Source organism: Rhipicephalus microplus, chromosome 4 (assembly GCF_043290135.1).
Source record: "Rhipicephalus microplus isolate Deutch F79 chromosome 4, USDA_Rmic, whole genome shotgun sequence".
Taxonomy (NCBI): Eukaryota; Metazoa; Arthropoda; class Arachnida; order Ixodida; family Ixodidae; genus Rhipicephalus; species Rhipicephalus microplus.
Window position 1 is genome coordinate 147503740 of NC_134703.1, and position 288358 is coordinate 147792097.

The 288358-nt window shown below is 45.1% G+C and overlaps 8 protein-coding genes across 22 annotated transcripts in view; 5 read left to right on the forward strand and 3 right to left on the reverse strand.

The window, feature by feature from the left end:
• Positions 1–2477: 2477 nt before the first annotated feature.
• On the reverse strand, positions 2478–5880 carry LOC119172398 (uncharacterized). Of its 2 annotated transcripts, XM_037423474.2 has the most exons (5): positions 5771–5880; positions 5584–5655; positions 5212–5388; positions 4369–4682; positions 2478–3980 (listed from the first exon to the last, which is right to left on the reverse strand). In XM_037423474.2, the coding sequence occupies exons 3-5, from the start codon at positions 5369–5371 to the stop codon at positions 3468–3470; spliced, it is 987 nt and encodes a 328-aa protein (XP_037279371.2). In that variant the 5' UTR covers positions 5372–5388; positions 5584–5655; positions 5771–5880; the 3' UTR covers positions 2478–3467. The 2 variants fall into 2 exon arrangements, with proteins under 2 accessions (XP_037279371.2, XP_037279372.2); XM_037423475.2 differs by having other exon boundaries at positions 4369–4541; positions 5584–5849.
• Positions 5881–6460: 580 nt separating this feature from the next.
• put (activin A receptor type 2 punt) lies at positions 6461–90587 on the forward strand. 5 transcript variants are annotated; one of them, XR_012895002.1, is made up of 11 exons: positions 6461–7340; positions 14474–14680; positions 20451–20606; positions 37836–38155; positions 44629–44796; positions 46414–46653; positions 47325–47487; positions 57940–58070; positions 61532–61658; positions 78348–81756; positions 81820–90587. XR_012895002.1 is itself a non-coding variant. In XM_075893725.1 (10 exons), the coding sequence occupies exons 1-10, from the start codon at positions 7220–7222 to the stop codon at positions 78470–78472; spliced, it is 1758 nt and encodes a 585-aa protein (XP_075749840.1). In that variant the 5' UTR covers positions 6461–7219; the 3' UTR covers positions 78473–90587. The 5 variants fall into 5 exon arrangements, 4 of the variants coding, with proteins under 4 accessions (XP_075749840.1, XP_075749841.1, XP_075749842.1 ...); XM_075893725.1 differs by having other exon boundaries at positions 78348–90587; XM_075893726.1 differs by having other exon boundaries at positions 6462–7340; positions 20451–20597; positions 78348–90587.
• Positions 90588–97002: 6415 nt separating this feature from the next.
• Orc4 (origin recognition complex subunit 4) lies at positions 97003–109475 on the reverse strand. The gene is made up of 12 exons (XM_037423478.2): positions 109244–109475; positions 109035–109125; positions 108397–108472; positions 108202–108287; positions 108040–108088; positions 107149–107297; positions 106326–106499; positions 105639–105725; positions 102467–102575; positions 100589–100684; positions 99800–99861; positions 97003–97446 (listed from the first exon to the last, which is right to left on the reverse strand). The coding sequence occupies exons 1-12, from the start codon at positions 109387–109389 to the stop codon at positions 97261–97263; spliced, it is 1311 nt and encodes a 436-aa protein (XP_037279375.2). The 5' UTR covers positions 109390–109475; the 3' UTR covers positions 97003–97260.
• A 234-nt stretch (positions 109476–109709) lies between these two features.
• Rnmt (RNA guanine-7 methyltransferase) lies at positions 109710–128411 on the forward strand. The gene is made up of 11 exons (XM_037423479.2): positions 109710–109897; positions 112294–112420; positions 112914–113045; positions 115950–116074; positions 118439–118620; positions 119579–119746; positions 120924–121041; positions 121342–121464; positions 123942–123975; positions 125448–125553; positions 128281–128411. Exons 1-10 carry the CDS (start codon positions 109856–109858, stop codon positions 125516–125518), a joined length of 1122 nt encoding a protein of 373 aa, XP_037279376.1. The 5' UTR covers positions 109710–109855; the 3' UTR covers positions 125519–125553; positions 128281–128411.
• Positions 128412–133930: 5519 nt separating this feature from the next.
• On the forward strand, positions 133931–146039 carry Rpe (ribulose-phosphate 3-epimerase). The gene is made up of 5 exons (XM_037423484.2): positions 133931–134375; positions 135214–135321; positions 136880–137014; positions 145013–145099; positions 145842–146039. The coding sequence occupies exons 1-5, from the start codon at positions 134097–134099 to the stop codon at positions 145944–145946; spliced, it is 714 nt and encodes a 237-aa protein (XP_037279381.2). The 5' UTR covers positions 133931–134096; the 3' UTR covers positions 145947–146039.
• A 744-nt stretch (positions 146040–146783) lies between these two features.
• On the forward strand, positions 146784–157314 carry Mlc-c (Myosin light chain cytoplasmic). 3 transcript variants are annotated; one of them, XM_037423487.2, is made up of 6 exons: positions 146784–146912; positions 146998–147025; positions 147608–147748; positions 149536–149700; positions 151116–151193; positions 157069–157314. In XM_037423487.2, exons 1-6 carry the CDS (start codon positions 146910–146912, stop codon positions 157095–157097), a joined length of 444 nt encoding a protein of 147 aa, XP_037279384.1. In that variant the 5' UTR covers positions 146784–146909; the 3' UTR covers positions 157098–157314. The 3 variants fall into 3 exon arrangements, with proteins under 3 accessions (XP_037279384.1, XP_037279382.1, XP_037279383.1); XM_037423485.2 differs by lacking the exon at positions 146784–146912 and having other exon boundaries at positions 146986–147025; XM_037423486.2 differs by lacking the exons at positions 146784–146912; positions 146998–147025 and adding an exon at positions 147157–147320.
• A 169-nt stretch (positions 157315–157483) lies between these two features.
• Mapmodulin (acidic leucine-rich nuclear phosphoprotein 32 mapmodulin) lies at positions 157484–162596 on the forward strand. Of its 3 annotated transcripts, XM_037423482.2 has the most exons (9): positions 157484–158294; positions 158962–159068; positions 160361–160504; positions 160578–160697; positions 160774–160939; positions 161031–161084; positions 161168–161304; positions 161578–161638; positions 161724–162596. In XM_037423482.2, the coding sequence occupies exons 2-9, from the start codon at positions 159021–159023 to the stop codon at positions 161783–161785; spliced, it is 792 nt and encodes a 263-aa protein (XP_037279379.1). In that variant the 5' UTR covers positions 157484–158294; positions 158962–159020; the 3' UTR covers positions 161786–162596. The 3 variants fall into 3 exon arrangements, with proteins under 3 accessions (XP_037279379.1, XP_037279380.1, XP_037279377.1); XM_037423483.2 differs by lacking the exon at positions 157484–158294 and having other exon boundaries at positions 158897–159068; positions 161168–161268; XM_037423480.2 differs by lacking the exon at positions 157484–158294 and having other exon boundaries at positions 158898–159068.
• Positions 162597–181669: 19073 nt separating this feature from the next.
• The window catches only part of LOC119172405 (coronin-2B-like), a 337045-nt gene continuing 230356 nt past the window's right edge, over positions 181670–288358 (reverse strand). For 2 of the 6 annotated variants that reach the window (XM_075893732.1, XM_075893733.1), the window contains exons 3-14: positions 271883–271956; positions 222087–222284; positions 220018–220134; positions 219398–219553; positions 217064–217228; positions 213160–213279; positions 208854–208958; positions 203289–203498; positions 201787–201900; positions 199830–200041; positions 193782–194034; positions 181670–182754 (exon numbers count right to left, since the gene is read on the reverse strand). In XM_075893732.1, the coding sequence (XP_075749847.1) occupies positions 182626–182754; positions 193782–194034; positions 199830–200041; positions 201787–201900; positions 203289–203498; positions 208854–208958; positions 213160–213279; positions 217064–217228; positions 219398–219553; positions 220018–220134; positions 222087–222284; positions 271883–271956 (1853 nt within the window). In that variant the 3' untranslated portion in view covers positions 181670–182625. Of the gene's footprint in view, positions 182755–193781; positions 194035–199829; positions 200042–201786; positions 201901–203288; positions 203499–208853; positions 208959–213159; positions 213280–217063; positions 217229–219397; positions 219554–220017; positions 220135–222086; positions 222285–225635; positions 225685–243810; positions 243986–271882; positions 271957–288358 lie in introns of those variants that run through there. The other 4 variants (XM_075893737.1, XM_075893734.1, XM_075893736.1 and 1 more) reach the window with 4 other exon arrangements.

A 288358-nucleotide genomic window follows, 5' to 3' on the forward strand; every position in this document is an offset into this window, starting at 1 on the left:
CAAGAAAACTGTTGTAACTGGAACGTCATTGTCACACGTGCTACGCTTTCATGTGTGCATATTAGCCATGTTTTCTTCCCAAATGAGCTAGTTGTGAGTGCAGCAGTTGTCCGGTCGTTTCAGCTCCGTGCAGCGCTTCACGTAAGCAATTTGTGAGCCCCACTTAGCACCCCTCTCAGGTGAGAAAGGGGGGAGAACTCCCCGTTCCTCTGAATCGTGCCTTGACTAAGGGACGACGTCACGTGATATCGCGATGTAGCAGAATAATCATGCGAATAAGTTACACGGTGACGTGATTACAGGATGTTTTTGCATCTCTCGTGCTGACAACGCCGACACCTCGGCTATAAGGCTTTCTTTCCTATAATGCGTTATGTATGACACATATTTCGCGCTTTAGAAATAGGCAGTCGAAATTTTCGGGCGGCAGCTTCGAAACCTGCAACGTTGGAAACCTGGTTGTCCTGTTAGGTACTGAATATTCGGGGCATGCTGTTTAGTGTGTATTTAATTTTGGTGTCGCACCTCAAATAAACCACTCTGAGATACTGTTGTCATTCCAGTCTCTTTCCTTCATGTATTTTTTGCGTCATTTTAGCTCTAGTGGCTAAGGTACTCGGCTGCTGACCCGCAGGTCGCGGGTTCGAATCCCGGCTGCATTTCCGATGGAGACGTAAATGTTGTAGGCCCGTGCGCTCAGATTTGGGTGCACGTTAAAGAACCCCAGGTGGTCTAAATCTCCGGAGCCCTCCACTACGGCGTCTCTCATAATCATATGGTGGTTTTGGGACGTTAAACCCCACATATCAATCAAATCAGAGTCATTTTAGCGACAACTAGTCATACATTAGAACTATATAAAGGAAAACCTTTCTGGCCACTATGGTAGAACAAACTATACGGAAGCTTCGCGAACTATCGGGCAGTTTGCGAGACTTTTGATGTACCTGCGTCGTGGCCAGCGTTTACAATGGAAATGACAACTCGGCGTTCAATTGCCACGTGGCGGTTGCCGATTCAAGCGACTTTCGCCGCGAGTGAAGTCAGATATGCCACTCCGCGTTTCGAGCGTTGCGAAAACTTCCGACGATGAGCGATGAGAATTCGCTGTTTCGCAGAAGCGCAAGATCGCCCCCTTTTTTAGGTAGGATTTCCAGCACTCGCACAATGTGCCGGAAACCCTACCCGTCTGGGTTTCTCGTTTCCCATGGCGTGCCTGTAAGCCGAACCGTTCGCTTAGAGAGAGCACACCAAGTACATCTGTCGCAGTGGAAATTCGAATGTGTGATCAAGGAGCACACTTGGCTCGTTTCAGCAGCGCGTGTCGGGGGTGTGTTCTAATGATTGCTGGGCCCGAAGGGGCAGATAGAGAACGTACCCTCGTTACTGACGTGTCTCTGGAACATCCAGCCATGGTTTAAGGAAGAAGGCTCGCCGGTTTTAGTATGACACAGCCGTAATGAAAACAAGCAGATAAGGAAGCCAAGGCAAATATAGTGGACGTTAATTGTAATGTTTTAAACGTGTCAGTAACGTTAAACGTCACATTCGGGCTAATCGAATATTAGCGTTGTAGAATTACGTCACAAAACCACGATATGTTTACTAGTACGCCGTATAGCGGAGAGCTGCGCTAATTTTGGCCATCTTGTGTTCTGAACCTGAATCTAAAAGTACACGGACCTCAAGCTCTTTGCCTCCTCCATCAAGAAGCGGCCGGCTTTTGATCCCGCGACTTCAATCCAGGTCAGCCTCGAACACCGTAATTATAACCACTAAACCGCCATGGCGGGTGGGCAAATATCCCGTGTTCCATAATCTGCACTTCGGGAATGAGCCTATGTGCGCCTTCTCGACGAACGGTTGGCCAGATCAGAACGCATTTTTTTCCATACCTAAACTATCTAACAGCCTAACGCGTTGTCGAGTTACTAAGCATACCGCCAAGAGAAAAAAAAAAAAAACTGAAGGGGAGGAATGTTAGAGAAGCACCCGTGTTTTCAGCTGTCTTTTCTTTTTCAAACTTCGCACTACAGCAATATGGTTTGTAAACAGAAACTCGTCCAAACCATTGCCCTAAATGCCACAGAATCGGGCTACTTTATTACGCATGCAGCAGGCGCGTAACCAGAAATGTTTTATGGGAGGTGTAGGGACCACATTGATTTTGGAAGGGGCACCCCCTTAAAATGGTCATTTTTCGCTCTCTATGCCACAGCGAAAAAAATGGGGGGGGGGGGGGGGCAGGCACAGTGGGCCAACCTTTGGCTACGCCCCTGGCATGCAGTGCTTGTAATACCTGGTACAGCCAATGTAAAATAAGCATAAGGACGAAAAAAAAACCAACAAAACAAGTCTTCTGTTACGACAAGGTTTTCAGTATTATGACCCTTTCACTCACTGTACAATGGCTTCACTATGAATTAAGTGCCGTCAGCAAGTCCACTAGAAATGCTTCAAATAAAAAAGTGCAAACATTTTCCATGATTTCTTTTTTATTGTACATTTATGTACAAATAGAACATGCCTTGGAACACACCTGCAATATTGCACTCGTGCGGCAGAATCAAGGCACTTTTTTTATATCACTCACAGCTGCCCAGCAGTCTGTACTATACACACACGCAGACACACACTCAACTCAAACTTTGGCAATGACATATGTACAAACCGTGCTCACTGGGAATAGATGACGAATGCAGAAAGCTGCACTTCATGAGCTTTTAAATACTGAAGGAGAGGGGGAAGGAAGTCGGAACCACAAAAGCAGTGGGCACAATTGGCACCTTTTTTCTCTTTATAGAGAACAGAATTGGTGGTTGATTGCATTTAAAGATTCGGAGCTAAACAGTCACATGACATGTCAATGGCATGCAAGATGCACATTGTCAAACGTTTGGCACTAGAGAATGTAATAATCAAACCATCTGTCCCACTGAACTTAACATCCAAGAGCCAGTGGTTGGCAAAGATCTAAAAAATTTATTTTTGGGGTACTACATGTCACAACCTGTTTGTCTTGCATGGTTGTGTCCACCAGACATTCCTCTCCTTCTGCTGATACGATTTTAAGGCCATTTATTCTGGAACTTCAGGATTCTTCCCGGATTCTCACAGAATTAATTAAAATGCATCTAAGTACACTAGCTTGTTAAGTTCTGTCTCCCACAGAAATGTGGCTTCCACAACCGGGTATTAACAAACATCGAAATTTGCGAGACACTTAAATATGCAAAAAGCTTGATTAAACCGGACACCTTACCCCCTAGTGCACTACCATGTCGGTATTGGCCCAGTGCAACATTTTAAGGAGTGGGCAGAGATGGGAATGATGGCAGGGATGGCATGAGCTTAAGATAATGGCAGAGGAAAAAAAAAAAAAACACATCTGCCACTGACAAACAAAACACACTGGGACTTGTCCAGTGACAAGTGTGATATGAAGTTAAGGAACGAGTACCCAGCACTCATTTCTTGACGATAGAACTGATAAGGTGCTTTTTGAGCCTGTCCGTCAGCTCTTCCAGATTCTTGACCTTGATCCTCAGGAGCTCATTCTCTTGCTCAAGCTCCGATGCCCGCTTCTCCATCTCAAGCTCTTTCTCCTTGCGAGTCATCCGTGATCGCCGGGATGCCATGTTGTTCTTGACCCTCATGTCTGAGTACCGCGGTGGCTCCTCGACCTTCTGCAGTTTAGGGGAACAGCGCCCACCTGCGTGAGAAGGGCCTGGCTCGCAGACGGGACTGAGAGGTCGCTTTACGGACACTGGAGTGGTGGTGGTAGCACTCGATGACGGTGGCGACTGAGGCTGCCATGTCGTCTGGCTTGTAGTACTGGGACTGCTGCTGCAGCTTCTCGATGGAGAAGCGAGCACTGTGGTGCCACTGCTGGTGCTTGAAATTTGGTGGCTTGGGAGTGATGATGGCAGGATGTAGCACGACTGGCTCGATACAGGTGGCAGAACTGTTGGGCCCTTTCCCTGTGTAGACAAGATTAAGATTTCTGATCAGAACAGTGTATGTGGACACCATAAACTAATATGTAGAATGTCTCAAAGAAGCTGCCTGACGAGGACATTTAGATGTCAAACTCCACTTCGACCCAGTCGCAATAATCTAAGAAATCCACCTACCAGCTTTCATGCTTATCTAAAGATTTTTGTGGACAACAAAAGGCAGGCCTGAACGAATGGTGTAGTGTTGTGTCATTGTCCCATTCCCACATTATTTTGCACGCTGTAATGTTGCCAAGTCCTATTAACATTGCATAGCTCTTTACTAAGCAAAAGCAGCCAGAATACGTAACCTCATGTCAGCGCCATAAAGATGACGAAACGTGTTCAATGCACCGCAGTGGTGGATGCTCACCTCTTGAATCAGTTTCTCCAGGTCTTGGAAGGTCTCGTTCTGCTCCCACATGTCCATTGTGGCTGGGGAGAACGCTTGGCCCGGAAGGGCTGTCTCTGTGGCGGGCTTGTCAAGGGACGTGAGCACTTTGTCCTGAGCCAGACCGTTGTACATCCGCGTCGGGGAATTCAGGTCTGTCGGCAAGGTTTCGAAGTGAGAAAGATCGAAAAGAAACGAGTCATCCAGTGGCACAAAGGGTGGCTGAGCAGACTCCTTGAGGTTGCTGCTCTCCACATATGGCTTTGCTAGGTCATCGAAGAAAAATGAGGCATCACCTGCATTGGAAGAACAAAAGCAGCACACTAGTGAGTCACACAAGTCTTGCGCCAACATGCAAGTTAACTTCCTACTTGGAAGCACTGAGATTTGCGTTTTATACGATGGAAAATGTACGCAACTTTGCCCTTGAGAGCATGCTGCTATGTCTTACTCTAGTAATTTAATGAGCAATATGTCGACTGTGGATTTGGCTTCTGAAGCGCAGTGCAGTTTACAGCAACCCAAGATCAAACAACCGTTCAGACAGTTTAAGGATGCGCTCAAGTTAGTGCAACATTTATAATACCTTGTAACTGTTAGTATTTGACTGCCCGAAATAGCAGCTGTACACATTAACCAATGCAGGCAATGCCTCAATATGCTAACATTTCCTCAATTGATGGCAGCACCAGGAATGTGAATTATGTGCTGGGGCATTCGAAGCAGCTGTTTTAAGTTACTTCATACTGTGCCGGCTTCGCTAGCTCCACATTCTCTGTTTATGTCTGCTGTGGATAAACGTATGTTAGTCGGAGCGGTCCTCACCTGTGTCAAGATGATTGCTGCTTGAGCTGGCATGCCTGGATGATGAGCGGTTGACGGCCTCGCCCGAGGCGTCGTAGTCCGCCTGCGTGGTATCCCTATAGACTACACTGATGCAGTGGTGGTTCTTAGCCATCCCAGTCACGGACCACGTACTGAGCATTGTAGAGTTTTGGTAGCCTGTAGAAAAACAAAACAAAAGAATAAAAGGAGATGAATAAAAGCTCAGTATTGTCCGGTTCAGTAACTACATAAATCCAGGTATCGAAAAACAAAACTATAAAATCAACATCCGCGCTTAATCCACAGGGTGTGTCACAGTCCACGCGATGCACACGTTAGAGGCGATCGACGATGTCGAGCACTTCTACTCACCAGCTGGGATGGGCTGCAGTAGTTCCGAATCCGTTTAAAGGGGTTGAGCGCCAAGCGCGAGCAATCCGTCACCTGGGCAGCAAGGAAGCCGTCAGTCGTCACTTGACTCCGAATTGCGCAACCGTAAACAAAAACAATTCGCGATCGGCGGGTCCTATCTTGCACCACAATCGAAATGCCGGCTTACTTAGGCGCACTTGTTGCGGCACGAAGCGACCGCTGGCTTGACGCGCTGAGGACACCAACGAGCGGCAAAATGACGCGCGCAGCGCACGTTGTCCGCTTTTATGCGCGCCTGCGTATTCTTAGACCTGACATCATGTTGTTAGGCCAATCACGAGCGCTACAGAAGTGATGTCAGAACGCACCAATGGGAGACCTCTAGTATGCTTTCTTTATGAGTTTCTTTTTCACTCGCGATTCTGAGAATCGCCGACTCGTATGGAGTCGGTGAAGCGCCGTTACTCCCCGTTTTAAAAGGTAAACGAAACATTATGAATAACTAGTTGATGAAAACTGCATTGTTTGATATTTTAACATCCGCAGATAGTAAAAAAACCAAGTTTTGAATGCGAGTATGCCGTTATGTGAGGCTACCTTTGGGTGCGAACGGTAACGGGAACAGCGCAAACTAATGGAGGCGCTGGCAAGTAGAGAGAACATGGGGAAGAGTAAGTGAGAGAAAATCGGAGCCCGTTAAAAAATAAAACAAAGACAGTAGGTTGTAACGAGCAGTATGGCAAAGTTGCAAAGCGCCTTATCTATTAGAAATTCGATAGCTTATTACACAAACGCAGCTGAAGCAGCCGAGCCGGTTCATTTTAAAACAAGCTGATGCGCGAACACGGTTTTCAGTTAACGAGGAGAAGTGGGTGTGCTCGTGGCGCTAGGCTATTTCGACGAGAGATTCGGCGTTCCACGATCCACTCGCGTCATCGGTGCTTGTATCGAAACAATCGATAAACAAAGTGACGGGTTTACGGCGTACAAAATCATTTTCTTCAAAGGTGGAGGGGTGGCGGCCCGCCGGCCTGTCTGCTACCCCCCACAGAGCGCCGCTTCTAAAATAAACATCGCACACCGGAAACGTCAAGTTTGTTCCACTTTTTTGTTATTTCCCGCCTACGAGAAAGAAAAAAAAAATGTTCGTCCATGGACCAAATCGTACGCGACACCTCGCTGCGTTTACCGTACTCCTTAAAAACCTCTCCGTACGCGTACGTACGTACGGAGCAAAACACGATGTGCCGTTCAAATAAACAAAGTAAAAAAGAAGGCCGTTCATCCGGGTACTCGTTCCGGAGGCACAAAAAGGTCCGCCATATTGGGACTGTGTATTTTGTTACTGCGTGCGACAGTGTTAGCCGATGTAAACTAAACGAGCTGGTTGCCGATGATCGGAGTGATATGTCATGACGTTGACAAGGTGTGCGCCTCGCCGAGGTGTGTCAGCCGATTGTGAGTCGACGTAATCTGTGCGTCGAGATGGGTTTTCGATAGCTATGATGAGACGACGATTGAAGCCGAAGTGAGGACTCGCTCGTGAGAGCGATATTTTGGCTGTCCGGCTGTTTCCATTCCCGTCGCCGTGTCGACGACCGAGTGCAGACTGTTCGTTCTGGATGTGCGCTGGTCAATGTGGCTGAAACGGGTGAAGATGGAGCGCCGAGGTGGACGTGTGCCGTGCGAAGCACCCGGGATTAACCATCGCTGGACTGTTTGTTTACTCGTGATGTCCTGCCTCGCTATCGCAGTGGGTAAGGTCGCTAACTTTCCTAACCCTTTTAGCGCGCTTGTCACCTTCGAAATCCTGCGCATTGACCCGTTCGCGGCGTTTTATTCGAGCCACGAAGCATTTTACGTGGTTAGTGCTCGCGCGACATCGCGGTTGGTGAAGGTCGCCTTATCGCTCGCGGGCAGCCACCACGGGATACGCTGGTCGCAGGCTGCGCTGTTTTTCGTGTGTGTGTGCGGTCGTGTTCCCCCGTTCGCTACCTTACTGTTCCCGGAAGGCTCCGTGTGTTTTTCGTCGTTCGGATACTGTCTTTTTCCCGTGCGTGTTCCCCGTGATAGCGCCGTACTAAATCGCCCCATTTCTTGGCGTACGCTTCTATCAAGGCTGTCACGTGTGCATTCTCTTTTCTCCTTCGGGCGGCAAGTGTCCTTTTGAGAAACTGGGCTAGCGGAACGGCCGTTGTGAATGGCCCACCACGTAACCAGGAAAGACAAATAGCTGGCATCACCGGTGTGCCCGTGACGGCACCCGAAACACTCTTGGAAACGAAGGCCACATCGTCGCTGCTGACGTATTCCTGCTCGTAAGGCCTCTTCGTTCGCAGCGGGGCTGAAACAGCTAAATGATGCAACTAAATACCGCTCAACTTCCGCGTCCGAACTCTTGTTCCGGAGAACGGCGCCGTATGTTATTCGTTCCTGTCCATGCTCTTTGCGGTGCCCGTTTTTTTTTTTTTTGTTGTTGCTGGATTTTGTTGGCGCATTGATGACGGAATCGCGTAGCACGTGTGCAGTGCCAGAAGCGCTGCGCTCACGCCTTGCTTCTTTCATCACATTCGCTTACCGCAAAGGAGCGATCCGTGTTTATATAAAACAAAAAACAAAAAAAAACTGTTGTTTGTGTTCCACGCCCCGAGATAGGCACATTCCCGCGATGTTTTGTTCTGAAGTGCCGTGAAACAACCAAGCAGCTCTTCTGGTAAAAACTGGTTCGCTAAAAACTGCTGACATTCAAACCCTCCCCCTCTGTCACGTATCTGCGCTCGCCTTTTTAAATTTTTTTTTGAATTCCGTGGCAGCCGAATCTGTATGTGCACGTGTGTTAACAGAATTTGTGATTGTTCGTATGAAACGAGTTGTAAATTGTCAGCTGCCCGTTTTCCGCTTGGAGATATTTCCTGCTGTTTTTCTGTGCTATTGAAAACGACTGCGCGCTGCTCTTCGTGTATTTTTTTTTCTTAATTTCCATTGTTAAACTTATCGCTCTTTCTTTTTTCCTACAATGAAAGCAGCGCGCAGCAAGACAATAGTGGTCATTTTTTAGTTGTTTTCGTGCGAGGACAGCGTCGATAGATTGATATGTGGGGTTTAGCGTCCCAAAACCGCCATATGATTATGAGAGACTCCAAGAAACAACAGCATCCTGGGGTGTGTAGCATCTTTTCAAATGTTCCGAGAACCGCATCGAGATCGGAACGTTTGAGAAGATGCTACACACCCCAGGAAGCGAACTTTTTGTGTTTAAATTGATTGTTGTGCCTCAAAAGAGCTTGTTACTAAAAAGTGACATCACATTTCCCTCTCAAATTTCGCGCCTGTACTCCGGTACCGTTCATAATGGTGTTGAGCGCGAACACTAGGAAACGGACAAAGCAGAATTGTTGAGTTATAATTCAGTGCCGTTGCGTAAATTGCGCGCAGTCACGGGAGAAGACGACCGAATATGCGATTTTTTTTTAAATTTTCGTGGCACAATATTCCAGCATAACTGACTAGTGCTTCCACGAAGTGGCGAGTCTTTTCGAGCAGTGTAAAGACAGCCCTAAACGCGCCTGATCCCATGTCAGCACTGTGGCAACTATCACTATAAATGGCGTTTTCTCCGAACACTACCTTTAGTTAGAAAAGGAACATTTTCTCTGTAACCGCTGTAGCTATCGAATGCAAGCTTTTGCGACTTTTTTCTTAATACCACCTTTCTGAAGCAAGATAATGTTGTTGCCGCTAGAAGCGTATTTTTTCTAAAGTTCTTAATTTAAAAAAAAAGAACAGCCATAGAATTCTAGTCACAAAACAGTTATATTTTTAAGTATAGAATGGCCACGCCTACAATTATTTTGCTTCAGCATGATACCCTGGGCACATGTAAATAACCAGAAGAGATTTCACCAATCTATATGCTAAATCTTTTTTCACAAATGTTCATTAAAAATAAAAACTTCCAAGTAATTTTTTATTATTTATAGAACGGCTTTGTATTTTTTTATTGACCGATTCTACCCCCCCCCCCCCCCCTCTCTGTAAAGTTTGCTTTAACAATTGAAGAGTGATGGGCAGTAGTAGTTGCACACGTCTGTGCTATCCACCCCCCTTAATGCTGGACGCGAAAACATCAATTAATGTCTGCTAAGCCTTCTCTGCTCATATAAAATATATTGACACAGTACCAGAAAGGGATATTTACGCAACAGGAAAAAAGTCCCCAACATATTGTTCTCGTCTTGCGTCGTTCCACTCTGTCACGCTGAGCTCGGTGTCGTGGGTTCGACTCCTGGCTGCCGCCTTTCATTGGGGCGGGGGCAAAACGCAGGGGAACATAAGTACTTAGATTTAGGTGCACATTGTAAAATTCCCGTGTGGTCAAAATGGACCTGGAATTCAGCAGAACGCCGTGCCTCATAATTATATTTTTGTTGTAGCAACTTCAATGCGAGTCTTTGAATGTTTTCTGCGAATATCGCCACTTGTCAAACGTTTACCTCTCACTCGTAGAAGTCATTTTTGACTAACGCCCCGCCGCGGTGGTATAGTGGCTAAGGTACTCGGCTGCTGACCCGCAGGTCCCGGGATCGAATCCCGGCTGCGGCGGCTGCATTTCCGATGAAGGCGGAAATGTTGTAGGCCCGTGTGCTCAGATTTGGATGCACGTTAGAGGGGCGGTGCCACCATTTTTGTGGATTGCGCGTTATTTGCTGCACGTGTTTCTTATATCTCCAGGAAGCATGATATACTCACCACGATTCAATAATTTTCGCTAAATAATATAATATCGCCTTTTTTATGTGGACCACTTTCGGTTTTCTGGGCGCAGAATTGTGCTGTGACGTTGCAGTGTAGCGTGGCCCACACAAGGCTGTGACGCACATCGAGTGGATTATCGTCTGCTCATGACCTCTGATATGGTGGGCCACGCGCGACCCGCCATCTCGGAGGCGATTGTCTGCTTTCGCTAGCTTTCTCGCGCACACGTGTCGCACGAGCACCTGCAAAACAAATGGGTAGCAGCCGCGATGCTTTGCCGGTATGGGGGGAGGTCGCTTCCCTCACTACATTTGGCGTGTGCACGGGACGAAAGGGGGGGGGGGGGGGTGTAAGGAGGCGGCCGCTCCCATAGTCACTTACGAGGGGGGTTGTGCAAACACAACCCCACACAGTCGTTGACATCACAGGAAGGGTGCGCAGGGAGTTAAAAGACCCATCCGTTTACATAGATAGGAAGGGGGTGTGCTGCGATGAACTTTTGTTGTTTCTGCCGGAGGGGAAATCTGCGCACACCTACGTTCACTACTGATCTCGTGTGACCTCACTGCAACTGTTGGCCTTCCTAGAGAGCTGCAACAGTTCTGGACGTGCTTGCGATGGGCTTCGGCCCGGGAGAACCAGCATTTAGGTACACTTTTGAGCTGAGTTAAAATATGTTCTAAACATTCGCTGTGTACGACCGATTGTGTGGAGTGTCCTAGCATTCAGAGGAAACCCACAAGGGGCTTGCTTCAGCCTCGAAATTTGATGGCACCACCCCTTTAAAGAAGCCCTCCACTACGTTGTCTCTGATAATCATGTGGTGGTTTTGGGACGTTAAACCCCACATATCAGTCAATCAGTTTTGACTAACTATGCCATCGGTTCCTACCTGTTTCCAACATGAAGCTCACAATTGATTTGATTGATTTGTGAGGTTTAACGACCCCAAAACAACCATATGATAATGAGAGACGCCGTAGTGGAGGGCTCCGTAAATTTCGACCACCTGGGGTTCTTTAATGTTCACCCAAATCTGGGCACACGGGCCTACATTTCCGCCTTCATCGGAAATGCAGCCGTCACAACCGGAATTCGAACCCGCGATCTGCAGGTCAGCAGACGAGTACCTTAGTCTCTAGACCACCACGGCGGGGCACTTATGCTTTTCTTGTCCTTTCCCTAATTTTAAGGTTGGTTCATGAATGTGGTGGTGAGAATAAGCTTAAGTTTGGTTTGGTAATACAGTGGTAAAGCTGCTTGGAAAGCTTGGTTTGAAATGTTACGGACATACAGTAACGTCCGGAAAAAAGTTTTACGTTTGAAAATATGAATAGATGTGCTGTGAAAAGTAGACTTCTTATAATGCTATGACCATAATTTAAAAACGAGTGTTTCTACCACAAGCCAGAAGTGGTGCGGAAACCACTACATTTAAAATCAGCATAACTGGCACCTTGCCTGACACTTGGGATCGGGCATCACCCAAAGCACGCTCTAAATTTCAGAGGCCTTGGTCTGTGATCTACATAGCATTCACCAACTGCTAATGGCCATTTGGATATGCTCTCTGTTCAGGGACTGTTGAAAGGCTATTTATTTAAGAGGCCTTGTGATACAAATTAAGCGTGTATTTTGTGTAGCTGCTTCTAGTACTGTGGACTGTGGCAGTATTTTAGGGCAAATAAGAACATCAAAAACAATGTGGTTGTAATTTTATTTGAATGGAGAAACCACCTTCTACTCCAACTACAACATCGCACAACAGCGACTGTTGGCACAAAAAACTTGGCATGCCATCTTGCCATGATTGCCTTTAGATGGCCTGTTGCATTCATGTGGTATCAGCTAGGACACTCTGTTGTGCTTTGAAAAATGTGAAACCATACTTCATACATCATCATTTATAAGATCATACCTGCTTTTAAGTATTACATTTTGAAAGCAGTTGTGAATTACACAAGGTGTGCTATGCATCGGTTTGCAAAGGCCACCGTAAAGCGAGACTTTCGATGTACCTGTGCAAAACTCTCAATCAAAACAACCATGAACAAACTGGCAGAGTGAAATGCAAAAGGGAATTTTTTTCTCTTGTTTTGTGCTCCGGTTTTCAACTTTCAAAGACAGTTAACTTCAGTTCCTGTATTATGAACTAGATAGGGTAAGTGGGACGACAGCGGTCCCCCCGGTGAGGCTGTTTTCACGAAAACCACTAGGCGGCGATGCGGTGCCTTTCTCCTGAAGCGTGCTGCCGTGGGCGCTTGTTAGCCGCTCTTTCAAATGATGATTGAGGCATGTTTAAAGTTGATGCTTGAGTCGTGATTGCCTAAATTGTACGCTGTGTCGACAAAAAGATAAATAGCTTTGTCTTGAAAGCTCCAATATGGGAAGTTTTAAGGACAAGCCTGTCAGTGAGAAAGCTTTTGGAACTGTGCGTGGCTACTACAGACAGAACAGATGTGGTCCTACACAGTCCATGTCGTGCCCGCAAAAAACAGAGAGAGTGACAGAGATAAATAACTGAAAAAATGCATCAAACCATTTTAATCAACACAAAGGCACCCTTCAAAAATTGTATATGCAAACACAAACCCAGGCTTCTAAGTCTTTCGGCTGAGCTTAATATACATCTGACGAAACAATTATCATGTTTGTTTTTTTCTTGTGAGTGTCGCATCGAATACCATAGGAGCAGAGGAAGTTGTTCTTCACAAGTGCCACAATGCAGACACATAGCCAGATTTTTTTTTTTTTTTTTGAAGAGGGGGGGGGGGGGATGGATGCGAATGTCTCAGACTGACGCAAAACGTCGTCGCCATAAAACTTGAAGCTGAGGTGCTGTCATTCTTGAACTCCAAGTTCGTCCTCACTCAATTCAGAGGGAATCGCAAGACAGTTTCTAGCAGCAGATGTGTTTTGCAGCGCTTGTGCTCACCCAGGCTTGCGTGACGACGACGTCATAGGAGCAACTAGTGACACTAGATGCGACCTTGTGTCTGATATAACAATGCAAGCAAAACCAAAACTGCTGGAAACTGTCAAAGGCCACCTCGATACTTTCAACATGTGGCGGACCTCCGCAAATATTTTTTGTTGAAAAAATTTTCCCAGACTCCTAGGAACAGCTCTCTGTTGAATATCTGGCATAAATTTGTGGCAATTTTCACTGTTCAACATTGTCAAACTGTGAAGCTGACACTTTAATATTTGGCTTGCAAAGGTTCTTTTCATTATAGAACTTCAATGTTATTGTAGCATAATCACGAGGGGCACGCACTTCTGTCAAGTGCGCCAGCCTAGGGCACTTTTTCAACAACTTACACTCACACATTGGTTCGCGCAGAGGTCTGCCCAAAATCACTATGTTGCGAAAATGGGCAAATTCAAATGGATTCAGAAAGTTGAATGGCTGGACTAACTACTATGAAGTGCTGGGTGAACGGTGAACAAATTTAACATGCCAAGCCCGACGATTCAAAAGCGTTGATTACCGGTGATCGATTAAAATAGGCGAGGTAACATGAGTGAATTATTTAGTACTAGCTATAGTTATGAAAGTGTGCAAGAAAATATTACAACAGAAACCATCTAAAACAGAAACCATCTAACAGTGATTTTTAAAGTTTATAAATGTAGCATTTCAGCAATGCAAGCTGTGCATCATAAACACCATGTAAGCAGTCACAAAAAGGTTTGCATTATGGAAAGAATTGAGCTCTGGATTATATACGTTTCTTTAATTCATTTTATTGCAAGTTCAGTTTGTTGTTTTACAGTGTGATTGTGCTGAGAACAGAGTCGACCACTGCCGCACCTGTGGGTTAGACCACCCCTGTGACTAAGTCGTTACAGCATTGAGCTTCGCCACTGAAGGCCCGCAGTTCAAGTCCCCATATCCGAGCAATTTTGTTTATGTGTACATACAGCGCAGTACTTGTGTGCATAAGTACTGCGTTGTGCAACATCATTTGCAGTTGGTTAGATTTTTGCGGTTGTTGGATTGTTGTTAGTTGTGTTAGGTGCATTGTGTATAGTTTGATTGGTTGGTATATCTAAATGGCCTGGATGTAGCTGTAATTAAAATGTGTGAACCATCACCTAAGGCTAACCACTTGTGCGGGCATTTTTCGTGCAGCCGTGAGCCCCGACCGGCCGCCACCCAGCCTGATGCGATGCGAGTACTACAATGAGACACTGTGCCAAGGCTCTCCGGGTGCTGATGGCCAGCCCCTTCCGGGCTGTAACGGGTCGGAGGAGTGTCGGCCTGGGGAGAACGAAAAGGGCAACCTCTGCTACGTCCTCTGGCAGAACAACAGTGGCGTGCTCAGCGTCAAACTTAAAGGTATGGGGTGCCTAGGCCCATGGACAGTGTACGCTATCAGCGAAGAGGGTTTTGGTCATCTTTTCATCTCTTCCTGAACATAATGGCAGAACAGTTTAAGAACGGGACGGTGAACTAGCAGGACACAGCGCTGTGTCCTATGAGCTCCTACATGCTTCATGCAAGCACACTGTGTGTATGAACAAAAGGCATGTTTCATGTTAAAAAAAAAAAAAAACCCTGTATGGCACCTCCTGTGACTTGTACCTCACTTAGTGTTACTATTTATTTATTTTTTAATTAAACCTTTTGTTTTGAAAGCTATGCGAAAAGCCAAAACCAGAAGCCATCCAAGGCCAATTACTGTACCTAGCAAACTTTCAGTAGACTAATTTCGTGTTTCATTTTGGCAGTGGGCAGCAATGTAAGTTAGAAATTGTACTCAGAAAATGTCTTTTGTGCAGTTAGGCCTGGCTTTTTCTTTTCCTGTTGGAGGGCTGCTGTAGTAGTATGAATATTGAGTTTCACAAGCTTCTGATGTGGCATGTGCAAAGCATTCCTGGTCTTAGGGTGTGTCCTGAGGCCTGTTGGGGTGGATGTGGGCGTTGCAGGATGACACTAAGGGGGTGTGGACGTGCCGCATGAGCAGAATGCGTGCCGCACATACACTTCCTTCTCTCTTAGTCTGTCTTAGTTCAGTGAGAAAAGAGCTCTTCCTTCTCTATTTTGTAACGTCCCGGGATGCCAAAGCAGTATGTGACTTCCTATAGTGTTGCATGGCTTATCTAAATGCAGCAGCATGAAGTGGCTACAAAAGGAAATCACTTCCATGGCCCTTGGTAAAAAACCTTGTGGTCAGAATAAAGCGTGTCTCCCGGTAAATTTGTTTTTGCAGTGAATAAGAGGGGCATCGGCAGCATTTCTGTGCATCAGTGTTACCGCTGTCAGCACGAGCTTGTGGTTGCTGTGCTTGAATGCTGCTGACCATTGCCTATTCTCTGCCAATAAACCTTCTAAGGTAGAAAAATACTGATGTAGTATGGTCAAACACATTTTTATGACAGACCTTTCCAAATCAATGTTGTTAGACAGAATTAGTTGGGCATCCACAGCAGGTCTGCAGACGCAGCCTGCTGTGTATTTCCAATGGCAGGCTGTGTACGAATAGCTGTTGGGGACGCCCAACTAAGTGTATCTATTGTAAACATTATGTGGCATATCAGGCCGCACTAAGATTGTTCACCAAGATGGGCATTCACTCAACACAAATCTAAAGGGGCTCCGCAACACTTATTGAACATAAAAACTCTGCAGATTGGTAGTCGAGGCTTATGTGGACATGGAACCCAAACATTACCGTAAGGTGGGGAATCTACGATTTCGTGTCAAAGACAGTCAGAAACTGCTTGCTCTGACTTCAAGAAATCTGAATGGGCAGCCAACTACTTAAAAAAAAAAAGTTGAATAGAGAATACATAAGGTGCTGGCACCCAGTGACCTTACTTCTTGGCCTTTTGCCATCTTCTCCACCCCCCACGTTCTACTTCCGACACGCTTGTGACGAAAGTCCTCAGGGTGTGCAACGAACCTGTAACTGTGTTTATACTTGCGAAAGGATTTTGTGGCTGTGAATTCGTGAGGCACTCTGGTCGTCCGGCATTGAGGTCATTCTGTGATCACTTAGAAAGGTGTTGTGGGGTCCCTTTTCGATTCTGTTACACGAATCCACTAGGATCCACTAGGAAGGGTCCACTAATTCGATTCTGTTACACGAAATGTGTTCTTGCAGCTAGCTACGGAATTTAGGTTCACAGCCCATGATACTGTCAAACCATAGGGTGGTCTGAGGCACCAGCTCTGCACATTGAAAATCCACCATTGGTTAACTTGTCTTCGAGATTATTGGTCCCGTCTTCTGGCTATTCGTCAATGTGCGCCTTTATCGTCCACAGTGTCTTTGGTGCTACGTTTTTTTTCCCAATTTCGCGCACTGTGGTTACGGGCACCAGAGGCGGCAGCGGGGGACAACTGGGCGTTACCCGAGTTGTAATTTCGTAATGGCTTTCGCTGTAAAAATTTTGTCACTTGGCAAGTTTTCTTTTTCTCCTCCTTTGGTCGCGAATGGGTTAAAGAGCACCAGGTGATCGAAATTACCGGACCCCTCCACTACAGCGTGCCTCATAATCCCAGATATCATCTCTTATGTATGTGGGTTTACACATATTCCAGGACCATGTATAATCAGTTACAGCTTTAGAAGGCAGTGTCATTTCCACCTCAATGCCAGATGCACACAACGCTATGGTTATCAAGTCATATAAGTTGAGATACAGTGGCTTCATGTATCAAAATCCGGACACACGATTGGCTGAAATGATGGTCTGCGGAATCTGGCACTATCTGTGGAAAAAAAGAACGAAAAACGAGCTAATAAATGGCACACTATAAAAGGGAACAGTGCAACAGACAAGAACTGCATCGATCACTATTAAATAACAAATCATTTATGACTTGCTGATTATGCTTGAGGACAGGACAAAATTTATGACCGATTGAGGTATGCAATCATTTTTTGCAGCAGAGAAACTGATGCGGAATTTACATGCAAGCTGGTCCAACTATACGATGCGATGCGCTTCAATAATCTCTTTCATCAGCTGCAAGTGTTGCTTACCTAAAACCTTGCAATACTTTTTATTTTTTTATTGTTTTATTATTTATTCATACTGTCAGCCCAAGGGCCAAGACAGAAGTTGGGGTTATATATCTGGCATGTACAAAGAACATATGTGGAAACAAGTTTCACACTATACGCTCAAGACCCACACTATATGGAAATAACAAAACAAAAACGCAAAAACTATATCAGAATACATCCCGCATAGGTTACGGATAAAAGAAACATGTTCGAATACATCTCGTACACGACACCAAAAAGAGAAAAAAGATTTGAAGTGATATAGTACATATTGAACATATTGATATAGTACATTGAACACGTTCAACCTACAAGGAACAAGCAATTTGGTTACAAATATTCTGACAAAGCCTTTTCGAACCTTTGTAAATCACAATGTTCGACTATGTATTGAGGTAATGGATTCCAGTCATCGATGCTCCAAACCAAAAATGAATACTTGAATAAATCTGTTCTGTAGCTAAGTGGTGTGATATGTTTCGAGTGTTTTGTTCTGGATGTGGTAAATGGCTGTAGTGCGATGTGTTCCCTTAGGTGAACCTTGTAGTCTCCATTGAGTATGTGAAAAAAGAATATCAGTCGATTATGTTGCATTTTTCGTTTTACCGTCATTAAAGCTCTGTCTCTAAGCTCACTAATAGACTGAGTTCTGGAATAGGAGTTGAAGATGAACCGTAAGGCTTTGTTTTGTGTACGCTCACATTTTAGTGCATTTGTTTTGGTATATGGTTCCCATAGATGACTTGCGTAGGTCAGTACTGGAAGAATAATCATTTTATACGCCATTGTTTTAGCTTCCGGGGTGGCATCGTGAAGTTTTCGTTGTAACGACCAAAGTTTACGCATGGCTTTATTGCAAACACTGTCAACATGCATGGACCAGTTCAAGTCATGTGTAAGATGAACACCTAGATACTTAACATTCTTTACTTCAGTCAGCACTGTGCCCTTAATGCTGTAAAAAAAGGATAACGGGTCTTTTTCATGTGTCATGCGCTTGAAGAGAGTTTTTGATGCATTCAGTTCCATTTGCCATTCGTCGCACCAAAGACCAATTTTTGTAAATGGTTATCAAGCTCCAGCTGATTGTCAGTGGAGCTTATCTTGGCATACACAATGGTGTCATCTGCATAATGTTTTATAGCTATTTGCTGAGAAAAATCGGCACCCATGTCACTGATATAGATAGAGAAAAGTAAAGGGCCTATTACGGACCCTTGCGGAACGCCCGATCTGACTGGTTTATTGGTGCTGGAGACATTATTTATTTCAACAAATTGTTGTCTATTTGAAAAAAATGCCTCTATCCGTTTTATTAGCTGACTGTCACCAGTCAAACAAGACAACTTTTTAAGCAACTTTCTGTGAGATATTTTCTGGAATGCTTTTCGAAAATCAATAAATATGATGTCTACTTGACCTTTTCCATCTAAACACTGTCCAATTTTATGCGTAACCTCAGTAAGAATTGAAATTGTGGAATACCCTTTGCGAAACCCTTGCTGATTATTAGATGAAATACCATTTTCTGAAAAAATACTGAAAAAAGGGGCGTGCCGCCGCCATAATGACAGTGAATTCCGAAGTGGACCTTTAACCACTTTGTGCACACTGCTGCAATGCTTTCTTAAACAAGTATTCAAACAACTTCCGATTTGTCTTATGTATTTTTTGACAACGAAATGGGATATATGACAGTATCGCAGAGCACAAAGTGTTTCTTTGTTTTTTTACTGTTCATTCTACAGAGCATTGTAATTTTTAGATAAAGTTTTCTGGGGCGTCCGCCACAGTGGGGTAACTGTTATGGGGCTCAGCTGCTGACAAAAAAGTTTGTGGTGTGATCCCGGCCACGGTAGTTCGATTTTGATGGGGGTGAAACGCTAGAGCAATGTGTGCTGTGTTGTGTCAGTGCTCATTAAAGAACACTAGATGCTTGAAATTACCTGAGCCCCCTTCTACGGTGTGTCTCACAATCGCATAGTTGTTTTGGCTTGCAAAACCTTAGATGGTATTATTATCATTAGCTTTTCTGGAGTAGGAAAAACAACAGTGAGGCCCAGTCTTTTGCTACTGTTCTTTGTTCAGACCCTCTGTTTAAAAGGACTGACAACTGCCCAGAACATGAAAAAATAGCGAAAATAGCCTGTGGCGCCACCTGGTAGAGAAACTTCAATTATCCGAGCTGCCCTGTCATGTGACCGCAAAATAGTGTACACACCTAGCAATTTTTCTGTGAGTACTGAAATGTGTTTTTTTTTATAGTAAAATATATTACTCTATAGAAATGTACATATAGGCCTGCATAAGTAGTACGCATTTAAGTGGCATGGGATATAATCATCACATGCTCGTCAGCGCATCTTGAGCAACTTTTCTGCTTGCTCATGAAACCGTGCACGCAGTTTCCGGGTCGCCATGGTTTGAAGCAATGTAGTTTTCTATTTACAATTTGTCTCAGAAATGATGTGTACTGCCAGTAGGCACAGCAGTGCATATGCGCAGTGACGTTTTTGGTGACTTGGCATGGCTCGTGTGTCGAGAGAGTAACGACGTCGAGACAAGCCATCCACGACACAAGTGCAACAACCTTGGGCGCAGGCGCACACAACATGGTACAAATACAGAGAAGCTGCATAAAGACACAGTCTTATTTTAACGGCTTTTTATTTTCAAAACTAGTTGTGAAGCTCAGAAAAAACGTGGTAGAGCATAGGTACAGGAACTCTTGTGAACGCAGAATGACAGTGTGCACAAGTGGCTAGAAGGGCCACCGGCATCGCTATCAATTCTCAGTGTTGCTGGGCAAAATAGCACATCAGTGTTCAGAGCCTTACAGGTCGAAAAATACTTCTTATAAAATAAGTACGTGCTCTTGGGATTAACTACTGTAGCTACGAACACTACGAAGGGTAAGCTTTCTGTTACGGCGGAAAAAAACTGGCTAGAAAAAAAATTGGTTGTCGGTCCCTTTAAGCTGTGCTGTGTATGAAAAAAACATTTAACAAGACAATGTGAAACCTAACTGTGCGAACTGTATTATCACTGTCAAATATATGCATGTCTCATTTGCACCTCGTTTCTCACACTCAGGTTGCTGGGTGGGCAACAACCACGACTGCAGTCAAAGCCAGCACTGTGCAGTAACGCGCCGAGAGCCAAGTGTCCAGCTTCTGTTCTGCTGCTGCGTGGGCGACCTGTGCAATGCCAACTTGCAGCCCTCTGCTGTCATCACTTCAGGTACACCTTGTAGGTGTTCTCTCCGGCATTTTTGATTTACTGCAACTTTAGTGCAGCATGCTGCTTTCTGTGTCTGTGCCTGTTTTTATTTCTTGCATGCGTTTCGTATGCCCTGTATGTGTAATGGAAACGAGCAGGCAATTTGAATAAAATGCAGCGAATGAGAAGACATCTTTTCACTGGCAAATGTTGAATCTTCAGGATATGCGCCCGATGCTCTTGCCAATTGAGCTGCTGCGACTGTTGTCTCCTCGCCCGCTTTGCGGGATATTTAAGTGTACCCTGGGAGAGTTAGTCAGCACCGCTCGCAGCCATGACAGTGTGTGGCGTTCATTGCCAGCTGGCGTCATGTAGCACGTCATCTGTTAACGAGTGGGTAGGTGATCGATTAACGTTATCAAACAAATGAAACCGGCCCTCAATATTTTGTTCCTTTCGTGTATGCATAATGGTATCCAGGAATACTGGTGTAAAATATTCGTGTGACCTTAGCCACTGTTTCGACAAGTAGACACGTCTTCTTCACAGTTCAGTGTTTTTGCAAGTTCGCTTGTCGAGATGGTGGCTCCAGTGACAAGCCCATGTTCATGATATTTTCATTCCTTCTAGTTTCCATCTTCCTCTGAATTTCTTCTTTTTTTTTATCATTGTAAGTTGAAGGTGATGGATATTTGTGAACAGTCAGCTAAATAGTTGCTTATGTAACAGTTCTCACAAACCAATTTTGGTTATGGCACCATAGAGATAGATCTGTCATCAAGTCGTAATCAATGCCCAATTTATTCTCTGTACCAGACCACGTAAGCATGGCAGCTTGTTGGCTTGGCTGGGCCGTCAACTTAGTGTAGAACTGACGCAGTACTCAGAACATTAGCACCTGTACACAGTATAAACTATTTTCCGTAAGACATCTGGTCGCCACCATCATGGGATTAAGCCAATGTTTTCTTGTTGATGTATATTCAATGTGAATTAACAAGGACATGAGACTCCGTATGCTCCAACGCAATCATTTTCATGTTCTTGCATCTAGTGTAACATTCTTCATTTAGTTGTTGATGAATATGGCGGCACTCAAACTCGCCTGTAAAATAGTCTATAGGTAACGAGCGGTGTGTTGTGTAAACAAAACAGGTGACTAGTGAAGTCAAATGGTGAGGATAAATTGGAGAGGGGGGTCGCAATTATAAAATTTGCTGGCACAGGACAGTCGGGCTGACTCTCTGACTCTGGGCCTAGACTCTCTGATCAGCATTACCCGACATATGAATATAGTCATTATAGTGCTACAATGCTGACCCGAAAGTTGCAGGATTGAATCTCGAACATGGCGGCCTGATTGTTGTAATGAAGGCGAAAATGCTTGATTCCCATGTAGTTAGATATAGGTGCAAGGTAACGAACCCATGGTAATCGAAATATCCCGAGCCCTTCGGCTACGGCGTAACTTGCAATAATAATGTGGTTTTCAAACTCAAGTTAAGGGGGGACAGGGGTCTTAAAAGGCCGAAAATTACGAAAAAACAGACTTTTTGAAGTTGACATTTTCGGAATCTGCAACTATTTTTGCAGTTATCTGAAAAGTTTCTACCTTCTGGCGTCATTATTTCTGGCACAAAATCAATTTATAACACCCCTGTGAGATGAATCTGAGCACAAATAGACGATAAAGTCGCGCTTTTTCCACACCGAACCGTTGCCATTACACACGTGCTATTGTGGTCTTGTCTTGTCGCCTAGAAGATCTTGGCTCATACCCACAAGGGGGATTGGCCACACTGTACCTTATAATAGATATTTTTTGTACAACACTTGCTAAAAAAAAGAGAAATTAGATAAGAACAATAATAATGTTCCTTTGAAAAAAAAACATGAAAAAGTGCAGAAGAATTCGATAAACCAGAATATATAAAATAAATTAGCAAGGATGAAGAAGGGAGACAAAGAATTGGATATATCTGGCAGTACCACTAGCAGTGTATCCTTCCGGTTACCTGAATGAATTTATGTAGCGCTGACAGAATAGCACTGCGGCCCGCACCGGACTGGCTCCAAACTATAATAGGGTGAATGTATTAACTGGCAATCTTGGTCTCGTTCTGAAGGGTCGTTCTTCATCTTCAATTTCCCGCCACCAGTGGCTCGCCTTGCTCATTGGTTTTTCAGCAAAATCGCGTCATCAAGAAGCACCACCACGCGATTCTATTGGCTGCTTGGGGCACGTGACAAAACCTATGGCACCCGATTGGCCATGTGGCGCTTCCGGCGTCTGCTTTTTCATCGTGACGCGCACGGGCGTGTGCCATTGTGTCATGGTGCTGTCAACTGCCTGTCGCAGTAAAGAAGTTCCTCGCCGCACTAATTTGTGAAGCGAGTGTGGCAATAGTTCATTCGCTGTGAATTCAGAAAGAGCCCCGCAATCACTCAGGACAGAGAGGACAGCAAACTCGCGGCGTTCAACGGTGGTCGCCGAGTCACCGGTGTAGGCCTAACTCACGTACGAGCACGTCGGTTGTCGACAACGCTGAAAGCGGCAGTGTTTTGGAGCCTCAACAGTTACAGGACGGCAAGTTAAAAAGCAGAATTAAAGGTACAAGAGATAGCAATTTGTCAACGATTGAACGGAATCGCAGTCCTATCGCTGAACGCGGCATTGCCGCACGTTTGCCCCGTCTGACGCGAACTTGCGTGACGGGTCGTCAGAGTGGAGTTCGCCGCGCGTCGGCAAACAACAGAGAATCAATTCGTTTACGGTGAATGTGCTCGCCGCCCGCGCAATGGAGGTTACTGTCAACAGGTAGAGTGCTTGTAACGACGCGTCCGCAACGATGAACATATTGTGCCGTGGCCTCCACTCGAAAATGTGGCAATCTTACGTGAAAAGGAAATTAACACCTCGCTGCTCTTGGAGCCTTGAAATTGATGAGCGAGTGCACGAGTTTGGTCTGCTACATCAACAACTCAATCTGGACAAGCTGGAAAATCAATTTATTATACGACGGATCGCGGATTACGCGCGCACATTCGTCGCAGATCATCATCATCAGGGTGACTACGTCCGTTGCAGGACAAAGGCCTCTCCCATGTTCCGCCAGTTAACCCGGTCCTGTGCTTGCTGCTGCCAATTTATACCCGCAAACTTATTAATCTCATCTGCCCACCTAACCTTCTGTCTTCCCCTAACCCGCTTGCCTTCTCTGGGAATCCAGTTAGTTACCCTTAACGACCAGCGGTTATCCTGTCTACGCGCTACATGCCCGGCCCATGTCCATTTTCTCTTCTTGATTTCAACTATGATATCCTTAACCCCCGTTTGTTCCCTAATCCACTCTGCTCTCTTCTTGTCTCTTAAGGTTACACCTACCATTTTTCTTTCCATTGCTCGCTGCGTCGTCCTCAATTTAAGCTGAACCCTCTTTGTAAGTCTCCAGGTTTTTGCTCCGTACTTATGTACCGGCAAGACACAGCTGTTATATACCTTCTTCTTGAGACATAGTGCCAATCTACCTGTCATAATTTGAGAGTGCTTGCCAAATGTGCTCCACCCCATTATTATCCTTCTAGTTACTTCAATCTCTTGGTTCGGCTCCGCAGTTATCTGCCCTAAGTAGACATAGTCTTCTACAACTTGAAGTGCACTATTACCTATCTCAAAGTGCTGCTCTCTTCTGAGGTTGTTGTACATTACTTTCGTGTTCTGCAGATTAATTTTAAGACGCACCTTTCTACTCTCCTTGTCTAACTCCGTAATCATGAGTTGCAATTCGTCTCCAGAGTTACCGTAATTACTTGAATTTAACGCGCACCTCCTTTCTGGTTAAGCGAGTTCATAAATCGCATGCGCGTTAGAATCGAGTACGAAAAAAAAAAACTACTGTCATTCTATTGCCATCGGCATTTCCAAAATGGCCGCCCCCTACGTGCGTCGGCATGGCGCATCGGCCATTTATGCCTATGTGTTTCCCATGTGCGGCACTTCGTACGTGTGCTGAGGAGTTCGTCATCTTGTAGTGCATTAGCATCAACGGCATGGCAGGGCCAACTCCAAAAACTCGACGAGTGCGCCACAATGCCGCTTTTAAAAGAAAAGTCAATGCGTGTGCAGAAATGGACGTAAATCGGGCCGCATCGCTGTCATTCGGAGTTCCCAAAACGTGCATGCGGGACTGGCGGAAACAAAAACAGAAGATTGTTGACAGCAAAGCTTCACGCAGAGGCTTTGGTGAACCACAGCAGGGTCGGTTTCCGCGAATTGAGGAGCTGCTCGGCGAGTATGTGCTTGAGCAACGAGCGGCACAGCGGCCCGTGACGACAGAACTGCTCCAAGTGCGGGCTATGCAGTTAGCCTTAGAAAAAGGGCTAATGCAGAGCCATTTAAAGCGAGCAGGTGCTGGCTAATTAATTAACTTTATGAAGAGGAAAGACTTTTCCCTCCGAAGGCGCACGGGCATATGCAAAAAGTTTCCGGAGGAGTACGATGAAAAGCTTCACAGTTTTCAGAGGTTCGTTCTAAACTTGCGGCACAACAGCGGCTACCTGCTTGGGCAAATCCGGAATGCTGATCAGACGCCTCTTTACTTCGACATGCCTGGCACCACAACCGTTTAGAAGAATAGGGCGAAGCAAGTTCGCGTGCTGACATCGGGCCATGGTAAAACTAGAGCGACGGCAATGCTCTGTTGCGCGTCAGATGGGCGCAAGCTTCCCCTGTACCTCATATTTACATGGAAGACGCTTCTGAAAGGAGTCGTTTTCCCGAGTGTTGTGATCGTGCAACGCCGACGCGAAAAATGGGTGCGCATTGCAATCGATGCCTTACTTCTTTTTTTGTTGTGGAAACCGGGTGTTACAATCGAGGGCGCGGTAGAATCGAATAAATACGGTACTCAGCAATGCAATGCAATGTCATTGGCGAAGCACAGGTTACTAAGGTACTCTCCATTAACTCTTATCCCTAACTGTTCCCATTATAGGCCTCTGAGAACCTCCTGTAAGCACGCGGTAAATAGCATTGGGGAGATTGTATCCCCCTGCCTTACACCCTTCTTGATTGGTATTGTGTTGCTTTCTTTATAAAGCACTATGGTAGCAGTTGATCCACTATAGATTTCTTCCAGGATGTTTATATATACTTCATCGACGCCCTGATTCCGCAGTGTCTGCATGACGGCTGATATTTCTACTGAATCAAGCGCCTTCTCGTAATCTATGGTGGGTTGTTATATTCTGAGCATTTCTCTATTACTTGATTGATAGTATGAATGTGGTCAATTGTTGAGTAGCCTGTTCGAAATCCTGCTTGTTCCTTTGGTTGATTGAATTCTAATGTTTTCTTTACTCTGTTAGCAATTACCTTTGTAAATAGCTTGTATACTACAGAGAGCAAGCTGAATGGCCTGTAATTCTTCAAGTCCTTGTCTTCTCCTTTCTTATGTATTAAGATGATGTTAGCGTTCTTCCAAGACTCTGGTACTCTTCCCGTCAGGAGACACCTCGTAAACAAGGTGGCTAGTTTTTCTAACACAATCTGTCCTCCATCTTCGGCAGATCTAATGTTACCTGATCCTCACCAGCAGCTTTGCCTCTTTGCATGCTCTCCAAAGCTTTTCTGACTTCTTCTATCATTACTGGTGGGATGTCATCTGGGTCACTGTTAGTTCTTATAGTATTAAGGTCATGGTTGTCCCGGCTACTGTATAGATCTCTGTAAAACTCTTCCGCTATTTTAACTATCCCATCCAATTGGTAGTTATTTTGCCTTCTTTGTCCTGTAGTGCATACATAGGCGTCACCGAACTGATAAGCGGCCTAGTCGGAAGACTAGCACATGGCGACCGCATCAGCTCGCAAGTGTGCCTCTGCGGAAAACATGCCGCGGACATGAAAAAAATGCCATTTAGGTGACGCAAAACAGGACTACATGCCTGGTGCCTACTGAGAATGCTGAACTTGCAAATCATTGTAAATAAACAGCTTTTCCATGCTACTGTCTGCCCGAAATGGACTTGTGTTTTTGCATGATTTCTCAGGATTCAAATTTTGCTGCAGTTGCAAGCTTGTCTAAAACGTATCTCTGTCTCCAGTGCAGCTAGGACTGTGACATTTTTGTTCTGACATGTAGCTGTATCTTTAGTTTACAAAATAGTAGGTGTGAATTTTTGATTGAGATATTCAAAAAAATTTATTTTTGCCAGAAATCTGAGCATAAAGTGGGTGTGCCTGCAACACTGAAATACAAAATGCAACAAACCTTGCTAAAATTATCAAATAAAAAAAAGCACTCCTACCGTTGTGTAGCTTATGTTCATTAGTACACAGGCATGTGCCAATAGTGGCTCTGCAATACAAATTTCTTGTGTCATTACACCGGCAAACAATAGGTGATTAATTTTAGAATATCTCAAAAGCTAATTGGTTTAGAGGAACAGTAATTACATTTTCAAAATCAGCATCAAAAACTCAAGCATACTGTGGATTTTTTTTATAAACACATAAAAATATCTGGCATTTCGTCTCAAGTACAGTGTCCTCCTTAAACTTAACTTAAGGGGGGATGCTACACCTTCCAAAAACTCTTTTATTTTTGCAAGTACCTCAGTCAAATTTGGAGAGCCTATGTAGATTTTACTGCCGATTTCAAAAATTTAATTCTTTTTTTGCTGTGACAATTAGTTTTAAAGATATAATGAACTGCGACTTTTTCAATGAAGGCCTAATTAGCTAATTAACTGTAACTTGGATATTGATGTGCAACCTACAGAACCAATTCGGTATGTTCACAGTGTGCAATAAAGTATAAATCATTGTTCTGGGCTATTTCGAAGCAAAGTTGTGGGATGTTGAATATGACATGAAAAATTTCCCCATCTACACTTGAAACAAAAGATCCATTTGGAGAATTTTCTCCAAAAATTATTACAATAAAACTTACTTTACGACACATCCCCTGCATTTATCTTCGAAACAAAAAAGAAATCGTAATGATAACCCAGATAGAACAAGAGATATTGCTCCGGCATAATGGGAAGCACATGAAAATTGTCGTTTTGAGAAATCGAGAAAAAACGTGGGCACACATTTTTATTGCAGAAGATGCAACAAGACAACCTCAAAACGCACCAGAAGCATAGTCTGAATGCACTCTGTGCTCATGCCTCCTCTTCACTAGCTTCCGGAGTTCCAATGAGGCTGTTCTTTTCTTGTTGGAGACAATGCTGCGACGGTGGTCTTTTTCTCTCGCTCTCCTGGCACCAGTACTTGTCGCATTCATGTCCATTTCACCTAAGATTGCCGTTGCAGAATTCAAATTGCCCGTGTTGAAGCGCAGCACTGCTTCTGCAACAGCTGCTTCAACAGCGAACAGGGACGCATGGTGCTCCTTGGGGGCCAAACTCCAGATTACCGAATGTAGGCTCTCGTTGGAGTTCTGCGTTTTGCCGCGTTCGCACCTCTGAAGCAGGGCTCTTTCCGAAAGCCGGGTATAAACCGGTAGTAATGCCTCTGCTACGTCTTTCGGTAGATTGTAGGCATGCCTGGGGTCGGGCTCACCCTTTGCTTTTGCGGCATTGTGCCGACACCATGAAGTTTCACCAGCTGGGCACAGACTGTGGTCCGAGCATTCATCAGTGGAGGTGACGTGGCGGTATGTGGCCATCACAGCCTTTTGCATCTCGCCCACGTCACCTTCATGCGATTTCAGAGCCCGGCCATAATATGTGCTCAGCCTGGTGATCAGCTCACCTGTGAGCCTGCCTTTCCCACCAAGGCCTCTTTTCCCATCGCACTTTTGTTTCTGCACCAGGTTTCTCAATGCGGTGCCCATCCGTTTCTGTACATGATTTATACAGTCTTCCTTCTGCACGTCAATGTAACCATACACCTTGGCGTCTTGTATGGCGCAAAATGTCCTAGAGTCTCCATCAGACAGCATAGTTGTGTAGCGCAGGCCATGGCGTTCAAGCGACCTCTGAAATAGAATTGGAGCCGCCTCCACTTCCATTTGCCCCGCTTTGCTGTTCGTATTTTTTTGGCATTTGTGGTTAGCCTTCCATTCTTGATAGCCCTCACTACTAGGCTTTGGGCGCACCTCGCAGCCTAGGCAAAAGTTGGAAAGAACGACGTAGTCCAACACGTAGCCACTAAATAATTCGATAACTGTGCCCACGCCGATGTGGGAAGAATGGCCTCGCGTCTTCCACGTGCCGTCGTAGCTAACGGCAATATTGCCCCGGTGGCCGAAGCACAAGTCATCATAAATTGTTCTAACCTTTTCCGCACATTCGCTCATAGCGGACTCAGCCGCTCGCGTTGCAGCGGGTGCCAGCGTGTTCTTCAAATGCCGCTGAAACGTCTTGTGGTGCATACCGCGATGTGAGATGCCCATTGTTGCGAAAATATCGTTCATTTTCGTTTGGCCGTTGCCGGTAGCCACCATCGCCCTCGAAGCGAGAAGATTTACTTCACAAACGGATTGCACGTTTTCGTGCCGTTCGCGCGGGGCGAAGTCCATTCATTCGCGATCTCGCCGCACCTTTCACACTGCACTAGCACTTTCACGTCAAGTCCGTAGTCCCGATCCCCTCTGACGATCGTAGCCGGTCCGTGGCAGGCTTTGCAACACAAGGCACCCATTATCGCGTTTAGGATATCTAGATGCATAAGCAGATAAGGAGCAGCGTGGTCCGAGTCCTGTGCGGTTGCCTCGCTACAACTCGCGGTGAAAAAGTCAATTTTCCGTGCAGTTGCTGGCGCCGATGAAAGCCGGTCGAGCGTCGCTTTCTCCCGGGCATGATTTTCTTCAACTTCGGCGTTTGTCACCACCTTGGCGTCGATTCGTAGTCGTCCGGAGTTCGCTTCACCGTCATCGTCGTCGGAGGCAACGCGCTCGGTCGCACCATCGCTAAACGGCCGCGGAGCGTCGACACATCGTTCGTCGGAGTCAACCAAGGGCTCTGATGACTTCGTAGACTTTCTCCCACGACCTTTGCGTTTCCTGCGACCAAATGCGTGCACGGTCCGATACTTTTTTGCGTTTCCAGGCATGGCGATACGATCAGAAGCTTCAGAGTGCTCTGCCGATTTCGAGGCGTCACAGCGGTAACCCTTTCAAAATGGCGTCGGGTCGCGTATGCAGGCGCAAGCCGCGAGCTTCCAGCCAACCGGAAAGCGCCATTTCAGTCACGTGCGCCGTTTAGCCAATGGCGGTGAGCGCGGCTCTTCGTCTTTGAGGCCCCGTTTTTCGAGCCGGGGAAACGCTCAATGTTGCTTACTGAATAAAAAAAACCGGCTGAAAACGCGTTCTTTCAAACAAGACCAAAATGGCGCCGATCGAGCGCGTAGTTCCCGCGTATCGTAGAGCCGAAACCTGCGCTATTCGCCCTCAATTTAAAGGGCAGGACGCCCGTTTTCGGTTTTTTAAAGTTGAATAACGATAAAAGTTGATGGTATGCGGCTATGAAATTTTGTAAATAGGTGCGCAATGATGTCGGGAACGCGAAAAGAAGGTCCGCGAAAACTCGATTTTTTGGCTGATTTTCGGTCCCGAAGTGCCGCGTCCCCCCTTAATGAAGAGAGAGATACTAACCACTGTCCAGCCTTGTAAGGGGGGCCCGAAACATAGGGGATATTCATAATGCTTGGCGCTGTGGCGACACTGGGTGCATCTGCTATTTTTTGTTCGGCACCGTGGTGAAATTGTCTGCTAACCTCTTCCTAAGGAGAGGCCATGAAGAGGCTGAGCCGCCGTTGTTGGTGAAGTTTTCGGACAGAGAAAATATGGCCGCTTTATTCTTTATCAAGAGAAGAAAGGTCAGTGAACCTCAATGTGCTGCCACAAATAGAGGAAAATGCGATAATGGAGCTCTGCATGCTTTAAAACTCATTTAAACGACAAGTGCATAAGGCACATCACTTCGCAAAGCGGAACTGCTGTTCTCTAGTGGCATGTGCTCCCGATTTGAGGTAGGCGTTCACGAAAAATGTTCCCGAGTCAATTCCACTATACTCTAAGAGGCACTAACATAAATAATGTAGACAAATATAAGTACTTGGGCGTCACACTCTCAAGCAAATTAACTTGGTCGGCCCACATAACTGACATTACCACTTCTGCATTACGTAAGCTATGGTTTCTAAAAAGAAAACTAGCATCTGCACCCTCGCGTACTAAAATTCTAGCCTATAATGCCTGTGTTCGTTCTAAGCTTGAGTATGCTTCTATTATCTGGGATCCGCATACCAAGAAAGATATTATGAATCTGGAACCTATTAACAGAAAGGCTGTAAGGTTTATTTTTGGCAAATATTGTAGGTTTGATTCCCCGACCACCTTAATGCAATTAAACGACATTTCTACTTTAGGAGCTCGGAGAAAGTTCAGTCGTCTTTCCTTTCTTTACAATTGTTTGTGTGGTATTGTAAAAATTGATCTCCCTGACTGTGTTAAACCGCTCTCAGTACGATGTACTCGTCATGGTCATGAACATGCTCTAACCCCAATTTTTGCCCGATCAAATGCTTTTAAATATAGTTTTTTTCCTAGAACTGTCGATGACTGGAATCGTTTGCCGTGTGACATCTTTCATTCTAATAAGTTTCTTGGTGACCTTGAGCGTCACTTTCTTTCTTAACCTTTTGTTTCTTTTGTATTGTTGTCTGTTGTTTTCTTCAATTACGTTTTGATGTATCCACTCCTGCTTGGGCCAGCACATTGGCCTGCAGTATTGTGAAATAATAAATTAAGTAGGAAATGTGAGACTCTGAAACTTAAGTGATAACCTTGTCCATTAACACATCTCCATTGTATATTCCACTGCAATTATGAACACGTATCAGATAACGAATTAAGGTGTCTGCATGACCTGTGCGACATCGTGCTGCATTCCTTGACTCATTTTTTAGCCCCAGATATCGCTACACCCTCCGCAATAGCGTGTGTCGTAATGCGCTCCGTGTTTGCAGCGCACGCTACGTACTTTGCAAGCTTCGAAAGGAAGTATGCGCCAAAGTGATGGCTGTGTGGATCTTTGCAATGGGTGACAAATGGCAGCACTGATCTCTCACGTGCGTACTCGCAACACCGTTTGTGGCGCAGCTTACACATGCTTATATAAGGGAATCCTTGCTTTTGTCGATCTGCAACACCGACAAGAAAATGCTGATCAATCATGCTGCCACGGGTGTGTACGATGACGGATATCTGTTTTAAAATGTATATACTGTGGTGCAACAGCTGCGCGCCGAGCTGCGTCAAAACCATGAAATTTGCTGAAATTGCACCACGCTGCGGCAAAATGCATGATAGCCTCAAAATTATCTCAGGTGTGTGATTTCAGTGAGAAATGGGGGACCAAATTGGCCACCTGCACTTTGCACCGTCAATCAAACCAAGCATGCAGATCCTAATCCTAAACCACAGTGTGAGTTATATATTTAGCCATTATAGATATACAGTCGAACCCCGCTAAAATGAAATTGAAGGGGTGCGGCAAAAATTTCGTTGATGACAAAATTTCGTTGCAGTGAACTAAAAAGTATATAGCCGATCTGAACCAGCAAAGCAAAGGAACGTTTATTCTCAAAATTCAAAAAGTGTTCGCTGCTTTTTATTCTATCCCAGCAGCGTCACGACGCGATTCTCACCCATGCATAGCGAGGCCATGGTGAAAAGCACACTGAAACAATGACTACATTCGCTTTCGTGAACGAACCAAACAGTTGCATTAACACGTTAACAACAGCAGTTGCCGCCGTCAAAACGCCGAGATGGCTGCAGGGTATCGTGAAGTGGTGACTTTTGCCTTATTTTATGCCATTCTCATCATCCATCACTTGCAGCTAGCTGATTAAGTTGATAATGCGGGAACAGTCGCTCTGATTAGTTACCACACAAAATGATAAGCACAGGAATCGGAAAAGGCATCCTTCTGCAGATGCACCCAGCAGCTGCACGAAGGAAACCATGAACTAAGCAACTGAGCTTCAGCTTCAGAACGTCTGCTGCTATACAGCAAACCCAATCTTTAACATTTTGATGCATTTTCAGAACCTGAAAATATGTCGACGAAGTCTAAAACACGCGTTAGCACCACCAGATACCACCTCTGTTCAGCATGGAGGAAGGAAACTCTGTGGCTGTTCAGCGAGCATGGGCGCCACCATTGCTTGATAGCGATGGCAATGAGACTGCTCTGCCTTTGCCAGTGACAAAATCGGAGCAGTCTCATTGCCATCACTATCGCGCAATGGCGGCGCCCATGTTTGTTGAACAGTGGTGGTTTTTGGTGGTGCCAACGCGCGTTTTAGACTTCGTCGACGTATTCTCAGGTTCTGAAAATGCATCAAAATGTTAAAGATTAGGCTTACTGTATAGCAATAAATATCTTAGCCTGGAATCGCATCGTGAAATTTCGTTGAAGCGGTACGGCAGAAGAAAAATTGTTCGTTGTGGCGACAATATTTATGCATTGACTCCTATGGACTGCTTATGGGGAACCGTGAATTTTTAGTTGTAGCAGGAATTTCATTGAAGCGGCATTTGTTTATGGGGAACCGTGAATTTTTTGTTGTAGCGGGAATTTCATTGAAGGGACATTTGTTGTAGCGGGGTTCGACTGTATACTTGGTCATTAATAAAGTAAAGACACAGTATACCAGGGCTTGTAGTGGTTCTTAAAATCCTTGAAAGGCCTTGAATTTGGAAATGTCATTTTCGAGGCCTTGAAAACCCTTAAATTTGGCTGAGGTTCTTAAAAGTCCTTGAATTTTGTCAAAGTTTCTTTAGTCATAAATTGGTGGACTTTTTTGCGTGCCCGGCAACTATTTGCTCTCAAGCCAACAAACCATTCAATTCAATTTGTTTCTCTAGCCATATTGCAGTGTTGTAGTATAGTGCCTAGAATATATTCTAGGCACTATGGCTGTAGTACAGCGAAGAGTACTCTTCTAGTACACTGTGGTTGTGGAAGCACCTGTGTTACAGCAGCAACGAAGCTAATCCTAGCTTTTTTGTGGAGACTGTGCATGGATATTCGCAGTGATGTCGCTTATGGTGGAACTATGCCAGGCAAGTGCAAATTCCAGGCACCTCGGTTATGCATTGCTGCTTATAGGGAGTGGATTACACCGGGTACGTCAAATTCGCATCAGGCAAAGTCTTCCCATGTAGGAAGAGCTTCGACATGTTATTGAATCGGGGGTGTCTCCTAAATATCACGTGAACAGTGCGCAACACATCGAGAACACAGTCAGTGACTTGAGTGCAATCATGGTGCCAACCATACAAATAAAATACATGCTGTAAAAAGTGTTGTCATTCTCTGCAGTGTCAAGTGTTACTTTAGGTCTTTGAAAAGTATTTGTTAGGTCCTGGAAGTCCTTGAAAACCCTTGAATTTTGGTTCACTCGGGCTATGAACCCTGGTATTCTATTCTGATGGGCCACTACAATGCCAAAGTATGCAAGAAACTGGCTGGAGACCATGCAGTGAGGGATTATGGCATCGGCTCTAGAGATGCCAGAGAGGAGTTATGAGTGGAATTCGCAGAATGTAACAATTTAGGGATCTTGAATACCTTTTTCAGAAAACAGGCTAACTGGAAGTGGACGTGGCGAAGTCTTAATGACGAAAATAAAAATGAAATTGACTTCATTCTGTGTGCACACTCAGGCATTGTACAGGATGTAGAAGTAGTTGGCAAGATCTGATGCAGTGACCATAGAATGGGACGAGGTCGAATTTAAAAAACAAAAGCATAAACTGATGTGCAAGAAGCCAATTAATGAGCTAGCAGTGAGGGGGAAAGTGCAGGAATTCATGGTTTCACTTCGGAATATATTCGAGGCTCTGAATGAGGTAACCGACGTTAGTGTTGACGCAATGAACGATAATCTTACTAGTATCATCAAAGAGTGCTATGGAAGTCGAAGGTACTGTCGCTTGAGAAGATGCTGGCAAACTACCTCGGGAGATAAAAAATCTCATTAAGAGACGACGAACCATGAAAGCCTCAAGTGCAATTGACAAAATAGAGCTGGTGGAGCTTTCGAACTTAATCAGTGGGCGTAAGGTAGCTGACATCGGAAGGTACAACATGAGAATCGCGCAGGCTGTGCATAGGCAAAAATCGGATGTATGCATTAAGGGACAAGGAAGGCAATGTCATAACCATAATGAATAGGATAGTCCAGGTGGCGGAGGAGTTCTACAGAGAGCTGTACAGAAGCCAAAACAACCAGGTTGATATCGTGATAAACAATAATAGTCCAGAGGAATTTGACATCCTACCAGTAATGACAGGGGAGTAAGGAAAGCCCTAGAAAGAATGCAAAGAGGTGATACTGCTGGTGAGGATAAAGTAACAACGAACCTTCTGAAAGTTGGCAGAGAAATTGTGTTAGAAAAACTCTCCATCTTACATACGAAGTGTCTTTTGATGGGAAGGGAAGAACTCTTGGAAGAATCTTGGAAGAACTCCGACATTATTTCAATTCATACGAAAGGAGACGTCAAGGACCTAAAAAATTACAGGCCGATCAGCTTACCGTTCTCTACAAAATATTGACAAAAATAATAGGTAATAGAATTAAGGCAACATTAGAGTATCAGAGCCCAGAGACATAAAATGCAAACGTGCGTGTGCTCGTTAGAGAAAAAAAGAAAATTTTGCAGTATGGCTCCATTCTTGCAACATTGTTACTCGTTGTCAGGGCAAGGTACACAGAATACACGGATAGTAGTTATTCTATTCTTTTTCTGAAAAGTTTATTTTAGAGGTGCAGATATTAGGTGGGGTCCTACATCGATATTAAATACAGCAATCCAAGTTGAATTACATCTAATCCAATCCACATTCTATGTGGCATGGTCTATAACCATTATAGTAAACTAGATTATACTCCAGTGGCAGAACCGGCCAGGCTCCCATGTCCTCTGGAAGCAGCTGGATGCCATCTCACGGATACCAAAATATGGCACCACTTTTATGTTTCCCGCCATCTTTCACTGCGATGTCGGACTATCGCAGGCTCCTTCAAACTTTCATGTACAGTTACCTTTAACTTGTGTGTTTGCCTCCTGGTACTTAAAAATATCACACAGCTAACTTGCTCACTGCCTAGCTCAGGGGTTATATTTTAACCAGATATACATATTTTTTCAAGTTTAGCGGACGCACTCGGAACATTCTTAGTGCGTCTGGTAAAAATGTTTACTTATTTCATATAGAGCGCCTGATTTTTTTCATCACTCGTGGCTTTGTTTTCAGTGCGCAGTTTTCAAGTAGACGTGGCAGTCATGGAATTTGCTTTTAATCATCATGGAAAAGTCGGGGAATTAAGAAATATCAAATTGGTAGACACCCTGTAAACATACTGGAAGAAATATATAGTAGATCCACAGCCACCATAGTTCTCCGTAAAGCAACAGAATCCCAATAAAGAAGGGTGTAAGGCAGGGAGACACGAGCTCTCTAATGCTATTCACCGCATATTGACAGGAGGTTTTTAGGACCCTAGATTGGGGAGAGGTAGGGGGATAAGAGTTGATGGAGAGTATCTTAGTAACCTGTGATTCGTTGATGACATTGCCTTGATGTAACTCAGGGGATGAATTACACCTCATGATTACTGAACTGTGCACAGAAAGCAGAAAGTATGAAAGTTAATATGCACAAAACTAAAGCTGTGTGCAACAGCCCCGGCAGAAAACAGCACTTTGCGATAGGTGGAGAGACGCTGGAAGTTGTGATGGAATATGTCTACTTAGGACAGGTAGTAACCCCAGAGCCGAACCAGGAAAGTGAAATAACTGGAAGAATAAGAATGGAGTGGATCATATTCGGCAAGCATTCTGAAATCATGAATGGTAGTCCCAGGTGAATCCATAAGAGGTCCCAGGTGAATCCTTAAGAGGACCAGTGAGGTTTTTTTTTTGTAACTAATGAGAAATGAAAAGAAAAAGACAATCTGTTCTTTTTTTTCGTCAGATATACAGTATTATATACTGAGGCATGCAAATAATGGGGTTTCAATAGCTTGAAAAAGAAAATAAAACGCGAATGCTAAAAACTCGAACGCATATATCGAACTGGTAGCACGGCCCGACAGAGCCCAGTGAAAGCAGTGCGCTTCTATGTCCGTGTTACTTTTCATCATCCCTTCATCCATGAAGCCGTCAAGAAGCATGACTGCAAATTAACTTGCATGAAAACATGAATTTGCGAGCTTCCTAATATGGTGCCGCCGTTCACCGCCAGCATCCCGTTGGATGGATGGATAAGGCTGTACCCTTTAGAACGAGCGGTGGCTAGCGCCACCAAGCCGTAATACTTAATGAACCAAAAACTAGATTTATTTTTTGTCTTTAAAAAGTGAGTTTGAGGATTCGTACTTTGCAGTGAAGGGTTTAATTTTCACTCGTGCCTTGACTTTAGCCACCAATCAGATAACCTCCTTCTAGTTAAGTCTACCCGCTTAAAGTCTATTTTGCCCTCCTGGTCCCTAAACCCCATTGCTTTGAAAAACTCTGCGCCATCATCCTGAACTATTGGGTGAAGCCCTTTTACAGAACATTATCAAGTGTTCGGCAGTTTCTTCTTCCTCTCCACACCCACTGCATACTGTGTCTACCCCCTCGTATTTGGCCAGATATGTCTTGGTTCGCAGTACTCCCGTCCTGGCCTCAAACAGTAGAGAACTACCCCGAGTATCATCATAGATCCTTTCCTTGGCAATTTCCTGCTTAAAAGTTCGATAGATCTCTAGTGCGGACTTCTTAATCATGTCCATTCTCCACATGTCAGTCTCCGTTTCCTTCACTTTCTTCTTAACCGATAGTTCTTTTTGGTTTGGCCACCTGCTGTTTTCTAAGTATTTACCAGCCAATTTCCTGGTTCGCTTTTTCCATTTTTTATCGACATTCTTCATGTACAAGTAGCTGAAAACCTTCCTAGCCCAACGCTCCTCCCCCATTTCTCTCAATTGCTTCTCAAACTTTATCTTGCTGCTAGCTTCCCTGCCCTCAAATGGTGTCCATCCCATATCACCTTGTACTCCCTGATTTGGTGTATTCCCGTGAGCTCCTAAAGCAAGCCTATCTATTCCACGTTGCTTAATTTCTAATCTTGTAGTCTACTCGTGCAGCGCCACCATGCGGCAGTGGCGAGTGGAGGAGGAGCGTGCACTCGACGGCCTGAACAGTAGCGGTTGCGTGACCAGCTCGATTTTCTTTGGCATTTGCAGTGACCACGAGACATTCGCCACCTGTGCAACTGGCACCCCACGGTGGCTACCGAACCGAGACGGTGGTGGCCTACATCTTGGTGCCCCTGTTTACTGTGGTGGCCGTGGTGGTGTTGGCCCTGTACTTGCATCAGAAGCGCAAGCAGCGGCAGGGCCACTTTGCCGAAGTGCCCACGGCAGACCCCACCCCTTTGCCCTCGCCTGCCCTCGCACCCAAGGCCATCCAGCTGGTAGAGGTCAAGGCACAGGGTCGCTTCGGGGCAGTCTGGAAGGCCCGTTGGGGGCTGCAGTTCGTTGCGGTCAAGATCTTTCCACCTCAGGTACGTTGAGCCTCTGACCTACACGTTGCGAGGCATAGCAGAGCCCCTTGCTACGCTGTAGCAAAACATTGATGTGTCCCATTTTTCGGCACGCGAGAATTCAGAATTAATTTGGGAGACAGATTACAGCAAAACAGCCATAATAACGTAAATTTTTTTATTTTGAAATCTTGCCTAAGTTGGAAAAAAGCTTCGTCTATTTGAAAAATTTAATTTTGAAATTTTACAATCCGATAAAAAATCTTTTTGTCTTCTAGAAAAATTATCGCACTACAGTACTCGTGGTTTGAAAAATAATTATTAGTCCTGCAGTTCACTAAACTGACTGCACGTTGATACTAAAGTTATAGCTGTTTTCATGCCCTTCAATGCACAGGCCCTACTCTCTTTCCCATGTGTTCACTTCCAAAGTGAACTCGTGAACTTCATGCCCCGCCGCGGTGGTCTAGTGGCTAAGGTACTTGGCTGCTGACCCGCAAGACACGGGTTCGAATCCCGGCTGCGGCGGCTGCATTTCCGATGGAGGCGGAAATGTTGTAGGCCCGTGTGCTCGGATTTGAGTGCACGTTAAAGAACCCCAGGTGGTCAAAATTTCCGGAGCCCTCCACTACGGCGTCTCTCATAATCATATGGTGGTTTTGGGACGTTAAACCCCACAAATCAATCAAATCAATTGTGAGCATCATGTTGGAAACAGGTAGGAACCGATGGCATAGTCACATCTGTCGTGAGCTCCAGAAAGCTTCTCAACTAACGTGCGAGAACCTCGGTGCCTGGAGTTTCACGACAAAATTCTTTTTACATTGAAGCCGCCACTGTCTTACAACCTGTTCAGAAACTTTAAACTTTGGGCTGTTTCTTTTTTGGCATAAAGAACAGCAGTTCTCTATAATGCTGCTGTGAACGAGCGCCGAAGGGGTCTTCGGCTCGAAGCTATAATTCAGTAGGACGATCAAGCATAGCACTAGCTCGCGGAAAAAAAAAAGAGAGAGAGAGAGACCTGTACCTCCCAAGCAAGTCGCTGCAGTTCACGATAGACTAGGCTCATGTTAACATTTAAGTGCTTTGAATATATAATGAATACCACAGTATTCGAATTCACTTCGATTTGGATTTAAGATATTGAGAATTTTTGAAGAACTCGAAATTAACGAATAGGTGTATATTATTCTGCATGTAACTCCTGTAAAAGGTGGTTTCACTGCAGGGAAGGAGGACTTAACTGTGAAAGCACCTATATTAGGGGGGGACATTGGACTTGAAATGAAATGCCAGATATTTTCAAGTGTTTATAAAGAAAATCCACAGTATACTTAAGTTTTTGATGCTGATTTCGAAAATGTAATTACTGTTCCTCTAAACCAATTAGCTTTTCAGATATCCTAAAATTAATTACCTATTGTTTGCTGGTGTAATGACACAAGAAATTTGTATTGCAAAGCCACTATTGGCACATGCTTGTGTACTAATGAACATAAGCTACACAACAGTAGGAGTGCTTTTTTTTTATCTGATAATTTTAGCAAGGTTTGTCCCATTTTGTATTTCAGTGTTGCAGGCACACCCACTTTATGCTCCGATTTCTGGCAAAAATAAAATTTTTTGAAGATCTCAATAGGAAATTCGCACCTACTATTTTGTAAACTAAAGATATAGCTACATGTCACAACAAAAATGACAGTCCTAGCTGCTCTGGAGGCAGAAATATCTTAGACAAGTTTGCAACTGCAGCAAAATTTGAATCCTGAGAAATCTTGCAAAAACACAAGTCCATTTCGGGCAGACAGTAGCTTGGAAAAGTCGTTTATTTATAATGTTTTGCAAGTTCAGCTTTTTCAGTAGGCACCAGGCATGTAGTCCTTCTGTTTTGCGTCACCTAAATTTTTTCAATGCCTGCTGCATGTTTTCTGCAGAGGCACTTTTGCGAGCTGATGCGGTCGCCTTGGGCTCATTTACCGACTAGGCCGCTTACCAGCTCGGCGATGCCTATGTGCAAGGAATGTGCGCGCGTAATCCGCGATCCGTCCTATAATAAAGCGGTTTTCCGGCTTGTCCAGATCAAGTTGTTGATGTCGCAGACCGAACTCGAGCACTCGCTAATCAATTTCAAGGCTATAAAAGCAGCGAGGTGTTAGTTTCCTTTTCACGTAAGATTGCCGCATTTTAGAGTGGAAGCCGCGGCGCAATATGTTCATCGTTGCAGCCGCGTCGTTACAAGCACTCTACCTGTTGCCAGTAGCCTTCATTGCACGGGCGGCGAGCACGTTCACCGTAAACGAATTGATTTTCTGCTGTTTGCCGACGCGCGGCGATCTCCATCTCTGGCGACCCGTCACGCAGTTCACGCCAGACGGGGAAACCCGCGGCATCAGCGCGTTTAGCGATAAGACTGCGCTTCGTTCCATCGTGGCAAAGATTGCTATCTCTCGTAGCTTCACTTCTGCTTTTCACTTGCCGTCATGTAACTGTTGAAGCTCCAAAACACTGCCGCTTTCAGTGATGTTGTCGACAACCGACGTGCTCGTACGTGAGTTAGGCCTACACCGGTGACTCGGCGACCACCGTTGAACGCCGCGAGTTTGCTGTCCTCTCTGTCCTGAGTGATTGCGGGGCTCTTTCTGAATTCACAGCGAATGAACTATCGCCACACTCGCTTCACAAATTAGTGCGGCGAGGAACTTTTTTACTGCAACAGGCAATTGACAGCACCATGACACAATGGCACACGCCCGTGCGCGTCACGATGAAAAAGCAGACGCCGGAAGCGCCACATGGCCAATCGGGTGCCATAGGTTTTGTCACGTGCCCCAAGCAGCCAATAGAATCGCGTGGTGGTGCTTCTTGATGACGCGATTTTGCTGAAAAACCAATGAGCAAGGCGAGCCACTGGTGGCGGGAGATTGAAGATGCAAAACGATTCTTCCAAACGAGACGAAGATGACCACGATCGCTCGTGTGTAACAGCAACGGGTCGGCGTAGAAAAAGTGCGACTTTAGCGTCTATTTGTGCTCTGATTCATCTGAAAGGGGTGTTATAAATTGATTTTGTGCCAGAAATAATGATGTGAGAAGCTTGAAACTTTTCAGATAAGTGCAAAAATAGTTGCAGATTCTGAAAATGTCAACTTCAAAACGTCGGTCTTTCGCGATTTTCGGCCTTTTAAGACCCGTGTCCCCCCTTAAGAGACACTAAAGCCAAAATTTACTGTAAGAACAGGAATATAGATCAACTCTCCCAATCTTGAATTTTCGTAAGAGAATTTTTGAAAATCGCTAAATATCTCGGCACACCCCTACTTTTATAAACACATGACACAACCAACTGCACTGTGGTGCCGTTTCTTTTTACTTAGACACTAATCTTAAGTAGTTAAAGGCCAGAAGGCAACAAAGTGCTGTCACTCAGACTGGTCCAAACTTGAGTCCAACAACTTTTGTTTCTCACTAGTAACGTACAAGAGTGCATGGTACTCCGTTCCATGCAATGCGTTGCGGATGCAGCATTTGCGGATAGACTTGCGCACCATCTCTTCTGAAAAGGATTTTTCAAGCTGACGACACCCGGCAACAAACGGTCGCAGCAGTGGACGTCGTAGGCGGCCAGCGAGGGTCTTGAGATTGTCAGCCAGCATCCACTCATTTTAGAGCTCGCGCACGCGATCTTCGAAGGGTTTATTGAGCACTATGTCAAGTGGCTGGAGGATTGATGTTAGTCCCCCAGTGATCACGACAAGATTCGTCTTGCCATCGGACAGAGCTTCCTTTACATCGGCGTGAGGTGGCATCGAAATGAGTCGAGCACCAGCATGCTCGGTTGCAGAAAAAGTGCTCTGGGTTGCCGATTCCACATGATTGATATGTGGGGTTTAACGTCCCAAAACCACTATATGATTATGAGAGACGCCGTAGTGGAGGGCTCCGGAAATTTAGACCACCTGGGGTTCTTTAACGTGCACCCAAATCTGAGCACACGGGCCTACAACATTTCCGCCTCCATCGGAAATGCAGCCGCCGCAGCCGGGATTCGAACCCCGCGCCCTGCGGGTCAGCAGCCGAGTACCTTAGCCACTAGACCACCGCGGCGGGGCATGCCGATTCCACATGAGCCGAATCCGCTCTACCATGAGGGACTCATTCATGAACCTTTTTTCGTTCACTCTCATGATAACATCCCGGAGGAAGTCTTCTTTTTTCTCTTCAAAATGATATAAGGTCGTAGCTTTTTTCTATTGGCTGTGCACGCGAGCATCACTGTAAATCGCGAATTCTCGTTGCCCATTGTCAGGAGCTTCACTTGCTTGGATCTTTTAGTGGTCACAGGCCAGTTTGAAGGCATTTCAAACCAGATTGGAGTTTCGTCAGCATTGCGCATGTGCTCCATCATGTAACATTGCTGTCGACGAAGCCGTATGACGAAGCGCTGATACTCGAGCAGCTTTTAATTAAAATCTTCGGGCAGTTTTTGGCACACGGAAGTACGCCGCCTTAGCACAAAACCCTTCTGCTTAATAAATTGGCACACCCACGATGGCGAGCCCTTCAATTGCGCCCTCGAGAGCCGATAGTCGCACGCTATCTCGATAGCTTTCACGCGGATTCAATCTGCTGTCCCGGGTAGTGACCTTGCATGCAGCTCCTGGGTGAATTCGGCAGTCTGATTTCCAGTTCAGGGTGCACTGCAGTTGGTCCACGAAACAGTTTTTTGTTGTTTTTGCAGGATGGGATGTGCTGCTTTTGGCTCTTCCAGTATCGGACGCTTTTTTCCGATGCACCGAATTCTTGTTGTGCCACCAGGTTGCCGTGCGCTTCTGCATACTCGATAACTCCTTTTTCTTAAAGCCTATCGTAAGCTGCCATCGACTACCACTTATTTCTGAAGGAAATAGAAAAAAATAAAACAGCAGACTGACAAAGATAACGAAGCAAAATGGGATTGCTAGTACACTGTAGGCCTTGCCTAGCCTTGCCCAACGGCGCCGCTGCTGATGCTCATGATGACAATGGAGGCTTTTGACTTCAGCTGCCCATTGTTGCAAGACTTCCACATTTTTTTCTGCCAATGACTGGTATATAAGCCGATGGTCAACTTTTTATTGCATTTTTTGAAAAATTTTTACCTGCATTTCGGTTTTACTGTAAGTTATTGTTCATTACTGAAGTAGCGGTCCAGAAACCTCATAGTGCTACTATGAGGTTTCTGCCAACGAAGTGCTTATTTTGAAATAACAGCACGTTTTAGTGCTCCGCATCGCGTTAGCGCACTTCGAATTGCCCGCTTCAAGTAGAAACTTTCACATCACTGTTGCTGTGCACAATGTTGCCTTGCTTTACTGCACAGCTGCCCACACTAGTAGCAGTAGAGCAAAAGTAGTGGGAGCCACAACAGCAGCAACGGCCATTGACAATTCACTGCCATGGCCTCATAGATGGCAGGCGTGCTCGGTCAATCTAGGCCGCACTCATGGCATAACATGTCCACTTAAACGAGGCGAAAATTGAACTTTTGAACCACTCACGCCATTCCCCATAGTAACGTCCGGCGGTTCTTTTTTCCATGAATTAAAGAGAAACAAACAAGCAGCATGTTATTGCATCTCTTGATGCACATAAGGTTCTTTATTTAGTGCAGCTAGTGTGATCACTAGTGATTAATAGTATGCGGTAACTCTGACGTCATTGGGATCACTTTGCGATGCCCTACTCGTGGCACACGTGTTCGTGTGCATTTACATTAATTTCTCAGTAAGTAGGGCATTGCTGTTGATAATATTGTCGTTTTAGACGTCATACACTGAGCTTTCATTCTGGCATAAATTGTTATTTGACTTTAGTGTTTCATTAAGAGGGGACGTGGCCTTGGAATAGCGAATTTCGGCTGGAAAATTTAGGGATTTGCCTAGTTTTCGTACTTGCTAGCGGCAAAGCGCACTTGTGGCTTCGGTTATTGCTGTGTTTCGGCTGTGCTTCGAAGAAAAGAATGACCCCTTTTGAACTTCATGACCAGATTTGAAATGGTAAGCCTAAAATATTAAGGTGGTGAAGTGCTACTGCTGACCATTTGCTGATTTTTGTTTCGTGAGAAAACAGCTCTAAGCCACACAAACACACACGGAGCCAGAAGTACAAAGATTAGACAAATGTGTGTACAACCCATCATTTCCATGCTCGCTGAAGCACTGTGCGTTGCAGGTCTCATAGACACCAGCGCCAGAGTTCCCTCTAGTGTATATTTAAGAAACTCTATGGCCCACACATTGTGGTGCTATATTCGTTAATTCTAGTGCCCGCCTTCTAATTCGACCTCTGCCTAAATTTGAATGGTTGTGCAGTCCCCTTTAAGTTCGAGTTAATGAGCCTTTTCTGTACTTCCTCATATTGAGGCTGAATTGTATTTAGCATAACAGGGCAACATTTCCACAGAAATGATTGGCGAGGGGAGTGAAGGTAATGGTATGCATTTCTGAACGATTCAGGACAAGACCTCATGGATGGTGGAGAAGGACATTTTCAAGATGCCCCAGATGAAGCACGAAAACCTGCTGGCGTTCCTCGGCTCCACCAAGCACGGTGACCTGAACCACACCGAGTACTGGCTGGTCACAGAGTACCACGAGAGGGGATCACTCTCGGATCACCTCAAGGTGAGCTGCTCGCTGCCATTGGCACTAGGTTGATGCCTGTAAATTGTGTCATTGGTGAGGAAAAACGAAAAGAACACACCTGTACATTTGGAAGAAGAGCAACTCTACAAGGTATTGTGCAAAGGAAAAAAAAGGTGCACGTACACAAAAACAACCACACACATTTGCTGTGTGTGTTCTCGTTTTCTGTCTAAGTTTTCTTAGCGTTTTCACCTTTCGTTAAAATAGATGTGCAGTATAAGCTGCAATAGCAAAATATAGACATAAAAAAATTTTGCTTCTGTGTAATTTTATGTGGTGCTCTCTAAATGCCTCTACGATTTAAAGCTTGTTACATCCTTTTTACAACAAGACATCAATACCCTGCAAACCCACAATGGTGTTAGTGCAGGGAAGCTACGAAGCCTTACCAATGCACTGTGAGAGTAGAAAGGCTTCGTAGCTGCCGTGTCTTGAACAAAATACCGTATTTACTCGCGTAATGAACCCACTCGCATAATAAACCCACCCACCACCTTGATTCTTGAAAAAAAAAAAAGTAAAAAAAAAGCTTTTTAAGTGTATCTGTTCATTTTGTTACGGTAATAGCCAGTGCCATTAATGATCGGAACAACCTTAAGTCGAGCCATTATATGACAAAATAACAATGCAATGAAAGCCAAAGATAGTTATGCAATGATGCTAAACAGTTGCAAGCAGCGCGAGCACGTACGATGTCAATTAAAAAGTCACACCTTGTATGGCAAAGCGCTACCTGTAGAGTCTAATGCAGGAGAAACCTCTGCTGATAGCACCATGCAAACACAGCGACACAAAAACAAAGCACGTGGTGTCCAATATGGTGCTCGTGCTGCGTCATGGAACACGCCGCGCGCTCGCCATCTCGGACCTATGCAAAACGCAACCGCACCCACCGCGCCGACGGCGCATTGTGCACCAGCAACGGTTAATCCAACATTTGTGCGCCGCCATTCGACGCTGCGTTTTCGTTGTTGGGTTTGTCGTTGTGAACTTAGTTGGGACACTTGCTGTGCACGGCCCGTTCGGGCGCACCAGCAACGGTTAATCCAACATTTGTGCGCCGCCATCCGACGCTGCGTTTTCGTTGTTGGGTTTGTCGTTGTGAACTTAGTTGGGACACTTGCTGTGCACGGCCCGTTCGGGCGGTACGCTAGCTACACGGCTGGTTACTAACAGCATGTGTCGGAGCATTGGAACCGAGCGGCTGGACGACACTTCAGCATCGATCCATGCACTTTTATTACGGGGTGATACAAAAAGAGCTTCGGGCTACAAAAAAAATTTGTCACGCATTTCAGGGGTCAAAACAAGCAAAGTCGTCACCCGAAATTTTCGCTGTTATAACTCCCGTGACTTTTTTTCTCCCGCATAATGAACCCTCCCCCAAAATCGGCATCAACTTTTCTGAAAAAAAAAAAGAAGAGTGGGTTCATTACGCGATTAAATACGATACTGGAAAAGACGACACTCTAAGACAATGGTGTTTGCTGTTAATGTGGCATGGTGTGTTCAGCTGTCTGTGAAGTTGCACCAACTAGCCCTGGTAGCAGCTTTACTTGTGCTGGGTGTGTCGTGAAACCGCATGTTGTCCTGCAGGCTCACTTGGTGAGCTGGGGCGAGGTGCTGAAGATTAGCGAGGGCATCGCCCTGGGACTGTCCCACATGCACGGGGAACGTCCAGCCAACAAGCTGGAGGGCTACAAGCCCCCGCTGGCACACCGTGACTTCAAGAGCAAGAATGTGCTGCTCAAGGCCGACATGACTGCCTGCATCGCCGATTTCGGCCTGGCCCTGGCCTTTCCTTGCGGGGTGTCCCCGAGGCAGGCACACGGACAGGTGATTACGGCTCCCCTGTTTATCCTTGTGGGCTCGATGGTCGCGTAATGGTGCTAAAGCGGGTCCTTATCCACATTTCCAAGAATTCTTTGAATGGGTTCGATATCGAAGTTTATTGCCTCAACAATTTCTATAATCTTGTCAAGGGTGAGTGGAGTTACAGAGCTATGTTGCATGCTTTAAAGCTCTATCTCTCTTCTCTCACCCCGACAAGCACACTGGAGAGAGCTAAGCTGGAATTGATAGCATGGTGGAAAGAAGATATGCTTGGCTGCACTACATGATTTGTCCTGGCCACCCAGTGTAAACATTGAAAAGATGTTGATGACATCGCAGCAAAGCGTTCATGTTGTGGTCGAACAAACTGTACTTAATTATGCTGACTAGAAGATAATAACGGTTAGTAATGACCACTCTGGCCCAGCAATTGCGCACAGGATCCCAGATCAAGCACGAATCATGACAGTGAGCCAGCACATTTGATTGAAAATGAAGTTTTCATGCAATACTTTCTCATGTAGCAGGAAACGCATAACGTCAGTAATGACTGTTGGTCATTGTAAATGGTGTTAGATTCGCTGCATGACTTGCCTGGCATGCATTACTGAAGTTCTCACTGGAGTGTTGTTGTCGGTAACTGCCCTCATGAAGGAATGCTCGGGGGAAAGAAGGCCTTAGAGGCTCTTCATGCGCAGGTGGGCACCCGGCGTTACATGGCCCCCGAGGTGCTGGAGGGAGCCATCAGCTTCAACCAGGATCAATTCCTGCGCATCGACATGTACGCCTGCGGATTGGTCCTCTGGGAGCTCATCTCGCGCTGCTCTGCACAGGATGGCAAGTTCTCTCTCTCTCTCTTTTTTCTTTGTTTGTGGCACGAAAGTCTTGTAAACTATTCGATCAAGAACCCACATAGTTCTGATGCATGTTAAAAAACTCCTACGGGCCAAATTTCCAGCGCTTTCCACTAAGGTGTCTCGCATTATCATATTGTGGTTTCGGGACATTAAACCACAACAATTATTACCATTACTCGATTAAGTTTGTGTGGACTGAGGGTGTACGATTATTCGAAATTTCTAATAGTTTTTAATGGTGCTAGCCGTTTTTAATGGTGCTAGCTGTTCTATTCAATTTGCAATTGAATCTTACTATTCAAACTGTTCGAACTTCCCCAACACAAAGTCCACGATGGATTGGCAGTGGTCCCTTCAGATTTTCAATATGCTTTACTCCATCAGACCTAAGAATGCAGCAAAGCTGCCTTTCAGGCTCTGCTTCAATTTCAAATGTATTGACTCGACAAAACGCTAGTTCCAACGTGGAGATAATAGATGTGGCAGAGGTCAAGGTTCAATTAATACGATTCAGCCTCTGCTAAGCCTCATTTTTGATAAGACAACTATAAAACTCCACACTGCGGTACATCATTAATCCAGTTAAAAGAAACACTTTTATGTTGCTATCTCATTGGAATACTCTCCAACTTTTGTTTGTGCAATGCCCATCCATGGTTCTGAGGAGCCAGCGAGCGAAGTGCCTTGTTGCTTGCGAAGAAGCACATTGTTACGAGTGCGCTAGCATATTGTTCTTGCCCGCAAACTTCGAGGTTCGTCTCGCTGTCAGCTTCTGTCGTATTGCTCCAGTACACCTCGCTAGTCTGATGCTCGTTCCGGGTATGCCTCCGGGATTGCGTCGTCTGCTTCTTGTGCGTTGCGAGGTGGCGGCAGTCTAAAATCGCAATACTTAGTAAAATTTTCGCTCTCGTTCTGTGTTCACGGGTTGTTAAAGGCCAACTCCGGTAATTCTTTTAGGTTAATGGATATTGAAGAAATTCACTGGGTACATTCATTTCCATGTTTGCACCACGCAGGAAAAATTGCAGTTTTGAGAGTTTCACAGATTCTTTTCAAATGAATTTTATAGCTTGCCTCCGAATGCTCGCCTCGCTTGCCAGAATTAATGGCAAGATTGTGTGTGCGACGTTGATTTTTGCATGGCGGAAGTAACAGAACTGATGTGCCACATCAGTGTCGTGCTTGTCTGCTATGGTGTCACACAGGTCCCGTTAATTAGGGAGGCGATCGCCGGGCTAATTCCAAGGGCCGAAGTATCGGCCCCCCGAACCGCACCACGAAAGCGTGGACAATTTAGAAGTGGTCCTTATTGGCGCGCCAGCAGACGCCGGCTGTGGCCCAAAGAACAAGTCAGAGCCGAGAGTTGATAAACAAACAAAATTATATTCTCAATAATTGCAGATCGAAAACAATACACGAGTATGCAGACTCCACAATAGTTGACTACAATATGTCACCAATCAACCAACGTACTACACAGTACAATGAGCCACACTCAAAACAACGGACACAGACAACAATTCACACTACAATGCAGTCGCATGCATTTAACAACCAAGACACTTAAAGACTAAAGAGATAGAAAACCTATTCAATCCAAAGTCCTTGGAACAAAAGTCTGAATGATACTCTTCCGAGAATCACTCACTCAAAGTCCAGCGTTGTTGTCGTTCCGCTGCCCCCTGAAGTTTCTCTTCCAGGAAACCTCGCGTCTTCAATCGGCCACTCTTCAAGCTTCAACTTCTTCGCCGGAAACATGTCGGCTTCACACAATCGGCCACTCTTCAAGCTTCAACTTCTTCGCCGGAAACACGTCGGCTTCACACACGCAGCTGTTGCCCCGCGTCTTCGCTCGATAGCAGTAAACACACGCTCTTGCCTGTAGCTCGAGCCTTCACCCCTCAGGTGTAAATCCTCTTCTTCTCCTGCTTTGTCGCTACGGACAAAACCTTCGCCGACTACACGGCGGGATACCCTACGCGCTCTGGCGCTAACTTCCGTCTTCTCCTGCTTTCTCGTCTCGGCCGCTCGATTAAATACCTTCCGCGCGAGATTCCAGAAAGTTCTCGTCGTTTCGTCGGCGCGATACGCAGCGAAGGCTGGGGAGAGGGCGAGACGGTTGGGATGCCCTCCGCGGCGGATGACTCAACTCGGTATGACCACGCCGCTTTCCTTCTAGAAAAATCCAGTGCTTGCTCGGCCGCCGTTGTGGGGTGAGAAGGTTCGTCGGCGAAGCCACGCTTCCGAGAGGAGAGGCTCGCGCGCCCGGGGAGCCTTTAGATGTTTGTTTTCTTTTTCTTTCTTTTTCGTTGACCTCGCGGCGTCACCCCGGCGATTCGTCGCGAGAATTTGGCGGACCGCCCTTTTTGAGCGCTCGTTCTGTGACACTGCCCCCCACTTTAAGAATATTATCTCATAATATTCAAAACCACACAGACGAGCGCGAACAGTCCCCACACTCTCAAAGACTGTAACATAGTCCGTCGCTCATGACACTTCACATTCACAATAGATCGCTCAATACAATCGTACATTGTAGTTCAATTCCACAACACATGAAATATAGCCACTAGTACATGACTAGAACACTTCATCACACATTCCAAACAATACAAACGTACAAAGTTCTGTCTTTACAACAATTATACAACACTATACATCACATCATCGCACAGAACACCTTGACTCGCTCGACATACACTTGAGACACAGGATAACAAGAACATTAACACAACATATGTCACTCAGCCCTGCCAAACACATTCCGATTCCACCTCAGCACCTATCCTGTGTATTTCGAGCTGCGCTTGCGTCCTTTTTTGCGGTGCTCACTTGATCTCTTCTTGTTTTTCCTTGTTCTTTTTCGGCGAGCCTTTTCCAACGACTGGGTCTGAGGCGGCGTCTCAGCCATCGTTATCACTTCTGACACTGTTAACGGGTGATAACGCTCAACCGATCCTGTCACCCGCTTGTTCATGTCACAACATTGGACCTGGCTGGCCGACTCCGTCACCTTTACACTGTCTGTCGGTTGGGGTCGTGCCGACGTACGTCCAGTTGCCCGGCTCGTGAACTCATTCGACACGATCATTTTCTCATTCACTGTCTCTTGCGCCGCGGCTTCACCTTGGGCTCTAGTGAGATCCGTCACGGGATGCTCCTCCACTGTATCTCGCGGTCTCTGGGTTGGCGAGGGCTCTATCTTAGGGTCTTTTCCCAAAAATTCCGGATCATTCGGTCCTCGCGCCCCGGCGATGTTTCCGATGACAAGGTCATAAAGGGAGGTCGTCATGCATAAAGCAGTAACCTTCCCGCTGAAGTACGGGGTTTCAACCTCAATCTCTGCTTCTGGAAGCATCCGAACCGTACGGTCAATTAGGCAAACCGGTTTCGTTCTGCCTGTCAACTCACTTTCCCGTACCAAATTTCTCCGCACGATAACCGTGGAGCTACTGGTGTCTCTTAGAACCGTAATCTTCTTGCCCGCAACCTTTCCAGGCAGCGTTGGCATTCCTTTCGCAACACCGGTTGGCTGTTTTGACATTACAGCACCCACGATAGGAATTTTCTCCCCATTTTTCAACTCTACGAATCCATCTGTGACGGCATTATTACCGGATTTCGGTGCCGCTTGCACACAGGATACCTGGTGAGTTTGACTCGCTCCGTTTCGACATGCGTCTGCTTTGTGCCCAGTCTGACCACACTTGAAACATTGTACAACCGTAGGGCTCGTAAAGATCGTTCAACAGTTTTTCGCGCGATGACCCACTCGGTTACACAGAAAACATCGCGGAATGCTCTCTGGTGCACGCTTCTTTTCTTCGGGAGCCAATTTCTTCGAATCCTCGGGACAATCCTTCTTGACCTTGGCCAAATTAGTGCCACCTTGCGCTTCCAAGAATTGATCAGCCAATTCAAGCATGCCTTCAAGTGAGTCAGCCTTTCTCTCTTTCAAGTACAGCGACAGGCTTGGGTGGCAACTAGTGTAAGAAATTGTTCTCTAATTAGGAGCTCTCTAAGCTCATCGTACTCCTGCGCTGTCCCTGAAAGTTCAATCCATCTGTCGAAATAGTGGCAAAGTCGGGCAGCATACTGCGTAGCCGTCTCACCATCAGCTGGTTTTCCTGTCCGAAATCTGTCCCGGAATCCTTCCACAGTAAATCTAAATCGCTTCAGCAAAGCAGCTTTCACCTTTGCGTAGTTGGCTGCATCGGTCGGCGTCAGCCTGCCGTACACACTGAGCGCTTCACCACTCAAGCAGGTACTCAAAGCAGTTGCCCATTGATGTTCCGGCCAATTTTGGCTCCGTGCAATCATCTCAAATCGTCCTTCCTCTCATCAAACGCGACGAGCAGCTTGCTTGGGTTCAAGCAGAAGCCATGATCTTCCCGTTCGCTGCTTTCGACTCTAGCTTGGACGGGAGTTTCGCTTCGCTGTTGCAAACGGAGCCGCTCGAGTTCTATCTCGTGCTGTCGCTGCCGTTCCCTTTCCTCTCTTTCTTCTTTTGCCCTCTCAGCTGCCAGTCTTTCTCTCACCAGCTCCAACTTCAATTGCTGCTTGCTTTCTTCTCTCGCCCTTTCGGCGGCCAGCTTTTCTCTCTCCAGCTCCAACTTCAATTGCTGCTCTTTCTTCTTTCAGCTGTCGCTCCTTTGCTTCTCTTTCTTCTTTCAGCTGTCGCTCCTTTGCTTCTCTTTCTTCTCTCACCCTTTCAGCTGCCAACCTCTCTCGTTCCAACTCAGCTGCTTTTTCTTCCTTGGCTCTCTCAGCTGTGCCAACCTCTCTCTCTCCAACTCAGCTTCTTTTTCTTCCTTGGCCCTCTCAGCTGCCAGCCTCTCTCTCTCCACCGCCTCTTTCTCCTTCTGGCTTACCCATTTCCGTAGTTCGGCGCCAGAAAGACCCATCTTCTCACCAAGAGCAACTAACTTTTCGAGATCCATGGTGTCTCGCAAATAAAGTTTTGCCGCGTGTAAAAAGTATCTGCCTAAATCAGTCTATCGGAACACTCCCCTGCACTCGTTAACGAGAACACTGAGCAACACACAGAATCGTTCCGATAGCACTATCAACAGCTCGAGGCTCTTTCTCACTACTTTGGGCACACTGTGCACCAAAAGGTCCTCGTCGCGGACACCAGATTAATTGTCACAAGTCCCGTTATTTAGGGAGGCTATCGCCGGGCTAATTCCAAGGGCCGAAGTATCGGCCCCCCGAACCGCACCACGAAAGCGTGGACAATTTAGAAGTGGTCCTTATTGGCGCGCCAGCAGACGCCGGCTGTGGCCCAAAGAACAAGTCAGAGCCGAGAGTTGATAAACAAACAAAATTATATTCTCAATAATTGCAGATCGAAAACAATACACGAGTATGCACACTCCACAATAGTTGAGTATAATATGTCACCAATCAACCAACGTACTACACAGTACAATCAGCCACACTCAAAACAACGGACACAGACAACAATTCATACTACAATGCAGTCGCATGCATTTAACAACCAAGACACTTAAAGACTAAAGAGATAGAAAATCTATTCAGTCCAAAGTCCTTGGAACAAAAGTCTGAATGATACTCTTCCGAGAATCACTCACTCAAAGTCCAGCGTTGTTGTCGTTCCGCTGCCCCCTGAAGTTTCTCTTCCAGGAAACCTCGCGTCTTCAATTGGCCACTCTTCAAACTTCAACTTCTTCGCCGGAAACACGTCGGCTTCACACACGCAGCTGTTGCCCCGCGTCTTCGCTCGATAGCGGTAAACACACGCTCTTGCCTGTAGCTCGAGCCTTCACCCCTCAGGTGGAAATCCTCTTCTTCTCCTGCTTTGTCGCTACGGACAAAACCTTCGCCGACTACACGGCGGAATTCCTACGCGCTCTGGCGCTAACTTCCGTCTTCTCCTTCGAAGTTTCTCTTCCAGGAAACCTCACGTCTTCTGCTTTGTCCCTACGGACAAAACCTTCGCCGACTACACGGCAGGATACCCTACGCGCTCTGGCGCTAACTTCCGTCTTCTCCTGCTTTCTCGTCTCGGCCGCTCGATGCGAGATTCCAGAAAGTTCTCGTCATTTCGTCGGCGCGATACGCAGCGAAGGCTGGGGAGAGGGCGAGACGGTTGGGATGCCCTCCGCGGCGGATGACTCAACTCGGTATGACCACGCCGCTTTCCTTCTAGAAAAATCCAGTGCTTGCTCGGCCGCTGTTGTGGGGTGAGGAGGTTCGTCGGCAAAGCCACGCTTCCGAGAGGAGAGGCTCGCGCGCCCGGGGAGCCTTTAGATGTTTGTTTTCTTTTTCTTTTTCGTTGACCTCGTGGCGTCACTCCGGCGGTTCGTCGCGAGAATTTGGCGGCGCGCCCTTTTTGAGCGCTCGTTCTGTGACATGGATTGTGACTTTGGTCAGCACTTCCTTGGTTGAGCGTGCGATTTCCTTTTCCATGTTTATGAGCGTGCGATAGGTGGCAAATTGTGTTGTGTTGTAGGCCGCACACGATTCGCCATGTGTTCACTATAACAACATAAGCGTTTTTGCCGATCGCCTCGGACGGCGTGGACAGGTAGTGCCATCTGGCGGACATTATGTGCAATCAGGCAGGTTATGTCCCACGTAGAAGCGTACTCGTGTGGGTTTTATTTTCGGTATTGCGGTTTCTCGCTAATTAAAAGGGATTTTTGAATTTGTTGAGCATTTCAGCTATAGTACAAGAGTGTCTGAGCAACACAAAAGCACCGTTATCCTGACATGGTAAAAAAAACACCAGAGTTGGCAGCTTTAAGGCAGCTGCAAGCAGAATTTCAGTCTTCAGATTACGATCGCACGCCGTACTTGTCACGAACATCACACACGCGCATTTCAAACCAATTGTCATAGCGTTGACTTGTTCGCGAGAAGGTTCTGCTTATCAGCGCTTCGAACCTGGCAACAAAGACCATCACGGGACAGATCTTTGTACTCGTGATTCAGCATGTCGTGCTTTGTAACATAGCCGCGCTTTCAGCTCAAAGTCGTGGCTAGGCCTAACTCAGCCCCGAACTTGGTGGGCGAGACCATCGCGTTAGCAGATATGCCAAAGCAAACCAGCTGTAATGTGTTTCATTGCAAGCAACAAATCACATCAGCCGATGGCTCCTTAGAACCACGAATCTTGCGCATCAGTTGTGGACCGCAGCCATGCTCACCATGCACTGAGGGCTCGAAACAGGGGTGGCAATGGCCAGCAATTTCGTGCGTCAGCGCCCCAACACGCAAATTTAAGCACGCTGCGCGCCGATTTTTCGTCGTCGTAGCTAGGCATAACTCATCATTAGCAGACCGGAGACGTGCGGTCTTCGTTTTTAAAACAGTACGTCAATATCCGCGGCCCTATTCCCATCCCGAAAGTATGTTATTGAATTCGGAATGTCTGCGGTAGAAAAGTCTGCTGTAAAGGAGTCCTGACCGCCTTGCTTGTTTCATATTTTAGTCAATTATATCTGAATGTTTGTTGTACCAGAATACGTTGTAAATGAAGCTCTATCAATGGACCGTCCCGAAAGTATGCCAAGGGATGTTTTAAGCTGGAAGTTATTGCATTTGGAATGTCAGCGGTAGAAAAGTCTGTTGTAAAGGAGCACTGACCACCTTGCTGGACTCACATTTTAGTCAATTATTTCTGAATGTTCGTTGTACCAGCATATGTAAACGAAGCTCAATCAATGGAGTTCAATCAATGGAACAAATAGGGAGGTTGGCATAACGCATCAAATTAGTTTGTAGTAACCGAATGTCTATTATAAGCAAATCAATTGTAACGAGGTTATACTGTATTCCCACGGTGTGGCACCACATGCCAAGCAAGAGAAACGATTGAAAAGCTGTGTAGTTTAAACATATAGGTAATGACGTACATGTACTGCATTTACTAGCATAATTTTTGCACTTTTTTTCGTGAGAAATCGATGAAAAGTTGGGGGTGCGAGAATTATGCGGGGAAAATTTTCCGCAAAAACGTACAGAGCGCTAAGAAAAATGGGAAAGAAAACGGAGCGGCCGCAAATCTTGGTTCTCACAGCAGCAACTACAAGGGAAAGAAAACGGAGCGGCCGCAAATCGGGGACTTACCTTAACAATAACACCACGAGTTTAACACAAAGCAAGATTTACTTGTAGCACTAAATCTACTAGCAAAATCTACTAGCAAAATCTACTAGCAAATAAAGTGTCTTGGCCGCAAGGTCTCTCGGCTGAACTACTCAGAGTCAGGGAGTCAAAACTGGAGTCGCTGATGCGGCCCCATCACAGTCGCTGCCAGCTTCGACATGTAGTCTCTATGCCCACTTTCGTGCACTATGTCATCTTCCGTTCCCTTCAAGCGATTGGAAATTCCAGTTGTTTCGAAACTGCGGACTATGATATTTAGGAAAGTCATGGACCATGCCTCGGTGATTCATGTGCAAAGAAGCTCCACTGACGGCTTACTTATTTCGCCTGCGGGAGTCATGGAATGGTGTCCTTCGGCGATCCATTCTGCATACAGGCTCCAAACATTGTCCTTGAACGGTTTGTTCTAGGAAAGGGGCAGAGGCTGAAGCATTGATGCCAGGCCGCCAGGAATGAGGGCCAGATCAGTCCGCAGCTCCTTCAGCTTCGTCTGAACGGAGTCGGTGAGATGACCGTGGAAACTGTCGACGACCAGCAGCGACTGGTACAGAAGTGCGCCTGGGCGGCGTCCCCAAACAGTTTTTATTTTAACCCAGTCGACCATGAAATCAGCGGTCGTCTACTCCTTCTGCACCCATGCGTGAAGGCCAACAGGAACTTTGCCTTCAGGAGGGTCTTTCTTTGAAAAATTACAGAAGGCGGCAGCTTCCGCCCGTCTGCTGTAACAGCGAGCATGACTGTGCACCGCTGCTTTTCTGCACCTGTTGTCCTGATGTGCACGCCCCGCACACCTTTTTGTTTGACTGTTGTGCTGTGCGGCATGTCGAAATTGAGTGGCGTTTGATCTGCATTCGCAATTTGCGAGAGCAAAAAGTTCTTTTTTGGCCGGATCCGTATCACAAATCGATGAAAATCTACAATCTTGTCTTCACATGCCGAGGGTAGCTGCTGATACAAAGTCGTCCGTCTTCTGAGTGACAGTCCACTTCAGCGCATAAAGCATTTGGCCCATTCATTGCTCGCACGGAAATCTCATGCCGGACCGCCCTCCCCCCTGGCAATTATACGTGCCTGGTTATTCATTAATTCGATGGATACGGCACACCCATCCTCGGGGAGACCCTTGACGTAGTCGAGTAGTGCTACCTCCACCTGCAAATATTTTCCGGTCTTAGGCCCTTGGAAAAGCCAGCGTGTCTTGTTGGTGGCCTTCAGCTGTGTGGATGCTGCCATCGCTAGTACCGGACACAAAACTCATAAACTCCAAAGTGCCTGCCAGCGGCCCTGTTGCCGTATAGTAATACATGATCAATCACCTTCAACTTGAAGGCCGCCGTGTATGTAGCTTGTGTACCGAACCATAGCGTAATCACAGAACGACGTAACACACACACTGCACGGACTAGCACTAACACGCCGCCATGGCCGGTCAAAATGCGTACTTTCTACTTGTGGCTTGGCTTGGATTAGATTAGGACTCTGCGCAATAGAAGTGCGCACAATGTGGGCTAGGCTGTCGCTCTGTCGGGCGCTATCATCATCGGTGGTTAGAAGTGGACGACATGCTCGCAGCAATTTTCGAGAGTGCGATAATTACTCGAGGAAAAAAAAAACTCGTATTTTTCTTATGCAATCTGGGAGGTGCACGAATCATGCGAGTGCGAGTGAGGATTACACGAGTAAATCCGGTACATTCGTGACCGTGGTCTCTGACCCTCAAAGGGTTAATTGAGGCGTGTAGCCATGAACATTTCTTGAATACAGTTATCCCAAATATTATATCAAACTCGTGTATATCGAATTATTGACTATATTGAACAGTTGAGAAATACCCTTGAATTTACCTTGCAAAAGTGTGGGACTGCTGCACACGTATATGAAACGCTGCGCTGCGCCGAAGTCCAGGAAGTACGTTTCTCTAAAGAAAAATAGATCACTTTTCTGCCGCATTCTAACAAGTTCGGAACAGTTTTCGCACGCAGTTGAAGTAAAGGCAGTGTTGTTCCTTCGCGTTGATCTGGTTTGCTGCACAGTGCTTGCAAATAGAGCATCGAGCGCATTATTCGAAAGTGGCAGGTCTGGTCCCTGCCCACGGCAAGTTATCTTTTCGTCCACTTTTCATTCTTTCCAATTGCATTACAATTACTTCTAATAATATCCCCTCTACTTTTCTTGGCATCTTTGTTAGTTCTCATTAAAATTGTGTCTAACAAAGAAAAACGAGCTCTCAAACTTACACTTCTTTCCTTCATATGTAGCTACAGCGTGCGATAGTGTGTGTGTGTGTGTATGTGTGCAGGTCCTGTGGAGGAGTACATGCTCCCATTTGAGGAGGAAGTTGGCCAGCACCCGTCCCTGGAAGACATGCAGGAAGCCGTGGCACACAAGAAGATGCGACCACGCATCCGCGACCACTGGAGGAAGCATCCGGTCAGTCCTCCTTTTAAAGGGCAGAGCTTTCTCGAGAAGAGCTTTTGTGGTACCGCTGAAGCCCTTTATTCTTGTCTGTTGTAAAAGAGGCCTCTTACCAGCTGGGGGTGCCACGCATGCATCACCTGTTTCACTGCAAACACACTGGTGTCTCTTATGCCCATTTGTCTTTTACATCGGTGTCTCTTATAAAGGGGTTTGACTGTAGTAGTTTTGCAGTGAATTCGGCTGGTGTAGCAGTGTGCTAAACTTATTTCTCTTGCCTCAGTGTATCGTTACGATTGCCTAATGGCTGGCTCTATCTGATTGAGTTTAGCGGCCCAGCTTCCTCTCCTTGCACTAGCAGGTGTCAACATTTGATTAAGAAATAAGGAATGGTTGCTCGCTTTTATGCGTCTTTTTCTCACACAGTGATTGTCATGTAGCTTGCTCCCACTTTAACGCGGTAGCGTTAGAGAGCTCATGTCTCATAAATCCTGCCGTCGGGGTCAGCCCCGTTGGTTGTGAGTGAAAAATCGTCCGTGGGCGAAAAAGAAAGTTACAGAGATCGCTGCGGGAGGCCACTACTTGTCCACGCGTGCGCATGCGATCACACTGAAGAAGCCGCGCATTAGAAGAAAAAAAAAAGTGCTCAAGGTCACGAGGCGCGGTAGTTTCTTTGCCCCTGCCACCTCTCCCTGCTTAGCTTCCAGTGCTTTCGTCAGGATGAGGGAAGAGGTAATGCAATTGCAGCATACAACAAACCTTTGAAACTCCATTTGCACTGGACGGATTCTTAAAATCTTTGCGCCGTTGAATTTGGAGGCAATAAGCTCTTATAGTGAATTAATTTCATAGTCACTTGAAAAAGTGTTTCAGGGCCTCTTTAATGCGTTTCGTTCGACAGGTGTCACGACGAAAGCCCGTTTGGCGATTTGTAGGCGTATTTAGGAGGCCTCAAACAACGTCGAAAAGGGCCGGTATAGTGCAGCCATCGCCGCTAAAGACGCTCAGGAACTTTCAAACAGCTCTAAAAATGTATAACTATGTCCATCTAGCGGAAAACATATCATGCCTTTCCAGAGGTGTTGATCAAGCAAACAGCAAACGCTAGATAATGTGCTGCCATCTGTAAGGCATTGGCAGACTATGGCCTCCTGGAGGCCATGCGACTTTTGCTTTAGATCAAAAACCTGCTTGTACCATTCGCGCATGCTCGCGTGCTGGTACAATCTACTGTGTGCATGTGTGCGTGTGTGTGTATGTTAGAAAACATATTAATAAGTGTGCACTTAGCGGTTGAAGGGCGCACTAGGGGCCGGATTTCACTATCGCGTTTAAGTTAAAGGCGAAGCTTAAGGGTCGCCACTTTTTATTATAATTTTGGAAAATATGCGTTTGCTTATGTCAAACATGGCAGTGCCTTGAGAAAAGTGGTCATATGCAACAGTACATGGCAAAATGAAGTGAGGACAAATTTATTGTGCAGAAGGCTCAATCCATCCAAAGCTTTGTGTAATGTGCTCTGTCTTAGACCCTAGTACATGCAAATAGCGGAAGGATAAGTGGTGTACACAATTGTGTACCCAGCGCACCACAGAATGAAGCGAGGAAAGGTACATACAAAATTGATAACAATTGTTGTGTCATAGGAAGATGCCAGAAAAGGCATTGGTTGTAGAGTGAAGGTGGTGCCCCAACAGGGAATAGTCAATGTTCACTTCAGCTGTCAAAGCCGAAATTGATGATCGAAAGCTACCATAAAAGCAATCAAAGAGACATTACCGAGCTCCCTACGCTGAAAACACGAGCAGCTGTGAATATTTCGCTAGTGGGCTTATTAGGTGCACTAGTTATTAAGTGTCCATTCGTTGGACACGTTTTTATTTTCATTTAGTCAGTCGTATTTTGATTGAAAGTTGCCTGAAATGTGCAGTGGTTTAAAAGTATGATGAGCTTGTTTGGGAATTATCCTTTATTCATTTTCTCTCGTGAGGTACTTAAAGAGAGGGTGGGAAAAAAATTGTTCCGCTGTTAATGTTGAGTGAACGACCGCACATCAGCAGCGACAGATAGACAGGCGACGGAGTTATGGTCTGCGCCTTTGTAACTTGACCACTTGTTGCTTTGGGCTTATCGCTTATCAGTTGTGCTCATCCCTTTCCTTCTCCACTAGAATGTTGCTGACTTGTCCTTCCACACCATGCCAGATATTAGCTCAGTGACTCACTGCTTGCTTTTCTCGTCACCGTTTTAGGTTTCAATCCTGCAAAAGCTTGTTCAAGAGTGCTTGGTTAGCAGCATGGCTGAGCTGTAAAATGTGTAACTCTGCGAGGTGCAACATTGAGGCACTTATGCGCTGGGGCTTTGCATTGTTGCAAAGATAAGTGTTACCATGTAGGATTAGGTACTATCGTAAGCAATATGAATTCGAACACGTGAGCATGTGGCGAATAGCCTCGCACCCTACATTGGCTGATTCACAGCGACCGTTTTCCGAAGCAAAGTAGAAAGTGCACCGCGCTTCTGGTATCTGTTGACACTCCTGCCACGGTATCATTGCTGCAAACCGGCAGCTTATAGCGCGTTAGTGGGTGCCAGCGGTGATGTGAACTCGCATAACGTGCACTGCCACACCCGATCACCCATCAGGCTATGTAGCTGCTGAGATATCTGCAGTGACGTAGGCTGCTGTGATGCCATGCCTGTATTATATGTAGGTGGTGTTGGCTGCGCATTTTTATACGTTTATTTCACTTTTACTTACCTTGTTTTTCGTGCATTTTTCTCCGTGTTATCATCGCTAGCCGGAGATTGCATGCGATCGTTTGCAGTTTGCCCACAGCACTAGCGAAATAGGAGTGCCAACAGACCGTGGAAGAGCGTCCCCCCTTTCCGATCCGGTTTCGGCAGCACCATCCACATATATCGTTATCTCGATTTTGAGGCAACTTGCCACGCGCTCGCTTGTTCGAGCTCATATAGCTCACGATAGTACTATCTTCAAAACTATGGTCTGATGCATTGCATCAGCATTTCGAAGGTCCTGTTAATTTTAAAGCAAAATAGTTTAATGCGCTACCTACTTGTTTTGAAATGAAATTTCGAAATTCGAAGCCTGCTCCAAGACATACAATTTGCACCCTAGCTTTAAAAGAAGCTCGTTTATACGTTAGACACAACCAAATGAATCGAACAGACAAGAAGGTTAGGGCAAGCAGAGAGGACATTAATTGTTGTCTGCAACTGTGGTGTACTAATTGTGGCGTAAGCTGAAATGAAATGAACAAAAATTTACCCTTTTGGTCGGTGGGACGAGAACCCACAACCTTTGAATTACACATAAATTGCTATAATAATCGAACTACTATGAAAAGTACTACCCGGACGCAAGTGAAACTTTGGCTATTCTTTTGAGACCTTTGCAGAGTGGCGGGTTTAAGCGTTCGGTGTTTTGATGCTCCTGTTTTTACATTCCCCAGGGCTTGGCAGTAATCATTGACACGATAGAGGAGTGCTGGGACCACGATGCCGAGGCCCGGCTGTCGGCGAACTGCGTGGAAGAGAGGATCTCAAGTCTCTACAAGACTGTTCCGCCCACTCCCACTGGTGCGTTCACTCATGCCGCTCTCATCAGGTTAAGGCAGCCCGAAAATGCTTTAGATAATTTACGAAACCATTGAACCTACCACTGGTGCGTTCACTCATGCCGCTCTCATCAGGTTAAGGCAGCCCGAAAATGCTTTAGATAATTTACGAAACCATTGAACCTGTACCATGGGTCTTTTTGGTCACTGTCAGATCGATTTATGCTCTTTGTGTAAAGTGTGTCATTTATTAGGTTTGAAACATAAGGCACCATTCCTATCGGTATTATCATGTAGGATTCGCCGTAAAACCCATGTATACCGTAATTACTTGAATCTAACGCGCACCTTTTTTCCGGTTAAGCGAGTTCATAAATCGCATGCGCGTTAGAATAGAGTACAAAAAAAAATGAATATGGTCATTCTATTGCCATCGGCACTTCCAAAATGGCCGCCCCCTACGTGCGTCGGCATGGCGCGTCGGCCATATCTGCCTATGTGTTTTCCATGTGCGGCACTTCGTACGTGTGCTGAGGAGTTCGTCATCTTGTAGTACATTAGAATCGACGGCATGGTAGGGCCGACTCCAAAAACTCGACGAGTGTACCACAATGCTGCTTTTAAAAGAAAAGTCATCGCGTGTGCCGAAACGGACAGAAATCGGGCCGCATCGCGGTCGTTCGGAGTTCCCGAAACGTGCGTGCGGGACTGGCGGAAACAGAAGCAGGATATTGTTGACAGGAAAGATTCACGCAAAAGCTTCAGTGGACCGCAGCAGGGTCGGTTTCCACAAATCGAAGAGCTGCTCGGCGAGTATGTGATTAAGCAGTGAGCGGAACAGCGGCCCGTGACGACAGAACTGCTCCAAGTGCAGGCTATGCAGTTAGCCTTAGAAAAAGGGCTAATGCAGAGCCAGTTTAAAGCGAGCAGGTGCTGGCTAACTAACTTTATGAAGAGGAAAGGCTTTTTCCCTCCGAAGGCGAACGGGCATATGCCGGAAGTTGCCGGAGGAGTACGAAGAAAAGCTTCAGAGTCTTCAGAGGTTCCTCCTAAGCTTGCGGCACAACAACGGCTACCTGCTTGGGCAAATTGGGAATGCCGATCAGACGCCTCGTTACTTCGACATGCCTGGCACTACAACCGTCGAGGAGAAGGGGGCGAAGCAAGTTCGTGTGCTGACATCGGGCCACGGTAAAACTAGAGTGACAGCAATGCTCCGTTGCACGTCAGATAGGCACAAGCTTCCCCCGTACCTCATATTTAAACAGAAGACGCTCTCAAAAGGAGTCGTTTTCCCGAGTGGTGTGATCAAGCGGGCCAACGAGAAAAATGGGTGCGCGTTGCAATCGATGTCTTAGGTGTTTTTTTTTTTTTGTTTGTTTGTTTGTGGAAACCAGGTGCGCGTTACAATCGAGGGCGCGGTAGAATCGAGTAAATACGGTAACATGAGGCGTTCCCCCCCCCCCCCCCCCCTAATATTAGCGTTCCAAATTTCTGACTTCCTACTCGCACAGCTAGATGGCAAAATATTGGCTGCGATGTGAATTTGAATATCGAAATGTGAGTGCAAATTGAATTGAATATTTTTTTAATACTTTGAAGTGAAATTGCGGGGATAGAAAGTTGGAGAGGTTCTTTAAGCACATTCTTATGAGATAGCAACAGGAATGTTTTTTTTTTTTTTTTTGGCTAGGTTGATGAAATGCTGAAGAGTTGGTGTTTCATAATTGTTCAGTTTAGTTCAGTTTAATACCTTACAGACTCCCAAGGGGGTATTGCATAAGGGGTGGTTACATGAAAATACAAAAATATTCTTTACAAACGTTTATACTATGCAATAAGTTTGTTATTCTAAAGTGTTGTTAGTACACCACTTAAACCTTTATTACACACTGTTAGTTTCAATATATTCTGTCAAACGTTTTATAAACAGAAACGGGCAGGGGGTAGCAACAATTTTCTCGGGAAGGCTGTTCCATTCTGAGGCAGTTGTAAAAAAGAATGAGGATAAAAAAGTGGTGGTTTGTGCACGCGGATGTGAGACTTGGTGCGAGGGACCTAGGTGGCTAGATGTGTGTGCTGCAGGTGAAATGTAAGGTGGTTGATGAAGAGAGCTGAAAAAGAATTTGTGGTAGAGCGATGGGCTGGCGAGGCGGTGATGATGGATGAGAGGTGAAAGACCACTTTGCATATTTAGGGATGTGGCACTGATGTCACAGGAATATGCCGAATGAATAAATCTGGCCGCCCGATTTTGAATCCCCTTCAATGCTTCGGTGAAGTATGCCTGATGTGGATGCCAGACAGAAGACTCGCATTCGAGCTTTGGCCAGACGAGCATTCGATAAGCGATTAGTTTTACGTGCAGTGAAGTATAGCGGAGGTTATGTTTTAAAAAAACCTTATGATTTGTTAGAGGCTGATATGATATTGGTGACATGGGTGCGCCAGGATAAGTCACTGCATACAGTGACACCCAGGTATATATATGATGATACTAGGTTGAGTGGTATAGTGCCTATTTTGTAAAGAAATACCAGGGGCTTCAGGCTTTGAGAAAATGACATTATTTTCATTGTTTTGCATAAGAGACATTAGCCAGGTGTCACACCATTTTAATACGCTGTATAGGTCTTCCTGTAGAGCTTTTGATCGGTTATCGTTCGTACACTGCGATTAATAACAAAATCATCTGCAAACATTCTAATATTTTTAGTAACATGCAGTGGAAGTTCATTGATAGATATGAGGAATAAAAGTGGTACAAGGGCGGAACCTTGAGGGACGCCTGATGTTACAGGCACAAGGCTTGAGAGGTTGGTATTTACAGTGGCAGATTGTGGACGATTGTTAAGAAATTTTGTTATCCATTTGATGACAGCAGGTTCTAGGTTAAGACTGGAAACATTTAAGTAGCAGTCGCTTGTTGAGGTACCTTGTCGAAGGCTTTAGCATAGTCCAGGAAAATTCTGTCAGTTTGTATGTTCATGTCTAGGTTAAGATGTATATCATGCAAGAATGTTGCCAGAGTGTACTACGTGAGAGGCCCTTTTGAAAGCCATGCTGTGAAGAGTGAAAGAATTTTTTTAGTATCGAGGAAATACACGATGTGGGAGTAAATTAAGTGTTCCATAATTTTACAGGGAATGCTGGTTAGGAAGATGGGACGATAATTTAATGGAGAGTTTTTAATGCCGGATTTGTAGACTAGAACAATCTTGCCAATTTTCCGGTCACCTGGGATAGCTGATTGTGCAAAAATAATGATAAATAGCACAAAACTTCATGATTGGTGTTTTTCAACACCTTCGTATTTATTTCGTCTATTCCCGCTGATGACGAAAGTTGAGGTTATTGATTATGCATGAAATTTCATATACGCTGAAAGTATGGTTAGACATAGAAGAAATTATTGTACTTGGTGGTAAGGAAAGAGGTGCATCTAGTTTTGATGTGAAAACGACGGCAAAAACAGAGTTGAATATTTCAACTCGTTCGGCGTCAGACGTTTTACCTGAATCCTACGGAGCAAAGAATTCTTGAGGAGGGGAAACTGCGCTCGCTCGGGCGCCCTGAAAAAGTCACAAAATTGGGCACGGCACTTATGCACCCTCTGTCGCGAAATTCCGCCAGCCGAGGAAGGGGGGGGGGAGTCGCCCTCTTGTTTAAGGCCACTCTGCACCGATTCACTGTTTGCGCTTCAGTCCGCACTGCATGTTTCAGTGCGTCCTCGTCGGCTCCAACTTTTAGCTCAATAGCGTTAAAGAGCTCGATTTGCAGGAAGGCCGATGTCGGTATTGTTGGTTGCAAAGGAAAAATCTGCGTTTTACGTGGCTGCAAAAGTGAGAAAGATGCAAATATCTTCGGTTCTAGGCACGTTCTAGTTACAAATATGAACATACCCAAGCGATCTTCATGGCATGCAGCTGTTCGACTACAGAGCTATAACACTGCTGGAAGCTGCTTCAAAAAAGAACTACAGTGAACTCCCTTTAAGACAAACTCAAAGGGACCATGAAGAATTGTTCGTTTTATCAGATATTCGTCTTATCAGAAGCACCCTCGAAAAAGAATCGCCTACATACCTAGGTGCATGCAAATATCTTAGTTCAAAACAAAGTATCAAGTACACTTACAGTGAATGAAAAAGACAAAAATAATTTATTTGAGGGAGTAACCTGATAGGCAACTGCATTCAAGTGCTCTTGCTCGGCTTGATCCAGTCCATAATGGACGTCTGTTGCAGGTCACTTCGTCAACGGCGGCGGCCTCACCGGCAATAGATCAGAACACAAGTCCGTGTCTTTCTCTGAAGCGAACGAGCCATCCGTCGCTGCAGGCAAGCTCGATGTTCATTCGTAGGGCAATTTCCTCTGCTTCTGCCTTCAGAACTACGCCGTTCACAGGCAGATTCACACTACGAGCACGTTGGATCCATGCGAGCAGAACATCCTCCAAGCCCTTGTGCGCAGCCGTCCGCATCTTCTTTCGCTTCGGCGCTAAGTCTCCATCGCTCAATGCAGCGGTTACCCGCGCACTATCCTTCACGATCCCCGTTAGCGTGCTCTTCGCAATACTGAACTTGCGTGCAATCTCGGCCTTCGTGAGCTTGCCAGCTCTCACTTCGGACAAAATTTCTGCTTTCCTTGAAAGCTCGATTGGCTTTCGTTGTACAGTTGGCTTTCTGGCAATTTTCAACGAGAGAAGCGAAGAAAACAAAGCGCATGGAATAGAAAACGTGCGATCGCAGGCTCGGCGCAGAGAAAGAACTCGTCTCCTCGGCGATGGCGGCGGCAGCGATGGCGAAGTCAAAGAGAGAGAACATTCACGTGGAGAGAGCTGTGGCTGTACGACGCGAGCTCACATGTTCCCGCTGAGAAACGGCATTGGTCATGACAGCTGCTCTCTTCGCGAATAGGGAGTCTCGGTCGTCATTTTGTTTTTTTACTTTTTCCCCTACTTGCTTCTTCGTGGAAGATAGCCGATCTCAAAACTCTCTCGCTCTCTCAGGGTCGGTTTCGGGGTCTCAGGGTCGGTTTTCGGCAAATTGAAGAGCTGCTCGGCGAGTATGTGCTTGAGGAGCGAGCGGCACAGCGGCCCATGACGACAGAACTGCTCCAAGTGTGGGCTATGCAATTAGCCTTAGAAAAAGGTCTAATTCAGAGCCAGTTTAAAGCGAGCAGGTGCTGGCTAACAAACATTACGAAGAGAAAAAGCTTTTCCCTCCGAAGGTGAACGGGCATATGCGAAAAGTTTTGCAGAGGAGTACGATGAAAACCTTCACAGTTTTCAGAGGTTCGTCCTAAACTTGCGGCACAACAACGGCTACCTGCTTGGGCAAATCGGGAATGCCGATCAGTCGCATTTTTACTTCGACGTGCCTGGCACCACAACCGTTGAGAAGAATAGGGCGAAGCAAGTTCGCGTGCTGACATCGGTCCACGGTGACGGTAATGCTCTGTTACACGTCAGATGGGCACAAGCTTCCCCTGTAACTCATATTTAAATGGAAGATGCTCCCGAAAGGAGTTGTTTTTTCGAGTGGCATGATCGTGCGGGCCAGCGAGAAAAATGGGTGCGCGTTGCAATCGATGTCTTACGTTTTTTCTTTTTTCGTCGTGAAAATCGGGTGCGGGTTACAATTGAGGGCGCGGTAGAATCGAGTAAATATGGTATGTGCTTTCACAAAGTTCGAATAGTAAAATTCTAGTTGAAGTTTAATTAAACAGCCAATACTATTTGAAAAATATTCAAGTTTTGAATATTCGCACATCCCTACTACTTGTGGATCTGAACAGAAACATTTTCAGAAAATGATTGAAGTTTCAGTTTTTTAATTGCTGCGTGACTATGGCTTAGCTTTATTATCGATGAGTGCCTACGGCACAGGTTCGTTATTCTTGTGCCCGCATGTGGCAAAGATAACCACTGGAGCCATTTTTTTCTTTGTTGCCGAGTTATTATTTTCACGTGTACCTTGACAAGCATACGTGTACATGTGTGAACCTCGCTGTAAGATGTCAGGGCCAGTAGTCTGCTGCTTTCAAGAAAAGTATTGTTGCAGCTGCCGAGAAAAAAAATATGCAACAGTGTGTGTCGGGAGGCAGTTTGGCATTATCTAGGGAAGTATTTACGGATGACGATAACAGGGAGAAGTGCTTCTTAGTCCTGAAGAATGGGTCATTACTAGAAATCGAATTCACCTAGAGTTACCGTATATGCTCCCTACGGGAGCAAAGTTGCGCATAGGTCCGCCATTATGTTCAACGGCTGTACAGCGTAGCCACTCGTCGCACGCGCATGAGAAAAATAGGGCACAATGTTCTGGTGCAGGCAGCATGCCTGAGACTTATTTGCACGCGCTGAGCAAGGTTGCAGTTGGTCTCCTCGATGTTCCACTTCTGGCTACCTGCGGGTAGCCAGAGCCAGCCAGAGCAGGCTCGCTTTTCTTGGACTGCTCCGTCCCCCCCCCCCCCCCCTCCGTCCCCCCGCGGCGCATCGTTTTCCTGGGGTTGGACGGCTCTGGCGACCTGCGAGGAGCCCAAGGGTTGCCAGATGCTTCCAGGGCAATTTATTCGTGGAAGCTTTCTGGAAGGTTTTGGGCAGGTTTAGGGCTAGCAGACGCCGGAAAAATACAATACGCGCTCGGCGCCATCTTTGTGAGGACTCGACGGATTGCAATGTGGGTGCGTGAGGACTGCGCCTTGGCTTGTCCTTACGCGTGGCACTATCTTCTAAAGCCTATTCTGCCTTGTGCGATGAGGCGCTTACGAGTGGCGGCGAGTGTTTAAAGCTACTGTTCATCGATTGTATGTTTCCCGAGAAGCTTCCTGCTGTGAATAACGTGGCGAACTGTTGCCTGCTAACTGTGTTGTGCACATGCCTCGAAAGTTGTGTACTACACGTTCGTATGCACGTATGGAGACAACTTTCGAGTTTTTTTTTCTTAATACAGTTAAACCTGCTTATAGCGAACCTTCACATTACGAATTCAATACAACGAAGTTTTTCTATTTCCCGCCGTTGCTTCGTAGAAGCACATGTATTTGCGACCTCTATGTAACAATGTAACAGTGGGAGACAACCTTGAATTAACGAATTTTCCCCACGAACAATCTTGGACTTTTGCTCGGAATTTTGGGAAGAGCATGCATCTTACGCGGCTGCCCCGCCGCTGACGAAGCGTGAACTCTGCGGCGGCGCGCACGGTGCACCAGACGAGAGCGAGTGCTCATTTTTGCGCGTGGGGGAGCGCGAGACGGGCCTGGGCCGCACGAGCCGGCGTTGCCGCCGTTCTCGCCGCCGCGGGTGCATGTGCGAGTGTGCAACCCCGCCCCGCACTTCAAAGCAAAATAAAAAAAAACTACTTTTGCACGTTGGCAGTGCCACGTTTTTAGTTAAGGGGGGATGCTACACCTTCCAAAAACTCTTTTATTTTTGCGAGTACCTCAGTCAAATTTGGAGAGCCTATGTAGATTTTACTGCTGATTTCAAAAATCTAATTCTTTTTTTGCTGTGACAATTAGTTTTAAATATATAATGAACTGCGACTTTTTCAATTAAGGCCTAATTAGCTAATTAACTGTAACTTGGATATTGATGTGCAACCTATAGAACCAATTCGGTATGTTCACAGTGTGCAATAAAGTATAAATCATTGTTCTGGGCTATTTCGAAGCAAAGTTGTGGGATGTTGAATATGACATGAAAAATTTCCCCATCTACACTTGAAACAAAAGATCCATTTAGAGAATTTTCTACAAAAATTATTACAATAAAACTTGCTTTACGACACATCCCCTGCATTTATCTTCGAAACAAAAAAGAAATCGTAATGATAACCCAGATAGAACAAGAGATATTGCTCCGGCATAATGGGAAGCACATGAAAATTGTCGTTTTGAGAAATCGAGAAAAAACGTGGGCACACATTTTTATTGCAGAAGATGCAACAAGACAACCTCAAAACGCACCAGAAGCATAGTCTGAATGCATTCTGTGCTCATGCCTCCTCTTCACTAGCTTCCGGAGTTCCAATGAGGCTGTTCTTTTCTTGTTGGAGACAATGCTGCGACGGTGGTCTTTTTCTCTCGCTCTCATGGCACCAGTACTTGTCGCATTCATGTCCATTTCACCTAAGATTGCCGTTGCAGAATTCAAATTGCCCGTGTTGAAGCGCAGCACTGCTTCTGCAACAGCTGCTTCAACAGCGAACAGGGACGCATGGTGCTCCTTGGGGGCCAAACTCCAGATTACCGAATGTAGGCTCTCGTTGGAGTTCTGCGTTTTGCCGCGTTCGCACCTCTGAAGCAGGGCTCTTTCCGAAAGCCGGGTATAAACCGGTAGTAATGCCTCTGCCACGTCTTTCGGTAGATTGTAGGCATGCCTGGGGTCGGGCTCACCCTTTGCTTTTGCGGCATTGTGTCGACACCATGAAGTTTCACCAGCTGGGCACAGACTGTGGTCCGAGCATTCATCAGTAGAGGTGACGTGGCGGTATGTGGCCATCACAGCCTTTTGCATCTCGGCCACGTCACCTTCATGCGATTTCAGAGCCCGGCCATAATATGTGCTCAGCCTGGTGATCAGCTCACCTGTGAGCCTGCCTTTCCCACCAAGGCCTCTTTTCCCATCGCACTTTTGTTTCTGCACCAGGTTTCTCAATGCGGTGCCCATCCGTTTCTGTACATGATTAATACAGTCTTTCTTCTGCACGTCAATGTAACCATACACCTTGGCGTCTTGTATGGCGCAAAATGTCCTAGAGTCTCCATCAGACAGCATAGTTGTGTAAGCGCAGGCCATGGCGTTCAAGCGACCTCTGAAATAGAATTAGAGCCGCCTCCACTTCCATTTGCCCCGCTTTGCTGTTCGTATTTTTTTGGCATTTGTGGTTAGCCTTCCATTCTTGATAGCCCTCACTACTAGGCTTTGGGCCCACCTCGCAGCCTAGGCAAAAGTTGGAAAGAACGACGTAGTCCAACACGTAGCCACTAAATAATTCGATAACTGTGCCCACGCCGATGTGGGAAGAATGGCCTCGCGTCTTCCACGTGCCGTCGTAGCTAACGGCAATATTGCCCCGGTGGCCGAAGCACAAGTCATCATAAATTGTTCTAACCTTTTCCGCACATTCGCTCATAGCGGACTCAGCCGCTCGCGTTGCAGCGGGTGCCAGCGTGTTCTTCAAATGCCGCTGAAACGTCTTGTGGTGCATACCGCGATGTGAGATGCCCATTGTTGCGAAAATATCGTTCATTTTCGTTTGGCCGTTGCCGGTAGCCACCATCGCCCTCGAAGCGAGAAGATTTACTTCACAAACGGATTGCACGTTTTCGTGCCGTTCGCGCGGGGCGAAGTCCATTCATTCGCGATCTCGCCGCACCTTTCACACTGCACTAGCACTTTCACGTCAAGTCCGTAGTCCCGATCCCCTCTGACGATCGTAGCCGGTCCGTGGCAGGCTTTGCAACACAAGGCACCCATTATCGCGTTTAGGATATCTAGATGCATAAGCAGATAAGGAGCAGCGTGGTCAGAGTCCTGTGCGGTTGCCTCGCTACAACTCGCGGTGAAAAAGTCAATTTTCCGTGCAGTTGCTGGCGCCCATGAAAGGCAGTCGAGCGTCGCTTTCTCCCGGGCATGATTTTCTTCAACTTCGGCGTTTGTCACCACCTTGGCGTCGATTCATAGTCGTCCGGAGTTCGCTTCACCGTCATCGTCGTCGGAGGCAACGCGCTCGGTCGCACCATCGCTGAACGGCCGCGGAGCGTCGACACATCGTTCGTCGGAGTCAACCAAGGGCTCTGATGACTTCGTAGACTTTCTCCCACGACCTTTGCGTTTCCTGCGACCAAATGCGTGCACGGTCCGATACTTTTTTGCGTTTCCAGGCATGGCGATACGATCAGAAGCTTCAGAGTGCTCTGCCGATTTCGAGGCGTCACAGCGGTAACCCTTTCAAAATGGCGTCGGGTCGCGTATGCAGGCGCAAGCCGCGAGCTTCCAGCCAACCGGAAAGCGCCATTTCAGTCACGTGCGCCGTTTAGCCAATGGCAGTGAGCGCGGCTCTTTGTCTTTGAGGCCCCGTTTTTCGAGCCGGGGAAACGCTCAATGTTGCTTACTGAATAAAAAAAAACAGCTGAAAACGCGTTCTTTTAAACAAGACCAAAATGGCGCCGATCGAGCGCGTAGTTCCCGCGTATTGTAGAGCCGAAACCTGCGCTATTCGCCCTCAATTTAAAGGGCAGGACGCCCGTTTTCGGTTTTTTAAAGTTGAATAACGATAAAAGTTGATGGTATTCGGCTATGAAATTTTGTAAATAGGTGCGCAATGATGTCGGGAACGCGAAAAGAAGGTCCGCGAAAACTCGATTTTTTGGCTGATTTTCGGTCCCGAAGTGCCGCGTCCCCCCTTAACATCACATATGCGGGGCCGCACCGCATGTGGAGGCTGCTTTACCGAATGGTTTTCCGCGGTATCCATGTCTGTGTCGTTCGTTGTGTTTTCGACGTCGTGCGCGCAGGCATAGTCTCACTGCGTGCGTATGGTGGGGCCGCCCCCGACAACGTTCAGCTTTGCTTTTTTTTTGCAATAGCAAAAAAAAAAAAACAGTCTCGGCTGTTTTTCTTTTCTTTTTTGGCTGCTGCCATTTTCGGTCAACGTATATGTCTATGAAAGTTCAAGAAAACAACAACAGAAAAATGGCAGCATATCCATGGAGTGAATGATGGAGAGTGGGACGAAGCATCCGTCCGTCCATTCGTTCTTGCTTCCGTCGTCCATGCGTGCGTCTGTGTGGCCGCCCGTGCGTCCATCCAACCGTCCGTGCGTGTGTCTGTTCGTGCGTCCGCACGTTCATCTGTGCGTTCGTCCTTGCGTTTGTCCATGCATCCGCTCCTGCGTCCGTTCATGCATCCATCCGTCCGTGCAGCCATCCGTGCGTCCGTCCCTGCATCTGTCTGTATGTCCGTTCATCCACCTACTCAACACTCCAAATACTACCATCTCGCATCTTTTCATCATATATTCCTCATATAGAAGCACCGCCATCCAGCGGACATTCTAAGGACTGAACAAAAGGAGGCACACGCACACTTTTTATTGGCTTGCGCTTCGTGTCTGCTTCCCACCTTTAACTACCTCAAGTTCATGGTATATACTAGGTCACTGTATTCACGCCACTGCGGCGCAATGCTCGCTAAACCTTTCTAAAACCAAGGAAGTTACGCCCAGCGAGTATAACGTAGCAACCCTTTCTTGTCAGATAGTGCTCAATGTACATGCCAATGGCTGCTAAGGGGGAGTGAGAGACAGGAGAATTCGGCTTTTAGTTAACGCGCACGCTGCGAATTTTTTATTGTTCAACAACGCACAGAAGAAATCTCCCGCCGGCACCACCTTGGAGGTCAAAAATGTAAGACTGGTTACACACTACTGCTACGACTACGAGGGACGAACGGGTGCCGCTATGAGGAGCTTCGCCCCTAAAAAAAGCCGCCCGCGCTCGGCGCCCAGCTTGTCGCGGCGCCCAGCTTGACGCGTACTTTGCTCCGCGAATGGGGGGGGGGGGGGGGGTAGATGTTTGCGCGTGCTCCCTTATCTCTCATTATAGAGAATCTAGACCGGAACTTTGACCGGAACGATTGCGTTTAGTTGCTGGGCGCACAAAGATCACTTCGCTTGCTCCACAGGCATCGTTTGCGAAAAGAGTGCACTTTTCAAACACAGCGAAGTAACAACTGGGGCAATTGTTAGTTCACACTCATATCTGTACCTGTGATTATGTTTCGTGCCTCGTTTTGTTTAAACAGCGTGTTAAGTGTTGAGCGGTAAACGTGGTTAGTTCGCTCTCGTCCTGTGTAGTTTTTGTCCGTCATTTGCGCATGAGCAGCGCGCTGCACGTTTTGATCTGCTTGCCGATCTTAGCGTTACATTCCAAGTTATTCCAATCGCATTCATTGCTTCGCCCTTGCGGTGAAACCGGCACTTTTCTTTTATTATTTTGGCCAACCGTATCGTCACCACTGAGGGGATGTCAGATTAGGTGCTGATGGAAACTCTTCGAAATCATGGTGACGACGGATCTTCGGAGGTCGACTCGGAGGACTGGGAAACAGGGGCAGGCAAGTCCCAAAACGGATTAAACGTGTCATGGAAAAGTTTAATTTAGATATGACATGCACTCGTGGTACCGATACCTACGCATGTCTAAACCTTAGACAAAAACGTAAGTTGGTCAACGTGTGTTTGCAACGTATAATATGCAATAGCTCAGCAGGTATATATATATATATATATATATATATATATATATATATATATATATATCCTGGAGCTCTTTTGGGGACACAATGCCACTTAGGACTGGAAAACAGGTGCAGGCAAGTCCCGAAACGGGTCAAGAACGTGTCATGGAAAAGTTTAATTAAGATACGACATGCACTCGTGGTACCGATACCTGCGCATGTCTGAACCTTAGACAAAAACGTAAGTTGGTCAACGTGTGTTTGCGACGTATAATGTGCAATAGCTGAGCAGGTATATATATATCCTTGAGCTCTTTTGGGGACACGATCATTTTTGCGTGGTTTCACGTCGTGTTGTGCAGTTACTGTTACGTGTACGTGAGCTTGTTAGGCCGTCAGCGTCGTGGCCGCTCACCTTGCATCGTTCTCGAGGAGGTGCGCATCAGCTGGCTGTTTCGATCGCGGACGCGGTGATTGATAGTGCTTGCGTACAAAGTCGTGCCCCAAACACGTATGCTCAAGGATATTATTTCAGCTTTTTGGCGAACTTAGCTACATATTTCCAAACAAACAATGCAGAAAAATACCAGTGCACGTACGGCGCATTGTTTCGTTTCCTGCCACGAAGATAGAGTTTGTTTACGTTTACACTGGCAGTCCTAGCGTTCGATTTTGCGATCTTCGGACAGTTTCGGGTTGTCTCGGGTTTCCCACACACGTAATTACGACGCTGTTTACTGTCCAGCCCGGAACTAGCTGACTGACCCTCTGGCTAGCTCTGGCTGCCAGAGAGCTGCCAGAGGCCTGAAAATTGAAGAGCCCACTGTGGCAGTGAGGCGCTATATTACTTAGGTAGTGAACATGTTTGAGGCCTGTGTGCTTATATTTAGGTGCATGTCAAGAACCCCAGGTGGTCACAATTTTCAGAGCCCTCCACTACAGCGTCTCTGATAATAGTATGGTGGCTTTGGGATGTTAAACTCAATAATGAATTAAATGAGGTGATAATGATTAAAAAAGTAACTAATTCGTAATAACGCCACAGCGCGGTTTTTACACCGAACGTACATTGCACAATGTTTCTGCAATAGCAATTTTGTGATGGCCTGGTCTGTTTTGACTCGGCTAGATGGTGCCACTTATCCAGTCTGTCGGGGGATCACAGGTTTGCGGCTTCGACGTTCTGGCCATTCTAGCTTTGGTAATCCGGCTGAAACAATGTAATCACTATTGGTGCTCGCACTTCAGCTTATTTTGACACGGTGTCTGGAGTCTTCGCAATGCGGATATTGCGCGTATTGGCGAACGAAGGTGGATATGCGAAATAGCGCAGCAAACGTAAAGCCTACCCGGCAGATAATTTACGTTACGTAAACGGTTTACGTTCTGTAAAGACCCACATGTGCGCAGATTCTCTCCGGTAATATGGTAACGCAAATCATATACTTACAAGGTAAAAGCCCCCTAATGGCGGGAACAGTGAGACTGAAGTCGGTACAGGCAGAGAATGCTCGGGCGCTGTGCCATCATGCACATAAAGTTGGCTTCGCCTCGTGAATTGAACATTTTACGTCACTTTGCACTAGGTGACACCACTCGCCGAATAGCAGAGTGAGCAGTGGAAGGAAAAGGTATGTGCAACTCTGCTACCTAAAGGCAGCATATACAGTATCTCTAAATTCACCCTCAGTTCGGCACCATCACACTCACAAGAGCATGGGAGAGGAAGGGAAAGGCCAATTAGCGAAATGTCTTCGCAATGGCTTTAGGTGAATGCCAGATCACCAAAATATCGGGGGCCTTCAGTACAGTGCACCTCATGATCATATTAGAGAGTTTTAATCTGAGATGTCGTCGCCTGTGCTGAAGCAACTCTTTTATTCTCTTGCTCGAGAGGTATGTAGACAGTAAATATATACAGTGTAGACCACTTGCAACGTAACCGCTTATAGTGCAGAACCGCTTACTACACGGTCTTTTTCGACTCTCGTTTACCCTCCAATAGAACCCCATGTATACCCATACCGCTTATTGTGCAGACCCCCAAGCTGAAAGACTGGTTTTAATGCAGATGTCAGAAAATCTTTGTGACAAATGCGCTAGAAAGTGCGCATTCGAAAAGAGGCGGACTGGGATGTACTGCTCGTCGCTACGGAGGAGGGGTACGCCGAGTGAACGAACGAAGACTGGAAGGGAAAAGAGAACAGGGGGGAAGAAAAGGTGGTTGCATGGCAACGGATAAGCCTTTCCCCGGCATCGACGCTGCTTTGTACTAGAGTCACTAGCGTGGCTCCGGCCGCGCGCTGCTCAATATAGCACGCGCGATCCCGTCCTTATCAGGTGCCTTAACAGTTTCCTGTCTGGTAAAGGGTAGTCATTATCGAGCTTGCTACAGAGATCGCCTTTGCTACCTCGTCCGCAAGTTTGAAACCTTTTATGGCTTCACGACGCAAGCTTTCCCCTTTGCTGCCAGTGTGCTGCCTACGTTATAAGCTTTGCGGGTTTTCGTCATTGATCTACCGGCCGCGAACGGGAACTACCTATCACGCACGCTGTCCTTGGTGCAGCGCTTAGGTGTGATCTTTTCAACGCCAGATCTTCATGTCTTGGACAAACTTCCCTTGACAACACACAGAACGGCACGCTAGGCCTAATCGGCATTCGTGCGTTTCGGTAGCAGTCCCGTGCTTAGTTGAGGTTTGGTACGGAATCAACGAAACTACATCACGTTAACGAAAACGAGCGTGGCACGTGTAGCACCTCGAATGGTGGCTCGCGATTTGATTGCGATGTCTCAAAATCGTGTGCGCGCCCGTGAAATATCGGACATGACTCGCCATAATTTCTGTGTAATGCGCATAATCGAGGCGGTCTTTGATTTAGTTGGCACATTCTTGCAGTGGTGCTTTCGTTTGGTAGATGCCCCCTTTTTCGCGTTCATTTCATTGGCAACGCGTGTCTTAAGATGTTATTTTTTTAAACGGTTGTAAGCACCAAGCATGGCTTGCTTCGTTTTTTGGACACGCGAAGCTGCATGCTCAACACGTTTTGCGCGAATGCGGCCCTTGAAAAGGGCTGTTTTGGTTATAGTTGCGGTACCGCTTATGATCGGATATTCGCGACTTACGGTATAAGTGGTCTATACTGTATATACCGATGGTTCCACAAACCTCCTTTCTTCATGTGGTGCAGTGGTTGTTCCGGCAAGAGCAATAACAATCAGCTTGAGGACCGACCACCCCACGACGACAGCTGCGGAACTAGCTGCTGTGCGCGCTGCCCTTGGTTTGGTCTATCGGGGACCACCTCAACAGTAGTCGATCTTCAACTTTTAGGGAGCCCTACAATCTCTGCTATGAGCGCTGTGTCGCAGCTCATACGAACAGCTCGTATTTGTAATTCGGCATCTTATTCACACATCACATGAGAAAGGGCACTGTGACGTTCCAGTGGCTTGTAAGTCACTGCGGCGTCATAGAAAATGAACACGCCGGTAACGCCGCTTGGGCTGCTCTTGGTGGCACACATGAAGATGCCATGCCACTTTCATGGTTTGACACGAGCAGCAGCCTTCAAGGGCTTGCACAGGAGACAATGCTCTCTCTATGGTGCCCACCAAGCAGCCAGATCAACCAAACCACTCATCAACACCGCCTACGCTTTTTGATGTATCTCTGTATGCCAAGTGGACTCCGCCGATAAAAGGCCACAGTGATTTATCGTTTATGGTTAGGTGTGGCACTTACGAAATCATATTATGGTCTCGGCAATCCCTGTAATTGTGAGCAGACGCTATGCCACAGACTGTGTGACTGTCCGGTCTACAATGTGCAGAGACAATCACCAGCGTGCATTATAGTGCGCCTTGACAATAGACAAATATCTGTTGAATCTGTTCTAGCATGTTGTTGACAAAGGACATTGCAGCTGAAGGTGACAAAAAAAAACTGCAGAGGTTTTTGAGGAAGATGGACCTGGTCAAGCGGCTGTGAGAGATGTGTTCCACGCCAGATTATTGGATTCTTACAAACTAGGTTTTTGTGCACGGGCTGTGTGATGCGCTATTTCTCTGTCTCTTTCTTATCTTTTCTTCTATTAATCTCACTTTCCCACATGCAGGGTAGCAAACCGGTTATCCTGGATTGGTTGACCTCCCTACCTTTCCTTCTCTCTCTCTCTTTTTTGATGCGGGGAGGGGAACCCTAGCCTCCAACGTACGCACGCTCTTGCGTTCCTTTGCATTCCCCGTGGGTGCAGCTGGGGGTACTAAGCAGCACACGAGGCTAAGGGTTCCTGACATTCAAACTCTGTTGTGGTTTCGGTGCATAAAACCTCCACATATTATTACATTTTTTGAAAATTTTATTGCAAAAACAGCCATTACTTTTATTGGCTGCCAAATATCGTCTTTGTCATCGGCAACTCTTGGTAGATCGACCATCGTTTTGTTGTCCTCTTTCAGATGTCCTGTCGTTGCTGCCATCAGGGGACCAAAAGGGCATGGACGATTTTTACGTGCCGGTGGTAAACATCAAGAGTGCCCTCGAGACGGCTGTGCTTCTGCCACCCAAAGAGTCGAGCATCTAAGGCGTCTTCGACGACAACGATGAGCCTTCTTCCTACGCTGCCATCGGGCGAGTGCAGTGCTGTCGTCTGCTTCCTCAGAGGACACCACGACGATGAGGCCGGCTTAGCTTGCCAAGGGACAATGCTTGGCTTTCTTTTATTTTTATTTTTTTCCGACTGCAACCGGCCATGCAATCGAGAAAACTAGTGTTTCCCGCGGACTACCACAACACGACTGGCCTCAAGCCGCCGATCTACTGGATGAGCAATGCCTTTCTGCGTGCGTGTGTGTGCGCGTGTGAGTGCTAAAATGTGTGTGTTTGTGTAGAAATGTGTGTGCATCTGGGTGTGCGAGTGATTGTAAAAAAAAAGAGAAGAAAAAAATTCCACGGGTGTCTTAACATCTAGTCAAGCAGGGCAGTGTGAGCATGTTAGATCAACTGAAAACAAACAAAAAGCCTAAAACACCAATTTAGGTATGTCGCCACCCTTTAAAACTATGGTTTTGTTATTTTGGAAAAAAGAGAAAGTAAATTTTTATTACGGACAGTACAAAAAAAACGTACAGGTATCCAGAATTGGGGTGCGTAAAAAAATTGCATGTCTCTATGAAATTAGTGGATGTTCTCAAAGTGATAATGACACGTTGGGGCTCAATCCCCATTTTTGTTTAAACCTGATTTTCCATTGTTTTTTGCTTCACAAAAACTCTTTTGAACAAGTCAATATTTTCTAATGAAGCTTTACACGTTTTTTCTGTGAGACCCGTGCAATGAAGTGGGATAATTGAAAACAATGATTAAGTCTGCACGTTATATTATTTCAAATGAAATGCATCGTCCTAAAATGGCGCAACTTCTGGTTGCTTGGGCCGTATTATGTTTTAGATTGACAACGTTCAGCCTAGGTCGTCTCACATTCTACATGCACAGCCATAATACTACCAAGAGATTTCATTCTCGTATGGTGGGTGTGGTGGCTGTGACTGTCAGCCTGGGATGGGTGTATTTTTGTTAATTTTCATAACTGTAATCAGTTCAGTGAAAGAACATTGTGTACTTGGAAGTGTCATTTTAAGCTACTTTTACTGTGGCAGACAGAAAGTAATTAATTTCTGATCAAAATCCAGAAAGATTTCTAAAAATGTGGCGACATATCTTGAACAAGGTGTGACAAAATGAGCCTTTCCCACCTCGCGCTGACAGCAGTGGCCCCTACTGGTCCATTTTGGAAACGTTCGGAAAGGGGGTCGGCCTCGCTGCTTTGAGCAAGCAGGAAGAGGCTTCTCCAAAATCTATTTTGCTCGTTCTAATCTCTGTTTGCCAGTTTTTTAAGATGGAAACATATATTATATATACTTCTAAGTATCACAGAAGATTTGCAGATGCTATATATATTTACTGCTCCCTTGATTGGGGAGACTGGCATTGAACACTTTGCTGCCTCTTTGCGGGATGAATGAGAAAATTTTCACTCTAGATGGCTTCTATTTATGTAGCGAAGCTTTAAGGTTTTTTTTTTTGCTTTAGACACGCAATGGTACAAAATACCCCTCAACTGCTTGCTTTTCTGTAGAGAAGCTCTAAACAGGGTCCCTTAAAAAAAAAGGATGTTTTGAAACGGAGGGGGCCCAGGCAGTACTTTACTTCGATATTATTTTCTCTCCTCAAAGACTGTAACTGTCAAAGCAAAATGTCCATCTACTCCAGAGCACAGCCTAACAATGCTTCTGCCCATAACTCGAGACGAGGCTAGTCTTCTTGTCTGAAGCTAAACTTTTTGTAAGATTGTTATGCGACATTCAAATGCTATAGGCGACAATTGAGATCACACGTCGGGGTGTAGTGCAAAAGCACATGGGATACTCTCCCTCCTGTTTCAAAAACATTGGTTAGAAATGGATGCACTTGAGAGAGCACAGTTGGTTTAGGGACCGTATTTTGAGATGATTGCGTTACGAGGCGTACTTTGCAACATCCGATCGAGTTTCTCTCATGGAAGCTGGTTGTGTGGAAGGGTAGTGTTACTAAAACTTGGTGTCCAATAGGCTTTGCTTTCAAAGGATACCAAAGCAGAACGGCATGTTCAAGACAGGTCCCAGCTTGATCTGTAAAGGATTTCTACCAGGGCAACCCACGGGCTATCAGCGTCACCGAAATGGCCTGAAAATTTGCTACGGCTCTAAGGTTAAGTTGGCTAGAAACAGTTGGATTTTGGTGGCTTTTGGAAGACGTTGCAACACAATACCCGGGCACTTGCGACTAGTTTGGCAAGATGGTTATTTTAAAAGCCACTCAAGTGTGAGCGAATCGATGTGCTAATGACAACTAAGCGAAAAGACATGAGAAAACACTGCGTTTGCTGCACTCGCAACTAATTCATTCCGGAACAAACGCTTCACTTACAGTATATGCCAGTGCAAGTGCTTGGATCTCAATGATATGTAACAACCAGGTGAAGGATGGTAAATTCATAGACACCCGAGCATTGAAGCATTGAAAATATGCACACGCTTATATTTTTATTGTACGAGTGTGTGTGGACCTGGGATATAAGAAATCCCTTTACATTGTTGTTGCATAATTGATAATTGTTGGGGTTTTAACGTCCCGAAAACGCCATATGATTATGAGAGACCCCGTAGTGGAGGGCTCCGGAAATTTCGACCACTTGGCGTTATTCGACGTACACCTAATCTACGCACACAGGCCTCAAGCATTTTCGCCTCCATCAAGAACGGCTGGGGTTCGATCCCGCGACCTGCGGATCTGCAGCCGAGGGCCTTAGCTACTAGACCACCATGGCGGGTATCGTTGCATCACATCCAAGCTTGCTCTGGCCCATAAATATGAAGCATTTGTTCTGAATTGAAATAGTTGCAAGTGCAGCAATTGTCATGTTTTCTTTTGCGTTCCTTTTTAGTCCTTGTAAATACTAGGCTTGTGCGAATATTCGAATGCTTGTCGACTATTCGAACGAATAGTGGTGGTTGTACGAAACGAAATTTAAAGGGGCCCTGCTACACTTTTACAGTGAAAGGTGATATGCAATCACAACTCGGTGTCTCGCGCAGCGCCGTAGTTGTACGCTGCCGCCGCCGGTGTCCGTAACCACATCACTCTTCGCTTCGAACCTGACATTCACTATTCGCACAAGCCTATTAAATATGCTTCTTCGCATGCGCCATTACAATACTCAGGCAATGGCTCGGGGGTAAAATTAGAGCTCTAATGGTCTCGTAAGATGGTGGCTTATTTGCAGCAGTGTTTTGGCAGCATTTTTTAATGGACGATGACACTTTGGTTGTATCGGCAGAGATACATCATCAGAGCACTGTATAGAGATGCCATCTGGGTGCCACATCACAGGAAAGCAATCATTTCAGAGTACGCTGGTTGTGCCGCTCTGTTGGTGCTGTGCCCGTGATGGCAGATCCTTAACAGGAGAGAGATTACCCCATTTACAGAGCCACGAGACATTTTTTACAGCAGCTCACTGTGAATTCATATTTCGAAATTGGGTGATTAGCTCATACAGCAGGCATTGCTGATAAATTGGCTTGCTTCATATTCAAAGTGGCCATTATGTAATGGTTTTTGCATAGCATTTAGCATAAACAATGCTTACTATTTCAGCAGTGTCTGGTAGATAAAAGTGCAAACTAACTACAGCTATGGCGATGCACTTTTTTTAGGCCCAGCAGCATTTCATTAACTGGCTTTCCGCTTCAGAGGCATAACAAGTGACCATTGCGAATATCTTTGCAAGGAATTGAGAACCCAACGGCATAAATAACTACTTGCTACTGCAACATGATAAGAGTAGCAACGTAGAATTCGGCATGCAAGAAACATCCTTGTTGCCAGTGCATTTTCTCACAGACTGTGCAAGTGGCACAGAGTCTACAATGCAGAAGCTTCCCCTAGAAAAAACTAACACGTAAACTCCTTTACATTGCTTTTTTTTTTTCTGCCAGAACGGTTGAGTTCAGTGCTATTTTGCACCTACTCAAACTTTTTTGCATACACCCATCTGAAACGGGCGTACGTGCCGTTGAGGCGCCACTACTAAAGCTCAAGCCTTGTCAATACTTTCAGGTGCGGCTCATTACTATTAGTGAGCACGGCTCACGTGCGACGGCGCTACTAACAAGCCTATTAAACACACCATGTCAAACTTCTGATGCGAGGCGTGTTGCAGTATTGCTGCCTGTGGTAGTATCGTAATTGTGCCTCCAGGATACTTGGAGCATTACTCTATCTCTCCTCTTGGTGCTCTCTTTTATCACCGCCTTCAAAGCCTACATCAAGACGATTTTTCGTCTGGTCGTGTGAGGGAAGAGGGGTGCAGCCTTGTTTGCTGTCTTAAGCACCGACTCATTCGCTGTGAAATTCTTGAGAGGCAACGATTCTTGGTGCATTATGTTCGGTATGCTGCTTCATTGTAGACCTTGGTCTGTTTCTTGATCATGTGAGAAGTACGCTTTGAATCCAGAGGTGGCGTACGAAATATAGTTCTGGTGTTCTAGAGCTTGACTTGGCTCAGTTAACTGTGTACCAGCGGCCTGTTGCTTCTTTTTGGGAGTAACTGTTTAGGTGTTTCTTGAATACCGTGGCTATTGGCGACTTGATTTTGTTTTCATCCCTACCTTATAACCAATTTAGGGTGCTATGTACTAAACTTTGATCGAAATGGGTATTACTAGGTCAAGGCTCATTCGTACTAGACTAAATGCACCAAGAATGTTGCAAATCTCGATCACAGATGAGTCCGTGGGGTGGTTACTAAAGAGCTTCGCACCAGCCTCGTTTACAAGACAAATTGGTAGGCACAGTTGGCGAAATAGTTGGATGAACTTCCTCGCACATATTCTAGTGTCACCACTGAAAACTGCAGCAGAAAACTACTTGCATTTCTTGTACTGTGTAAATACAGAGGTAAGAAGATACGGCCCCGAGCGAGAATCTATTTAAGGCTTAATGTTGTGACAAAAAAGAGAGACTTGAGAGGCATTTTATTGCAAGTGTACTGCTATGATTCATTAAAGGCTTGCCCGTACCTGCTAAAAAATATACAATGGTGACTGTGACACTAGGCTGGCATAAACGCTGATTTGACGTGCAGTTTGTGTACTCTTCGAGTATTGCTTTGATTGCGTCTCCATAGGAGTGCTGTTTTTCGTTGACTTGCCTCGGACCCGCTGGGCCACGCTGGATCAGAGTCGGATTATAGCAGCTTCGGTAAAGTGCCGATTTCTTAGCCGACAAGAGGCTCAAAGGATCGCGTCTCTTGAAATTAGATATGGGACAAGTGTGTTTGGCGAGTGTGTAGCTAAGCACTCCTCCCCATTTTTTCTCTCTCACTTTCTTTTTCGGTTAGCAGACTAACTTTGTGGTGGTCGAAGGGGGGCTGTCCGTTTATTCTCGTGGGCCAGGACAGCAGCCGGGAAAAATGAGCAACAAAAAAAAATTCTGTGTGTATGTGCGCGTGTGACTGCTGTGTATACGTCTGTGGCGTTGGTGCCCCTTAAGAAAAAGTACAAGTGTTGTTTTCCTCACGTTATGTATAAGCCGATATCAAATTGTACATTTTATTCATTGCATAAACCTTTTAAATCTTAACAACTTTGTTTAGACATGGACAGAGTATGCTTTTTTATATATATAGTATAGTTTTTCTCTCTTTTTATTGACAAATGTGTTAAGACGTGATCCCAGTAGAAGGTAGATTGTGCTGTTCTTTTTTACTCTGTTCATGTTGAAGGAGACATATTTTTCATTGATACATACCTCGATTATGCTTGTTTTGTCATTCTTTGTGTTGATGACCTTTTTCTGTTATGATACTGTATATGTATTCAACTTTGTGTTTCAAAAGACTGTAGTGCCAACTCGATTTCAACACGGCAGGCATTGTAAGGGGGAGGCAAGACAAAACAGCTGCTCGGGATAGTTGCTTTGCTTTTTTTCCCTCCCAGTGCTGGAGCACATTAAAAAAAAACACTTTTCTAGGTTTCTCTCGGTTCTTTTTTTTTTTTTTTTTTTTTTTGTCTTCGAAAGCGCGAGCGAGCCGGGAATAACCTATGTCTACGGGTAGCGACAAACTTGATCGCAGTTTTCTTGTTCGTTTTTGGATTCTGTTTCTCTCGTGTTCCGTTTCTCACTCTTCTTCTTCACTTTTGAGTTTCCGATCAGTTCATCAGTGTTTTTTTGTCATCGCTGCCCTTGGAGTTGGCATTAGTTTCGTATGACGCTTCGACGTCCCCATCGCACAACGATTCAGGACGTGGCAAGAGTGCGATTCTCCTGCCACGATGCAATGTCGGGTAAAAGCACACAGTCGTAGCCAAAGCGTACATCTTCTGCCAGTGGCACCATGATCTGCATTTCGTCTGCTACCGTCGGCAGACGACACGCTCCTTGACTTCTGGCAAACTGTCGATGTCGCTTTCGCAACGTAGAAATCACTTGCTCACTCCGGTTGACGATGAAATGAAAAAAAAAAAAAAAGTGGGTGTGGTACTGTCATCAAATGCACAGGTCTCGTTATTTAGTCGCTTTTCATGCAGTACAGGTATTCCGGAAGGCAGCTTTCTTAGAGCATCCGGGTATACTTGGAATGTCTCGTGCGAAGATACGGGGGTCCTCTGTTCCAAGGTGGCTCGACTTGCACTGTCGATGAAACCGTGCTTCTGGGACAAACGCTTAGGAAAAGGCTATCGTTTTGTTGATGGTACAGGGACAAGAAAAATATTTTAAAAATACACACAAAAAAACAGGGGGGATATACTTGCCCATCACTGCCAACATTCCTCTGTGTACAAACTACCTGTACGTTTTTAGGTTCTACGGTGGAGTCATTGTGTGTGCTACTTAAAACTGTGAAAGGTGGTTGAAGATTACAAAAACAATAAATGCTGCTGAAACAGTTGCCCCAGCTCAGCTGCATGAAGCGTCTCGCCAAGTAAGATGGGCTTGACTTGCTGTGTCGAAATGGACAGGCTTATGCGATTGGCAGCTACGAGAAATTGAAAGTGTTGAACCATGTGCACGATTTTCTGTTTTCTCTTCGCTGTGCCTTGGCTTGAGGAAAACGCTTAAAAAAAAAGGCATGAAATTCGTAAAAATTGATAGTAAATCGAGTGCCCAATTTGTTAGGAATTTCGCACTATTAATCCAGTGGTCTCTATGGCTTTTTTTGTTTCAAAGTAACCCAAGACTATGGCCCATTTAGCGTAGAAATGTTAAGCGCCACTTGTAGAACTTTCTTTTTGTAAATGCACAAGCCTTTTATAATGGTCACAAAGTTGAATGGTGTAGGTAGACCTGTTGCTTTCCTGTGTGTCATCATTTTAGTGGGCAAGTTCTTGACTGTCACCGTCAGCAGTGCACCCTGTTTAAAGTAGCATACACTACCAGTCTTCTCTGCAGAAGCAAGGTATGTAGCTAGTGAAGTGCAAGTGGTAAGGGTCTTTGTGCATTACAGTTATCAGTTTACACCTTTATGTAACATTTCAACTGCCGACCTGAAGGGCGCGAGTTCGATCCCAGCCACAACAGTCGCTTCTCAATGCAAATGGTACTTTAGTGGCATGTGTACATGGCTGCGCCTCGGCCTTGTAAGTGGTAGCTGCAATTTGATTGGAAGGCAGATACAGAATGTTGCACTGGCTTTTGTGCCACTTTTTTTTTGTGTGTGCGTGGTTTTTTTAGTGCAGATAAGTTTAAAGTACTTTTGCTTAGAACATTAGTTCCATTCCACTCACCTCGGGCGATTCAACACTGAAATAAGGGGGAGAGAGTAATCAACCAACGAATTATTTTATTTTTTTCTCTACGGGATAAAGAGGAATTGGTTAGCTAAGGACAGTCATTGGGAGAAACCTTCGTTTGGCTGTGGAGATATAATATAGGTTTAAAATGATCACAACAATGACAAATGCTTCAAGACCACATTTATCAGAAAACTTGGCACAGTTGTATGCATTCGCTACGAGTAGTTTACCTGCTTATAGTATAGGCAGTTACCCACGTTTAATGCTTTGGTGGATAATCTCTATGCTAAATTGGAAAGTCCTTTCAGTCTATTGGAACCGACTCCTGGCCATCACGTGCATAGCTTCCTTAAATGCTAGCTGAAAAATGTGTTCTTAAGAAGTACTCAAATTGTAGTAAAGTTTGTAAATGTAAAAATTGTGGCACGAACATGCAAAGGAAATCTATATAAACTTCTAAAAAACAGGAAAGCTTCTTAGCTGATAAAGTGTTGTTGGTTCTTGTGTACTTTATGTGTGAGCCGAGTTGGTGAACAGAATACTTCAATAGTTCTACTTTGAGTGTTCGTGCAGCTGGGCTCTAATTGCACTGTGGAGGCGACTTTCCTTCTAATTTTTTTCCTTCTCCTTTTTTTCCTTGTATAGTCATTCCCTTAAACAAAAAAACTTGAACTCGTCATTTTTGTCAACTACCCTCAGCACTAGAGTGTCTGCAGTCTCGTGTGTGTACCTTTTTCTCTGATGACAGCATTCTGTTGAAAAATCTCTCACTGCTGTTTCCAAATGTGCCAAATCGAACTTTGTTTACCCTACCCCCCCCCCCTCTTTTTTTTTGTTGACACATGGCATCATCTCTTGAAGTCCGACGGGTATCCTTATTGGGCGCGCTGTTAAAAAGAAAAAAAAAAAGTGGTGGTCGTGCAAACGGATGTTGAACCACAGTTCCTATTTCGATGGTTTCGCCGTTTTCGCCCATGGCCCCCGTATTTTTTTCCTCTCCTTTTGTGCATGTACGGCCATCAGGTTTGTATTTATGTTTCGTGTTTAGATGGCCAGTAAAGCCCTCCTGCAGCCGGAGACGGCGTTGATTGTGGTGGTTGGACTCTTTGCAGCTCTTCGTCGCTTGTTTTGAGAGAGAGAAAAAAAATTGTGTGTGAATGTGCGCCCTTACATGTTCCCAAGCACTGCGACACAAGCCAGTGTTTGTCGATCACTACTTAAAGAGAGATTGGGTGTGTCGTTCGGATGAGTGATTTTAAGTGTGACGCACTTCATGTGTGACAGTATGGAAACAAAACATGAGTCAAACGTCGCGACGAAAGGCAGCCGCATCTGCTGACGGGAAAGACTTTATGCTCACCGGATTCTTTCACGTGCAGTTTTCTCGAGATATCCGGCGTTGGGTGGTGTGCTCGAGAGATGTGCGTTGTTCTCGACAGTGTTTATGGAGGGGAGGGGCGAAGTTTGCACTTAGACGGGCATGCTAGAGAGATAAGTCTGAAATCACTTTGCCCGAGATTCTCTTATTCATTTTGTTCCCTTCATCTCGGTTCTCGGTGTACATACTACAGGCTGAACAGAGGCTGTCTATGGACTACAAATTAGTCTCCGTCTTTCTTGCTGACAGACAGACAGCAAAAAAGAAAAAAAGACATCAGCCTGTTTCTTTCACGTTGCGGCAGCTGAAGTACAAATTATTTCCTGACTGTAGACAATATGCATACCGATGCTCTCTTTGTGCTCTTTGAACGCAAGTTTTTGCATGAATCATTGAGACAGCTCTGGAAGAAATGGCTTTTACGGAGTCCTGGTATCCTTCATTAAGACCGCTGTCTCACAGTCAAGCCTGTGCCCTGTCGTAATAGGAAACTAGATCAAGTGTTTTATTCGTGTGCATGCTGTATATGTGGATATAAAGGAGGGTGTCCAGGCTACATCGTGTTCTCTTGTTAACCTGTCTCCGTGAATAATGTCTCGATGTGCGTTGCTATACAAAAGTGGAGCGATAAGGCTTGCTCTATTTGCTTGTGTCAATTTTTTTTTTTTTATTTCAAATAGGTCTTATTGGGACGCGACAGGCAGGCATTGTCGCAACAGTGTTTTACGCGAATGCAATCGAAAAGGTAAAAAAACACTTGTAGACGAAAAACCAGGTTATGATAAGTGCCTTTTGTGTTCTTTTCTTGACAGTTGAATTCTGCTGGATTGCACTTGAAAAGAAAAAAAACGCACAAAAAACCTAGACCTAGCTTGGCAACACAGATGCCAGACTTGGCTTCCCTGCAGGAGGGAAGAAATTGCTTAGACCGAGAAAGGACATTTCTTGATAATGGCTAGCTTGGCGCTACTTTGGAGAACTCGCACAGCAAAAAAAAAAAAAAAAAAGGCATTGTAATTATTGCTCCAGAGATGCAAAATTTTATTTTTAATACCGTAGATTTTTGTAATCTTGTGATTGACATCTGTAGAAGTGTGCATTTTCTTAGGTGAGAATATCTAGGTTTGTCATTGTGTTAGTACCATGCTTAACATTTTTCCTTGCAGTCATCCCATCTTGTTGCATAGGTGTTTTTGTTTTCATTTTTTTTATCAAGGCTTTGTCGCTGAGTGTTTGACTGATGTACACTAAAGGTGGGAGTGAAGTGCCATGGATTCCCAGACACCCAAAGGAAACTGTATATCAAATCGGGACACCTCTGTGGCTTCATTGCGGCCTTCTGTTGGTTTACAGGGGTCTTGCTAGCAGAGCTGGTCAGGTATTCAATTGGCCCGGTTTGCTTTGTAGATAGGTCTGTGAATGCCTTGCTCGCACTTTGTGCTGCACGCTCGCATGAGTTGTAGAGCAAGGCATTGGCTTGGACTAGCTGTGTGGGTTCTGTGCTAGAAACAGGTCTGCGAAGATGGAACGAGCAAAGTGTTGTCGGCATTTATGTCGTCTTCTGGTCTTTTTTTCTGTCTTGGTATGGAATTTGTGCACCATTCTCGAACTGCAAGCAGCTATCTCATGTCATGTTTTGTCAAATCCTTGGCCATATTCTCCATGGAACACTCGTGAGGATGTCACATTTGTTTACGCTGACTGGTGGTCTTGCCTTCTAGTGGAGGGCCTCAGAATAACTTTGAAAACTTGTGGACTCTCATTACACATGCCACGTTGGGCATACAATCATAATTGCATTCCACCATGATTGTAATTCAGCTGTTGTGATGGGGAACTTGACCTGTAATATCACGCTTGGCAGTGCATAGTTGTCGTCATCATTAAGGTACTGTTACATGGTAATATTTTCATCTTGCAGAGGTTGTTACTGCATATTTCTTCGTATAAGCCTGAAGGTATGCCTCAGGATTGATAAATTGAGACTGTGTCCGTCAGTTTGGAGTGTAGACCGCAAATGTTTGCAAGGCCTTTTCGTCTTGCTAATTCAACTTTGTCGAGATGTATGGAGCGTGAAAGAAGTTGGATGTCGCGCTTTGCAGATACATTTAGTTAGTGCTGGGCAAATCCACATTCCCTTCGAGGCAGCAAAGGCACGCATTTTCACTCACCTCCGGTATAAACCTGTTGTACTTTGGTGTCTGGTGATTTCCCCCGCACACGAAGTGAGACACTGTCGTATATTGTTGGACTGAGACATTGCTCGAGTGGAAGAGTTTCAACTTGTACACCTAAAGTGGGTTGCTTTGTGGTGCGTGTAATCCAGCCTATTGTGACTTATTTACTTAATAGTCTATTTTTGTTTCCCCCCAACATTACAAGAAAGGGCGCCAGTTTTTGGCTTTCCCCTGTGTAGTTCAGTCGAGATCGCACGTGGAAGACACCGCAGTGTTCTCGGCTGCGCGTCCCTTAACGTCTGCTTGAAAGAAGCGAGTGTCCAGAGCTTTTTAACTCCTGCCCACGCACAGTGTAATGGCCGAGGCTTTTCATGCTCGAATGTTGGTTTGCCCTATTGTTGTAGTTGCCGGTGAGGCCAGCCTTGCTGTCGAGAGCTGCTGTGGCAGTTGTTGCTACTTGCTACTGCTTCAGCTGTCGGTGAGAAGCAACGCCATCGTCCTGTAAAGAATAAACAACGAACGATGGCGCCTGAAGCATGCGTCTCGAAAGATAGAACAACAAAAAAATGAAAGGTGCTGCTACAAGCATACCACATTGCAGTGTACAGATTTCACTCATTTACATGTGCTCATTCATCACATTTCCCTGTTGTACATTGCCTCCCACAAATGTTCTTCCTCTCTGACCCTCTTTTTTTCTGTTTTGTTGTTGCTGCATACTGTGTTTACTCTGTTTAAAGACCAAAATAATTTGCATGCTTTGTCTATTTGCCCGAGCAGATTTACAATAAAAGAAAGATGACTTAACGTGCGTTTGCTTGGTCTCGTGAATTTTTCCACCATTTTGAATTATTGCATCAGAAACTTCCATCCCGCATATTTTCATATGCCACGTGTTGGAAGAAATGTGTCTGAAAACCTCCCAAAAAAAGCGAAATGCAATTCGCTTTCTGCATTCGTAATTTTTCTCGCAACAGTCATCATGTACTAGAAATAATGGCTGTAAATGCACATTAAAAAGTTGACCTTATGATTAAATGGTCGGGTAACATGGTCAAACGAGGGAACTTAAGTGGTTTCTGCAAAGAGCCCCATTGCTGCTTTGCAGAATGGTGACGTTCGATCGGACTCAACTGGCGAAACGGAAGCCATCATGCCTTGGCACACTCCAAGAATGATGACACGGTTACCAATCATAGCGGTGGTGTTGTTCCTGCTATGTTAACAACCCATCGTGCTATCGTGCTGGGTAAGTGCAGCCCTCAAACACACACACCAAGTGAATCAGACTGATGGGTGATATAGAGATGCTCGCTCTAGGCATCTCTGAAGATTTTTTCAATTTCGTCGGCAAACTGGGTCGGATTTGGTCCCTCTGCAAGAGTTGCCAGTGTCCAGTTTTCTGAAATCTCGAAGAGGTCAATGGGCTTTTTGCCAAAGGACTTAATTTTCAGATTCATCCCAACCACCTGTGTTCTCTAATCGGAATGTAATTTCTCTAATTTACTCTCCTGTCATCTTGGGGATATATGGAATTACAGGAAATGTAGAACTCAAGGTAGCAAGAAAAATATCACCAGTTTCCTTATTTTTAGAAAACGTCCTGTACGAAGGCCCTTATTTTGAGGATATTTGGTGAAGTTTTCTGAAACTTCCTTTATGAATGCCCCTATCTTTAGTATATTCGGTCACAATTTCTGGAACGTCTTGTATGAAGGCTCTTAATTTAAGGATATTCAGTGACATTTTCTGAAATGTCCTGCATGAAGTTCCTTACTTTGAGAATATTAGGTGACGTTTTCTCGAACGCTTGTATGAAGACCCGTATTTTGATATTGAATGCCATTTGCTTAAAGGTCTTGTAACAAGTTCCTTATTTTGAGGATGTCGCCCTACAACAACGGTCTAGTGGATAAGGCACTCGGTTGCAGACCCGCAGGTCGCGGGATCGAAACCTGGCTGCAGCAGCTGCACATTTGAATATTAGGTGACGTTTTCTCGAACGTTTGTATCAAGGCCATATTTTTCAATGACATTTGCTCAAAGGTCTTGTAACAAGTTCCTTATTTTGAGTATGTCGCCCCATTACAGTGGTCTAGTGGATAAGGCACTCGGTTGCAGACCCGCAGGTCGCGGGATCGAAACCTGGCTGCAGCGGCTGCATATTTGATGGAGGCGAAAATGCTGTAGGCTCGTGTGCACCCAAATCTCTTTACTTTGAGATTTGGGTGCACGTTCCCCAGGTGGTTGAACTTTCCGGAGCCCTCCACTACGGTGTCCGACAGGGGTTTAGCGTCCGAAAACCACCAATATGGTGGTTTTCGGACGCTAAACCCCTGTTATGCAGGTTTACAGAGTTGTGATTGTTTCAGTTGGAGCAAGGCCTCAGACAGGAAAAAAAAGGTCGTTTTCCAAACAACAAACAGAACATAACTTTATGACACCCGGAAGAAAGGAACAAGCGATCGCAAAAAAAACGGAGTGAACTGACACGTTAAAGGTACCGCGACTGGCGATGCATTAGCTATAAAGTCTTGAAGACTGTTCAAAGAAAAAGTTCAATGTCATCATTTTTGGCGATGCCTGCGGTGGGTTGGTAGCGTAGCCGTTGGTGCGGAGACGTTGACGGCGAGGACGCTTGCAGAACGGTTGAAGAGGAGAGTTTGCGCAGAGTGACTGGAGAAGGCTGCTGCACCCTTTAAGCGCAGCAGGCCGGCAACCTCCATGCCCACATACTCGGTGTGGAGTCTGCCAGTAGGCACTCATGCTCGTCCTGCGGCAGGCAAGAGGCAGAAGGGCCAGCTGTTTGGACCCCTGGTGACTTTGACACTGTCGGGCCCTTCGTACCCGACTCCACAGGTCGATAGCACGGACCCTGAAACCAGCGTCGTGTCCCTGTGGCTACATTGGGGTCTCTCTCGGCCCCCAAGACAGTAAAGTCTGCTTGCCCGGAGGTTCGGCTGCCCGGATCAGCTGTGTGGATGGAGATAACGCCTTGTCGCCAGGATCGCCCTTTTCCATGGACGTCTGGAGACGGATGCTGTCGGGCCCTTTGTGCTCGAACGCGAAGCTCGACGGCACACACCCTGACGCCAGCATCTCTTCCTCTGCACTGTCCAAATCAGAATCTCCCACGGCCTACTAGTCCGTCATCGTCTTCTTTCCCCCGCCACTGTGCCACGTTTTCATTGGTTCTTGTTTTCTTCTCTACCGCTGCCGTGCTGCCTTCCAATTGGTCGTGGCGCTTTTTTCAGTCATCCGTTGACACGTGCAATCGCCCGTCAACGTCTTCATTTTCATTGCACCGCACGTGTCCACGCCACCCCGTTTGCCACACTGGCGATACCACAACAAGACACAGAGAACACATCACTGCCACTACCGGCACTCTGAAGTCACACTCACTCATGACAACCCTACATATAAATCATATTTTGAGCATATCAGGTGCCATTTTCTGAAACGTTCTGTATCAATATACTCTGCAACTTATTCTAAAACATTCTGTATGAAGGCCCTTATTTTGAGGATATCTGGGGAAATTTTCTGAAACGTCCTGTGTGAAGGCTCGTGTTTTAAGGATATTCAGTGACATTTTCCAAAATGTACTGCATGAAGTTTTTACTTTGAGGATATTGGGTGACATTTTCTTGAATGTTTTAAATGAAGGCCTATATTTTGATATTTGGTGCCATTTGCTTAAAGGTCCTGGATCAAGTTTCTTTTTTTGAGGATATCGGGTGTCATTCTCTGAAATATTCGATATACAGGTCCTTATTTTCAAGATACTCAGCGGCATTTTTTGAAACATTTTGTATGAATCCCCTATTTTGAAAATATTTGGTGAAATTTTCTGAAACTTCCTATATGAGTGCCTCATACTTTGAGAATATTCGGTGACAATTTCAGAAACGTCATGAAGGCCCTTTTATTTAAGGATAATCAGACATTTTCTAAAATATACTGCATGAAGTTCCTTACTTTGACGATATTAGGTGACTTTTCCTTGAGCGTTTTGTATGATGGCTCATATTTTAATATTCGGTGCCTTTTCTTAAACTTCTGTACGAAGTTCCTTATTTAAGGATATCAGCTGCCATTTTCTGAAACATTCTGTATGAAGGCCTTTATTTCAAAGATACTGAGGGACATTTTCTCAAACATTCTATGTGAAGGCCCTTATTTTCAAGATACTCTGCGATATTTTCTCCTGTTTCCTGTTATATATATGTATATACACTTTTTGATTGCTGCATTTTCGATGGAGGCAAAAATTCTGTATGCCAGTGTGCTCAGATTTGGGTGCACGGCAAAGAACTCCAGGTGGTCAAAATTTCCAGAGCCCTCCACTACAGCGTCTCTCATAATCATATGGTGGTTTTGGGACTTTGAACCCCATATATCGATCAATCAACTCACGACCATTCAGCCAGCCTGCGCGTCTGTGACCACTACTCCAGACCACATTACAGAACCGTCTGAAATGAAACAGGCTTGTGTAGGCACCGATGAGTCGTTTGCGCATGGCGCAAACATTCCTGCAGTTACCCCAAAGAACGGGTGCTTTACTCCACAAGGAGGAAAGTGCGCCTCCTTGTGGTGCTGAGTGCAATCTTTAGTGCACATTTCGTCTTTTGTTGCAGCAAAAAGCCCTTTTCAGAAGTAATTGCGCAGTTACTCCGGAAAACTTTTAAAGGTGTAGGTGCGTGTACATCTCTGTGAGCTCATCTCTGCTGAGGGAGAGAACTAAGCAGCGCTGCACGTGCGTGCTTCTTTTCTGTGAGAGTTGTATTTCGAGCTGTAAAAGACAATTCAAGTTGAATGAAAACTAACTAGCTTAACTCCTAATAAGGCTTTCATTGTGTAGAAAACCACGGTTTTTCACCTTCTCCTTAGTCCAGAGGGTCAAGCTGCAGGGTAAGCTTAGAAGCTGAGCTTCCCAGTGTACTTAAGTCCACTGTTTTATTCTTCGCCACTTTGGAAACTGCTGCCATTGCTCCTAGTTATTGTAAGCAAGGCTGATCAGATTTATCAGAGACTAAAGCGCAAACCTTTTTGTGGCGCATGTAGTAAGGCTGAACTAAAGCATTTAAAAATATCCGTCACAATCATCGGCCTACCGCAGCTTTGATAGAGCAGCAATGACGCTATTTATTTTTGATGAAAGGAGACATTTTCCTGAAGCAGGAAATGCTCTGACTGGTCCAATAAAGGATTGCTCATTCTCATCCATAACAAAGCTAGTACAAGATGCTTTCGCGCCTTGCACTGCAGCCGCTTTACAATGCTATTCGCGACTCGAGCAATTCATGCGGCACCTAGCGGCAATATAGAGAAACTGCGTACTGAGGTTCAAACAGTCCAAGCGCCAGTCGTGTACGGTAGGAGCATGGTAGAATGGTTCTGCCCGTGAAGAAAAAATGAACGGCCAAGCAGATTCCTTCTTTCTAGGTGAGGCACCAGTGTTAATTTGTTCACTCGAACCTATTAAATGATCATTGTATCCAGTGACTACACTTTGCAGCGGCGCCCGATGTAAACAAATTTCGCAGAGACGTGCTGCGCCATGTGTATTACACAACGCGACCACTTCAAGAACGCTGCCCACGCTTGCGGGACCACTGGTGCCGACTAAAATATGATGCTCGGCGTCAACAACCCGCTCCCCTTCTACAAAGCAGCAGTCAATTATTGAGTTTCCTGCAGTCACACTGCAGGAAACTCAATAATTGTGTTAGCGACAGCGGGCGCGGTGGCCTCCGTGAATCTGCCATGCTGCAACTCCGCAGCGTCCTCTCATGTTCATTTGAGTTGCGAATAGTACAAGGCGCAATAGAATCGTATAGGCGGCTCGCACCGCAAGGGACATTCAAGGACAATAGTCAGAGCAGAAATTTAGAAAAAAATTTTACTATACTAAAACATTCCCAGGCAACATTTTCATTTCCTCGTACCAATATAATTGTGTGATTACTGTGTTAAAGGAAAACTTCGCCTTAGTTGTCGGTTTCCCCAGCGTGCAACTGAGAGTGACCACTGTCAAAAGTGGGGGGGCTCAGCCCCCCTTGCCCCCCGGCTGATACGCCTATGAAAGTATTTGACATTTTCTGAAATATCCTCTATGAAGGCACACAAACTATGGAATCGTTCTAACATTGCTGTTGTTTTATTGCAATAGCAATATATTGACATTTGCATTGTTGGCAATGTGCTTTCATGGAATGGAGTGCATGCATGGCAGACACATGAAAGGTTAGCAAGGTCTTCAAGATTTTCTGTACAATTGAAAGCCAAATGGTGGATACATGCTCTTCTAATTCAGCCTTCTGCTGTTAGCGTGAATGTCGTCATGCAGACGTTTTGCACTATGCTGAGGAACGAGCACAGGCATTTGTGTCTCAGCTCGCGTGCCACCGATGACGTGCCACTGAGGTGCGAGACCTGCTAGTCGTGCCAGCATTCCAAGATTTCAGACAGTGGCCAGGGCTTTGTTCCTAGTTGCAGGCTGTCCCCGTGTATTTCAACAGAGGTCGTCAACGAAACTTGTAGAGCAAGATAATGTATTATAATGATAAATGTAATGCACAAAAGCACAAAGAACGCGGGGTTAACTTTTGCAATTTTGTAAGGTCAAGTAAATCAATAAAGTTTGTTGGGTACGTTCTCCTATGCACTTCGTTAGTGATAAACAACACGGTGATATTGAAAGACTACATTACCCAACAGTCATTCGTACCAAGATTCCTCAAACTTCAAGCAAAAGTTGAAGTACACTTAAAACATACATGAGGAAAAGAAAAGGAAGTAATTGGTGCCTGCGTTCCAGGTCTTACTAGAATGTAGCTGCTGAAGCGAGAAATCGCCCAGCATATTTTTTTATTCAAGGGTATAAGCAAGCTGCCAGTAACAACTCGGCCGTGTCGGTCACCTACACGACAATGCATCTTTGTCAGGAAGCTTTCTCTTTATAATCCAGATGTACCCCAACTACATGGCCACGTACAGCAGAAAATGTTCTGAATCTTTAGCCTATGACTTAGCGTGGTCACTCAAAAATGTTGTAGGCCTGTGTGATCAGATTTGGCTGCACGTTAAAGAACCCCAGGTGGTCGAAATTTCCAGAGCCCTCCACTACGGTGTCTCTCATAATCATACGGTGGTTTTGGGACGTTAAACCCCACATATCAGTCAATTAATTAGAGTGGTCACTCACACACGTAACTTATGACGCACGCAAATCTTCGTATTTTATTGGTACGCCGCAACCTCATGCAAAACAATAGCGCTGAACATGTGCAAACAGATTCGGTTGAGGAAGGGGCAACAGCAGAGGTTCTTAAGCACTCCCATAACTTGACGGTGTACTCCGATGCCAGGAATGTCTTCGAGAAGGAATGGTGATCACAGGCACAACAGCTGGTCTTCAAGAGTGGCAACACCACCAATACGCATTAGCCACAAATGCAACGTCAAGAAGCTGTTAGCTTCCTACGACGGACACGGCCCAATGGGCGAGTTCGGTAGGCAGGGACGAGGACCTGTGCACCACCTCGTGCACCTGTGACGGATCGACGAGTAGCTGCATGAGCCGGAATTCGTACTGCACGGTGGCGAGGCTCCGAGACACGGGCAGCACGAACTCTGACGCCTCCAACTGCTGGAATGCCTGGGAAAGTTGGGGAAGATGGAATCAGCAATGTGCTTATCAAAGGCAGCTTCACATGACCGAGAGACCGGCTGGGTTCTGATATTTCAAACAAGAATGTAGCAGTTATCGCAGAAATTGCAGTGGAAGGCTTTGCCTTTATTCTTAATGTGCAGCCAAAATTTGTGGTTTATGAAGTTTACTTGTGGAAGTACTCTGGAACTCTGCACAACCTATCTTTCCATTATAGCTACATTATAACAACATCTATGCACATTTCAAATGGTATGAATCAGTATTGTCGGTGCTGAACCCATCACTGATGTATATCCATGTCAGCACGATGTAGGCCTTCTTATTTATAGGTTGCAACACTATGATATTTTGGTGCTGCAATCTCTAAGTGCAACATGTAGGGGTATGCTGGCAACCGAACAGCCTGACACTTCAATTGCTTAGAAAATAGCAGCACGATAAAGCTGTGAGACAAAGAATTTTAAAAGCAATGAAAATTTTTTCTTGTCTCCCAAACTTTTTCTCTTGTTCTTTTTTTATTAGGATTAATAATTTAGGCTCTTTCTTTGTCTTATAATAAAAAGATCATCCTAGCGAAGCTCTCTCTCATCGGTCTTCACATGGGATTCAGATGGAAACTTTCACATGGGATTCAGATGGAAAAAAGACACAAAAGTGGTATGGCACTCCCTTTGAGCAAGTTCCCACGGACAAGTTCTTCAAGCAGACAAAATAAACACTGCTATCAGGCTGGATTGAGTTCTTTAAAGAAAGATTTGCTGTGTTCTGATAGTGGTGAGCAAAAGTCAGCTGTGAAAAATACATTCTGATCTAAAAGCTAGGCTTGCGCAAATATTAAATTTTAGGTTAGAAGAGAATAATGATTTGGTTTGAGTAATTTCAATTTCAATTCGAAAAGTATAGATTGCATATAGTAAAAAAATTAGCATATTTGTCATGACCAAATTAACCTGCTAAATATTAAAGAAAAATTGGAACAAGGCATGCACTAATGTAAATCTTTTTGGTTTAAAGGAAAGTGAAACAAGTTTTAATAGTAGCAGTGGTTTTCAGTAGAATGCAAGTGACAACTAGTCAAAGATGTTATGTTTTAAAATTTACTATATTTTAAGTGTATAGGCCGGAAGCTTTTAAGCTTAATAAAAACGCCAGGCCTGCATGGAGAGCAGAACTGCAGCACTATTCCAGCAAAAAGGTGGAAGAACGGCCTTTCAGAGCCTTCTTTTAACACTCTTTGGGTAACTGCTGTAGCACACTCATAAAGTATCATCCACTACGCCATTAATGACTACATAGTAGGCAGGCATTCATTATGCCATCCTTCAGAGAAGGTTGGCACTCGCTGCACACTTGCAAGGATCTTTGCAATTTTTTTTTGTGCTGTGACTGAGGATGATGAATTATGCCAGAAGCTTTTGTAATCTCCACAATCCTTCACAGTTGGTACGTGCCACAGTTTAACGGTGAACAAGATCAAGCTCTTGTAAAGGGTTGGAACACTTAATGACCCACTCATTACACTATTCGCATTATGTGACACCTGGTTGTTCCTTTGCTGTTCTAAAAGGCTTTATCACTCACATTAACACGATTACTTTCTCGGCATCAATCCTACCTAAGGCCAGTTTGCAAAGACGTTCTAAGAACCAGCATGGCTTAGTGTTATAATATTGGACTGGCACGCAAGGGACCCGGGTTCGAATCCCATTGTGTCCTTGGTGTTTTTTATTTGCAATTATTTACCGAGTTTTTTTTTTCTTCTGTGTGATGGTGGTTACGGACACCTGCGGCGGCGGCGGACAACTACGGCGCGCAAGCAACTTGTGTTGTGATCTCATAACAGCTTTCGCTGTAAAAAGAATCGATCTGGGGATAATACGTTAACCTTCAAATTGAGCTTCGCGGCAGTGCTGACCTTTCCTGTAAAGATGTAATCACGGTATAGCACTCCTCCATTGTAGTGAAGCCGCATTTACAAGGGGTTGCATGCGGATTAATACGTCTACACGTTCACATTTTCCAATAATTTAAATGCGAATCACAGCGAACTGGAATACACTAATATTTATTAAAATATTTGGACACGCTTACTACACATTAATTTATTGTTAACGACTCACCCTGCCAACTTGGCTGCTGCCTGTAAGGGCTAGTAAATGTTCATAACATAGCAACATTGGAGACGTATGCACCCAGGGTACCCTTAATTTAAGTTCATGCTATTCCCCTTTCTAGTGTCACGGCCGCAGACTTCAAACACTTCAAAGAACCAGGTTGGTGAGCGTGGTTATCGCTGCCTTCTTGAAATAAGTCCAGAAAATAATGTAAGTTGCGATACCTTCATAACAACGGGCTTGGTGGTTTCCAGGGACGACTTTCCAGCTGCAAATTTTAAAAACTCTGCAATGGAAAAGCAAAGAAAAATGTGCCACCTTTACACTAAGTTTTGCCACCGCCAATGGAGAGAAAAGAAACGCTTGTTAATAAATGTCGCGAGATCGAGCTTTTGCAGCAATGTTCAGGTGGATTATGGTGCACTCATCACTGAGCACATCGGTGCTTTACAACTCTTGTAAAAGTTACGTGCACTATTTAAGCCGAGAGTGGGTTATCATGGGCACATATCTCGGAAAACAGTGCGCATGTTTGAGGCCAGCTGGTAGTCCACTGACATTTCTTTAGCACAAACTCCAGATACAAGGGACGCGAAAATTGCTACGCACACTGCCACTTCTGCGTATTGGGACTTTTCCGTCTCTTTTCACTGAAATTTATGCTAAAAAAAGTATTGATTCTTGGAAAACTGGAAGTACATTTTGATCAGTCGAGGATGTTTCTGAGGTTCAACGTTCTTCAAAAGCTGGCGCCAATATTCAAGGAGAAAGCGTGCAAGGTAGCAATGCAGTTGTTTACATAGTGACAGCACGCTGTTATTGTAATAAGCCAAGTTTCTGAAGCACTTTCATTACACAGGGGCAGGGGCGGGCCCATAAACACTGCTTCTTATTGCCTGTACTCCATGCACAATTTTGTACTGCTTCTTCAACAACAGCTTTTTATTTTCCTTCCCATAAACAAAAGTTCAAAATTATTTCCTTTTATTAATTACTTGGAAGTTCTTCCTTACCTTTATAAACCATCTCGAAGTTGAACGGCTCTCCGTCATAGATCTTTGTCAAGTGCACCATCGCGATGACCAGCGACAGCTCTAGCATTGACAACCCTAGAATCCAAAGATACACATGAGACATACGCACCTAACAAAGGCAGATCAGTGAAGCAGTAAAGAATGATGTTTCTCTTTATACCTGTGAAAGGTTTCTTCCTAGGAATAATTAAACACCAACACATCAATGCTTAAACACCAAGAAATGCTCGTCGCATGTGGACTTAAAAGCCTGTGTGAAGCGTAACGCGCACTTCACACTCTCAAAAGGGCCCTGAAACATTTTTTCGGCATGATCAGAAAACGCTGCATTGAGGCTCCCGAAAACGTGCGAGCCAAATGTTATAGCTTGGCTCACAGCCTAAAATTTACAATTAATTCTTGAAGTCAGCTATCAATCGTTCCCTCTTCTTTCTACAAATGATGCTGTATATCCGAATTAAAGGCCATTGGCTGATTCGAGCATTTCTAGCTGCACAGTTAATGGCCACAGTTAGTGGCCACTACAAGAAGCTGCCACACGACTTCATGCGCATAGCAAGCCACGCGTTCGGTGGGAGCAAGAAGGGAAAGCGAGAAAAACGTGTTTAATGTCATGACTTCCGCGTGCCAAAACTTCTTTCCCCTGTGCCATTCCTTCCTGTTTAGCTTCGAGCATGCTCATCGAAACGAGAGAAGAGAGAAATTGCAGCATGCAACAAATCTCCGCAACTTCACTCGTATTAAACAAATAAAAAAAAATTCAGCGGTTAACTCGTGAGGCAATAAGCATCTCTAGTGAGGCCATTTAGATTTTTAATCAAGTGCTGCAGGGCCCCTTAAAGGGCCCTCAAATATTTTTCCAAGTAGACATGGAACGGATTCACTAAAGGAGCTCATTGCCTAACGAATTTGCCGTTAAAAAAATGTTTAGAATTCGCTGCTGCAAAAAATTTATAGAATCTGCCCAGTACAGGCAGAGTTACAAAGATCTGTCACACACTGCAATTGCATTTTCTCTTATGTTGTATTGACGAAAGCAGCATAGTGAGCTCGAGCACTTTCTCTCTCTCTCTCTTTTTTTTTTGTCCCCATTGCGCGGATTTCCAGCGCGATTGCACGCGCATGTGCAGACAAGTCATGGCTTCCCGCGTGGCCGCAGTAATGACTGAGCGCGCTGTGCTCAAATCAGCTAATGGCCGGCACTTGGTCTGGGACGTAGTGATTTTTGAGCTTACAGAGTCATTTGTCGAGAGAAGAGAAAAAGATTTCTAGCTGACTTTGAAAACGTATTGTAAATTGAAGGCCGCGTGCTGCACTATGTTGTTTGGCGTGCGTGTTCTCGGACGCTTCAACTATCACTCCGTAGCATTTCCTGACCATGCTGTAAAAGTTCTGCAGGGCCCCTTTAAACCTATGCTCTGTCTCAGTAGTTCCATGCACCCCTGTGGAAGCAATAAGTGTGGAAGCTACAAGAGATCAACAAATCAAGAGGAGAAACACATTTAAAAGTATAGCTGCCTGCACAATGCTGCCTCACTTTTTAATGTCACTGGAAAAAAAATGCCTCTATTACTATTTGGCAATGTGCTCCAATATGACAATCTCATAAATATATCAATCAATCAATCAATCAATCAATCAAAAAAATCAAGCAGTCATTGTTCTCTTGTGTCACAAAGTGCACATAGGAGTGAGAAATAAAAGCCGCTGTCTCGGCCGATTGATGGTTGCTCACCCCTGTAATGTGATCAACAATTACAAATGGTAACGTAAAACGAATACACAGTAGTGAACGTAGTCTCAGCGGGATATACTGATACAGCGCATGTGTGTCCATGTGTTCGCACGTCAACATACCTTTCAGAAGGGCAACATTGGAGTCTTCAAGTTGCTGCCTTTGAGACTCAAGGAGGTGGACAGCATCCAGTTTTGGACTTTCTTCCGAAAGGCGCATAACAGGTGGCAGCTGTAAAATTCATATCCAACAAAACAACTGCACCTTTAAATGTTGCAAAACGGCAAACTAAAGACATAAAAAACTAAATACATACATCCAACTAACGGGCAGCTAGCAAAATGAAGTGGATGTGTTCACTTGTAGAAACATGCATTAGACTGATTGCAGTAGCCTGTAGAAAAGTTGGCATGCATATGGCTAGTCTCCTAACAAGATATGCAAGAAAGCCGAGAAACAGAAATCTGTGGTTTGCTATGACCATATACTGTCACATACTTCAGTTTTAAAGGGGCCCTACAACACTTTTTGAGCATGGTCAGTAAACGCTGCCGATCGGTAGTAGAGGCTCCCGACAACGCGCGAGCCAAATATTATAGAGCAGCACGCTGCCTAGAATTCAAAAGAAATTATCAGTTAGCTAAAAACTGCTTTCTCTTCTCTCAACAAACCCCGTTACTCGCCAAAAAATCACACGTCAACGACCCATATATCAGCCATTGGCTGATTTGAACATGGCGCGCTCGCTCGTTACAGAGATCGCCGCGAGAGGCCGCTACTTGTCCACGCATGCGCGCGATCACACTAAAAAAGTTTTGCATTCGAAGAAAAAAAAAAAAGTGCTCAAGGTCACAAGGCACACGTGACGTTTTTTTGTGGCCCTGCCATCTCTCCCTGCTTAGCTTCCAGCGCTTTACTCGGGACGAGAGAATGCAATTGCAGCATGCGACAAACCTTAGTAACTCCACTCACACTGGACGGATTCTTAAAATTTTCGCGCAGTTGAATTCGTGAGGCAGTAAGCTCTTCCAGTAATTCATTCCATGGTTACTTAAAAAAGTGTTTCAGGGCCCCTTTAAAACAAAATTATTTAGCATATTACAGACCATATGCGATTCGTTTGACAGCTGGTTTGGTTCATTTAAGTTTGCTTTTTGTACCTTGTTCAGAAATTTCTGCTTAAGGCTCATTAATTAAAAAACTCGGGCACAGTGAATTACTCACTAGCTCAACATTGTTAAAATTAATTTGTGCAAAATACACGTCTTCAAACATACTCGCCTATGTATTAGATGTAACTATATGAGCAAGCTATAATGGAACGTTACTGCCCATGGTTCAGTGCGGCGCATAACCTGATGGTCATAGGTGTTCGCGTTTCAGATGCACATGCTGTGATTATGAATCACGCCACAGTGGGGTGTTTCAGCAACGTTGTGGGAAGCTTTGTCCTATTGTGTCCAACAAGTCTATCATAAACGAGAACAGTTTTGTTGCATATGCTGTAATATATCAAATTGCTAATCATTCCGTCAAAACAAATCTAGCACATGAAATGTTATGTTTGCCACAATATACGTATATATAGAGCTGCCCACAAAAAGTGGTTCATGTGTTAAGTACAAGGATTGCTAAATAAAAGGCTACTAAAGGTACATTTTTAGCTTTATTTCCTAATATTTATTCGCTATCCTCTTTGGCCCGGTTTATTAGGTCCCATTTTCAATCACTGCATTATATAAGAACTTCCTCTCTGCAGTGGTGCACCATAGTGAAATGTTGGTACATAACTCGAAAGATGAAAAAAAAATAAATAAATAAAACAGCGTCACCACGAAAAAAGGAGGGAAACAGTGCCCGCTCTCGTGTCACCTTTCTTTGTCCTGTGTTCACGCCGTTTTTTTCAACTTTTAAACATTTTAAAAATTAATCTATAGACCCATTAATTTTACGCAACTCGAGGTAGTTCTAGGTTCTGTAGATGTTTTGTAATCAGTCAGTGTCAATAAGCATTTGATCGACAGATAAAAAATTAAGCAAGAAGATTTGTGGCCTTCCAAACACACCCAAAGTATACAGAGACGGTCGACACATTTGTCAAAAGATGTCATGAAGAAATACTGAAAATAAATAGGAAGAAACGACAAGAACTTCAAATACCACTCAGAAGATGATACTGCTCCGATGAACAGAATTTATTTCACGTATATTCAAACAGTTGGCTTTATTTTTGGAAGATTGTCGGCGTGCAGCAGCTGCCCACCAGCATGAGAGGGACTGTGCATCGACGGCCGTGACATCAAAAGTTGTGGATGCAGGGCGCGCTTTTTTCTCTCCAGCTACTTCCCCTTACGTTTACCTCCCACTCTCCTTTTTTCACAAAAGCACTGAGGTGTGCCCAGCCTTTAGGGTAGTTGTTCTCAAATTAAGGTCTGAAAAACTATTTTTGGAGTTTATGAAGTCCATATTCGGGGAAAAAAAGGAAAAAAAAAAACTTTTTCAAGCCACACTACGACCCACGACGACAACCCCTTTTAATTTGCATGCTTCTCCGCATAGTATTTTTACCCTGCGGCAAAGCTGACTTATGCTGTCCCTACTTTGTGATATGGATGTCGAGCTTATGTTGCAGTTCTTTTACGACAAACGCATGGCATGCTTTTTCCAGGCTTGCAAACTCAAAAAGCAAATGCAGCCAGTAACAGGTTGAGTGTGACTGCAGACCTTGGAACTAACCAGTAAGCTGTTGAGATCGAATTGTCATGGCACTTAGGTTTGATCGTTCTTTACCAGGTAGAAATAAAGCTGACCTATTTCGCGCTGCACGATGCATTAACTTATGACCCCAACTTTTGCTCGCCGCAAAGGGTCCCCCATAAATTTCACCCGTCAATAAGGGGTCCCTGAAACATTCAAGTCAGGTTATCACTGCTTTAGGGGCTTCCTCCACCTGAAAGCATAGTTCAGTGCTGGTGCCGACCAAACTGTTTATAGAAACCGTAGTGAGAGCAGAAACACAGGCGACGGCTCGCACTGTCCAAGATTAGCGCGCCAATTTATGAGGACACAAACTGTCACCTCCCTTAGTTAACGAAGGGGACGTTAGACGCGGTAGCGTGTGAAAAATACAAATGCATTCTTTTGCACCAGTTTCTGCCGGACCTGGAAGGTTTGTGTACAGATTTCAGCACCAGATCCTTCAGTATGGCTGGAAATACCGGTGGCAAAAGTTTTGTCTAATACAAGCCAGACTAGCATGGTCAGAAGCATTTACAAGAAGAAGACAAATCATACCAACAGATACTGCATAGCCCGAATGTCCTTGTTGGTTGAGTACAGCCGTTGCAAGGCTGTCCTCACAGCACTCTCTTGGGCAAAATCCTGCAGAATAAACCAAATTTCAGAAAAAGGAAAAACACAAGGCTCTGTTTTGTCTACACCGATGGCATCTACCCCTACTCAATCACACTAACACACTGTGGGCATGTTCAAAGTCCACTCAAACTTGCCTCTACTTGGGGAATTTGAAGTGTTTTGTTGTGCCTAGTCACAAATCTTCTGTTAATGTTTTAAAGAAATAAGGCACAATATAAAATGTGCAATTTTTACATGGGATGTATTCTATCAAAATGTGCTCTTTAAATTGGGGTATTTTTATGGCATACTTGCTAGGCACATCTGAGCAGATAAACTAACAATATCACATGCACGTTGGTACGTTGCCCGCAGTTGCCTGTCTGTCAGTGGAAAAAGTGCAACCTCAAGAGAAAACAAAGTTTTTCCCTCCCATCAGAATAGGAACCGATGCTTCGTGAAATGTGACCTTTCTCATGGGTCACCTACTTTCATAGAGGAATTAGAAATAACAAAGTTTTTTTTTCTCATAAAAACCAAACAGGCATGATGCTGGGCCATACCGAACTACGAGTGCCCCCCTGTGATCTATCAAGAACCGTCAATAACAAGACACCTGGTTATCACCTTGACAGAGGCGTTCCATTCTTCTCTCAGCTTTCTACTTCGAAAGTCGTTGGGCAAGGACAGGTGATCAACCATGATGCCGAGATATTCCTCGAAGCTGAAGTTGGGGAACAAGTGAAGCTGGCGATGGGAGAAGCGAGACTTGACTCTCTTCTCGAGAAGTTCAACGGCATCCTGAAAAGTTGCACATATGATGTAACTCGCTAACTATATCAAGAGCCTCGACACACGCGTAATCTGCGTAAAAAAACCGAAGAAAGAACCTCAGGCTCACGCGAAACACACAGACAGTAAGAGCAACAGCTGGAAGAACGACCTTTCTAAAGCTCGTTGACAAGTCTTTTGCGAAAACTGATACAAGTACAACTCATATGGCACCCACTGCACAATGATTTTCATAATTTTTATGCAGTAAGGAAGCTTTCACTCTGCCATTATTCATCAATTTGCGAAGAATCGAGGTACTTACTACACAAGTAAGGCATTATGCTTACTCTGTAGATCCTGCGGCTTATGGCGAAGAATTATGGCTGAGCTCTTTTTGTAATAGGTAGGAAGCATTAAACAACCCACTAGATGTGCAATTCACATTATGCAATGCCTGGTTGATAGTTTACCCTTTACCCGCTCAATATTACGTATGTTAAGTGATTCCTTGGCCAGCACGACGCCGACATACTGAGGAGCTGCCATGTTTCACGGGTCTTTGAATGATCGATAATGTTTTATGGTGTCTTTGAACAATCAATTACATACATGATTATGTATGATACGGCCAGCGTGAAGGGCCTAGAGCAAGAAAAATGGGAGGAATGTTACTTACGAGCCGGCAGGTGATTCCAATAACTAATATGGGTGCTTGAGCCGACTGCGCAACATCAAACAAATTGTACAGAAGAGTTTGATTCTTGTGGGAGCAAAACATGTCGAACTCGTCCACAACAAAGACAATCGTTTTGCTTTGCTCGCCACCTGAAATAAGACACAAATCAGACAGTGCGCATCATAAAACTGAGGACAAAAGCTGGCAACACAGCAAGACGTTTCTTGGTGTAATGAGTGTTTGCTGATAGTTGTAGTTTAACGTGAAGACATAAACACAGAGACACACAACACAGGAAATGTGTTTGGTTTGGTATTGTTTGGTATGTAGATGTACTGTGAAATCCCAAGCAAGCTCTGCTAACACAAGCAAATGCCCTCCTTCCTTTTTTTGGGTGACTTGAAATATTCACCAGTGACTGGGCAAGTGTCCACACTCTCTTCTTGCCATTTTCACTGTTTCATTCCCTGTTTTTATGTGCCCAACATGGTCACATAAAAACAGTGAATGCATGTTTAGTCATTAAAGCATGCCATTAGATGTGCGGGCATGCCCTCTTTATTCCTTACGACTCTTTCACTGCTATTTAGAATTTCGATACGCAACTGAGCAAGTGCCCTTCCTCCAAATCTTGTATTTTCTTTCACAGTAGGGGGGCATATTTTGTGGGGATTTTATGATAGCCCCAATACCACACATCATATTCTCAGGTACGCAAACTAATGTGTGCTGAAATAATACATTTGACTCAAATACCACAATGTTGGGCCATTGTGGTAACATGTGTCTACAAAATGGATGCTTACAAATGGAGAAATAGCGTTCACAAGAGGATGCTGGCACTGAGGTACATGAGATACAAGAAGTAGCAGCAAGTGCTATGTGACATACCCGATTTCAGACATTCTAGTAGAAATGTAAGGTTCTCGGAAAAGCTTCCCTGAAAAGATGGTGAGTGAAAAGAAGATGCTACTCAGTCATGGCACGAACACTTCTTCACACTTCTAGAAAAACGAAATACCGCACTGAAAATGCCTCCGTGCAAGTACTCACAAATACTCTGTCGCCAACAACGTTCTCTAAATGCAGCTGTCGCGTAATGTCTTTCAGAGCAATCTTGTCATCCGTATGAGTAAAACCTGTGCAGAGGTGTATATGTGCGTCTATTCGTAAGTCTCGACGCTACCAGAATTGGCAGAGATTCTATTTCAAAGAACAGTGGAAGGAAAAAGTACGAATGTCACTCACCATTCAACTTAACGAGAAGGTAGTTTGAAGCGATCTCCTTGCGTTCGGAGGCTCTATCTAGAACGGCCAAAATCAGCTGAAAAATACGCACGTCAGGATGCGCTGAATGAAATACCATCCTGTGACTTATTTTTTGTGAAATTTTTCAAGTATGCCTTACATTTGTTTTTACTCTTTCATTTTATCCCAATTGTTGTGCGTGTTAATGATTGCATAATAGCAGCATATTGCAAGATCTGAGTCTTTTTGTTGTTGTGCACTGCATTCCTTTTTTTTTTAACTTTCTTCATAATTCCGTCATTCCTATATGCTTGGCAAATATTCTGACGATTGTATCACTGTTGTGTAGTTGACGAATTACCTTTTAAATTTAAAAAAAACTTTTTATTATTGTCTTACATTTTTATAAACTACATTTCTTCAAAATGCTACCTCCATACGACTCCTACAGCCATGACCAGCTTTTTACACAAGCTTGCGTTCCAAATCTGTATTCGGAATAACTGACCTGATATAATAACGGGGTAGTATATGCACCTTAATGAGCAGGCGACGTTTCCTTTTTTTTTTTTTGGGGGGGGGGGGGGGCAATGATGGCAAAGCGAGGATTAACAGAGAAGCGAAATCATTGAACCCACCGATGTCTTTCCGCATCCTCTGGGTCCAACTACCAAAACGGAGTTGCTCTCGCCTAGCTCGACCGCTCTTGACAACAATTCTTCCAGTACGCTGCAGGCAAAAAAACGTGCCGATGCAACCGTTTGACAGGATCGTTTCTTTTACCGCAGCATTTACGTCACACCTGATCGGTGCATGCGACTTGAGAGCACTCTGAATACAAGCTCACCGCTTTTGCTCGCCGTAGGACTTCAACAGGTCGGGTTTTGCTTGCGTGTCGAGGTTTCTCAAGAGACGCTTCTTCACCTCGATGATCCACGTTCCAGCGCCACTCCGCGAATCACCTTTGAGGGTGCCATCGCGACCTGACATCATCAGTACTGCGATTTAGAGACTTGGGAGTCTTTAAAGTTGTCTGCTCCGTTCGCTGCTCCCGCGCTTCTGCTGCCTAATGGATTGGATTGAGTGCGTACTGCATGTATTGTTTACAAAATATCGGTGTCTTCGGCTGCTTCAGCCCACAAATGCATAATTAACGTTTTTAAAACTATCACTACAATTTCATTACACAAGTAAACAAACAGTAAATTGTTATAACAATCAGAAATTTGCAATACAACAAAATTTTGTCATGTACAAAATCATTATCAGCAACATCAAATATTGGCTACGACTGGTTTTTGTTGACTTGAGTAGTGTTTATATTGTTGGCACAGTTTGCGGCAAATCTGGCAGAGAGATCGTAGGTCGTTCTTGTCATGGCTTTTCGGTGTCTTGATTTTACCTTGACGTAGCCGTGGTTTGGTCACAGCTTTAGTGGTTAGTACGTTTATAGAGAGCCATGTCTGAGGAGAATCATTCAACAGGTGACGCGAATTCAGCGGTAAGAAAACTGACCCAGCTTCTTGGTGGAAGGTGATGCACGATCGTTTCAAGGATTGTTCAATCGGCATGTGAACTCGAAGGCGATCGGCATTTACACTGCAAGCACATTGTGCGCACCGAGGCTACGGCAAATAAACATTTAATTGGCAGATGTTGTTCGCTGTTTTGTGCTGTGCGTTGTTGGTACCAAGTGGCGCATCGTGGGTAGAGGGTTCGTCGAAGTTTGTGGTTCATTTCTCAGTTGCTTTAAAAATATGCGCGGGGCAGAACAGCGTGTTTTCGCACGTTCAGAGATATACTGACTGGTGATCGAAAGCCTAAGAATAACTTTCCTTACGGGGAACTACTAACGTGTTTGACATACAGTCAACACACTGATGGTTTACGCCGCATAAAATCGAAGTATTTGTCGCATGCGACAAAGAAGAGCAGACATGGGATTAAACGTTGAAATCGTCAAATAAAAAAAGATGTGCCCTGTGGTTAATGTGCAAGAGAGAAGACGTTTATTTAATATTTATGGTCGCTGGTACCGAACGCTTTTGATACCCGTGACCTTTCACATACAAGGATGCTTACTACATCTGTCTAAACTCAGTCGCGCAGTTGCTTGCACAATCTGCCGTTTCTACACAGGAAATCTTTTGTTATGTTGATCATTTACAGCCTGCACTGCTCTTTGCTGCGACATTTCCAGTGAGTCTACACACGTTGCGACACTAAATCATAAGTTTATATGTTTTAGCCAAGGACTGTGCCAAAAACACTTGCCACATTTTCAGTGACATCATATCTTCTGAGGATTTTTCTTCTCTTCAATCTTCCATTGTTCCTTAACTTATGATTTATTTGGATTGCCGCATCCCCGTCACATGTAACGACTGTCCACACTTCGCTGTCTTCCACAGCCTCGCATATTCGACATGTCAGCCATAGATAAATTTCATTGGCAGTGATTCCTCCCCAAAACACAAACAACTGATCCATAGTAAGGAGTCAGCTTAGAGATAGTGCAAACCATATTAACACTGAAAGAAACCTCATGGCATTTGTGTACTTTCTGCAATTTCTGCACCGATTGCTTGCCAGAGGTTAAATATTCTTGCACAAACAAGGGCCAGATTAGGAGTGTAGCACTTTCGCCTACGAAGCTAGTTCACAGGAACGCGTGGCCAGATGGTAGCTTAGGACGGCCGCATCATGAATCATAGCACTATCTTGACAATGTCCCAGCATGACTCTTAGGTTTAATTGGTGCTACCCGGTATCTGTGCTCTGCCTGATGCACACAAATCATCCCCTAACCACTGCTGAGCTTCTTTTTTTTTTTAACAAGTGGTCTCCTAAGACATTGCGGGGCTAGTTGGTATGCGTCCGTATGGCGTAGCGCCTCACGACAGGGACACAGGAGGAGGGCAGATACTGCGTCATGTGTGTGTTTTTCTCCTCTGTGTGTGTGGTGATGCACCACGCCATTTGAATTATGGAGTAGTTTCGCTCAGGTGTGGGCACCAAAGGGGACTGAGGGGACACAGTCTGCCCCGTACATTGGAATAATAGGGAGGGGGATGCTGCGATAAACCTTTGCCCCCCCCTCCCCCACCTGAAGGGGAACCCTGTACAAGTCTGTGTGCACAGTTGTTACAATGTGATGTGGGCAGTGGTTTCATGAAAAATTTTCTTCACAGATGAGAGAGCAGTAAGGTACCGGGCAAATTAAGTTTTGTGAAAAACTTGCACTCTGTTATGTGTGGGTAACAAAGAAACTAGTGGCAAAGTTGAGTACTGTAAGAAGCAAACAGGAATGGAAAATTACCATTATAACATTAAGAGATGGGGAGACAGCAGACCGGATCAGAGAGCAAACGGGGGTAGCCAATATTTCAGCTGTCGTGAAGAAAGTGAAAAGGGGGACCTGTGTGGGTCGTATAGTGCGCAGAACAGATACATAATGGTCAGCTAGAGGGATGGAATGGATACCAAGAAATTGTAAATGTAGCCAAGGATGGCTGACCGTTTCGTTGGGTGATGAAATTAGGAAATTTTCTGGCATGAAACGAAATTAGCTTTCTCGGAATGGGTTTGAATGAGAACATTAGACGAGGCCTTTGTCATGCAATGGATGTATAGTAGGCCGGCGATTGCGGTTATAATGTCCAGTTCAGTGTCACGTCTCTTTTCTTTCAGTGGTTCAACTCTCACTGTAAGGACAGCTATGCTGTTGTCCATGTTCGAAAAAAGCATAAAAAAACCACGGCACACAGGCGCGAAGGAGACAGGACGATGATGCCTTGTGTTGTGGCTTTGTCGCCTCTTTTCCACTCGTGACTTTCAGCCAACTGTACCTGCTACGCTGTTGTTGTCTGCACTCAGAGTTGTTGCTGTTGTATCCAGGAGGGTCTGGCACCAGTCGTTCAGAACCACTACAACAGCATTGGCAACAATGGCCTGCAAGAGCGGGAACGCAGTCGAATACTGCACATGAGGAACTTCAACAACTGGACCAAGAGTATGTTGATACGTGAGTGCGCTGTTTTTATTAATTTGGGCATGCGCTGTAGTCTCTCGTTAGTTGCATCGTGTCATGAGCCATGGGAAGACGTGTTGCACGCATTGTGTGGATCCTACTGAGCATATAACTAGTAATAGTAATTGCTTAGTTCATAACATGTTGTTGTACTTCTCTTTCTGGTTTTGAAATGTTTTACCAGTTACAATATCAAGCGTAACCAAGGAGCTCAAGCATCCATTTTACTAAATTTAGCATATTATGATCACGGCCAATAATTTTCCATCAGTTTAAATCTCTACGACTGCATAAAACCTTCTCGCAGGGTACCCTCTGCTCTTGACCCTTATTCACGGCTTTGTGTCAATACTTGAAGTAATCTTCGTGGCGCCCTATAACGAGTGCCCGCAGAGTATTGTTTGTACGATTATGCAGTGTGAATACTGTGGAAGCTGTTTTATGTAGTTCATAGAGTTCCACTCTCACTTTCTTGATGTCTTCACAGGGGAGTACATTACTAAACGTAAGGAAGACAAGCCAGAAGACTCGCCGTTTCACGTGTTGGACCTGGGTGCTGGAAAAGGCGGAGACCTGCTGAAATGGAAAAAGGGAGACATCTCGTACCTAATTTGTGCTGGTAATTAGTATTCATTTTCACAGTAAGATAAACAAAGAATGTAGCGGGCAAAAGATGTTTTGTGATTTTTGATCACATTTTTTATTTCATGACAGCTGAAGTTGTGTGCTTTAATATGTACATTTTGGCAGCCTGATATGTATTAAAAAAAAGCTTTGATTTCATGTCGTTTACTTTAAAGGCCAACTCTGGAATTTTTTTGTGCTCAATAGATCTCAATGAAATTTGCTGGGTACGTTCATTTGGACGTTTCTATCATTCGTCCCCAATTACAGGCCGAAGAGGTACGCAGATTTTTTACAAACAAATTTTATAGATTGCCCTGACTCTCTGAACTGGCATCCAACAATAATTGGTAACATTGTGTGTGTGTGCCAATGCTTACGTCAAAGCGATGAAAGTGACAGAACCAAGGGGCCACTACATCGCCTACTGTTCGCAAGGCAATAATGATCCCATTTGTTGCTTAGCCATTTCGTTGGTTCGGCACACAAATTTCAGTTCATTGTGGGCTTGCTAGCGATGGGTGGCAGGTGGTGTTGCGTTGTGGTTGCACATGATTCCCTGTATAATTAGTACCTGAACATTCCGGAAACACTCGGAGGTTACGATTACCCTTCGTCTCGATATTTTATATTGTTTTAGCTAGCAATGCCGGCTCACTTCACGGAAACTGTGTTGATACGGTGTTGACAGAAGGGGGTCCATGCATGAACATTGTGGTAGTGTACTAAGTGAGCACATTACCTCATAGAAACACTTTTTATAGTATATACAGGGCACACCATGGACGGGTCTAGTGCATCATGCGAAAGGGGGTGCGTACTTGGCCTAAATTCATTTCCCTCAGCCCTGCCAACACAAGTTTAAACTCCGCTATTGCCAGACATATGCACTCTTTCTATAGCAATATTAAAAAGCTTCAGTTAGTCCGAAAACTTTTCAGCGATAGAATTTACCGATCACGACCCCACAAACTTGAGTGGCCTGACAGGTGGCGCCATCTGACAGTGAAATGCACAACCAGCGATCGCTAATCTTTTTCGGCAATTTTACTTGGCCTTCACCTGTGTCAGAATTTCAGTCATTTTTCAATAGCTCCAAGAAGCTTGTGCACATAGCACAGTCAGTAACAGACTTGGTGTGGCTGTTGCAATGGGGTCACTTTTCTCGTGAGCGTCTGCTCTTAGCCCCTTTTGCAGGCAGCTTTCATACCGCATGCTGGCGAGACCAGCATACCTTGTACGGTTTCTGGTTTGGATGGTTGTTACCAACGCCTACGTTACACAAAGATAGTACTGCGGTTGGGTTTCGGTTTCGGTGTTGCACTTTCTTGCTTATTTAAAATTAATTATAAGCTTTGCAGGGTGCTTCTGGTATCAGGCCCATGACAGGAGCGTCTGGGGAACATAAATGAACCATTACTTTGAAATGTGCCTCCATATGCCACTGACGCACTGCAGAGGACATGCGCTGTCTAAGTAAAATAGTAGTACAGACGTAGACAAATCAAAGGTGAACAATAAATGGTGAACTCTGTCAGGTCTTGTGAGAAACGAGTTGAGGGCACAAACTAGGACTGCTAATTATGTGCATGCCAAAGATGGTCCAGACCTTGAAGTAAGCGTACTGACAGAAACAAAAAGAATGTGTTTTAGCTAACCGTGACTTGTTCATATTTTAGCTGTCTGTAGTTATGCTGTATTTCTAACAAAGGTTCCAGTTCGATGTCTTGGATTCAGGTGGAAGTTATAGGGCCCCAAGGTGTGTCAGATTGATCCACCATCCTCCTCCTTACTGCCGCTTACCACATCAGAGTTGACTAGCAAGCCCCCTTAGATTCCTCTCGTCTGATACACAATTGATGGGGTTGAACGTCTCAAAACCGCGGTATGGTTATGAGAGATGCCGCAGTAAAGGGCTCCGGAAACTTCGACTAGTACCTGGGGTTCTTTAACGAGCACATAAATGTAAGTACGCCTTGGGCGTTTTGGCCTCCGTCGAAATTGTGGCCACCGTGGCCAGGATTTGATCCCGCGACCTGCAGGTCAGCACTCGAGTGCCAAAAAACTGTTGCGCCTGTGTGGAATGCACAGCACAGTCACAGCGAAAGCTGGAAGAGTGGCCCTTCCAGAGCCTTTTTAAACACTCATTGGGTACCTGCTACAATCACACTTTCAGGGTACCCACTACATCATTGATCATCGTAATTTTTGTGTAACAGGGAGGCATTCACTATGCCATTCTTTGTCATTCTTCGAAAAGGTATGGTACCCGCTACACGCTTGCAGCAAGAAATTTTGCGCACTTTTTTTATGCTGTGGCTAACAACAAAAAATCATGCGTGTGGTTTTCGTAATGGGTCGGAGCATTCAACGACCCACTTAATATGTAGTTTGCATTTTGTGACGCCTTTTTGTTACTTTGCTGTTCTAAATAGCTTCTTTAGTACTGATATTGACCCGATTCCTCTCCCTACATGAAGCCCGCCTAGAGTCAGTTTGCAATGGAGTTTTAAGCACTGGCGTGACGTGGTAAAATACTTGGCTGGAGCGTAGGGAACACAGGTTCGAATCCCATTGTGTCTTTAGTGTTTTTTGTTACTTAGTCTTCTTATTTCGCACGATAGTGGTTACGAGCAGCGGCAGTGGCAGACAAGTATAGCACCAAAAAACGGTACTTGTGATCTCATAACAGCTTTTGTAGGGAAACCACTTGACCACCGCAGCAGGTATTCCTGCTGTCTGGTTATAGCATGGAAATTTTTGCAGCTTCTGTATTTATGCTTTATGCCGGCCTTGATTGTGCGAAAATTGTAATACACTTTTGCTTTGCACGAAGCTCTTTGGACTGCATAATTTGCATGCAAAATCATACTGCAAATACAGAATACGTTCTTTGTAGACATAGCAGGAACATCCCTGCAGCATGCTGAGGAACGTTTTCGGGAGCTCAAAGAGCGGCACCGGAGACAACGAGAGCCAGGACGCATATTCCAGGCTGAATTCATCGAAGCAGATTGCACCAGGGTAACATATCTCTCAATTTTTTTCTTCTTTGCTTTCCTTCCCTTCCGCTCTTTGTGTTTCTCTCTCCCTCCAATATGTTTGAAGCACTCAATGAGTAGTCACTCAATGACATCAGTATCAAATTCAGTTGCCGCCAACCAGGGGCGGCGCCAGGGGGGGGCAAGGGTGGGCTGGAGCCCCCCCAAAATTCTCGCCTGACCCCCCCCCCCCCCCCCATGCCCACCCAAGTGCCCGGAAGCATATATTGAAAACCTAGTAGGAGCAGAGCTAGCTTGCCCCCCCCGGAGGAACTCACTTTTTGTAGTTGCCCCCCCAGTAAAAACATCCTGCCGCCAACTTTTCTCGAATCGAATTCATCAAGAACGAGCGGAGTTAGAGGGGTTTGTTGAACACTTTAAGTGTTTTTCACGTACCAATGAATGTTCTAGAAGCTAGGCAGAGAGGGATGACACGGAGAAACAAAGGTACATCGGCGCACGTAATGACCTCGAGCACGCATGATAAAGCATGATAGATCTCCTCATTAGTTTGCGAAATTTCTGGGGCTCACTTAGATTCACCCATAAATTATATTTGAGTTTTGGACTCACTCGGACACAGACTCTCGAAAATTTTTTTGAGCCGGACGCAGTCAGACTCACGCTCACAAAAATTTTCTTCAAATGGGCACACTCAGACTCGGTAAAGTATTACTCACCCGGATTCGCTCAGACTTGCAGCTTGATCTGAGCCTGAGTGAGCCGAATCATGAGTTCGTAAGCCTAAATTTAAGCTTTTGCGACCATAGTGTCAACGCCCTTTAACACCAATATCTCATGTGATTGGTGCTGCTCTTAGCGCCTTTGATGTAGGATCCTTGAATGCGAGTTACGAGTGGTTGCAAACCAGTAAGAGTATTTTTCTTCGAAGAGAAGGCAACATAAGATATACTTATCAATAATAGTTGGAATGCAGGGGATAGTTTGTGCCTCTGATCAATAAATATTGAAATGGTGTATGAACAGCACTGCTTTGGAACACCTGTGAGTAGATAGTATAAACGTGAATTCAGGTAAGGCTGATATTAATCCTGAAAATGAATAGATAGGACATTACATTGGTAAAAGAAAGTAGAACTCACTCAGGCTCGCTTAAGAAGAATATATTGCACGCTCGAACTCATCAAAATTTTCCTGAGCCAAACTCCCTCTGGCTCGTACTCGTGGCTCGATCTGAGTCCGATTGAGTTGACTTTTGGAAGACTTCGCCGATGTATGGCTCTCTCCCATTACTTTTGTGTGTGAGCTTGGCTCGCTATGTAACGTTAGCAGACTGTGAAGTGTCGTACCGGCATGTAACAGCACCCCACGGCAAGAATTGCACCTGATCCAAATGCTGACCTAACTTCGTGTCCGCTATTGGCCAGCAGCATGCTTACATGCTGTTTGAAGTCAAACAGCAGGCGCTGACATAGAGCTTCCTACAAATGCACTAGAGGAAACTCTGGCACAAGTGGCTATGGGAGCTGCAACTCTCGGCCGTTCGGTCAGCACGGGAATTATGCGTATAGTACACAGATTTGTCTCATCTTTATTCTAGCGGCTGTGCTTACAAAGTGCATAAAGGTCCTTGAAAACCTTGAGAAACCCTTGAATTTGAAAAATGCATTTCAAGGTACTTGAAAGTCCAAAAGTTTTTTCTCGTCCTTGAAAATCGTTGTATTTTTTGTGCGCTACCAATCGACATTGTGGCCTCCTTTATGTGGTAGATTGGCATACCTGCCAAGTCTTTCTGGATTGCGACCAGTTCTTACGTTTGTGTGGTTGTCAGGCAAATCTCTCAGAAATTGAAATTTCTGTGCGTGATGTGGCCATATTGTCAAAAATGCAGCCCAATTCAATCCAGGTTTTTTTTAGGAACCCATCGCATTTTATTGGTAATGAATTTAGGAGGCATTCATCTAAATGCCCATTGGGCCAAAATTTGGATGTTCCGAGCGCTGTTCCTTTAGTCCGAAACCGTGATACTTTACTATGGAACTTTAGTCCGAAACCCTGGGACAAAGGTCGAGAGCAGCGTGCTCAAAGCTTCGGAAGGATGCGCATGGCCAGTGCATGCATTGTCATAACTGCGGTTGTCGTTTGCCACAACCGTTGTAGACAAAATCACGGTCGCTCTTGACATGATCATGTGTGGCGACAACGTAGCTGACAAAACTCCGAAAGCGCACGCATGCTGAGCACTCGACCCATTAAAGCGACGCTGCTTTTCACAAACGCTGTGGACAAAATTGGCATCAGTAGTCCTTGAAATAGTTACATCAATCATAAGTGAGATTCCATTGCAGTCGGTCCGATGATACTGGTTGTTGTCACGCTGCTGCAGGTGCGGCTAAAGGACCGGTACAAGTACAAGGACATTGTGTTGGACTTGGTGAGCTGCCAGTTCACATTCCACTACAGCTTTGAGAGCCTACCCCAGGCACAGTGCATGCTTCGCAACGCTGCCGAGTGCCTCGTCCCCGGCGGCTACTTCATCGGCACCACACCTGATGCCAACGACCTGGTGTGAGTCTGCATCTATGGCCTGTTAATAATGAAAGGCTTCAGTTATAAGTTAGCTGACTTTTATGAAGATGTAAAGAAAACAAACTACGGAAATAGAAAATAAGTAGAATGGAAGTGTATACTTGTCAATGTAGTTTGTAATGAGGTGCTGCTGATGCATCTTGTTAGAGTGTACAAAAAAATACTTTTAAACAATAAATTCCACTTTTCTTACAATTTTTTTGTATAATTAACAAATACATTGTGATTGTGAGGGTTTATGCTGCTCGAGTGCAAGTGATCCTGCCCTAGAATCGAACTACAGTAATATGCCGTGAACGTTCTGTTTGTTCTACTTAAAAACTTTTATGTCCAGTAAAATTCTTTTTTTTTTTGGTTGGTATATTATATGTATTCCTGGTTCATATGTCACCTAGCAGTGACAGTAAGGATCTAAAGTGCAAATTAAAGCAGGAACTCCTTTGTGGGGCAATACAGTGCCCAGCAAAACAGATTGCACCTACGAGGCATTAACAGATGCGAGTTAAGTCATCGGTCGTCGAACAGTATGGTCGATGGTGAAACTAATTAGCTCTTACATGTTTGTAACGATGCATCTGGCATAATTGCTCGTGCTCATTTCAGTTCTAAAATGTTTGTGGCACTTGTGGAATCTGATTATGAGCATCAGTGAAATTTTAGAAGGTTCCAATAGTTGAAGGTGCTGCTCGCGCTGCGAAATTGCACGTGTAATAGCTTTAGCCAAATGAGTACGTTCACTCTGAAAAACCATTGACAAGTATTCATGTCGATAACACTTGTTACCTCCTTGAAGTATATGGCTATGCTCTCGCATTGACTACTATCATCGTTAATTGTGTTTTGTACAATTTTTCCTTCTACGAAGCATTACTGACTTCCTCTCATCTTGCTAACTTGTCTGCTAACACTGTCATATGCCTCCTCTCACTCTTTTCAGGCGCCGCGTGCGAGAAGCACCGGGCCTCAAGTTTGGCAATGATGTGTTTCACATTGAGTTCCACGGATCTAAGGACGAGCTGCCCCTGTTTGGAGCGCAGTACGACTTTCACTTGGAAGGCGTGGTTGACTGTCCCGAGTTTCTCGTAAACTTTGACGTTCTCGAAGAGTAAGTGGCACTTTCTTTTGCTATCGCAGCCTTGTCTACGATCGCATGAGAAGGCAGATACCTTATTTCCTGCGTGGTAAATCGCACATTTTTTTCTCCCAAAATATTTATAGTGCTTCTTGTGCAATGGCACAGCTTATACGTACTTGAAACTGTGCATGCTTGTATGTGCGTTCACCTCGAGAACACCATGCTATAGAGACTGTGCGAGCGACGTGCCTCCAACGTTTCATCAATGCTATTTGACTGCAAATAATGGTGACCCAGAAAAGCTGCCATGAAAAATGACTGAAATATCGTCAGTTCATCAGAAAACAATGTTCATATATGCCTTTGAGAGAAGTGGTACATGATGGTTTTCTTGACTTTACGGAGGAACCGCCGGTTGAGGGGTTTTTTTGTAGAACTTTCGAAAAATTTGTTTGCCTAGATTAAGGGACCAACGGGTGAGCATGACATTTTGCGATGGGTATACACTTGTACATTGTTTCGTTATGCTGATTGCGATGAACATAGGTGCATTTCTTAACCTCGTGGTATTTTAATTTTTAGCTTTAATACTTGTGAAAAGAGAGGAGTGCAATCTATAATTGGAAAAATACAGCGGTATACCTCCTGGAGTTCTGAGAAGACAAAAGGGCAAATGTAACTATTGCGAGGGATTCTGCTGAAAAACAGATGCTCTTAATGCATAGGAGCAGCAGCTACTGAGCGGACCCATATGGCAGATAACTTATGCTCAGTAAATTTTTGCAATTAAATAAAATTACCAGCTTAGATATGGACTACTACTGATTTGTCATTTGTCCAGTCTAATGCGTGGTGTTATTGTTTATAAGTTATAAGTTTTACTTGATGTTTTACCTACCTCACTTTGCAATAACTATACTTTTTTGTGCAATCTTGAAAACAATAAAATACATGTTCAATATTTGAGGGTCACTTTTCTTGCATGTTCATATTCAGTTAACATTTACTGTTTGAATACCTGACAGATTTACTATAACCATATTTCAGAGTGCAACTTTCACTTTCTTGACACTTTTGTCTTCAGAACTGTAATATGTCACTAATTGAGATTTAGTGCCTTCAGCTTGGCTCTTGTTACATGCAGTGTTCAGGGTAACATATTGATGTTTTGAATTTTTGTATCCTTTTTTTCTTTTTTTAAAATCAGAATGGCAAAGGAGTTTGATCTCAAGCTGGTGTATAAGAAGCGTTTTGAAGATTTTTTCAACGAGTTCAAGGACGACCCTGAGGGGAAAGTTCTGCTTCGCAAGATGCAAGCATTAGAGGTAATGTAACTATTTTGCCATCTGTCTTTGTGGAAATTGTTCTTTTTATTGATTAACGATCAACCATTAAACAGTCAACATTAAAAACGATTACCCAATAAACATAACTGAAAGGAATATGTAGAAGTTTGTAGGCTTGTGCGAATAGAGAATTTTAGGTTCGAAGTGAATTCGAGGCGAATACTGATATTGGTTGAAAAATTTCGAATCAAGTTCGAATATGATGTATTACACATTGTAAAAAAAACGAACAATTGAGATGCATTGAGGCGAAGTGAAACTATCCGGCTTAATTTGCAGGCCTACCCACCGTTTGGCGACCAGACAACACAAGGGAAAGATCCAGATGACTACAAGCACGCCGCTGAGCAGTTAGAAAAGATTAAAGCCCAGGAACCAGAATCTCGAAGAAGGCCACAAGTGGTAAATGAATTGAATGGTGCTTTGTTACTTTGTAGCTTTCAATGGGGACGATAGTTATAGCGCGAGAACAAAACGACGACAAAAAGACAAGAAGGACACGGGCGCTAACTTCCAACTGAGTTTATTGCGCGAGCACGAAAACATATAGAGGAGACAGTAAACCATGTGACAAAAACCATGTGGCAAGTCTTTGTGCCACACGTTTTTTGTCACATGGTTTACTGTCTCTTCTATATGTTGTCACGCTCTGCGCAATAAACTCACTTGGAGGTTAGCGCTTGTGTCTGTCTTGTCTCTTTGTCATCGTTCTGTTCTTGCGCTATAACTATCTTCATGTTATACCAACTAGCCCAAGCTGCCACACTTCTAAGTTTCAACGGGGAAGATGTTTTAGTCGTACCGAGCCTTTCATGTCCAAGTGCCTTCATAGACCGTAAACGGGTATGTGCCACAGAAAAGGGGTAAATACACATACCGTATGTGCCACACCCCTCGCCGCTCCCACTATTCACTGTTCCCACCACTCCCTCCGCTGTATTCAAATCCCACATCCTTCAGCCAGCTAAAATATTTTGTGAAGTGAAAGCTGCTTCATGAGCCAATGGCCCTGCTGTTTCATCATTGTCTGCCAAGTGGAGCTGGCCATATTTTTCATTTGTTTGTTTTCACAGAGCAGTGATCATTCCGGCAATCTGTCTTGTTTCAAGTTCCAAATGCAAAAGACATGCCACTTTGTGACACAGCATTACGGAGACTGCAGAACTAGAAATTGTTCATTCATTTTTATGGTCCCAGTGCACTAATTTAGAGGAGTACTGCACGTGCTTGAGCAGGATTTTCTTTTTTTCTGTTTAGTTTGAAATAGTGTGACACAAGTTGAAAAATAAGAATAGTTGTTTTATTTGATGTTTATACCAAGAGGAGCACTGACACATGTCATACAAGCTCTAGTGAAGCTTAGATGGCGGGTCAAGTAAGCCATTCAGTTCAGTTAAGTATTTATTGCACACTGGTTGACAAGTCACTGGTTGGCTAACGTGGGAAGCCATACTCTTGCGTAGTGCAGGATGGCCTACGTGGACTTGTGTCCTTGTCAGGTATCCATTCAAATAGATACCTAAAAAATTTCTGTACCATTCACAATGTACTATTTGTTTCCAAAGTATTTTACATCTATGCTGTGGGGTCTCCAAGATGAACAGCTCTCTTGGAACAAAAGGACACAGCAGCTGCAGTCGTGCAAACCAACTTGTGCACATTTGTTCACCGCTTTTACAAATGACCATATTGCCAGCCAAATCTAGTGCATCACTAGTACTAGTGACACACTAAATAACCTTATACAATATGCCAACACTATACACAAACAACATAACAAACACAAAGTTCCACAACGAATGCAGCGTCATTGACGTTCAACTAATCACGAGAGACCCATGTGAAATGACCCACAGTGTCATCCCCCATGGACACAGCGCAATAGACGTCAGTTGTCACATGTAGCGAAGCCTAAAAAAGACTCCTTCCTGTTTTCTGTGCGTCCACCCAACCTCGCTGCCAGTGGGCAGCGAGGTTGGGAGGGGGCGCTCCGGCATTAACCCTATCCCGCACAAGCACTGCATTATTTCTCACTCTGCAGATGTTAAACCTATTTGCAGATAATCCATGAGACGCGCGTGGCCCAGTATGAATGAGTTTTACAAGGGGTGATATACTTGCGGAGAACACTTCTTGTCAATGCAGCAAAGTCTACAGAGCCTAATGACACTTATCTTACCACTAATAAATGTAGTCCTGCAATTATGTCCTCATTTTCAACATGAGATGGGGAAATACTGCCTTCATTTTTTGCATGTACCTCTTTGACGCAGGATGCAGCTCACACCAGTAAGATATTCGTGTTTTTTTATTTATTCATTGACACTTTGCGTTTTTGAATGCATGAGAAAGCCGCACCTGTCATGTGTACTTCAAATGTTGAGCGGCGTGACCGCAACAGAAGTGCTGCCTCGACGTCCGGGAATTAGGAAGCTCAAATGTACTTACGCTTGCTGTAGAAACTTTGCTCAAAGCCAGGTTTTAGTCTGCTTGCCATTCTGCATGTGACCTTCCAATTTGTTGCTATCGTGTTCATTGCTTCGCCTTTGCGGCAAAGACTTTTTTTTTTACAATGTAAAAAAAATGGTCATTTGCTGGTCTGATCAGCTTGTTCAGATTTGACAAGCACGCTACTTGGGTAATTGGTCTAAACTGGCTGTGCCCATTGGAACTAATTACGTATGCTGCTTCATGCACATGCATTTGTATTGTGTCTCTGTGTAGAAGAGGAATGTGTTATGACATCTCCCTCTGTGGTTGCTGTACCGTCGTGAACTGTGCAAACAGGTATTAACCGTCAATGCTCGACTTTTCAAAATCCTGCGCTCGAGAACCACTTAATGTAACTTGCTTAATTTTTTCCCTTTCCTTTTTTTCAGGGCACGTTGTCTCAAGCTGAATGGGAAGCTCTCAGTATGTTGACAATTTTGCCTCTAATCTACACATAAACATAATATATCTTGATTCATGTTCCATATATGCTTTAGATCTATTGAGTATTGTGCAGGCTTGCAGTATAAATCGAGAAACAGCTTTAAGTGTAGGATGATGCGCACAGGGCGACAGTAGACAGAAATGCAATGTAACAACAAATGAGTGCGAAGAAATTAAAGCTGTGTGGGCAGTTTTATGTGACCCGACGCATATCCACGTTTGCCTGCTGTTCACATTTTTAAAGTGATGTGTTATCAGCTTGATTTTGATTTACAAAGCCTTTAGATTGCATTGCGACAGCCTTTCAATAAACTGAACACTATTAGGGGATAAGTGCAATAGTAAAATCTGGAACACAATGCAATCCTCATTTTAGACAGTGTAGAGATAATAGAGTAGCCTCTGTAAGAAACTGTTGCGCCTTGTAATGTTTCATAAATAAATAATCAATCAATCTAGTATAACATTTTATGTCTAATATACAAATAGTATAGATGCTGAATAAAGAGCTTCAGAAAAAGACAGTACTTGGCACCAATACTAAAAATACAGAAATGGCCGCCTATCTTGCTTTACGTATATAATAAAGGAAACAATGCACCAAATGCTAATTTCCCTCAATTCAGCATATTGAAAGACATGCTGAATTGACATGGATTCTTTTTGGTAGTTGAAGCTTACAGTGTTAAAATAAATGAAAGAAGCTGAAATTCGGCTATTATAGATTCCTGAGACACTACGGGTCAATAAACTCATTTTTGCAACACCTGAGAAATGGCATGTCAACAGCATTTCGAACCATACTGCAAATGTAGGTACATTCCCAAAGGGGCCGTGCAACAGTTTTTTGGCAAGGTCAGAAAAGGCTCCCGATTCGTTGTCAGGGCTTCTAGGAACTCGAAAGCCCAATGTAATAGTGCAGCACATAGCCTGGAATTTACAATTATAGCACAATATTGGCTACAAATCACTTTCTTTTCTGTCTACAAATGATGCCATATTTCGAGATTAATTACTGCGACATGTACCCTAAGTCCACACTGTTGGCTGATTTGAACATCGTAAGCTGCGTAATTAGGGTGACCGCAGCAGGATAGTGCCACATGCCCGCACGTGCTCTGATGATCATGCTGACAGCAAGCCAGGCTCTCAAAGAAAAAAACGGAAATACTCAAGGTCGCGACGCACTGTCGAAGGGATGAATCTTCTTGCCTTCTTGTCATCCCCCCTCCCTGCGTAACTTCCAGCGCGCTCATTTGTACGAGAGGAAGTGCTTGGAGCGTGCAACAAATTCTTGTAACTCTGCTCATACTTCACGAATTCAAAAAACATTTGGGGCACTCTATTCGTGAGGCATTACGTTTTTTTATTGAAGCCATTCAACGAAATGTGTTGCAGGGCTGCTTTGCCAGTGCATATTAACAGTGTGTTTTCTTTGCTCTTGTTTTTAGGTATTTATGTTGTCTTTGCATTTCAAAAAGACCCCAATGCTGGCAGGCGAAGCAGTACGTCTGACAAATGAGTCCGAGCCTTCCATCATCACCCAAGTGCAACAGGGTAATGACTCATTTTATTCCCATCTTTCATTGTTCAAACCTCGGCATGATGCTATAGGTTATGAAGTGGAGAATGCCAGTTGCCTCTTTCTGCCTGTTTTTGTGGATCAAATAGGTATACTTTAAAGATACAATAAAGTCAAAGAACGAATCAATTTAGGCTTGTAAGTTATTACTCCAAAACTATACTGTCATTAATTTAACCATCATAGCATTATATATATGAGAGACATAGAGGTTGCAGCTAAAATTTTAAAATTTCGCACCGAAACCTCTGCACAGGAGTGTGAGCGTGACATCGTGGATTTGAAAGTTTTTTTCTTGTATTTTGGCCAAACTGGCTCTAGAAAAATTTTCTGAACCTTGGTGCAGTGGGTCTCTGCCCCCCCCCCCCCCCCCCCCCCTGAGGACAATGTGCTTACAGTTGAGAACTATATTTGCCTCAGGAGTTGCTGTCAAATTATATGATTTCCCTGTGAATCGGGGCAGAAATCTGTGTAAGGTGGTATTACCACCTGCAATTTTTCCGCGTTTCATTGACGGCCAAGCGTTCTCTCGGAGCAAGAATTATAATTTGTGCCGTCTTGAAAATAATTTATTATAGCAAGAAAAGTCCATTTATTCATTAGTGCTTTTTTGGTTAAAAATAGTATTAACATGAAAAGCTTGCCTTACTTTATCCTTTATTCGTCTATTCTTAAATGTGTCGAGCTGACACTTATGTCATAACTAGAGTATCAAGTCCCAGCTTCTCAATAAAGTGATATTATATCACCTACAGTCGACTCTCGTTGATTCGAACTCGAGTGTACCTCTGAATTTTGTTTGAATTATCAAGAAGTTTGAATTATCAGAAGTTTTCAGACTTATGAATCTAGGCTAGGTGACACCACACATTATAATTAGGCATTGATTTTATCACATCTAAAAAAAATTTTAAGCGTTTTCAAACAATAACTGCACCCAGTGAACAAAAAGCAGAGGTGCAAGGTCCACAGGCCATTCACTGCTGATCAGACCTTTTGAAGAAATCGTGAATTGCCAGCTGCTTCTTTGCTATGTGTCTTCAGCACAAAGCTCTCTATACCAGTTGAGAAGCATCACGGTTTACCATGCGTGTGCTTCATTTAAAACATTTGTTTACTACCAAAGCCTTTTTCCTCGAAGGCCTAAGGTGCTTATGTGCCATTTTTAAACTGTCAGGATTATATAAGCACTCAAATTTTTATATAGTAGTGGGAAAGCAGCAGATATTTTTCAGTATGGGACTGTAGAAAGCATGAATTGACCAAATGAAGAGTTTCAATTAAGTGGCTTCCAAATACCTTGAAAATATAGAGGGCCAACCCAAAAATTCAATTTTGTTTGAATTAACCGAAAGTATGAATTATCAGAGTTTGAATTATCAAGAGTCTACTGTAATATATGAAAAGCCTGAAAAACAACCAAGCATATACAACTTCAAGCAGGAAGCACACCTCTGGTTTTGTTGCAAAAGTGAAAGGTGGTGGTACTGACTACAGGGCTGGACAACTACATGTAATTTATAATAATAATAATAATAATAATAATAATAATAATAATAATAATAATAATAATAATAATAATAATAATAATAATAATAAATAATAAATAATTTATTATTATTATTATTATTATTATTATTATTATTATTATTATTATTATTATTATTATTATTATTATTATTATTATTATTATTATTATTATTATTATTTGTCCCATGAATGTGTGTCTTATGAGAATTTAACATCACTATTACAAAACATCTGAGCTTACGGACACACCACAAATGGCTTTCTTTTGTGTTTTTTCTGTGCTGTAGAAGAAATCTTATAGTTGCGATTACTTCTGTGCCGAGGCTTCTGATTTTATCGCAATAGTTTAACCAATAAGAGAAGTCATTAAGTTGCTTGCAATCATATACTTATGACAGTCCTAGAGGTTCGGCATGTGTGCTTTTTTGAACTACTATTATTTTTATTTAATTTTTTATTTATTAGATACTGTCAAGCCCGTGCTTCGGGTCATTACAGGGAGGGTGTCACATAATAGATAACATTCACACAATAAAGCAGTGATCAATAGCACATGGAAATAACAGATGAATAATCAGCAACAGGAAAAGATGGAACAAACAGCAGTGACTATGCCAATTAAAAATCGAGAAACAAATGCTGGCAACAGAAGTTAGCAATTATCACTGCAGAGAAAGCTGTCTAATGTGTCTTTGAAGTTGACTGACGTAGTTTGTTGAACAACCAGATCAGGTAAGCTATTCCACATGTTTATTGCGTCTTGAAAAAAAAGGAGTGGCCGAAAGCATTTGTGCGTATGAAATAGGGTTGAAAAGCTCGGCTATTATTAAGACGATCACATTGCCTTCCAGGTGGCTGAAGATATAAATCCTTGTTTATTTTTGTTTGCCCACTTATCATCTGAAAAAGAAATTGGAGATGTTGTTTGCATCTACGATATTCCAAAGAGTCAAGCTCACAGGGCTTTAACAAGGCCATGACGGAGTGTGTGCGTCAATATTTACCCCATATGAAGCGGACTGCTAATTTTTTTATTCTCTCAATTTTAGTCCTCAGGATATAATTAAATATAATTATGTTATGCTGCTGTGGGGCTTTCACCCCTTCTAGGCTGCTTAAGACATTTTAAGTTTCTTTCTCAAGTTTGCTGTGTGTCTTTTGTCCATTTGCAGCTCAATGGGCCTTGGCATAAAGGATTTCTACATCACAGACTGTGCTAAGTGGTTTTAGTGCAAGACGTTCGGGGAGGGAAAGTGCATTGTGAGAGGTTCACTAGACTCCAAAATAAAGATGGTTTTTTTTTGTATGAGCACTGTATTTTTCATAAGTACGAAACTTTATGTTCTGACTTCGTGCACAAAGTGCGTGATAAACAAGGAACAAAAAAAAAGTGGGTACATGTTTTGCTTTGTGTATGTTGCTGCCTTCCTCTTTTCTTTTATGTTTACTGTGCTACATGTACTGATGAATGCATAGTATTTTTTGGCACAAGTTTCAGGTATGGCCAAGAAGTGCCATGATGTTTTTTTTATGTATATACAGTACTAACAGAATGAGACCCAAAAACAACTAACAACTGGGATACTCAATTACTCTACATGTAAGCGTCATGTTGCGTCAAACCTGGTCACTAAAAGTGATGCGTGATCACCACGCAAGAACGTGTAGGCAAAGCTGTGCTGCACGGCTGAACAAAAATTCTCAACCAGTACACTGTCTATCAGAGGTCAACAGGGAATATGGCCAATACTGCGAGAAAGGAAGTGAACGGAACGGCTTCACTGCAGAGAGCTCACTTGCCAAGGCTGGCTGTGCGACGTACATATTTCCTTCTAGTTTATTTCTTCCTGCGTGTGCTCGTGATTGCAGCTCAAGATTGTGAGCTTTATGCAAAATCGAGCCAAGCCAAGATGGCCTTGTTATGTCAATTATTTTGTTACAATCATTCAAGGAGGGTCCAGTAGATGTAAAAGTCTCACACGCTTAATTATGCGCTGACTTGTGCACCAGTCTGTGTAGTTAAAAGGCTAGAGCGTGGATGTGGGCAGGGCTGCATGGCATGTACGGCCACATTAACGCATTGCTTTAATAGGCAGCCCTCAGCTTGCCGCTGCGTTTAACTCTGAGTCTCGAGGACACGATAGCTAATAAATGAATAAAATAAATAACTGGTGTATCACAATGGCACACTACTAGATTTCAGACTGTTGGGTGCTAAATAATTTGTCATGTCTTCATCCCAAACTTTAAAAAAAAAGCATTTTTTATATTTATTTCAGGAAACTTCACTTTTGTTTAGATTTGGCTATGCGATTTTTCTCCTTTGCGGAAACCTTTATATCAGGAAGAACCAAAGATTTTAAAAAGTGGTTCACTAGAACTGAATGAAACAAAAAACATATAAGTTTACCGTCACGTGGCACTCATCAAGTTATTTTTTATATTGTGCTTAGTTAATTCAAGATCAATTATGCCACATTTTTTAAATTCAATTTAGACTCAAGGGAGTTTCATTATATTGTGAAGGCATTCCAAAATGCCAATCCTATTTTTGTGGTGACATGTATGCTATGCGGGGATTTTTTACAGCGTTTAAAGAAAGCTCCCGGGATATGGAATAAAACCACGTCACTGTGTTCATGTGCTCTCAACCAACTCTCACCTGTGCTTCAATAGAAAGAACTGTCACAGGCATGATGCGCAACACAAGCTTGTCGATTTATGAAAGCCAAGGTTTGATTTCGAAGAGGGGAAGGGAGCTGGGGAGTTCTACCCTACTCCCCCAATATGTTTAGATTTTATCCACAATGCATGCACGTGGTCACAGTAACACACGTGAAGGACACTTGTACAAAAAGAGGTTGAAACCCCATTGATGTATACGTTCTGGAGAACGTGAAGTGTTGTCATAAATATGAGCGTGCACTGGGTTGCCCATGAGGAGAGACGAAAGTTCGTTACAGCATACCTCCCTCACTACTATGTCGATGTATAGAGGGTTTCAAGATTGCAAGTGTTGTACCCAAAAAACTTCCGGTCACCTCATTTACCAGCTCCTAATCTCAAAGCAGAAAGCACGTTTTAAAGTTTTTTTCAGGGGTAAGGAAAGTTTCTCTGTACTTTTTTAGATAAAAGGAATGTGCGTGAAGTTCAAGGGATCTCTTATAAATTTTATGTAGCTCAAAAAAAACATTCATTTGAATGTATTTCCCAAATAAGGGAAGAAAAGTGTATAAAATCAGCGGGCTGTTTTCTAAAGCTCTTCTTGCCCACCGATGCTATTAAAGCACAACAGTAGACAAAACCGGATTTCATCAAGGGCCTGTGTTTGTAAACAGTGAAAAGGTCCATAGGGAAGATTTTGCGCTTCCTTTCTCCTCTTAAGGTGCGGGGGCGCAGCCTCCTTCCCCGTGCGCGCACCTACAGTAGTGAAGCCCGACCAGTTATGGTGTTTTGAAGAATTCAACCAGGCATATGCAGTAGCCACAACAGCGGGATCCTTCGCGTCCTGAGGTATTTACTGACTCTAGGGCTGCCATCCGGACGTATGCATCGGAAATAATCTTCAGGGATACTGCCACTATTCTCAGGACAAGGAGTGTAGTATGCTTTTACACACACAATTACCTGGTTCCCGGTCCACATGGGCTCATGCAACTGTTCCGAATGTTGATGAACTTGCTCATAGCCGTGCATGAGAAATCATGACCTGTGGCAGTGCAATTTGCGGGTCAGAAGGCAGATTTGCAGAGAGCTTCAAGGGTTCACTTGGAATATTTAACAAAGTTGCTTCTCACTACCAACTGTCAAGGCCGAGGTCCCCCTCTAGCATTCCGAGTTCACTAGATCACACTCGTTGACTCTCCGGATGCTGCAGGCAGGTTTGTTCCGTCTCATAGCACGTTAAGTCACTTTGGTGCAGAGCTGAGCAGTATCACGATAGAAGAGTATTGTGATAGTAGTATTTTGTGATACTTTGGGTATCTGTATGTCTGTATCATTTGAAAAATGTATTTCTATCTCAGTAGTGAATTACATTTATTACGTATCGATTGTATCACGATACTACGCAGGGCACTGGGCGTTACATTTTTGTTTTATGTAAAATTAGTCTATAGGTAGGATTTCAGTGCTTTCAAGAGAAGAATGAATTTTGCTCTCCTTCTTTTCCTCTTTTTGTGTGTGTGTATGTGTGTGCGGGTGTGTGCGAAGACAGCCAAAGGCACGCTGGTGACATAAGTAAGGGTTGTGATGGTTTTCCCTCAAGCACGGGATGGCCCACATGAAGAGGCTGTGTTGTCGGCCACTGAAAGTCACTCTCGCTCAAGGCCAGTGCAGCATGCCTAATTTTTAGGTAGCTAGTAATTAATAACTGCAATCAATGTAATTATTACATGTAATGTACTTTGTAAGTTCCCCTTCCATTAGGTCTTAAAGGGACCTTGAAATGGTTTTGACGATTTTGTACAAACACATTGGGCCAGTAGACCAAGTCCTAAGGGTTATTCCACACCAATTTGAGCTTTCTGCATAAACTATGTCATTTGTTAAAACACTTGAAAGCTGCGAATCTCTGCAGATTGCTGCGACTCAGCAAACACGTTTTCAACTGCCCATTCACACGACTCTGCTGTATTAACACGACGTCACCGAGGCTGATGATTTGATTGGCTGTGGAATGCGTGGAAGTAAAATCGGTTGAGAAGGTGGTCGTACATGTTGGAGCTGATTTCAACCAGTCTTTGATCTTCATCTTTGTTGCCAGATGGTGTGCGTGGTGCCGGGCGCACTGTGTGATGGCCTCCGAGATTGTGCTCAACCTGTCAACGTACAATCTCGGAAGTCTAGATTGGGGGAAGCTCAAATTATCAAGTGCACTCATGAGAGCTCTGCAATCGCCGGCGTGTCTCATGAGTTGTGGAGACAAGGCGGAGGTGAGAAAGAGTGTATGAAATATTAGTTCATAGTGGCCTTGGTACAAGACAAGTCGCTAAATTTGTGGTGCGAATGGTGTGACGATGCTCTTGCCTAAACACTGACAAGACTTAAAAAAAAAAAAACATTTCAGCATCCCATTAATGGCACTGAACATACTGTAATAAACAAAAAGTAAACTGTAAAGTTCAATGCTCATCAACTTTGTTTACAACATTAAGTTGAACTTATTAATGTCCTTGTGGCATATAGGCCTTCCTGAAAAAAACTATTCTTCATTTGTATTGCTGTATCTGTATTCCATGATAGTTTTTCTAATTGTATCTCTGAAATATCCCATTAGATCAACGGCAAATGAATTTCAGTATCTGTATTTCAGGCTTCAAATCCATGTATTTCGATGTCTGCATTCCGGAATACTTTTCCAAGTACCAATGCAGCCCTCGGCTTTGCTGAAGGCATAAACCCAGGATGCTCTGGCAGTGTAGGACATCATGTGGCAGAAAATTCAGCACAGAACCGGACTGGGAAAAAAATGCCCCACCTCCCCGTAAGCTAGGGAATCGTGAAGAAATTCAAATGCATTGCGTAGCATTTATAACAGCGTTTCGCATGTGAGAACCTAGGGTTAGTAGAATAGTCTTTTTTTTTTTTCTTACACAGTGCAGCCAATAGCGCCGTTCACCACACATGGCGTTTTTTTTTTTTTTTTGTCGCGAGAAACGCGGTATGCGTTTCCAGCTGTAGTAGTTAGCCTGCAAGGTTAAAAAATACTGTGAAGTGAACCAAACAAACAGCGTTCTCGGCTCGGCATTGGCGTTTCACAGTGGCGTCTCGAGCACACATTTCCGGATGTTCTTGAGATGCGCCCAGCCAGCAAACGATCGAGAGGCGCGAGCGAACGGGAAAGTGGGGCGCGGGGAGGAGGGAAAGCGAACAGCGACAGAAGGAGCGGCGAAGCACTGCACCCACCCTTTCCAACACTCTCTCGCACCACGAGCTCCGATTGCTAGGGGCGAGGATAAGCGCTCGCACCCGCAGCTGTTGCTATGGGAGAGGGCCGGGGTGAGAGCGGCGGTGCGGACAACACCGGATGTCTGACATAGCCCGACCATAGAACAAAGAAATTGCCCAACTAAGAAATGCATTCGCATTTAAAAGCTCTAAGCTCTCGGTCCAGCTCTCGGCAGTCCAGGAAGTGCCGTGCTCCCTAACGGGTTGCAGAAATTAGGCGTCTTTTCTTTCCTCTAATCACAACCACCACCTGTACCCTTTCCAACACCTTCTCGCACCTCAAGCTCCGGTTGCTAGGGGCGAGGATAAGCCCTCGTGCCCGCAGCTGTTGCTATGAGAGAGGGAGTGAGAGCGGTGGCGTGGACAACACCAGATGCCTGACATAGCTCGACCATAGAACAAAGAAATCGCCCGACTAAGAAATGCATTGGCATTCAAAAGCTCTAAGCTCTCGGTCCAGCCCTCGGCAGTCTAGGAGGCCTGCGAACGGGCGAAGGGCAATGGTCTTCCAGTTTCGGCGCGGCCAGCAACTGCTGCGGACACACGTTCGGAAGGTGTCTGATCGGAGTTCTCCAGGACTAAATAAAGTTCATTCTACTTCATCATTGAAAGCGTCGTGTAACGGCCTGTGTCCTTTGTAGCGAAATCGTTCGATGAAATCGAAAAACGCGCCTCTCAAGCAGGATACTTTTTTAAGCGACTGCACTTGCAAGTAGTCGTATCTAGCATGCATACGTCGGTCAATTATTGTAATTATGAATTGATTAAATTTAAAAGAAAATCAAAACCGCGTTTTCTTCTCGTAGTTGGTCTTTTCCGCTTCCGGCTTGACCACAAGCGCAAAATGTGCATTGCAAGGAAGCCGGCTCTCGGCTGACTCTCGCGTGTGATTGATTAGCGGCCGCACGAAGTGTGTGTTTTAGCGTCCTCGTGATAAAATAAGAAGAATACAGATTAGGAGTGGCTTCAGCGGTCGTCCCGAGGTCGTTATTTTTTCCCGAGCGCTCGCTTTCTTGCGCTGTGTGAACTTTTATTTCGCATGAGCGGCATCCGCGTCGGCACCCAATTAGCCAGCAAGATGACTTCCTCGAGCTTAAAGTGCAAGATCGGCCCCTCCATTCTCAACGCCGACTTGTCGAATATATACGAGGAATCTCAGAAACTATTGGACAGCGGAGCGGACTATCTCCATCTGGACGTGATGGACGGACATTTCGTGCCGAACCTTACTTTCGGACATCCCGTCGTCAAGTGCCTCAAGAGCAAACTGCCCAAGACTTTCTTCGACATGCACATGATGGTGCAAGCACCGGAGAATGTGAGAGGTTTAGACACTCCCGTTCGTTTATCGTTCCATATATTTCCCCGCAGATAAGAATTGTCTGACGCAAAACTGTACACTGCTGCTTCAGCAATAGATTAGTGTATTTGGCTAATGTGGGCCTGCTTTACGTCTCGTAGTTCTTTCGAATGCATTAACTAACGTAACTGTTTGAACCACGGAGTTTCATAATATGAAACTCTATGGTTTAGGCATAGTGGACACACACACCTTGTATATGGCAGACCTTTCTTAGTAAAGGTTTTATTTTGTATTACCCGTGTTTTGACATAAGTAAACGAGATGGGTAATTTGAACCCATCTCGGAAGCCGGTCGAATGGCAGTTGCAACTTCAATACTCTCACACTACGAAATAAATGGACATTAAATAAATTTTTCAGTGCGGAATATTCTGGGCAATTTTGTAAATATCAGGAATGGGGTAAGGTCTTGCAAGGTGTGTCACAAGGAGTGTCAAGACCCCCATAATTCCGCCACTTTTTGGACATCATTTCGCCTCAGGTGACATTAGTGAAACATAAATATACACATGTCGTGCATTTTGCATTCATTTTTCTCTTTATTTCATTAACTGTATGAGTGCAGTGAAGACAAAACATACAACAAAGGTACACACATGCTGTGTGTTTTTGTATTCAATGCACTCTTACCGTTCATAAACAAGCTGCATAGCAGGTTCATAAACAAGGTTTATAACTAGGTGCCCAGATTAATACCGTGCCTTGTACAGCTGGAGCACCACTTTTATATTATAGCTACTTATCAAAAGGACGTTTTACTGTGCCATAGATATTTTATTGTTTTCTTTTGCAGTGGGTGTCGCCGATGGCAGACGCAGGTGCCGATCAATATACATTCCACATCGAAGCAACGACAGAACCCCTTGAACTTGTGCGCAAGATCCGGGAAGCCGGCATGAAGGTTAGTTTTTTTGTTGCAGTTAAGGGCTTATCATGCTACACGATCCACAGAACACTAAAAAGCGGTTTCAATGCCCATTGAGCAGGGATTGCCTTGCAATTAAGTCATGACTACCATCTCATTAGGTAACTGTATTTGTAATAAAAATTTTGCATGTTGCATTTTATTTGTAGCAACATGTATCTGGGACAGTAACCTGGAATTTTAGATAAGAAATCTGCAGTTAATGATGGAAAGAAATATAATGCATGCATAACTGGTCGATCAACAACAGTGTTATTTTGGGTGATGTAATATGCCTAGTTTCAGGTGGTGTAGGTATAGAGCAAGCAGCCTCTATGTTGCACACTGCTTTTGAAATACGAGAAGTTACAGTGCAAAAATATGCTTACAAGAGTAGACATCTGGTAATGAAACTGAGAAAAATAAATGTCACCATTACTCCTCACAGAAAGACAAAAGCACAGAATGTGCAGCTTCTTAGCAGGATCTTCAAAATTATGCACTCACTGCTCACGGTATGCTTAAAAATCTTGTGCCTGACTTGTGTCGTATCTGCTAACCAGGCGCATGCACTTGTATCTAAAGGCTGGTTATGAAGTAATTGGACAGACACGAATTGGGATCCTAGGCTTATGTCTTGGAGGAGAGGTCCTGGCACCTTGTTTTTATAGCCAGAAGTTCAGCCATCTTGTTGACCCATTGCTCTTGGCACTTCTAATCATCTCTCTGTAATGGATTGGCACAAACTTTGAACTTTCACTTCAATTGTCTGCCAGCGAGTACTGTTGAGGCTTCTCATAATGACACCTATGAAAATTTTGTAGAAGTTTCTGACGAAGTGGACGTGGCCCTACGTTCTTTTTCTCGTTCATTCAAGAACATGATGAAAACCTGTGCCATGATTGCATGACAGCCTGCATGTGTTGCTCAGTGACATCTGTAGTTCAGAGACCCAAAACACCATCTTCAGTCCTGCTCGCCACACTGCAAACACAGCTTGTGTAGCAAGCAAAATGTGCCATGTAAAAAGCCTGAAGAAATAGCTCTCCTTTCATTTTCTTGAAGCCGTGAACAGCAATATTTTTTTAGGGCCTGGTTGCTATGGAAAATTGCTCACCTGTGCCAGCAGTGCCAGTACCACTGTGCGAAAAAGATTGTTCCACTGCAACTCAGGGGTGTTGGCTGGCATAGGAGAGCTCCCAGCCCTGCGAAAGTAGAAATAAAGGGTTTGCGGGGGGGGGGGAGATTTGCTTCTTGCGAGGCCCTGCCTTGTGCATGCACACGTGGGCTGGCTGGGGTCTGCTTTTAAAGGTCCTTCTTCTATGTCGTGCTTTCGTCGTTCTTGCCCTATGTTCAGGGAATGTGAACAGGGATGAGAGAAACGCTGATTGAGAAAGACAACACAAACAACATCTTGAAGGGAAAAGTTGTGCTTTGACTATCTCGTAGCTGGTATCACCAAAAAAATTAATCGCTTAAGCTACACTCTGCAGCACGTTATCTTTCGGCTTGCACTCATCTTTACATCCGGGGACCTGTTGTTTGTCTTCTGCAGGTAGGAGTAGGCATCAAGCCAAAGACACCCGTAGATGTGGTGCTACCTTTGGTGGAGCACGTTGACATGGTGCTCGTCATGACTGTGGAGCCTGGATTCGGTGGACAAAGTTTCATGGCAGATATGATGCCCAAGGTATAGAATAATCAAGTCTCTATGTATAATGCACTATGGTTATTTAATCTGGGAACTGCTCACAAAGAACAGTAGTTTTTATCTCCTACATGAAAATTTAGGCTTTGAATACTCTCGCTGACCGTTCTTATTTGATTTTTAGAGATGTGTTCTGCTAGTTAGCTGCTACACTGTGTATTGCATGAAAGTAATAGACACTTATGATACGCACACAGCAGCCGCCATACTCTGTAGCGATTCGATTTCCGAAGAGGTTTCTTGTGGGGGTGCCATCACCATGCCTCCCTGGCAGCGGGATCACCCAATCACGTGTTGTCAGCAGTGAACTCTCCATTTGTAAACCAAATCATTTCAGAATATTACTCTTGGTGAAAACATCGTGCTAATTTCAGCTGAAATGGTTGCTATTATCGTCTAGATGTTATGTTGGGGTATGTTACTACCGTCTCACATGGCTAATATAACGAGAAGAGTGTTTTCGGAAATGTCCCAACAAAATTCTCGGGTAATCTTCGATTAGCCTTGAGAGCTAGATAAAATGCCTTAGCAGATAACACTGTCTTGGAAAAGAGATAGCTTTAGATAATTGTTTACAGTTCACTCTGCCAAGTCACGTATGCTTGTAGAGGATGCTGCCTAAAACTGCATAGTGGGAACACTGTATGTGCGGTGTTCATGTTAGAAAGCAGAGGATCACTGTGCAAAGTTTGCATGCAAATTGAACACTGAAAATTTTGTTTTTACAAACTGGTTGTGAATTAACTAACTTGTCCGGTGTTTTAAACAGTGATAGAGTGTAAACGTGGTTCATTGGGTGCCGACGATAGTTATAGCGCGAGAACAAAACGACGACACAGAGACAAGAATCGTGTCTTTCGTGTCCTTCTTGTCTCTGTGTCGTCGTTTTGTTCTCGCGCTATAACTATCGTCATGCCATACCAACTAGCCCAAGCTGCCACACTTCATTGGGTGCAATATGATTTCTAAACCAAGACATTTTATATCACGGTTATCGTGTTTTTAAAGCACTGGTGAGTGCTTTGTTTGCTCCTTTCGTGGTTCACTGTCTTACACTGCTACTCGCATATCAAAAAGCAAATTGTAAATGAGCTTTCTAGGTGTGTCCTCCTAAAATTCTTGAGACTGGATCACACGCTTATTACGCACCAACTGTTGCAAACTGTGTTGTGCTTGTACTCACAGTTTTTGCGAGTGTTGCATATACACTCTACAACTCCGTCCCCTCACTGCAATGCCTCTGGCACAGAGTGTTACAGATCAACAACCAAAAGAGAAATAAAGAATGATCTGTAAGGTTGACTGAGCACAAGCTGATGGCATTTCCACATGGCTTGGTTATTTTGTGCTCACTCTAAGCACACTCTAGTTACGGCGATGCTAAACAGAAACAACACAAACAAAGCTTTGCCAGTTTGAACTGTCCATTTATAAAAAACTGTGTAGGTGTTAAACTCAGGTCTTGCTCATTTGGAAATACATAATAAATCTCTCTTTTGTCACTGTCGAAAACTTAATCGAGGACTTTCCAAATACTTCATTACATGTGATACATCGCTTTTACTGTATCTAAGCTTTTTAAGATGCTTCATTATATTCAAGCTTTTATACTTTCCCTTACATTGGGGAGTCTTGAAATGAGGCACCATGCTCTCGGAGTGAACGGAGACAGCAGGTGAGGTCGAGTCAAACCGAACAAAACATTTATAGAAACACTTTTACATCGATGATATTGTCAGACGAATCAAAATACATTACTAGTGATCAACACGCTAAAAAAACCTCATACAATATTCTAATGCACTCAAACAACATAGCAAGAAACACAAATTAGCACGAAAGCAGTAGCGCCTCCGCTCAAATCGCCCCGAAGGGCCCAGAAGAAACAACCCGCGGCGCTCTTCCCATGGACCTGCTGCGGGAGATGATTGCTTACGCCAGCCGCTACATGCCAAAAACAAGCCTCTCATGTCTCATGTGTCGCCACCCGGCCTCGCCACCAGGCGTCATTGCCAGCGCTACCCATGATGATGATGATTACGATGGTGAGCTCTCGCGAGCACTGCGACACTTACCACCCAGCGGCTGTTAACCCCGAATGTAGCCTATTCGCAAGACGTGTGTGGCACGAGGCACACCTGACTTTACAGAGTGTGATAGCAGCCCCACAACACCAGATTGCGTGTTCCTTTATACTGCCCCAGTTTTGCTGATACTGGCATCTGGTTTCGCATTATGACAACTCTGCACAGGGCTAACTTTACTGGTTGTTTTTAGTGTTAGCTCATCGCTAATGTTAGTGGTTGGCTGCACATTTTTTCTTGTACCCTATTATATCATTGTTGCCTGGATATTAATGCATGACAGTCATAGTTGTCAGTAGCAACTGAAGTGTTGCGTTGCTAGGCATGTAAATGAAAGTCGAATTCCCAGCATAGAGAAAGGGAAAAGTTAGAATGGAACATTGTGTTAGTTAGAACAGTGTGCCATGCAATAGAACAATATAAATAAAACTAGTAGAAAGCTATTAGGCACACACATGCCAAGCTTTGCTTGCCCTCATTTTCCCAGTACGGAAAGGGCTCCTGAAATTTGAATCTTTCTTCCATTTTTTAAAATGCGTAAGCATTCTTTATGCGCACTCAACAAGCGAGCTTTCTGTCCATCTGTGTATCACATAAGACGATCACTGCTGCATACCTGCCAAGTCTCCCGGATTGTCCGGGAGACTCCTGGATTTCGACTGTTTCTTCCGTTTGTACGGTTGTCATGAAAATCTCGTGGAAATTAATGTTTTTTTTGTGTGATCTGGCCGCATTGACAAAAATGCAGGTCAGTCCGCTCCAGGCTTTTTGCAAACCCACCGCATTTTAATATAAACGAATTTAGGAGGCGTTCATCTAAACTAACAGTAGTCTCTGATGCGAAACTGCAGCTGATACGAATTTATGAAATTCTCCAGCGAAATTTCACTCTGTCTACTGGGTCATAATTTGAATGTTCCGAAAGCTTTTCTGAATCGTGGCATGTAATATGAACCGTAGTGTCAAAAACTAGGGAATGAAGGCCCATTGAGAGCAGCATGCTTGAAGCTTCAGAAGTATGCGTGCGACCAGCGCACGCATTGTATTTTACAGTGCATGTGGTTGTTGCCACAGCCGCTGTGGACGAAACCACGGTCGTGCTTGGCACAATCATGTATGGAGACGACACTGACAGTACTCCGAAAGTGTGCGCGCGTCCAATGCTCGACCAGTCAAAGCAACGCTGCTCTCCGCAAACTGTGGAAAAGATTGTGCCAGATGCGATCATAGAAAGCATAAAATGACTTCATTTTGAAGGCACCTGCACAGCCACTGCATGCGGATTGAAAATGGATACAGTTTGCCGCAACCGCTGCGCATAAAACCACGGTCGCGGTGTCGCGATAGTGATCTACGAACTCTGAGGACACGTGACTAATGCAGCGGTAGATTAAAGGCAGTAAAGACACGAAAAAAAAAAAAAGGCTCGAAGCCTTTTGGTGTTCCTGTCCAAAGAATCTAGTAGCGAGCAAAGCCAAAGCTTTGACACGCTCTTTCGTAGCAGCCAGATGCGCCGTCCCATCTATTCATGCGTGCCCCAGGAAGACATGCATGAGTTGTTTCGACAGAAATAAAATTTTTGCTTGTTGATTTGATGACACAAAGTTTCGGGGGTATTTGCGCTGCTTGTTGAGATCATAGTGGGAAACCTACTTCATGTGTTCGGCCACTCCAAGCCATTATATTCATTCCATTCATTATGGGACCACAACGCCGCTGTTGGCACTTGTAATTGGGACCTGCCGCCTCCCTCTTGTTTTTGCGGGATGTCTTTTTTTTCTTTCTTTTGGTGCAAAAAAAAATAGAAACAATAATCCAGTGCATCCCCCCCCCACCTACCTCTGTTGCGAAAATCTTCCGGATTCAGAATCCTTGAACTTGGCAGGTATGCCAGTTTTATGAAATGAGTTGAAAATAAAATAAATGTTTTCTCTCCGATGCCTGGGTTTGAACCAGTGTAGTATGCCTTACTGAAAAAAAAAAAAAAAAACTAGATATGTTACTTGTTGTGTTGACAAAAAAGTAATGCTTCAGTGCCCTTCGCTGCCTAAAACAAGGCAATGCGTTTTCATTACCAAAAAAAGTGATGCACCCTACTCGTTCAAAGCCAGAAATTTGAATCTGTGCACCCTTGCTGCAGGAACCAGAATAACAATTTAATAAACCTCATATTTATATTTCACATAAAACCCTTAATAGAAACAACTACCGTATTTTAGGCAAATTACTGATATTGCTTGAAAACTTTACACAAGTTTTCCGACATTCAGCAATATTGTAGCGGCCTAAGCTTTACCGAAGAGTTGCATGTGATGGCTTATAACTTCAATGTATATGGTAAAGCCATTTCTCAAAGTTTCAGTAAACAGAGAATGAGATTTCATCATCAAGGCTTTATGGAAAGAAAGCATCACTGATATCGCAATAACTTTACTTTAATTCTGATAGCGTGCATCTGCTAACGTACGCAACATATGTGCAGACCTTGTAGGAATAAAGAAATTCTTTAATTGCATGGTCTTAAAAGAAATATTTGCAGCCCAAACAGTTTTTGCCTCTTTAACCCATATGCATATTTTCCATGAAAATCGCAAGTGTTTACGCAAAAGCATTTATGCCCAGCCTTGCTTGCTCAGGAATTCAACAACCAGAAATGTATATTTGCAGTGAGAAGTAGGTCGAAGCAAATTTCATTTTGCAAAAGAGGACTGATAAACAGCATTCTAGTATTATAAGGGACAACTTGCTGACAACTACAACTTGTACAATTCAAGCACCAGCTTTATTTCTGAGCTTTTGTCGGACAGCGTGCCTTGCTTCTTAGTGAATGCACCCGCAGCTCGATGAATAGGCACTTGATGGGCGCATTAGATGATACTCTTGCCGTCAGCACCTAGAAGACCGATAGCAGTCCACTGTTGCTGCATATGGATAGGTTCTGGGATTGTGGGCACTATGAGATGAAGATTTGTGTAGGGTTCCCAATATAATCTATAAAAAAGTAATGAGTAACAAGACACCTCACATTGACAAAAAATCCTAATATAAGTACGTTACCCACTATTGCTGCGAAACAGTAATGGGTACGTTAGTAAATTACATAAGCATGTTACATTTAGTGCTTTACGGCCAGTACTGGTTTGAATACAGGTACTCATGCTCCGAAGGTTGATGTCATCCATTCCTGCGAAGTATGAACATATGCGACCTACATGAATGCGGCATATTCGCTGTGCATAGCAATTAAATATGTAGCAAGGATAACACTCCCTTTGAAGGCTGTGTTTAGCTTTGTAAAAGTGCAATAAGAGCCCTCTACAGGACAAGAGGTTAAGCTGACAAACAGGATTGTATACAAAAAGAGAGTTGAAGCTCTGCAAAACTTTTGCAGTTAGATAGAGAGGTGGGCGAGTCTTGTGTCCTTCTCAAGCCTTGTGTCCCATGGCACATACACCGGTGCCAGAGAGGTGAAAGATCCTATGCTGATGCTGCCCGAAAATGGCGTTCCGTGGATGGCCATTACATGCAAAAATATGCAGTGCTTACGCAAAACCTAAACAACTGCCAAAGGAGATTGTCCGTGAATTTTTCTAACTTTGCAGCACAAGGCATATGTGAGTGCATCATATATAAACGGTGCCTGAATAAGATGGCAGTGGCTGCTAGAAGCACATAATTACGCTATTAAATGTTCGAATGCCTGACAACTGAGTCTTATACAAAAAATAAGGGGAGGAAAACATTAATAACATTTAGTGCACATGACATCTGATTAACTATGGTTAGTAATGCAGGGATTGTTTTGCGACTTCATTTCAAACGTGATGTCAAAAGGGGTGTCGCGGTTCTGCTTTGGTAATCTCTGTTTTGCTGTAATTCAAGCACTAGTGCCTTAAGCAGTAAATAGTGCTGTTTTTTTACACACAACTCATTACTTTAGCACTAGACTTTACTTGCTCTTAAAAGACACCTTACACCATAATTGTGAAATGTCAAGATGATTGCGTTGTTTGGTTGTCCTGTATACGTTGGAACTTACCGATAATTAGTGGCAGATGTTACGTTTGAGTTATTTTAGTTTGGTTTTAAAGTAAGCGTGAGTGCTCATCTGAGTTGACCGCACCTCGCAACATTGACACTGGCATGGCGTAGATCAAGACCCCTTGTGACATTCCACAAGTAAAACGAGTATTGTCGATGTCACCAAGATATGTGGGGCCCACAGCTGGCACCCAGAAAGGGCCATTGTTCTTTGTCCGTCTCGTTTTGTTGTTGGGCTGCTCTCGAGGCGAAGTGGTTGTGGCTACAAGGCCAAGCATGCTTCTTATGTTTCCAGAGGAGACTTGTGCTTAACAGCTTTAAAGGAATTGAACAAAAATTGGAAAAACTGATGAAAACATCAGAACTCTACTCCAAATACACCACTGTTTCGATAAACAAGGTTTATTTCATATATTCTTGAACAGTTGGCTGTATTTTTGAGATTGTTAGCACGAGGCCGTTGCATGCTAGCAGTGACGTCACATTCTCCCGGGCGCATGCCGGGACCACTTGATGCTCTTCTTCCTTTTCTTCGCCTCTGCCGTCATTCCGCTCTCCCCGTTGCACAAATGCGCTGACCCCGGCCGAAAGCATTGTTCGCTGCCATGATGGTTCTGGGAACTGTAGTGCAAGCTGAGCGGGTTGGTAGGCGTGGGCGACGGCTGGCATTGTTCGGATGCTTGTTTCCAGCGAGTGTAACTTCGCTTCCTTTGGCTCAGTGGTTCTCAGCAATGGATGTGTCAGGCACCCCTTGTGGACTGTTGGAAGTGATGGGGGACCCTTGCAGCGAAGGGGAGAAAGGGGGGTGTATGTAGGTAAATAACACAACTGGAGTGTGGAACAGGTGCTTTTTATTGCTACGAAAAACATCAAACAAACACGCCACATCACTTCATTTTGGCCAGTTCATCAATACTTGGCACAGTCACACTTTAAGAAAAATGTGGGTGAGGGTTTTGCGGATCATAGAAATGGCTTCGCGGACCCTTATTTGAGAACCACTGTTTTAGTTTATGGTGCGACCGTTAGACGCAGAGATTTGTGAAAAACTCATTATGTTCATTATATTTCTCTATTTTCTGCCTGAAATGAAGGATGTGTCTATGGATTCCAGCTCCAAATCTTTCAATTTGGCTGAAAAATCTTTGCGACAAGTGTTTTGTTCTGTATTCCTTTAAAATACTGATAAATATGTGAAGTTTCACGTCCCAGAAACACCATATGATTATGAGAGATGCTGTAGTGGAGGGCTCCGGAAATTCAGACCACCTGGTGTTCTTTAACATGCACACAAGTCTGAGCATACAGGCCAACAGCATTTTCGCTTACATTGAAAATGCTGCCGTTGCAGCTGAGATTCGATCCTGCGACACGTGGTCAGCAGCTGAGTACTTTAGCCACTAGGCCAGTGCGGCGAGGCTCGCTTCAAAATACTGAAGCACCCACACTGTTCCATTCTTCAACGCACATGGGGCCCTGGTTTGAAAACTGCACTGACACTAAAGCTTGAGTGCACTATGTCTTAGGTACTCCCCTGCTGGGGAGCGCTAAATCTTTATAGTTTTTAGTCGGGCATTTCTTAGTGATGCAAAATTGGTTACAATTAATGATGCTGGCATTAAATACACAATAAATTAGAGCATTCAGGATACAGTTTCACTTGACACAATGCTATAAAGTTCAGTAAAAAAGTGACAAACAAAATCTTCACTCTCAGGGCTCTTTAAGGATATACTGAATTCTCTCTGCATCATTTTTGTAAGTGCATACTGGGGAGTTTGTCTCTTGCACAAGAAGCATAATAACATATTTGTCAACCTGTTGTTAAAGTCTATTTTGCAATTTATTTCCACAGGTGAAGCTTTTGCGCTCCAAGTTTAAGGAATTGGACATAGAAGTGGACGGTGGAGTGGGGCCAAACACAATTCACCAATGCGCTGAGGTATGTATGCATTGTGACTATTAATTTGATTTTTCATCGCTGTCTGCACATGTTCATCATGTCATGCCATTGTTTTTCATCATTGCTGGTGGGCAATTTTGTGTTATCTGTGACGTATGCATAAAGTGCAGTTAGGCTGTCACGTCTTCGCACCTAATAGTTGTTGCACGACACATGGTTAAAGGAGCATTGAAGAGAGAAACGATTTTTCTCATCAGAGAAAATTACTCTTACCAATTCTATCATCACTATAGTACTTACCTAGAGAAGACGATTGATTAGCGAGAAAACGCACGAAAAAACATGTTTCGCCGTTTACATTTTCTTTTTGCGTGTCTACAGCATCTACTAATTTCTATGTAATTTTTAATCAGTAAAACAAACTACATGGTCCTATGAGGGGGACGTATATTGAACATACTAAGTTTCAATAAATTTAGTTGAGCAGTCACCAAAATACAAAAAATACAATTTGATATCTGTGTCTTCATGTCCGGAGTTTTTGGCACACAGTTTAAAATTAAACTTTTACCTTGATTTTCTTCTCTACTAATAGAGCTGTAATGATGAAATTAATGGCATCATAGTTCTCAGAGTACAATTTATTAATCTAGACCAACTCATTGTTTCATTTTGGTGTCCCTTTAAGGGAGTGGGGTATGCTGGGTCCCCGAAATGGCTTTCATGTATATGAATTTGTGAGGTACTTGACCTGTTTTAATTATTTTTCATCCTGTTTCAGGCTGGTGCCAACATGATTGTATCGGGAACAGCCATCACAAAGAGCAACGACCCCAAGGACGTGATAAGAACTCTTAGGCAATCCGTAGATAGCGTATTAAAGTGAAATCTGCACATTGACCATGCAGTGTTTAGTGATGAAGATGAATTGTTTGGTACTTATATTTACAGTGATGTTAATAAAGGTTCTCTATTTTTATTCACTGTTATGTTTTGTTTTGTAAATGTATGAGTATTTAATGTGAAGGGGGACATCAGTGAAGGAGACATTATCAGCGTTTTCATTGTCCCAATTATTGATTGCGGTGGGGCAGTGTCTTACTGCCATTGCACGGTACAATATACATGCTGCACATTGCGGAAATAGTGGCATAACTGTATTTTAATGTAAACGTGCAGATAAAGGTGGTAATCTAGCATATTTGTACAAGTTGCTTCACCATAAAAAGTGAGGTGATGTGAAATTTAAACTAGGCGCGAAGGTCGTTTTGAGGTTGTTTAACAGCATTTGAGCTAGAAATTTTAGTAAAATAAATGTAACTGTGGACCAGAGGAGTGCTATTTTTCAAGACAAGAATCTAAGCTGTCATTGTACGGAGACGTAAAATACTTCCTTTGTCCACTGTTATTCAAATGTAGTGTTTAAAGTGAACAACACTCTACTTGAAATATACAATGAACCAATGCACTCGCCATTACGCTTATATTTTTGTTTGTCCTAAGTCAGGAATAGAGTTCGTGGTCTTTTGAACATTGTGAACTGACTGGCCCAGCTAAAGGACAAGCATTCGTCTGTGTGTATTCGTACACGTGCCTCTGGTTCATTGTTCAGAAGGGCAGAAAATAAGTTTAGAGACGACGCGATAACAGCAAAATGTCTGTGTCGCTAGACGTGAGCATGTTGTGACGTAATCGTGGCAAGGCCCATGAACGGCCCCTTCCTCTAACCGCTCGATGAGCAATCAGACGCAAGCAGACAAGCACTTCCGCGCCGGAAATGACGTCACACTTCGCTTGCGGTAAGCGACCTGTGGGAGCGCCATTTTAGTTTGTCTGCTGCCTCTGCATCATGGTAAGAGTTTTACGTCCGTTATTTTTGTGCCGTGAATTCGTCAGCCAGTGTTCTCCCACTAAAGTGACTGCTAATGTTTTTACAGGCCGGGTACACGGACGATCAAATCAGCGGTAAGTCGATGTAAAACTGTGAAGCAAAGAGTAGCACGAAGAACTCGAAACGGGAATGCCGATCTGTTGACACACCCAGTTTGTCATGCAAGCTGCGGTGTTATCCCTCCCGCGGTTTGCGGCTTTGTGTTGTAGTTTGTGCCATAATAGGAAGAGCGGGCAGAGCCTTGCGAAGCAACAGTCGAGCGAGTGAAGTACTGCAGCGATTGAGAGACGCCTTGTAGCCTCGCGCTTTCAGTGGCAGGGGAATTCGCGATGCGCTTGTTTCGCAAGTACTTCAACTTCACTGAAATCGGTGCGTTACCTCACGTTTGTTTCACAGCTTGAGATGAACCCTTATCTTACGAACGTAGCCGACAACTTCCAGTTCTCCAATGATAAAACTTGCGAGGTTCTAATGTCGCCGTTCCGGGCGGATGTCAACAGCGGATACTGACGGTTCGGGAAGTTGCTCTTGTACTGTTAGCTGCTCCGTAATGTCCTATGTGCTTGCTAACGCTACTGCTGTGGGCTACTCTAGTTTCTGAACCGGGCGTTTGAGCTCTTTCTGCTGGTCTCTTTTCTTTTTGTTTCCTCGCGAAGACTACCAGGAGGCCTTCTCCCTGTTCGACAATCGAGGCGATGGCAAGATCAACATCTCCCAGCTCGGCGACGTGCTTCGCGCCCTTGGCCAGAATCCCACCGAGGCTGACGTGAAGAAGTGCTGCCATCAGTTGAGACCTGGTAGGTCGCTAGCTGTGCTCCGCAAAATGAGCACCTCGTAGCGCCATGATGTGAGAAATGTAGCGCCGTATAAACTCTCCCCTTACGAAGCAGGCAGGGGTGTAAATGCTTGGCGGCGAGGCGTTAACGCATTCAAATTGTTCCTAACACGTATCATATTTCATTATTTCAGAATGAGCTGTGCTATCCCGAGTAATCTGTTGACAAGATCAAGCTTAACGACCCAGAAACGCGAAATGAAGAGTGTAACCACGGCACATTCGAAATGCCAGGCCATGCTTAATTAATAAACTTTAGTAGCGGTGTGTATTATAGTGATTCCATAATGCCATTGCATAAAAGAAGCAAGTAAGCCATCGATGGGTGTGGCAGATGGACAAAAGAATAGAGTATCACATGTGGCTTAGGGATCATGCATTAAGTATGTGAAATATGCTGCTGAATTCAATGATGCTCATGTGTTAATTACATACACCAGTGTTTGTCGCGTAGCTGTCAGTCTTCCATCGGTAGTCCAGTAGACCCTGTTTATTCTCACCAGGAATCTGTAAGTACGAATGAGCAATTATGAATGAAGTGGTAATCATTGACGAGTGCTAACCGAGAAAATAGTTTGAACTTGCACTCGTGGTGGGCGCTATATATCTTGAGAGCAAGCAGAGTGTTGGGGGAAAGTTAAATATAAAACCGACCCACAGTAGACAACAGAACACAGACGGAGGTGGCAAATGTGTGGTAGTACAGTCACTTGAAGGCACACTAAAGGCAAATATTAAGTTGATGTTCATTGCTGGAATCACTGTCCAGAAACATGGTGGTGCTACTTTTGTTGCCAAGGAAGTGCTTATTTTGAAATAAAATAACATTCTAGTGGTTATCATCGTGTTAGTGCTCTTCAAATCCCTCGCCCAAAAGTGGCCGTCTCACCTCACGTACACATCGTTGCCCGGCTTCACTGTGCAGCCGCCGACACTATTAGCAGCAAAGTAAAAGTATCAGGCGCCACAGCAGCAACAATGACCATTGAACAATTTTTAGCCATAGCCTCAGAAATCGTAGGCGTGCTTGGTTCAACTGGGCCCCGCTGAATAGCACGACCTGTCCAGTTTAACCAGGTGAATATTGGACTTTTGAACTACACGTGCCATTTCCAATGGTAACGTACGGTGATGAAACAGAAACAAACAAGCAGCATTTCGCTATGTCTCTTGATGCACGGAAAATTCTTTATTTAGTGCAGCTAGTTTGATTACTAGTGATTAATTGTAGGCAGTAAGTCTGATGTCATCGAGACCATTTTGCAAATGTCCTGCTCGTGGCACGTGTTTTCATGCATTTACCTTAATTTCTCGGTAAGTAGGGTACTGCTGTTGAAAATATTGGCGTTTTAGACGTCGTACATTGCGCTTTCACTCTGACATAAATTGTTATTTGACTTTAGTGTCCTTTTAACGCTTTATATTGAGGTCGCCGTATTTGTGGCAGTTGCTCACTAACTAAAATGCCTTTGGGTTGGTTTTGAGATGATGTGATGCTAAAAGAACATGCATGAGCAGCACAGGAACATGAAATGGTGAAACAAATGCATCTGTGCCATGTTTTCCTTATCTGCATCTTGTGTCACTGTTCCATAGTGCCAATTATTGCTCCACGTGATAGTGTCAGGTGGTCATGTACCCCAGGTTCTTATGTATCCCATTGTGAGTTTATGCTTTTTCCCTTTCATTGCATAGTGAGGGCATTGTGTCCATCTGACTGCTGACACTTTTCTCTACCTTGCGTCGCAGACGAGCGGATCAGTTTCGACGTGTTCTTGCCGATCCTGCAGACAATCAGCAAGAACCGCAGCACAGACACGGCCGAGGACTTCATTGAGGGCCTGCGCCACTTTGACAAGGACGGCAATGGCTACATCAGCTCAGCCGAGCTGAGGCACCTTCTGACCACCTTGGGTGAGGCTTAACACAGGGCCATGTTGCTTGTAAAGGCCACAATACTCGTAACATGTATTTATAGAGTGTGGCATGGACATGGCTCATTTCATTTCTTGCACTAGGTGAGTTGTGAGCATAAAGAACGGCATTTGGATCCGTTGGCTTGCCTGATAAATTCAGTTGAAAGTTTGCGCTGGGTGTGCCTGCTTCTCCGTTTATGTTCTCTGACTGCACAGTCGTACTGAAATTATGACAGATGTCGTCGTCATATGTTCCAATTTGTTAAAAAATGTTTCTGGGATTAGTTTTATGCTTGGGAAACTGCATTGCCGGTCACATACCAATTTAAATATAATGGGCAAAGATGTGATGCACTTCCATTTCCAGTGTGTACATTTTGTGCCATATCAGCATAATTTTGACTTGAACACTTACACGAGAACCAACATAACCGTTTGCAGCCAGATTTTCGTTGACACAATGCAATTATCATGAGTAATAGTAGCCTGTAACAGTTGTTATGATAAAAACGAAAATCTTTCTAATCCATGAGTAATGTACTTGTGAATTGTAGCAGTCTTGAATCGGAGGAGGTGTGGTAATGGCACATAACGGCTGGAATCTTTTTCGAACAAACTAAGTCTATGTTGTAAAGACTAACGATTCGGTTGTTGGACATCATCTTTACTGATTAAAAACACTAGTCTCCTCAAATCCATTGCTCCTAAATTCCTGCTGTTCTTTATATTCCTAATCTTTTGTTGACATAAAAAGCCACATTCACTCTCAAGACAAACCACTGATCAAAATAGCATTATATCAGGCGTAAAGTTTGTAGTTATGTTGGCCATAAATTGTTTAAACATAGCCTTGCTAGTTAAATCAAAAAGCATGGTGGGGAGCACAGGCAAATTCATGGTGATCTCCTTTAAAGACTGCAAATACTTGTCACATGTTGGTGTGTTGGGAGAGGCAAATCAACGTGTCACATTGCCTTTCAATTCATCTGAAACTTTTGAGAAAACATCGGCCATTTTGCATTGCCCAGACCTCATCTTTTTCTCGAGATTTTCTTATTAGTTTTCTATCTTTATTGTGCTTGATAAACAAATTAGGCCAGTATTCGTGAACCAGTCTTGGCCTTATCTTTCACCCGGTTACCATTTTTGCACCTTTATAGCACATGTAGATACTACAGGAAGTTGAGGAAAACATGAATTAAGGGCAAGGTTCGTTTGTGAATACGGGCCTTAGAATCCATTTTGTACTAACACTTAGAACTTCCAGGAAATCACCTAGAGATCAAGTGCAGCCTCCAAGGTTGGGTAGCTAGCTAGAGTGGGGAATGGACACTCATGTAGGATATTTCGTGTAATGAGCGGACAGTTGCGGGGAAAAAAATATGTCCCTTGCATGTTCTTTTGCTGACCCAGGTGAAAAGCTGACTGACGATGAAGTGGAGCAACTTCTTGCCGGCCAAGAGGACTCCCAAGGAAATGTCCACTATGAAGGTACACTGCGTGGATGTGTTTATTGCTGCACTTCGGGTTCGCTTCCGCTTCTGATATTTGGTTGTTCCTTTCAACGTAGACACTCCTGCATCCTCTAGTATGAATGGCCGTTCTTGATTAGAAAGGGCAATTGTGTGCATGTTGGACCAATGAGTAACCATTTACTACAGATGCTGACCATAACTCGTTCCATCGAGTACATTGTTGGGTTACTATTGTCCCCTGTGAAGTCATTTGCACCTCGTGATGCACACGTGTGTCGCGGATAGGTTGCATTTTCAAATCCTTTATTTACTAGACAAAACTGGAAGGTCGCCAAGGCTAAAAGTCGTGAGAATAGCTTGACAAAGGCCCTGGTGAACTGTACATAAACGTGGTAGTGCAGGAATAATTACAAGTACGTGACATGCAAGTATAGTGGGCTCCTCTTAAATGGAACTCGAAGGGGCAAGAAAATTTGTTCCATTTATAAGAAGTTTCATTTAGGCAAAGCCCAGAAAATGAATGAAATATGACTTTATTTCAAAAGCACCAACCGTGGCTGACAGAACAAAAACATTTTGAAGTATACAATACTACTATACTCGATTAGAAAGAAAAATGTTGCTAATATTGCTTTCAGATATCTCTGTTTACAGTCGCAGTTTCTCCAGAAACTATATTAAAGACAACACCATGCCGCTTTTTGAAACAGTTCAGACAGCCGTCGCTCACCCGCAAGTGCTTAATCCCCATGCGAGTAAAATACTCTTTGGCCTTCTCTTTGAAAATGGGGCTGCTGATCAGGAAGTTTGCACTGTGCGCACACTTGAACCAGAGAAAAAGAGCATCTTCAATTTTTTCGTACGCCGCCGTTTTCATTCGCATTCTGCCCGTGGTAAAGTTCCCAAGCTTTGCAGCTTCTTCAATCTTCCCTTTGTTCTTGAGTATCCTCACAGTGTGGACTTCGGAATATTGAACTTCTTCACAATTTCTGTCTTTGATAGGTTGTGGCGGTCAAGTTCTTGAATGCGTTGCCAGCAAAAGTGCATTGTGCTGCCGTTTTTTGTTTCCATCTCAAGTTCACGACGAGATGGAAACAAAAAGCTGGAAACAAAATAGACCGTTTGCTGCTCGGTGTGCGCGAACGTGTGCAATCGCTGGATTGGCTTAGCTACACTAGCTTCGGCATTTGTTTCATGATTGCTAGACTGCCGTGGCCACTTCCGCCATTCATGGATTTGAAATATTGAACTTCTTCACAATTTCTGTCTTTGATAGGTTGTGGCGGTCAAGTTCTTGAATGCGTTGCCAGCAAAAGTGCATTGTGCTGCCGTTTTTTGTTTCCATCTCAAGTTCACGACGAGATGGGAACAAAATAGACCGTTTGCTGCTCGGTGTGCGCGAACGTGTGCAATCGCTGGATTGGCTTAGCTACACTAGCTTCGGCATTTGTTTCATGATTGCTAGACTGCCGTGGCCACTTCCGCCATTCATGGATTTTGCCCGTTTCAGTTTCATTTAACCGATGTAAGCAAAAAAAAATGTTCCGATTACCCGAAACTTTTTATCATTAAATATATAGGAGACCAACCAAATGTGCCTAGATAGTTTCGTTTATGGGGCTTTTCCCCTTAAGCAAGTTTCTTTTAATGGGAGTCCACTGTACAATACAAGACATCAACAATATGTACTAATTAAAAAATGATTTCCCAACTGATTATTTTACAACCCTTACTATAAAAACAAAAAAAGGTAAAAAGGTTTTCTAGAAAGGAACATACACTGTGCATAGACCATCGAATACATTGGCACTTATAAACTTAAAAAGAAAAACACACATGTATTTACATGAACACACATACGTTGATATCGCAAAATATGACGCAAGATAACAAGATGTAACATGATACAATTTATTTGCACGACTAAACTATAAAAAAAATATTACAGAAACTTTGAGAATAGTTTGTTTTGCATGTTACAATGAAGTCAGAGAGCAGAAATGTGAGTGAAGCTGTTTCTTGTTGCAGGTGATTGTGCTTTCGTGCGTGTTAAGTGTTCTGGGAACGTTGTGGGCCAATGCTTGGCATCTATATGTAGTGTGGAAATGCGTTACAAACCAAATATCTGTATTTCTTGTGGGAATTGTAATGATACAACACTCTATACATGACAGTGATCTAATGAAGTTATAGGGCTGCCTATTCGAGAAATAAAGTGTGTGCAATAAGCGAATTATGTAGGTTTAACAGCCACAGAGCGGGATGTGGCGTTGGCTGTTCTCGCACGGGTAATGCTTAGCGAGGTAGCGCCAGCCGTGTTGCTCTGTGGGGAGGCTAGGTGGCTGCACAGAAAATGTGAGCAAGTCCTTTGCGGCTTAGAGGCTGGCGTGGATCGACGGCCCCTGCGGAGGGTCCATGGGAACTGCAACCGCGGGCTGTTTCCCGTGGATCCCTTGTGTCGAGTCCACTGTTGGCTACGCTGAATTCGCGGTGCCTTGTTGCGATGTTGTATTAGAATATTGTGTAAGGTTGTTTAGTGTGTCACTTGTGACATATTTGATTCTGCTAGAGATATCGTCGTCGTAAAAGGCACTGAACACGTTTCTGGTTTGCCTGACCGCATCTGCCGATGTGTCCTGACAGCGGCACTCTTTCAGATCCTACAACATATAAACGGTTAATTTTCACCTGCTACTATGGCCTCATGGCTGGGGAAGGAGGTGCATGTCTTAGGTAGAGCAGTGTTACAACAGTGCGATCACAATGAGGTGAATAAGGATGTATTATCAATGTATGCAAGCACAAAATTCTTCATGGAAGTAGGGGTGGGTGGGGGCAGAGGTGTATCCCAGGATCCCCTTCCCCTGCCAGGTGGCAGCCTCCCCTGCACTATGCACATGCTTATGATGGTCAGGCAATCATCTAGCTACTTTTACGAGCCCTTTTTCACTCCATCGTCAATGAGGAGGTTTCTGCAGCCGTTTTTTCAGAGCTGGTACCCATTTCGGTGGTTTATGATCCACAATGCATTTCTTTCTCCAGTGACTGGGCATTGAATGCTTATTGATCATTATTTCAGTGCACCTGCCTGGGCACCTCAGTGGAAATTGTTGTGCAAATTAGCCTAGCAGCTCTCTTTATCAGTCTGATTCTTCTTGCGTTTGGAACTGCTGCTTCCTTAGTTGCTTTGGGATGTCCTGAATCAATTTTTCTTTCGCGTTTCTTTTGGCAGTTGATCACAGGCTTCTCCACCATCGTTAACTGTGATTGGTTTGTGTCTATTGTGACTCTGCAATAACCATTTTCCTGCTTTGTTATTCGGCACCTGGCGTGCTGGTTTAGCGACAGTGGTGTCGTGCTGCTCTGCGTGAGATGGCGGTTCTGTTCCGGTTCGCAGCAGCTGCATTCCAATGGGAGCAGAATGCAAAAGCTTCCATATATTTAGATTTAGCTGTGCAAATAAACAATTGAAGCAACTATGAACAAGTAAAAAGTAAGTCTGCAGTTACTTGCAACAGTATGCTTCATAATAACTTGCACATCTGTCTTATGGAATGATAACATTTTATTTAACACGTTCGCTGCAGCAAGCTTTCCTGAGATCTCGTGTTATGTGCGGAGTGACCCACCGGCGGCCACTCGGCACATCTTCCAGCTGCGTCGTGACCCACCAATGGGTCACGGCATCGAACACCGGAAGATACTTCCTCCGATCATTGATAACATCTTACAACAAGAATAGTAACTCTGCGTTTGATGAAGTTATCGCATCAGCAAGCAGATGCGTGGTCGTAACATCGCGGCCGCATGGGGGGAGCACAGCTCATGACCCACACCACAGTGAGCGCGTTAATAATTATACGGCAATCCACAGGCCGTAAGGATGGAGCACATCTACTGTTGCTTAAAAAAAGAAAGACTGCGCGAGGTATGATGGTCATCTGTGCATACTTCACATTGTTGCTGTTCATTTATACACTCAAACCTCATTATAACGAAGTTGCATCTTACATGAAAATAAGTTTGTTATAACCAAAAATTCGTTGTAACGGTATATTCCTAGCATTACATCACTTGCAATACTGTTTTTCAGTTACTTCGTTATAACCAATGTCTCGCAATATCCCGAGTTTGTTATATCGAGTTTATAAACGTTGCAGCCTAAAATTTGTTAATCAGATGTGGAGTCCTCTTCTGTGGGTAAAGGTTTGCTGCTAGGGTTGCCACTTCCCAATTTTTTAAACCGACCTGGCCGAGGTGTTCTTTGAGATGGGGCGCGTGGGCTGTTCGCACCCTGACCAGTTGGCTAATTGTTTTGGCCATAGTATCGCAATTATTGTAATTTTTAAAATTGCATTGCATAAGCATCAATTCATTGACTATGGACAATAAATATGTCGTCGGTTGCCTGAACTGTTATGCTTTTTGCCAACCGCTTTATATCTTGTGCCCATGAAGACTCGAAGCAAGATCCCTTCAAGTGCAGCAATCATTGGAATAGAGTATATTATTGTGTGTATATGTTCATATATTCATTTGATGCATCATGGCTTATGCAGTGTGCACTTTTTAATCTGCAGAGTTCATGATGCAGCTGGTCTGGTGATTGAAACGCAGTGAAGAGTGTTATAAAGTACATTTCAGTGCTGCACATTCCGAGAAAACATAGTCACATTTAATAGAAACGTTATTCCTTTAACTGGTATTTTTATGCGAACCAGCAGACAAGTTGTTAAGCAGAATCTTGCGTTTCCGTGCACATGTGCGTTATGTTGCCGAAAGAAATCTGCAGTGGATCCACTGCCGCTACATTTCTCCATAAAGAAAGCAACAGAATCCCAATCAGGAAGGGTATAAAGCAGGGAGACAAAATCTTGCCAATGCCATTTACGACGTGTTTACAGGTTTTGAGCACCCTAGATTGGGAAGAGTTGGGGATAAGAGTTAATGGAGTGTATCTTAGTAACCTGCAATTTGTTGATGACATTGCTTTGATTTGGACGAATTATAGCTCATGATTACAGAACTGGACACTGAAAGCAGAAGAGTGGGTCTGAAAATTAATATGCACAAAACTAAAGTAATATGCTACAGTGTCAGCAGAAAACAGCACTTTGCCGGAAGTTGTAAAAGAATGTGTCTACGAGGGACAGGTAGACACATTCCTTGGAGCCAAACCATGAGAGGGAAATAACTAGAAAAATAAGAATGAGGTGGATCACATTCCACAAGCATTGTCAAATTGTGAATGCGAATCTGCCATTAACCCCTAGGAGGAAGGTATATAACAGCTGCATCTTGCTAGTACTTACCTACGGAGTAGAAACCTGGAGGCTTACAGAGAGGGTTCAGCTTAAATTAAGGACAACGCAGAAAGCGATGGAAAGGAAAATGATAGGTGTAACCTTAAGAGACAAGAAGAGAGCAGAGTGGGCGAGGGAACTAGCCGGGGTTAAGGATATCATAGTTGAAATCAAGAAGAAATCGACATGGACCATGCGCATTGGTAGGATAACTGCTGGTCCCAGAGCAGGCAAACACACGAAGGGCAAACAGAAAGTTGGTGGGCCGATGTGATTAAAAAGTTCGCAGGTATAACGCGGCAACAGAAAGCACAAGACAGGGTTGATTGGCGGACCATGGGAGAGGTCTTTGCTCTGCAGTGGACGTAGTCAGGCTGATGATGACGATGCATTATATTGAAAATGCTAAATAAAAGCATTGTTACAATAAATGCCATTGCATGTCTGACTTAACATTAAACATTGTTTATATACTGGCCTTGAAGGGCCAACTTTCGGTGATAGGTTGCAACCTTTGCATGATTTAAGCATGTCTTTTGATCCGAACGTTGCATTAGAATTAAAACTTCAATATTGTTTTCGTTTCAGACTTCGTGAGAATGGTGATGAATGGCTGAACACTCTCTGACACAACATCTGCAGAGCTTGCTTCGATGGAGTCGGCTGTTTATGAAATGTGGGGCCAACTGTACATTCCAGAAAGAATGTGCTCAGTGCTGCCAAGAGAGGAGACCATAACTCGGTGCAGGTGTATTGACTGCATTGTCAAATATGTATTTATGCTTCATGGATGACCTGGGAAATAAAAGAAAATTCTGCAAAGGAAAGAAAGAAGCTGTTTCCTTTTCGCGAATGAAATCAGTGGCAGTCAGCTGTTAGATTCGAGCTGGCGCTTGGTAGGGCTGACGTAAAACTGACCGAGTCTTTTAAGCATGACGAAGCGCTGACATCATTAGCAATTGCGTATCGACGCTTAGGGGAAGAAAAATAGCCGAAGGTCAGGAATGCCATTACATCATCGTGGTGCTTAATGCACGATCCGTAGCTACCCCGCCATCGAATAACAAGCGAGCATGAGGGGGTAAAAAGCCCATGTCGACGAATGACGCGGCGGCTACCTGAACAGGAGCAGGCGGCAAAATGCGAAACAGTTTGTGGGCATCTACGCGTTACATGTCGTAGGCAATGCGAACCGGCCACCATAGCCAGGCCCAGTATGACAAGGGCGCGCCCATCGCGGCTTCAAAATTCTTCCGTCTGAAAAAAAAATGAATGCGCGCAAGAAAGTAGTTCCACCCTCCACATACGTGTTTCCGTCTTCGGCTTGTTGTGTCGATATTTGTCTCGAAGGTGTGGAATAAAAAGGCGATAGTCGTTGCGCTCCTTGTTACAACTCACGCACGCAGATGTATTTGGCATGCTCAACCGCACGATGTCAACACAGGCCCGTTTGACTGAACGAAGGCGCGGCCGCGTTGCAGCCCCCACGCAAATGCTGGATGCAATGCCTGTTTTGCGCCAGTACGTTGGCACGGCTGGTGCGGCACGGAGTCGGGCGTGTCTCGAAGCCCTCGCTGCAGTACTGTGGCTGGCATGGCTTGCGCGGACTTGACGCTGAATGCGACATTGTCGGAGCCAAGTGCGGTCGAAACGTGTCGGGGTGCCACGAAACGAAGACGAAAATTAGTGCGCGGCAGCCGTGGAAAGCCTAACAAACAAACATCAGCGATGGCGCCGTTGCGGACCCGTTTAATCGAGAGGTCTCTGCGTAAAGCAAGCGCTGATATCGACTAGAGAACATGCGAAAGGCTCTGGTAAGCGTTTTTTCAAGTTTTTCGCACAAAATACATAGCGAGAAATCTCATTTCTCGATAGCTTCGCAGCTCTTGCAAATGGCGAACCACGTAACACGTGATCAGCAAATAATTGCCCAATGTTGTATCCTAGCAACGCCGGCTTTTATTGCGACGACTGCGTGCAGTTGTGGTGTTTGCTTTAAGTCATTCATGACACATTAAAAAATAAGGAAAAAAACCTGAAACAAACGTGCGCAGCTGGGTTTGTCACAAAATCGGCTTTGTCGAAAGACATGTAGCTATTTACCTACCGCTCACGAACACCGGCACATCGCGGAGGTGCGCGGGTGATCAGCTGATTTCTTGCACCGTTTGTAAGGCGTCGCGTACCGATTTAAATCGCCCGTTACTGGCAGTTGCACGCGCAGTAACTATTGTGTTAGTCCGAAAAATAATCGAGGTGTGGTGTGGTGGCTCACAAAGCTGAAAATACTATTTTTTTCGTCTCCGCCAATCGGATGCCCGGAGAGCCACGTGACGTAGTCCTTCTCCGATCGTTCGGCGCCTGCGATTGGACGATTTGAACGTGACCTCATGAATAGTAATTAGTTTGCTACGGCGTACATGTACTTTGAAGGAGGACCCCATATTGAGGTTGCCGCGCTGCTTGGCGCTTGCTTTTCAGCGCTGCCTGTGTTCGAGTAAGTCGGCTGCGTGCCATCCGCCTCGGCTGCTGTTGTGCAAATGGAGAAGAGGATTGAATTGGAGAAGCGGGGCAAAAACCCCGAGCAGGTGAATGTTTTCTCTCGTTTTTACCGTCGCGGCTTCGCAACAGGCGCCGATTATCTAATTTTTCTGCAACCTCACACTTTTTGATGCGAGCGCTAGAAGTGCATCCTGTGGGAAAGATGTGATGCCGGCGGTTCCAGTAGTCACCGCTTGTTTTCCGCAAATTCGTGCCGATTTGTGCTTGTCGCGTTGCTTCGCGGCGTGGGTGGCGAGTTTCCGTTACACAGAAAGTGCGTCAAATAGGAAAATCATCGCATGGCGTAGAGGGCAGCTTGCCGCCCAAAATGTTTGAAAATTGACTACTTATCGCCTTGCATCCACGTATGTAATTGTGTGCCCCGTGTTAAATTAAGCCCTTCGCACTTTCGTCCGGCACTCTCGCAATCCGACTGCACGAGAAAAATGATCCAAGCGTCACATGCATAACGTGGACGGTTTTCTCCTGAATGTCAACATGGCGCTATTAGCCAGAGGAGCGCGCAGTGTCATCTCTGGTAAGGTCTTCATTCGCTGGCTTGCACCCAGTGTCCGAGCGGGTTGTTGCGTGACTTCGGTATTGAACCGCAGTTATCGGTGTCGCCGGTTGTGTTTGTGTGGACCGTACTAGACCACGTTGTGCGGCACCGGTACGCCGCCATTATCGGCCGGAGGTGCGTGCCCCGCGGTGTTCGCCGATTGGCAGCTCGAAATGATCGCATTTTGCCCCGCGTTATGCAGGCGTACCTCGTTTCTCGGTGTCCGTTGGTCGTTGCGAGCCATAGCACGCCCCGACCGCGGCTTATGTCAGCCCTGGGCCATGTCTGGCCTTGGTTGCTTGGAAATCGACCGCCATGTTGACTCTCGGCTGGATTGGCAGCGCAAGTTAGAAGAAAAAGTTGGCAATTATTTCGTTCGGCATCCGTACCTCGGTATCTCGTCGGAACGGCCAAAATATTAGGTTCAGCCGCAAATCACCCTTTCTCAAAGCCGCGTCGCCCGCGGTTGTGGTCTCGTTTTTATTTTTCGAGTTTGGCAACGCGCCGATTCGCGCTTCTTTTTTTTTTTTTGTTTATGTGTACGCGCACTTCTTTTCAATATGGATCCTCTTTGTGTCCGGTGCCGGAGAAATGGCGCGCTTACGTTGAAACTACGTAATTTTTGCGAGCGGCCATGTCGCTGGGACTGGGCGTGCTCGCGCGGGGCTCGGCGATTGCTGTGCGCGGCGTGTTTCGCGTCGTGCTAGCCGTGTGGCGTCGCGATCGGCATCTGCCTCTCCGCCGCGGCGGCTCGTGTAATCTTCGTTCCCTCCTCCGCAGATACACGAGCTCAACCTCGACAACTGCAGAAGTACCGCCATCGTCGGCCTCACAGAGGAGTTCGTCAACCTCGAGACGCTCAGCCTCATCAATGTCGGCCTCACGAGTCTCAAGGGCTTCCCCAAGCTACCCAACCTTAAAAAGGTGAGCTGGCGTGTGGAGATGTGTGTTTGCGTGTGCCATGGCGGGAGGCTGATGTCTTATCTCTCGTGTGCAGTTGGAGCTGAGCGACAACAGGATCTCGGGCGGCCTCAACCTTCTGCACGGGAGCCCCAAGCTGACGCATTTAAATTTGAGCGGGAACAAGATCAAAGGGCTGGAGACCTTGGACCCCTTGGTGAGCGAGTGTTCTGCTTTCCGCCGACCGCGCGTCTTCGCGGGGCGGACTAATGCGTGCCTGCCTTCCTCTGCAGAAAGAGTTCAAAAACCTAAAGAACCTCGATCTTTTCAACTGCGAAGTTACCAGCATCGAGAACTACAGGGACCGGGTGTTCGAGCTCATCCCAAGCCTTAAGTACCTGGACGGCTACGACAGAGACGAGAAGGAGGCCGAGGATTCCGAGGTGGACGATGAGGATGGTGAGGCTGTGTTCACTTGATTTGTGCTAGGTCAACTCTTGTGAATGTTGTGGACCGAGTTGAAGCCCTTTATTATTATTTGCCCTCGTAGGTAACGAAGAGGACGACGAAGAGAATGAAGTGGATGGAGAGGGCGAGAGTGATGGTGAGGCAGGTTTTTGCTAGCGTGCTTGTGCAAGTGTGTTTTGTGTTAAGGCTCACTTTTCCGTATTCCCCCTCCCCCCACAGAGGATGATGACGATGAAGTGAACGTGGATGACGAAGATGATGAGGAAGGCGAGGAAGATGACGATGTTGATGAGGAAGATGGAGAAGATGGGGAGGAAGAGGTCGGTCTCGATTACCTAGAAAAAGACGACATTGATGTTAGTACCATTTATATATGGAGAGAGAGAGTTAACGTGGAGCCGATCTATGTGTGCTGGCTAGTAAGCACCTTTTGTGCAGCGTACTTCTTCGAAAAGCAGGCGTTGTATTGTGCAAAACATTGAATGCCTTGTACTCTGCAAAGCTGGTGCTTACATTTAGCAGCCATTTATGGTAAACTGTGAAATGTTGTCTGTGTGTGGTGCCGAGTATTGGCTAGAATGGTCTTACACATTTTTGCACGTCTCTTTTATTTCGTTTTTCTTTTTCAGGAGGAAAGTGAAGGAGACTTCTACAACCCATATGATGTGGATGACGACGAAGACGGCGACGGTGAGTCGGCAGGATGATTGCGCGTATTGTTTTGACGAGTGGTGTTTGAGTGGTAGTGCTCATGGCACTGATTGTTGTTTTGCAGAGAACGAGTCTCCGAAGGGCCAGAAGCGGAAGAGGGAAGAGGAAGAAGACGGGGAGGACTGAGGGAGGGCGGGAGAAGCACTCAACACCAATTGGAACATCCCGGCATCTTTACTTTAGTTTTTTTTTTAAACGTCTTCGTCATTGTCACCTGTAGACTTTGTACAGCGGCGGACAGAGAAACAAACTGCAGCATCACAATCGCATCATCCTCGGTACCTGTCCCTAGCTTTATTTTCCCCCATTCATTTCAGTCTTGAACAAGTTTTTTTTTGAAGCTTTTGCTTGCTTTGGGTGCCTCTGGTGGTTACCCATTAGTTTGCATTATTATATAAGCTTTGTATAGGTTGTTACTGGTGAACCAGGTTTTGTCTTGCAACGATTGTAAAAAAAAAAAAAATGGTCACCCTTGCAGCCATGCACATTCCAAGAGCTGTGTGCTGTGGGGGGGCGCTGCTGTCTATGTACATCTGCTTGCCTACGACAGGCGTCAAATGAACTTTTGATCACGCAAGGCAACACCAAAGTTGGCCCAGAAAAGGGGGTGGCCTCTAGGGACGGTGCCGTCAGGCGCATCCTCATCATCATCACTCTACACAATTTTTTTTCTTGATCCGTATTTTTGGCCCTCCCTTTTCTCAATTTGCTTTCAAACATTGAATGAAATGCCTTTTATTGTCGCATGCTGGCTGCAGGGGAAGTGCCTGTACAGGTGCATTATCTTTTGCATGTAAGTTTTGCAGTTGTGCGGGGATTTTTCTTGCTGCCGTCAGTCTTCCTCAGCGCAGAGACGCAGTGGAAGTGTAAATTATCAGCAAGGGCTTTGTCCAGTGTTTGGTTCAATTGTTAAATAAAGTTTTTACTGAAATGGCAACCTCTGCTGTTTGACTGTAATGTCGCCAATATAGAAGCATACCTTCTGTCCAAAGAGCAATGGCAGACGTATGTGGGCAGTTATTTCAGGAAACTTTTGCTGCATTGTTGGCTGGATGCTCATCTACGTGACTGCCACTGAATAAGTGTAAAATCTTCAGACTAGTACCATATTGAAGCCATTGTCAACTACCCATTTAACTGGCATTGGCCTGTATGATCCAAATAGTGACGGTATTTCTATTCCCTGAAGTCAAGTGAGGTCACCATTGCTGCTGTTTCTGCATGCAGTTTTGAATTATTCACTAAGTATTGCATGGAGAATCTAATAATAGAAGTGAAGACTTAATATGCCACTAGGGTTTGAAAGCTTTAAGTGATCTCCTAGGATGCAGACAGTGCATTGCGTAACAGCATCATTCTCAGTTTTTTGCTCACTAAAGCAATTTCCAACTGCTCAAATGAAGCATTGCCTATTTGATGCTTCAGTGTTTGCTGCATTCAAGCTATCATTGTTGCTGTTTTTGCAATATTCAATGTTACAATTCAAATCGGGTTGTATTGCTGCATTTGCATGTCACCGGAGAGTTTACGAATGAATGACACGGTTGCATAAGGCTGAGAAGCTGTCCAGTGTCCACTGCTTTACCTGTGGCTTCGTTGGCCACATTTGATGGAAGGACTTGTGTGCAATTCCTAACTGAGCTGGACGGTGTGGTTATTTTCAGCACTAGTGGCATAGTTATATAATGCACCAGCTGGCTGGCCACCTGCTGGTGAAAAGAGCATCTTGCAATAGACTTGTTCCTAATGAAGTTTCTTTTGTCACTTTTCCAACTTGGTGATCAACAAAACTGGTGGAAAAGTGTTGTACAATGTCGGATCAACCAAATTTCGGGCATGATGGCACGTGATCACATCGTCGCACGAGGTGGCCTGGTCAAATGTTTTTCGCAGGGGCAGGGCAACACCAGGTGAGGCATAGGAACTTGTAATGCCGCTAAACCTGAAGGCAGTGTGAAAGCTCATCAAGTGCTGGAATCATTCAAAGGGGTGGGTGGGAAGACGTGAGAATGAAAAGATGATAAAAGCTTTCACTTTCAAGTCGTCTAGGTGTTTTGTTTTTTGCTTATGCACACTTTCAATCTTTGCAGCTGTTGTCACAGTGGACTAATTCTAATATTATATCATGACTTTTGTTTTTTACTGTTCGGTACATACTGCAGACCACATCGTGGTCCTTGCAGGACGGGCATACCTAATTCTACACTTGGCGAAACATATATAGTTACAGAGAAAGTATACACATAAATTCATGTAAATACATGTTCAAAGGAATGCAACAAACCTGTATATAACACAATGTTCATGAGGATAAATTCACTTCCAGAAGACCATGTTATGAAACATATCTTCACTGCCAGAAGAGAACTTCGTCATTCAAATTGCGAGTCTTTTGCACAGTTACTTTCTGAAGCAGGATTGCCTCGTTGACAATAAGGCTACTTTAGAAATTCTGGTACATTTGCATATGGTGTCTAAACGGCTGTGGCACTGTGAGTAACGCAAATATTACTGATGTGGAGGCGTGCTAGCCTCGGTTAAAACCCTGGTTACCATTTATATTTTAATTGCAAAATTGAGTCACGGGACTTGTTTAACGGCTCCAGCTAATAACTTTTTTCTGTGAAATAAGTCGCTTGGCACTCAGTTTCACATTTATAAATATAAACAGGTTAGCATGTCTGTGTAACAAGGGTATATCAGGAATTCTACTTCTAGCATGTGCGTGCTTGTAATTTCAGTGTCATTTACACTTGAAATTGTGCGGGGTATTTGGGTCGGCAATTGTAAACTTTCGTAAATTTTATTCAGGCATGTTCGTGCTGCTAAGCCCTTACGTGTTGGTTCAATTGCTGGCCATGGCGGCTGCATCTTGCTGTGGATAATATTCAAAAAACACTTTGCGTACTTGAATATGGGTGCATGTTGTCAAAATTGATCCATTTCCCCACTACAGTGTGTCTTATAAGCAGATGGTTTTTTGCATTAAACTCCAGCTTGGATGGTTATGAGATGACGTCGAAGTTTCGAAGACCATGCGATCTGAAAATGTGGCTGATACGGCAAAGAGTACTGCAGAAAGGTAAACATTGTGAAAGAATTTCTATTGAAGAACAATATAGTTAATCACATTTTGGTAAAAAGGGAATGCATACAGATTTCTTTGCAGGCTTTACATTTCCTGTAAAATGCAACCTGTTTTGAGATTTGCACAGGGGACCAATGTGTGGATAGCTTCTATTGCTGTGGAAAAGCATTGGTCTCTAATGCAAACCTTGTCCTCTTCAGTCCATTGGTACCCAAATAGGTAAATTTCAAGGATGCTCACAGTGCTCCTATATTTGAAGCCCATTTGATGCAAATTGACGTTTCTGTAAACGGAAGCATCAGTTAACGAAATACCTACGACATGTGTACCCATGTGTGCACTCACAGTAGAAAGAATAGTGGTGTTGCGCGACAAAATTACGCACAGTTATACAGCCAAGATAAAACTTTTCTTATTAAGAAAATGTTATGTAAATATTGCTAAGCAGCTAGTATAGATGATCTCAATAGACTAAGAGAAGGCACATGAAAATTTTGGGCTTGTTGCTTTTGAGTGGCGTCTGTCAGAGTGCAGCTTGTTTTCAAGTGCGCCCTATTCAGTGCTTTAGGTCATTGCACTGAAAACACATGATTGATTGATTGATTTGTGGTGTTTAACGTCCCAAAACCACCATATGATTATGAGACGCCGTAGCGGAGGGCTCCGGAAATTTCGACCACCTGGGGTTCTTTAATGTGCACCCAAATCTGAGCACACGGGCTTACAACATTTCCGCCTCCATCGGAAATGCAGCCGCCGCAGCCGGGATTCGATCCCGCGACCTGCGGGTCAGCAGCAGAGTACCTTAGCCCCTAGACCACCGCGGCGGGGGCGCTGAAAACACATTTATTGTTTTTTGTTTCAGGCAGATTTCCCAGTGACTAGGAAATTCATGAGCTACTCTTTCAGAGCGACATTGACTTGTCGAAGGTGACATGGTGGATGAGCAGCACAGCAGCAGGGATGATGATGAAATGGTACACCAGTGAGCTTCCAAGTTGAACGTTGCAGCTCGAATTGAAAGAGGCAGAGTATACCTGATAGACAAGTTGCAAAAAGAGATTCCATTGCAGCACCATTTGCACATATTTTCAGGAAGCAGCCAACAGCCGCCATTGTGCACGAGTAGTCCCGTGCATACACCAGCTCGGATCACACAGAATGTTCCCAATGAAATGAAACGTCTTGTGTTCATACTTGTCTGCTCTCGCATGAGCTCCACATTGTCGAGTGTTGCTTATTTGTTTTCATGCACAGTAGTGGCTTAGCCCAGTGTTGCTGGCTTATGAAACTTTTGTTGGAAAGGGTACATGCGGGTATATGTCAAAGGAGGAGGGAAAAAAAAATGTATCGCAGCAGCATTGAATCTAAGCATACAGCAACAATATGGGTGGTGTGGATCTTGCGTAAATATACAGGCTCTAATTTGGGACAAATATCCACACAATGTGAACCATCAGGTATTGGCCCCCTTTCTAGACCTAGTGGCGATGAATTCAAGGATCGAATACAAGAATTACCGCAAGCTCATGGATGCTGTAGTGAAAAGCATTCTTGACCAATTCAAGTTCGAATAATGACGAAAACGCCAGTTCGCACACATCAAGTAAGTACAAGAAGTGCACAATGCAGTGGAGCTGGATGTTCAAATAGGCGAGTCTCTGGCAGCCCCAAAACTAAGCAACGTGTTTTTAATAGTGTTTAATGAGGTCCGATTTGATTGCAATGAAGATAACAGTGCAAAAACCTGCGTTAAATGCAAGCTGTTTGCTTTCTAACCAAAAATGGCTGCCTTAATTTTTACTTTGATTAGGTTTGATGTTTGTATTCTGAATTCGAAGCTTTAGGGACGAAGCTCTATAGGGCCTAGCTCTGTTGGAGTCCATTACGCTACACAAAACCAAAACCTAACACCTGTACAACGAAAAACGAAAGCAATATGTAAAAAACCGGCTTTATGAGCAAATCAATCAAATATATGGCAGGATCAAACAAAATCACCTGCGCTATCTGTTCCATTCATTGTTTGTCTTTTATAGTATTCGGTTACTTCACCGTAGACATTGTGGAGCTTAGGACCCAGCTTTGCCCACTTGTAATCATTCACTTTGTGGAGATTACTGTTTTTTTCTTCTTTTTTTTTTATTCTGAGAAGTGTTTTGTGATTCGAAAACGCCCAAAATAACATCTTGCCTACTTTTTCCTTAAGTCTGAAGAGGGCAAGATTAAATTTATCAGCTGGAATTATTGTTTGTACTAATGCTGGATGACGCCCTTCATTGTACCCCTAACACTCTAAATTCTAAATGCCTATTACAGATCCCACATTAACCAAAAAAATAATAGCAATAAAAACATCTCCCTAGTCCATAACCTTTTGACCAGCTTGCTTGCTGTGGCTCAAGGAGATGCTTTTACTTGAGCATCTCGTGCATCAACTGTCCAGCCTTTCTTGAGAATGTGTAGAATGTGTACAGGCACCACTAGGTTAGTAGTTTGTTGCCAAGACTTCGTTGCAGAAAAATACAAGGGACCAATGGCAGCAAATATAAGCTCAATAAAAGATCTATTTCTAGAACTTCACATGTTCAACAGGTACAACTAAAGTAGTCTCCCCGAGAGTTACGTTCACTGCTGTTTGTGGCAGTCTACGGTTCATTTGTGTAAAGGACTGCCTCTACTTTTCATGACATTGGCTAATGTATATGTTGCTGTATATTTTTTAGACATTTTTCTTAGTTGGGTAAGTTTTGTTATTGTGTGTTACACATGCAACGCAACGCTGCGAAAACTGTCAAGCAACTGATATAGCCCCTTTGATTCGCTAATCTCTTTTCAATGAGTTGCTGTGCAGTTACTAGTGGATGTGTGAAAAAATTATTAGCTAGTTTAAGGCTGAAAAGAAAGGTCTGCATTGCAAAGCAAGGAAATGAGACAAAAGAAGTCAGTTGCCAGCAATCATTTGCACGCAGTTTCACACTACCTCAAGAAAACATGTGTCAAACAGGGTGTTGGTGTTGTATTTTTGAATAGGAAAAGACCCTGGGGGACTTGTGTGGAGGTAGGAACAAAGTTTGATGGTTGTGTGCAGGGATGGCATGCACAAAGTGTCAAGCACCAAGATAAATTGTCTCAGAGTGGAAGAGTGCAATGTCCGAGGGTTTCCTCATCTGCTGGAGGTACTTTAATACATCTATACAAGAGAAGGAAGCTTCATACGCCGTGCCCTCTCCAATCGGAGACGATTTCTCTTGGTGCTCTATACTTCGTGCCCACCACCCTTGCTCGGCACTGCTAACAGAGCTTGTTCTTCTCTGGGAGTGCTGCTCAAACACACTTGGCACATGCCTTCTTGCGGCAGTGTTAAATTGCATGCAAATGAAGACTGCTGTAATCTGGCCTCTTTTCCCTAATTATGTTCGATGCAGAGCACATCTTTCGATACAACCTTCAGCTGAGGTCAATAAAAAGCTCAACTGCGTAGATATTTCTAGGCAAGAAAATTAAGGTTAGCACGCTGCCATGGAGGCTACAGCTTTGACAAGGAGGTGCATTTGAGATTTTACGTGCAGAGCACTTTTGGGAGGAAAGGCTGTCGTACGCTAACATAGTCGTTTGGTTTAACGCAGGGAAAACCGCATGTAGCATATCGAGCGTGTGCCAGCCAAGGAGAAGTCTTCTTTTTGTCTTCGAGCAGAGAACAGAAACCATGTATAAAAGTTGGAGAAGAAAGCTAGCGATAAATAAAGAGCTATACGAAGAAAAAAAGAATAGAAATCGAAATAAATAGTAATAAAAAGAAAAGTCGCTATTGCGCACGTACTGTTCACCTACAGCTGATATCGCTCGCACATGTGCAATGCACATCCACCAAGCTATGGACACAGCGCATGCATTTATTCATTCTCGTTGTGCACTCTGCTGTTGCCTTAGTCATTTATCAGTGCGACACATGGCGACCGAAGTGGCAGCGGTGCCACCAGTGATAAATAACTAATGGAACTAAGGCCCGTGGAACCCCCGCAGGGGAAAGGTAACCTGACTTTGAACTGGAAACATTTTAATAAAAAATCTGTCTTGTTTCTCCAGGCGACTGCATCTGAAGCTGCCCTTCTGCTCAACGCTGCCGGAAATGACCCCTTTGCAACACCTTCCAGTTCGTGGACGGAGAAAGCCAGGAGAACTAGGAACTGTCGTGCAAAAGTTTGAAGCCTACTGCTCTGAGGTGAGAAATAAAGTTCATGAACAATACTTGTTTTGCCTGAGGAATCAAGTTGATAGAGAGCCATTTGAAAATTTTTTGGGATCTTAAAGAGCAGGCAGAGCAGTGCAACTTTGGTGATTAAAAAGATTCAATGCTGAGAGACCACATAGGGTTTAGCACTAATGATGCAAAACTTCGTGAAAAATTGCTTCAGGTAAGGAACCTAACAATGCAGAAAGCAGAAGAAATGTGCAATGTTGCCAATGCTTTGGCGCAAAGGAAGGTGGTGTGGCGTAAAAGCAACAATATGATAGATGCCATCTCAAAGCGAACACCAACGAAGTGTCGAGACGACCATCAACGTCAAGGCAGGGATTATTGGTGCAAGAAGTGTAACTGCTAGCACAAACCATGAAAGTGTTTTCGCTTATGGAAAACGATGCAACTCTTGCAATAGCCTTCATTATTTTGAAGGGTGCTGCCCGACACATATCGGCCAGAACGAAGCAAGGAAAGTGACTGAGCAAGGTGTCGATGATACTTTTGATATTCATTAAGTAGGCAATGAAAGCAGCAGAGGCATGTATTGGAAAGTGACAGCACATGTTGCCAAGCAAGTAGTACTGTTCAAGATTGATCCAGGCTCCCAGGCTATCCTCCTATCCTTTGGTGTTTACTGATAGATGACAATTGAATGTCATTTAAAGCCCCCAAATACAGTACCTTGAGCATGCAACAAAGGAGTGATCAAGAATTTCTAAAGAACATCACAAACTGTCGCTATAGGAGATACAATTAGAGATATCACATTTTTCATTGTAAAGAATGGTCAGGCCCTACTTGGCTTGGATGCTAGTAAAAGCTTAGGTCTTTTTCGACGCACTGTCGGCACAGTTGACGCTTGCCACGAGTATGAGCTACGTCGTCTTTCAGGGTCTCAGGTGTATGAAGCAGCCTCACAGCATGATGCTGGAATCGCGGTCATTCAGTGAGCACGTCAGGTGCCGCTTGCACTCCGTCAGCCGCTTCATGAAGAGCTTGGAAGAATGGGACGTGCCGGGATTATCAAGAAGCAATCTAACTCAACAGACTGGGTTAGTCGATTAGTTTTTCTGCAGAAGAAAGATCATAGTCTAAGGGTATGCATGAATCCAACTCGCATCAGTGAACATATCAAGGGGCAGTATTATCAGCTTCCTGAAAATATTGAAGCTGCAGTTGCTGGTGCTGCCTGCTTTCGCAAATTGGACTTGAACTCCGGGTTCCACCAAGTTCCACTAAATGAACAAACATCCAAAAAATGCTCTTTTGCAACCGTGTTTGACAAATACTGTTATCTACGGCTGCCTTTCAGCATTTCATCAGCCCTAGTAGTTTTTCAGCAGGCGCCGAGCCACTTATTCGATGGCTTGCCAGACATTCAGGTATACATCGATGACAACCTAGTTTGGGGCAAAATGAAAATGGAGCATTATGAATAGAGCATTATGACAGAGTTTTGAAGGTAGCTGATAAAGCTGGCCTGACGCACGGCACACAAAAATGTGAATTTAGGTTGCTAGAAACACAGTTCTTGCGTGACGTTATCAGTTGAAAAGGCATATCATCGCCCCTGAAGCTTATAGTTTGATAAATGTCATGCCGCCAGAATCGAAGGCTGATGTTAAGTGCATGCTCGGGGTACTTAACTACTTTAGCAAGTATGTACCACACCTGACTGAAATAACCACACAACTGCATGATATTATCAAGGTAAAAAACATTTTAAGCGAAAGCTGTTATGGGATCACAAATCGGGTCTCATGCAGCGCCATAGTTGTCTGCCGCCGCCGATGTCCTTTAGCACTGTCACATGAAATAAGAAAAAAAAAACAAGTACCACTGGCACAGTAGGGCTCGAACCCAGGCCCGCAGGGCACCAGTCCAGTATTCTACCACTGAGCCATGCCGGTGCTTGGGACTTGTTGGCGAACTTGCCTTAAGCAGGCTTGATGTCGGGAAAGCAATTGCGTTAATACGACTTATAAAGCATTTTAAAACAGCAAAAAAACATCCAGTCCTCGCACAATGTGAATAGCATAATGAGTGAGTCGTCCAATGCTCTAACCCATTACAAAAGCTTGTTTTTGTTCAGCTATTAACTGTGGCGTATACCCACTTCAGGCATAATTCCTTATCGTTGTCAGCCACTGCATGAATAATTAGCACAAAATTACTTTTAATTGTTAGCGGATACCATGCTTCTCAGAAGAATGATGAAAAATAGCATAGCGAATGCTAGCCTACTACCTTAATGCCGTAGTGAGTATCAAGCAAGTGTGCTTGCAGCGGTTACCTAATGAGCGTTTAGAAGAGGTTCTGAAAGGCTGCTCTTCTCTCTTTTAGCTTTCGTTATAACTGTGCTGCGCCTTCCGCGCAGGCCTGGCGTTTTTTGAGTGGACTGAAAACCATGCAAAAGATTGGAAAGCATTCTCTCGCGTGTTATCTTCAGTCCCACTGCTAGCCATCTTTGATCCCAGAAAAGTAATTACAATGATATGCGATGTTTGCAAAGAGGTGTAGGTGCAGCGCTTGTGCAATATCAGGCAGACAACAGCTGGTGACCGCTTGCTACGCTTCCTGTGCACTGAAATCGGGAAGCCTAACAATGCTATGCACAAAGTGAGAAGGAGGCACTAAGCATTATTTTACCGTGTGAAAATTCTATCACTTTACGTGCGACCAGAAATTCATCATCGAAACCAATCACAAACCATTAATTTCATTAGCATCCAAGAAGTTTATGACAAGCCACTGTGCTTGCAGATGTTTTTTCTGTGGCTTATAAAATGTGAATATTCTTTGCAGTTTATCGCAATGAGCTCATACTAGCAGACATGCTGTCAGGAGCGTCCCAATAGACTGAAAACGACAACACTGGTGCCACGGAGGACGTCGTAATTCGTGCCGTACAATTCATGGGCGCAATGGTCGCCAAAGAAATGCGTCGCAAGCTAGCCTGCTCATTTGCTCACGTCAACTATCTAAACACAGTCATTTGCAAGGTAACCACTGGCGAAGAGGTACAAGGTGAATTAAAACTTTTTTCTGCCGAGTTCACAGTCGTGGATGGAGTTTTGTTAAAAGGCAGCAGAGTTGTGGTACTGAGAAGCGAAATCCTAAATACAGTTCACGCCAGACATCTCAAATTGCACAAGTGTGAAGACAAAAGCCAGGGGTCAGATTTGTTGACCAAGACTCAACAGCGACATAACTCAGCTTATTCATAGCTGTCCCACATTATGCCTACCTGCAACTACTAGAGCTTCTACTTTTGCACGCAACTCCAGCATGCCCATGGTATCGGGTTGGTGCACACGTATTTCAGTATGCCAGATGTCATATGGCATTGTGTGTGATGCTCTCACGAATTTCCCAGAGGTCGAGCAAATGCATGACAACAGCAAGGACCAAAGTGGAAGCTCTCAGTGCTATCTGTTCCCATCAGGGAGTTCTGGTTGAGGTGCGCGTGGACAACGGGCCACAATTCTCCAGTCATGAGTTCGCCCACTTTGCGAAGCAGTACAACTTTGTACATGTCCCATCAAGCCCCGGCTTCCCCCGGTCAAACAGACTGGCTGGGAAAAGTGTCCAAATAGTCAAGCGTATCCTAAAGAAATGCACTGTCTTAAGGGGGTTGACTCCATGGTTAGGACTTTTGCCAAATCGGCCATTGCTCTTGTAAGATGGATGGTCTCCATCTGGCTGGCGCCTTGAAAGTAATATTCCGGGTTTCAACGAAGTCACCAAAACGAAAGTGACAATGCACCTGCAACAAAAGAAGGGACAACCGATACCACCTCTGACGCCATGAACTGTAGTTCGAACAATGCGTGGTCACGTAAGGGCAGGATCATCGGCGCAGCTGGTCTGAGGTCTTACATGGTGCAAAAGGGGCGCCACCACATGCTCAGACGCAACAGACATCACCTACTTTGCACAAGCAAGGTCTATTGTCCCAAGTCAAGTGACGACAAATTTCGTGCGCTTTCTACGCCCCTCCCTACCGCTATGACTCCCTGCATAGCACCCACAGATTCGGCACAACAGGCCATCATGCTACCTTGCCATGGGCCGTCTCCAGTCATCCAGGCTGAAGTCCCAAGTGTGCCAACTGCGACAGTGCATGCCTGCGCAATGAATCCAGCTCTGAGAAGGTCGAGACGCTCAGTCGAGCCACTTCGGCATCTTGGGTACGATGCGAGCCTTCAGCAGATAGTGTAAACTCTGTTGTGTGAACTTTTGTACTTGCAGAAGGATGTATCGGGCACGTTGCCGTTCACCTACAGCGATATAGCTTGCACATGTGCGATGTACATCCATTATGTATGCATTAAAGCATTACTCATTACTCTCTACTGTTGCCTTGGATATTTATCAGCACAATACAAAATCCAGAAAAAGTGGAAAAGTGAACAAGAAACAAAGCAGGCTTCCCAGCTGTAAACTTCCTTCAGGCTTAGCAGCACTAGGGTGAAGCTGCCGGAGTAATTTTTTTATAGTCAGTGGGGCCCTGGAATTTAGACCCCACTCCTAATACACCACGTCCCCTTTCGCCTCTTACTCTTTGAAGGAAGTGGAACAATGAACGGGTCTAGATTAATAAATTCCACTCCGAAAACTCATTTGTCGCTGGCTTGTCAATCTATGGCCCTTCAGAGCACAATGTGCTGAACTTTTACGTCGATTAGGAACTACGTAACCTCCAGTAAATGCCGTCAAAATCTACGAGGTCTTGATGTTTGGTGTGTGAACTTTAAGGTGGCGTTGTTATGTGCATTCCGCGCATTTTCTCATTTACCAAGCGTCTTCTCGTGGTACGAGCGGAGTTTTTAGTAGTGTGAAATTCAAATTTAATTATATGATCAAATTCATTTTTTTTCTTTAGTTTCCCTTTAATAAAAGGCTTGTGTACTGTGTGATATCAGTGCAGGTTAAAAAATGCCAGATGGTCGAAATTTTTGAAACCTGCCACTATGGCATTCCTTATAATTTTACTGTGCTTTCAGCATGTAAAACCACAAATATTATTAAACTTTATTCTCCTCGCCTACAGGTCTTAAATTGGCTCTCCTGGCTGGTGCCTTAACAATTGCCTTGTGATCATTAAGCATCCAGCCATCTTCCAATTTAACTGTGCACTTCCATAACTGCCATTTCAATGTGTTGCTGTGCAATGCTAAAATGCTGCATGTGAACTTTCAAGAGGAGCTTTTTTTATCCAAAGAGCAGACGACAAAGGCATAGCCAAAGCTTCAACTTCATTGTGAAATGCAGAAGTAGATTATCTGAGAAATCACTTAGGCTTCTCAGTAGTAGAATGTATGCATCGTTTTTAATTAAATGTGTTCGCTTGTTTAGTTTTTTTATAAACCTTCGGTCGTCGGTATGCATTCATGTTGCTGCCTTGTCTCTCGTTGGCCAGTTTCGGAACTTTTTTTAGTGACAAGTACTGTTGACATTAAGCCTTGGTTTTTGAAGCTTTCAGATGACTTGCCATTTGTGCCATTTCGGACGAATCATGGGAGCTGGTCTTGAACAACTTGCAGTCACACTTGTACGTTGATGTCGGAATTGTGCTTTTCGAGACTGATTCAAGAAAGGTTTTGTGATATGCATGAGTGAGGAGCACATACAGGCTGTACCTTGTAGATGTTAATTTGTACATTGTAATTACAAATTGTTCAAATGTGTCAAAATTGGCACTTGCTGTATAAAAGAGCAGGCACAGGTGGACTGCTGATTGGCCGATTGCAGTGTGTCATTGGACATAATTAGCAGGTACTTTGCTGTTTAAATTTTCTCCTTTTGTGGGAAGATTAATGTTGACTTTGTTTGCCAGATGCTATTTCTGAGGTTGGCGCATAACAATAAAAGCTGCTTACCTAACCCTGTGTGTGACACCTAGACCGTTTGTTTGGTAGCCGCACTCGTGAACCAGGTTATTTGAGTATTCTTACATATCCTTAAGGCAAATTTCATTTGAGGGAACAGGCGCAGACGTGGTGTGCAGTGAAGAGTTAGGGGCAAAGCACTGGAGCAGGGCCACATCAATCTGCCATTGGAATGCGGCACGCTCCCAGAGAACTGGTGAAGAGAAACATACCATGTGATCAAAATATATGAAACCGCAGCATTCTCTGCTGGGCAGCAGCAAATCGTGCATGCAATCACACAATCACCTCTGTTTACATTTATGTGCTACATATTTGCAATGATGAAACCAGTCAACTTAGCTGTGCACACTTTGTAGTTGCCGTTCTTACTAGTACAAATGGTGTCGATATAGCCAACTGCACACTGTTGCTAGCGTTGCCACTGCACCCGCCCGCTTAAGAAAAGTGATGTGGACAGGACGTTTAAAAGTCATCCGACTCTCTTCATAGTCTGCCTGCTCTACTTTCGAGGCGAGAGCTCATCAAACTGCTCCTGATGGCTCTTGGTGCTGCGAAATCTCGCCCTACCACTGGATGACAGTGCTCCTACACTCATGAAAGATGCAGGTTCTTAAGAGCACTTTCAGCACATTTTCAAGTGCTGCTGTTCTCTCGGTGGAACTTGCCATAACGAAAATGTGCAGCTGTGCACCATTGACTGCACGCACTAGCTATTACACCACTGCAAACATGAATTTCTGCACTGTACGTGCATGGTACTTTCAACCTGGCGGGCAACTGTAAAGGTCGCAAGAATTAAGAATTTCTACTGGCCGGAGCATTTATTTGGAGGATATTTTGCCAGATAAAGTGCAAACATAGTTTTTTTTTTTTTTTTTAGAATTGCACGTTCCGTAAAGTTTACTGTAGGTTGTATGATGGTGCTGCCCGCACAGGCAATTTCTAGCTGAGTCTTCACTTTTCCACAATAAGCAGCTTTAGCACGAGTGACAGTAATGTGGGAACTGCAAGAACATAACATATAACTTCATGCAGCACACTATTTCTCCTGTTGGCAGAAGCTAGCAATTTGAACAGGTGCCCGCTGCTAAGATGTAAGGCATTGTTGAAACATTACCTTGAACTGTTGTGACTTGAACTGTAGTTCCTTTTCTTTGACTTGCAGGGATGGACCAAAAGGAGGTGCTAGCCAATTCCAGACGTACAGGAAGTTCAGTAATTTGGAGTGGACAACATTAGCTTCCCTTTATGAAATGGGTGTGGCCATGCGGAGTGTGTTGTGTTTGAATCACTGAGCAGAACGTTAATGTGCAGCGCTACCCGACCATTTCCTGAACTGCGCGTGAAAAAATAGTTTATGATGTAATGGTGATGATGAGACGAAACAGTGTGCATTAGATTTTGACCTTCTATTTTGTTCCTGTTAACAGCCTTTTATTCTGTCATATCTTTTGATTGGTTAGTGGTTATATGTTTTTATGGCATTGTGGCCTTTTGTTTGTTCTTTTTAAACTAGGGCCCTGTCATATGCTTTGATTGGTAAGTGGTTGAATGTTGGTGTTTTTACGATGTTGTGGCCTCTTATTTATTTAAACCATATATATGCTATGTATGCTTTGTAGACGGCTTTGTACATTGCTGTTTTGCACCTGCATTTTGACTGTGCACGGCGCCCGGACGAATCGAAGTTGTATGGACATCGTGAGGTCCTAAGGAGCATCACTTTTAAAGTAGAGCTGCAATAAAGTACGACTGTATTATGCACAGGGGCTATTGTCGCACTGCTGTTAAGTTTCTGTGCTGTGCCTAGTCTTGTCGCTATAGCCATCTTAAAGAGTGCTCTCTTTCGTCTGGTAATATTTTTGTTATGGGAATATATACTGAGCACTCCCTGTCGTACAAGAAGTGCTGTCGAACTGTCCAAATAATTTACTCTTTTGTAAACCTCATCATACCATGTAGAATTCACTACTGCACAGTGTTAGTAAGCAAAGTTTATAGTCTATGCCATAATGTTGCAATAATGTCATGTCCAGTGTTGCTAGTGCTAATTTTGGTACTGGTTTGAAGTTGCAGGAGATAAGCTCCTTATGGTGGAGGCTTGTTTATTGACGTTGGCATTGTTCACCGTATCCAAGCACATGGAAGTACCCACCATATGCGATGACGATCACGGACGATTGGCTAGTGCAGTCTATGATACCCCGATATGCTCTACGATGTACTTTCATCACCATCAGCTTGACTACGTCCACTGCAGGACAAAGGCCTCTCCCATGTTCTGCCAGTCAACTCGATCCTGTGCTTGCTGCTGCCGGTTTATACCTGCAAATTTCTTAATCTCATCTGCCCACATAACCTTCTGTCTCCCCCTAACCCGCTTGCCTTCTCTGCGAATCCAGTCAGTTACCCTTAATGACCAGCGGTTACCCTGTCTACGCGCTACATGTCCGGCCCATGTCCATTTCCTCTTCTTGATTTCAACTATGATATCCTTAACCCCCATTTGTTCCCTAATCCACTATGCTCTCTTTTTGTCTCTTAAGGTTACATCTACCATTTTTCTTTCCATTGCTCGCTGCGTCGTCCTCAATTTAAGCTGAACCCTCTTTGTAAGTCTCCACGTTTCTGCTCCGTAGCTAAGTACCGGCAAGATACAGCTGTTATATACCTTCCTCTTGAGGGATTGTGGCAACGTACCTGTCATAATTTGAGAGTGCTTGCCAAATGTGCTCCACCCCATTCTTATTCTTCTAGTTACTTCAATCTCGTGGTTCGGCTCCGCGGTTATTACCTGCCCTAGGTAGACATACTCTTTTACAACTTGAAGTGCACTATTACCTATCTCAAAGCGCTGCTCTCTTCCGACGTACTTCGTATGACTGAAAACAACCACCAGGGGGATGAGCACAGACCTCGTCTTTGCCAACTTCAGGCTAAATTCGATACCACAAAGCAGTAATAGTAAAGGCAAAACAAAATTCACAACATACCATTTATGACCAATAAACATTGCAAATAACTGTACACCGCTTTGTCACTCATTTACATGCATGAGTGGTCAATGTCGCGGGTGATCAACGGTAACACCGAATGATCCCACTGCTTCGCCCACTCATCATCATTCACTTCCTGAATGTGCTTGTGATTTTTTTTTTGTGTGTTTGCCAACGTTCATACTAGAGATGAGTCAAAGGCAAAGAGTTGTTAGTGAGACAGGAGGGGACTTGCAGGCGAGGAGGGTGCAGACTTGGGGCTAACACATGTGCATACTTCACCAAGAGTTGTCCAAATAGCGTCCTTACGTTTTTGTTTGCTTGCCATTTGTATCAGTTTTGTGACAGTTTGTTTGGGAATGCTGTTTCTAAATTAAAAGTTCAGTTGGTTCAATTTTTTTTTTAGGTCAGAGAACTTGTATGTCTATATGGAGCATAGCTGCCAACTTGCCCAAGTAAGTTCATGAATTAGGTATATTATGAAAGTGGCATAGATATTTTGAAGAATAAATGCTATTATATAACAGCATTTAAGTATAGGTTAGCTGGTTCATCTTCTATATTCTTGGAAGAGCAACAACAACAAAAAAAGTGAGTATGGAGAGTGTGCAGGGTATGTTTGCTCTCCAGTCGACACAAAAAGTTTGGTCTGTCTGTCTGTACATTTGTCTGTTTGTCCACCTTTACCGGCATCTGGTACTTGAAACGGTCGACCCCATCTGCAGCGACCACCAATGTTGCTCATGGTTTAGCGTTCATACTTCTGCTATTGTCAATTAAAAAGCAATTATTGCACATGTCTGGGGCACCATAACAACACGCAGCATATATTCTGCATATGCATCTCTTACTAGAAAACACATACATAAGTAATTTTACGGACCGTAGCGCTTATCACGCTGCGCATACCATGCAACGCTTGGACGGAACGGGGAGTGTTTCCAACGCTTTGCTAAGACGAAGTGGTGGCACCTACCCGTCGCCTCGCGTTCTACAGCTTATCACCTCTGAGACTGGTGTGCACGGCCACGCGCTTTGTTTTTCGAAAGAAACTGCCAGATGGCACTCATGTCTCACGTGTGATGTGACTTGATGCGCTCGTTCGCCTCCGCTGCACGCTCGAGGCACTCTACCACAGTGCCTTCGAAATACCATTCACCGATTTTCTTGCGCAGAACATCAAATAAATGTTTTGTTCACTCTCTCCACACACAAGACTATCGTCTTTCGACGACATTTGCAGATTACATGCAGATACGGGGCCAATTTTTTCCCACCATGCTTTCCATGCTATTTTCAGGTGTTAAACCAGGGCAGTTGTTTTTCCAATATTCCTGAAAAGTTTCGCACATCATAGTCTGCATAAAGCTTGTGTTGGAAGTGTTCTGATGATGAAAAAGTGGAGGAGGAGATTTCTTAATCTCCTCCCCCTGAAAATTCCTGAAAAGTTTCGCACATCATAGTCTGCATAAAACTTGTGTTGGCAGTGTTCTGATGATGGGTAAGTGGAGGAGTAGACGCTTCCTTTGAGCAAGATTACGGGGAAAAGTTACTGAAAGGCAACAACAAAAGCAGCAAAGCCATAAATAGAGCCACGATTTAAACACAATGTGTTGCTTGCCGGTCTTTGTTCTTCCAATTTTGCTGCTGCTTGTGTGCTGCATCTGAATGTAATTCTTGTTATATCTTTCGTTGCCGCACTACTCTACCTATTCTAACACTATTATAATAAAAAGATGGCCACATTTCTTTAATGTAGACTTCTCTTGCCAATGTGGTTTAATTTTGCCATGAAAACAAAACTCTCCTGTTTTCACTGGTCTACAAGGTGTGTGCTATCATCTCTTGAGGCGTGGCAAAGCTCAGATGAAGCCAGCTCATCTTCACTTTTTATTGAAAAGCAAAGAAATGCTTGCATCAATGCTCCTCTCCTTGATTGCAGGGATTCGCAGGTTATTCATTTATTTTATTTATTAACAATTTCACAAATTCATTAATGGCCTATCAAGATACTCACATGAAAGGAATGTCTGAAATAGTTGCAGTTTCTTTAAATTTGCAGATTCCTCAATTGAGCTTGCTTTGCATTCTGTTCCGAGCTTTTTATCTCTGTGGAATGGCTGTTTTTTGCAAATTCTCCCCATAATGTGTAAGCAATGTGGCAGGAAGCATGCAAAACGCTGATTAATTTTTGAAGAATGAATTGAACCGTAGGGTGAGCCCATTTCATCGTCAGGGGAGAAGGCTATTTAGATAAAACCACCTTTACCCCTAAGTACCTGCTTGCGGTTACTAAATGGGATGCATGTATTGTTAAAACTCAACTTTACAAAACCCAATTCCCTAAAACACTTTTACTGCCCTTGAAGTACCCATGGGGTTTAATGTTGTCATCCTGAACTTGCGAAACTTGGCCGTGAATCAGATTTAACAAAAGTTTTTCCTAAAACGAGTTGAGACAGCAGTGAATTCCTTTTAATTTTTACATAGACAGATTTTTTCGAGTGTGTGATGTAATAGTAAACATGTGGCCGCCTTAATCACGACCCTAGCTTCATTTGGATAAGACCGCAGGCTTTGCCCATGTAAGGCAACGTTGAATGAGCAGTCGTTAGCACTCTTACGAGAATATCCAAAGGGCAGCTGCAGTTCATCGGTCCTGTAAATGCACTTGCAGGAACACTGCGACAATGGTTGCTTTCTTTGTTTTGTGGTTTATGCAACGAATGGCACTGGCCCCTTCCTAGCTCGGTTGGATCACACAGTTCACTGCGTTCGTTCATCCTATTTTTCAATATCAGCAGCCATTCATAAACAGTCACAAGACAACATACCTGGAGTGCTGCAGCACCTCAAACATGGGATGCTCCATGTCCAGGTGACATGTAAAGTTTACCAACCTTACACACGCTCTCACGCTAGTTACTGGTTTGTAGAGGTAGGTTTCCAGTGTCGCTACACTGCCATTTTAAGTTTTGAATGGCCGAAAAGTATGCTACAAACTTCCCTATTTAACAAAATAATTCGAGTAGATTTTTGACCTCGAATAGAAGTGTACTTGAAAAATGGCATAATGCACGAGTCAGAGGTGAACCCAGAGGGAATGGGGGCGATAGGGACGATCGTCCGCCCCCAAAGTTTGTGTCAGCACTTCAGTGCTTGTAGTCTACCTTACATCACCGATTAAGACAAAGAAGTGAAGCCACTGTGAGCCCACATTAACAGTATTTATGCTACAAAGGGGTTTTCCTGCTAGTGAAAACAAAAAAACGCAGCATATACACGGAGTGAATGATGATGAGTAGGGCAAAACATCCGTCCGCCCATCTGTCTGAGGACATGCTTTGCAAGCTACGCCGGAGAGATGTACTGTTCTGCACCACAAGGAGCTTTGACTCTAAAAAGTCATGCCCTCGGCCCCCTCTCCGATGTTACTTTAGGCGACCAATCCCCTTAAAATGAATGGCTGCATTTTCCCCTGGTATGAGAGACTTGTGGTAGAGTTAATGGTCGGTAAGAGCGACGAAATGGATATCAAGATGTTCAAAGAGTGGCTTCGGGATAAGCAGAGTGATAAAATTAAGAAAGTTACTGGCGTAGAATGGCATCTGTCCAAGGTGGCAAATGGAAAATCATTAAAAGAGGCCTTTCTCCTTCTAGTGCACAGAAAAGGGCTCGTGATGATGATGGCAGAGGTTGAAAATGTTGGTATTTAAAAACGCCGGTAAAAATAAGGTTCACCTGTTTCATTCATATATTGCAGGCAATGGTGAAATGCACACCTAACCCATTTGGAGAAGCTTTTATTTGCCAAGCCAAAGGAAGTTGCATAGAAATTTCATAATAGACCTTGGTCTGGTGAAGAAAAAAAAAATCAACCATAAATCGAGCACATTTTATGCAGCTCTTAACAGCACTGCTGACTTAGCATTAACATGTTTATACAAAACAATACTGGCACACACAACTGTACACCGCGACAAAAAATGGAATATTGACAAAATATAAAAGCTCGGTATACGTGGAGCTGCAGCAACGGTGTTGAAGTTAAGCTTTAACCGCTCGTACATTTTTTCCTGTATAGTGTATAGTTTGTTACATTCTCGGTATTATTTCATACGTTTGCTAGCGCTCAAAAAGAAACAAACAATATTCTTAACTGATTTGCACGCCTGCATTGCACGACAGCATTTTTGCTCTCGTGCAATGCCTGTCTGAGGCTTTGTGTGAATGCCTTGATGAGTGGTGGCCCAGAGATAGCAAGACACAGGATGATGAGCACTTTTTTCGAACGCACTTGCAAGGTGCACCAAGTGCGTACCTCATGTGTCGCCATCTTTTTCGCCACCTCTCATCGTGGCTCTGTACTGGCTCGCTTAAACATCAACATTAGCTCTTTACAACACGAGCAGATTGCACATATGCGAGCCAGACATTGCGGGTAGGCTTGCACATTGAGTTTATCATCCAGCATTGGGCAGAGAACGAGCGGTGCATTCTAGAGGGCCACGTCCCTCCCCACTTACATGGATGCCTCGCAAAGCACAAGCGGTAGTTCCCTGCACAAAGAGCATTGCACAGCTCATTGCATCTAAGGCCTGCATTTACAAGGAAGGCAACCTGCGAAGGGCGCAGTGGGCAGCGTTTTAGCTCGTTGTGAGAAACTGCTTCCATGACGGGAGGCTTTGTACAGTCTTTAGTGCACATGCGGCATTGCTTCGTGGCCTGGCAGGTGGCGCCTCCTAGCAGCCGCCGTTGTGTGCCTGTAATTGGAGCTGGCTCTCCAGTTCTTGGATTTTCTTGTCCTTGCTGGCCAGCTGGGTTCGCAGCCGCCGCAGCTCTGCACTTTGGTTCCTGAAGGCCTTGCGCAACTGCACAATACAACAGGTTTCTCGGTTGGTAAACGCCTGTTGCGTTACGCATTCTGAGATTGCGCAACATGCAGACATGCACAGCGTCTTCAAATTGCAAATGTACTGTCTAGATCAGCTGTCGAGCAGCTCGAGTCACCGTATATACATTCACCAGCACAACCCGCAAGCATGCGTGCTCACGTATACTTGTCCAGCTGTCTATGCAGAGTCCTGATCATGTTTGAGGCAAGTTGTGAACATGCAACATGTTTGAATTAGTCATGCTATTGACTAAGAGAAAAAATTGATGGCAGGCTCAGTGCTTATGATGGGAATTTCGAATACACTCAAACCTTATTATAATAAAGCTACATCTTACATGTAAATAACTTTGTTATATCAGAAAATATACTATAAAAATTTATTTCTAACACTATATCTATTGCAAAACTATTTTTCGTATACTTCATTATAAAGAATATTTCATTATATTTGGGCCTGTCATATTGAGTCTGAGTATTTCTGTTGCTCGCATCCTTGTTTCAAAATGAGGTGGGCCAATGTTTTTTATAGGACGTGCACGCCTATTGGACAATGCAGAGATTTAAGAACCACTTGTCAAGTGTTTAGTAGAGTTCGACCCCCCTCTGAAATCACACAGAAAAAAAAAAAAACACGAGCGCATTAATTTTTTTTTTTTGACATTGTGAAGCCACTAATGTGGCGAGGAGGCTTCGTAATAGTGCTAGAAATCTAGGCTGGAAAACTAGTTTTGTGAAAATATGTGGGGATCATTTTAAAAACTACTTTACAACCGAAACTACTTTTTAATTCTAGGTCGATCCCCCAACTTTGGGTTTCAAATTAAGGCAAAATGGGGCGACCCACTATCATATACAGTATTTGCACCATCAATTCTCAGATAAGTATTACAATAACAAAATGGTTATGTCCATTAAAGAATGCAAATTTTCTCTGTCATAAATGCACAGGCATCTGTAACACTGATCAATTAAAAAGGCAAAAAGAAACATGCCACACAAACTGAACTCCATGCAAGTGAAGCTGCAGCAGCAGAAACATTTTTTCTAATACAGTCTAACCATTTAATAAGAGACACTGATGTAAGAGACGAATGGGTATCAAAGACACCAGTGTGTCTATATTGAAATAGAGAAAACGCATACGTGGCGCCCCACTTATAAGAGAAACTGCATCTAAAAGACAAGAATTGCTGCCCAGTGCACGTCTTATAAAGGGGTTCAACTGCTTGATGAATTCATTTGAAAATTACGCATTCGATGATGCACATAAAGTCGTAAAAAAATGGCTGCACCTTGGGAATGGCTTCTGCAAAAGCTTGTAATGTAATGCGTAAACAGTCAACGCATTCTTTCTAGTTCTCTATCTGCACATTTTACACTGGTCCCAGCATCCTTACAAGGTTTTAGCGCGAGAGACTCAAAATAAACAATTGCAAGATCAGAGTGAAAATTTAGTTCTCAAAGCAGATAAATGGACAAAGATGATGCAGGTACGTAAGAAACAGACGTGGCTTTCACTATCCTATACCTGCGAATTCTCATTATACTACCATTGGATCTCACCTTTCTTGATTCCAGGTTATTTGAATAAGATAACCGGTTATATGCTCCATGTGCTGTGTGTCCCAGCTGGCACCAATCGCCCATCTTAACCACAGTGCTTGTATTTGCAGCTTTTATAACTGACATAGTAATTTTGAATTTTCTATTTGTTTCAATATCGGCAGGTCTAAAGGACCACTAATACTGATGCTTGGAACTAGAGGTGTTGGCTTTGTTTGCATAGTGTCTAACTAAATTCAAATTTCAGTGGAAACAGAGCACTAACTAATATTCTTCAAAGGCACCTGCAGCAGGAAAGGTAACGGTTACTATTGTGCGCATATAAGGCAATAACATAAACTAAACATATGCGGCACTTTTTCTCGGTGATTCTTACTAGCAGGTCATGATGACTCATCAGCAACACTGAGCGTATGAATAGATAAATGACAGGCAGGTGCGTAAACCTGTACAGAGATCTACGTCTAGACGTTTGTGCTTCTGAACACAGGCCTCTCCTGTTCTGCTACTTTTGTTCTGCAAACAAAACATTTCAAAGGCTCCACAAAACCGTCCAGTTTGAATGTTGGGTCTTAGGTTATCTCACCAGTACATAAATTCCAAACTGTAAAAATGCCTATATGAAAGACAGTGTCTTCAAAAAAAAAAAAAAAAAAAAGAGCACAAAGTTCACAAGCATGAATTTTTGTAAAATAGAAGTTACAGCAGGTAAAGGCACAAGGAATATCAATTTATCTTGCGTAAAACAGCTGATCGCACTTTTTTGATCTGTGCAGTAAAACTACAAACTACTGCTATCCTAATTCTAATACTCCATAAATTACTAACTAGTAGTAGAATGGACTATTTCACGACTTTGTATTCTATAATCAAGCAAACTGCACAACAAATTTGGACAAATGTAGAAAAGAATAGCAGAAGTGCAATACTAGTCAGTGTTAATAATTTGTAAATTACTAATTATTACTAGCCACAAGGTGAATGAAATATAGATCTCTTCTCAAAGCTTAGTCAGCAAGTTCTGCTCTGCATTCAGTTGTGCATAAATTTCAATGCCTTATTTAGCATAAACTGTTTGTCGTTCAGAAGCGTTGGTTACCAGACCTAATGATATTTATAGATCTAAAGCTTAATTTATAGTTTTTTTTTCTGACATAGAGATGTATAACTCATGAAATTCGATGTAAATTTGTAACTCTTTCACACAACAGCTCATGCCATGGTTTGCTCACTACCTGTCAGAAAACAATTGCTTCAAGCAAAAGAAACACCGTTTCTGGACAATGCTGCCTGAACTGATCCGACTGCTGCAAAAGTACAGTAAGACTGCACTAATTTGAACTAATTTAATTTGAAATACAACTTAATTCAAAATATTTTTGCGGTACCATATTCTGCAATGTATGTCCGACCGGATAATTTGAAGCGGTGGTTAACACCAGCCCAGTTAATAGGAAAAGTTTCAGTGTCATGTGCTAATACCCGATATCAATTTTGCCGTGAATCCGCGAGAACAAAGGCCCCTAAAAGCCACAAGGCAATACACTGTAGCGATACTAATGAGTGGCAGCTGCACACACATGCACAAAACAAAGAAAAACAAATAAAAAAAAACACGGTTTCGTGATCAACTAAAATGTGCATGACGATAGTTATAGCGCGAGACCAAAACGACGACACAGAGACAAGAAGGACACAAAAGACACGAGCTTCCTTCTTGTCTCTGTGTCGTCGTTTTGGTCTCGCGCTATAACTATCGTCATGCCATACCAACTAGCCCAAGCTGCCACACTTCTAAAATGTGCACCTACGAAAAACAATATATGCTTCACTGCAATAACCAAATGGCGCGTAAGCAGCATTTGCACGCTTTTTACAACATCAGCAGATCATGATTTATAACCCATTCTTTCTGGGAATATGAAAAAATTAATAAAAACCAGCCTGATGCAATTCACGATGTATGCAAACTTCCGATTGGCGGTTGCCCCAGCAATACGTGTGCTTACACTGCTTGCACAGTTATTTCCTGCAACACCTACTTCGAATACTCAGTTTGTAAGCTTCAATGATTGTGTTTTCCAACAAAAAAATCTCGCGAGTTCTATTACACTGGCCATTATTAAATTCTTTAATTTACCAGAAAGAATGGGCGAATGGTCGCATCTTCACGACCTGCTGACGCAGCGAGGAGCAGGTGATATGCTCTTTGCGTGCCACTACTGTATTGCAGTGAAGATGTCTTGCTTTCCGCAGGCGCGCATTTCGGTTGTTCAAGATAGTAAGGTGTTCAGATGCGAAGCTTATTATGGTCGAGCTCAATACGGTGTACGGCGTGACCACCTTTACTGCGAATGCACGTCCCCCTCCTCTCTCTCCTAGAGTTCCCTCTCTCGCCTTGGAACACTGACGCAGGCAGTGTTTCGAGTTTCTTGATCGTAAAAACTGACTGCTCGTGCTGCACAACCATTCACTGGCTACCGCCTATATATAGGCACTGGATCTTGACTGCCAAGGTAAGGGGGGGTGGGAGATTTCAACTGTGTGTTGTTAAAAATAAAAACAAATTCACAGCTTGCGCGTTAACTAAAAGTGGACTACTGGTCTCCGTGTGCAATCGAAGTCATATGTCTCTCATTGCTAATTAGCAGTCATTGATAGGTTCCATAAGGAAACACCGATCAATCAATCTATGCTTTACGCCTGCCCAGGTTTCTCTCCTGTGCAATGAGCACCATCGTCAACTCCACTGGCAGTGTAAGCGTAACTGCCATCTGCTTCGCATCTACTCATGGTTCTCCTTAGCGGAAGATGGTGTTTTTTTTTTTTTCGGTGGCAGCAGCAAGGCACGCTGTTTCCCCGTGTTTGTGCCAAAACTGGGACCAGGTATTGCTATAAAACATGACCCTTGGAGCTGCCTACTAGACCAGCCCTGATTACTTCAACTAATTTAAAATTCCTTGCACCCCACTTCTTGTATGTTCCATTAATTAAAAAAAAACCATTCAATTCATAGATTTCTCATAGTCCCAGTAACTTCGAATTAACAAGGTTTTACTGTAGCATGGAAGCCAAGCTTATGCACGCAATGTCATTTTTCCTAGTAAACTTTGCCGGTGATATGCACATGGACATCATTCTACATCTGCCAAATTCGGTCATAAAACTGCATGTTAAAAAAAAAGGAATATCAAGTTTGCACAATAACATATTGACACACCTCGATGGGGGCATGAAGAGGAAGAGGTAGAAGCGGTCTGGCTCACGAGCAGCTCGGTCGCCGGTATCTGGCTCTGAGCTGTACCGATCTCAATCATTTTCCTGTAAATAAACGCGTTCCTTCGTCACAGTTGTGGTGGAAGGTGCTGGGTAAGCCAGCTACTGTCAAGCGAGACCGGAGAGCAGCCGTCTACTAACGACGGAACCGCAAGAGCACGAGCTTCGCCGCAGCCGTCGACTAGCGGGCTTGCCACCACTACCTCAAGATATGAACTTGGACGGAGACATCCAGCAGCCGGTCGCGAGGGCGCCGTCTTTCCACTACCGAGAGCCACGCACATTTACAGGAAAACCTGGCGATGACGTTGAAGAATGGCTCAGCCACTATCAACGGGTGAGCCGAGCCAATGGCTGGAATGCGGCCAGCCAGTTGTCCCACGTGGGTCTATTTCTCGATGGCAGTGCTTTAGTGTGGTTCGAGAATCACGAAGACACCTTGACAACATGGGACCAGTTTATGGAGGAGATCAAGAAGTGCTTTGGCGACCCTGCGACGAAGAAGAAACGTGCAGAGCAAATGTTGTCGCAGAGAGCTCAAGCTTGTGGTGAGACATGCAGAACCTACATTGAGGAGGTACTGAAACTGTGCAAATGTGTGGACACCAACATGACGGAAGAGGACAAGGTGGGCCACATTCTCAAAGGAATTGCGGAAGACGTCTACCACTTCCTTATCGGCAAGGAGAGTCTTGAGTCGGTGGCCGATGTGATTGGGCACTGCCGAACGTTTGAGGCCCTGAAGACTCGCCGCATCACTACGAAGTTCGGACGCCTTGCCAATGTTACGACCGTCGCCACTGTCGATGTGTGCCAAGACTCCGTGCCTACCGACCTTTCGTCAACGATTCGCCTCATTGTACGTGAGGAACTTCGTCGTCACCTTTACGCGCCCTTGAACGCCCGAGAACCACCGTGCGATACACCGTCCACAAGTATCAATGCTACGAGTTTCGAGGAGCGCAGCTATTCCAACCGCGGCCCTCAGCTAAGGGCTCCACCACCGGCGTCTTCTTATGTAGAGCCGCCTCATGCTCCCCACAGTCGTTACGGCTACAACAGCCATCCACCTCCTTTTGCGTCTCAGTGGGAACAGAGCGCCGCGTACCCTCAACATCCAGCGACGTTCCCTATGCCCCGTGAACGGCCCGTCTGCTACCAGTGCGGTGTTCGTGGACATATCGCCCGATTTTGCCCAATGCGACGTAATCCACGTTCGACATTCCCTCAGAGATCCGCGACGTTTGCACAACGAAGCCAACGGCCTGACTACACCTACTGGCCCCCCAACCCAACTGACGAGCGGCACGCCTACCAGCCGATCAACCGGAGTGATTCGCCCGGATCTGTGCGCAGCTTAACGCCGCCCACCACCCGTCCACCTCGGTCACCATCTCCACGGCGCCGGTCACGAATGTCGTCTCCGCCACCGGGAAACTAGCCAGCGCGGCCGACGGAGGTGAGGTCGCTGGACGTACCGATTTTCATCAAAGAATGCCTCCACCAGTTTCTATGCTTCAGAATAAGGTTCAGGTACTTGTTGACGACGTTCCCACGATGGCATTGATAGACACTGGCGCAAGTGTTTCCGTGATGAGTTTAGTTTTTAAGCAACGACTGGGCCGTAAGGTTATGTTTCACTGGGACAAACCTGCCACATTTCGGGCAGTGAGCGGCGCATTCTTGCGTCCTGTCGGCGTCTGCACTGCGTCTGTTAGTGTTGCCGGTAAAACGTTCAAGGCGGAATTCACAGTACTGGCTCAATCAACGCATGACGTTATACTTGGCATAGACTTTTTGCGAGAGTGTCGTGCGACCGTGGATTGTGGAGCAGGTGAGGTTCTGTTGTCTACTCTCGCCCAGCAGCCTGATTGTGAGAAAGGTAACCTCACTGTAGCTAAGGATGTACTTCTGCCAGCGTGGTCCACGGCCAGCGTACAAGTGACCACTTCGGAAACCAACTCGAGTTTGAATTCACGTGACATAGTGATTGAGCCATTGCCTGTAGCTTGTCTCAAGAAAAACATCTTTGTACCACGGTGCATTGTATCTCTCGCAGACGAGACGGCTCAATTATGGGTGATAAACAGCTCACCCGAGTCGGTTGTACTACCGGCTGGTATGCGCCTTGCCCTGTTCGAAAAGCAGAGCAGCACCTGCATTGGAGCTTTAAGCGATCTTGAAAGGGCGGGTCCGGAAACTTCTGGTATGGAAGCTGAATTTTCAAAAATGGTTAGCAAGTCCATTTCCTCACAGAAGCGCAAAGACCTGGTTGCACTGCTGGCGAGACATGCTAAAGTATTTGATTTTGCACGGACGGTGCCTAGGGCTCAGATACCGACCACGCGCGCTCGTCACAAGATCGATACTGGCTCTGCTCATCCTCTCCGACAAAAGCCCTATCGCGTGTCCGTGTCCGAACGCAAAGTTATTGCTGAACAAGTTGGCGAGATGCTAGCCACTGGTGTAATTCAAGAATCGTCAAGTCCGTGGGCTGCACCTGTTATTTTGGTAAAGAAAAAAGACGGGTCCTGGAGGTTCTGTGTTGATTATCGACGTCTCAATTCTATAACCAAGAAGGACGTGTACCCCCTCCCCCGCATTGATGACGTAATTGACTGCCTTCATTCAGCTTCCTACTTTTCTTCGGTAGACTTGCGATCCGGGTATTGGCAGATTCCCATGGATCCAGTTGATAAAGAGAAGACGGCTTTTGTAACGCCAGACGGTCTATTTGAATTTAATGTTATGCCGTTCGGCTTGTGTAATGCTCCGGCAACATTTGAACGCTATATGGATACCGTCTTGAGAGGCCTTAAATGGGAAATTTGTTTATGTTACCTGGACGATGTGGTTATTTTTGGACGAACTTTTGAAGAACATAATCATCGCCTTGACGTTGTTCTAACATGTTTGGAGAAAGCCGCCTTGACACTGAACTCAAAAAAATGTCGTTTCGGTGAACGGCAAACACTGGTTTTAGGACACCTTGTGGACAAAGCTGGTGTTAGGCCGGACCCGCAGAAAGTGGACGCCGTCAGCAAGTTTAAGCAGCCACAGTCTATCCGCGAGCTACGAAGCTTTCTGGGCCTATGCTCTTATTTTCGCCGCTTTGTACCTAATTTTGCTGAAAAGGCCCAGCCACTGACTGACTTGCTGCGCAAGGACGTCCCTTTCCACTGGACACCAAATTGTGAGTCAGCGTTTAAGCAACTAAAGTTCGCTCTCACTTCCGGGCCAATACTATGCCACTTCGATCCCTCTGCTTCCACGGAAATCCACACCGATGCCAGTGGAGTTGGTCTCGGCGCGGTGCTTATTCAACGACACAACAATGCTGAACACGTCGTCGCCTATGCAAGCCGGTCCCTGAGCAAGGCAGAGCGTAATTATACGGTTACCGAATTGGAGTGCCTCGCCGTCGTTTTCGCCGTACACAAGTTTCGCCCCTACATCTACGGTCGTCGTTTCTCAGTCATCACCGATCATCACTCTCTTTGCTGGTTGGTGAGCCTACGTGATCCATCTGGTCGACTTGCGCGATGGGCCATACGGTTACAAGAATTTGACTTCACGGTCCGCTACAAGAGCGGTAATCGCCACGCAGACGCTGACTGCCTGTCACGGCTTCCTCTACCAACGACCGAGTGTGAAGCTGATAATTTTGACGATTTTATCACAGCTATTGACTCTCATTTTCCTGACATCGCGGCTTTCCGGACAGCACAGCACGAGGATCATTGCTTAGATCACCTGTTTGCCTCCGCGAATGACCCGGCCAGTTCAAGCTCTTTTGTAGTCCATGACGCCGTCCTTTACAAGAAGAATTATTCTGGCCAAGGCGCCCGTCTGCTTCTGGTAGTTCCACGCGCTCTACGTCCCCAAATTTTTCGGTTCTGCCATGACAACGCAACCAGTGGGCACATGGGCTTCGCCAGAACGTTTCATCGCATCCAGCAAAGGTTTTACTGGCCCAAGATGCGACGCGACACAGAAAAATACGTAGCGGGTTGCGAACAATGTCAACGTCACAAGCGTCCCACGACTACATCACCCGGACCTCTCCATCCCGTACCACCTCCTAGCTCTCCCTTCGAGATTGTTGGTGTCGACCTTCTAGGTCCGTTTCCGCGGTCAGCCAGTGCCAATCGATGGGTCATCGTGTGCGTCGACCACCTGACGCGCTACGCAGAAACTGCGGCTATACCTACTGCAACAGCCTTTCACGTGTCGCAGTTTATGCTTCGGCATATCATTCTCCGTCATGGCCCTCCACGAGTCGTCATTAGCGACCGGGGACGTCAGTTCGTCGCTGACGTCGTTGAAGAGATCCTACGCCTGTCTGCCAGCCAATTCCGCCACGCAACCCCGTATCACCCCCAGACGAATGGCCTCGTAGAGCGGACCAACAGGACGCTAACGAACATGTTGTCAATTTATGTTGATGCCAAGCACAAAAACTGGGACGAAGTACTGCCCTATATCACATACGCCTACAACACCGCGAAACACGAGACAACAGGGTACGCGCCCTTTTTCCTGCTCTACGCCCGCTCCCCTCGCAGTTGCCTCGACACCATTCTGCCTTTTACGTTAGATGTGGAAACATCGGTTGCCGAGTCACTATGCCGCGCTGAAGAAGCCCGTCGCGTCGCACGCCTTCGAACCATTGCATCTCAACAACGCTCCAAGACCCGGTACGACGCCCACCATCACTCCGTTGCCTACACAAAGGGTGACCTGGTGTGGTTGTGGACACCTGTCCGCAAACGTGGTTTATGCCAAAAGTTTCTGGCCCACTACTCCGGACCATTTGTAGTCATTGACCGTCTCAGTGACGTCACATACGTCATCTCCGGCGTCACCAGCAATGGTCGGCGCTCTAGCAAGACACAGCTGACACACGTCGCGCGCCTCAAGCCATATCACCACCAACCTTCCTATTGACTCGCCCAGTGGGCATCGTCTGCGAACGGGGGAAATGACACACCTCGATGGGGGCATGAAGAGGAAGAGGTAGAAGCGGTCTGGCTCACGAGCAGCTCGGTCGCCGGTTTCTGGCTCTGAGCTGTACCGATCTCAATCATTTTCCTGTAAATAAACGCGTTCCTTCGTCACAATATCATTAAAAACCAAGGCTATTATCATAATGATGGTTACAGTTAATTCAGTGCGTATGCACTGTGATCTGAATAAGTACACAAAGAAATTTAAGAAATTAGGCGTTTAATGGTGCCCCAATTTGTGTTGCTTTCTCGAGGTCTTCGCCATCCCCTCTTCCTTCGGGCGTGTGCGCACATGTGTGCCGACCTTACGCATGGCCCTAAATGTAATGTCTGCTTAAAACTGATGCCACATTCAGGATTGCGCATAAAGTTGGAAAACTTAATGAGCAGTACAGATTAATCTCTGACAGCAAGTATAGCGTATGGCTTTCAGCTCTGCAAAAAAAGTGCAGAGACATTGAAAAAAAAAATAGAAAAAGAAAGGAATATAGATTTGGGGTACGCACTGGCATACTAGCCCATTCTGTGAGCTGTCAAACTCTATACATGCCCAGTATACTGTACAGACAGACTGAAACACGAAAATTTAGGTCCATGTAAAACACAAACTTTCGTTTCTAGCACGTAAAATTTATGGCACATTGTGCAATCTTTGTCTTGAATACTTACATGATTGCCATCAGTGACCATCTTCGAAGCAACATGATGTGGTTATTACTAACAATTGCTCATGGTCATCGTTACACTAAAGAAATTATGTGACACCCCCCAACAGTGGTATAGTGACCAAGGCACTCGGCTGCTCACCCGCAGGTGGTGGGATCGAATCCCGGCTGCAGTGGCTACATTTTCGATGGAGGTGATGCTTTAGGCCCATGTGCTTAAATATAGGTGCACGTGAACTGAGCCCCAGGGGGTCGTAATTTCCAGAGCCATCCACTATGAAGTCTCTCATAATCATGTGGTGGTTTCGAAACGTCAAACCCCAACAATTAATTAATTAAATGTCGCATTTTGATTTGTGGGTGCTGCATGTGCTGGTAATCTGGCCAACCAGCCCATTCTTTTGTTTTCAGATTTGATGGAACTGGAATCTCGCGACTGGCACAAATACGAGGTGTCTGCCCACAAAGAGCCACCAATCCTGTACACTGACCTCTTCCTCGGATTGAGGCACTTCGCCATCCAACTCTGGCTCGCTGGAGCTGCTGTCGTGGTCCTGGATGGTGACAAACGTGGCCACCGGCAGGGTGTGGCTCGAGACCACGTCACAGATGGGTTGTTCTGGTTGTGACCGCGGTGCACTCACGTGACGCCACCCGAAGTGCTGACCCTGGTGTCGCTTCAGAGGGGACGGCCCACTACCTCCGACGATCATAGTCGTATGCGGGTGCTGGCCTGAGTTTCCACTGCACAGGCGAGAGAATGCGAGTATGGTACAGTCCGCACTCCTAAAGGGACCCCGCAACACTTTCACAAGTAATTATTGAATGACTACATTAAAGAAGTTTATTGCCTCATGAAACTGTTCAAACGTTTATGACAAAACTTAAAGGGGCCCTACAACACTTTTTGAGCATGATCATAAAATGCTGCCGATCGGTAGTACAGGATCTCGAGAACACGCGAGCCAAATATTTTAGCGCAGTACTCAACCTGACATTCGCAATAAATTCTCAAAGTCAGCTAAAGATTGCTTTCTTTTCTCTCGGCAAATAATGGAGAAGCTCAAAAATCCCTCATCACAACCGTTCAATCAGCCTTTGGCTGATTTAAACATTGTGCTCTTGGTCGTTACAGGGATCGCCGCAGGAGGCCACGACTCGTCCATACGTGTGCGCACGATCACACTGAAAAAGTTACGTATTCGAAGAAAACAGAAGAAAAAAGTGCTCAAGGTCACGAGGCGGGCATAATGTATTTCCTTTGCCTGTGCCATCCCTCCTTGCTTAGCTTCCAGCGCCTTCGTCAGGACGAGATAAGAGAGAATGTGGTTGCAGCGTGCAACAAATTTGTGCAATTCGACTTATACTGGACGGATTGAAAAATTTTTTGTGCTGGGGAAATAAAGAGGCAATAAGCTCTTTTAGTGAATCCATTTCATGGCTACTTGAAGAAATGTTGCAGGGCCCCTCTCAACAACATGACCCACTGACTTTCTTCTTTCTTTTATGCTTTACCCCCTATTAATCTGCTTCATATCCATAATGTAACACACGCACAACAGGCTTCACTTTATGGTGTGCTTTCTAGTAAATTTTCATACACCTAAATATTTTCATGGTAATGATTACGTTTATATGTGTTATCAACATGCTTATCACAGTCTTGCTGATTTTGCCCCCTTTATATGATGTTTGCATTTCAGATGTTATGCCATTAAAAAATGGAAGTTTGTCATCGTTAATTTATTGTGATTTCCTTCTTAGATTTAGTTTACATTTGATCTGTTAGTTCTCCAGCGCAATATTTCTTTTGTACATCTATGTTTCTTTTTATGTATTACGCATCCTGCCTAAGGCCTCAAAGAAAGGCTGGCAGTGCTTCTGAAATAATAAATAAATAAATCGACTGCGACAAAAAAAATTTTAATCCATCAAATATCCAGGAGTTGCAGTGATTGGTCACCTGCATTAGAGCTTGCTCTCTCTTCATTCGTACCAATGAAAGCACTTAAAGCTACATAAGGGGGGGGGGGGGGGCATGATGTCAAGGGGGCAAAAAGACCCATCCGTTCATTCCTCAGAGCCCATCATGACCTTGAGCGCTTTCTTTCCTTTCTTTATCGCACATCATACAATGTGATGTCACATGATGATGTCATCACAACATTGTTGCTTTGTAAAGGTGGGCCAATTACGAATGCAGTGCATGCAAGGTGCAGGAAGCTTGCAATCTCAAACCAGAATGGTTTTCGAGCACACAGATCTACATCTACTGCAGTTTTGGTATTAACCCAACAAGTTAACAAAGCCTTGAACAACAATAAGATAGCCGTCGTAGTTTTTTTAGACATAAGAAAAGCTTTCGATTCCGTCAACCACAACATCATGTTAAGTAAGCTTCATGACTACGGTTTTCGAGGCAAAATTCACCAGCTTCTCAAATCATACCTATCCGACCGTCAGCAACGAGTAGTGATGAATGGCGTTGAGTCCTCTACTCAATCAATAGTCTCCGGGGTACCACAAGGCTCAATTATTGGACCCACTCTTTTTTCCCTGTACGTTAACGATTTTCCCTTCATCCTACTATATTCAGAAGCTTTAATGTACGCAGACGATACGGCACTAATCTTTGTTGGTGACAGCTTAAGAGACATCGAAGATAAAATTAACGAAGAGTTACAGAAAGTACAAGTATGGTTTAAACGAAACCACCTTAATATCAACACAGAGAAAACTAAATACATGGTCTTTCACTCTAGGAAAAAAGAACTCGACTTTGCAGGTTTCAACTTGGTTTTAGATATGGCACTGCTACAGCCAGTAGCCTCGTTTAAGTACTTAGGGGTCATGTTTGACTTGGACATGAACTGGAAATCGCAAATAGAAAAGACATGCTCCAAGCTAGCATATGGGTGTCACACGCTACTAAAAGCCCGTGAATGTTTTGGCACATCGATTTTGCGCATCCTATATTTTGCATTCGTGCACAGTCACTTGAGCTACTGTATAGCATCCTGGGGCAGTTCGCGTGCTGACATCGGTCCACGGTAAAACTACCGTGACGGAAAGCTCTGTTACACGTCAGATGGGCACAAGCTTCGCCCGTACCTCATATTTAAATGGAATACGCTCCCGAAGAAGTCGTTTTTTCGAGTGGTGTGATCGTGCGGGCCGGCGAGAAAAATGGGTGCGCGTTGCAATTGATGTCTTGCATTTTTTTTTTTTCGCGGTGGAAATCGGGTGCGCGTTACAATCGAGGGCGCGGTAGAATCGAGTAAATACGGTACTCAAACAGGACGGATACTGCAAAACCACTGTTTCAAATAATGCGTGTACTTCCGCTGGACTCTGTTCACGTGTCTAGTGTTGCTGATATAGTGCATGGAATAATAAAACATGATGACCAATTCCCATTAAGCACCTTTACGTTACCCGCACGCTGTACAAGAGCTGCAGCGAATCACTGTTTTAATTTACCAGTAGCCAGAAATGCCTACGGTTGAAGGCTCATAGACTTTCACGGCGCTCTCATATGGAATGCGATACCGACTGATGTGAAAGAGGCTAGAAATTTTCCATTGGCCATGAAGCATGCACTTCATGAGAACTTTCTAAATAATACGTCTGCGTAGTCATTTAGTATTATTATTATTATTACTATGTTTAGTATTATTCTAGTGCTATTATTATTCTGTGCTATAAGTAGATATGTTCTGCGCTATGTTTCTTTGTATAGTTCAATCATATGTTTTTTGCTTTTTTTCTATTTTAAACATTGTATACAGGTTGATGTCCTTTGTCGCTGTGTAACTGCTTGCGCAAGTATGTAGGTATGTCACACAATTGGTCCCTCTACTAGCCAGTTAGGCTATGGGACCAAACAAGTGTTTGCGAAGTTTTTTGTTACATGGATGTGAAAGTTACAATTAAAAAAAATGCCTCAGATCCCGAAGGCAGTGCAGCAAAGTCAAGTTAGGTGCAGCAAGCTTCAGAGAGGGCGTGGGAAAATCAGTCCATTCATCGACTGAGAAGGAGAAGGTGACTTTTGCTTTCGAGTCAGTTTAGGATAGTGCATAAGAGACCCTGCGAGTCCCTCAGCAGCAGATACAGTGCTCAGCAGCTTCATTCTGACTATGGGTGTAGGCTGCGTACGTGCCTTCAGGAGCACAGTACTGTACATGTCCCGAGATAGAATGTTTTATTGCACTGCACGTAATTAGTCGAGGCTCGCACGATGGTCACACATGAAAAGCTCGACCAGAAATGGCAGTCTAGGCAAAGATCGGGCAGCGAACAAATGAAGACGCCACTATGCCTTATAAAGCAGATCTAGAATGGCCTCTAGATGACTTGGATTGGATCGAAACAAACTCCGGTCGGAGAAGTGGATCAGCCAGCTTTGTGTCTGAAATTCAATGTCGTGCCAACAGTTTGCAAAAGTGGCAACCAGTGTTCCCCACCGAAAATCTCGTGAAATTGTGACACCATCTAGTGCCCAATCAAGACAGTAACACAAATGCATTGTTACAGTCATCCCACTAGGTTGATTTGGGCATCTGTACAGGCCCTGTGAAAATCTGAATTAACAAGCATTTAATGTAGAAAAAAAACTCAGTTGACCAAACTCAGTGTGATGCAGTTCACTTCTATGAACTGTGTGCTACTGTGGGGCTTATTTGATTTATTTTATTCATTATACTGTTGACAAGTGCAACCTCTCAAATGGGTATATGTTCCTGTGAAAGCTAATACTACACTAATCCATATGCAGTCTTGCATGAAGCAAGAACTAAATTAACATTCCTTTCTTATTTTCATATAGTATGTGTACATTATTAAGATATGCCCGAAACTTATTAATGTTGAAACGAAAGGGTCAATAATATGCTTCAAGTTTTACCTAAGTGTTTTACACATGCTTAGGTAGGCTAGAAAGAAATCGAAAAATTTTTTCAGTGTTGCTATCATCGAGATCATCGAAAAAGAATTTAACTTCATTTTGTGAAAATGTCGGCACCTCAACAGTCACGGCCTAGGCAGCCAGTCCAGGGACTGCTTGTCACGATATGGGTGCCCTAGTGGTTTCAGGGGTACAATTTACTGGTACCACTCACACAATATTTCTCCCTAGTGCTCCTTGCATATTTAAGGACAAGGCATAAGAGTTGCCTTGGTGGCAAAGGGTTTATGGCATTATACTCTTAAATCACCGAGACCCCATTTGGGACCACTGGTTTGAGCAAGCTAAGCTAATTCTGAAGCAAACATTTTTTACCTTTAACTAGAATTTGTCGTGTGGAGGGCATCACTCAACAAGATGGGGCTCCGTGTTGGGAATGTTTGACACGCAGTGAATTTGAAAATGACATTTCCCAGTAAACGTAAAGTTTTGCGGTCTCGTGGTGAGAAACATAGGCATGGGTACAGGAGGTGGGGGGGTCATCTACTAACCTAAAAAGGGGGGGGGGGGGGGGGGCAGAGGCTGCTCCATACAACGACTTAATAGGAAGGGGGGGGGGGGGGAGCTACAAAGAACATTTGCCCCCCCCCCCTCCTGAAGCGGAACTCTGCGCATGCCTACGATGAGTAATTAGATTTTTCTGTGTTTTCTGTGGTTTATTTTTACCCAGTATATGCAACAGCACTACTGAGGGGTCTCCAATGAAGTTGTAATCACACTTTACGTGCGGTGTCGTAAACTGTGGTTAACAGCTGCTTAACTTTGTTAAACTTAAAAATTTTAATAAACGAAATTTAATTATTAAAGATAACTAAATTTCAGCAGTTTTTTTCATTGTTTATCTGAAATAATTTTGTTTCCCATTTTGTTGTATGCTCAAAAGCAAAATAAAGAAATTTTAAGTAAACAGACTAGGAATTTGTTTTTTAGAACTGAACAGGTTATAATACTGAATATACAGTATTGGTTTCAATTCCAGTCATGTCACTGCATTCTGAGCTTTGGGTGCATTTTTGAGAAGGCAAATTTAATCTGAATCCATTCACTGCTGCAAACTTCAATGTCTGCAGTTTGAAGTTCTGTCCTTACTGCTACAGATTTCCAAATGTTTTATTTTATCAATTATTAAACACAAACATATGTTTTTAAATAGTAGTTTTTTTTCCTAATTGTCTTCTACCAACTTTCGGTAACAGGGCGTGGTGATACTTACAATATGTTTACGAGTTTGAAAAATAATTTCTGAGCAAATTCAACTAATTTCCACTCGAGGCCTTCCTTACTTGAGATCTCAAGCAAAGCATACTCGGATTAAGAACAAAAGGCAGCGAAAGTGAGTAAACCATAACTGGAAGGGGTTAAAAAAAGGTGCCCAAGAGCAGCAGTAGGAGCCCGGAATGATCCTGTGACTGGGGTGTGCCCGGATGTTATGCGGCGAAAATGATGTTCATGGAGAGAGACAGGCAGAGTGACATAAATTTGACCTTGTTTTAGGTAAATCTTGATTCAGTGATTGGGTCGTCAGCAGTAACTTTCGCCTTCCACTCGCCTCAGCCCAGCATTGTTTGAGACTTACTTGACTGCGTTGTTGTTATGCTGCGGCGAATCGTGGTTGTTCTTTTCGTGGTGGTGATTGTTGTTATTGGCGTGATTCGCTTTCTCTCGGTAGTCCACGTTGTTCGTTTGAGAGATGAACATGAACTTTCGCTCGTTGTTTCGGTCGGCCGTGACGAGGTTCCGTTCCGAGTTGTACATCACCGGCTTGTGGGTGCGCGCACCTGCACCAGTCTGCAAAGGCACCAGTGCCCCGTTCAAAGTGCACCCAGTTGTAAGATGATCATCAAAGGTGCACCGACATCGACAGGTTAGGTTCCTGTTTTTGTACTCTGAGTAGTACGAGTCTAAACAATGACAACAGCAACAATGAAAATTATTAAAAATATGATTACATTATTCCCTCTGCAGTTGTTGCACATACATCAAGCAGGGTAGAACGACCTATAATTCAACATACAGCTTCTGGAATACTTCTCCTTATTTCTTTCTCTTTAGGTGCAACAAAGTACATAAGGCGAAAATTTGTTGAAATGTGTTCAAATTTTGTTTTAGTATTGCGTAATCAACAAAACACAAAATGAACAGTGAAGGCTTAAATTGTGCATTACATTTTTCTGGCCTATATAGGCTAACTCAATATCTCAAACAAAACATATTTTATTTACATAAATAAAAACTGTTCGCACCACATATAGTGTTTCAAGCACCTTATTACTAAATTAATTGCAACATGTGTAATTAGTTTCAAAAACAACAAGATCCGTCAATAAGCTACTGTTGCTTCCGGAAAACGAGCCAGCCGAGTGTTTTACTACACCTTGAGTGAATAGGCTAATCACATGGCATAAACTGGATAAGCAATGTTTCAAAAAATTCAGGCACTAGATTTTAAGTGAAGGTATCATTTTTCGTTAGCATCAGGGCTGGGCAGAGATACTCTGAAAAGTATTCCAGAATACCGATATCGAAATAAATCAGTTGGAAGCCTGGAATACGGATACTGAAATACGTTTCCCGTTGATGTAACGTCATATTTCAGTGATACTTTAGGGAAAAGTTGCAAAAAGTGTTCACGAGTACAAATACAGCAACGCAGATAAAGAATACTTCTTTTTTCGGGGAGACTGATACATCAAGAAGACAATAATCATTGCAACATGATGTTGTAAACAAAATTCCAGAGCATTGAACATTGCAGTTTTTTTTATTACAGTATTCTCAGTGCCATTAAGACATAACATATTACAAGAAATAATTACATAATTGCAGGTATCAATTGCAATTGCGGAATGGCTAGCCACCTAAAAAAAAATTAAAGTGAGCTGCACTGGCCTCGAGCACCAGCAACTTTCAGGGGCCAAAAACACTGCCTCTGTGATTCTGCTGTCAGTAGTGTCGCGCGCTTTACCACATGGGCCATTCTGTGATTGAGGGGAAACCGTCGCAGCCCCACCTATGGCGCTGACCAGCGGTGGACGTTTGGTTGTCTTGGCACACACACACACAATTTCATTCTCTCCTTGGAAGCACTGAAAACGCACCTAGGCTAAATAAAATAAACAAAATAAACATGTAGCAAGGTAGCATGTGCCCTGTATAGATCGTATGTTTGGATCCTGCCGGTGGCGAGTTATCTTTTTCGTCCACTTTTCTTCCTTCCCATTACATTACAACTACTTGTAATAACATTTGCTATACTTTCCCTGGTGTTATTGTCTGTTAGTTCTCATTAGTATTGTGTCTGCATGGTGTCGCAATACAATCAATACATCGTAAAGGTATTTGACTACTGAGATACGAATACATTTTTCAAATGTATTTTGATACAGAAATAGATACGCAAAAATAGCTCGACATACTATGTATCGCGATACTGCCCAGTCCTGGTTATCCTGACCTTAGGGTGTAAACGTGACGGAGTAAAATTCTATACGTGCTGTCTGAAGAGGACGCCAGTACGCGCACAACACACGTACCTTCATAGAAATCAGTATCGGGTTCCTGTTCTTTCCACTGAGCCACTCCTCTGCTGTTAAGGCTGGTGTCGGTGCTGCTGTGTCTGGGAAGAGGTCGTCTTGGAACTGTTCCGACTGAGGAAGAGAAAGACAGTGAGAAGATAGCACTGTACGTGTCGCATTACTCAACAATGAGAACGCATTTTGGTAGAATAGCCATTCATAAACCTAGCCGGAGAATCTGCATGCAGAGCCACGAAGCTGAATCAGTCGCCTCACTTATGTAGCCAGTTTTCCCATGCATCGTGGCATACAGCTGCCTGGGATATAAAAAAATTTGGTTGTGTGTCCCTGAAGTTGACTACATTGATAATCAGGCTTACACAGTTGATAATTCTTACTCTTAAACCAGGTGCAGATGTGGGTTGTTCTGAGTGAGGGTAGAGAATTTTCTATTTGAGACTTCAAACTTTTCTACGACTTTCATTTTGAGGTGATACGATGGCGATTGCACGGATGCGTGTAATCAATATCAACAATAAATTTACACATGTCCCAGTGAGCATGGCATATTGCACACTAAAAGCAGGGAAGATGAGTTAGATGAGTTTGCGACATGCATGCAAACAGGCGACCATGTAACAAATGTGCAATGACTAAATATGTTGATGCCACAGAAAATGACAATGTTGTTTGAAGCTCAAAAGGCAAACTTTATGAAAATATGCGCAGTAACAGCCATCATTCTCCTGCTACATGCCAGGTAAAGTATTCTATGCATAGTGCATGTAGACACTGAGTGACAACTTAAACTACAACTTAATTCTACAGAAGCTATGGCCCTAAAAACAATATTTCCCATCCCCTTAGTGCCTCCTCACTTCAAAAGATGGTTCCAAAGGCTTGCTGATAATCAAGAGAAGTTTCACACTGTCATGGAAAAAAGCAAATATTATAGTACTCGAATGGTGCGTTGCTAAAAGATGGGTAGGAGCGTACCTGCCTGCATTCTCATTCATAAAGTGTATTTGCATAAAAAAAGCATAATAAATGAAAAGCCTAAAAGACATAAGATAACCTTGAAAACTCAAGCAACTCAATGAGGGGCGTGAGAAAGATAGCCAAGCAAATAAAAAACTAAATGAAGAAAAAAAAACTCTGCGTGGTACTCTTAATGACTGTGCGTGTCCCCAGTTCACAAGCCCATATAAGTCCCCGTTATTCACAAGAAAAGCATAAATATGGGCTTTCTCAATTCATAAGCTTATAGTCATGATGGAATCATGTGCTAGGTGAAGCACAAAAGAACGAAGTGGACAAAAGGCGAACAAATGGCAGGCACTTTGTCAACGATAACGCCTTTCTCCACAGCGTCCTTTTAGCACTTCACCCCTTCCATTATGATAATACGCCAATTAGCCAAAACTACCATTCTACTAAGTATCATGTAAGACGCTACGCATGCCTACATATGTAACTACTGCGATTCAACCAATGCACAGTGTGCCGCTTGCGGTAGGTACCTTTCGAGGCACGATCATGGAGATGGGTTCGCAGAGCCCTCGAGTGGCATGCAGCTTGTAGAAGCGGAAGACCTCGCAGCTTCGTACGTCGAGGCCTCGCTTGGGCATGCACCCCAGCCCTCGCTGGGGACAGCCAGTCAGGAACTGGTTCAAGTAGTGGCACCAGGGGGCCTCGTTCACCAGCTCATAGTAGCGGATGTTACCGTCACCCTGCAAGTGCACGCCACAACGATCAGGGGCAAGCAGGGCGCAGTTCTTGAGAGAACTGAAAGCCGGATAAGGCAGGCATGCAAAGAACATCACCACTTGTGCAAAACGGTTCTGCATGTCTACGTGGCTGCACGCACTTTTAAATGCACAACTTGAGACCCAGCACCCACAGCCGGGCATTGCGCGGCACTTTGGGCCGGTCCGCTCACTTGATCAACACAGCTGTGGACCGAACTATACTCAGTCAGTTGTGTCTTGCCTGTTGAGAGCCACTCTCATTCTTACTCATGGTGACTGCATTTGCACTGACACTCAGTAAACATCAACATAAAAACCCACTCGCAATCATGTGAACGGTCACTCACATTCACACTGGCCAGCGTTTCTAACATTTGTATGCACATCCACTTCAGTTGGTCCTCGTTTGACTCTTGTTTGTGCTCTTGAGGCCCGGCACTCACTTCTGTGCATACCCGTATTTATTCATCCTCACAGGTACACTTGGCATCGCTTTAATGCTCTACCTTGTGATCAAAATGGCTATACAGTACAAGTCAGTGTACTAACGTGTATGCCAAGACAAACTTTTCAAGGTTGACAAGGATGCAACTACATAGATCGTGATTCTAAAGTGATGCATGTGGAGGAGGAAGCGAACAGAGAGGGAGAAGGCAGGAAGGTTAACCAGAAAAACTTTGGGTCAGCTACCCTACATTGAGGGATTAGGGAAGGGGTGCATGTGAAACTGTAGCAAAACTTATGATTTATTCGCATTTGCACTGCCAGCTTTGACGAGAAATGGCATTTATTTGACCAGGACTACTAGGCTTGTGCGAATTTCGAATGATTCGAATATCGAAAAGAATGTTATTAAATGCAAAGCATTTCTTAGCGAACTTCGGCGACTTTTAGCGTATCTATCTATCTAGCCGCCTACGACTTTTAGCTCTCCTGGCAGTTTTGATAATGATATCGATACCAAACTTGGTATGGCATAACATGTCTGTATGAAGAATATATCTGACTAGTCATAACATGAAAATCATGACATGTATGTCATGAATGTCGAGATTTACATTTCATGGTCTTGCTGCTCTTGCGGTGGTCTCGTTCACATTACATGTTGCAAAACTGGAATGGTATGGCATGATTGCATGGCGAACACAAGCGACAGACCCTGACATGAAAATCTTTACATGCTACCATGTACCAACATGACTACATGCAACGCTCATGATGCGCTCGCGGCCGTTTTGCTAGCGTCACTTATACCAAACTTGGTATTACACTACATGAATAGATGACGAATGTATGTGACTGGTGCAAACATGACAATCATGAGATGTGTGTCATGTGACAAATGACTACATGCCACGCACATGATGTGCTGGCGGGCGTTTCACTAGCTTCTTTTATACCAAATTTGGTACTACGAGATGTGAATGGATGACGGAGATACAATACTGGTGCAAACATGATAAACATGATATGCATCTAATGTAGCAACTTCACCACATGTTACGCTCATGATGCGCTCGCAGCGGTTTCTCTAGATTCACATGTACCAAACTCGGTATTACGCGACGCAAACGGACGACATAGGTAAATGACACATCTAAACCTGATAATGACGTCATGCATGTCATGAAACAACATGACTACATGCCACACTCATGATGTGCTCGCGGTCGTTTCGCTAGCTTCCCATATGTCAGGCTTGATATTGCATGACGTCAATTGATGACGAAGGTATGTGACTGGTGCAAACATGATAATCATGAGATGCGTGTCATGTGAAAATATGACTAAATGCCACAGTCAAGGTGCCAATACATTTAGACATGACGCGGTGCGCGTGCTCGCCGGCGTTCATTTCGTCGCATCATGCAGCGTTGCCACGCCAGGCGCCACTCCTGCCATATACTAGCAGGCGCGTGCCGCACTGCGTTGCTTTCGCGCATGCGCTTTTCAAGCACGTCCGGCGTCCCTCCGTCACGAAAAGAGGGCGACACAGTGTTATCTGGGTGATGCATCGGCACGAAATGCAGCACGTCGCATTTCACACCGGTTGCCATCGGGCGGCGCTGACGGATGTTGGTTGCACCAGGCGTCAAACTATAGAGTGCTCGCGTTTTGCTAACGTAGCCTCGCTGTGCCTAGCGTGCGCGCGCGTCAACGCTCTATTGAATTATATTGAGCCCTTCGTGATGCACTTGTGGCCATTTTGCTAGTTCCACAAATATCAAATTTGGTGTTACATCACGTCAATGGATGGTGAAAGTATATGACTAATGCGAACATGATAATTCTGACAAGCGTGTCATGCAGGAACATGACAACATACCATGCTCATAGCGTACTTGCGGCCGTTTCACTAGCTCCACATATACTAAATTTGGGATAACGTGATGTGAATAGATGACGAAGGTAAACGACAAATCCAAACATGATAATCATGACATGGAAGTCATGTACGGCATTATTTACCTCCACATCATAATTTTCAGCTGATTTTAAAGTGACATATCAACATTTCTCACTCATGCTTCGCATATCATCTATTACCACTATACGTGGTATCTGACAATTTTTTTTTCGAATGCGCACCGATTAGAATTTAAATAATGGAAATTTCAAAGTATTTAAATTGAATGAACAGATCATCTTCATCATATATTGGACCCTTAATAGCTTTATACAAGGTATTACAGAAGCGAGATGTATATTAACCTGCATGTAACCCTTTGTAAAGATTGTTTCACTGCACTAAAGAAATGCTAAGCAGTGAAAACACCTGTTTCAATGTATATCAGTTTGCATGTAACTTTTTGTAAAGGTGGTTTCACTGAAGTGAAGGAGTCACAATCCATAAAACTTCTTAATCAGAAAAAAATCCGCTCTGCTACGAAGCCTCACTTCCAGGTTAATGAACATATTACGCTCACATCGATTGAATTTTTTTTCAAGTTTAAAAGCTTGTTATACTGTCTTACATGCTCTATGACAGCAAATTTTAAAACGTAACATATTTTACAGGTTATGACTTGCATTTTACGAAAAGTCAAATTCTGCTACTATTCAAACTTGTTTACACTTTCTTTGAAACAAAAAAATGGCATTTGCACAGGCCTTATTAGTTAAAAAAAATATTGAGCAGGTTGGTTAGGTCATGATAAATATGCGCATTTTTCTCTATAATATGTTATATGTATTATTCGAGAATTGATTTGAAATTACTCGACCAAAATCTCTATTAGCTTCGAACCTAAGATTTGCTATTCACACAAGCCTAAAGACTATCGAGCTATCACAGGCAACAAGAACAGCTTGCGACTTGTATTTCAAATAGTTCACTGTGGGGTCTCGAAATAGGCACCATGCTCTCGGAACATACGGACATAACAAACAAGGTTGAACCAAGCCAAAACATCGTGTTCAACTACTTGTACATCAACGATATCAAAACATGACTTGTTCATGAACGAAATCAAAACGTGACTAGTGACACACTAAAACAACCTTGATTTAATTTACATATACATTCATTTTGAATACTTCAAAATTTTCAATAATTTAAATTCAAATCAAAGTGAACTCAAATACCGTAATATTCGTTCGAATATTTGAAGCATTCGGATATTCGCACAAGCCCAATATTGATATATTTCCAGCAAGATGTTTCAATTCATGCTTGGGGTGGCGTACGTAAAGAGAAAGACAGTGCAGCCTTCATACATGCTGCCAGTTTCTCCATGAGATGCTCTGCATGCAGCTAACACAGCGGTGATATGCAAAAATGATGCTCATAATGAAAACCAACACTTCAGATTACCAAACATTTTCGTGCTTATCAAAACACATGGTGCACTTTACAGGGATAGGTGTCAAAGTAAAGCCAGGGACCATCTCTTTTCCACTAAACAAAGACGTGTTGGCAATGGCCCCCAAATTTCGGTACACACCTCATGCCCTAAATGCCAACCAACAAAATGTGGGAGGTGCGGCTTGCCAATGAAGCCAGTGTGCTATTCCCCATCAAGCCCAGTGAGCCACAAAGACCAATAAATCCAGCCCTAGATGAAGAAATCCCACCTACTGCCCAAGAACAGCCAAGCAAGGCAAAGATTTTAAAGTAAAAAATTGTTAATTTGGCACCTACTAATTCGGAAAATCAGACAGTTCAGATGTGTTAGAGAGCACATCTAAACATCTGTTGCATCAAGCTTAAGTAGTATTGCATAATGGCATCATGCCCTCATTGATTCATTCATACTTAGTCACAAGCCAGTTATAATTCAGACTAATTCAGACTTTCGATAATTTGGAATTTCGTTCATTAAAAAAACTTTTCTTGCCCCATGAAATGTGAAGTAACAAGCTTTTACTGTACTAACAAGTCATGTCAGGGTTATATGATTAACCTTACGTATGTGCAATATTCACCGACTACGCAAAGAAACGAATTAATGTTATAAATCGTACACACAAACAAATTGACCAGACAAAGAAAAACGGTTTCTCTAATGTAAAAAAAAAATTGTCCCTCCACAACACTAGGAGCCCCATTTCCTGCCATGATAAGGCACTGAAAATGCATAAAAAAATTCGCAGTGAGAAAATACAGGTTGCAAAACTGCCCGGAGGTTCCCATACCAACTCATCATGATGACATATATTTTGTCGGCATTAACCAGGGCTGGCGCAATTCTTAATTGCAGTGTGGTGGAAGTGGACTTAAGTGCTTTGGAGCAGACTTGGCACAGTAACAGGAGAGTTTGGGAGCACCTTCAGCGCATGTGAAGCTGTGTTTTGGAGCAATGCAAGTTAGTTTTGGAGCAGCTTTCTAGGGTCAAACATCATTGTGAATCGAAATTATTTCTGTTTGAAAAAAATCCAATGTTGTTTCCTAAACATTCAATACTGATGAGCTTACCAGACTTACCACAATTATCCACAAATTATTGACATTTCACTATTTTACAAGGTAATTCACAATTACTCATGTTGGTGCCACCACCACTGCCAGGAAGCCCCGGCGATAGCAGTGATGAGACCAGCACTAGCATGCCCCATGAATGAACTGAATTACAACGTGATTGAACACTGGATATAGACGCGACTGCACCCTTTGACCATAGCCAACACTCAGTGTTGCTCGGTCAACAATAATAATTGGCTAGACTTGGCGATTCACACTTCCAATCGACAATTATTGTGGAAATTGTCATTTATGTGCAGCCTGGCGCAGCAGGTCAGACTGGCGCAGTATGGTGCAGCACTTCCACCCTTGTGAATGGCAAAAATGAATGATATTGTATAAAAGATCGAAGGACTCAATAGCATTTGTTTACAAACCTTGCCAGCAATGTAGACCATCTTTGTGTCGTGGTCGTAATATGGAAACAGGACGCCTGATGAGGAATCAATGTTCTCTGTGCGCAGAGGCTTGGACAGATCATGCTGAAAGTACAAATACAATGCACAGCATGGTCATTCATAGCAAAGGTAGCAGAATTTAAATATTGAGCACCTTCTGTCACCTAACTTTCAAGCATTAATCATTTCAGGTCCGAAACCTTCACCTGCCTTCTGTCGATTTTGGTCCGAAACTAAAGCAATCAAAGCTTAAGTGCACTAACTCTTTCAGACATGGCACATAATACACGGAGAAAAAACTGCTCGTGAATCAACCATAAAGGAACTTGTGCAGCAGTTCCCGACGACAAGCAATTGCAATTGTGTGCGTTGTTAGAAGGAGCCCCACAATTGATCGCAAAGGTTTAATATAACCCTAAGGCAAACAACAATTTAGGTTTCAGTCATAGAGTACTACTTTAGGATATCTAAAGCCGCGTTCAGATTACAGTCGTATATGTCATAAGTGTCATATCATGTAAGAGCTGTATTGTCCATTTGACTAGCTAGTGACCACGTATGTTCACATTAAACTTTTCGGTACCATACGTGTTTTATGACGCACCAATCACCACTCTCAAAGTAAGTTGCGTCCTTGCTGCAACTGCTACAGCCTCGCAAAGTTATCATGTTTGGTCCTGGCCAAGCTGGTTGGGATAAAGGGGAGACACGATGGCCGCTAGCTCTCATTAACACACATCGCGTCTGCTGTCTGGTCCGGCAAACCAACTGCACAGATAAGTTACTGCATGGCTTTCAAGACACGCATGAAGACGCAGAATCTGGGTAGGCGGGAAGCCCTGCAAACCAAAAATAAAAACAGAGACTGCTTTGCCCATCGGTCTTACTTAACGGTCATTTCATTAGCTGTTGTAGAAGTCGCGAGCGCGCCAACATTTACGCTCCAAATGTTACGTCATTTACACAAAACACAAAAAACGTCTGAACAAGTTTATCACGTTGCTTGCGTTTATGCTTACTATTCTTACCGAAAATCTGCGCATAGCACACCTAGTCTGAACTTAGCTTAAGACATCATAATAAAAACAAGAGCACTTTAGCAATCACAAAATTAAAGTAAATGCAGTACATAATGCAACCTAGAGGAATATTCTAGTACTCTCCCAACGATGCAGCTTGTCTTTAATACGATTCAGTCATCAGTATTCAGCCCCTGATATTTCAGAATATGAAACACAGCAAGATGGAATAAAATGAAAGCTCTGCGTTTCTATTTGAATCTTGAAGAAAACGTCTCTTTAGAGTAAGCCTAAACGGCATAAACTCGCACCCAAGCAGTGATTTCTCTAACAGTAACCAGCAGTAATAAGCACGAAATTCACCAGTAGGAGCCGGAGACACATGTCTGCCAAATTTATCTTCTTCAAAACAACAAAGGCAATGCAGGAAACCAGAAAGTGCCGTTACCCATGTCCTTCAATTTCAGTAGTTTTGGTAGCTTGTAGGGCCTTGCTGGATCATGAAAATTATCCTAAGAGAAAATGCCGCACCTGCGTAATGTCGCTGGCCAGAATTCTGCCTCATTAAGCAAAAACGTGCTGTTCTGCCCATCAAGCATCAAAGAGTAATGACGGCACATGCGACATCACACATCGTTGCCTGGAGTCGAGTGATTTGAATTGCATGGGGACATCTGAACTCTTAAAATATGATTTTCTCGTGGATTAAGCATTTTATTGGCACAAAAGTGCTGTAAAATTTATTTAAATACATTTTAATGGCACACTTTGAATTAAAATCGGCTGTTAGTGTGCCCTCAAATATAGGAGTAGGGGAAAGAAGGGGCACTCTTAGTATTGTTACCGCAAGCATGCACAATTTCTTGAAAACGAGAGCAAAATAGTCAAGTCAGTTATTTTTTGAAATAACGAAACGAGCATACAAGGCTCCAATGCCTTGCAAAGATGCATGGAATTTGTTCATGTTGCTGTTTTTGCATTATTGACACTTTACATTTATGTTGCCACATACCAAATATGCTTCATCCTTGCCTGTGCGTGACTTAATTGTTTTACAGTTGCTGAGGAAACACTGCTTTATCTTTAGATAACTATTAAGTTGATATGAAGGATTGGTACAGCTCTTGGAACAATGTAAATACAGTAAAAGCTCGTTAATTTGGATTTCACGGGACCGGAAAAACTGTCCGAATTAACCGAATGCCGAATTAGCGAATGAACAGAGAAAACAACATTTAAAATCAAGCTGCAGAAGCACACCTTTATTTGCTGAAGTATTTTGTAATTGTCGTCTGCGTTTTCGCGCAGATTCCGGTTGACATCACAATTTTTCTTAACTGTTCCAAATGGCCAACAGCACGCAAGCTGTCCGGAGTGTTCAGGCAAGCGTCCTCTAATATTAACAGCGCCTCCGAGACTTCCCGTGAGGTGCGATGAGGTCGCGGCTGTATCTCCTCGCATGATTCTTCGTCGGAATCGACGAAAAATCATGCTTCATGGGCGCCCGTGGCATCATTAATAATCTTTTGATCGGTCAAGAGACCACTCGTGGCGACACCATGATCAATCGCGATGTAGTCCTGAAAGGTCTCATCTGTGGGAAGGACAGCATCGAAAGTCGGGCAGTCATCGTCGGTGGACTCGGCTGACACCTCCTCGATGCCGTCGTCAGCTACTGCTGCATGCTTGGGCCTCACAAAACCGCTGTGCCGAAAACAGTTGGCGATGACTTGCGGCGGAGTGTTTTTCCACACGTGGGCGATGATGTGCACTGCGCCGAGTAAGTCCACTTGATACAACAACTTTCCAGCTTCTGAGCATAGGATCATTCGCTCTAGCAGGTGCTTGCGGTACTTCGACTTCACGTAGTGAATGATACCCTGGTCCATCGGCTGAAGAGCAGACGTAGTGTTGGGCGCCAAAAAACTACTTTGATGCTCTTCAGTTCGACTGTACAGTTATGGGCACTGCAGTTGTCAACAACCATAATTATCTTGCGGTCCTTCGACGAGAAGTGCCGGTCCAACTGCTGCAGCCAGCCGCGAAAAATGTCCGATGTCATCCATGCCTTCCTGTTCGCTGTGTACTCGACAGGAAGGCTTTTGACGTTCTTAAAAGAACGTGGCTTAAGCGCTTTCCCGACGACAAGTAGTGGCAAGCGCTCCGTGCCAGTCATATTGGCGGCAAGAAGCACAGTTATCCTTTGCTTGCACTTCTTGCCACCAATGCACGCGTCCCCTTTGAAAGTCACCGTCTTGTCGGGCAGAGCTCTGAAAAATAGAGCAGTTTTATCTGCATTGAACACGTCACGTGGTTCATATACGGCGATGTGCTCCAGCAGTTTCACATTTCTCCACTCGGTGGTCACGCTTTCGTCAACACTGGCCTTTTCGCCGCACACACCCCTGAAGACAAGTTCGTGTCTCTCTCGAAACCTCGCAAACCACCCTTCTGACGCTTTGAACGATTCAATGTTCATCATTGCAGCGTACTTCTCACCTTGCGCCATGATGAGAGGTCCGCTCAAAGGCAGATGCCCGTTGTGACAGTCAGTAATCCACCGGAGCAAAGCTTTTTCGAGCTGGGGATGAGCTGCGGTTCCCAACCGCTTTCTAGAGGCATGAAACCTCTCGCTTTCGAAGGCTTGTAGAATCTGTTGTTCATTTTTCCGTACGTTCCCAACGTGCTCCGCTTCCCGTTGTACTTGGTCATAACCTGCTGTCACAATTCGCCGTTCTTCAGTGCTTCCAAAATTTCCACTTTAGTCGCCAAGTTCTTCGCGTCAAAGTTCTGCCGCTTTTTCGGCGTTGCCATCACTGTAGCGCACGATGGTGGTGGCATGCAAATACGGTCACAATGGAAGAAAAAGAGAACTCCGCAAGAAGAGATGGTTCCGACACTACAACACAAGGGAAAATGGCGTCGGAGGCGCTGAGTGGAGAAGAAAGAAGACGCCGACGTTCGGTGACGCTGCGATCACCCCCACTAGTTGATGATGATGGCGATGCCACTCAGGTTTCGGTTTCACTCCAGTGATGCCAGGGCTGCTTTATCACACTTTTTTGTAGCAGCAGCCGTCAGCATTTGTCCAAATTAAGCAGTGCGGAGCCGAATTCCGACGAAATAACGAAGGTTTGGTCCCATAGATTAACATGCACTTTGGCCGGGACCAATAGAGCCGTCCGAATTACACGAATTAAAGGGTGTCGAATTAACGAGCTTTTACTGTAACTGTAATCATACTGTGATGTAGAATCTTTCCTCACCTGAGACCAGACTGCCCACTGCCTGTCGCTGAATCTCGAGAAGCCAGTTGTGAAGAGGCGGCCGGTGTCACCAAGGAAGACCACCTTGGATGCCTTGGACCCCTGGTGACAGACTCCTTCCTGAAAAACGCGTCAGCCAATGACATATTTACACACATGTTGTTATAACCTGAAAAAGAGAAATGGGAAATGTAAATGGGTACTAACGCAAACATTTTGGCCTCGCGATTTTTTGCTGCAACGTGTTGCTGGGGGTATGTCAGTCATAGTACGGCACACTGCTTGTTGTAGCGTGCAACAGATAATTACTTATAGGCTCCTCATTACCAACCAGCTTCAGTTTCAGTTTGAGAGGGCTCTAAAAATTACAAGCCGCCAAGTGCTGCTATTCCCACCTAGTGTGTGCAAGGTTTGATCATGTCAGCACACAGAGCTGTGACCCACTTCCGAACGGTATGTACCAAGAAGTTCATTTGAACAGGATACGAGACAAAGGTGTGTCGACTGATGGAAATGAAAATATACGAGACAGAGACAGTCACTTACAGGGGTTACTCCCTACATAATCAGACCCATATGTTAATCCCCTTCACCAAGGCATGTGGCAATTTAAATGCCTCTTTGCAATGCTTCAAATGAGTTACGATAAGCCAAGATTCCCGTTTTTTGAAATTGGCACTCTTCATCAGTTTTTGTCACACAATCATAAGGCAGGACGATTTGAATTCTGTTTTGGACTGCGAACAACTGAAGGCTGCCATTCTTTAGCGCTTCCGGTACACCACTGACACCGAGAAGAGTTTCGTACTGCAAGGCCCTAAGATGAAACTGGACTGCAATACACAGGAGGATAATCAAGTTACTTTGACTGCTGGCTGAATATGCGACATATGGAGAAGACTTCTCACTCTCTTCGGGATGCCATGATTGCTGAGAAGTTCCTGACATGCTGTTCTGCACCACTGCGAGTTTTTCTCAAAAAAAAGAACTGCTAGACCAAGGTCATGTTGTGGATTGTTTTGTTGAGGCACAGAAACTCACCAACATGGGTGAAAAGCAGACTTTCATGGAAGTCACGGTGAAAGCTTCGCGCTAGACTGAACTATATGGGTAGATCTACATGAATGGATCTACATGGTTGGATCTGCAAAGGTGGACAAAGAGAGTTGGCAAGACTGCAAAAGGGACAAAAATAAGCTCCATGTATCCTGGCCCTGTCACAAGAAGGAATCCCGAAAAACGATGACTATTTTGTATTACAAAGTGGCAAGACCGTGCAAATATTCAGCGCAACATTAATGAGACCATGGCCTGAAAGTGAAGGTGAAAACAAGCCAGTGACGAAAGGCTTCCTGGAATCGCAATCAGAGTCTGTCTTGCAAGACAGTGGCTGCAATGCTTCAGTCATATGGCACACTTAAGTTCCAAAGAAGAGAATGATAAACTAAGGGTTTGGTGTCCACTTTGATTATACGTTTATTTACTTACCAGAAGCAGTAGTGTTTTTACACACTCCATTCTTAACAGGCATTGCATACGAAGTAGTGTATGAGACCAGCCACGACGTGGTGGCTAGAAACGCTGAAAGTGCCCTTTTACCTATAGAACCAGCCAGTTAAAAAGGAATGCAAGAGTGCCGCCATGAGTTACCCTACCATGAAGACGTCATCTACCCCACAATCATGCCTACCAGGCGTAAGTAATCAGATGACATATGCGACTAAACACTCAGGCTCAAGCCCGACTGAGGACACGAATGTGTTGTTTGCTGTGCTCTTCACTGAGAGGAAGAAAAACAGGCTCCTGGTCACTTCCAATGAAAACACTGCCTTTCCCAACACTGCTTGTGCTGTGACCCGCAATCACAAGGATTGCACTAGACAAATTGAAGGTTTAGAAAAACAACCAATAGTTAGGGTGCTTATTTGACAAGACTGGCAAGATGACGACAGCAAATGGCCATGAAAATGAATTTCCGTCATGGTGGCATTGTATACAGGAAGCACAGAGTGGCAGTGTGGAAAAAAAAACGGTTTGTGTCAACAGAGGACCTTCGGGAGACCATGATCAAACAGGCTCATGAAGAGATCCTCGCAGGGCACAAAGGTGTAACACGAACAGTCAATCGAGTTTTTCAGTAAATTTCACTGGCTGAGAGTGTGGTCAGACAAAAATCAATTTTTCAAGTCATGAGATGTGTGCAAATGAGCAGAGTTGCACACGACCTAGTTAAATGCACTTTATCAGATGAGGGCCTCAGATTTGATTTGCACGAACAATTTATGTTACAAATGGGCACCTCATAGAGAGGTGTTGAAGTGGTGTTTTACAACAACGTGGTGGACCTGAAGTAATGGCAGAAACCTTGACAAACAATGTGTTTGCCCAACAGACGCTCAGAGTGAAATTACTGTGCGCGACCAGTTACAAATGACAGGTTGGAGCTGTTCAATTGCGTGTGTCTGTGACAGGTCAGCCCCATCCTTGTAATAAAGTCTGTGTGTTTCTTTCAAGTCACATTCGCTTGTGAAAGGCCTGGGGACCATGTCATCATCGCAGCCACATTTTTTATTACCCAGGCTGCTGGGCTATGTATAGGAACAGATCCAAGAATTGAGCCGTGAGCACATCGGCCGCTTTAAGAAATGTGTATGCAAATTCTAAATATAAAGGAGCTGTAGTATTTGCTTGCTGCTTAAGTCGAGGCTCCTTGGAACACGCAAGTCAGACACTAAAGTGAAGCACTTGACCTAGGAGTTACAATGAACTCTAAAAGTCAGATAGAAATCGCTCCTTCATCTCTCCACAAATGATGCCCCATACTCGGAGTCCACGGTCGTTGGCTCGTTTGAGCTTCATGAGCTGCTTAGTTACTGCGACCACCGTGGAATGCTGCCACATACTCGGGTGCGTGTTCGCAATAACATTAAAGGTAAGTCACACGTTTGCGAAAAAATTAAACAAAGGTGCTCAAGGTCATGACACGCACTGATGAAAAGATGCATCTTCTTGCCCCCTTGTCATACCCCTCTCTGTGTAGATTTCAGTGCATTTGCGAGTAAGAGACAAGAGAAAGCGCTTGAAAGTGTGGAACATCCCTTTACTGCACTTCTGCAGTGGGGATGTTTACGTGCACAATGGCAGTGGAGAATGTTGTGCCCCTTCCAGGTCACCACGTAGGGTAAGCTTCTCTAGCAAGTATGTCTCCACAAAATTAAGTTAAAATTTTAAATAGAGGAGACAGATGGTCTGGTTCAAATAAAAAAATCATAGTTATTCTTACAAACTGCTGTCAGTTTTCAAATAAGCAGCTACTTCAATGTTTAGAGCAATCATTGAGCAGTGATCGTAGCACTATGCAACTCAACACGCAACTGCTCATTCTACAAATGTGCCTGCTAGGATCTCTCAGTAGCATTGGAATTGTAGTGCATAAGAATGAACTTGTAGGTCCGTGCAGTGGCTGAAATTCAAAACTGCTGGTGCACTATAGGTGCACATCGGATAACTCTAGATTATCATTACTAATCAGGCTACCTTCACCGTAATGCAGCATCCCTGATGATAACATAAGCGCAGCCTGTAGCTACTGTGCCCCTCATCAGTGAAGTGTGCCAACATGAACAGGTCAGGCAAACAATGTTGGAGAAAAAGGAAATGAAAAAACTTTGCCGACAATTATGATGACTCTGAGCGCAGCTTCATGTTGGGCCAAGGCAAACTGTAGTTTTGGCTTATTGTAGTTTTGGCTTAATGTAGGCGAACTGTAGTTTTGGCTTATCGACTACGCTGTAAATCAATTTTTGTGAAGTAGGCCAGCACCCACTACAACATTATTAATCTTTCTGTAGATAAGCGAGGTACTCACTACAATGAGGGGAGAACTTATCCTGTGAGGGCTTACCCGAATAACGCTGCTTGCCCTGGGGTCAATGATTCGCAATTTCTTGTCCTTGCATGTTGTCGCCAGCAGGCTTCCATCCCGGTTGAACGACATGGAGTGGATCGAGTCGGGGTGGCAGTCGATGGTGCGCACCACTTCACCATGGCTCACATCCCACACGAGGATCTATACGGCAAAGTCACCGTTGTCTAAGCATCGTGCTTTTGTTGCCTAACAGGCAGCAAAGAAATTGCAAGTTTATGCGAGCAAACCAACATTTGCCATTTACCAAAGCATTCATGGCGGGTTACATATACATGCTCTAATATTCTAAACGTTTGTACATGATGCACAAAATGATGCAGGGCACATGAAAATGAGACCTGCATGTCCTCCCTGAAACACTTTTCAATGTTGCTGAACCATTACATCTTCACTCTTGATTGATTGATCCACGCAGTTAGCATCATTATCATCAGCCTGACTACGCCCACTGCAGGGAAAAGGCCTCTCCCATGATCTGCCAATCAACCCGGTCTTGTGCTTTCTGCTGCCACGTCATACCTGTAAACTGTTTAATCTCAATGGTTCACCTAACTTTCCGTCTCCCGTTCGTGCGCTTGCCTTCTTTGGGAATCCAGTCAGTAACCCTTATGACCAGCAGTTATCCTGCCTACGTGCTACGTGCTTGGCCCACATTCATTTCTTGATTTCAACTATGATATCCTTAACCCCGGTTTGTTCTCTGGCCCACTCTGCTGTCCTTGTGTTTCTTAAGGTTACACCGACCACTTTCCTTTCCATCGTTCACTGCATCGTCCTCAATTTAAGCTCAACCCTCTTTGTAAGCCTCCAGGTGCAGTTGACAATAGGTTCTAAATTTCATATACATATGTGGCCCTGTAAGCTAAGGCTGAGTTTGAGAAATAATAAAAGAAAGTAGCATATTTACAAACAACTATTCTCCATAGTTATACAAGTACAATGGTTCTAAGCTGCCACATACATCTCACATAGAAAAAACAAAGTTCTTGAATTGCAATGGAGAACAGGGGCATATGCAGATTTTTTTTTTTGTGTGTGTGTGGGGGTGGGGAGGGTGCACCTCCTTGATGTGAAGTGGATGTAAGACAGGTAGATGTGGTCAAGTGCTATTTTGTCCTCTGTATGCATTGCTGAAAAAAAAAAAATCGGGTGGAGGGCACGGGCCCAGTGTGCCATCTCCCGGCTGCACCAATGTCGGAAACCTTTCATATTTTTCTTCCGTTAAAATATTGTCAATAAAAATGATTCTCATGTACACAGTGCACGCATTCACAAAATAATCACAGCTCAGTTTTTTTTTTTGTACTACAAGAAAATAAATCTAATCCCTGTAGCAGAATTGAAGTATGCTGGCTTCTCTGCACAGTGTCTAACTCAGAGGCGAAGCAAGCTTTACAAGCTCCTGGCCAGGAAGCTTGATGGTAATAACATTTGCGCCAACCAATGCATGGAGCCGATAATACTGCGTACACACTCATGACGGATTGCCTTCTGGGAGATCGGCCGCAAATACCCTTAATCTGTCTGCACTGCCCTTATAATGTTCATTCTAGTGAGACCAAGTTTGGAGCTTTTTTTGCCTTAGCGATGTAAGTGCGCAAAATATGTAGCAATGAAACTCATTTACCTTTTATCTAAAACAATGACAGCAAAAACCAATCTAACAGTTTATCATAACGAACTGCCTCCCCCTCCTTCTCAAGTAGGAAAATCCTCACGCCCACCAAGAGCAAGTTGTTTTCAAAGTGGGCTTCTCCTCACAAAAGATCTTATTATGGAGAAGCAAACTTTACAAAACGCTTACCGGAGAGTTATGCACGCACACGCAGACAGTTTCAAATTAAAATGAATAAGCTTCACTACCATTCAAACAATAATGATAAAACCTAAACTGGAAGTGCGTTTAAAATATTTCGAAAAGAACTGTTGACGAAGCCAGCACATTGCTGGGCATAGTGCTCCAGCTCGTTAGAGCGAAAATATCCATATGAGTGAAATTAAAAAAAGAACACAACCGCCAAAAAGAAATGATTCATAAATTGAAGGCGCAAGCATTCCAGGTACTCCATGTAAAGTCTTCAGTCCACATAGAACTGCTGTCACACAGTTCATACGAAGGTTAAGGTCACTCGCAATGAAGTTACTGTAAGGAAGTGAAAAAGCTAACACACCGATGCCGCAAAAAGAAGAAGTGACCTAGCATGAGACATATAGTATCGTTCTGCTAGTCCCGAGTTCAAATACCGTACTGCGCAGAATGACGTTGCCGTAGAAAAAAGCTATATACGGCCAGTGGGGAGAAAGTAGTACCAAGTGGTCGAATCCCGCGCTGAGCAGAATGTTCTCGGCCGTGGGGTGCCACTCGACGTAGCCGACGCGCCTCCGATGTCCCCGCAGGTCCACCAGTGGATCCACCAGGCTAGAGTTGCGGGGAAGCCCTTCCTCAGGAATGTACCATATCTTCACCTGCGGAGTTTTATTGCAATAGCAGTTTTATGGACGCTCTCGGTTAGATTTTGCCGCCGGCGTCGGCGTTACTTACCGTGTATGTATTTATATATGTGCAAACGCAAGAAAAATAATCCAGAAAAAGAAAAGGCTCCGGCGAACGGAATCAAACGTCGGACCTCTGAATTGTGAGTGCGAGGCGTTAGCCACTGAGCCACGAAGAAGCACCTCCTTCAACGTTCAAACGGCAAGCTATTTATATCTACCACTTATGCCAATATATGCATTTTTCTTTCTTTCTTTCAGACGACGACAATACCTTAAAGCAAAAGCCGCCTAACTTGTTTAGTTGTAGTATATATACGCAAGTATGTATGCTCACATGTGGGCATACCCATTCGCGGGCATTTCCTAATTTGACTATATAGGTGAAGGAGACGTGAAAGGTGCGTTGTATAATGTAGAACGACACAAATGCTCACCGTGCAGTCGTCCGAGCAGGAAGCGATGACGTTGTCGTTGAAAGGGTTCCATTTCAGGTCTAGGACGGGTCCTTTGTGGCCGGCTACCTTGCCGGCAGTTACCTCGACCCGGCCAGTCTGTGCTCGTTGTGAAAAAAAAAATGATGTACTTGTAGCCTTTTCTTCACAATATCCAATCAAAGTAATTTTTGTTTTATTTCACCCCTTCCCCCCCTTTTTTTCACTTTTTCTATCCATTTACGAAGTCGACGAACATGACCGGTTTACTCTGTTGCACTAGAACAGCGAGCATCCGACCACCTTGTATTGTAATACCAACGCCAAATCAATGATTTTTAAATTGATTGATTGATAAAAAATAATCGCCCAGGAGGACTCAACGAAACCATAAGCGAACGCTTATAAGTTTACTTGTCACAGTTCGACGTCTCATGTGACACAACTTCAAAGGTCCACGGCGCGTTTTCTTTAGTTGTTAGTTTTTCTTCACGGCCGATTAAAAAGGACGTCAGGTGCGGGTTTCTTTGTATAAACCAAAAGGAAAGCCCGATGCTTCGGCCAGCATAAGCGTGTCGTTACACAGGCATGCTAACCTCAGTTGCGACGAGCCCCAGTGAAAGTTTATACTTTCAATCGCGAAACTCAAAGCGTCACGTGACTTGCTCCACGACCCGAACGAAGGATGACACTTCACGCGAAATAAGTCGCGTGACACTCGGTTTCGCGATTAGAAGTACAAACGTTAACTACAGGTACGTCGTAACTGAGGTTAGCGTGCCCGTGAAACAAGGGTAATAAGACGAGATCACATATTAACGGGAGTTCTCGGCGACATGTATATAGTGCATGTGCGTATCGCGCGAAAGAACCGACTATAGCGTGTCTGCAACATCGTTAGTGATATGCATAGGCATCTTGCTGGAAACATATGTGCGGTCAAAGCTCAAAGCATTCAGCCTGTGCAATGACAAGTGTACGGTACTGGACAAAAGAAATGCGAGACAAGCTAAGGCTACGTAGAACACGTGCTTTCTTTTTGTATTGTATGACTAACGTCGGCACTGTTTCACCTTGCGCACTTGGTGAGAAGCCCTGGCATTGCCAAGTCATAGCCGAAGGAAGGAGGGAGGTTTACACCGGGACCGGTCCGCTCCGCTCCCCCCCCCCCCCTTTCCTGTAATTTTTTTTCTCCATGCCATAAAGAGCAAAAAATGACCATTTCCAGAAGCTGTCCTCCTCGAAATCAAGGAGGTGCCCCCCCCCCCCCTTTACCCCGCCCGAATAATTTCTCGCTGTGCTCCTAGTTCAAGCAACTTTTGTATAACAACCGATGGTTGATTATACACTCTCAAACAATCGCTTGCGGAAGCTGTCCCATGCTGTATTTACTTGTTCGGGCTCCACTTACCCGTGACTATACGTCGGTAGCTTGTATTACGGGCTGGTAATTCAGTGATACAATGCACTAGTTCAAGCAAGTGCGAGCACATTTAGGAACCTAGTCATCGCTTTCTCATTTTCTTCTGACTAAAGTATGGCACGTCCGCTTCCTTTGTGAAACATACTATATTGACCCCCCCCCCCCTCCCCCCCCTCAAAAAAAAAGAAAGACAACTTGAGTGCCAGAACTCAAGCAAGGTGGCTTTAATGTGTATTGCAATTATATTTCAATTTACATTTGCTGTAAGTACTTGAAATTAAACTCTACAATGTTGAACATTTGCGAAAGTGATGTCGCAAAGTAATTTCACTACTTCTCGAACGTATAGTAATGTAACGTCATTATTTTCGGTCATCTGTTTTTGTGATGCAGTTTAATTACGTTTAAATATTTAAGAAAAGTAATTAACGCAATTTAATTACGTTATTTAAAATTCTGAATGCAGTAATAAACGTAACTGATTGACTTCGAAAGACGGCCTAGAAAAGTAACAGTACCACAACTTAGTGACATTCAGGGTGATTTCGACACCTCTGCTGCCGCGACAGATCTGGATGGAGCTTGCCGTTTTAGTCCAAGTCAACGTGAATGGTTTGTACGCCCCCGAGATGAAGTGCAGGTGACTCACGTTTTCGACGGGCAGCACGAGGAACGAGCCTCCTCCGGCCGTCTCGGTGACGATGGCGATGAATTTGGGGTTGACAGCGCAGAAGTGGCTGTCGTGCGCATCCTTGGTGATCTTGACGCACTCGTAGCACTGGCCCTTGCGAGCCGGGCTGCCGAACACGTGGCGGAACTTGCTGCTCCGCACGCCTCGGAAGCTCGTCTGCGCGTGCGCACAGAAGAAACCGTGAACGAGGATACACGAGAGGAACGCTCTTCTATCGGGGCAACATGCACATGCGCCAGGGGAACCAAACGGCAGCCGTGACCCCGTCAAGTTATACGAGCCGTCCACGTTCTCTCATTTTGACACCTCACGCGCATCCGGCAAACGATGCAGTCCCTCAGCTAAGCATGACCCGCAAGCATACAGCTACGCTACCCAAAACACACCTGAAAAAAAAATGCTTATAAAAGCATGCAGAATACAAAAGCAGAGAGCGCGAACAAGCCACACGTAACTGAGGCAACAAATATGGCTAAAAATCAACTGCGGCTTTCCTTTCTCAGTTGTCCAGTTGATTCAGGGGCGAAACAAAATATACGAAGGGGGAAAAAAAAGAAGCATCGTGGACCTCAAAGCCAAAGAGCTGCATACTGACCAGCGCCTCAACGGGACTGTCCCGTCTCGCGTTCGCTAGTTATGCACACGTGAGTACCGGGAGACGGCGACGTGCGCCCAAGTGCAGATCCGCAGTGGCGTCAAATTTCCTCCACATCTTGTACGTAGATTATTACAAGTACCGTGCATTCTGACGTGATATACAAGTTATGACTGCCAAAGCTGCATCATTACTATTATTATTATTATTATTATTATTATTATTATTATTATTATTATTATTATTATTATTATTATTATTATTATTATTATTATTATATCTTGTTCTCCAATATTTTGCAAAACTTTTCCGCTTGTTTCGCAATCTTTTAAAGGGGCCCTGCAGCACCTATTGAGCATGGTCAGAAAACGCTGCCGATAGGTATTCGTGGCTCTTGAAAACACGCGAGCCAATCATCATAGCGCAGCACGCGGCCTGGAATCTACAATTAAATTCTCAATATAAGCTACAAATAGTTCCCTCTCCTTTCTACAGATACTGCCATCAACACAAATGACGACGTCGCGAACTTTGGGTTTGGGACTGGCCGATTTTAGCATCGTGAGCAGCATAGTTACTTGGGCCGCCACGAGAGGCCGCCACGTGCTCACGCGCGATCACACTCAAAGTAAGCCACGCGTTCGAAGAAAAAAAGAAAAGAAAGTTCTCAAAGTCATGACGCACGACGACGAAACGACTTCTTTTTCTGCCCCCCCCCTCTTTATCATCCCCCTTCTGCGCCCCCTTTAAGAGCGCTCGATGGTGCCAAAGGACAGAGAAAGCATTTAAAGCAAGCAGCAAATGCCTGTAACTTCACCCGACGAATATAAAAAGAAAAAGTTTACGGCAGTTTATTGCCGAAAAAATCGACTGCTTTAATGAAGCCATTCGATTATTATTTAGAAAAGTGTTGCAGGGACCCTTTAAACGACTCTACATGCGCGAACTGACAGAGAAACACCCGCACTTTGCCTTTAACGACCTCCTGCCTAGAATATTGCAGTAATAACCGCCACAGCATCTTGCACAAGAGTTGCATCGTAGTTTGCTGTCTCGACTTGCCCGTACTGCGTAAAAATGCGCTCAACAACCCATCACAACGGTGACAATGGCCACGGGTTCGATACCACTAGCACCTTTTGTGGAGTACTTTTGTCCCACAACAATAATAACCATGCGACCAGCTTGCGAATTTTTCTTCCTTGAAGGTCAAACACTCCCCGCTTTCTTGTAAATGATGCGTCACGCCGATAGCACGCGCGCGCCGTTCACGACCTGGAAGTATCGGGCGCACGGCGATAAGGCACGGAAAGGCGCGCGAGAGAGATAACGACTATTGTTGCGGGACAAGAATACTTCGCAAAGAGTGAAACTTCTTTCAGAATGTGTGATAGACACATTGAAAGGACACTAAAGAGGAGTGTGTTCAACGTGCCCGTAGTCGGAGAACTGGGGACTAGCTCTTTCTCCCGAAAGTCGGAAGGAGGGTGGTATATTAAGTGTCCCCCTCCCCCCCCCCCCCCAATGAAAAACAAATTCTGGTTACAGGCCTGGTGCTTAGCACAATTAGACTGGTGCGTCGTACTCTATATAGTCTCTTGAACTATACAGTTGTCAGAATTGAAGAGACGAAGACGGGAGGGTAACGAATCAGGGTAAATTACCGAGGCAACGCCACTCTAAAATTTCGAGGCAAACGCTGAAGTGACGTCAGGGATTGTGACGGCCTCCGGCCGAGGTTTACCGATTGCTAGTTACAAGAAATGCGCCAAGTAGAAGATACTGGTCGAAAGAGAGAGCTCATCCTGAAGAGAACAGCAAAAGTTATGGCGTAAAATTCCATAAAATATAAACTGGGCTTAGACCGTAACACCGGAAAACAAAAGTTTTTTGCCGTCATTTCCTCTGCTTAAAATTAATATTGTTACAATATCGAAGCAGGCACCGGTGAGTTGCGACGAAGACATTACCTAGGCCAGCCAATGATTAGCAATTACTTGCTTTCTAGGAATGGAATTGTGAACTATATGCTTCTGAATTACTGTTCATCATCTTTGTTATCTCATTAAAGGACCCTGAATAAAACAATACACCGACCTAATATTTAAGGAACACTATCTAAATTTACACTCCCCTCGTCGAAACACCGGAACCACCTTTCTCGGCTGAGCCGCTAACGTTATCTGGTCTCGCAAATCCTCCCAAGAGTCTTCGGGTGATTTAGAGTAAGACGATGACCAAATTAAACCTGAAAAAATTAATTATTTATGGGGAAAATTTAAAGCACACACTTCACCCTTTCATTTTTTTCCCCTTTCTTTTTAAATCTAGCATTGAAAGCCTCAACACCGGCATGCTAGTCCTGTACATTTTTCGTAATGAAGTCTCAAAACATTCCCCCTTTGAGTCCGCATGTTGAAGTTTGATTAACAGTTAACCAGGACACAGCGGACGCTGTCATAACCCATGAGGTCACGACGAACTGTTGCCCTTGCAGGAACTTCTGGGACATCGTGGCCTTTGCACCACCACACGTACCTGCGTCAGCGCGTGGCTTTCTGAAGCGTCGCCCTGGGAAAAAAGGAAGCGTGGCTAGGCGAAGCTGTGTGCCCGCTCTCTCTTCACAGAGAAAGGGCGCCGCGTCAGAGAGCCAAGTGCTGATGGGCTGCAACGCGCACGTGCAGTCAGAACTTAAGCCTTATTATTGGCTAACCTCCCTGTCATTCCTCCTCCTCTCTTATAAGCCAGTAGATAACCAATTTTGCTATTACACAGATACATCATTCGCTAACGCAGCTTATATCAAGTTAAGCTGTTTTCCTCCTGGTTTCGAGCTGTTAATCCCGCTTTAGTGTCCTTTCAGCAAGACATCTAGGAAACAACGATAATGAGAAAGGCGTCGGTGAGTATACCTGTGTGTTTCCTTTCTCACCCATGCTCGGGGAATCTTCCAACAAATCACTGCCGAGGGAAAGAAAAAAAGAAGCAGAACAAAAGGCAAGCGTGAACGTAAAGCATACACGGTTGCGTGCTGGAAAACGCTCGCAGAGCGGCTGCAGTGCAAAACAAAGAACGCGCGCGCCAGCAAGCGCACGCAAAGCGCACAAAGCAGAGAATCGCGACAATTATATCTCGCTCGTTCGTAGGCGACCAATCGTGGAGGCCATCGAACCGTGAACTGTAAGCGTGAACTGTACAGCGTCAATTTTTTTATGAAAGGGAACACCGGAATGCGTGCCTCGCGCGCTCCAGCTGCTGCTGGCAGCGCGTTCAAGTGGGAGCGAGACCAACCACACAGTCTCTGTTCGCGTCATCTCGCGGCGATAAAAACAAGTGGTCATTGATGATATAAACCCGTTGGCAATGTTGCAACCCCCTCCCATTTCAAGGCGATCGCCTTCTTGCCAGCGGTTCCATATAATCAATGACTACTTCTTTTTATCGCCGCCAGATGACGCGAACAGAGGCTGTGGTTGGTCTCGCTCCCACTTGAACGCGCTGCCAGCAGCAGCTGGAGCGCGCGCGCCACGCGTTCCCGTGCTCCCTTTCATAAAAAAATTGACACTGTACGCTTTCCCACATAATACCCGTATTATTTTCTCGTCTACTGCGACTATATTAACGCTTCATTTGGGCAAGCTATACTGAGATGTGACTGGTACCAAGCATTTTGTTTTTCTCGCAATGCACTCCATGTGGCCAGCATGCGCTGAAACATAACAGAGGAACATAATTATACAATTCAGAATCCATGTCCAAATGTCAGTCATTCTGGAGGCAGGCATCGGCATGCTTCTAAACGTGGCGTCAAATACCTTCCAGAAACGACCCACATATGAAATATGTGAAATGCCTTCTTTAAATAGTCAGCTGACATTTTGATCGACTACCCTCCTCTCCAACCATCACTCTCCTGACCATTGCAGGGTTAAATCTCGCGGCTGCATCTCATTAGCCGCCTCCACGAGTTTGAGACCCCTGGTATACCAAATGTTCGGTCCCTCTTGTTAGTCTACCTTCACACTCTCTCTCTTTCTCTCTCATTCGCTCATCGAAGCTCCAACATAGATTGTCCAACTCATCCCCGAAAACAAACTAAATGTACGTCTCAATGATGAGTAAGAAGCCATAATTCTCTCATCGTTCAGCAGGGACCAAATATAGCCGTCCGAGGTTTACCGATCACGGGGTTTTAGAAAGAGTCCGATTTCTGGTTTCGATAACGCTTTTCCAGGAACACTGCACAGTACAAAGTTGTTCGCGCACGTTGTTTATAGGCCGGAAATGCAAATACCAGCGACGTGTAAAATATTGACGCCCATCTGAGCACGACACCCTTTTTGCATTTGTGGGCGCTGTCTCATCATGGGCTGTTGCTGGAATAATTTATCGGTTTCTAATGACACCATTTGAAATTGCAGGCAAACACTAATCGCACCTGCACAGTCACTGACCATCGCAGTGTTTTGGTCGCTGCACTTTCGAAAACGCGACATTAAAACGCAGCTGGCGGCGCAGCCCTAATGCTTCCGGTATAATAATTCTGGCCTCCGTCACAAAGCACGGTTCGCACGACCAGATGCAGATAACGAAAAGTGAACGCCCCAAGTGTCGTCGGCGTGCTGCGTAGGATAAGTTGAGGAGTCAAATGCATTTAACTGTTATTTAAACCAGGGAGGCACACAGGAGATCCCTTGTTTGGTCGCAAGAGGGATCTGAACCCAGAACCACGGCCGCTGGATGCAAAATCGCAACGGCGGTTTTTCATTCATGCAGCAGCCGTGCCACAACAAAGGGCGCGTAATTCGAAGGTTGCGGGTATACAGATACCCCGACGTAAGGGGCGCTTTTTTTCGCCACTTTATCATGATTGATACAACACATTTAAAAAAGAATAAATAATGTCGATATATGCTTTCTTTGGACTAAGTGATTGTTGTCTAAGTAAGTGTGAGTCCTAAGTCAGTGTGAGTGTCTAAGTAGGTGTGAGTAAGTGTGACTAATCAAGTGCGATTCCAACAAAGAAAATGACCACACCTCATGAAAATTCACCTTCTTTCGTTATTTGGTGCAAATCAATGTTGCTGTCTTCGTGCGAACTATCTGCTTCCCCTCCCCTTTATACGCGGAAGCTACTCGCACAGCTTCTATGCGAAATATAAAGAACACAAGAACTATCTAACGAAGGTATAGCCTATATACGTCACCTACCAAGACAAATCGCATTCCGAGCTTGCAGCGCTTCTGTTGCTAAACACTTGAACGTCGCACAAAAACGAAACAAGCCGTATCTTATCGCGATCGCTGCGATAAACAACGGCACTGTTTTCGAACACGTTATCTGTCTGACACTCAACACTTCTACGCGCTACTGTTCCAAGGGATGGTCCGCGACCTGGCAGGTAAGTGGAGCAACGTCAGAGGGCGTAAGCGTCGCCGGAAAGCTATAGCACGCAGCGCTCGCTCTCCTCGACTAAAACGCAACACCGCGAATTCCAAAAGAAGCAAAGATAGACAACTAATTTGACTGCGACACTGTTTTGGCTGCAATGCACAGTAGAGATAAAATTAGTCGGCATAAGCCAAAGACTAGTCAATGCTGGTAGTATGCGAGTAAACACGGTAACTGAACGAATTCACTCTTAAATCGGGAACATACCGCCAAATTTAGTGGGCGTATGTATGTATGTATGTATGTATGTGTGTGTGTGTGTGTGTGTGTGTGTGTGTGTGTGTGTGTGTGTGTATGTATGTATGTATGTATGTATGTATGTATGTATGTATGTATGTATGTATGTATGTATGTATGTATGTATGTATGTATGTATGTATGTATGTATGTACGTATGTATGTATGTTGCTAGCTGATCACCAATCACTGTTAACGACGTACACTGATCGCCTAGCCAAACACTCACTCATTGCGTACACATTTCGTGTGTATATAATAGCCAATAACTTACGACCATTTACAGACGGATGCTTGGACTAGCTGGTGGTTTGGAATCAACATATTTGCACATCGCAAGAAAACATGCAGTTACAGCGTAACTATAGGGAAGGAAAAAAAACATGGACAGGAAAAAGCGCTGGACACTGGGCGCTGAACCCTCAGCGCTCTTTTCAGTTGATGTTTATTCCTGTCGTATGTATATAGTTACAATTTAACTACTCATTTTCTTGCGCTGTGCAGCTATGTTCATCATTTACAGCCATGTTAAGTCATTTATCCTAGCATCGTATCTCAAGAACTTTTAAAACGTTAGTCCGGCGCTATTTAAACCCATTAGGTCTTGAGCTGCTTTGAAGTTTTAAACCAGCGTTGCAGTGCCACGTATTATGAGCGCGAAACCTGCGCATATCGCACACGTTGAAGTAGTCATACATAGTGTAGTTAGTTAGTGCCCATGGATTACTTGGTCCACAACTTAAGCGTATACAACCAGCCCGAATAAAATTGGAGCAAGAAAGTCCTTATTGGGAACTGTCAAACGCTGCGCAATTATTACTCATGATTCTATGTTATAACCAGCGATTCATCGCACTACACAGTCATCAATGACCGCATAAGACGCATACAGGGGTATAAATAACCATAATTTAGCCACCAATAGCCAACACCCGCCGACATTGGTCATAACTTCCAACACTCATTCGCCGACATGAGTCAACATGATCGGTCATTAATCATCATTAGTCGACGTCAATCAGGGGTAAACCACTGCAATACGGTGTTCCACTGCAATACGGTAACCACTGCAATACGGTAAATACGGTGTTATAATACATACACAATTGTTCACTGGTTCATCTGGTATGGAGACAGCTTACTGCATTACTTTAAAGTTATGCGAATATAGTGGCTGCGGGACGAGAGTAGCAAACCTATAAGCTGGTCATGCGTCACACCGGAAGGCGGTTGATTAGCGCCGACAACGACGCCATGCGTGGAAACAAAGCGCGATAACGAACGTCTGCGCATGCCGCACGCACGTGCATGTTGCGTACTTTCGCGCTGTAAGGTCAACGAACTTTGACGGCCAAGACCGCGTCGTATATTTAGTTCCCCCAACTCGCGCGGTATATAAGCGCACGTGAAAGGAGCGCTCGGCAGCTATCGATGTGTTTACACGTAAGTATGTATACGTGTGTGGCGCAGTCCTATGATGCTCCGGCGATGACCCGGCCGAGCGCGTTTGCTCGACTATCGGGAGTCTGAAAAACTGTCGGAAGCAGACAGGTGCCACCACGATTGTTCAGTGTTATCTTTTCACCGCATCGCGTACACACTCGTGGGCTCCGTGGATGAGTTCTCCGATATAGCGTCGTTTGCCCCGAACGGATGTTGGCTCGTTAAAGAAGTTTGTCTTGTTGGGCTGATACCACCGGATCGGTATTCACAAGCTATCGCAGCGAGAACGAGGACCGAGTGAAAACGCGGGGCTTGCAGAAAAAGAAGGGCTTACATTCGCACATTTCTAGATAAAAAAAAAGGGACACCTTTTCAGCCGGGCAGTAGTGTTAAGTGAGAAAAAAACGCAGACGAAATACGCGGCACCGTCGACTCGATTCTCGACACAATGTTTTGACAGCTTCTCCCGGGAAGCCTATATATGCCCTTTATGAAAGAGTGGAAACTTAATACTGCACCACGCTTCAAATTCACTGTGTGAAGTGCATAGGCACCCCCAATAATGATTGTTGAAGCTTAACGTACCAAAACAATATGTACTCCGCTGTGGAGGGCTCCAGAAATAAACACACAGACAGGACGGTCTATGCGTTTTCTCTTTTTCAGTGTGATCGTGTTTTTGGCGCGAAATGATACTATTGAATTGAGGCCCGCACCAACTAACCCGCCAACGACGAGTAATACGCATCTTATCAGGTCCCGTTTGGCGCACTATAGATAAAGCCAGGAAATCGGACACTTATCGTCTAGTTTCTTGGACATGGACAGCATTTAACTGAGACCCGTTTAAAAGTGGGCTCGGGTATTCGATCCCGTGACCTGCAGGTTAGCAGTCTAGTAGGCCTGCGCAAGGCTTTCCACTAGGAGGGGTGCAATTTTAGGGCACTCCACTTCCCCCTTTTCCATCGCATGAAATCTCTCCATTGGTCGAGTATCAAGAAAAAAAAAAGAAAGCTTCTCAATGAATGCAAAAATGAAAATAAAGCGACGACGCGCTTCCCACAGCGGCCTGTCTTTGGTAAACAGTCCTTGTGATGCAACATCAGGATTAATCAGCCACAATGCACTTTGAGTAAATGTATAAGGCAGGAATGGAGCCCACTTAAATGATTAGGAAGTCGTGCGGGCATATAGGAAAAAGGCTTTCAGCGACAGGTTAAAAAAAAGAAACTGCTAATCCTTTAGTAATCAAGCTATCACACCGGTGTCACACGGGTACTTTTGATCGCGATCAGGGCCAATCCAGATCACATTTCTTCATCGCGATCAACAATGACAGCTGGTGACATGGTCCAGACTAATCCGGATCAAGCTGCTTGGCGTTGACGTCGGTCGAATTGCAGTCTGGGAGCATGATCTCGATGGGAGGTCGTCTTGATTCCGATCGGGCCTGAGACCAGGATTAAAAGAGATCACGGCAGCAGTACCTGATCCGGATAGAGTCTAATACGGATCGGCCCTGATCCCGATCGAAAAATGCCCCCGTCACACCGGTATTATGTGTTGGAACATGGGATGATCGAGCTTATACATATGAATATATCAGTCTGAATCGATTAAACGTTTCTCTTCAGTATACCGTTAAGTTTTGGAGACGGTTTACTATAAGGATTATTGCCGTGTGTCTGTTTATAGTATATAAAAAATTGCCCCGGGTATTTTCACAGCGAAACGTACCCGCTGGCTGCGCCAAGATTTGTCACCACGCTAGCTGCATTCCAAACAGAACTAATCCAGTTGTACAGTTGTAGGAGAAAAGAATTAGTACAAGCCATCGACTTATCCGCAGCGTCAAGTTCACGACGATCAGCACTGTTGTTCCTGAGCATGCCAATGTCGAAGGTTGTACACGATTCGTTTATAAAAGCGGGGATCGCCAGGCGGAAGCACTCCATTTTGAGGCCAACATTTCGAACAGCTCGGATGCCACTCTCGATTTTGCTTCTCTGTCAAAGGGCTACCTATTTTTTTTTCTTCTTTTACAGCGGCTACGAGTAGCGTATCAGGGAAAACCAAAGATACGCGCCAATTTCCACTACAGGTATACACAACGGATGCGTTACAGAATTGACGCTAAAGCCGACTTTCAAGAGTGGACGACCTTGCACGCTTTACGCTGGGCTCGCGAATACCGATCCAACGCCGTATGTGCGATATCAGTCGCACGAAAGAGACGAGCACATAAGCATCTTACATTCGATGTCTATTCACGACAGCTCAGACACGCATTTTCGCGAACACGCACCCACGCATTCTCGCGCACACGCACGTTGGTAGGCTTGCTATAAGGCGCCTACCACACACGTGGACACTAAGACAAAACGGCGTGCGACCGGCAGCACGACGGCCACGCTTACACCTTTCCGCCGTACACCCGTGAACGCGGTCTCGCTACACGAAAACACACGAGCACCGACCACGGCGACGCAAGGAACCGGTGCGGATGGACGTACGCCTGGTAGACGTCCCGCCGCGATCGCCGTCGGCGTCCCGTCGGGGCCGAGGCGACGGCGCGGACGCGTCCCTTGTCGTCGGCCATGGCGACGGTGGCAGGCCCGTCGCCCCGGTCCGCAAGTGTCCATGCGGTCAGCGTGTCCCCGTTGCTGCCGCTGCCCTGGAGCCCAGCAGCGACGCGGGACGTGGAACGACGCCGGTCCCGGCTGCCATTCGGGCTGGCCGAGCTACGCCTCGAGCCGGAGCACGAGCACAAGAGCGAACCCATGCGGCAGAATGAGCGCCCGTTTGTTTGTTTATTGCGTTCTCGAATGCTCACATGGCTCGCACCCGCTACAGGATATGGTTTAGTTCTTGCTTCGTATATACGCTTCCTTCTTCCTTCGCACCGGTCGTAGCGCCATTTCGCCAGCTTCACGGAAAACAGAGGAAGGAGCGAAACGCATTTCGCGGAGAGCACTCTCGACCAGTACTTCACGGTGGGTTCACGTCATTCTCAGAGGTCATCATCACAATCAAATGACCCCTTCAACCCTTGCCGGCCCCAGTCCTGGCCTATATATGCGGTGTGTTTGGACCATTGCCTGCGAACGACGGCGACAGGCTCTTCTCGCATATGGGACGGACGACACTACGGCGACTCCTTCCACGGGCTGCGCGCAGGCCTGCTATTCTCGGCCAAGGAGCTATCATTTCGAACCCACTAATTCTGGACGCTATCGAATCATACCGTAAAATTCTGCTACGACGAGGCTTTTTCACCCTGTCAGATAAACAGTATCCCACGCTGTGGGCCAATCACCACACTGCAGCTTAGACGTTTAGACAGTGACATGTCGCCTAAGAAGAAGACAATGATGTGCTCGCGCGACTGGACTATAGCGCTGTGACACGAGCGTGAGCCTCATGTCGATCGTTGGCCAGCAGTGGCTTTAACGCCTCAGCTACGCTTCTGAACTTCTTTACGTTTCCTGTACTTTAGTAAATCGTCTACAGCCATAACAGTTGGCGACGAGGATGGGACCAGGAGCAGTACACCGTGGTGCTATTCCGGAAATCCAGTCATGTAGTACAATTTTCTAACGGCAGCAATTTCGGCCAACCAGAAAGGCTCGTAGCGGCCGTCTGGACCTATCAGAGTGATAATATGGCCGAATTCGACAGTTTCCAGAATGACAACTCTGGACAGGAACGTCTTTTCGTGAGCATCATATTAGAACTTGCCTTTACAAAGAGGCAAGCGAAGGTATACTTGAAGGTCACTCATACAGGTCGGCAAAAACTGTGGAGCTCACTCATGAAATATATTTCGCGCTTATAGGACTCGCTCGGACTCGGATTCACCAAATTTTTACTGAGTGGGAGTTTCTTCAACTGGACTCACTCAGACTCAAACTCAACAAAAATTTATTCACTCGGACTCACAACTCGATCCGAGTCTGAGTGAGCCCTAGCGAGTCGACCCATGAGTCCGTATCTATAGCATTAGCTTTTTCATCATGGCGTCAATGCTTTTTAACAACGATATCTAACGTAACCGGTGATCTTCTTGGCGCCTGTTGATATAGTACCCTCGAATACGAGTTATATGAGTAGCTGCAAATTAGTGAAGACGTTTTTATTGAAAGAGATGATAATCTGATAACGTAAACTATAGTTACCAAGAAGCTACAGGAAGAATTGTTGGATGGGGAGTACAAGAGAACACCCCCCTCCACGTAATTCACAAATCAATAATTTATTGATTGATATGTGGGGTTTAACATCCCAAAACCACCACATGATTATGAGAGGCACCGTATGGTGAAGGGCTCCAGAAATTTTGACCACCTAAGGTTCTTTAACGTGCACCCAAATCTGAGCACACGGGTATACAGCATTTCCGACTCCATCGGAAATGCAGCCGCCGCAGCCGGGATTCAATCGCGCGACCTGCGGGTCAGCAGCCGAGTGCCTTAGCCACTAGACCACCACGGCATGGCAATTCACAAATAAATATTGAAATGGTGCATGAAATGTATTGTTTTGAAATACTTGTGAGCAGACGTTAGTATAAGCATCAATTCAGGTCAGGCTCGCTGGAATGCTGAAGGTAGATAGGACCGTAAGTCGGCAAACATGAGTGAAACTCACTCATACTCACTCAAGGAATGTTCCGCTTTGGACTCACTCAGACTCGGGCTCACCAAAATTTTCCCGAGTTGAACTCACTCGGACTCAAACTTACCAAAATATTACTCACCCGGACTGAGTTAGCCTCGCGGATTGATTTGAGTCTTGAGTCAGTCAACTCACGAGCAAGTTCGCCGACCTATGAGGTCAGCTGCAGCGCAGAGAGATGGCTGCCGCATTTTTCTCAACAGCGTACAGTTTTCTTTCTCGCACTCCCCAGCGTCAAATGGGACTGTTGGCGACAAAATTCTTCCCGGACTTGAAAGTGTTATGCGACGTCCGCGTTTTGACTGCAGCGACCTGCTATGAGGAAAGTTCGCCGCCCCAGCGAGTCTGCGTCCGGTCGCACAAGAGGAAATCGCCCGCTGGCGACCGCCCGTCGGGCGATAATCCGCAACGCCTCTCCGGAAGCCCCCAGCGTCGACTCTGTCGTTGGCGAGGAGCAGTCTCAGCTTAGCGTGCCGTGCAACTACGGGATAAGCGGCATCGCAAGGACCTATGCGGCACACGCCAGTTCTACTGAAACGTTCCGTGTGTCATCCCGATAATTCCGTATGCTCTTTTACGGAATCCATTTTCTACGTATATTTCATAAGTTCACCACTTATTTGCGTAATAATATTTGTGAAACATGCGAAATTATTGGAATGGCACACGGAACTTTTCAGTAGGGTTAGTGCGGCCAGCATGGACTCAAACACTCCCTCCCACGCATACGCACTTGGGTACACAGTATTTAGTTGTTACACACATGGATGCAAGAAATCAACGAATACTTTAAGCAATAACTTATGGCTAGGGTTTCCGATAAAAAGAAGTGAAAAAAAAAATATTCGAAAGTAAACTGCCAGATATGCCGGACATCCATACGTGATAAAACCATGCAAGAATTTATATTTAATTACATAAAATACTCAATTCTATTTGAAACAATTTGTGGTACACACTGCGATTGACGAATGGCAAGAGGATTAGTGGAGGTAAGTCAAGCCCATACCCGCCTCCCGTCTCTTTCTTCCGAAGTCGCTGCAGCTCACAATGAGAACTCTGATTTTCCATAAAATAACATTAACCTTGCACACCTACTGATCTTGAAGACCACTACCTTCGGCAAGCGCGCACGCAACGGTGCGTTGCAAGAGCGTTGTGTTGCACCACAAATACGTGGATTATAGTGAGCGACCAGACTCATAGCCGGGAACCTTGCATATAAGAACGTATACGGCATTGCTATAAGAAAAGCTGTTAGGATTTCAAAGGCGGTTGCTGTGTGAGGCCTAAAAAAATGTTACCATGGTTGAGTATAAACGCACAAACTATCATACGAAGCTACAATCATTACCGAATATACAACAGCTTAGCAACAAATTTCGTAAAAGATGACTATCGCTTCTGTAAAGCATACTGTGCTTACTAGCACAATACACGTGAACTGTGTAATGTTCATTAGTGCTTCATTAGCGGTTTATTTAGTAGTTAATAGTGGTTCTTTAAAAATGTAGTAAACCACTATACCATAGACGAATACCCACGATGCATCAAGGCACACTACAAAAGTTCGTGATCGAGAGATTTGGTTTAATTGTTTGTTTGTTTGTTTTTCGTGTTCACCTGCATCCTACCTGCTATTCTTTCTCTCTGTCCTGTTTAGGGTCGATGGTTGTTGTGCCGTCCCCTCTCGAAGAGAGCGGCCAGGAGCCGTGTTTGCCTTTCAAGTGCCGCCAAAGGAAGTCGGGGGGCGCTTAAGCCCTTAATAGGGGCTACTTCTACGTCTTGAATATCATTTTTCCTTTGTTATGACCACTTTACACGGGCGCCGCAAATGACCTTCAGAGCGTCATTTGTCATCTTCTCTGTCGGCTCACGGGGAGAGTGAAAGCACCGGTCGTCGAAGGAAGAAGAAATGCCAAGCGGCGGGCAGACTCACCCTACCAGCCCGAGCAACAGCACCGCTTTTTTACGGGGGACTTACTGAGTGCTCGTGAATGTTTGTTAAAATGTGACCGCAATTCTTGTTAATTAAAGTTACCTTTGTTGAAATGTTCACGAGTGTTCGACCGTTAACTGGCTGGATAGCGGACGCTTTGACCCGTCAAATGCGAGCTGCGAGACCAGCATAGTTGTCCTGCATCAATGTAGTTCTTTCTTTTTTTTGTCAGTGCCTGCGCTAATTGAATGAATGCCCGCAAGGTCGCACCACTGGCTGACTAAAGCTCGCTCAATTCCCAGAAGCTGGAATTTACAGACACTATGATTCGTCGTAACCGCCCTAGATATATGGCCGAATGCGCGCACTTTGGGCACTGCAACACTATATCTTCGTTAAAGCAATCAGTGCCGACGTGATTGCTGAATAATTACAGGCCGGCTGTGATATACGAGAAGCTAATCAACGATCAGCGACCAACTCGACCTCGAGCTTCAGCGTCCTCACCAACTGGATGCAGCACTTCGTTACGACGAACGGCGTATCATACGAGGTGTACACGCTTAAAGGTTCGGAATCGTGTCACGTTGTTTGCTGTCTCGTAGATCGTGACCTGCGCTGTTGTGTAATGATGCTACTCTATCAAATTGTGCGGCATGACCACTTCAACCGTTGTGCTGAATCAAAATAATGACCAGAATCAAGACCCGGGTGACGATGCCTCGCAGCACTGACGACAACCACGCCGCGACAGTTGTTTGAACCGCGTCTATATTAGGTGTCTATATTACCGTGTTTATATTAGGTGTATATATGAGGCCCCCTAGCACTCGAGACAAACGTGTGAGTGAAAAAGAAAGGGACGGCCTTTCATGCTGACGCAGATCAATCATAGTTCAATCCCGCGTAGTTCAATCCCGCAAATGATGCCAGACCGAGCAGATACCAATGTTTCGCGTATAGTCGAAAGCTTGCCTTACAGAGCACTTTCCAGCTTTTGCGCGGCGCAAGGCACCGCGGCGTGGCACCGCACAAGCCTACACGCGCATTGTGGGCGGACAGTGGGCTGATGCGAGGGACACGAGAGTTTACTTGCGCGAATGTCAAGGTTAGGGTCACGTCGCCCATCCGCTGGTCGTATAAACGCCTTCCAACCCACGCGTGCTATCTCCCTGTTTCTCGAGGAGCGCGAAAAAGCGAGATGGCGCTGCTTGGAGACGATCGAGGCATGCCTCAGCAGAGACATGACTTGTATTTCTACCTAAGATGCTCATCTAAGACAGAAATAAATAAAAGGAGAAAATTAGCAGTGACTTAGCTGCAGCCATAAACCCGACACGGTGGTCTAGTGGCTAAGGCACTCGGCTGCCGCAGGTCGCGGGATGGAATCCCGGCAGCGGCGGCTGCATTTTCAATGAAGGTGAAAATGCTTGAGCCCGTGTGCTTAGATTTTGGTGTACGTTAAATAACCCCAGGTAATCGAAATTTCCGAAGTCCTCCACAACGGCGTTTTTCATAATCATATGGAGGTTTTGGGACGTTAAGCCCCGACAATTATATTATCTCAGATATCGCCAGAATATACGCAGCGTGAGCTACGGACGGACGGACAGCCGAATTGAGTAGAAGTTTCCAGGTTTTCCCCGGCGCGCCAGCTGTGGGCCGTGTGACGTCATCACTCCTCGGGCATGCTCAGCACGGCTCTCGATAAGCCACGCGAAGCTGCCCAAAATCGGCCAGTGTAGGTTACGCTACCAAAAAAAGCTACTAATCTTGCGTGCAAGTGTACTCGGGCTTCGGACTATAGTTTAAAAAAACGTAAAAACTGAAAACGCGTCGTGTTCAGAGCATCTTTAGGATGCGACGAGTCAGAAGATTGATTGTGGGCAAGGAAATAGCAGCGTTAATTTCTACGCACAATATACTCTTTTCAGACGTCGCTTCCATATGACACGCTGAACATGGCGCGACTCCAAGTTTCACGTTTCAAAATAGATTCACTAGAGAGGACAGCGATTGTTTTCATATTGGTAAAGTGCATTTTTACAATACCGAAAGCACAGCTCACCAGAAGACGCTCGATATGCTGGAGAACACGGTAAAACAAAACGAATGTGGTTTGCGCACCAACATGCAGTGACGTTTGTCATGTAGTCTGAAGGCATATTTTGGGGCCCACACACTTCTTAATGGATGAAAATGCAGAATATTGTTTTCTGAGGGGCCCACAAATCTAACGTACTCAATTCCTGCAAATTTGGTATAAACATTGTGCCAAAACTATAGAAAAAAAAAACTGCTTGGAACCTGTCAAAATGGCATCCACGTGCAAAGATAAGGGTGCGAAGTCTAAAAATAGAAACTTCGACATTCATTACTTACTAATCAACGGGCCCAAATGTCTACGCTACTAAATTCATATTTTCTGCTATATATTATTACTCCTAAGATGGCGAAGTTAACAATGCACTTCACAAATAAAACTACTTAATTGCATAAATTGATTCGCTGGTTGCCTTTAGTGTCCTTTAGCCCCGCCGCGGTGGTCTAGTGGCTAAGGTACTCGGCTGCTGACCCGCAGGGCGCGGGTTCGAATCCCGGCTGCGGCGGCTGCATTTCCGATGGAGGCGGAAATGTTGTAGGCCCGTGTGCTCAGATTTGGGCGCACGTTAAAGAACCGGTGGTCAAAATTTCCGGAGCCCTCCACTACGGCGTCTCTCATAATTATATGGTGGTTTTGGGACGTTAAACCCCACAAATCAACCATCAATCAATTTAGTGTCCTTTAAAAGCATTCACACGACGTCTTGACCACATTCAAGAAGCATGCGCATGCGCACAGACCATCGCGGCATCAGCGCCTGGCAGGGCGCGGCACGCATATGCGCTAAGCGCTTGGCACTTGTCGCGAAGAAAAGGAAGACAGCTGAACATCTTTGGGGTTCGGCTAACTATAAGTTTTACGTACCGCAGTCACTTTGAGTTTTAGGTGTGCACAGGTTCACCCTTAATTCATACGTTCGTTTGGCCAGCGTGTTTCACTATCGCTATACTACGTATGGTCCTCAGACAATTGGAGGCGGAAGAGTATGGAAGCCGGCTGTTTGTTACCTCATGAGACGCATTTACGATGGACTACGAAGAAGAGCTTTCCAGAGCAATATATAATACTGCTAACTTGTTAATTCGGTTACTCCATTTACCTTGCCGGGTAACTCGACTACGTTTACCGTCCCTTGTTGACCATTCCGCTTAACTGTCTCACTGTCCAAATGTCTGTCATACGCACTACAAGGTCAGCTCAGGTCAAGACCTTTAGCCTGATGTTACCTATCCGCTATGCCCGTACTTATGAACCCGATATTTCCGACCGTATTTCAATCTCTTCCGTCCTATATACCGTATTTACTATCATAATACAGCACTGTTGGCTACCGTATTTAAATGCAATATGCTAGTCTTGTCTTGTCGCCTAGAAGATCTTGGCTCATACCCACAAGGGGGATTGGCCACACTGTACCTTATAAGAGATATTTTTTGTACAACGCTAGTCTAGTCTTGTCTTGTCTCCTAGGAGATTTTGGCTAGTCCTGTTGGCCCACGCTTTTTGTTTTCTTTCGTTTCCGTCCCGAGGAGAACGCGCAAATGCCACTGTTGATTTTAAAAAAAAAAAAGCGTTGCGCGATGAAGCCGCTCAGCCGCAAACGTCGAAACTCGGTATCGCGTTGTGGCATTTGATACCGGACGAAGGAAAGCCCGTTGTTGTGGTGGTGCAGCGGTTATACAATACTCGGCTGCTGACCCTATGGCTCTGGGTTCGATCCTGGGCCGCGGCGGTCGCATTTCGGCATAGGCGAAATGCCATGAAAGGCCGTGTATACTGTGCAATGTCAGCGCACATCGAACACCAGATGGCCGATGTTTTGGGAGCCGTCCATCACGACGTCTCTCGTAATCGTATCGCGTGGTTTTGAAATGTAAAACTCCAGATATTGTTATTAGTAATAGTAATAGTATAGTTAAATAAAAATGATCTAAAGAAGATCTCGCGCTGTCGCAGGAAGGAGAAAAGGGTGTGGCCGCGCTGTAGAGCGTACTTGTTACTCAGATAAGAATACATCTTATATCCTAAAGGAGTGACAAAGAGGGTTGGCTCACTCATATAACACGGTTGGCTTATGGGGCATCAATTCCCAAAGCGACCTTGGCTGTGAAAGATACCGTAGTGGAGGACTGCGGATGAATTGAAACAACTGAGGCTCTTTAACCTTCACGGGCATAGCAATGCACATGGGCCCCTATTATTTCGCCCCTATCGGATAGGGATGGAATCCGCATCTTTCGATATAGTTAACAGCCGAGAACAGTAACTATTGGGCAAAGACGCACACATCACCACACATGTGCGTAAGAAAAGCATCTGAAATCAAACGAGCGCATCCATTGGGGTATTTCGACACAACGGTGTGCTTATCAAAGAGAGGTCACAGCTGTAGTCACTATATGCAATCCGCGAACAATAAAGTAAGCAAGCGAGCTGTAGTGATATATCATTTTCCGCACATAAAATGTATATGCAGATTGCGGTTGCGTATTCACAAACGCTCATCGACTCGACTTTCACCCTTCCCTTGACAAAGTTGAGCACTGCGCCGCTGCACGGCTGAAAATGATGCTGCGCTGCTCGAGAATCGCACCACATTATCGCTGATATGCAGTGACCTGCCTGGCCTAGCGAGGGCACTTCCATCGGCTTTCTCAAATGAAGGTGAAGCGTTCAGTGAAGGGACTTTCGGGGGTAAGAAGTGTTTGATAAGAACACCACTGTGTCGAACTACCCCGATGGACACGCTCGTTTGATTTCATATGTCAGATTTGGGTGCACGTTAAGGAACCCCAGGCGGTCGAAATTTCCGGAGCCCTCCACTACGGCGTCTCTCATAATCATATAGTGGTTTTGGGACGTTAAACCCCACATATCAATCAATTGATTTCATATGCTTTTCGTACGGACAAGCCGGTCAGAGCGGTGGTTTGTTTGCATGGCATCGCTTATCTTGTTTGTAGCGCTGTTTTACCAGCTAGAAATCGTCGTTTATAGCTTGCAGCCTGTTCTCCGATGACATGCGTCCAATGTTTCTATAAGTCACGTACGGCATGCCCGTTATCAGCGTGGGTCATCGAGGAAACACGCGAGAGATGCCAGTAAATATCTTAATCCTCACCAGTTCAGTACACCAAAGTGTTTTTTTTTCCCAAGACAAAAATTAATTCGTACACTCGGAACAAGCTCCTCCGATGTGATTGCCTAATCTTCAGCGTCACTTTCGAAGGTTTGTCGAACGTCGTTTCTCGATCGCAACAGCAGGCTGTTTCACGACGGCCTGTGTACGTGTTTCGAGACCGGCGACCGCAAAGCCAGTCTGCTGGGAGGCCCACGTACTCGCTTGGCGGGTAGTATAAAGTAATAGCACCGCCGTTTTCGAGATGGGCGAGAAAGTGCGACACAGCGAGGAAGGAGGAAAAAAAAAGGGAAAATGGACGCCTGACGAAACTCTCCCCTCGACATAAAGGCCGCCTTCGCCGTTCTCGTTCTCGTTTCATTTTCCGCTCACGAAGCGTCGACAAAAGACCGACGCCTCCTCCCTTTTCTCCGTCGCTCTTTTACATTACCGAGCCTCAAGAGAACGCGAGCGCCATGTAGTGGTAACTCAGAGGAAACACCAGACAGAGGGAGTGAAACCCATATAGGGGACGTATGGGGCCTGTTGCAACCGAGATCGCTTTTGTGCAGGCACGCGTGAGATAAACGACCTGTAATGTATTTTTAAAGCTGTATTTCACGTAATTAGCGGTAACTAGTTGACCACCGGGATATTAAAATGCATATATCAATCTTTGAATTTTGGAAAAAACTAATGAAATCACTAGAAACCCCAGCGCTGGTATGTGCGTGAAGTGACAAAGTTTGAAGCCGTATAAATGGATTGTTGTCAGCGAGAGAGCTTGAGAAACCGGCTGAAATCAGTCCTTTTATTTTAGACACGCAACGCGCTTCATCGTTACAACTAAAAAAAAAATGTCTATAGATGCATTTGAATATACCTGATGTCACAAGGCTGTCGGGATAGCTGCTTTAGGGAAGCTCCTTAAGGTCGAGGCTTGTCCGCTGGCGGCGTTGGCGTTCGGCGTAGCCGAGCACATGCAAGGTACCCACTGTACGCTATAACGATGACGACTATGATCACGGACAACGACTGGCTTGTCAGTAGATGACGTCTCGATATGCTCTACGATACATTTCGTATGACTGGAAACAACCAACAACCGCCAGGGGAACGTGCACAGACCTCCTCTGTGCCAACTTCAGGCTAGGCAAGACACCACAAAGGAGTAATAATGAAGGTGAAACGAGATTCACAACATACCTGTTGTGACCAATGAACATCGGTCGTAACCGTACAACTCCTTGTCAATCATTTAAACGCGTGAGTGATCGACGTCACGGGTGATTGCCGGCAACACCGAAAGATCCTATACCGCTTCGCCCAGTCATCATCATTCGCTTCGTGGAGATGCCATGTTGTATTCTCTTTAGGATTTCCGAGGCTTTCCAAGGGTGCTCTCACGGTAACATGTGGCTAGAGTGTACACTCTAATGTGGCAATCATACGAAGGCAATTTACAGGCACGGCTGTCACATTGGGAACCGTTTAACATTTTTAACAAACGTCTCAGAAGGGTGCATTGGGCTATGAGAGACGTTACAGTGGCACGTTGCGCTACACTAAAACTTTTCCCATTTGTTAACGCGAACGCAACGCTCACGCGTTTATATAGTGAAAACTGGTAAAATGCAGAATCTTAGCGGGTAAGTTTGCGGTAATGCTACGACAACAAGTACAACACATGATCACGTCCCAGCAAACAGCACACGGTAAGGATTCGACAAGTATTTCGGCCATGCGCAGTGTTGCCGACGGCTCTTTTGCGCAAACTATCCCGTCACTTTACACGACAAATGCTAACTATATACGGGGGCCCCGTACGCGTATAGTTGTAACTCTTCTCGAAGTGCCAGTCCAGACACCAGCTAGTCAGTTCACCGGCGATGAACGTTGAAAGACATTACTGCCGCTTACCGAGGCAAGCTTGCAGCACGATTAGACTACGACGACAGCGTTAGGGCACGTTATCATGCAAATTAGGCGTGGCGGGCGCGCGTGTGCCGACAATACGTCGCAAATACACTTCCTCCGTGCGGCGCTTGCAGCCTCGAGCCTTACGATCTACGACAGCAGTGAGGACTGTCGGGAGCGTATACAGGCACGCACATACGTACAAGAAGTTCGCCGGGCGGTGGGCCTCCCAGAGGTTCCTGAGCACGGGCTTGAGCGCGCGTCCGGACACTTGGTGCAAGTAGAACATGACGGCTGCAGCTCGCGGGGTCCGCGCGGCGCGTCACAGCACTCGGAGACCGCGGTCACCGCGGCAATTGGCCGACCGACACGCGGCCGAGTGGTAAAGTACGTCGGCGGACTCTCGGCGGCGGCGCGACCCCGAGCGTTCCTTTCTCCGAGCAGCGAGACGCGCACCGCCTGCTCCGCCGCCTCATGCTGCGGGGAGTGTGGCAAAAACTCCGCTCGCGGAGTCAGGCAGCGGCGGCAACCAGGTCGCCAGACCTGTCGACCGGCCTTCACGGGGCCTCCGAGGGTTCGGTCATGCCCCGAGGCTCGCTGCGCGGGGCTGCGGGGGAGGGCGCACACCCCCTCCCCTATCTCTTACGAATTCAGCCCCCCTCCTTCGAACCCTCCCCCACCGAACTTGGAAATCCTTACGATGGTGCCTCCGTTATTTACCCGTGCCACAGAAGACGCGCGAACCCCATTTTAGGAGAGAAATAAACAAAAATAAATGAGACAGCCTGGGGGGGGGGGGGGGGGTCATTACAGATGAGCACGAGACCGATATTAGGCGTACACACGAGCGAAAATTCGTCCCCGATCTTCTTGCACGGGACCCGGATCTTTGACCGAGCCAATGACGCGCAAAGTCTAATTGAGTGTCGTATACGTCCTACAGCCGGGGTTTATCGCTTTCTGTTGTATTTGCTCGAATTCGGCGACAGCGACGGAGGGACGACAGACGCGCAAACATTTCGCCTTGCGATAGTATTTGGTTCACGCTCATGGCGCGAAGTGTTATTTCGATGACTGAATTATCCCCACTTCGATAGTTTCGTTCGACTGCAATAGCCGATAACATTAAAAATGTATACGCTTTACGCAAAAAAAAAACACAAAACAAAACACTGTTTGCCTGGTTTTTCAGCGCGCGCACCGATATCTCAGCATCATTCACACTCTATATGAAGAGTTCTGAGCATGCTAACAATAGTAGCACATGTTGCTTCATTTCTAATTTTAATCCTGGAATAATGAGTGGTAGTATGTGGACACCAGTTGATATCAACTGGAAACAACAGCTCTTCACCACGTGGATACTGTTCGACAGTCAATCAGATTCGCTTTGGGTCTGCCATGATGGTCGAGGGTTCGATGCAGGCAAAGTGGTAGAGACCTGCCTACTGTGCGATGTCTGTGAACGTTAAAGAACCCCAAATGGTCAACATTGCCGGAGCTCTCCACTACAGTGTCCGTCGTATTCATACCGTACTTTCGGGACATAGCCCATTATTATTATTATTATTATTATTATTATTATTATTATTATTATTATTATTATTATTATTATTATTATTATTATTATTATTCACTTTTGGTACTTCGAATATAGTGTTCGATTCGGTGTCAAGTATCGCTGTATCCACACCTCTGCGGGTACTACTATACCTGTATAAGCGAATAATCCGCACGTCTACACCCCACATCACATGACGTCACTGTCTAAACTGGGCCTGCAAAGCGCGGTACTGTTCAGTTAACCCGATCCGGGAACGTTTAACGACGTCTAAATGGAGGGCTCCTCTTGTTCCTTGCACGCGCGCGCCATTAATTCTATACAGTGTGAGCAGCGTGTTGGTGAAGCAGCGCTTGTCTCCTGTATAGCTGACACTCTGCGAACCATCACGGGGGGATACGGCATATTGTATGGCTTTGCCATGCAGTGAACGTATAAGTGTGGTTAAGCTTCCGCACGAGGCGGCGGCGCATTGGACTGATTGTTACGTCAAATAACGCAAACTTCACATGTGAATGCGTTTCTGCACGCAATACACGGAGCATATAGTTCTTTAAATGACTTTCGAAGATCACTTGCATTTCCAGGTTTCCCCTTTATTACATAGTTCGTTGTTACGCTGATATATGTAGTTTTTCGTGGACAAGCGCTCTTGTAGCACGGTCGGATCCGTACAGATCCCGAAACGTCATCTTGTTTTTTTTTTTTACATTGCTCAGCGACCTGCTTTTAATCACTTCCTTTAACTGACCAGACGGCATTCCATTCATCTATCGGCTAATTATTAACGTTTATTGTATACAGTAGTACACTGCAGCAGCTAGTGAGTCTATAATATATTGAACAATAGTTTAGGTATTTGTGAAAGAGCAGGGCAACTCGTTTGGGAGACTCGCGTGCTCAGATTTAAGTGCATGTTAAAGAACCCCAGGTGGTCAAAATTTCCGGAGCCCTCCACTACGGCGTCTCTCATAATCATATGGTGGTTTTGGGACGTTAAACCCCACATATCAATCTATTGCTTGGGAGACCGATACAACAGCAGTAAAAAGCGTAACAAGCAGCGCTGTAAATAATAAACGTTATCTCAAAAGAGTAAAATATGTCTCCCATACAGCACCACAAACTGCAAAGCGGGTTAAAAGGAACTTATGCGTGGCGCAGCACCGTGTGCAATTAAAGCAGGGTTCACGAACGGGCGAGCCCGCAACCTCGCGCTCAATAGCAGGAAGCAGTAAGTAGCCAGCAAGGCACCATCGAGGGCCGTTCTCCACAAGTATCGTTCGGCACTTTCATCGCCTCCAATTTGCGACCGTATCCCGCGGAGACCGGCCCGCTCATGACGGCTCCCTCGCAAGCAAGCGCGCTTCGTCTGTTCGCAACAGCCCAGGCAACAGGTCCGCGCCACATGTTGCTAATGGAGCGAAGTGTGAATGGAAAGACCACGCCGGCTTTCACTGGCCTCTCGCCAGACGCCGTCGATTTGCATGACTGCTCAATTAGCCCGCAAAGCCGAGCTAAGCACGCAGCCCTTCTTCTAGCCGCGCTCATTGTGCCTGATTGAGTCGGTGCGGCACCCCACCCCTGCTATTCCAGGTAGGCGTGCCCACGTGGATGCATTCGCGCGCACGCAACTCTAGCGCATTGTCTCACCGTCGGGTTCCTCTCGAAACGTCTCGAGCGCGACACCGGAGGCACGTCTTTCTGTGTCACACGCTAACGACGCCCCGGGGAAGAGATCTTCGAGTCGATCGAGCTCGGCCGTTGCGTTTGGAGAAAGTGTGCGGCGCAGGCTGCGACAGGACCGGCTCAACGGGAGAGGTGATTTAGATTGACGATAAGGGGCAGCTGGTGAAAACAAACGGCCGCGCTCCTTGCGGGGATTAGCATCCGGTAGTATAGAGAGTGTGGCCGAGCTCGCAGTTGTACGCGTCAAGCTATGTTTGGTCGACGAGCGGGCAGTGGCGCGATGGCGTACCACAGCGTCCTCTTTTTTTGTCGGTCCTTCGAGAAACTATACGTTCAGTGGGTTAATGGAACATAGAAAAACGCTTAAACGATGGCGCCTGTCTCAACAACACTTTAAGGATAGCGTAAACGGGTACCACGCCGGCCAGCTAAACCGGAGAGGATTAGCTGTCGCACGCTCTTCTATATGTTCATCCCTGGGCGGAGTGATAAAGGTAAGCGCAAGATTTCACAAGTTACTAATTTCCTGTGTCCCGGCCTGACATAGTAACTACATAGTATACAGTGGACTATGCCAACACCGATATTACTACTACTGCCATCATCATCGTCGTTGTAGTAGTATAGTAATCACGCAGATGAAGTGAGCGAGGGAGAGGGTGAGTCAATAATTAAAATGAAATGATGACGCACGTTTTCCCGCCCCAAGGAAGTTTTCCGCCAGCCAATCACATGCACTCGCGTGACCACAGCTTCGCCGTGTGACGGCTTCACGGTGTGCAAATGGCTTAATTTTTCTATAACGTCTTTCAAGTTTGTCCCTCTGAAAAGTTTGACGGCACGATCACGAGTAACGAAATAGCCCGGCCGGTATAATGTGATGTCCGGTACAGATGGCCAGCCAGTCTATTCGAAGGGAAGAAAGAAGGCCGAAGGAAAACGATGCCGCTCCGGACGGTGTAAAATTAGTAAGTGGGGTTATTAGTAAATTTACAAGGCGTAATAGAATAGAGATAGCTGCGGCGACAAATGGGTAATTAGGAGAAAGACGTTGGTTCTGCAGCGGATGTGAAAGATGTGGTCACTGAGATTAGAAAGGCGATTACGAGGGAGCAGCTTCGTGGCGTGAACGATAATTATATGCGCGTGCTCTTTTTAGCGTGCACAGCGGTTTGCGATTCCGTCAAGAATATCGTACGATCTCTAAAAAAATGGATGAAGATTTTAGACGAACAAAATTTGCAGAGAAATTCGTTAAAGGGGAAACTGTCGTAACGTGCAAAGTTCTTGATCGAGTGAGCCAGCTAGAGGCACAATGTTGCTTTATCACATTTTATTATGTAAATGTATATAGGCAATGTTAAAGATAGACCACAAGCATTAGCTATTGCATGCTATAATGCCGGCAACTACGGCAGGATTAACCTAATCAATCTACATTTTACGGGCGAGGCACTTTAGGAGGGCAAGCTGCTGGGTGCTGTTGTTTTCGCTTGGCATAACGTTGCAGGCACAACGGTATACAGCATAGCCGCACGTAGCATGGCATGAAGTATATCGCTCGCTCACGCCAAAGAAGTACCTCCTTGCTATCACTCTTCCAGAGCTTTGACCATGATTTTAACGCAGGCAAAGAGAGAGGAGGAATAATTGAGGAAGGACAGGGAGGTTAGCCAGTTCTGAGACCGGCTGGCTACCCTGTACTGGGGAAGGGGGATAAAAGATGAGAGAAAAGAGACGTTGTAAGAAAAAGAGAGAGAAGGTCATCAGACGATCCACGACGCTGTTTACAGTCTGTCTCTGAGACCACTTGCCCGCAGAAAGCGCAACGACGCTCTCAGTGCCTTGCGTGCAGAGGACGGTCTCGGCCAGTGTCCTGATACCCTTTCTTCCGACAATTGGCGATTGTCTATTCTATCTAAAGCTTTTGACAGTTCTTTTCTTGGCACGCTGAAGCGGGGACACTCGCAGAGAAGATGGGAGAAAGTCTCTGCGCAGCCGCAGTTGTCAAAAATCACATATTGCACATATATCTGTGGCATAATAAGTGTGCGCTCGCGCCAAAGTGTTGTCTTCTTCTACTTGGTCTTCGAGCGCCTGGAGTGGGTGAGAAGCACCTTAATTAAAAGAAAAAAAGTAAGTAAAAAAAAGCTAGCGAGAAATTGAAAGAAAAATAAAGTGAAGAATAGAAAGAAAATGAGAAATAAATAGTGAAAAAATGAAAGGAAAACTGGAAACTACCAAAAGAAAGAAGGAGAAGAAGAAAGAAAAATAAAACCAAAGAGAAACAGAGAAGGCAGCTGAACATCATCATCATCGTCATCATCATCATCATTATTATTACCATCACCATCAGTTCTGCAGTTCCTTTATGCAAACTTGGCAACACTTGCGTAAAGCTGGTTTGATTTCTCAATGCGATTTTTCGATTTAATGACCTAGCGTATGTTGGTATACACGTAGTAGTAATACAACCACTGCCCTTTGCGAACCGCTCACGAATGTCCGGAAGCCATCCAGGTTATTTCAGAATAAACGTCCGCCGCGGTGATGTATACGTTGTGGGGCTTTGCTGCTTAGCCGATGGTCGCGGCTTCCATACCGGCGGTCACCACATTTCGATGGAGGCGAAATGATAGAGACCCGTGCACTTTGTCCACTTTTTCTGTATCCCTTTTCTTGTCGCTCACGCTTTCTTTGTCTATGCCTGGCAGGCCGACATCAGTCCGACGCCGCGTCAAAAAAATTAGTCCGAGCGGGGCAAACGGCACCTGCACGGTGAAAAGGTAACGCGTAACGTGACGCCACACGTTACCCGTTACAGTTCCGAGATAGTAACGATTGATTGATTGATTGATTGATTTGTGGGGTTTAACGTCCCAAAACCACCATATGATTATGAGAGACGCCGTAGTGGAGGGCTCCGGAAATTTAGACCACCTGGGCTTCTTTAACGTGCACCCAAATCTGAGCACACGGGCCTACAACATTTCTGCCTCCATCGGAAATGCAGCCGCCGCAGCCGGGAATCGAACCCGCGACCTGCGGGTCAGCAGCCGAGTACCTTAGCCACTAGACCACCGCGGTGGGGCCCGAAATAGTAACGAGTAGGTCACAAAGTTACAAAACAAAACAATAAAGCGTTACCTGTAACGCGTTACCGCCAACACAGAGTATTTCTTATATATCCTGGCTTAAACGCAATGCTCAACACGTGAACGCCCTGCGTCGGCTCGATGCTGCATTATACGCACAGCGGATGTCCAGTGCGTATTGTACGCGCACAAGTTGGAGGCCGCCCGCAATGCACCGCTGCGACGGCGGTCGAGGCCTGCTTAGCTGGCAACGGTCGTCGTCAATGGGCGATCAATTCGCGTCGCCATGCGTATACACGCGGAAGTGTGTAGAACGCCCCTCTTCGATCACCCGCGCCGTCTCGGGGCCGGGTGACACGAGTCGTACATCACACATCGCGACCGCTATACGCGCACGCGATGCATTATTGATGGGCACCGGCTTCGGGTCGTCGCTGTCAATGCAGCAGCCCCAAGTAGATCGAAGCCAGTGACGTATGCGCGTTGGAGTCTCGTCGAAATATATCGTAGCCGGGCCAAGAAAGCACACCGAACTTCCGTATACTTAGCGTGCGCGTAAACGCTATAATAATAAATTCGGAGTCGTTACATGCCAAAACTAATTCTAAGGCATACTTTGCGTCTATGTGATAACGCCGGGTTAGTTTTGATCATTTCGAGTTTTTTTTTTTACGTGCAGCAAAAGCTAATAAATAATAATTGTTGGTGTTTACCATCCCAAAGCCATGATATGATTATTAGAGTCTTCTTAGTGGAGGGGTCCGGAAATTAGACCACGAGGGGTTGTATAAGTGATTGTGTAAGAGACCACGTGGGGTTGTGTAAGAGAGAAAAGAAGATAAACGTGAGCCCCGTAACTGTCTGCATCATAGTGCGACACCTCAACAGTGGCTCACGAGCGATGTGGGTAAGGAGAAATTAAAAGGGATACGAAGGATTAAAAGGGATAGATATAGGAAAAAGGTTAGAGAGAACCACATACAGAAGTAAGGAGAAGATGGGAAATATGGACACGTTTCGCAGGAGTCCGAGGACGAGGCACCACTCGGCGAGACATTTTGTCGGCGTCAGGAGATAGGGCGAGCCAGTCGGCCAGAGCTGCGCTGTCGTCGGAGATCGCGGGGGCACAGCTGGTCGGCACGAAATCCAGCGAGCGAGTCGTGGGGTTCTTTAACTTGCAGCTGAATTAAAGCGCACGTACGTCGAGCACTTTCGCCTCCATCGAAAAATGTGGCCGCCGCGGACGGGATTTATAGTTGCCGCGATCTGCGGGTCAAAAGTCACGCACCGTGGCGGGTGCAGCACAAGTTTGGGGACCCTTAAGCTTCCTCTCTAAAATTTGCACGCAGTAGCTGCAGGTATTCTATTCCTAGGGAGTATACACTTCGAACACTTAGTGTATGCAATCTTCTCGAACTTACTATGCACCCACTACGTATCCTCAAGGGCGCAGTAGCGTGTGTGCCTTTTGTAGTGGGTGACTGACTTTAAACTATATGTCCAGTCATTATGATAATCACATGTTATGACTACCGATGGCAATGTACGCTTGTACCACGCATTATTACGGCAATATTTCATGTTGTATTGTGAAGGATGTATACAAGTCGCGCGTGTTTGTAAGGCATGAAAATTACTTTCACTCCATTTCAAAGCAGAGGAAGTTATTTTCACTCCATTCACTAGCAGATGCGTGGCTGAGTATAGAACACACACTTGTCATGCAAACGACCCGGGTTTGGTCCTTACTCAGACGCAGAATTTTTAATTTTTTAGATTTTATTTGCATCTTGCTAAATTTTTCGGTGACGCAAAGATGATAATTTTCGCTCACAACCAACGACGCCGACGCGGGAATTTCTGCGAAACAAGCACAATAACACTATCGCGTTAAAAGCTAAACACGCGGGTGTTCTGCGTACTTTTTCACATTGAAAACGCATGCCACCACAGCCGGAATTCGAACGGGTGCATGCACACGCAGACATGGATGTGTATACGAACGCTCATGCCCTGACAGCCGACATAAAGTTATGACCCCGCCCCTGCTGGATGCATGATGGAAACAAGGAAAGCCCCAGTCAGTTCGTTTCTCTGTATTCCCCTGTGATTCGCTCAGCGGTCTCACGGACTTCATCAGCTAACGCTGTCAAATTGAAAACGAAACAACGAAACAGCGCACAATGTTGCCAAAAGTGTCACTTGCCGAAATCGCCAGAATTTCAAGACACGAAAACGCATTAATCCGAAACTTCAGTGCTGCTTGTTCTGACCTATACTTCGCGCAGTGTTTGATCGCTCCACCTCGTGAGAAATACATGTGATCTGGACAAAACGCGTTCACAAGCTTTCCATTTGAGGCGCTCATGCGGGCCACAGATTCAAATTAATGCAGTGCTTGCTGAATTCGTCAGCTTGACAACTTTGATTGGTCCATGGAGATATAGGCCCACCACATAGACCACTCCGTTTTGGCTAGGGACGACACTGTGACACGGTGAAACGAGGCCTCACGCTGGATTTCAATACCGTCGTGTGCGTTCCCCCTGTTGCAGTAAACTAAGGCGTTCACTCTACGCAAATCCCCGTACAATACGTGGCGTGCCACCCGAGTCCCCGAGGAAGCCATGGATCCTCGATAAGCCGACGTTCGCGTGCGCACCCGCCTGACCCCCGGTGTGAGGGAAAACGAGCCAAGGCTATCCGAAAGAGAAGGCTCCGAGGGAGGTGTATGGTGTCGGGTCTGCGGCACGCATCGACACCGTCGCCTGCATGCGGCGGCAGCGCTTCACAGCTGGACGCAGCGGCGCGTTCGTTGCAGGGCCCCTGTGTCGGCAACATGTGCACCTGACTGGGTCCCCCCAACAGCGACTGCTGCTGTTACGGCGATCGATGGCCGCCGGCGGGACGAGAGACGGCGACACCAACGGCGCGTCGCCGTCTAGACGGGCCACTTGGTCGCCCGACACTCCCCCCTTTCGTGTATGCGTGTCACTGCATCGGAGGTCACCCGGCGGCAGCGTTGCGTCAAACGTTGCGAGGAGGAGGTCGCCACATGCGCGTACTTAGTGTGGAAGGGTCACACGCCCTGGCGCACACCGCAGCGTCCAGCGCGGCCTTTACAGGATATCAGCGCTCGCCCATGAACTCCGCTTAATCTGTAACCCGATCCGTTAAACGGTCGACCGATCACGCGGTAGTTAACAATAGCGGCTCCGCACAATGATAAAAAGCGCTTCATCGTTCGGAAGGCAGTGCCTGCGGAAGCAGAACTTAACCAACATTCATGGTACGCAGCTTGTGCTTTACTGGGGTGGGAAGTGTATGACAGCGGATCAGCGCACTAACCTAGGTGTAGATGACGTCACAGGAGTGACAAAAAAGAGAGAGAGAGGATAGGACCTCTCTTTAAAGCACTTTGTACGCTGATCCGTGTTCCTACGTGGGGCTGGAAGACGGCGTTCATTACTCATTACTCTTACAGAAGCCCTGCATAACAAAATTGTTGCCGATGAGTGCCGCCCAGCCGAGTAGCCTCACGCGCTTCATCGGTGCCTGTAAGCACGAGCCGAAACACCTCTCGTGTCCAGCGCTCCAAATAAAAAGAGAAAGAAAGAAAATGAGATAAAAGCGACAACGCAATGATCATATTGAAGTAAGGGGAAAAAAGAGTATACACGCAGACTGCCTTAAAAGCACGCTGTGGTCGGCTGCTGTCCCGAAGGCCTTTGTTTTCATTCCTGGCGGTCGCATTCCAGTGGACGCGAAATGGTAGAGGCCCGCGTATAGTGTCCGATGTCAGCGCACGTTAAAGAACCATAGGCGGTCAAAATTTCCGCAGCCCTCCACTATATTGAGTCATCACCATACCTTAGTTTGGGGACGTTAAACCCCCGGTATTATCATCATTATTTTAGTATCCCGTAATCTAAACTTATCGTTTCTTTTGCGTGCACCTGCGCTGACACCCCACGGTTGTTCCGGTGCTCATTAATTATTATTATTATTATTATTATTATTATTATTATTATTATTATTATTATTATTATTATTATTGATTTGTGGGGTTTAACGTCCCAAAACCACCATATGAATATGAGAGACGCCGTAGTGGAGGGCTCCGGAAATTTTGACCACCTGGGGTTCTTCACCGTGCACCCAAATCTGAGTACACGGGCCTACGACATTTGCGTCTCCATCGGAAAAGCAGCCGTCACAATTTTTATTGTTATTAGACTGCCTTGAAATACACAAGAGACTGGAAGATGACTGAAGTTTGCACTTAGCAAATACACGGGCACACGAAGAAACACTTATCATCCAGTTTATCGCAAGAGGTCATTTCGGCACCTATAGAGCGCTGTACCTTTACACATGCGCCAGAAGTAGGGTACCTCGACGCTAGGTGGACACATCGAGGCGCCCTATCCAGAAGCGACAGAACGCGCAGCTTGTATAGGGAGCGGGATGTTCAACGAACATTCCCCATGACGTCTGGAATTTTTATTTACCGTGACATTAGTGACCGTAATCAAAGCTTCTCCAAGTACGTATATGCGCCTCTTGGCACGAACAATGAATGAAGAAGCACAACGAGTGCGATGTCGCTTTTTTGTGCCGCTTCAGTTTTTTTTTTTTTTTGATTCCACTGACGGCCGATGTCGACGACACTTATCCGTTAAATGAGCGCCACGTAGCACCCTCTGAACATAGCAGTATTGCCGTGCCAATGCAGTTCCCTAATAGCCGGAGGGCACTTCAGGAAGCAGGACGCGAAAGCAAGCACTGAATCGTTTTTGTATCGCTTAGCGCGATGCGAAAGTTGGATAAGAGCTGATGTTTGGGCGAGTTGGATGTTGTTAAACATGTTGAGCGGATTTAGCGCGATACAACGAGGTTAGAGGTAAAGAAGGGACACGGACACCAGCACTGGTAGAAGCTCGCAATTTCATAGTTTTGCAGGACTAAGCATTGCTGTCACTTTCTAAGCGCGCTCGACCTCTAAATTTTAGGGGCGAAGCTCCTTGCGGACTGGAGCAGTCCACCTCTCCGGCGTAGCCAGCACAGCATATTCACAGACAGACAGACAGACAGACAGACAGACAGACAGACAGACAGACAGACAGACAGACAGACAGACGAACGGGGGGAGGGACGCTTCGCCCCAATCATCATCATTCACTGCGTGGATATGGCGTCATTTTTTCCCTCTCTGTTAGTCGACAAAAGAAAGCTCCTTTGTCACCTGCAAAACCTGACGTCAAACGTGATGCAATATTTCAGAGAGCCAACTTCAGAGAGCACTCAAAATAATTGTGCGCACTGGGACTGCCGTGCGTGGCACCATCGTGAGGACGCAATCCCCACGACGACTGCGACTGTTGGGGTTGCGTCAGATCAGCTCGTACTCTACGCCGGCCTTCGTATGGCGGCTATAATATAAGAACCTATACAGGGCGAAGCAACGCAAAACAACAATAAAAAGGGAGACTATATTACTGAATTGCACCACCCGTACACTACGTTGCTAGCGGTCGCGTCGTTCACTAGCGAAGGAAAACGAGAGAAGTGAAGTCAATAAACGTTTCGAGCGTTGCGTTAACGCATAGAAGATAACGTACAAAGATAGTCATTAAGAACTGAATAGTATATATGTGAATTGCACCATAGACACAACAGAGAAACACTGATGCGTAGTAGATACGCACAGCGTACACGCGATACATTCGCGTACGCGTCGGCTACAAAAATTTCGAAACGTACTCAGGCGAGCCTGTTTTAATACAGCGTGCGTTGTCGACGTTACGTTGTTGTTGCTTTCAGCGAGTTGATTGAGCTCAGCAGCCGGGCAGACTGTGTCACGAACGAAAAACTCAATCAGGGTAAAAAAGGATTCTGGCCTGCTTTTAACGGCGTAACGCGCTCGCTTACGGTGAAAAGCTAGACTCGACGCAACACGCGCCGATATCCGAGGTTTATTTCAGGCTATGAGTGATTTCTTTTTGCTTCTCAAGTAATTTTTTTTCGAATGCGAAGCAATCCGGTGTGCGGCGTGACCACCTTTACAGCGCATGCGCGCAACTCCCCCTCATTTCTTCCCTTCCCTTCTCGCCTCACAACGCCGACACAGGCTTGCCATTTGCTTGCCCCCCCCCCCCTTCTCTCTTCTCTAGGCAACCCTCTTAGAGGCGTTTGCATCACCGTATAGCGCCTGCGCGTCCCCTCCCCTCTTTCGCCTCGCAACGCCCACGCAGACAGTATTTTTTTTTATTGAAAAAATCGACAGCTAACGCTGCACAACAGATTGCTGGTAACCCCGTATATGTGGGCACTGGATCTTGACCTCCAATGTAGTGCGCGTGGGAGATTTCTCCTGTGCGTTGTTGAACAATAGAAATTCGCAGCGTGCGCGTTATCTAAAAGCGGACTGCGGGTTTCTGTGTCCAATAGGAGTCTTTGGTCTCTCATTGCCCACTAACAGCGGTTGGCATGTTCCAGTATACTGGCACGCAGTGATGGAGCGGTGTTTCCTATAGGAAACACCGCTCCATTACTGCGTGCTTTGCGCCTCCCCAGGTTTTTCTACAGCGCAACGCCGCGATAAGCGCCAGCGTAAGCGCCACCGCAGGTGTAAGCGTTAGAGCCCACTGCCTTTTGACATGGTTCCCTTTAGCGAGAGATGGGGTAATTTTAAATACGATAGCCTTTCTTGGGGACCTTCGACGCAAATATTTTAATCTGTCTGTCTGACTGTCTGTCTGTACATTTATCTGTTTGGCCACTCTTAACAGCATAGGGTATTCGAAACGGCCGACCCCATCCGCAGCGCCCACCTATGTTGCTCAAGATTCAGCGTTCATTCTTGTGCAATTCTCGATTAAAAAGCAATTATTGCGCGTGTGTGGGGCACCATAACAACACGTATATATTCTGCATGTGCACCTTTTACCAGAAAAGGCATACATGAGTAATTTTAAGGACCTTAGCGCTTATCACGCTGCGCTGACCATCCCAACGCTTGCACGGAAAAGCGAGTGTTTCCAACGCTTTGCTAGAACGAGACGGTGGTGGCACCTACCCGTCGCCTTGCGTTCTACACCTTATCACCTCTGAGGCGGACGCGCACACCCGTCTCTGAGCCACGCGCTTTGTTTTAAGACAACTGCCAGATGGCGCTTATGTCTCACGTGTGACGTGACTTGAGGCGCTCGTTCACCTCCGCTGCATGCTCGAGGCACACTAACGCAGCGCCTCTAGAATACCATTCACCGATTTTCTTGAGCAGAACATCAAATAAATGTTTTGTTCACTCTCTCCAGACGCAAGACTATCGTCTTTCGACGACATTTGCAGATTGAATGCAGATATTGGGGCAATTTTTTTCTAGTGACTTTCTTGTTTCTTAAGAGAATACTGACAAAATTTTAAAGATATTTTCGTGTTTTTGCTTTATATAAAGGCATGCGTGTCGAGAACCCCAAAAGAGTGTCATAGATCTTCCCTATTGCAATGAATATATATTTTTTTAATATCGCTTCTGTAAAACAGCAATTTCGGTATCGCTATCTAAGGAGATCGCTTGGGAGTGGCGTGTCAAAAGAGGTCTGACGTCACGGGAAAACTGCAACTCGCAAGGTATACTAGCAAAAGCTGCTTGTTTGCCATCGTATGTGGTTCACGTAAACGACGAGTGAATGGAGACTCCGACAGCGATTTCTGCGATTTAGCCTGCACGCAGGACGCAGACTTTGTGAACCCAGTGTGTTGACTTGTCGTGATAATGTCCATTGCGTTGGGCCTCACTTGGAAATGTCGAGAAAAGGAAAACGTTAGGATCAAAGTAAAATATATGTTATACTTGTCTGGTTCCTCTGGTGCGTGGAGACCGTTGATACAGCACACCATGGAAACAAAAAAAAATTCTCTTCAGGGGTGCCTCAAAATCGTGTCAGTACTCTTTTGAAACGCCTTTGCAAGTGGAAAGCACGATCTAAAATACATGAAGTAGACCGGCGCAAGGGCAGCAGCATCGTGGGTGCAGCAGAAGTTCGAGCTAGCGGATTATGATCGGAACTTCCCGCTTCCCGCTTAATTTAATTGATTGCCGAACTAGTGAGCACACTATGCTCGTATTCATCGCTCGGATGTTTCAGTGGATGATTGCAGAACCTTGATCACCTAACTATATATAGAATGCATACAGCCCACAGGATACTGTCGACTGAAGTGGGGTCACGATAGAGACTTAGTCGACTGGCCTTCGCCGTGCACTGAATAATAATTATGGCGATCTATTTATTTACTTAAAACTACTATTCATTCAACAATATGAAAGTGAACATCATATTCATCATCATTTCGGTCAGAAGCTCCATGTTCATAGTGACAATATTCAGAGCCCTACAGATTTCAGTCAGCACTCCCTAAGGAACCAGCATAAGGTTAACTAAACTTGCACACATTCGTATTGGTTGACCCCCATTTTTCAAGCTCTACGAGCAAACATAACCGTACGTGTTTGCGTTCTATTTCGAGCGCCGCCGACCAGTAAGCTCGGGCAACCTCATGCGTGTACATTTATTTCCCGAAGAGAAAGCTTATTATATATTCCTCCACTTCACTTTCGAGACTACGGCAAAGGCAATCTCGTACCGTTAAGTAAGACCAGAAAAGTTAAACAAACCGGGTTAACGAGGCGAGCTTGTGTGCGTGTACACGACCGTCAGAACGAGTGGCAGCGAGCATTTTGCACGTCTGTGCGCGCGTCTCGTGTATGTGCCTATACACCACCAGCAAAGGAAGGTGCTTTGTCGATCGGCTCGGCGCAGACAGCCTTTGCTGCTTTCTCCTATTGGGCCCAGATCCGTCTTCCACCGTTTTCTCACGACCGGCTCTCAACGCAAGGAAAACGGAGAATAGACGACCAAGGCGTCTGTCTACGTAGACTTCTACGAGTCGTCGTCTCCGCGGCATAAAGGGAACGACCGCGCTCAACGCCCGTCGTGACACCCGCGAGCGGTCCGAAGGAGAAGCCGTCGTTGGTGCCGCGAAGACCGCGTTTTTTTTTTTTTCATTAAGAAAACCGGGAGCTACCGCGGAGGAGAGTCGATGAAGAAGTTATACGGGGCCTAAGAACGAGGAAAATCGGCGACGTCTCGCGACCAGTTTATACACTGCCTGCACGACATGCGTTTGCATGCGCTACCCGCTTGTTTTGTCTACATTGCACACACTGTGTAAGTGCCGGCAAACGGGAAAAAGGGTAAAAAAAAGAAAGTCTCGCTGAATCCACACATTAAAGGCTCATCTCCCGCGTCGGCCCTCGTGTCGAGAGGAGGACGGTGTGGAAGGAGCGTGTGAGACGCGGTGGCCTCTCGATCACGCCCTGCAACCTACAACCTCGGGGCACGAGGCGCCTACCGACCGACACGGCGCTTCGCTTTGCATCGGTTCGGCCGAGGGCGACCCTCAGTGGAGCAGCAGTCCAACGGCCCTATAGAAATAGAGTCATCGTTTCAGAAGGCCATAGTTCAACGACGGCTCACCTACTAGAGAGAACGCGCAGCGGTAGGCATATCATTCTGACCGACTCACTGTCACTCCAGTGGTGCAGCGAGTACATCGCGCCCTCCGGGAAGGGGGTATGTCGTTGGTACCATTGCCGAAATGGGACACACAAGTCTGCAGTAAACAAGCCACCGGGGTAGAAGAGGAGGAGGGGGCGGGCAGCTGTTTTTGCAAGCCTCTACGTGCCTCGCGCAGCTGGCTATATGCAGCGTCAAGCTTTGATGACATCAACGGGCCTCGCTCTGTTTCTAAACGGGACAATAGAGCTCGTTGAAGCGATTCGCGGAGATTCAGAGAACGACGAGCCTGGCAGGAAGAGGTCTCAATTCACGCAGAGTTAAGCCAATATCACCAGAACAACGACCCTAAACGCCACACATGAAATGACAAACAGCCACATCCAAGAATGTGAGTTCACACCGTGTATGAAGGGCTGTGGCACCTCTTCCCACCTGGAAAAAAAAAAGAAACGAAAAGAACTCCAGAGCATTCCACTTAGTGAAGGTTGAGAACAAGCGTAGCTTACAGGCGCAATTTCTCCATTGGGAGTTTGCGCATGTTCCTGCAAAACTACAGGCAAGCATGGAGCTTCACTGTAACATGCGGCCTCAAAAAGTGCGTTCTCAAGAACGCATTTTCTGGCGGCAACGGCATTGCTTCTTTCAGTAGCGTTCGTCAGCATCTACCAGGGGACGGCAATTAGCGGTCTACGAGCCAGTATTATGCGGCCCTCGGCACGACATTCTAGCCCTTTCCCCTTCCCTTGTTACTTCTTAAGCTGTATTTACACGACCGACGAGATAGCGATTCCACCCCGGATGAATGGATGGATGACAACTTTATAAGGATAAGGAGGCCCCAGATAAGGAGGACCCCACAACACGTTCCCGGCACACATGCCTATAGGTGACGGGAACCGGCACCTCCGCGATTGGGGATCGCGTACTACGTCACCATACGTCACCCGTTCCCGCGTATCCACTTCGGTCAGCGCGGACCGATTTGTGAAATGACGGAAGCCCAAATCACAGTTGGGATCCTCGAGGAGCAATGCCGAAATTCTCGCTAGTGGCATGAATTCGCCCCTGTAGTATAAATGCAGGTTGCGGAGCGATCCGAGTTCTGCCACATGACTGATCCGTTCGCGGTCATGTCCGTCGCGTGAATACAGCGAGGGTGGCGAGGCGGTTTCGCCCTCGTGTCGGCTTCGTGAAACATGATTTTTCCCCTCGAAAGGTTGCCGGCCCCTGTTCTGTAAAAGCGCATGGCGAAATGCATGTCTAGGATAAAAGAATTCGCAGTATATCCACAAAGTATATCCACACTTTACTATACTATCGATATACTATCGCAGTATATCCACACTTTGCAGCAGCAGTTACGGCTCTACGTATTGGCATCTATTCTAAAGGTTTTTCAACGCTTCCGCAGGCTTTTGGACGATTCCGAAGAAATCAAGTGTGCTGTTGGACGACGGTTGCCACGGATTCGGTGGTCCTGTGCTACCAACCATTTCAGCTTTTCGACGCCTGCTTCACCACCTGACTGAGCCATCTGTGTTCGTGCATTTTACACGAATATCAGCGTCGGCTATCCTTGGTGGATAAGGGATCATCTGCGTGGATCTACTGCGCTGATCACCTGCTCGTGTTCCGGCATAAAGCGGAGGCCCGTCTCACCCAGCGTCACTTTGCAGCAGCAGTTACGGCTCTACGTATCGGCATCTATTATAAAGGTTTTTCAACGCTTCCGCAGGTCAGTGGCCTTCTTGTTGTTTTGGGCATCGTGCGTTGCCGTGACTGCTGCTGTGAGTGATTTAGTTCTGCAATTACTACCGCACTGTACAACCTTGCTCATTGTTTTGATTGCCTACAAACATGCCCTCAAATGTCGAGTTGGCGAAGCGCATTGAACAGCTTGAGGCCTGGACTGAGAATAAACTGGGAGAAATAGCCTCTAAACTAATTGAAGAATGCAAACCCAAACTTCTGGCACTAATACCAGAGACGTCAAAGTTGAAGGCTGAAGTACAGAGCCTCGTGTCAGGCGTCAGTGGTCTCAATGCGCTTGTTGAGCAGCTACGCTCCGAGAACGCCACGTTAGTTGCCTCTAATAAGTCTCTAAAAAAACAAAATGAAATTTTAACTAACCGTGTGTCAGAACTGGAACAATACTCGAGACTTAACAACGTAGAACTAAAGGGAATTCCGTGCTCCCAAGGGGAAGATTGCACAGCCATAGTAAAAGCTATGGCTACTAAAATCAACTGCACTATTCTTGATTCTGTCATCGACGTCATTCATCGCGTCCCCACTAAGAATGACTAAAAAAAAAACATTATCGCGCGTTTCTGTTCTCGCGATAAGAAGCAAGAATTTTTAAGCAAGGCTCGCAAGGCCAAACTGCACACGAATGATCTCGGATTCCCAGGCCCTCATCATTATCCTCTGTATGTAAATGACCATCTCACCATAGAAAACAAAAGGTTGTTTGCGAAAGCTCTTTCCCTCAAGAGAGAGAAAGGTTGGGCGTTCCTTTGGACGGATAATTGCCATATTAAGGCGAGGCAATCAAACGAAAGTAGGGTGTATCGGATTCGCACTGAAGCTGACCTTTCTATCTTTCGATAGATCTGGTCACTTATCTATCTAGGAAACTCTGCGCGTCATCATGTCGTCTTATTTTAGTATCAATAACTTAGATTCCTTCTTGAATAACTCTGCCATTTCAGGAATTCACATTAACGCGCGTAGTCTAAGAAAAAGTCATGATGAAATAAACGCTCTCTTACACTCTTTCAAAAGTTCCTTTTCCCTCGTCTGCATCTCGGAAACATGGCTTACACTAGAGGATCAAAACTTGTTTGGCTTACAAGGTTACTTGTCAGAATACTGCAATCGCACATCAAGTAGCCATGGTGGCACAGCCGTCTTTATCTCACCTACTTTGCCCTATAAACGCAGATCTGACCTTCATATTGTCGTCGATAGCTGCGAATCTGTTTGGATTGAACTAGACAAGCCTTCATCCACTGGTAAACTTATCATTGGAACTATCTATCGGTCGCCTTCATCGTCAATTTCTGAGTTTTTTTCAAGTCTCTATGCTGTCCTTGAAACATTATCATGTGAACGTAAAAATGTTTTTATTGTGGGTGACTTAAACATTGATTTACTTGAAGATACTTCCAATCGCATTGAATATGCAAATTGTTACCAAGGTTTTGGTTACGAGTCCTTAATCACACTTCCAACTAGATGCATTCCTGGCCGCAGTAGCACACTCATTGACCATGTTCTGTCTAACTTTATTTCACCTGAACACAGTGGTGTTCTTAAAGTAAATATTACTGATCATTACCCTGTTTTCTTCTCATGTAAAAACTTCAAGCATAATCGCGATTTAAGATTTTCTAAATCAATTCTAAACAAAGAAGAGTACGTGAACCGCGTAACAAATGTCGACTGGTCTTTTATTGAAACATGCACTGATGCCAACTTAGCTTTTGATTTTCTTTCGTCTCGCATAAGCAAATGCATTCATGATAGCGTCACGGTAGTAAAATGTAAAAGAATATACTCAGCACCCCATAATCCCTGGATAACGAACAGTCTATTGACATGCATGCGTAAAAAAGAAAACCTCTACAAAAAAGTCAAACGCCGTCCTTTCAATATGAATCTAAAACATCGTTACACCCTTTATTCTAATACTCTCAATAGACTCTTAAAAGCAGCTAGAAAAAGTTGTTACGAAGAAAAAATAGCGCGTGCTGGCAACAACTCTAAAGAACAATGGAAAATTATTAACTCCTTTCTAAACAAGAACACGTCCGAATTAACTATCACTGAGCTTCAAATTGCTGACCGTGTCTTAGATCAGCCAATTGACATTGCGAATGAATTCAACTCATTTTTCTGTAAACAAGCTTCTAGTACACCCCCATCGTCCAATAGATCTCAGGTCCGCTCTTCACAATCTTTCTACCTCTTCCCAACAGACCCTAACGAAATTATCAGCATTATTCATAATCTTAAAGTAACTTCTCCTGGACTGGACGGAATTCACTTATCCTACATTAAGCTAATTGCCAACCATATTGCCGTCCCTCTATCCCGCATTATCAATCTAATATTCAAGACAGGTACATTCCCATCTCAACTAAAACAGGCCAAAATAATACCAGTGTTCAAAAAAGGCGAGAGAACTTTCATATCTAATTATCGCCCCATAGCTATCCTATCATCTTTTAGTAAAATAATAGAAAAGTGTATTGAGAAACGTATAACTAATTACTTGTCTAAGTTTTCCATTTTAACTCCTAGTCAGTTTGGATTTCGACATGCTTTCTCGACTAATCTTGCACTGTTAACTTTCACTGATAAGATTACAAAAGCCATTGATTCTGGTGAATTAGCTGGAGCATTGTTCATTGACCTAACCAAAGCTTTCGACTCACTTAATCACAGCATCCTGGAAACCAAACTCACGGCCATTGGTATTGTTGGACCTGCCCTTACACTCATTAAAAGTTACCTCTGTAATAGACAGCAGGCTGTTTATGTTTGCTCTACTTTATCAGATTTTCTTACTACTAATCAGAGTGTTCCTCAAGGGTCCATTCTTGGCCCGCTTTTATTTTTAATTTACATGAATGACCTTCCCCTCTCAGTTACTAACTCTCTGCCTTTTCTTTATGCCGATGACACTACAATACTTGCCACTGGTAAATCAATTGACTCTTTAACGCTAAAATTAAAAAAAGATCTAAATAACATCTTAAGCTGGTGTCTCACGAATTCCCTCAGTCTTAACCCTAAGGAAACTAAGTTCATGATATTCCACTCAGCTAACAGAGTTCTTCCCTCCCAAATTTCTATTAAACTAAATGGCTCACTCATTAACCCTGACAATGAATGCTCTTTCTTAGGAATCGTTCTCGACAGCAACCTAAAATACTCTATTCATGTTATTCATTTGCGCAAAAAACTAGCATTTGGTGTCAGGATTCTAATCAGAGCACGTTACTACTTTAACATTTCAACTCTAATCAAGTTATATTATGCTTTTATTCACAGCCATATTAATTATTGCATCACCACTTGGGGAAATACATACATCACCCACTTATCTCCCATTCAACACATTCAAAACCAAGCCATTAGACTAATGACTTTCAGTTCATATCGTTCTAGTGCATGATCATTACTTCGTAACTTCGAAATAATTTCTACTGTTAGTTTATTTAAATATCACCTCATTATCATGCTGTTCAAATCCTTGCACCATCTTGTCCCATCAAGCGTCTTTTATCCTAATGCTTTGTCTAACTTAAACTGTACTAGATTCGCTTCAAATGGAAATTTTCTACTTCCTACTATCCGCACTAATTTTGGTCGCCACACTGCATATTTCTCAGCATTATCATTATGGAATTTATTGCCATCTCACATCAAGCAATGCTCGACTATTGGCACATTACAAAAACAATTGTATTCGTACTTGATAAACTACTAGATGTTTTTATCTTGTTATATTGTTTATTCCAGTCTTCTTTTTACTTGTTTCTTAGTTAGTGTTGGTTTTATCAATTTACTCATCTCTCTGTTTTCACTGCTACTGCTAATTGAGTAAATTTTGTAATCCCATTTCGAACAGGAGGTCCCCCTGCAGCCTTGTGCTTTCGGACCTCCTCCTGTATATATACTTTGTATACTGTTCCTTTTTCTGTACTAATAACTGAAATAAACTGAACTGAACTGAAGTGAATTATGATGACTGAGGCGAAGAGTCCGTCCATCCGTCCATCCAGTCATCCATCCATCCGTCCGTCCGCTCCTGATGATATTTCCAAAAACAAACGATACTATTTTCAAATGACATATGCACATAATGCCATCTAGTGAGAAATTCTTAAAACTAGCTAGAACTAGCTACTACTATAACATACTACTACTACTACGAGGGAAAGACCTCGTAGTAGTATATTGCCACAAGCAAGGCGACCCTAAGGAGCTTCGCCCCTAAAATTTCGTGCAGCCTAAATTTTCCTGGTGTAAGAAATGCTCCATGCCGGTTCACAGGCCTCGCTCTGTATCCACAAGTCCCCGTGTGACAGTGGGCAGCAGCCGCGACGGACGTGCTACCTCAGCGGGCAATGTCGAAACGGCAACCGCTGTCGTTTCAAGTGCGGATCATTATTAGGGGCCCACCTTGTCGCCCATCCGATCATCTCATGTGGCGTGGTCACGCCCGCAGCCAAGCGCTCAATACAGACCACAACGAGGCCAGCAATTTTCAAAAACGGCTTATAACGAACGAACAAAGTTCAAAACAATATAAAGAAGTTAGCGATAAGTAATCGCAATAATTAATTGAAAGTTGCTAAAAACGATTCGGAAACTTGCCGCCGACTTCGGGGCCACACAAGAGAGGGCGCCGCTACTCTGATGCGGGAAACAACTTGACGGAACTTTGCTAGACGACACGCCTCTCAATTGCCGTAACGAGCAGGGAGTCGATAAAACGCAGCGAACAGTAGCGCACATGTAACACACCGAGTATGTGAATCTCCCTGAAACGATTCCATTCGTGCCGGGGATACTCACCTCAAACATTGGCGTCATCGACGATTTGGCGAAGGGAACAGCGGGACCTCAACGATACGGGGCACGATCGGTACCCAGCTATCCGCGCTTTCCCAGGTTTCACAGTATAGCTGCCGAAAGTTTTTCGGCCGCGATCGGTCTACACGCGCAGCGGCCCGCTGGAAACTAGCGTGTACTAGCTCCGCTGTTGAAAAAAAAAATCAGAACGTATCCACAGAGTGAATGATGATGAGCGGAGTGAAGCATCCATCCACCCGTCCGTCCATGTGTCCAACCATCCATTCGTGCTTCTGTCCGTCCGTCCGTGAGTTCGTCTGTGCATCCCTCCATCTGTCTGCCCGTGCATGCTTCCAACCGTCCGTCTGTCCGTCCATTCATTCGTCCACGAGTTGGTTCGTCCGTCCACCCGTCTGTCCGTGCTTCTGTCCGCTCTGTCTGCGTGAACACGCAAGGACATCAACGGAATTGCTTTGTCTTTCTCATACGTAGTTTATGTAATTTGTTGCTTGAATAGATGAATAAAACTTGAGATAAATAATCAGACGCAATAATAAAATGTGCGCGTCTTTCTTCAATTTGCTTTCCCCGTGAATTGCAACGAGATGTGGGGCTATAATGTGCCGGCGTTTCGCAAGCGTTCGTGTCGCCCCGGTCAGCGCATCGAGCACGCAACAGCCGTGGAAGCAAAAGTGACGTTCCTACGCGTTCGCGCACTCATTGTGGTCATCTATTCTACCGCGTATAATCCAACTTTTCTAAACCATTCCGCAGAAACAGGCAGTATAGACAACAAAATTACGCTGGTCAACAACAACAACAACAACAACAACAAAATACTGCTCGCGTTCTCGAGGGTCAGGCTTGTTTGGGGACGTCATGCGCACGTGACCTCTTGGTCGTATGCCGGAGAGGGTATACGGAAGAGATTTGGCTTGCGTATACGCTACGCGGAGGAGCGGCAAAGGTTCAAAGGTTCAAGCTCGCCTCCTCTCATCCTCATTACGCGACACTTCAAAAGAACAGTTTTCTCAGCTTGTAATTAACCGATTAAAAAAAAAAGAAATTGTGGCAAAATGCTCGTCATCGGAAACACACAACTTCCACGGTCTAACTCGAATTTGTTATGGGGCCTGGTGAGTGGCCTTTTAACGCCCGTTTCTTCGCCGCAGCTGCGCGCGCCGTGCAAGGACAGGAGCACTGTATCGTGAAAAGACCACAACGTCATCGAGAAAGACTGCTTAATTTGCAGCGGAACAGCAGGCCTCGCCCATATCTAGTGGGACTGAATGCAGGCATAACATCCGACCCGAAGATTTCATCATAGCGCCCTTACGCGACGCGACGTCTGGGATGGCCAGCCTGGAGACCCAACACCGGGCACCTCATGGAGCTGGAGACATCATCCCGTCTCTGGAAAAAGTCAATTTTCACTAGACAAAGTTGTGTCTGTGCCTTTACCCGAATTCCGGCCGCATTTTTATTCATTGTCACATGAACTACGTTCAAAAAGTAGGCGTCACCATTAAGGATTATACTGAATATCACCGCCGTTACGTCCACTGCTGGACGAAGCTTGCCTCGCGACCTCCGATTCATCCTACCTCGCAACCGGATATCATTTTATCCCGGCGAACTTCTCCGTTTCCTCACTCAATCCAACTCGCTGAGATCCTCGGCTTACTTGGTATCTCTATTGCTCTAAAAGATGAATAATATCTGGGGTTTTAGGTCCAGAAAGCCCAATATGATTGTGAGGGAAATCTTAATTTATAACCACACCTGCTGCATCGGCATTTTGCAAAAGCTACAAAGTATGTATAGCGTGTAAGCGCATAGTTGAGCAACCAAGCGGTGGTCTAGTGGCCAAAGCACCACTATCACGCTTGGGAGACAGTGGGAGATAGTCCTTCTGTCGGTGGGACTCGTGTGCCCAGGTTGGCTTGTTGTGGCTCGGCAATGGAGCAAGGTCACGAGAGTATAGCGCCACTCTGAGTGGCGTTACGTTGGCAGGGCACGTACCCACGCAATGCAGGATCGGGCTCCAAGTGAATGCGGCTGCGGGGGTAGGAACCGATCCTTTGCAACCACCCGGGTGAGGCTTTAGTGGCGGGCTGAGGCAGAGGCAGCCTTACCCCGAGGGTCGGTCGGGTACGACACAGTCCCAGGCTTGCAGAAAAGAAGTCCATCTATACGCAGCCTAGCTGTTTCATAATAAGCTTGTTTTTGCAACAGATTTTTGAAAGGCCAGCTTCCCTCCTTCGCTTGTATATCCGACAATCACCACGTGACCTACAGGCGTACAATTTGAATGCGCACGTTATAAACTTTCAGTTGTGAGTCGGCGCTCACGTCGTCCAATTCGTCATACCACATCTGCGCCGCGCCGCACATTGAACGGAACATCCAATGGCGTGTTTTACTTTCTTGGACACCGCAACAAATTTACGTAATGACTAGCGCAACCCTTTTAACAGAAAGACTTCTCTGTACTTCCTGCCTTCTCGAGGTTGGAAATTTGGCGCGTTCGCTTGTTTCTTGGCACAAACTGGTAAGCTCGGTATGTCTCTCATCGGTAGGGTGTAGATCAGCGTTCTACTGTGGCCAAGATCGGTCTCTCGCCACGGTTAGTTTAATAAGTTATCTGGTGTAACGTGGCCACATTAAGCATAGAATCGGGTTGATTAACGAAATATTGGAGAGGCGTTTGCACTGCAGAGGGCACAGTCAGCGTATACTGCTGTCTTTGCTACTGCTGATGATGATTATGACGACGTCCAGAATAGCACTTATTAGCCACCCTGTATGCGCATATAGGATATAATTACGAGGAACGATTACTTCCACCCTGAAATTGATGCGCGCCACGCCCAAAGGTTTCAATCCTGCGCGTACACAAGGTGCGGAGGTCTCTCCTTGTCGGTCGCTGTCGCGTACACGTGAGCGATATACGTTTCGGCCGGTCCAGGAAGCGACCGCGGATTAGCGGGGCTCTGCCACCGAACGTTGCCTCCCACAGCACTGCCCGGCTCCTTGGGCGAAACGCTTCGTTGGTGCCACATTTTCGGCCATCCGGAGCTCGCGAGGCTGCAATTTACCGAGCACGCTGCAGCTGTTGCCTGCGAAGAGCTCTGTATCGACACGCTTGACTCGCCGCTGCATCTGGAGGACCACCGCCATCTCTCTCTCTCTCCATCCTCTGTTCGTCACGCAAGCTTGCTCGCCAAGCGGACGAGCAGCACCCATGGGACGAGTCTTCGCAGCATAGAACTGCGGAAACCGTTTAGCGGGGAAAATACGCTGCAATTTGAAAGCAACGATACATTCGGCGAACTAGGGGAGTCACTGGGACGTGTACACACACTATAGTCGGTGATCACCCAACGTCTTCCAACCAACGTCTTCCAAGTAACGAAGGCACGTTCATGTAGTGATGTCAAGCGATAAGACAAGAAGTGGAAGTCAAGTGAAAGAAACAGAGATAGAAAACAAAAACAAAAATAAGAGTAACCCGATAACTAGAACCAGCGACGCGTTAGTTGGCACGCTAGTACGTGAACTGAGCTTTGTTTAGCGTCATTTTAAGATAGAATAGAATACGTGAGCCACGATATGTGAGGCAAAGAAAGAAAGAAAAAAATCACAGCATATCCACGGAGTGAATGATGAGTGGGGCGAAGCGTTGGAGGGTTTCATCGCTAAACTGTAAACCACCCGCGAATATCGCCCACTAAATCATCAAAGACGCGAAAAACACTGTATGTATTCATACAAGAAATTTTATTATTGGTAAGTGGTTGCTGTGCGTCGCTTCCTTTCCCCGTTAATTATAACGGTTTTATGTTCGGTGAGGTGATGGATCGGTGATGGGGCATAGCGGAATGTTTGCGAGGACGAAGTAGTTGGCAGTTTTCAAAAGTGGAACTATAGGCGGTCACGTACAAACAAGGGATGGACACAGTGGGAAAATATATGGTTTTTTAACGCGCGCGTGGATACAAGTACACGAACATCTTGCATTTCATACTGGCTACTTCTCAACAGTATTGGCTTTATGTTCGCTGAAGTGGTGCATCGGTGATGGGGTGTAGTGGGATGTTTGCAAAGTGGCTACATATATCAACGGAGGAATGATAAACCCCCACGCTAAGGAGTTTCGCCACTAAAAGTGTTTCCTATTATATACATTGCAGCCTACGTCGTCTTTCTGCCTCCGCCGCGGTCAATGCTCGGCTGTTGACACGAAAGTCGCAGCTATTATTAATAATACACATTATTATTATTATTATTATTATTATTATTATTATTATTGCTTCTTAATGAATCCAACAACTACACTATTGGCGCAACAACACTCTTCATTTAGTCTCAGTACAGTCCATAGCTCTTTTCTGCAATCTTGCAATCCTGAATTCGCAGCGAAGTATTCTGATAAGAGACAGTGCAATTAAAAAAAAGCGTAAATATGGCGACAATAGTATTTTAATCGAGAGCGAGCGAGAGAGAGAGGGAAATATTTTAATGAAAATATCCACCTGACATTCTACTCAAGGGGTTCGCCGGTGATTATGATATATACACTGACGAACACATTGCGCACACTTGGACGTATAGGCTGCACTACTTACAAAAGTTTATTTCAGGCTTGTAACCCGCAAAAAAGTGAACTTGGCGCGTAACGCACTTTTGTTGCTTCGCAATGGGCCCGGAATATGTTGCATGATAATTTAGCAGGAGCAAAGACGATATGTCAGTCTCAGAGAAGTCATTTGTAGTTTTTGAAAGATGAAGTATAGGTAAAATAAGTGGTCACGTCAATAACTGCATTAGTTTGCGCGCCATTTCATTGGGCGTCTTTTCCGACCGTTCTCACATTCTCCTATGTCATTCTTTTAGAGGAAGCAGAGCGCTGCCGTAGAAAGTAGGCAAATAAAAAAAGAAGAAGCAAGAATCAAGAAAAAAAAACGCTCCCACCAAATACGCAGAAGAACCACGCCAAATTGATCGCCAGTAGGAAGCATGATTAACATTATTTGCATCGAGAGAATAAAAATTTACATCCACTCCAAGAACCTCTTGCACCTAGCAATATTTTTTTGTTTGGATATCGAACGAAGCGTTTATAAGTACCAATACAAACGGTGTAGTAGCTACCACGTAATAAAGCTGCAGGAATCAGCAGCCTGGAACAAACAAGTTTGAAGTTTATCACACGTACCCTATTGTTACAATGCTTACGGTTTCTTATATATATATATATATATATATATATATATATATATATATATATATATATATATATATATATATATATATATATATATATATATATATATATATATATAAGACCCGCGCAGGTCAAGTACAAATGGGCACGATAGCCGCATTGAACGAATACTTCTCATCTTCATGTCGGCATGTATCGTGGCACGTCTTCGATTAAACCTTGAAGTAATTAGGACTCTAAATTGCTAGAAGCGCGATTTCTCTATATGCGGATTTACTGTCGCGTGGTTTTTCTGCACACGGGAGGCTTCCGAAGCGTGAGCAGTGCGGTACTTGGAACCTAAATATGTAAATAAAAAGTTCAAATTTATTGAAACCGCCAGGTTGAAGTGATGAGAGGAAAAGCTAGAGTTTTCAGGGAGAAGTTTTTTTTTTTTTTTTTAAACAGCGAAACAGGGTACACCAAGAATTCACGGGTGCAGCACTGTGCAAGCCGCGGCTCCCGAAAGGTCCGTATTCTGTACAATCTCACTTGTTTCAGGCGTATACGTCGTATGTCTGTACTTTCGTCATTCTGGGCACACTGAGCCACCGACGTTGGCTTACCTGCAAATACAAGAACAAGGAAACAAACGTAAGCATCGGCACTAACTAAACGCTACGCTGCGCGAAATTCGCGCGGTCTTGCGCATGCGGTCAGCGCACGAGGCTTAAACATCACACCGCAAACGCGCAGGTGTAACGAATGGAAAGAGAGAAACAAACAAACAATAGTACAACAAAAAATGTAAACAAACGAAATCGCCGAAACACTTTCACCCCTCGCGAGCTCTCATCTCTTCCGCCGCATTGTTTTCCCGCTTCCCGCAGGCGGCGCCACCACCGCAACGAACGCGCGTCTAATTCCGTGCAGCGAAGCGGAAAAGCGGGCGTGCGAGTGCGACGTCAGCGCGACGCGTTATCGCGACAAAATTTTAACACACTTTTTAATATTCTTCGTTTCAGCGCGCGTAAACTTTTTAACGAGCCGCACGCGAATTCCCCAAAGTGCGCGTCGTCTTAGTGTAGCTTGACAATTAAAAACAAAAAAAGAAAAAGAAAACACTTGACATCATGTAAGCGATACAGCGGTTTTCTGCGTTCTTCTCTTTCCTGCTAGCGACGCGTCGGCAGCGTAGCACGGAACTAAGCGCGAGGCGGAAGACGGTGCCATGCGCGCAGCCATAACGATGCCGTGCCGCATCGCGTCGCCAGCAGTAATCGTAAAACTCGAAGCCGCAACACCGACGCAAAATGGTGAGCGTGGTGTCCACTCAACAATATATATATATATATATATATATATATATATATATATATATATATATATATATATATATATATATATATATATATATATATATATATATATATATATATATATATATATATATATATATATATATATATATATATATAGAGAGAGAGAGAGAGAGAGAGAGAGAGATTAGCGGTTAAGCTAGCCGGTACTTTCCACCTCCCCCAACTTTCTGCCTTTCCCGAGTGTATAGGGAACGTGAGTAGACGACATTAGGAGAGGAGGAAAGTTTTACTACGTAGCATTTCGGACAAGCCATTTGGCTTTCTCGGCGTTTTTCGTCATGCCCCTTTTTCTTCTTTTTTTTATTATATTCATCTGCATCAGCCACATTTATAGTGGAGCGACAAATAGACGGAGACCACCCATCCGTCCTTCCACGCTGCGTCGCCTCTGCTGCTTGTACGGCGACGCGTAAACCGTATCACGGGCACCATCCTTCGTTTACTTGTATCTGCGCAACAAGCTGCGGGCACGTTTTACAGACACGGTCCATCTGTGACATCAAAGCGACCGCATAAAACGGCTTATTATTATACATCACACCGGGGAGCCGAGCATGACGACGTGGCCCCTTCGTGGGTATAGCGTTGTCGTCCGGCGGCCGTAAACGCGATGAAGTGGCTTTCACTGCACCCAAATCTCGTCACGTTTGTGATGTCTCCGCGCGTATGGAGTGAAAGGCTCAACCAGCAGTCGTTACTCACGAAAAAAAAATGAATATCGGTAACTGCACGGCGAAGGTGAGAAGAACGCAATCGCTTAACGCACATTACAGGTAGGACGATCACAGGCGTGCCCACAGGGGTCACCCTTAATTATCTAAAGGGGCGTAAAGTGTGCCCCGTAATGCCTACTGAGGAGGCCACAAGTCATACAGTCTTCAGCATAGGCGTGCCATAGCCTCCAAGATGGCGGGCGCCCGCCATCTGCGAGGACATGGGCGTGCGAGAAGGGGGATAAGGGGGAGAAAGTCTGTCCCATGTCTTTACTACAGCTATATACCTCACTCGGCATGGCACGTGCCATGATTGTTTGAAGTACAGGGTTATGAGCGTGGCAAGTTTTCGGCGCTAACTGTGGTGTGGCCGAGGACCATTGATGTTGCATACCTAGAACTGTTTATTTTTCACTTTTACCTCCGCAACGCTAGAGACAAAAGTCAGGCTGCTGTGAGAAGCACTCCGTCACCCGGTTTTTATGGTTACACCTATCGCAAAGCACGTTTGATATGGGGCTGCCCCAACGGAGGCAGGGGGGGGGGGTGTTAAAGGCTGCATGCGATGATACTTGGAAACATTAATTGAGAAGCTTGCACTGGCTTATACACGTAGTCACCGTGGTGCAAAACGTATGGCGCGACACGAGTGCTCTCCACCCCACGGCAACATGCCAAGGGGGGGGGGGGGCGTTTTCGCTTAACTTCTTCATCGTTAAGTCAAATCCGTATTCACCGATGCCACTGTACGCAATGACACCGAGTTCGCGAAGCCCTCACGAGGCATGCATTACCTCGTCGCTAAGACATGGAACGTGCTGCCGCATGTGTCACCGTCTGTCTGCCTTGTCAGCTTTCCTGGTACAATGCCACCGTCGGTCCTTCTTTGACCTTCCCTCGCTGGCCACGCAAACTTTCCAAGTTCAGTTGTTTGCGCTCGCGCCACCTCTAGCTCGCTGCTGGCACCCATAATTTCCCATCCCTCACTAGCGTTCATTACAAGGAATGTTTTGCAACAAGCATGCACTCGACTCTTCTATCTCTATCTCTTTCCCTCCTAAATATTGATATATGTAGTGCAGGCACATGAGCTCTCTCTCTTTCCCTCTAGATGCATGTACACGAACGCAGGCCGATGCATACTGGACAGCGAGGAAGGTTGCAACGTGGTCATTAGTCAAAAGAGACAGCGCATCGCGGGTCACACGCGAGTGTCCTGGATGAGCCATAAAAAAAAAAAAAAAAAACGAGGCTTTCCTTGCAGGCGTGCGGTAAGAATTACGCCGGGGCGATCGCACATGCAGGGTAGCATCCCCGCAGCGATCGAAAATCGGCCCCCTTCTCCACCGGCCTGCAGCTACAGAGGCGAGCAGCAGCAGTAGCAGCAGTAGCAGGTGTATGTTAGTGGCGTCATTAACAGGGACACGCAAGACGAATGGCGCGCGACATGCCACCGCTCGGGGCATGTCATTGATCCCCTTCGAGCAGCGGCCAACTTCGTCCGTGGACGAGGAACTTGGCCGCCGATGTCGACGACGACAACCGCGGGGCCGGCGCCCCGATTTTTTAGAGAGAAACGATTCATGTTACACCGGCGGCGCCTGCGTGGCACCGTCCTCCTCTCACCAACGTATCTTTTCTTTTTTTCACTTTTCTTAATGCTTTATCGAGAAGCCGAATCCATTATTATTGAAGGGACACTCATTAGAAGCGATGAAGGGCGATAAATAGGTGCAGAGTAATCGAGAGCATTCTTTTAGAGCCCCATTTTGCCAGAATGAGGTTGATTCAAGTACCGGTATAGCACAGAAACTGACAGCGTACAAAACGGTCATTTTAACCCAACATTACCAGAGGTTTTACGCGCCAAAACAACGATATACGATTACGAGGCAACCCATAGTGGAGGGCTCCGGACATTTTGACCACCTGGTTCTGTTTAACGTGCACTGACACAGCACAGTGCGCGGGCATTTCGCCTCGTGGGCCTAGCCAGGTGACTTCGAGTTAACTCGCGCCTAATAAAGTTGCTTTACTACCTCACTCACTCCATCGAAGTGCGACCGCCGCAGCAGGGATCGAACCCACGACATCCGATCATTTTGATCTGCTAATGTGCAACTCCCACAAGAACTGAAATTTGAGAAACGTACCGAAATCGTCTACTTGAGAAGGTAATTATAAGGACAATAACTTTCAACACATATACGAGCATACAGTAACTCTCGCGACTCAAGATGATTTTCTCCTCGAAACACGACACGGCTTTTGACATCAGCGATCGTGTCAGACACAATTGTCCGAACTCGCCAGTCACGTATTTCCAGTGATGCAACATTTTCTCTACTTTTTCGACAGCATTTGACTCCGCGCTTTCGAATGCTAACAAGTTTATACGAAACGTCAAGTGTGACGATAACCCAATAACACAGCAGGCAGGATAACGTCTTAGTAGCCAAACGAAGCCAGTGAAATAGAAATCACAGCATATCCACGGAGTGAATGATGATGAGTGGGCGAAGCTCCGCAGGTACATCGGTAAAACGTGAATCATCCATTAGTCTTGCCCAGTCGATCATCGTGTAAATACTTCGAGCACACGCTGCAGCCGTTTTTCGAGCCCTCCACTGCACCGCCTTGTCTTCTTCGCTCATATTCGAAGCACACAGACTGCCGGCAAAAAAGGAAGCACGCCAAGAGCGAACTCAATTTAACGCAAGAGCGAACGCGGTCTCTTATCACACGAGACAACGCATCGGAGTGGCTGGATGGATGGATGGATATGGCTTTACCCTTTAGATCGGGCGGTGGCTAGCGCCACCAAGCCGTAATACTTAATGAACCAAAAACTATATTTAGTTGTTTTTTTCCCTTAAAAAGTGAGTTTGAGGATTCGTACTTTGCAGTGAAGAGTTTAAATTTTCCCTCGTGCCTTGACTTTAGCCACCAATCAGATAACCTCCTTCTAGTTAAGTCTACCCGCTTAAACTCTATTTTGCCCTCCCGGTCCCTAAACCCCAGTGCTTTGAAAAACTCTGCGCCATCATCCTGAACTATAGGGTGAAGCCCTTTACAGAACATTATCAAGTGTTCGGCAGTTTCTTCTTCTTCTCCACACGCACTGCATACTGTGTCTACCCCTTCGTATTTGGCCCGATATGTCTTGGTTCGCAGTACTCCCGTTCTGGCCTCAAACAGTAGAGAGCTACCCCGAGTATTATCATAGATCCTTTCCTTGGCAATTTCCTGCTTAAATGTTCGATAGATCTCTAGTGCGGACTTCTTAATCATGCCCATTCTCCACATGTCAGTCTCCGTTTCCTTCACTTTCTTCTTAACCGATAGTTCTTTTTGGTTTGGCCACCTGCTGTTTTTTAAGTATTTATCAGTCAACTTCCTGGTTCACTTCCTCCATTTTGTATCGACATTCTTCATGTACAAGTAGCTGAAAACCTTCCTAGCCCCACGCTCCTCCCAAATTCTCTCAATCGCTTCTCAAATTTTATCTTGCTGCCCGCTTCCCTGCCCTCAAATGAGTGGAACGAGCGCCGCAGCACCATCTAGAGAGCAATCTGAGTACTCGCGGTGCGAGCGCCACAGCTCTATCGCCATCTAGTGAGCGCTCCGAGAACTGAAGGTGGCTACAAGAACGCGGGACTTGCCTACGCTCTAAGGAACTTCGCCCCTAAAGATTGGCCGGGTATCTCTACATGCTTCGCTATAAATGTAATCCAAAGACGACAGTCTTCTGCCAGCCGTACTACACGAGTCATGTTCTCATCCGCGTGAAATATGGCGCTGCGTGAGATAAGGACGCCATCTGACAGTGGTGTCAGGAAACACTAGCTTGTGCAGAACCCAGGACCACTGCCAGGTGGCAGCAGCATATCACCGGCGGGTCATTTTTCGCGCATAGCGTCGCACTTTCAGCGCAGCGTAAGAAAAACTAGCTTCTTTAGAATTACTTATCTATATATCTTTTAGTAAGCGAACACACCACCTAATACTTGCGCATTGATGCTGCACCTCAGATATGCGTAATATTTGCTTTTTATCGACAACATTCACACGTATGATTGCGGCCAGCAATTCAGGATGGCCACGGGCGCTAAGCACTCAGCAAGTGCTTAAACTTTGGCCGGGTGGCTGAATTATATGACAGACAGACAGACAGACAGACAGACAGACAGACAGACAGACAGACAGACAGACAGACAGACAGACAGACAGACAGACAGACAGACAGACAGACAGACAGACAAATAGTGCCCCAAATTTAAAGGGACTGTCTACCGTCACTCATTGCTTTTCTGTTTTGTGTCGCAATCAAAAGCGTACCATCTGAAGTGTTCTACCTCACCGCAGTTTCTTTGTAAAGTGTGTAGAAATTTTTAAAACAGAATTCTTCCATCTGCGTACAGTCTCCTTCTATTGGTGGGATGAATGCCCACAACACTGGTCGGTGGAGGCGATGATGCTTGCAGATATTTCTTGTCCAAGCAGTAGATTGAAAAAAAAAAAAAAAACATTCCTGTTGGGTGACGCTAGTGGTACTTTTTTGTCGACTTTCAGCAAGAAATCAAAACTATTAATTCTTTTTTATGAAACAAAAGCATGCTCGTTGCCGCCGACGTGATGAACGAGCTTCTAATTTTCGCCACAATCAGAATTTTGTTTTTCCGAGCGGCAGACGGTCCCTTTAAGCTCTAGGTATTTAAGCTCAATGGCGGCGAATGTTTGGCGCAGCGGTCAAGTGAACGCAAGGGGCAGACTTTCCACCACTCCTCTCTCCAGCCACCCTCGCGCGCACACTTACACATGAAACACAAGCTCTCCGCTGCGCTTGTTCAGTGATGACGCTGCCACGCACAGAAAAAGGAACAGCCAAGATGACGCAAGTACTCTACGTACTGGTAAATGCAAACTTCAGCTGTGCAACCAGTCTGGCAAACGGAAATGAAGACTCAGGCCCGCTTCCATCCAATCATTTCACAATATTTAAGTGACTATCTTGTAGGGTGCTTCGATATCTCGATTTGTAACCTCACCTGCTGCAGCGGCATTTTGCAAAAGCTACAAAGTATGTATAGCGCGTAAGCGCATAGTTGAACAACCAAGCGGTGGTCTAGTGGTCAAAACACCACAATCACGCTTGGGAGACAGTGGGAGATAGTCCTTCTGTCGGTTGGACTCGTGTGCCCAGGTTGGCTTGATGTGGCTCGGCAATGGAGCAAGGTCGTTACGTTGGCAGGGCATGTACCCATGCAATACAGGATCGGGCTCCAAGTGGATGCGGCTGCGGGGGTAGGAACCGATCCTTTGCAACCACCCGGGTGAGGCTTTAGTGGCGGGCTGAGGCAGAGGCAGCCTTATCCCGAGGGTCGGTCGGGTACGGCACAGTCCCAGGCTTGCAGAAAAGAAGTCCTAAAGTACATCTATAAGCAGCCTAATGTCACATAACAACATTTCGTTTCTAATTTTTCGCTCCGCTGAGGTCGTCTAGTGGCTGGTACTCGGCTGCTGACCCGCAGGTCGCGAGATCGAATCCCAGCTGCGGCGGCTGCATTTTCGATGGAAGCGAAAGCGCTGTAGACCAGATTTGGGCGCACGTTAAAAAGCCCCAGGTGGTATAAATTTCCGGAGCCCACCACTACAGCGTTTCTCATAATCATATGGTGGTTTTGAGACGTTAAACTCCACATATAATTTCTTCTTTTTCAAACTTCGTCCCTTGGCCGTGCAGCACCACACATTGAACCAAACATGCAGCGGCGCCTTTTACTTTCTTGGACATATATATGCTTCGGCGGCCGTATTAGAGCATACTTCATAATCGGACGTCGTCTTAAGAGCGAAAGAAATTCGGTGTACAAACATGACTTTTCAGAACACTGGGAATATGCATCGAACGCGGAATAAGAATGCCTCGTCCTTTCCTTCGACGTCATAACGTCTCTTCACGTGTTTTCGAGAAAGAACCAACAACATTATTGTGTCGCGTAGTAGCTTGATTATTGTTTTGATGCTATAGGTGCGAGTACGTCGGTTCAATTTCGACGATGGGGCTCAAACGCAAAGAACTGCCGTGTATTTAACACCAGTATCGATCGGTTAAGTGACGCGCGATCAATAACAATTTTGTGCGTCCGGGTTTCAACCTACAAGCTAGATTGTGTGCGGCGTGGGGCTCTAATGGACAGTGGTCAGCCGCCTTCGTGGACAACGCTTGGTGCAGCTGAAGCGTAACAGAGCACCTGACTGCGTCGATACAGTGCACTTGCAAAGTAGGTCGACTCCGGCCCGATACCGTTGATGCTGAAAACAAACAAACAAAAAAAAAACGCCGCCAATCCCGGAGGAAATGACGTCGACCTCACGCATATTTCTATTTTGCGCGAGCTGTTATGGAAAACAGCTTAAAGTCTGTTTTTGTGTTGGCTTCTTATGTATGCGAGCCTGTCAGTTGAAAAGAATGCCGCAAAAAGTACACGTCATTCAGGCGGCGTATTGCTTCGTTCCGGTTGGCTAGTACTGATATACCCGACTTCCCCATCAATGTAAAGACCACACGCGTGGGCGTCTAGACTTATTACCAAGTGGATGCGTATGGGCATACACAACAGTGATGGGACTTGAAAACGAAGCGTCAACTTAAAGAGCGATAGCGTATACGCAGAACAGGTTGCATTCAAACTGCGTACATATCGGCGCGGGATTCCATCGATTTGCGTTATAATCAACGCGAACATGACAAAAAATATCGTACAGCCAGAATTTGGCGATTTGTATATGACGCTCGTCGTCCGGGCGAAGCACTCGAGTCGGTACATGCTTCCACAGGTCACAAAACTAGAACGTCAACGAAGCGTGCAAGTATAGTGGAACGTTAAATACTGCAAGCGGTATAATTTCAGCGAGGACCTGTTTTTCTTGGCAATGAGTACGAAAGCAGCACCGTGACAGAAAGAGAGAGAGAAAATGGTTTCTTTAATAACACTCCGGAACAATTTTCTAGCGCAGGCACTTTTCGAAGGCACGCCATTTCGTTAGGTTCGGCACTCAGATGCTCCCAAATTTTAAGATTGGGAAGAGATTTTCAGGACTGACATTAGCAGAAAGAAAAAAAAAATCACAGGATATCCACGGAGTGAATGAAGATAAGTGGGGAAAAGCGTCCATCAGCCCATCCATGCTTCCGTCCATCCGTTCGTTCTTGCTTCCGTCCGTCCGTCCATCTAGTTAACAATCCAAGTACCACTCTCTCCCATATGTATGTACCACCACCCCTGTGGCACATACCCGCTCTAGAGCGGGTATGTGCCACCAGTGGCTACATACATACATACATACATACATACATACATACATACATACATACATACATACATACATACATACATACATACATACGGAGGAGGAGGAGGGGGAGGAGAAGCGACAGACGCACGCCATAAGGAGCTTCGCCCCTAAAATAATTATAATAGTTTATCGACGCCGTCCCGTAGTTTGTGGCGCATGCATTGAGGACGCCGTTTAATCTGATGAAACCAGGAAAAAAATACTGACATAGTGATACCTATGTAAAGGTCTTCCTCTGCTGGCTGTGACGCCATTTTAGCAGGCGCAGGCAGCTGCGGAGCAAAAGCGAAAGGAACGACTGAAACAAAGAACACGCGCAGTTTTCCGAAAACGAAACGTGCAGTTTGAAAATGCGGCGAGTTGAGTTCCAATAACGCACCATTCTCCAAAACCGAGAAATATTCGCTTACACGCATAGACATTTACGAGTGTCTCCTCCCGCTTCTGCTGCCCCTTCATTCTACTGCTGCTTTAACGTTCGTGTCTTGACGGCATAGCGTTCAAGTGCTCGTTTCGCCCAAAAAATCGGTGTCGACGTTGGTGCCATTGGTTGTGAGCGATAAATCGGGAAAGATGCAAACATTATGAATAGTGAAAGTCTTCCATTCGAGTGAGAATGGAATCCAGGCATTCTGCGTGACAAGTGTAGGTGTTCTCCAACAGAGCCACGTTGTTGCTATGAGGTGCTTCCAAAACACACACACACACACACACACACACACACACACACACACACACACACACACACACACACAAACACACACACACACTATATGAATATTATGCAGTGGAAACAGTTTTAAAGAGCCATAAAAACTTTTTTCAAGTAACCATGGAAAGAATTCACCGGAAGACCCTATGGCCTCACGAATTCAATGCCGCAAAAATTTTAAGAATCCGTCCAGTGCGAGTGAAGTTGCAAAGGTTTGTCGCATGCTGCAATCGCATCATCTCTTCTCTCGTCCCGACGAAAGCGCTGGAAGCTTAAGTAGGGAGGATGGTAGTGCCACAGAAAAACGTAAAGCACGCCTCGTGACCTTGAGCACTTTTTATTTTTTTCTTCGCATGCGCGGCTTTCTCAGTGTGATCGCACGCGCACACATGAACAAGTAGCGGCCTCCCGCTACGATGTTTGTAACGAGCGAGCGCACCATGTTCAAATCAGCCAATGGCTGAAAGATGGGCTTGCTACGTGTGATTTTTGGGCACATTGCGTGATTTGTCGAGAGAAGAGAAAGCAATTTTAGCTGAATTTGACAATTTATTGTGAATTTCAGGTCGCGTTCTGCGCTATAATATTTGGCTCACGTGTTGTCGGCAGGCTCTACTAGCGATCAGCAGCGTTTTCTGACCATGCTCAAAAAATGTTGCAGGGCCCCTTTAAAGGGGTAATGACACAAAAACTATGACATGGCTTTTTGTTTGTTTGTTTGTTTGCTGCACTGTGTTGCTCGGGTCCTGTTAGTCATAACGCGGTACATCATTTGCTGCAGCATGCAACATATAATTACAGACTCCTCTCTATCAACCAATTTCAGTTTCGGTTTGAGATAGCTTCAAAAACCCTATTCGTGGCCATCGCTGCCGATTCGGGAGAAGGGGGGGGGGGGAATGAGCATGCGCGGTGGGGATGTATACAAACAAAGATGCATGCAATAACTGCCAGCTTGTTAGCCAATCCCGTATATCGGATAGGCGCCAGCGTTAAGGAGCAAGCAACCAAGCGATCAAGCAGCAAGTTCGGAATAATAGGGGGAGAGAATAGCCCACATATTCAATAGAGCTAGATATAGTTTTGTTCATATAACTTACTGCGACCTTCTAAGTCAGATCATACTGCATATAAGATTTAACCTTGAACGCACGAGAGGTGTTAAGGAGTCGGCCGATGACGAAGGCAGGCAAGCTAGATAGGCGAGACGGCGCTCCAGCGAAACAAATGCGCGATGCTTTAGAAGGAAACAGCCGCGCTAATGGCTCGCTCGTTACAACCAATTAAACGGGATCTGCGGCGCGACAGGCTATGCGCACCCACTCGTCTCATCTTGAGCCATTGCCAGATAGAGTCTGACCTTGACAGCAGCGCGCGATTGAACAAAACCGGTGGGTAGCCCGAGAAGTCCACAGCATATGCATCACACGTTCGCTTGGTGTTACGATTGCACTCTACATTTAGGACAGCTTTGACAAGTTTGAATACGACATGAAAGGGAGACTGTACACGTACAAAAAAGCGCTCACAACCATTGGCGTTTATTAGAACTAGCTTCGCAACAGTTCGCACGGCAGCGTGCCCATGCGCTTAAGAAATCTTGAAAGCCGGAAAAAAAATCACAGCATATCCACAGAGTGAATGACCATGAGTGGGGCAGAGCGTCCGTGCGTCCGTCCGTCCGTTCGTCCATCCGTCCGTCCGTCTGTCTGTCTGTCTGTCTGTCTGTCCGCCTGTCTGTCTGTCTGTCTGTCTGTCTGTCTGTCTGTCTGTCTGTCTGTCTGTCACACCTGTCCCGTTTATTAGGGAGGCGATCGCCGGGCTAATTCCAAGAGCCGAAGTATCGGCCCCCCGAACCGCACCACGAAAGCGTGGACAATTTAGAAGTGGTCCTTATTGGTGCGCCAGCGGACGCCGGCTGTGGCCCAAAGAACAAGACAGAGCCGAGAGTTGATAAACAAACAAATTATATTCTCAATAATGGCAGATCGAAAATAATACTCAAAAATGCACACTCCACAATAGTTACATACAATACGTCACCAATCAGACAACGTACTACACAGTACAATCAGCCACACTCAAAACAACTGACACAGACAACAATACGCACTACAATGCAGTCGCATGCATTGAACAACCAAGACACTTAAGGACTAAAGAGATAGAAAACCTATTCAGTCCAAAGTCCTTGGAACAAAAGTCTGAATGATACTCTTCCGAGAATCACTCACTCAAAGTCCAGCGTTGTTGTCGTTCCGCGCCCTCGGAGTTTCTCTTCCAGGAAACCTCCCGTCTTCAATTGGCCACTCTTCAAACTTCAACGTCTTCTTCGCCGGAAATCCGTCGGCTTCACACACGCAGCTGTTGCCCGCGTCTTCGCTCGATAGCGGTAAACCCACGCTCTTGCCTGTAGCTCGAGCCGTCCCTACGGACCAAAAACTTCGCCGACTACACGGCGGACTCTGTACGCACTCTGGCGCTCACTTCCGTCTCCTCCTGTTCTGTCACTACGGGCAGAACCTTCGCCGACTCCACGGCGGAATTCCTACGCGCTCTGGCGTTAACTTCCGTCACCTCCTGCTTTCTCGTCTCGGCTGCTCGGTTAAATACCTTGCGCGCGACTTTCCAGATGTTTCTCGTCATTTCGTCGGCGCGATACGCAGCGAAGGCTGGGGAGAGGCACGAGACGGTTCGACTGCTCTCTCCCGAGGATGATTCACTCGGTCTGACCCCGCCTCCTTCGTTCTAGAAAAATCGCGGTCTTGCTGGGCCGCCGATGTGGGGTGAGGAGGATCGTCTGCGAAGCCGTGCTTCTGCGGGGAGAGCGCGCGCCCGGGAGCCCTGGATGTTGGCTTTCTTTTTTTTTTCTTTTTACCTCGCGGCGTTTCTGCCGCCCGTTGTCGCAAGGATTTGGCGGCGCGCTCTTGTTTAGCGCTCGTTCTGTGACACTGTCTGTCTGTCTGTCTGTCTGTCTGTGGGTATGCTATGCTGACTACGTCGGAGGGACGCGGGACTGACCTAGACCACGAAGATGTTCGCCCCTAAAAAACGAGAAACAATGTGAGCGAATTCTGGTTACGGAACCTGCCAAGTTAGCCAGCAGACGTGCCGTACCGTATACGTGCACTAGTGTCAAAAAAGTCCTTCCTTGATAGCCTGTTGACCGAATCAGACGCGCTGTTGTGGCGACACTTTCAGTGATTGGTGTGATCGCCAGTGGGGCCCCATATAGGCTGAGGGACGCACCTACTGGATCTGGATGTTATCGTCAACAAATATTCATGGCCCACCAAAAATGCGTTGTCAAGGCTCTGACGTCTGATGTCAGCTTTTACTACTGGGTGTATGCAGTACGTATGTGATAAGTCTCAGTCACGACTGTATATGCTCAAGGAAACGCCTTTTTTTCAAGCACTACTACACAATAAATAAATAAATAAATAAATAAATAAATAAATAAATAAAAATAAATCGTCCCTGGAAATGGTTTTATTTGACGTCCTCCACATATTTACAGATGGGGAGATCGTAGAATAAGAGATGTCGTCAAACAGCTAGACGATTGTACAACCTTTCATTTGGCAAGGGGGCAACATCATATATGTGTACATGTACACACGCATTTCAAGCGCAATCCTGGGCATTTATTTCATCGAGCGAGAGGCAGCGACGCCTCGAACAGAAATTTGATTTCGCCGCACACACTTATTTGATTGAATGACTACAAGGGCGGTCGGCTGTAGACCATCACGTACGTACGCTACATGCGTTCGACCGATTAAGACGCCGACGTAGATTACCCGAAGCAAGAATTCTGTTGCGGAATGCGTCTCAGAAGAGATGGGTATAGAGAGGGGTGCACGAAAACAACACGGAGCAGCACTTTGGAACACGCATCACGTCACGCAGTAAGTACTTGGACATATACAGTCCTTACAGACTCGAGGGACCGGATCAGCGCCTTCTGCGCAGCCTTGCGCACCGACGATTATTGAGGTCAGGGCAGAGCGCCGCGACCTTTCGCCCCGACGGAATCCGATCACCCCGGAGGACCTTCGCGACTGTCGCGGGCCGCCGGCAACGCCTGCGAGACTGCGCGATGGCCAAATCGGACGGGCGGTTAGTGCAAATGCTCCCCGTGGTATGAAACGGGAATCTAACCGGACGGCAAAGGCCACTGTAACTCGAATGTATTTCCAATGAAGTACATTAACGAGAAGCGCTAAATGAGTATACAGCGCTCTGGGAAGCCAGTTTACGGCGCTCTGTTCTCGGTAACTTCGTGCAAATACGTTTCTTGCCACAGACTTTTCAACAAAGGCCCGCCTCCAGAGTACACTGGCGCAGCAAAGGGGTGGCGCACTAAACCCGTGCCACCCCCCCCCCCCCCCGCAAGAATTTGTTTCGTCATGGCATACAGACATGGCAAATGACGAATTAAAAAATGCTTCGAAATTCCTTCCCCCCCTCTTTATATCAAGGAGGAGCCCCCCCCCCCCCCCCCCCCGAAAAACATTTCTGCCTAGGCACCCTGGGTGCCATTATAATCTCCTCTGGGCTGTTGTAAATATGCGGGGCCCACCAAAAATGTTTTGTCGAGGCTCTGACGTTTGACGTCAGCTTTGGCTGCTGGGTACGTCTGTGATAACACTCGGTCACGATTGTAAGCTCAAGCGCACTTCCGTCCCCATGTCTTGCCCGCACTCTTATTTGAAGCACATCAGAGACATCAAGATCCGCGAGAGACAAGACCTCGTGCGTGTACAAACAAGCATCTGGAAAGACCCGCCCCCTTCGTTTCCGGACACACAGGCACCTGACGATAAGACAATTGGTGCACGTGGAGACGAGCCGCTGAAAAAGTGCGGCTGGTATCTCTTATCTAGAGTGTCTCGCGTGAGTGTAGGAAGTCGGCACCGTTCTTTAGCAGGCCGCGCCTGTAGACGCAACCGGGAAAGCGGTTATTCCGCCTCCCGCTTTGGTTTTTTCTCGTTCCTTTTTTTTCTTGCTATTTTCTTTTCTTTCTTTTGAACTCGCAGCAACGCGAGTACTTGTCCAGCGTATTCTTTCGAGGAGAAACGATATCCGAGCTCAGTAAACAGAACACGCCATGCAGACAGCAGGCTTGCCATGTTATACTCTGCAACCTGCCACAGTGGAGCGGTTGCGGTTCTCGACGGCTAACCCGAAGGTCGCTGGGGATCGAATTCCGGCCACGGCGGCCACATTTCCATGCAAGAGAAATGCCGTGTAGTGCGCGAGGTCAGTGCACGATAAACGGTACCAGATGGTCGAAATTTCTAGAGCCCTCCACTGCGACGTATCTCACAACCATGTCGTTTCGGGTTGTAAAACCCTCACAATTGATTTAATTATTGATTTATACTTAGCGCCAATATGGCTATTCTTTAGACTATTGACTGAAAAAAAAAGCAAACGCATTGGGTACTTGATTACTTTTCAACTAAATTCTTGCTCCTTCGATTTCAACCAAATGATCGGTATCTCTTGGCGACGCAGCCGTTACTGTTTGAGTACGTGTTGTCAAAACATGACGGCCGAGACGTGTTGTTTCCAACCAGCCGAGTTTAATTCAGCACTTGCGTTACAGGCTTTTGAAGACGTGGCTAGAAATCGGGAGGGGAAGGGGGGACCTTGTTTTTGCACACTCTCATTTCGCTGATGATAGCCTAACGATGATCGAGCGCTGATTTAAACCATAATTGGAAGTGGACATCACAATGCTCTGCACTCACCGACATCAAAAATGGGATACCCAAAAAAATATTACGTAGGGCCGTAGGGTTCATTGTGCCAAAAAGAGTACATGCACGCAGTCCTGTGCGGGCATCATCACATTACAGATATTCAAAGGGAACTAACAGACAACGATGCCAAGGAAAGTATAGGGCATATTATTAGGAGTTTGGTTATGTAATTGTGAAGAGAGAAAAGTGGACAAAAAGATAGCTTGCCACAAGCAGGATCCGAACCTGGGACCTCCGAGTAAGGCGCCTAATGCTCTACAATGCACACATATAGCCTATACAGTGGACGTGGGGGATGACCGCCAGCGTAGCTCAGTAGCAGAACATCGTGTGCGTCATTCCAGGGTCGCAGGTTCGCATCCTGCGGGTGGCAAGTTATCTTTTCGTCCACTTTTCTTTCTTCGAATTTGCGTAACAATTACTTCCAATAACATGCCCTATACTTTCCTTGGCATCATTATCTGTTAGTTCTCTTTAATAATGTGTCTAATACACACAAGAGCCCTTAAATTAACACTTCCCTTCATTACAGATAACTGTCACCCCTTTCGAGCAGGCTGAAATAGCAGTTATAAAGACAAATAGATGGGGCGGAAATGCAAGCATTGTGGTTTTTCGTAGTGTGAAAAGCTTCTATGATTTCTCGTGGCCTTTGGTCAACGTACCTGAAGATGACAGGCGTGCTAGAAAACAACAGTTTACAACCACACGAGCGACAATGAGATGACAAATGCGAAGTAGGCATGCCTTTTCATATGTTGTCATGCTGGCGTAGTATCTCGTTGAGTCGGTCCAATCTATTTTTTTTCCCGCAAGTCAGCGGAACCTTATACACTATACACCACATACGGTAAAAAAAAAAACGGTGCGATGGTTGACGGAGTACATATTCCTCCGTGACTGACTATTCTTCTATATATATGGCGGCACATTTTTTTTAAACCTTCCCTCGAGCAGAAAAAAAACATTTACATTATATACCCCTTTGCAATCTTTTTGAGGCTATGCGGAAGCCCATAAATACATCGGATCACGACTGCATTGTTTTTTTATGATAGTGCAGGCGTGCTGCTTAGGCCGAGAAGCAGGCA

Bases quoted from the DNA above. Each gene is read 5' to 3' on its own strand.
- LOC119172398 (XM_037423474.2), bottom strand. From the start codon at position 5,371: ATGCTCAGTACGTGGTCCGTGACTGGGATGGCTAAGAACCACCACTGC. The intron at 4,683-5,211 runs GTGAGGACCGCT...CTTCCAATGCAG, and splicing joins CAGCAATCATCTTGACACAG to GTGATGCCTCATTTTTCTTC. The intron at 3,981-4,368 runs GTGAGCATCCAC...TTGTCTACACAG, and splicing joins TGGAGAAACTGATTCAAGAG to GGAAAGGGCCCAACAGTTCT.
- put (XM_075893725.1), top strand. From the start codon at position 7,220: ATGTGGCTGAAACGGGTGAAGATGGAGCGCCGAGGTGGACGTGTGCCG. The intron at 46,654-47,324 runs GTGATTACGGCT...GGGGGAAAGAAG, and splicing joins CGAGGCAGGCACACGGACAG to GCCTTAGAGGCTCTTCATGC. The intron at 47,488-57,939 runs GCAAGTTCTCTC...GTATGTGTGCAG, and splicing joins GCGCTGCTCTGCACAGGATG to GTCCTGTGGAGGAGTACATG.
- Orc4 (XM_037423478.2), bottom strand. From the start codon at position 109,389: ATGATGTCAGGTCGCGATGGCACCCTCAAAGGTGATTCGCGGAGTGGC. The intron at 109,126-109,243 runs GTGAGCTTGTAT...TTTTGCCTGCAG, and splicing joins TCCTACGGCGAGCAAAAGCG to CGTACTGGAAGAATTGTTGT. The intron at 100,685-102,466 runs GTATGTTGACGT...TTTGGATTCTAG, and splicing joins CAATGTTGCCCTTCTGAAAG to GGTTGTCAATGCTAGAGCTG.
- Rnmt (XM_037423479.2), top strand. From the start codon at position 109,856: ATGTCTGAGGAGAATCATTCAACAGGTGACGCGAATTCAGCG. The intron at 113,046-115,949 runs GTAATTAGTATT...CGTTCTTTGTAG, and splicing joins CTCGTACCTAATTTGTGCTG to ACATAGCAGGAACATCCCTG. The intron at 121,042-121,341 runs GTAATGTAACTA...CTTAATTTGCAG, and splicing joins GCAAGATGCAAGCATTAGAG to GCCTACCCACCGTTTGGCGA.
- Rpe (XM_037423484.2), top strand. From the start codon at position 134,097: ATGAGCGGCATCCGCGTCGGCACCCAATTAGCCAGCAAGATGACTTCC. The intron at 134,376-135,213 runs GTGAGAGGTTTA...TTTCTTTTGCAG, and splicing joins TGGTGCAAGCACCGGAGAAT to TGGGTGTCGCCGATGGCAGA. The intron at 135,322-136,879 runs GTTAGTTTTTTT...TGTCTTCTGCAG, and splicing joins TCCGGGAAGCCGGCATGAAG to GTAGGAGTAGGCATCAAGCC.
- Mlc-c (XM_037423485.2), top strand. From the start codon at position 146,986: ATGTTTTTACAGGCCGGGTACACGGACGATCAAATCAGCG. The intron at 147,026-147,607 runs GTAAGTCGATGT...TTCCTCGCGAAG, and splicing joins CACGGACGATCAAATCAGCG to ACTACCAGGAGGCCTTCTCC. The intron at 149,701-151,115 runs GTGAGGCTTAAC...TTGCTGACCCAG, and splicing joins GCACCTTCTGACCACCTTGG to GTGAAAAGCTGACTGACGAT.
- Mapmodulin (XM_037423482.2), top strand. From the start codon at position 159,021: ATGGAGAAGAGGATTGAATTGGAGAAGCGGGGCAAAAACCCCGAGCAG. The intron at 159,069-160,360 runs GTGAATGTTTTC...CCTCCTCCGCAG, and splicing joins GGGGCAAAAACCCCGAGCAG to ATACACGAGCTCAACCTCGA. The intron at 160,940-161,030 runs GTGAGGCTGTGT...TTGCCCTCGTAG, and splicing joins CGAGGTGGACGATGAGGATG to GTAACGAAGAGGACGACGAA.